The sequence below is a fragment of the Bos indicus genome, chromosome 6 (assembly GCF_029378745.1).
Source record: "Bos indicus isolate NIAB-ARS_2022 breed Sahiwal x Tharparkar chromosome 6, NIAB-ARS_B.indTharparkar_mat_pri_1.0, whole genome shotgun sequence".
NCBI lineage: Eukaryota > Metazoa > Chordata > Mammalia > Artiodactyla > Bovidae > Bos > Bos indicus.
In genome coordinates, this window is record NC_091765.1 from 59729741 (window position 1) to 59962317 (window position 232577).

Below are 232577 nucleotides of genomic sequence, written 5' to 3' on the forward strand. Positions count from 1 at the left end.
TCTGCCATAAAGGTGGTGTCATCTGCATATTTGAGGTTATTGATATTTCTCCTGGCAATCTTGATTCCAGCTTGTGTTTCTTCCAGTCCAGCATTTCTCATGATGTACTCTGCATAGAAGTTAAATAAACAGGGTGACAATATACAGCCTTGACATACTCTTTTTCCTATTTGGAACCAGTCTGTTGTTCCGTGTCCAGTTCTAACTGTTGCTTCCTGACCTGCATACAAATTTCTCAAGAGGCAGATCAGGTGGTCTGGTATTCCCATCTCTTTCAGAATTTTCCACAGTTTATTGTGATCCACACAGTCAAAGGCTTTGGCATAGTCAATAAAGCAGAAATAGATGTTTTTCTGGAACTCTCTTGCTTTTTCCATGATCCAGCAGATGTTGGCAATTTGATCTCTGGTTCCTCTGCCTTTTCTAAAACCAGCTTGAACATCAGGAAGTTCACGGTTCACATATTGCTGAAGCCTGGCTTGGAGAATTTTGAGCATTACTTTACTAGCGTGTGAGATGAGTGCAATTGTGTGGTAGTTCGAGCATTCTTTGGCATTGCCTTTCTTTGGGATTGGAATGAAAACTGACCTTTTCCAGTCCTGTGGCCACTGCTGAGTTTTCCAAATTTGCTGGCATATTGAGTGCAGCACTTTCACAGCATCATCTTTCAGGATTTGAAATAGCTCCACTGGAATTCTATCACCTCCACTAGCTTTGTTCGTAGTGATGCTTTCTAAGGCCCACTTGACTTCACATTCCAGGATGTCTGGCTCTAGGTCAGTGATCACACCATCATGATTATCTGGGTCATGAAGATCTTTTCTGTACGGTTCTTCTGTGTATTCTTGCCATCTCTTCTTAATATCTTCTGCTTCTGTTAGGTCCATACCATTTCTGTCCTTTATCGTGCCCATGTTTGCATGAAATGTTCCCTTGGTATACTTAATTTTCTTGAAGAGATCTCTAGTCTTTCCCATTCTGTTGTTTTCCTCTATTTCTTTGCATTGATCGGTGAAGAAGGCTTTCTTATCTCTTCTTGCTATTCTTTGGAACTCTGCCTTCAGATCCTTATATCTTTCCTTTTCTCCTTTGCTTTTCGCTTCTCTTCTTTTCACAGCTATTTGTAAGGCCTCCCCAGACAGCCGTTTTGCTTTTTTGCATTTCTTTTCCATGGGGATGGTCTTGATCCCTGTCTCCTGTACAATGTCACAAACCTCATTCCATAGTTCATCAGGCAGTCTTTCTATCAGATCTAGGCCCTTAAATCTATTTCTCACTTCCACTGTATAATCATAAGGGATTTGATTTAGGTCATACTTCAATGGTCTAGTGGCTTTCCCTACTGTCTTCAATTTCAGTCTGAATTTGGCAATAAGGAGTTCATGGTCTGAGCCACAGTCAGCTCCTGGTCTTGTTTTTGCTGACTGTATAGAGCTTCTCTATCTTTGGCTACAAAGAATATAATCAATCTGATTTCGGTGTTGACCATCTGGTGATGTCCATGTATAGAGTCTTCTCTTGTGTTGTTGGAAGAGGGTGTTTGTTTTGACCAGTGCATTTTTTTGGCAAAACTCTATTAGTCTTTGCCCTGCTTCATTCCGTATTCCAAGGCCAAATTTGCCTGTTACTCCAGGTGTTTCTTGACTTCCTACTTTTGCATTCCAGTCCCCTATAATGAAAAGGACATCTTTTTTGGGTGTTAGTTCTAAAAGGTCTTGTAGGTCTTCATAGAACCATTCAACTTCAGCTTCTTCAGCAGTACTCTGCATAGAAGTTAAATAAGCAGGGTGACAATATACAGCCTTGATGTACTCCTTTTCCTATTTGGAACCAGTCTGTTTTTCCATGTCCAGTTCTAACTGTTGCTTCCTGACCTGCATACATGTTTCTCAAGAGGCAGGTCAGGTGGTCTGGTATTCCCATCTCTTTCAGAATTTTCCACAGTTTATTGTGATCCACACAGTCAAAGTCTTTGACATACTAAGCTCTACATAATTTTTTAATATATGTAAAATGAAGGAGTAACTCTAGCTGCTAGGCTGAAAATGAGATGCAAATGTAGAAGTAAGATAACCAAGTATAAGACTACTGCAAAAATTCCAAGGAGAAATGGTAGGACTGGGTAATAACAGTGGATATGATGAAAAAAAAAAAAAGAGTTAAGAAAATAAGGTGACTCCAAAGTTTTTGGCCTGTGTAGCAAAGGATGAAGTTATCTTTAACTGGGAAGGGGACTACTGTGCTTGGAATAGCTTTAGTCAGGATGTCTTTTAGAATCTAAGTTATTCAAAAGTTAATTTAACAAACAGTTACTGAGTTCCTGTTAGGCATTGTACTAGGCACTCGGCAAATATTTAGAAAAGAAGAAGACAAATTTCCTGCTCTTGACAGGATCAGAGTCTAATGGAGGAATCACAGACATATGTACCATAATTCGAGGCAAGGCTGTGATTTATTCTACAATAGGGATTTAAATTGTACTGTTTAAGAGCCTTAGAAAGGAATGCTATGGGAACTTCCCAAAGGGAGGGGTATTTGAGGCTGGGCATTGGATAGTGAGTTGTTACTGAGTAGTTGTTGTGGGAAGAGCAACAGCTAATAGAGACAACCACAAGGTGAAACAAGGCTTGGAGATAATTAGGTGCAATTTCTTTTTGAAGAAAAGACTTTGGTGTGATTAGAACAATAAATGTATAAAAGAGTGGGTTGACTTTGTGAGCCGTATTCTGCCCTCATATAATTTCCACCAGCCCCCCTCCGGTATACACATGTACAAACATACAAACTATATACAAAATGACATCCAATGCAGCTTCAGGACAAACTCCTAACCTCCTATTTCAATCATCTTGCTGCTGCTGCTGCTGCTAAGTCGCTTCAGTCGTGTCCGACTCTGTGCGACCCCGTAGATGGCAGCCCATTAGGCTCCCCTGTCCCTGGGATTCTCCAGGCAAGAACACTGGAGTGGGTTGCCATTTCCTTCTCCAATGCATGAAAGTGAAAAGTGAAAGTGAAGTCACTCAGTCATGTCCGATTTGTCGCGACCCTGTGGACTGCAGCCTACCAGGCTCCTCCGTCCATGGGATTTTCCAGACAAGAGTACTGGAGTGGGGTGCCAATCATCTTACCAACCATAAATTCTTCCTACATAGAAATTCTAGATCCAAACTCTGGGGTACCACAACAATGGAAATGTTCCACAGTTGCTTTGTCCAGTAGGTCCTAACCACATGCAGCTACAAAACGCCTGAAAAGTGGCCGATGAAATGGAGGAACTAAATTTTTAATTTAATTAAAAAAATCTAAACAGTGATAATGGTTGCTATATTGGACAGTGCAGTTCTAGAGAACAGAGTTTGTAGGAGTGATTGACAGAACATGAGGGTAGAGGATAATCTGTGTTCGCACTAAATACTGCAGAGGTTGAACACAGTGGCAGTTTCAAAGAAAGAACTGGGGTAATAGGAGACTAAAGCCGTTTATAGTGAAAGTGAATGAAGGTAAAAATACCAACAGAAAAAAAGCAAAAATATCTAAGACATTTAATGCAGATTTTATAAATATGTGTTTTCTATTTATCTGAAATTCTTTATTTGTTTTTCAATTTAAAATGTAACTAGCTAACTTTATCCTGAGTAATTTCACAGATTACAAATTTGAAACTTCTATGTACCTCTGGTCCCAGAGAAATTTTAATGATATGTCATAATTAGTGTGAAACTAAAAAAATGGTATTTTATTTTAGAGTCTTCCAGATATCCCTGACAGCTTGGCTAGAACAAATATATCTAGGCACAGGATAATACCATATCTATCTGTGGTGAATGAAATGAATTTTACATGTTTCACTGATGACTAAAAATATAAAATCTGAATCATTTTGGCTTAGTATGATCAAGATGTTAATGATTAACTTGTTTGTCATAGTAATTTAAAGACTTTATTTGAATCCTCTCTGATATCTTTGGCTTGATGTGCTCTCTTTTCAATTTAAAGTGTGAAAGCTGACCTGCATCATTAATTATATTAGCTTTCTTAAAATTGTTTTTATCAAAATTAAGTATTATTTAGCAAACTAAGACTAAATATTTTCAAATACAAAAGAAACTACAGATATAAACAACTTGGGTAAATCTTAGTGACATAATATGATAACCTGTTTATAAAGTTCAAAAGCAAGGCTCAAGATGTTGGTTACCCCTGGAGTACAAGGGAAAGCAGGGAACACAGGAAGACCACATGGGAAAATGAATATATAGACAGATATGTTCTTGTTAAAGCTTTCTTCTTGGGTGTAGTGGTGGCTTCATATATGTTCATTATGTGATAGGTAAATGGATGGATGAATCAATGAGGGCAATCCATGGGCCAAAAAGGGATGTGTTTATAACCCAAGTGATGTTCAGTCGCTCAGTCGTGTCTGACTCTTTGTGACCCCATAGACTGCAGCACATCAGGCTTCCCTGTCCTTTACCAGCTCCTGGAGCTTACTCAAACTCATGTCCATCAAGTCGGTGATGCCATCCAAACATCTCATCTGTCCTCTGTCATCTGCTTCTTCTCCTGCCTTCAAATTTTCACAGCATTAGGGTCTTTTCTAGGGAGTCAGTTCTTCGAATCAGGTGGCCAAAATATTGGAACGTCAGTTTCAGCATCAGTCCTTCCAATGAATATTCAGGGCTAATTTCCTTTAGGATTGACTGCTTTGATCTCCTTGCTGTCCAAGGGACGCTCAAGAGTCTTCTCCAATACAACAGTTCAAAAGCATCAATTCTTTGGTGCTCACCCTTCTTTATGATCCAACTCTCACATCCATATATGACTACTGCAAAAACCAAAGCTTTGACTAAACTGACCTTTGTAGGCAAAGTAATGTCTTTGCTTTTTAATATGCTGTCTAGGTTTGTCATAACTTTCCCTCCAAGGAGCAAGCATCTTTTAATTTCGTGGCTACAGTCACCATCTGCAGTGATTTTGGAGCCCAGGAAAATAAAGTCTGTCACTGTTTCCGTTGTTTCCCCATCTATTTGCCATGAGGTAATGGGACCGGATGCCATGATCTTCGTTGTTTGAATGTTGAGTTTTAAGCCAGCTTTTTTCACTCTCCTCTTTCACCTTCATCAAGAGGCTCTTTAGTTCTTTTTTGCTTTCTGCCATAAGGGTGGTGTCATCCTCATATCTGAGGTTATTGATATTTCTCCTGGCAATCTTTATTCCAGCTTGTGCTTTATCCAGCCCCGCATTTCACATGATGTACTCTGCATATAAGTTAAATAAGCAGAGTGAAAATATGCAGCCCTGAGGCACTCCTTTCCCAATTTGGAACCAGTCTGTTGTTCCATGTCCAGTTCTAACTATTGCTTCTTGACCTGCATACAGGTTTCTCAGGAGGCAGGTGAGGTGGTTTGGTATTTCCATCTCTTTAAGAATTTTCCAGTTTGTTGTGATTCACACAAAGGCTTTAGCGTAGTCAGTGAAGCAGAAATAGATGTTTTTCTGGAATTCTTTTGCTTTTTCTATGATCGTTGGCAATTTGATCTCTTGTTCTTCTGTTACCAAGTGTTATGATTAATCTTATTCAGGGAAGCTGAAATCCAGAGAGAAAAAAGACAAGCCTAAGAAATTTTATATTACACTTTAATATTAAAAAGAAATTTTATCCCCCAGGGCTTACCTGTTGGTTCAATGGTAAAGAATGTGCCTGCTAACGCAGGAGATTCCCCTGGTCCCGAAGAACCCCACATGCCTCAGACCAACTAAGCCTGTGCACCACAATTACTAGCCTATGAACTGCAACTACTGAGCCCATTCACCACAACTACTGAGGCTGTGCACCCTAGAGCCCATGCTGTGTAACAAGAGAAGCCACGGCAATGAGAAGACTGTACGCCACGATTAGCGAGAAGCCCCTGCTTGCCACAACCACAGAAAGCTTGGCAAAGCAACAAAGACCCAGCACAAAAATAAATAAATTAAAAAAAATAATTAAAAAAATTATATCCCCCAAAGTCAAAGAAATTCTTTCCCCATGATAATTTTTTTCTAATGGTGGTAGTAAAATGAAAAATTATTTGGAATTATATTTTACATGAATGCCACTTTGCAGCCCTTCCTTAAATTGCTAGTATTTGGATGATAAGTGATTATAAAATTGAAAGAATTGTCAAGGTAATTAAACGTTCAATAATCACATTAAAGTGTATTTTTATTATGAAGTCTGGGATTCCAGCCTCTTAATGTTTTATATGACTAAAATACAAGGGAAAGTAAACATATGACAAATACTTCATTATGGTAAAGGCAGAAGAGATTCATTTATGGAACTATGTTAGAGAGGATAATCATTGCCTCCCTCCTGCAAACTCTTTTAAGAGTTGTTCCTATCGTCAGATCAGATCATATCAGTTGCTCAGTCGTGTCCAACTCTTTGTGACCCCATGAATCGCAGCACGCCAGGCCTTCCTGTCCATCACCAACTCCCGGAGTTCACCCAGACTCACGTCCGTCGAGTTAGTGATGCCATACAGCCATCTCATCCTCTGTCGTCCCCTTCTCCTCTTGCATTCAGATCCTTATATCTTTCCTTTTCTCCTTTGCTTTTCGCTTCTCTTCTTTTCACAGCTATTTGTAAGGCCTCCCCAGACAGCCATTTTGCTTTTTTGCATTTCTTTTCCATGGGGATGGTCTTGATCCCTGTCTCCTGTACAATGTCACGAACCTCATTCCATAGCTCATCAGGCACTCTATCTATCAGATCTAGGCCCTTAAATCTATTTCTCACTTCCACTGTATAATCATAAGGGATTTGATTTAGGTCATACCTCAATGGTCTAGTGGTTTTCCCTACTTTCTTCAATTTAAGTCTGAATTTGGCAATAAGGAGTTCATGGTCTGAGCCACAGTCAGCTCCTGGTCTTGTTTTTGTTGACTGTATAGAGCTTCTCCATCTGCTATATATTTCCTCTCTTTCTCTTTCCCTACCTCTCTCTGTACCCTGCCCCGCCATGCCTCCCCTCCCCCACAGCTGACTGAGCCTGAAGTGACTGAGCTGAGCCAAACAAAATATCATGAGAGGCTGTGAACTAAAACTCAGCAACAGATGGAACTTTTAGCTGAATTATCAATGTAAAACAGTAAAGGTCTTCAGCTTTCTACATAAGAGTATGCTAAGGAAAACAGAGCTGTCCTAATTTTTGTCCCAACTGTTCAATTTTTCTTGGACTCCACATAAGCATTGTTTCCTTACAGTAAAATCTCTTTCACTTGAACAATGCGAGTAAATTTCTGAACTTTAAATACCAAATATGACCTGATTTAGAAATAACAATTGGACTTCATGAAATCTTTACCATGATCCACAAAACTAGCTTGACTGGGTCAATTTTGTTGTTCAGTTGCTAAGTTGTGTCTGATTCTTTGCAACTCCATGAACTGTAGCCTGCTGGCCTCTTCTGTACATGGGATTTTCCAGGCAAGGATACTGGATGGGTTGCCATTTCTTCATCTGGGGATCTTCCCTGGACAAGGGATCAAACCTGCATCTCTGCATTGGCAGGTAGATTCTTTACTACTGAGCCACCAAAGCCCAGACTGGGTCAAATAGCGTCCTCCAAATTAACGTCTACTTGGAACCTCAGGTCATGACCTTATTTGGAAGTAGGGATTTTGCAGATGTAATTAGGTCAAACGAAGTCATACTGGATTAGGGTGGGCCCTAAATCCAATGGCTGGTGTTATAAAAAAAAGACAGGCCAGGAAGAAGGCCAGGGGATTAAAGAGGCAGAGATTGGAGTCAAGCAGCTGCAAGCCAAGGAATGCCAAGGATTTCCAACAAACACCGGAACTAAGGAAAGAGGCAAGGGAAGATTCTTCCCTTGAGCCTTCAGAAAGAGTGTCACCCTACTGACACCTTGATTTCAGACTTCCAGCCTCCAGAACAAGAGGAGAATGAATTCCTGTTGTTGTAAGCCGCTGCACTGATGGTACTTTGTTACAACAGCCTTAGGAAATTCACACACCAGCCATATGTAAAATCTGTCCTAAAGGGGGTTAGTAGCTGGAAAGAAGTAAAAGCATTTTACCTTCTGTAAAACAAATTTCATCACTCTTATTTTTGGATCTAACATTTGCTTGTTTTTGAAAGAGAAAATTTGTAGAACATTTATATATAAATGTTATATAGATAGATGTTTATATATAATTGTTCTGTATATGTTGTTCCCTTGCTAAATCATGTCCAATTTTTTGCAACCCCATGGGTTGCAGCACGCCTGTCTTTCACTTTCTCCAGGAGTTTGCTCAGATTCATGTCCACTGAGTCGGTGATACTATCTAATCATGTCGCCCGCCTCTCCTCCTGCCCTCAATCTTTCCCAGCATCAGGGGCTTTTCCAGTGAGTTGACTCTTCACATCAGGTGGCCAAATTATTGAAGCTTCAGCTTCAGTGTCAGTCCTTCCAATGAATATTCAGGGTTGATTTCCTTCAGAGTTGACTGGTTTGATCTCTTTGCTGTCCAAGGACTCTCAGGAGTCTCCTCCACCACCACAGTTCAAAAGCGTCAATTCTTTGGCACTCTGCCTTTTTTAAGGTCCAACTCTCACATTCATACATGACTACTGGAAAAACCATAGCTTTGACTATATGGACACTTGTCAGCTAAGTGATGTTTTTGTTTTTTAAAAGTGATGTCAGAATTTTTTACGCATATATACAGAATCTAGAAAAATGGTTCAGAAGAATTTATTTGCAGGGCAGCAATGGAGAAACAGACATAGAGAATAGACTTATGGACAAGGAGAGAGGGGAGGAGAGGGTGAGATGTGTGGAGAGAGTAACATGGAAATTTACATTACCACATGTAAAATAGATAGCCAACCAGAATTTGCTGTATGTCTTAGGAAACCCAAACAGGGGCTCTATATCAACTTAGAGGGGTGGGATGGGAAGGGAGATGGGAAGGAGGTTCAAAAGGGAGGGTATACCTATGGCTGATTCATGTTGAGGTTTGACAGAAAACAAAAAAATTCTGTAAAGCAATTATTCTTCAGTTAAAAAATAATTTAAAAAAATGATGTCAGTGTTTTTTAATACACTGTCTAGGTTTGTCATAGTTTTTCCTCCAAGGAGCGAGTGTCTTTTAATTTCATGGCTGCAGTCCCCGTCTACTGTGATTTTGGAGCCCAAGAATATAAAATCTGTCACTGTTTCCACTTTTTCCCCTTCTATTTTCCATGAAGAGATAGGACTGGATGTCATGATCTTAATTTTTTGAATGTTGAGTTTTATGCCAACTTTTTCACTCTCCTCTTTCACCTTCATCAAGAGGCTCTTTAGTTCCTCTTCACTTTCTGCCATTAGAGTGGTACATCTGCATATCTGAGGTTGTTCATATTTCTCCCAATAATCTTGATTCCAGCTTGTGACTCATCCAGCCCAGCATTTTGCATGATGTAGTCTGCATATAAGTTAAACAAGCAGGGTGACAGTATACAGCCTTGTCGTACTCCTTTCCCAATTTTGAAACAGTCAGTTGTTCCATGTGAGGTTCTAACTATTGCTTCTTGACCTGCATACACGTTTATCAGGAGACAGGTAAGGTGGTCTGCTATTCCTATCTCTTTAAGATTTTTCCACAGTTTGTTGTGATCCACACAGTGAAAAAACTTTAGCGTAGTCAATGAAGCAGAAGTTTTTCTGAAATTTTCTTGCTTTCTCTATGATCCAGTGGATGTTGGCAATTTGATCTCTAGTTCCTCTGCCTTTTCTAAATGCTGGTTGTACATCTGGAAGTTCTTGGTTCACGTACTGCTGAAGCCTAGCTTGAAGGATTTTGAGCATAATTGTACTATCATGTGAAATGAATTCAGTTGTACAGTAGTTTGAACATTCTTTGGCACTGCCCTTCTTTGGAATTGGAATGAAAGCTGATCTTTTCCAGTCTTGTGGTCACTGCTGAGTTTACCAAGTCTATATGTGTGTATATATATATATATATATATATACATATAAATGTAATATATATATATATGTAGAACATTTATATAAATGTTCTATGTCTTATACAAGTAAAATGTAGAACATTTGTAGAACATTTATAAAGCCATAAGTGCATTTTTCTCAGTTATATTAAGTTTATGAGCCTCAATTTATCTGTGGAATCTGCATTTTCATTTTCCCATTTTCTCACATTCTTAGGAAATAATAATATGCAAGAAAATATTTAAGTAATTATACAACTAAGATGTAGAAACTGCAGAAATGGAACTTTTGTTTGGCAGACAGCTCCACCATGCTTTGGCTCAAAGTATTCATTGGCTAACACAGAAAAGTACAAAATGGAAATTTTAAAAGGAGTACAGGGATGAGAATATATAATGTACTAAATGAGGTTGTACAAAAGTGAATGGACTAAATTAATGTCTGGTTGTTTAATAATCAATTGGTTCTTTTCATTATGTCCACTTTATTAACTAAGAATTTTCATCAATGCAGTATTTTCTGACTTAGAACCATCAAATGTCATTACTCTAATTGGCAGATTATAAGACTAAGTAACAGAACATCAAATTTCTAGTTTAACTGGAACTGTAACCACATCAGAACTGGTACCAGCACCATTTTACTTGTCCAAGGAATGTGTCAAGAATTTGCGTAACTTTTGCCTTCTGAATTTTTCCAAGTAGTTCCAGAAACTGAATAGTTTTTGGAATGTGGACTACCTAGATAAATACTGTTTTGGAAAAACTCTTCAGAGTTCAATTATGCATAGACTTGTCCAGAGATTAAAGAAAATTAAATAGTGGATCTGTAGAAAATTTAATAAGAGCTGTTTCACCTTCTAATAATACAGGTTTATTATGATTTTCAGGAGATAGGAAGTTTCTTGTTAATTGAATTTTTTGACAAATTGAAACTTAATCAGAAAACTCCTTTTCACTCAGTTGACTATATTACTAGAATACAACAGGTTTATTTTCATTCTTTAGGAAGAATAGGATAGTGAACATAAAGGAAAATATTTGGTGTTTGAACATAACCCCTAGTGCTTCAGTGTTGATAATCTGAAAAACACTTAAATTTGCAAAATGTGGGTGTAGAATCAGAGACTGATTGAACCAAACGTGTATGCGATAAAATCCACACCTAATCAGATAAAGTACCTGAATTGCTTGGCACAGTACCCGGCACATGGTGTACTGAGACTAGAATTTTCCATGAAAGTTAGTTTCATCTCTGTATATGTATTGAGGTTTTTATTTGACTTTGCTTTGAATACAACAGGAGAGGCCAGTTAGGAACCTCTGTCAAATTGGGTTTTGCTACCTTGATCCACTTAGCGCTTACTGTGTGCAGGTTCTAATACTAAATGTTGAGGATGCAGAGGTGGATAAGATACAGTCCCCAACTTCAACAGGCAATTTGAAGTTTCCCTGTGTTATTATGTTATTACTATATTTGCATGCTTTTGTGCTATCTTAACTTACTAATTTGGAAAGCAGAAGTCTGGACAAAAGACAGAATGAAATTGGGGAGATGGTGGGGCGTGAAGAATTTTCTTAGGTATAAGCAAGGAGAAAATATTCACCATTATTGTCTCCTGTTAATGGGATTATGGGATATGGCTTTCTCTTTCTTCATATTTTCACCTACTTGTCAAAATTTCTAAAAGTATGTTCAGATAAAAAAAAGTTTCAGAATGCTTAAGACTGGAAAATGAATTTATTTTTAAAACATGACAGATAAAATCCGCACCTAATGAGATAAAGTACCTGAAGTGCTTAGCACGGTACCTGGCACATGGTGTATGCTTAATAAATGTTAGCTCTACTGTCAATATTATTATCATTATTGCTGTAAGTTAGTTCACTTGGTTGCAAGGAATGAAAGAAACTAACTGTAGCTAGTTTAAGCAAGAACTAGAGAGAGAGGCAGACAGATAGATGGAGAAACAGGGTGGTATCCCAGGGAACCCAAGAGCAAAATTACAGCTAGGCCTCAAGAAAGAAATAGAAATAAGAACTGAGGCACTATCAGGATGCTATCGACTTTCCTCTGATACCTGCTTCATTCTTTGCTCTTTGAAGAGGCTCCTTTCTTTGCTTTTCAGTTCACATGACTTGCAGAAGAGAATCATCCATCTTCTTTACAACTCCTTCATCTTAGATCAGCCCAGACTAAACTAGCAGCTCTTAGTTCAAATTGCAAAAGCTAAGGACAATACATTTACTTCTTTTTTCTTTTACCTGTAGCCCTTATCATCTAGCATACTAAATAATTCATTACTTATTATGTTTATTGTTTATGCTTTGTCTCTCCAGGTGCCCATAACTGGTCTCATCAGCTGGGGCCAGGGGGGCAGGGTCATGTCTAAAACATACTTTCTAGATGAGTCACCACTAGTGGATTGGGAGACCAACAGCAATTTCCAGAGAAAGGAAAGGTTATTGAAAGGAAAGGAAAGGAAAGATCTCCTCCAAAGGTTTATCTTGTTGAAAGTAGTACCAAAGCAGTATTCTTTATATTTATACACTTCTCTCCTGACACAAACACAAAGTTCCCAAGGTATCCGCCAACTTGTTGGGAAAAAAAAACTCTCCTTTAGCATCAGAACTAATTATTTAAATGTAATTTTCAAAGGTTTGACTTTTTTAATCTTAAATATAAAAAACATTCACATTTTAATAAATAATATTTAATATATAGTAATAAGTTCAAATTTTACAACACAGTATCTTTTTTCATACAATAAAACAGAAAACTATTATCTTCTAGATACTTCATTTCTATACTCTATCTGCATCTCGGATTCTCTCACTGTTAGTGTGACAAGACAGACATCCTTTTCCTCCCTGTATGCTGTTCCCTTCTTGGGGCAGAGCACATACCATGGGGAACAGAAGGAGCGTTTGGCAGTGTTACTGTATGCAGAGGGAGAGACAGAGGCCCCCTCAGAATATTAACACATGAGAGAGTTCAGTTTTTGCAATGTGAAAAGTCTGATTATATATACTCCACTGATAGGATTTGACACAGTCCAGGTCTCATCTAAAGGGGAACAGCCTGTACCAGAGGTAGAGAAGAAGACATAAGATCATGGGGAAAGGGTGCAAGTGTCATGAGAGGTTATGAAAAGGAAGGGTGGGGCTAAATGGGAGGATTGGGCTTCCCAGATGGTGCTGGTGGTAAAGAGCCTGCCTGCCAAAGGAGACATGAGACATTGGTTCAATCCTGGGATTGGGAAGATCGCCTATCCCAGGAGGAGGAGGAAATGCTAGAGGAAATACTCTAGTATTCTTGCCTGGAGAATCCCATGGAAAGAGGAGCCTGGCAGGCTACAGTCCCTGGGGTCACAGAGTCAGACACTGAAGTGACTTAGCACACAAGGGGGAGGATGCTTCTTCTTTATTGATAGGGTGGTTCTGTGGACTTAGATGGAAGAACCTCTGTCCACCGAGCACTGGAGAAGCTGACATGAAAAGAGTGCGTGCTCAGTCTCGTCCGATTCTTTGAGATCCTATGGACTGTAGCCTCCCAGGCTCCTCAGTCCATGGGATTTCCCAGGCAAGAATACTGGAATGGGTTGCTATTTCCTTCTCCAGGGGATCTTCCTGACCCAGGGATCAAACCCACGTCTCCTGAGTCTCCTGCACTTGCAGGAAAGATTCTTTTATTACCACTGGGCCACTTAGGAAGCCCTAGTGAAAAGAGTTAGAGGGACCCTTTCCAAACCCTTACTCTGTTGTGAGTCTGGGGAGATGACACTAACTTAAAGCAAGGTACTGTTGTGTACATTCTGCTAGATTGCAAGCCATGTGAGGGCAGAAATCTGTGTTCATATTGTTCATGATGTATCTCAAATGCCTAGAACAGTGCCGGGCACCTGATGGCACTCAATAAATACTTGTCCAATTGATTAAAAAAATTCTGGATTATGTGTCTATGCCTGACTAGCTAACAATATAGATTTTAATCTTGGGCTATACCACTGCTATCTTCCCTAGGCATGGTTCTGCTGTTTCACTAGAAGTGAATATTTGTCATACATTTGCCATACATTTGTCAAGCGATGTACAGAAGTAGAGGAGCAGCAGAAGGAGACACTTTACAGGACACAACAAAGTATTAAACTGTTCGCACTATTGTATCTGACACCATTCCAGACATAGGAGAAATTAAGATCAACAGTGTAGCAGAATTAGATGTTTACAATATTATTAAAAAAAATTTTTAATATAGAATCAGTTGCTCTCTTCTTTCCTTTTCCCAGTATTTATCCAGTCAGGTCAACTCTGAAATGGATTGTCTTGACATAAGACCCAGGAGAAATGGAAGAGTGTTACAAATGGACAATAAAAAAAAAAGTTTTTATAAAAGTGTCATTGCTTCAGTGATGGATGACAATATAAAATACATGTAAATAAATAGCTTCTTGGGCTTCCCTGATGACTCAGTCATAAACAATCCACCTGCCAATGCAGAAGACATGGGTTCCTTCCTGGATCCAGGAAGATTCCACATGCTGCATAACAGTTAAGCCCGTGAGCCACAACTGCTGAAGTCTGCGAACCCCTTAGAGCCTGTGCTCCTCAATAAGAGAAGCCACAGAAATGAGAAGTCCTCCCATCACAACTAGAATAGCCCTGGCTCGCCACAACTAGAGAAAAGCCCATGCAGCAATAAAGATTCAGCACAGCCCAATATAAATAAATAAAATTATATAAAAATTATTTTTAAAATAGCTTCTTATTGTATTTGGATGTGAAACTGCATAGGCAGAATTAAAGGTATTTTATTACTCGGTCAACTGACCTGTTTTAATATTTGAGGCTATTGCTCTGAATTTAAAAATTTTGAGTTCTGGACTGAAGTTTTGGTAAGTTTTCTAAAAAACTTTCCTTGGCTCAATGACTTGCAAGGTTATTTCAGTGAAATAGATACTTTAGTACTTATTCATGATGCACCCCTCAACTGACTCCCACAAAGGAATGAGACATGGTGCTCATGGCTAGACAATAATCACCTCTTACTGTAGCCACCAAGAGCTTTGTTACTGAACCAAATATGTCAATCCTGGCTTTTCACTTAGGATAAATTTTCTCACCAGGAACTCCTTCTGCTTTCTGGCAAATAGGATTCTTTCAGCTCTTCCCATCAGGTTACTAGGTATTGCCAGACATAAATATAGTGGACAAAGCTTAGACTGAGGCTAAGCTAATACATTATTGTCATCATTTTACCTATGTGTAGTTATTCATAGTTTTCATCTCCAATATCTTGTTTACTGCTGTCAACAACTCAGAAAGGTAGGTAGAAATGGATTAACTATAAAACTAATGAAGTTTAAATTTCAGTACCTTCTGGGGAGGACCCTAGTGAAGTCACACAGTCATAAGAGTTTGTAAAATTTGCAGTTTTTAACCACAACAGATTTAGACGATTGCTTCTATCCACTGTGACTACCCTTCCATACCACTTTTCTGAGAGAGACTGGAGTGTCCTTAGGTATTCTGGGGGATCTGGCTGAGGGGAAGTTGGATTTGGTACATTTAATTTGGATTTAGCAATGGGGAATTCCCTGGAGGTTCAGTGGTTAGGACTCTGTGCTTTCATTGTGGAGGGCCTGGGTTCCATCCCCGAGTGGGGAACTAAGATCCAACAAGTTGCATGATGCAGTAAGAAAAAAAACAAAATGAAAACAAAGCCAGACAAACCAAACCAACCAAACTAAAAAAAAGTAATTTGGATTTAGCAAAATACGTTTATGTGGTTTGCAATCACTTTTATGTACAGTTAACTTATTGCCAATTGTCTCAGCGTAGGAATGGCTTTCTGGAACTCTCCCTCTGCAAACTGTTGATGAATGTTAACAATGCAAAGTTTTAAAGGTTTGTCATTGAACAAGGAATCTTCAGATGCTTTGTGATCTTGCACTACGTACACGAAAGAAACCTGATGGGTGCTTCAGGAATCTGACAACAATTGTGAAAGTTTATATGACATTGCTAAAACCCATTGTGGAGCTGAAATAAACTTTTTAAAAGCTGACAAACAACAGGAAGGAACTTCCCTGAAAGTCCAGTGGTTAAAACTCTGCACCTCCATTGCAGGGGGGGGACAGGATCCATCCCTGGCTGGGGAACTAGGATCCCATGTGCTACGCAGCCTAAAACTAAATGAAAAAATAACAAAACAACTGGCAATAGGAAAAAAATTGTATAACTAGATTGCTGTTGTTCAGTCGCCCAGACATGTCTGACTCTTTGTGACCCCATGGACTGCTGCACTCCAGGCCTCCCTGTCCCTCACCATCTCCCGGAGTTTGTCTGAGTTCATGTTCATTGCATTGGTGATGCTGTCCAGCCATCTCATCCTCTGATGCCCTCTTCTCCTTCTGCCCTCAATCTTTCCCAGCATTAGGGACTTTTCCAATGAGTCAGCTGTTCACATCAGATGACCAAAATACTGGAGTTACTCCAATTTTAGGACTATATCTGTGCCTTGATTTATTTTTTAAATTGAATTATAATTGATTTTCAATATATGTTTCAGATTTACATCCTAATGATTCAGTATTTTTTACAGATTATACTCCACTTAAAGTTATTACAAGGTAATGACTATAATTCTCTGTGTTATACATTATATCCTTGTTGTTTATCTATTTTATATATAGAATTAAACAGTTTGTGTCTCTCATTCCCATACCCCTATCTTGCCCCTCTTCCTTGGCCCCCTCACTGGTAACCAGTAGTTTGTTTTCTATGTATGTTTTGCTAAGTATATTTGTTTATTTTTTTAGACTCCACATAAGTGACATCATACAATATTTGTCTTTCTCCGACTAATTTCACTAAGAATAATATTCTCAAGGCCCATCTACATTGCTGTAAGTAACAGAATTTCAGTCTTTTTTATGGCTAACATTCCATTATATATATAAACCTCATCTTTTTTTTTATCCATTTGTCTGTTAATGGATACTTGGGTTGCTTCCATATCTTGGTTATCTTGTTAATAAATAGAACTGCTGTGAACACTGGGGTCTATGTATCTTTTCAAATTAATGTTTTCATTTTTTCCCACACACTTTGGAGTGAAACTGCCGGATCATATGCTGGCTGCATTTTAGTTTTTTGAGGAACCTCCATACTGTTTTCCACAGTGGCTATATCAATTCACATTCCCACCACCAGTATACAAGCGTTCCCTTTTCTCCACACCCTTGCCAACTTTTACTATTTGTAAGCTTTTTGATGATAGCCACTCTGAAGGTAGGAGGTGATAGTTTGTTCTTTTGATTTGCATTTCTTTAATAATTAGCAGTGTTGAGCTTCTTCTCATGGGCCTGTTACCTATCTATATGTCTTCTTTGAAAAAAGGTCTATCCAAAACTTCTGCCCATTTTTTTAATTGGATTGTTTCTTTTTGATTTTCAGCTGTATGAGCTGTTTATATATTTTGGATATTAACCCCTTGTTGGTTATATCATTTGCAAATATTTTCTCCCATTCCCATAGGTTGTCTTCTCATTTTGTTGTTGATTTCCTTTGCTGTGCAAAAGCCTTTAATTAGGTGCCATTTGTTTATTTTTACTTTTATTTCTTTTGCCTTAAGAGACAGATCCAAAAAAAAATATTGCTCCAATTTATGTCAGAGTTCTGCCTATGTTTTCCTCTAGGAGTTCTATGGCTTCAGGTTTTACATTTAGGTCTTTAATCCATTTTGGATTTATACAATTTTTTATTTATGGTGTGAATAAATGTTCTAATGGGCTTCCCTGGTGGCTCAGACAGTAAAGCATCTGCCTGCAATGTGGGAGACCTGGGTTCCATCCCTGGGTTGGGAAGATCCCCTGGAGAAGGAAATGGCAACCCACTCCAGTACTCTTGCCTGGAAAACTCCCTGGACAGAGGATCCCTGTAGGCTGCAGTCCATGGGGTCGCAAAGAGTGGGACACAACTGAGCGACTTCACTTCTAAATGTTCTAATCTCATTCCTTTACATGCAGCTGTCCAGTTTCCCCAGCACTACTTATTGAAGTGATTGTCTTTTCTCCACTGTATATTCTTGCTTCCTATATTATAGATTAACTGACTGTGTGTCTGTGACTTTAAATTGAAGAACAGCACTGTATAAACATGACATTGTGAAGAATATCAGTCTTCAGTGAATTTTTATTTCTGTTTCAAAAACAGTATTTTTTTTAAAGTATTGCTTATTTAATCAGTTTATCAAATGGGCTAAACTCAGTGATGTACAGCAGATAATAGTTTTATTTTTCTCTAATCACTCCTTGCCAGCATGCTGTGATACTTGACCCTTCCCCACCTCGGGCAGTGTCTCAGACCTATCCCACAGATTTTTAAAACTTAATTATTCATTTGTTTTTGGCTGTGCTGGACCTGCATTGCCGTGCATAATGGCTTTCTCTAGTTGCGGTGAGCAGGGGCTGCTCTCTAGTGGTGTGAGGGCTTCTCCTTGCAGTGGCTTCTCTCGTAGACCACAGGATCTAGAGCGTGTGGGCTTCAGGAATTGCAGCACGTGGCCTCAGCCGTTGGGGCATGCGGGCTTAGTTGCCCTGCAGCAACCAGTGTCCCCTGTATTGGCAGGAGGATTCTTAACCCCTGGACCACCAGGGAAGTCCAAAAAGATAGTATTTCGAATCATTTCTCTCCCCCACCCCCCCCCCTTTTTTTTTTTTTTTGCTGAATAGAGAAGTATCTTTCTTGTAGGGATTTTCTTTCCAGAAAGTATATTTATGGCCTTGAATATTTTATAGTCTTTTTGTTTTGGCTATATATCTTCTTTATTTTCTACTTTTTTTTTTTTTTTTTTTAGCTTGAAGTCAACACTCCATCCCAGTCTCATAGATAATTCACTCTTTTCATACATTTAACTGTACTTACTATCCCATCATCTTCTCTAACTATTCTCTCGATTTTTCTCAAATAAGTCTTTCTGGGCTACCGGCAGGGTTTTTCTTTTCAGGCTTTCCTTGTTAGCCTCTGTCGCACTTGAGACTATACAGTAATTGATAAAGATAGATTCTTTCTTTGGTAATACTGTGAACTGATAACTGGAAAAATCCTCCTGTAAAACATCTAGAAGTGCTGGATAAAATAAAACAAACATTCTTTTAAGTAAAGATCTGCAGTTTAATGGCCATAAATTCCTCTTATCCCAGTATGCTTTTTCCCTTGCAGTGTGATTTTGCTGCTGTGTATACAAGAGATGCGGAGAAGGCAATGGCACCCCACTCCAGTACTCTTGCCTGGAAAATCCTATGGACGGAGGAGCCTGGTGGGCTATAGTCCATGGGTTCTCACAGAGTCGGACACGACTGAGTGACTTCACTATCACTTTTCACTTTCATGCACTGGAGAAGGAAATGACAACCCACTCCAGTGTTCTTGCCTGGAGAATCCCAGGGATGGGGGAGCCTGGTGGTCTGCCATCTATGGGGTCGCACAGAGTTGGACACGACTGAAGCGACTTAGCAGCAGCAGCAGCATACAAGATATGATCTTATCTCTCACCCTTTATGCCTAGACTGCTCTTGTCTTCTGACACCAACTGGTGTGCTTCAATACAGTTCAATTCTAATGCTAATTATTTGGCATTATGGTCAGAATCCACAGCTTAAAGGTCGTGATCTCCAAAAGACTACTCTTGGCTTTAGATACCAGCTGCAAGTGGGGTCCTCCAGCCATCTGCATTTCTGACCAACTAGTTACAAATATGAAGGGTTCCCATGAACTCTCAGATTCAGTAATTCATTAGTATGACTCATAAAATTCGAGAAAGCTCTATACTTGCAATGACAGTTTGTTATGAAGGATACAATTCAGAACCAGCCAAATGAAGAAACACAAAAGACATAGTCTGGGAGGGATCTGAACACAGCACTTCCATAACTTCTCCTTGTAGAAGCAGGGTGTCTCACCCTCTTGGCAAATCAGTATGTTCACCAACCAGGAAGCTCAACTGGGATTTGATGTCTAGAATCTTCACCGTGGTTTCTTTATGTGAACATGATTGACTGAATCATTAGCCTTGTGATTAAATTCAATGTTCAGCCCCTCTCTCTTTTCTGGAGATTGCACTGGCTCAAAGTCCCAACTTCTTACTTAATCATATAGTTGGGTCTTTCTCGTGCCAAGTGTCATCCTGAGTCATTTTATCTCACAGCATAGACTAAGATATTCTTTGCTATGAGATAAAAGATAAGACTAACATGGGGCTTCCCAGGTGGCTCAGTGGTGAAGGATCTGCCTGCCAATACAGGAGATGCAGGTTTGATCCTTGGATTGGGAAGATTCCCTGGAGTAGGAAATGGCAACCAGTCCAGTACTCTTGCCTGAGAAATCCCATGAACAGAGGAGCCTGGTAGGCTACAGTCCATAGGGTTGGACATGACTGAGCACACACACACCAGTTTTTACATAGATTAAGATGGCATCCAAGGAAGTCACAAATAACAAAAACATTAGTACTTAAGAAGTACCAAGGATTTACAGCCTCTCTCCTAGGAACCAGGGACAAAGACTGGTCAAATTCTGTTATATAATGCCATGTAACCAATGCTGCTGCTGCTGCTGCTAAGTCGCTTCAGTTGTGTCCGACTCTGAGACCCCACAGACGGCAGCCCACCAGGCTCCGCCGTCCCTAGGATTCTCCAGGCAAGGACACTGGAGTGGGTTGCCATTTCCTTCTCCAATGCATGAAAGTGAAAAGTGAAAGTGAAGTTGCTCAGTTGTGTCCGACTCTCAGCGACCCCATGGACTGTAGCCTACCAGGCTCCTCTGTCCATGGGATTTTCCAGTATAGAGTACTGGAGTGGGTCACCAGTGCCTTCTCTGCATGTAACCAATAGGATGTAGTAAAAACGTATTATACAACTTCCAAGGTTAGGTCTTAAATCTTATAATACTTTTTGTACTTTTTTAACACTGCTCTGACTGCCATGTAAGAAAATTGGTTTAACCTAGTGGAGGATGAGAAGTTGAGACATAGGACTTCCCTGGCAGTCCAGTGGTTAAAAATCCACCTACCAATTCAGGAGACACAGGTTCGATCTTTGGTCCAGGAAGATCCCATGCCACAGGGCAACTAAGCCTGTTCACCACAACTAGAGCCCTGTACTGCCACTACTGAAGTTTGAAAGCCTAGAGCGCATGTTCTCCAATAAGTGAAGCCACCACAATGAGAAACCCAAGCACCACAACTAGAGAATAGCCCCTGGTTGCCACAACTAAAGCGGGAAAGCGTGTGTGCAGCAACAAAGACTCAGCGCAGCCAGAAAGGAAAACAAAAACAAAAACAAAAAAAACAAAACCCTGAAATGCACAAACCAATAGCCAGCACTGACTGTTAATCATGTAAGTGAGAACATTTTGGACCCTCCAGCTGATTCATCATTGACCCCAGGCAAAATGAGCAGGGAGAACCCTCATTCAACCCACTGAAGTGTGAGATACAATCAATCATAGCTGCATGAAGCCATTAGTTTTACTGTTGTTTGTAATGTAGCAATCAGTGGATAACTGATAGTTGGGAGCCGAAAACAAAGGTAAAACCAGAGCCGTAAGCAAGCAAGCAGTCAGGCAGTCCTATCCTAAGGTTAGAGGTGGTTTTCCCACTATGTTAACAATGGGCTTAGGTTTTTAACAAGGACTTGACATCTCAGGAGGTAGGGAGCTGGAATTAAGTCCGGTAAATAAAACCAAGACTTTCAAAGGCTACTGTAAGTGACAGGTGAAGTAAGAAAAATTCCTCTGGCATAGGGAAAGGACAAGAAAGCTTCTCTGTCTTGGTCTGGGGTCTGGAAAGTAAAAAGGAAGCATTCTTTTTTAATTTATAACTACTAGCTTGACCTGATTTCACTTAGATCTGGAGTTTGAATGTGTACCACTAATATGGTAGTATCTGTCTGGGAACTCCAAATTAGAATTTAACATAAAAAGTGATCTCTGAGTAACATAATCATCCATACAGAAAATACTAAGGAATCTACAAAAAAGTACTAGCTACATAGGTGATTTCAACAAGCTCTCAGGATATAAGGTCAATACACAAACATTAGTTGTATTTCTTATTATCAATTAGAAATTAAAAATTTTAAATATAATTTACAATAGAATAAAAATCATGAAAGGGAATTCCCTGGCAGTCCAGTGGTTAGGATTCTGTGCTTAACAAAATATGTGCAAGATTTTGTATTCTGAAAATTATAAAAATTGTTCTAAGAAAAACTGAAGATTGTTTAAGTAAATAGATATACTTTGTTCATAATAAATTAGAAAAAGCTATGTTGTTAAGACTTAACTCTCACTAAATTGATCTATAGATTCAATCTTATACCAAACAAAATCTCAGCAAACTTTTTTTCTTTTGGCCTCACAGCATGCAGATTCTTAGTTTCCAACCAGAGATCGAACCCATATCCATACCTCCTGCGTTGAAAGTGTAGAGTCTTAACTGCTGGACCACCAAGGAAGTCCCTCAGTAAACTTTATGTAGAAACTGACAAGCAAGTTCTAAATTAATAAAGAAATGCAAAGGATCTAGAATAGCCAAAACAATCTTGTAAAAGAACAAAGTTGGAAGAGCTCATGAGACCTGATTTTGAGATTTATTATAGCTAAAGTAATCCAGAGAGTGTGATATTGCCATAAGGATAGATGTATAGATAAACAGAACAGACTAGAGAGTTCAGGAGTAGACCAACACATACATGGTCAACATTCAAAGGTCAATATTCCAATATTCAATAGAAAATTAGAATCTTTTCAACTTATGGTGCTGAAACTGTTGTATATCCATAAGCAAAAAATGAAGCTTCATTCTCATGTCATATCATTAAAACAAAATAATGACATAAAAAAATCAATGGGGCTTCCCTGGTGACTCAGTGGTAAAAAATCACGCCAGTGCAAGAGACGTGGGTTCAGTCCCTGATCTGGGAAGATCCCACATACCATGTGCCACAACTATTGAGCCTGTCCTCTAGAGTCCATGAGCCACAACTTCTGAAGCCCTTGAGTCCCTAGAGCTCATGCTCTGCTACAGGAGAAGCCACAGAAATGAGAAGCCCAGGCACCACAACTGGAGAGTGGCCCCCTTCTCACCACAACCAGAGAAAAGCCCACGCAGCAATGACGATCCAGCGCAGCCAAAAATAAATAAATAAATAAAATTATATATTTAAAAAAGTAGTTTAAAAAATAATAATAATAAAATAAAGCACATCAGTGGTTGCTTGGGTGTCAGGTGTGGGGGAAGAAGATTGACTTGAAAGGAGGCATAAGTAAACCTTCTGAGGTTATGAAATATTCTATATCTTAATTTTGGTGATTATTACAAAGCTGTTTACATTTTTCAAAACTCATTGAATGCTACACTTTAGATTACTGAATCTTATTGTATGTAAATTATACCTCAGTGAAGCTGATGGAAGAAAGTGGCCTGCTTTTAGTGTGTTTCTAGAAAACACAAAAACTTCTCTGGAGGTACATACTCTTAACTCAGGCGTCAAAGGATTCTCAGAGACGACGCCCAGTTGAACATGAGATTACTACACAAAACTCACAGGGAAACTACTAGCCTCAACTGATAAAGAGAGAAACAATAATCAGCAAAATGAGATCCCCAAGAATCACAAATAACTAGGCTATTCAGTAGACAGTATAAATGAAGTGTACATTAAAATAATAAAGGCATATAATAAGGAATTGAAAGCATTAGAACAAAAAAAAGACATGACTAGAAAAAGACAAAGAGCTTTAAAAATAATCTTCTATGGAAGAAGAATAAGGAAGAGGAGGAGAAGAAGAAAGAGAAGGAGAAAGTCACAAATGAATTTCTAGAAAAGAAAAATGTAGTATCTGGAATTTTAAAAAAATATGGACAAGTTTAACAGCTGATTAAACCAGCTAAGGAGAGAGTTGCAAAACTTAAATTGATATGGTAAATACACAGAATATGGTGTAAAGAGCTAAAGAAACAAAACAGAAAAATTTGAGACATACAGAAAAGAACAAGAAGACCTAATATATTTTTAGCAGTGGTTCAAAAGCAGAGAATAGAATGAAATAGAATATTCAGAAAGCTAATGACTCAGAATTTTCCAGAATCAATGGATGACAACGAACAGACATTTTTGTTAACATGTCTTGCAAGACCTCAAATGACCTAACCCTCTTAAGCTTTCAAATTTTTTTCTGACATCACTCTTCCAATTTTATACTTCATTTATTGATGAGGATAAACAATACAAGAGAAGGAACAACTTGCTTGTGGAAGTAGGAGGGTATCATTAGTTTAATTAGTTTCAAATCAGTGTTTTCTTTTGAACCCTGAATTTTGTGCATGCTGTTCTCTCTGCCTAAAATATAACCTTTTATTGATGTTCCACTAAGCTAGTCACATTTCCCTCCCACCCCCCACCCCTCACCCCCCAGTATTCCAATTAAATGCTGGAGCTTCCATTCTGTGGTTAAGAGACAGTTTATTTTCTTCTAAGAGTTTCCTTACTCATGATATACCCAATATCCCCAAGGGTTTACTTAGGCCTGAGAACAATGGTCTCAAATAAACCAGAGAGCCTGATCCATTTGCTGTTTTTGGGTTGCTTGGTGAGCTGTGCAGGGATCCTGACCACTGAATTTCCAAAGGAACCTGGTTCAAATATGTACCGTTGAAGCTGAAGATCTGCTACCACTGCCATAATAACTACCTCTGTAACCTCTACCATGGATAAGCAGGAAGACACTGGAGGTTCAGCATAGTGTTTATCTGGACCTGTGCCCAAGGATATGTCATTTCTGTTTCTCCTCCCACAATCTCAAAAGCTGTTCCCCGCAGCCTCTGTCTGCATTTCCTGTATGTGTGTCTGAAGGTTGACAACAAAATGACAAGTCTCTTTCACTTGTAATAGTTGGCCCAAAGTGCCACAGAGATTCCTAACACTTGGCTGCTCACACACACTCACTGAGCACAGAGCCAGTCCCCCTGCTATGGCATGTCCCCAGGGCTAGGATTGAGGTCACTAAATCACCGAGGTCAATGATAATTCTGTTTTCCCTTTTTTTCCCATCCTCTAATCTCTACTCTGTTTTTTAATCCCTTCTGCAATCACTCTTGCTTAGATCCTAAACATCTCTTTTCCAGAACGCCACAGCAGTCTCCTAATTAGGCTCCCTGCCTTCACTCATCATTCATACCTCTCTGCTTACCCCCTCACCCCGGCCATACTCTTATTCTCCTGAATTCCTTTCATGCTGTCACTAGACAGATCTTTCTAAATTTCAGAACCGATTATTTTCTTCACATCATGGTAAGTTAAAAAGAGCCAGCAAATCCTGTTTCCATAGCTTACTCACTACTTAGCATTTCTGTGTTTTAATTTCCTCCCTTATAAAAGAGAGAAAAATAATAGTATCTGTCTCATAAGATCATTTTGAAGATTAAATTATATAATGTGTTTAAAATTCCTAGCACAATGCCTGGTATTAGTAAATACTCAAAATAACGGTGAATGTCTCCATTTTCTCTCTTTTCTTCCTAATCACCCATGGTTAGGTCTAAATGCTTCATGACATAAAAGATGTCTGCAACATCTCTAGCTCTAAAGCGGAGCTGACTCAATTTATACACAGTCCATCTGTGAGCATTAAGCTCTTGTCTCTGGTGTTCACTCAGAACATTTTTGTTTTTGCTGTCCAGATTTTTACATTTTTGATTCTTATTCACCAAATTTACATCAAACCTCTGGGTCTTTTGATCTGTTTAGAATCATTCCACCACCAAGCTGGGCTTCCCTGGTGGCTCAGATGGTTAAGAATCTGCCTGTAATATTGGAGACCTGGGTTCGATCCCTGGGTGAGGAAGATACCCTGGAGAAGGCAATGGCTACCCACTCCAATATCCTTGCCTGGAGAATTCCATGGACAAAGGAGCCTGGCAGTCCATGGGGTCACAAAAAGTTGGACATGACTCATCGACTGACACTTTCACTTTCCACCACCCAGCTAGTCTTAGGCCAACTTTATTTGATCTTAAATTTAGACTCTCATGTGATTTGGTGTGGTTGAAGCTTCAGATAGAGGCATCTTCATCAACTGTCCAGGTATGGTCCATCCCTGTCCAGGTATGGTCAAGACTGAGTTCCTCACCCTTCTCCTGACTCCCAACCTCCACAGCCCCCAAAGTCTCTCTTCAGTTTTAGGGACTGCACATAAAGTCCTCCAGTGTCCTTCCCTGCCTCCCTAAATACTATGTCTCCCCTATATGCCATCCATCATTTTTGGCATCTTTGCATATTATTCTTGCTGTTGTCTCCCTGATCACCCAGCAAACTCTAACTTAAAACCTGTTTCAAGCCTTTCTTCTTTGGTACAGGCTTACTTGACCTTCTTCCTTTTCCTCCCTTGAAGGACAAGGATAGTGTTTGATTGTACTGGTCTCAGGGTGGTGCCAGGCGTGTAGTTGGAGTTTAGTGAATATTTGTTGAAAGGCAGCCCTTGAAAGTATTGGTCATTTAGTTCCAGGTTCCAGGGGCTGCCCTTGCTGCTATCTTTTCAGGTATTCATGTCTTCAGTTCTCCTTTTGATTCTGTGACCAACTCTGACACATTTCTGATAAATTCTTTTTTAAAGAATTTTAAGTTAACAAAATTTGTATTATGCTGTTTGCAATTATAGACTCCAGTTGGTGAAAGCGTGCATTGCTTTCATAATGAGAAAAAAAGTTTGTTTTCTACATAGAAATATAAATAGACTGTAATTTAATCACCTGTTCTTTAGCAGCTGTTTTTGAGTTAAGTGAGAATCTTCACATTCACCTAGTATGGGAGAGCTGAAATTTGACTAGGGTTTTCAATAATGAAGTTGAGAACATGAGAGATAGAAAGCACAAGACCTCTGGCCAGGACACTGTGGCAAAAAGCACACAAAGCGTACCGTACTCGAGTCCTCTCCAGAAAGAGTACAGTCAATTTAGTTTGAATTAAAAACATCCTCCAGTAGGCATCATTAGGCAGGTACCTCTCCCTGAACTTATTGGACATATATCCAGAGAAAACTTTAATTTGAAAAGATATATACACCCCAGTGTTCATAGCAGCACAATTTATAATAGCCAAGATATGGAAGCAACCTAAATGTTCAACAATAGATAAATAAGTAAACAATACATGATATATAGATACAACAGAATATTACTCAGCCATAAAAAGAATGAAATAATGCCATTTGTAGCAACATGGATGCACCTCAAGATTATTATACTAAGTGAAGTAAGTCAGAGAAAGCAAATATCATATGATATCACTTATATGTGGAATCTAAAAAAATGATACAAATGAACTTAATTACAAAACAGAAACAGACCCACAGATAGAGAAGACAAATTTATGGTTACCAAAGGGGGAAGGGAAAGGGAAGGGATAAATAAAGAGCATGGGATTAGCAGCTACACAGTTGGACTGTAAAGAAAGCTGAGCACCAAAGAATTGATGCTTTTGAACTGTGGTGTTGGAGAAGACTCTTGAGAGTACCTTGGATTGCAAGGAGATCCAACCAGTCAATCCTAAAGGAAATCGGTCCTGAAAATACATTGGAAGGTTTGATGCTGAAGCTGAAACTCCAATACTTTGGCCACCTGATGTGCAGAACCGACTCACTGGAAAAGACCCTTCAAAGACTGAAGGCAGGAGAAGAAGGGGATGACAGAGTATGATATGGTTGGATGGAATCACGGACTCGATGGACATGAGTTTGAGCAAGCTCCAGGAGTTGGTGATGGACAGGGAAGCCTGGTGTGCTGCAGTCCATGGGATTGCAAAGAGTCAGACACGACTGAGCGGCTGAACTAACTGACTACTATATGTAAAATATATAAACAATAAGATCCTACTGTATAGCCCAGGGAACTACATATCCTGTAATGAACTAAATGGAAAAGCATATATATATATATATGTGTGTGTGTGTATATACATGTGTGTGTGTGTGTGTACGTGTATATATATATATATATATATATATAAAGTTTTCCTGCTTGCTAAAAGCAAGTGATGGTGACTGACTACTTTGCCATTACAAGCTCTGAATAAATAGTCTCTGACTGTTTTCATTTGGATGACCCTCATTAATATCTTTAGCAGAAAGGTTGATTTCATAATTTTAAAGGTATACTTATAAACCTCTGAATGAGAGACTGAGGTGAAGAAAAGAAGTCTGTTCAAACATTGGGATGTCAAGAAACTGCAAAGACAAATTTTTGATGAGGACTTCCTGGTGGTTCAGTGGCTAAGACTCTGAGCTCCCAATGCAGAGGGCCTGGGTTTGATCCTTGGTCAGGGAACGAGATCCGACATGTTCCAACTAAAGATCTTGCCTGCCACAACTAAGACCTAGAGCAGCCAAATAAATAAATATATAAAAATTTTTGTGATGGATTTTGACATGTCTGTGTACATGTCAAAATTTGGAAAATTTTCTGGCTTTAGGAGAAAATGACTATGGTCAGAACTGATGAAATCTACAATAAAGGAGGGAAAGTGGCTGCAAAGTCAACAGTAGTTAAGACACTGGTGAGGTGTGGTCAGGATAGTATCTTTATATCATCTTCGAGGTAGCACTTTAAGTCCTCCCTTAAAGGAAGGCTAGGAGGCTAAGGATCAACAGTGGAAAAGAGTAATTGTCTCTGTCCTAATAGGGAGACAGATAGGGAGACAGATATTGGAGAGAATGTGTTAAGTTCTGTGATGGAGAAGTAAGAGTGCTTACTTCTTACTCGTGGAAGCACCATAAGATGAAACCTAGTCAAGATGGTGAGGGAGGGGCAGTCAGAGATTCTCTAGGGGCAGTTGCAGTCAGGTAGTGTCTTGAGGATGAGTAGGAAAGCACAGCATGCAGAGGGTTTCATTGCTCTGATGTTATTTCTGTACCAAGATCATAGGTCTTAATTATTATAATTTAAAAATAGGACTTGACAAGACAACTTTCCCCATCTTATTCATCTTCAGATTGTTTTGGGTCTTCTTATTCTTTTCCAAATCAATTTTAGAATTAGTTTGTCCAGTTTCATGGAAATCTCTGATAAGATTTTGGTTAGAGCTCCAGAGCATTTAAACCTTTTCCTTCTTACTAAACTCTTTTGATACAGCCCTTAGGTGGCAGCTTTCAATTTTACCTTTCTCAAGATCTTATTTGACTTCCTATGTAAGATTAAATTTCTTTGCTATTTCCATAGCACCCTGTATTCCCTGTTATGTAATAGATCAGATTTTAATTCTTAACTCAAAGTCTGAATTCTGGGAAAGTTCACAGGTGAAAGTAGCTCAGTTGTGCCTGACTCTTTGCGACCCCATGGTCTATACAGTCCATGGAATTCTCCAGGCCGTTGGAGTGGGTAGCCTTTCCCTTCTCCAGGGGATCTTCCCAGCCCAGGGATCGAACCCAGGTCTCCCACATTGCAGGTGGATTCTTTACCAGCTGAGCCATGAGGGAAGCCATATCTGTCTAGTTCATCACAATACTCTCCAGTACACAGGCTAAAATAGTTTGTGTTTAAGACATACTTTTCTTAAAAAAAAAAAATAAATAAATTAAAAATTTTAAAGGATGTTGGGAATTCCTTGGCAGTTCAGTGGTTAGGACTCTGTGGTCTCACTGCCAAACGCCTGGGTTTGATCCCTGGTCCAGAATTAAAATCTCACAAGCTATGCATGGTGCCAAAAAAAAAAAAAAAAAGGTTAGCTGGTGGGGTGAGCCTTCAGCAAGTATAATAATATATAAGGGAGGAGCACTGTAAAACAATTAGCCTCAGGTAAGGGAAGAGATGTCTGTCTTGTTAATAGGAAAAGAAGATCAAAGAATGTTTAGCTGATAAGAGTTAACAGAGTTTTATTATTTTTATTATGTTTCTCCTCTATTATTATTTCTAACAACCTTCTACTATTATTGGGGTTCCCTTGTGGCTCAGCTGGTAAAGAATCTGCCTGCAATACAGGAGACTTGGGTTCCATCCCTGGGTTGGGAAGATCCCCTGGAGAAGGGAAAGACTACCTATTCCAGTATTCTGGCCTGGAGAATTCCATGGACTGTACAGTCCATGGGGTCGCAAAGAGTTGGACACAACTGAGCAACTTTCACTCACTCACACACTCTACTGTTATTACCACTTCTATTTTCTTTCTATTGTAATCAACATGGAAATTTGGTACTAGTGATGGAGAGGCGGTAGGATTGGAGAGGAGAAGAGTAAGGAAGATCTGTGAAAATGGGTGTGTGAACAGGATGGGGGAGTCAGAGAATTCCTGGACAGTGTTATAAGAGCCCAGTGGAGACCAGAAACCATGAATTCATAGTGGTGCTGGTTTTCTCCAGGTATTCATAGCAGCACAGGCACACAAATGGAAAATATGAACTATTGGATTGATTGAGGACTGGGATTTTTGCCAGACTGGTGCTGGAGAAGGACAATTGAGCCAGCAAGTTCAAAATTAGTCAGAAGTACTTGACGTTTGTAAACCACAGAGAATTTTATTCAATAAAATGGAGGCGGAAGTGTGGAAGGGGTATGTTTCTCTTAAGAAAAAGCAAGCTGAGCAGGAGACAAAACTGCCTCTCCAGGTTTGCCAGTGGGTGGGGGAGGGAAGAGGATGAAGCCCACCCAAGGAGAGAACAGAGGGAGAATCCTTGAGGGGAGGGAGGAAAGGCACAGAGAGAGAGACAGGGAGGGAAAGGGAGGGATGGAGGAATGTAAGGAAGACAAAAGGGACAGACAGACTAGAGACGAAGAGGGCATTTGGATTTGTTTGTGATAGCTTTGTATTCTTGGTTCCCTCACTATGTTTCAAACCTATGGGTTCAACAGATTTCCCTTGTATTCTTACAGTGAACTTTTACTTTCTGACTGCAGTTTCTATCTCAAAACAGTCTTAACTAAGACAAGAAAATGTAATGCAGACTCCTGTACTCATGGAGTGTTTTTGTCTTGTTTTGGGGGTGGGGATGGGGAATGTAGGCCAAGGTTTTCAGTTTTTCAAGCCCTAAAGGGCCGTGCTCTTGAAGCCATCTAACAGTCATATTGCATAAGGCTCAAAGAGTTGGGGCAGATGACTTTGGAGCCTCTGGGGCTTGTAGTCATCAGTAGGGTTACCCAGGGTCCCTGCTTCCTTGCCTCACTGATCCTATGAGGAAGCAGCCAGGACTTCATGCCTGGAGTTGCTAGGGATGAAGAGTAGCTTTTTTGATTGGCTGAGGTTCTGGTCCTAGGAAAAGGGGAATGTGAGTCCTCTGATCTTGGATGTATCCAAGACCTTTCCCCAATGATTTCCCATTGCACAGTGAATGAGGTCACTCCTGAGGTAGGCTGACATTGCTCCTGCCATCTGTCTTGTTCCAGGTGGTACAATTTTGAGATCATGGTATTACTAACCCTCCTGTCTTTCTTCCCAAAACCATCAGATACAGGTTTACCAAAACATCTACCTTCTGTTTCCTACTTCCTCCTGACAATACTGAATATTAGCCACGTGGGGGCTCTGAGGCTGCCTGTTTGGGGATTTACTTGATTGATCTTTCTGTAGGCATTTGGTTTTAGTTTCTCACAGTAGTAATAAAACCCTTCACCTCAGATTGGGACTCAAACCCAGCCAAAACTCTATTTGGGGCTTGAAACCACAATCTTTTTATCACTTATCTGTTCTCTAGATTTATTGAGGCTCAGGTTCTTTGTGTCTCAGTGCAGAAGGAATTCAGTGAGGGGTAAAGTGATAGGCAAGAAACAGAGTTATTAATATAAATCTTGTAAGAGATGCAAGCAGGCAGGCGAGGGAGCTCTGCTCCAAGGATTAATGAAAGTGAAAGTCATTTAGTCGTGTCCGACTCTTGAGACCACATGGACTGTAGCCCGCCAGTCTCCTCTGTCCATGGGATTCTCCAGGCAAGAATACTGGAGTGGGTTGCCATTTCCTTCTCCAGGGAATCCTCCCAATCCAGGAATCAAACCCAAGTCTCCTGCATTGCAGGCAGATTCTTTACTGACTGAGCTATGAGGGAAGCCCACCCCAAGGATTAAGTGGGCTACAGTTTTATAGTCAAAGGGGAGGGAAAGAGACAGCCTTCTTCAAGTAGACATAGTCTTGAGTCTTGTACATCACTAGCTTCTTCATATCAGGCAGGAGAGTGTCTGACCCTATGAGGTCAAACTAGGATTATCATATTAGTAGAAGAGTGGTAACATTTTTCTTTCACCTAATGGCCTGGGGCATATCTCATACTTTTATTTATGGCTTTAGAGTTAAGCAAGTCTGCTTAATTCCACCTTCCAAAAGCTTGAGTAATCATTAACTTACAGTGGTCTCCCAAAGTTTCCTAAGTTTCCCTCTCTATCTGTAGTTCCCTACTGGGACTTCTACAACTAGTGTATAACTATCCTATTCTATCCCTATCAGTAGCACACAAGCAACTCTCATTCTCTTCTCTGTTCTTTCAACTTAAGCTGCTCTCAAGGCAGGTTCTATAATGAATTGTTGCTGTGCAGCAATGATTGTAATGTTATTAATTTAAATTCCGTGAAGTGGTAAGTCACAATTTATTTAACTATTCCCCACTTGTTGGACATTTAGATTGCTTTCAATATTTGCTTTTATAATTAGTTACTGTAAAGCATATCTTTATGCCTAAAAGTTTTTCTGTATTTAGGAAAATATGACATTCCTCCTTAATTTTCCAGTTTTTAATACCACTAGCTTATTAATACGTTTTACACATTTATGCTGTTTACTTCTTAGCCTGAATATAGAATAATGACATTAACCTCCCCCACCCCTCCTTTTTTCCCCCCCTCTGCTTAGTTTTCTTTGAACTTCTAGCTAGGTTTGAAGAATTTCCTTCCACTTCCTTCCTCTGTAAAGTGACTGTGAATTCCACTTTTCACACTTTCATTGCCATTTCCTCTCCATGTAGACCTCCCTCCTAGAGAGAAGTCTGGCCCCAGCCTTGGATCTGTACTCATTTCTTTCTAGGCCTATCACACAGCAGTCATCCTTGAACAATCCAGAGTTCTGAATCTGATGACCTACACTTTCTTGGTTTACTCTTTTATTTTGCTGGAGTGCATCCCCCAGTAGCATCTGGAGCAACGGTAAAAAGAAGATAAACATTTTGATACTATGCATGCCTAAATATATCTAAGTTAAAAATTTGTTTTCTAATTCTGAATTTTGACAACAATTATCCATTGTCTTCTAGCATCCATTGTTGCTGAGAAATTTAATACTGTTTAATTTCCAATTTTTTGTATGTGATCTTCCTTTGAAAGCTCCTAGAATCATATCTCATTGCATTCTGAAATTTCAAGTTCATATGTACTTGAGTTGCTATTTTAAAAATTTATTATAATGGGCACTCAATGTGGTCTTTTTTTTTTCTTAAAAAATGAGATATAATTGACAAATAACATTATATTAGTTATATTAAGTATACAACATAAGGATTCCATATCTGTATATTCAATATACTCTTAAACTGGAGACTTGGGCTTTATTTCTGGTAAATGTTCTTGTGCTGTTTTCTTGATAATTTTGTTCCATTTAACTCTTGGTTAAATGTTGAACTTCCTGGCTTAACCTTTTAATTTTCTTATATTTTTTACTTCACCCTCATTTTTAATTTGCAAAAGCTCCTTTTGTTTTCTAATGTTTCTTCCTTCTCCCTGTCATTTCCTTTGCTCTCTCCCTTTCCTTCCTTCCTTCCTGAGAGAATTTCAGTCTTATTTCAGGAATACAAAATCTTGGCGTCTTGAGAATGTTAATTTACTTTTTTGAAATGTTTGGCTACCTCTGCATTATTTGTTCCTCTGGGTTTTTCTTTACCCACTCTGGGTTTATTTGTTTTGGTCTCTGTCTGTACTGTTGGAAACTTTCCTCAAAGATCTGGTGATCCTTGGATGTTTGTTCAGATTTTCAAATGAATGGCTGCAAAGCTGACTGGAAGCTCTGTGTGAGTGGGTAGGTTTTGTCATCTTGTGGGCTTATTTTTAGATTAAAGAGGTAGCCAGCAAGCTTGTGGGTGAGGGTGTGGTCCCCCAAATGTCAGTGTGTAGGTACTTTCTCTGTAGCAAGTTAGTTTATCAAGAAAAAGTGCCTTTAATCTGCAGGGAAGGATAAGGCTGGCTGTTGGCAGCTGTAGCACAGAGTGAGCTAAGAGGACTGGGGAATCTCAGTTCAGAATGCAGACTTTCATTTTCATTAAATCCTCACCTCTGCCCTCTTCCCGCCTGTTGCTCCCCAGAAAGCCTCCCCCCGACCCAGAAAGTACTGTGGGCGTGGGGGAGGGGTGGTCCTGATTGACAGAGTGAGGCTTGTAGCGCTAAAACTTTTTCAGTCTTTTCAGACACCACTCACTGCTTTCAATGCCCTATTCCTACCACTACCTTCCAGGGTACTACAGGTTTCAATCTTTCCTGAGGTAGTCTTGCTTCTTGAGAGTATTCTTCAAAATTCTGCTGACCATTCCACCTGCTTTTTGTCTTCCTATATTGGGGTTTGGGGATACAAATATTTCCTAGTTTTATTGAAGATGAGGTTTATATTTCTGGTTTTTCTTTTTTGGCCCCACTGCGTGGCTTGCGGGAACTTAGTGCCCCCATCAAAGACTGACACTAGGGCCTCTGCAGTGAAAGCAGAGTCCCAGCCACTGGACCGCCAGGGAGTTCTCTGTAGGAGATTTTCAAAAGAAGAGGTTAGAAAGGTCAATGATCAGCCATCTTAATCCTGGGAATTGTGGAGGTGACTTCCAAGACGTTGCTTTGATCATGACTATTCAGATTTTCCTGAGAAACAAAAACAAAACAGAAAAACCAAAAAGAAATAGTTTTCTAAAAGCAGCTCTGTCTTCAGGTAATCTTTGTTCAGTGGTAGTGCCAAGCAGTGATGTGCCTATCTATGCTGGTGCCTGAAACAAGAGTAATTTAGCAATATTGATCCTATCTTTAACATTGTGATATTTTGGGGTTTTTTATGGGAGTTTTTGCACCAGGTTTTATTTTTTAAATACTATATTAAATAATATTCATCCTGATTACTGAGTTTTCTGGGCACCACTTAAATTTTACCCCCTAGAAGACTGACTTACTTGCTCCACCTTAAATCCTGACCCCAGAGGAATATCACATTCTGCATCAGCTACCCTTGCCCCCATGTGTGTGTTCGCTCAGTCCCTCAGTCGTGTCTGACTCTTTGCGACCCCATGGAGGACCATAGCCCAGCAGGCTCCTCTGTCTATGGAATTTTTCCAGGCAAGAATACTGGGGTGGGTCACCATTTCCTACTCCAGGGGATCTTCCAGACCAGGGATCGAACCCGTGTCTCTTTCATCTCCTGCCTTGGCAGGTGGATTCTTAACCATTAGAGCCACCTGGGAAGCCCCACCCTCACCCCCATAAGCCACTACAAATAAACATACAATCCAAGTAAAAGTAGCCTATTCTTGTGCCATCTTTCAGCTTCAGGGCAGATTCCACAGTAACACTTACAGTCACTTTGTCTTTGTAAGAACACGTTCTCCTTGTAGGTACTCCTGAGTCTGTTTATAGCAAGTGTTGGTCTCTTTCTACAAAATACAGGATTGGGTCAAATTGACTTTCTCCCAGTATATTTGAGATGCCTGAGCTCTATTGACACATGTTGCAAAAAGGACAGGTGTGGCACTGCCATAATAATGAGTTCCACAGCTTTTCTTACTGAGATGAGGTGACATCAACAGAATCAGAAGCATTTCCTCTAACCTCTTGTGTTGATTTCTCTCCTAAAACCTTGAGATAAAGTAAAAGAAGTAAAAATTCTTTGAGTAGTTCTACACCTACTTTTACATACTGAAAAGGATCCTTCTTTGCTAATTGTAGGATTTTGGTTGGCTAAGTGGGGAATGGAGGATAAAGGTGTTTGGGCTGCTACAGGGAACTAGGATACAGTGAGAGTCACTTTTCTTTATTCTTTTGAGTTCTTGTTTTAACTAACTTTGGTGATGGAGGGGAGTCGTTTAGACCACTGTACATTGTCACAGTGGAGATCGGTCAGGTTCAAGGCATTCTTGCCCTTGTGCGATAATAGGAAATCTTAACTTTTGGGGGATGCTCTGTGTATAAGCGATAGAGGCACTATGGCTACATAAAGGCACAGTGGATATTTTACTTTATTTGCCATATCATACCATTGAGGAAGATCTGGAGGAGTGCTACTCAAAAGTCTCAGAGTGTGCACTGTGGACTGGAGTGAATTCTTGAGCTAGTATTATGGGTATGTAGCCAGATAATCATGGAAGTTGAGGACAAGCATTTATAAAGTTTTATGGCAATTTGACAGGATAATTTGTTTCATTTAATTATAAAAATATCAGCTTGCATTTTTGATGTCTTCGTTCTTTTTAAATCCACCTTCTAGTAATTAACTTTTATTTTATTTTACGAAAGTATTGAATTGGAAAGAGAAAACTTGGCTTTCATCACAGGTAGTTTGAAAAATCTAAATCTGGAGAGCATTTTGTGTGTGTGTGGTTTTTCTTCTTTTGTCATGCTGCGTGGCTTGCAGGATCTTAGTTCCCCAACCAGGGACTTAACCTGGGCCACGTCAGTGAAAGTGTGGAGTCCTAACCACTGGCCTGCTTGGGAATTCTCTGGAGAACGTGCTTGGGATTTAAGAGTCAGTTTTCATGACACTGGACTTGGGAATGAGTGGTCTCTTGGATATGACATCAAACACACGAGCAATAAAGGCAAAATAAACAAATGGGACTGGGTGATGGTGGTTTAGTTTCTAAGTTGTGTCCAATTTTGCCACCCCATGTACTGCAGCTTGCCAGGCTCCCCTGTCCATGGGGTTTCTCAGGCAAAAACACTGGGGTGGGTTACCATTTCCTTCTCCAAAACAAATGGGACTACTTCAGACTAAAACTTTTATGCCTCAAAGGACACAGTCAATGGAGTAAAAAGACAACTTTCTAAATGAAAGATAATATTTGTAAATCAAATATCTGACAAGTGGTTAATATTCAGACTCCATAAAGAACTCCTACAACTCAACAATAAAGAATCTAACTTGATTAAAAAATGGGCAAAGGGGCCTTCCCTGGTAATCCAGTGGCTAAGACTCTTCACTCCCAATGCAGGAGGCCGAGGTTCGATCCCTGGTTAGGGACCTAGATCCCACATGCTGAAATCAAGATTAAAGATCCTGGGTGCCCCAACTAAGACCTGGCACAGCCAAATAAATAAATTAGTTATTTATTTAAAAATGGGTGAAGGATTTGAATAGACCTTTCTCCAAAGGTGATATAAAATAAGCAATACATACATGAAAAGATTCTCAACATCTCTAATCCAGGGAAATACAAATCAAAACAAGAGTAAGATATCACTTCACACCCACTAGGATGGCCATTATTAAAAAAAACAGAAAATAGGAATTCTCTGGCAGTTCAGTGGTTCTGCTGCCACTGAACTGAATCCCAGGCAGCATGGGATTCCTACCTGGTTAGGCAACTAGGATCCTGCAGGCTGAGGGATGTGGCAACCAAAAAAGCAAAACAGAAAACAAACAAACAAACTCCCCAGAAAGTAACAAGCATTAGGGAAGATGTGGAGAAATTTGAACACTGTGCTATTGGTGGGAATATAAAGTGGTGCAACTGTCGTGGAAAACATAATGGTAGTTTCTCAAAAAATTAAAAATAGAACTACTGTATAATCCAGCAATCCAACTTCTGGGTATATATCCAAAAGAATTGAAAACAGGATCTCCTAGAGATATTTACATACCTATGTTCACTGCACCATTATTTACAATAGTCAAGAGGTGGAAGCAAACTAAATATTTATCGACAGACGGACACATAAACAAAATGTGGTGGGTATGCTGCAGGAAAGAAAGTGGGGCACAAGAGGATGGTCAAGCCCTTGGGACCTCTGTCACGTGCGGGTTCTTGGCTTTGAGAATAGAAAAGAATTCAAGATCGAACCATAGTAAAGTGAAAGAAAGTTTATTCAGGGAGATACACACTCCATGGATGGAGTGTGGCCATCTCAGAAAGCACCAGGTCATCAGTTTTTATAGAGGTGGGGAGGAGTATTCTAGCTATTTTAGGGAAGGGGTGGGGATTTCCAAGAACTGGGCCACCACCTACTATTTGACCTTTTATGGTGGCCTTGGAACTGTCATGGCACCTGTGGGTGTGTCATTTAGTATCCTGATGTGTTACAGTGAGTGTATACTGAGGCTCAAGGTCTAGTGGAAGTCGACTCGTCTGCCATCTTGGACTTAGTTGGTTCTAACCAGTTTATGTCATGTCCTCGGGTTCTGTCATTCTTTTAAAGGTTGTGCCTTGCTCCCTGCTGTCTCATATGCACAGTAAAATATTTAGCCTTAAAAAGGAAAGAAATCCTGTCGCATGCTACAACATGGGTGAAACTTGAGGAATTTGCTAGGTGAAATGTGCTAGTTGCAAAAAGACAAATATTGTATGATTCCACTTGAATGAGGTATCCAAAGTAGTCAAATTCATAGAAACAGAAGGTAGAATGGTGGTTATTAGAGGGTGAGGAGAAGAAAAGGGGAGTTGTTTAATGGGAATAGAGTTTCAGAATTGCAAGATGAAAAAGTTCTGGAGATCTCAACAATGTGAATAAACTTACTACTGAACTGCACTTTAAAAATGGATAAGATGGGAGGGAATTTCCTGGTGGTCCAGTAGTTAGGACTCTGTGCTTCCTTTGCAGGGGGGAAGAGTTTGATCCCTGGTCAGGAAACTCCCATAGACGGAGGAGCCTGGTAGGCTGCAGTCCATGGCGTCACTAGGAGTCAGACATGACTGAGCGATTTCACTTTCACTTTTCACTTTTATGCACTGGAGAAGAAAATGGCAACCCACTCCAGTCTTCTTGCCTGGAGAATCCCAGGGATAGGGGAGCCTGGTGGGCTGCTGTCTATGGGGTCACACAGAGTCGGACACGACTGAAGTGACTTAGCAGCAGCAGCAGCAGGAAACTAGGATCTTGCATGCTGCATGGCTGGAAAAAAAAAAAATAGAAAGCAGGGTAAGATGTTGAATACCATAATTGAAAAAAGAGAAAGAGAGAATCTAAGGGAAGTTGGCTCGTATTTTATCTCCTCTATATTAGTTGTATTGCTGCATAAAAAATTATCACAAACTTGTAGTTTAAAACAACACACATGGGTCAGGAGTCTTGTCTGAGTTTGCTGGGTCCTCTGGCCAAGGCCTTGATGCTTGACCAGAATTGATGCTTTTGAACTGTGGTGTTGGAGAAGACTATTGAGAGTCCCTTGGACTGCAAGGAGATCCAACCAGTCCATCCTAAAGGAAATCAGTCCTGAACATTCATTGGAAGGACTGATGCTGAAGCTGAAACTTCAGTACTTTGGCCACCTGATGTGAAGAACTGAACTCATTTGAAAAGACCCTGATGCTGGGAAAGATGGAAGGCGGGAGGAGAAGGGGATGACAGAGGATGAGATGGTTGGATGGCATCACTGACTCGATGGACATGAGTTTGAGTAAGCTCTGGGAGTTGGTAATGGACAGGGAAGCCTGGCGTGCTGCAGTCCATGGGATTGCAAAGAGTTGGACAGGACTGAGCGACTGAACTGAACTGGTCAAGGCCTTAGCAGGCTGAAATCTAGGTGTTGTGCATTTGCCAAAGCAGCAGACCCAGGAGACACAGGTTTGATCCCTGGGTTGGGGAGATACCATGGAAGAGGGCATGGCAACCCACTCCAGTATTCTTGCCTGGAGAATCCCATGGACAGAGGAGCCTGGCAGGCCACAGTTCATAAGGTCACAAAGAGTCACACACACACACACCAAATATAATCTTTTTGTTGGTTTAACCAAAAGGCCATAGATTAGTAATCTAATAGCAGGAATAATACTCTGTCATATTCACTGGGTCCACACTCAAGGGGAGGGGACTATATACAAGGCATACACATCAGAGGGCAGGAATCTTTGCAGTCATCTCCCCTTTGTTGAAAGTCAGCAAATATCTTTCAAGATTTGTGGTGTTAAATAACCTTAAGTGGGGAAAAAAAAATTATGTGGTGATTTTTTTTTTTTTTTTGTAGCAAAGAACTCTTTTTTTACTTTTGGTGGGGAGTGTAGTTGATTTACAATATTATATAAATTTCAGGTGTAAAACAATGATTCACAATTCTTAAATAATATACTCTTATAGTTATAAAATATTGACTATATTCCCTGTGCTATTATAGCAAATAATTTCTCACATACAAAAAATTTATGTTTTTTCTCAACTCAAAACAATAACATATACTTATATTCTTCTAAGACTATTTCTTTTGCTCCCAGAAGTCATAAATTTATGTATTTTAGGTTTGGTTTAAAGTACCAACTATATAAGGAAAATCCACCTCCAATGTTCCTTATAGTTGCAATGTGCCCTGGGAAATGATACAATTTCAATATGATAGAAATAATAGTAAAGTTTAAGTATGTGAGTAGGAACTCTTAAAACTATTTCTTTATTGGAAATTTTAAAGAAGTAAAAATTTAATGCTACAAAAGGCAATATTGTAAAACAAAATGTATGACTTTCATAGCATATATGTTTTGTCACATTATATAAGAGAAACCTATAATATAATAATAATAGTAATAGCCAGGTAACAAAATAATAGGTTAGAAAGAGTATTGGCTTTTTAATAAAAAGATATATTTTGAGATATCATTCACATTACCATAAAATTCACCCATTCCAAATGTACAATGGTTTTACTATAATCACAGAATTGTTTAACCATCACAGTAATCTTAAGTTCGGAACATTTTTGTATTCTGGAAAAGAAATTCCTTATGCAGTAGCAGTCACTCCCTATTCCACCCTAACCTAGAAAAAGTCCTATCAACCACTAATCTACATTCTGTCTCTTATTCTAAACTTTATTTATAAATTAAATCATAACATGTGGCCTTTTATGCCTGGCTTCTTTCATTTAGCATAATGTTTTCAAGGTTCATCTGTGTTGGAGCATGAATTAATATTTCATTTCTTTTTATGGGCAAATTTTGTGATTCCATTGTATGGCTGTACCATATTTTATCTATCCATTCTTCAATTTTGGACGTTGGGTTGTTTCCACTTTTTGTCTGTTACGAATAATGTTGCTACCAATCTTCATGCACGTGTTTTTGAGAGGATGGATTGTTTTTATTTCTCTAGGGTGCATTCCTGGGAGTAGAACAGCTGGATCATGTGGTAAGTCTGTTTAACTTTTTGAGGAACTGCTTGCCTGTTTTCCAAAGCAGCTGCCTATTGCACATTCTCAATGGCAATGCATGCTGGTTTCAATTTCTCTGAATCCTTGTCAACACTTATTACTGTCCATCTTTTTTATTATAAGCATTTCAGTGGGTGTGAAGGTTATTGATTCTAAAGTTAATTGGAATAGTATATTCAAAATGCAAATATAACCACTCTCTTTTAATGGTCCTAATTTTTTTCAGAATTCCAAAAGCATAATATAACAGAGGAAGTCTTCCATGTTACTAGCCCTAACTCCCATCTTTAGCCTCACATTCTGCCACTTCCCTTCATTGCATTTTATACTCTGGTGATACTGAATTGCATGGAGTTTTCTACATGCACTTTGCTACTTCTAACCTCTGAAACTGTTTCTGCTTTTCTCTCTGCCTAGATTTCTGACCCCCACCCCCCACCTTTTTTGCCTAATTTTTATTCATGCTTTAAGACTCTACCCAGGGCCTTCCCTGCTGGTCTGGTGGTTAAGAATCCTCCTTGCAATGCAAGAGATATTGGTTCCATCCTGGTCTGGGAAGATCTCACATGCTGCAGAGCAACTAAGCCCATGCGCCACAACTACTGAGCTCACATGCAGCACCAAAAGCCTTGGGCCTAGAGCCTGTGCTTTGCAAGAAGAGAAGTCACAGCTATGAGAAGCCAGCACACCACAACAAAGAGTAGTCCCCACTTGCCACAACTAGAGAAAGCCTGAGTGCAGCAATGTAGACCCAGCACAGCCAAAAAATAAATAAATCTTAAAAAAAAAAAACTCTACTGAGATATTCATTTCTCATGGAGCTCTTTTCTAAATTCCCAAGTGTTATTATCATTTTTATTTTCTACTAGGTATTAGTTTGTAAATACAACAACATTATGAGGCAGGAGCTATATCCTAATTTTATGCATAAGGAAGCTGTCCCTTAGAGAGAGAGAGAGAGATTAGTAACTTGCCAAAAATTCACACCATAAGGGAGTGGTGTGAATTAAATCCCCTTCCTCTGTACTCTCATAGCAGCTTCTGCACACATGGGTTCTTTATCTCATTACATTATTTCCTTATATATCTTCATCCAATCATTCATTCATGTAACTATTCATTCCTCAAATATTTATTTATAGTTTACCATATATCAGGTATTGTGGCAGGTGCTAGTGACATAATATTGACAAGAGAGATCCCATATGGGACCTCATTAAACTTAAGTCTGTCGGGGTATATAAATGATTTAACTCATGGATGTATCGGAGAAGGTAATGGCAATCCACTCCAGTACTCTTGCCTGGAAAATCCCATGGATGGAGGAGCCTAGTAGGCTGCAGTCCATGGGGTCGCAAAGACTTGGACATGACTGAGTGATTTGACTTTCACTTTTCACTTTCATGCATTGGAGAAGGAAATGGCAACCCACTCCAGTGTTCTTGCCTGGAGAATCCCAGGGGGTGGAGCCTGGTGGGCTGCCATCTCTGGGGTCGCACAGAGTCGGACATGACTGGCATGACTTAGCAGCAGCAGCAGCAGCAGCATGAATGTATGTTATGGTAGCAAATAGCAGAGGGAACTAATCAGTAGTTTAAAAGCCCGTTAAAAATGATTTTGAAAGTGATAAAGCTAAGAATGACTGGATATTAATGAAGTAAATATCTCATGATGTTTGGCTTTGAGGTGACAGGTAGCATGCCATGTTACATTAGTTCTCTCTTAACAAGAGATATCTTAACAAGATACAAGTTAAATGTGTCCAGATAGAAGCCAAATTCTGTGAGAGGAAATTTATGATCTTGAAGGAAAGTATGCTGTTCTCTATCAGCCTCTATCTGATAAGCCATTTGAGATCATTTATGAACCTACATAAGAAGACTGAATGGAAACCAGATGAGGAAGATGAAATTTTGGAGGGGCTAAAAGTAAAGGCCAAGATTGAAGATGAGAAAAAGGATAAAGAGAAAGAGGACCTCAAGGGAATTCCTGAATTTTGGTTGACTGTTTTTTAAATGTTGATTTGCTCAGTGGTATGTTTCAGGAAAATGATAAACCTACGCTGAAGCACTCGCAAGGTACTCAAGTGAAGTCCTTAGGTACAGGCCAGCCTATGTATTTTGTCTTCAAATTTCACCTTGAACCCAGTGAATATTTCACAAGTGAAGTGTTGACTAAGACACATAATATGAGGTCATAACCAGATGACTCGGATCCCTTTTCTTTTGATGGACCAGAAATTATGGGTTATACAAGATGCCACGTAGACTGGAAAAAAGGAAAGAATTGTCATTTTGAAAACCACTAAGAAGCAGAAACAAGGGACTTGGGTCTGTTTGTACTGTAACTAAAACAGATTCTAATATTCTTTCTTTAATTTGTTTGTCCCTCCTGAAGTTCCTGAGAATGGAGATCTGATGCTGCTGCTGAAGCTATTCTTCCTACACACCTTAAACGTCATCATTTTTTACATGAATATATAATCCCAAGATCAGTATTATACTTGACTGGAGAAGTTACTGAAGAAGACCATGATTATGATAAAACAGTAGAGAAGAAGATGAGGAAAGGGGAGAAGAAGGAGATAAGGAAAATGATCCAGATATGACTCAAAGAAGGATCAAAACCCAACCAACAGCAAGCTGCTGTAGCAGGATGCACGTGGCCCTAGGGATAACCTACACTGGTCTACCCTCTGCCTCCTTGGAAAGGAGGAATTTACATAATTTGAAAAGCCTATTTTAAGGGTTTTGTTTGTTTTTTGGCTTGATTTTGTTTTTGCAGACTAAAATAAAATATCAAATTAAAAAATTTTATTTCACAGTTTCTGTGGTCAGGAATTTGGAAGTGACTTAATCGTGTAGTTGTGGCTCAGCGTCACTCATGAAGTTACATCAAGATATTGGCTGGGGTTGCAGTCATCTGGAGGCTCGCTAAAGTTTGACTGGAGGATCTGCTCCCCACATGGCTCACTCACATGGCTGTTGGCAGAAGGCCTCAGTTCCCCATTATTATGCATGAGTCTCTCCATGGGGCTGCTTGAGTATCTTTGAAATATGGCAACTTCCCCAAAAGAGAGCAACGAGGCCGCAGTGCCTAATGACCTAGTCTTAGAAGCCATGCAAAAATCACTTCTACCACTTTCTACTCATTAGAAGTGAGTCACTAAGTCTACTCTGTATTTAAGGGGAGAAGTATGCTTCAACTTTTTATCAGGATGAGTGTCAAAGATCTTGTAGACATATTTTAAAACTACCAAACATATTCAGGGAGATGACAAAAAATAAAATTCAGCATGGCTAGAATTAGAGTAAAAAAGGAGGGTAATGACTGATGAAAAGGCCTTGTGAGTGATGACATTAGAAAAATTAGCTGGAGCCAGATTCCTTATTGCCTATTAATCTTAGTGATTTAGATTTTATTTTAAGGGCAGTGGGAAGCTATTGAAAAGTTTTCCTTTTTCAAAACTTTATTGAAATATAATTCATAAACCATGCAAATCACCTATTTAAAGTGTTCAACAAATGGCTTTTAGTATATTCACAGAATTGTACATTTCTTTCTACAATCAATTTTAGAATATTTCCATTACCCCAAAAAGAAAGGTTTAGTTGTTACTCTTACTCCCTGTCCCTAGGCAACCACCAATCTACTTTTTCTCTCTCTATATTTACCTATTCTAGCCTTTCATGCAAATGAATCATATAATACGCGGTACTTTGTGACTGGTTTCTTTTACTTATCATGTTTTCAAGATTCATTTATGTTGCACTATGTATCAATACTTTTTTTTTTTTTTTAAGAAACATTTTATTTATTTACTTTCTGACTACACAGTGCAGTCAGTGTGGCTTGCGGGATCTCAATTCTGTGACCAGGGATTGAACCTGGGCCATGGCAGTATTATAATAAAAGCACCAAATCCTTACCATTAGTGTGTGCATGTGTGCTAAATTGCTTCAGTCATGTCCAACTCTTTGGGACGTTATGGACTGTAGCCTGCCAGTCTCTCTGTCCATGGAATCTCCCGGCAAGAATACTGGAGTGGGTTGCCATGTCCTCCTCCAGGGGATGTTCCCAACCTAAGGATTAAACCCACATTTCCTGCATTAGCAGGCGGATTCTTTACCACTAGCACCCCTTGGGAAGCTCCCATTCCTTTTTATGGATGAATAATATTCCATTGCATAGATATACATTTTACCTATCAGCTGATAGACATTTGGCTTGTTTCTACTGTTTGGCTATTGTGAATAATGTTGCTGTAAACATTCATGTACAAGATTTTGTGTGGGCATATTTTCTGTATACTTAGGAGTAGATTTCTGGGTCATGTCATAACTATATGTTTAACTTTTTGAGGAACTGCCAGGCTGTTTTCCATTCAGCTGCACCATTTTACATTCCTACTAGCAATGTATGAGGATTCCAATTTCTTCACACCTTTGCCAACATATGCTGTTGTCCATCTTTTTGATAACCATCATCCTAGTGGGTGTGACAAGGCATTTCATTTTGTTTTCAATTTGTATTTTTGTTTTAAAACGTAGGTTTATTATTATTCAGGTATGAAAGGTCAATAGGTCAGATTGTCATTGAAAAGATAACTGTAATGCTCAGAGATCTCAAGAGGAGGGGGCAAGCCATGTCATGGCAGAAGGAGCCACCAAGTTCAGTCAGGCGAAGAGGGGAATGTAGGCAAGAACTTTTACTGTGATTTCTGTGAGAATGAACATGTGAGGTAGAGTAAGATTGGCTGCTGCTGCTGCTGCTAATTTGCTTCAGTCGTGTCCGACTCTGTGCGACCCCAGAGACGGAAGCACACCAGGCTTCCCTGTCCCTGGGATTCTCCAGGCAAGAACACTGAAGTGGGTTGCCATTTCCTTCTTCAATGCATGAAAGTGAAAAGTGAAAAGTGAAAGTGAAGTCGCTCAGTCGTGTCTGACTCAGCGACCCCATGGACTGCAGCCTACCAGGCTCCTCTGTCCATGGGATTTTCCAGGCAAAAGTACTGAAGTGGGGTGCCATTGCTTTCTCCGAAGATTGGCTAGGTGGATAATTTCCATAGGCTCCAGGGTAAAGGGGCTGCTCCTAGCTTGTCTGGTTCCTGGACTGAGACCTCCAGAGAAATAGTAGCCTGGAGTATAAGAACCTGATAAAGGAGATGATTGAGGGTTTAGGCTGTAGATTATTTAGTCTGCAGATGAAAGGCATGCCTTACTATCTATAAATATTGGCTAACCGCAGGAGGGGCAGTTCTTCAAGATCAGCAAGGCCCCAAAATGTCAAAAAAACAGAAACACATGGTTAATACAATTCCCTTGATAGTTAATGTTGTTGAGTACCTTTTCATATGTTTATTGGCCATCATGGGAGCAGTGTCTGCTCAGATTCTTTGACCATTTATTTTTAAAATTTTAAATATGCTGGGTTTTCATTGCTGCATGAAGGCTTTTCCTTGAGGTGCTCAGCTTTAGTTGCCCTGTGGCATGTGGGATCTTAGTTCCCCAACCAAGGATTGAACCTGAGTCCCCTGCATTGTAAGGCAGTTTCTTAACCACTGGACTAGCAGTGTAGTCCCCTTTGCCCATTTTAAAATTGAGTTATCTTTTTGTTATTGAGTTGCAATTGTATTTTGTACATTCTAGCTACAAGTCCTTTATCAGACATATGATTTGCAAAAAATGTCTCCTGTGGGTTTTTTTTTCCCCCTCACTTTTTTCATGATGTCATGAAGCACAAAAGGGAGAGTTCTAACTGGAAAGTGATCAAAGCAGATTTACATTTTAGAAAGAGTGCTCTGTGGTATGGCTAGTTGTATGTGGGTAAGCAAGACTGAGGAAGTGAAATCAGTTAGGAGTCAGTTGCAGTGATCAAAGAAAGAGATGAAGGTGCCTGGAAGAGAGCAGTAGTGCAAGACCAGAGAGAACTGGGGCTTATAGGAGCTGGAATGTCTGGGACTTGAAACTTTATCAATGAGAAGTACAAAGAATGCAATAAAGAGATAAAAATCACAAATGAAGTCCAGATATCTTTGGCTTTGTAAACTTTGGGACATATAATTAAACGAACACTAGAGATGGATTTTCCTCATTAGTTGCTACTTTAAACAAAATTGAAATACATAAATGTCTAACTTTTGGAACTGAAAGGAATACAATCTAAATGGAACAGGTTGTTGTTTAGATACTAAGATTGAAGGCAGGAGGAGAAGGGGGTGACAGAGGATGAGATGGTTAGATGGCATCACCAACTCAATGGACGTGAGTTTTAGCAAACTCCAGGAGAAGGTGATGGACAGGGAAGCCTGGCATGCTGCAGTCCATGGGGTCATAAAGAGTCAGATACGACTTAGCAACTGAATAACAATAAAGTTGTGTCTGACTCTTTTGTGACTCCATGGACTGTAGCCCTCCAGGCTCCTCTGTCCATGGGATTTCCCAGGCAAGAATACTGGGGTGGGTTGCCATTTCCTTCTCCAGGAGATGAAGTTTAGATGCAAGGAGTTCATTGCTATAACAGTTTTTTGTTTGAATTTTAGACTAATATGATTTAAATACTAGAAATCGTGTTGTTTTTAGCAATATGTGTCATATTTCAGAATTATCATTGAACAAAGTATGAAACACAGATAATGACACATATCATATGAAATCACTTATACCTATGTGGAATCTAAAAAAATTATACAAATAAACTAATTTACAAAGCAGAAGTAGACTCACAGACATAGAAAACAAACTTATGAGAATTCCCTGGTGATCCAGTGGTTAAGACTTCAATCCACTGTAGGGAGCATGGGTTCCATCCCTGTTAGGGGAACTAAAATCCTGCAAGCTGAGCAGTGCATTAAAAAAAGAGAGAGAGAGAGAACGAGAAAAAAAAAAAAGAAAAGAAACTTATTACTACCAAAAGGGATGGGGGGGCATAAACTAGGAGTTTGCGATCAACATATACATACATATAACGAAGATCATGGCATTGGGTCCCATCACTTCATGGGAAATAGATGGGGAAACAGTGGAAACAATGTCAGACTTTATTTTTCTGGGCTCCAAAATCACTGCACATGGTGACTGCAGCCATGAAATTAAAAGACGCTTACACCTTGGAAGGAAAGTTATGACCAACCTAGATAGCATATTGAAAAGCAGAGACATTACTTTGCCAACAAAGGTCCGTCTAGTCAAGGCTATGGTTTTTCCTGTGGTCATGTATGGACGTGAGAGTTGGACTGTGAAGAAGGCTGAGCACCAAAGAATTGATGCTTTTGAACTGTGGTGTTGGAGAAGACTCTTGAGAATCCCTTGGACTGCAAGGAGATCCAACCAGTCCATTCTGAAGGAGATCAGCCCTGGGATTTCTTTGGAAGGAATGATGCTAAAGCTGAAACTCCAGTACTTTGGCCATCTCATGCGAAGAGTTAACTCATTGGAAAAGACTCTGATGCTGGGAGGGATTGGGGACAGGAGGAGAAGGGGATGACAGAGGATGAGATGGCTGGATGGCATCACTGACTCGATGGACGTGAGTCTCACTGAACTCCAGGAGTTGGTGATGGACAGGGAGGCGTGGCGTGCTGCGATTCATGGGGTCGCAAAGAGTCGGACATAACTGAGCAACTGATCTGATCTGATATATAATAGGTAAACAAAGACCTGTCGTGTAGACAGGGAACCATATTCAATATCTTGACCTATAGTGGAAAATAATCTGAAAAAATATATATATACACATATATATGAGAATCACTTTACTGTACACCTGAAACTAACACACATTGTAAATTACACTTCAATAAAAAATGGTTAATAAAAATATTTAAAACAAATCATGAAAAGGATTAATTTCTTTATATCTGAAGACTTGGATGTGAAGGGAAAGAGACTTTTCAAGATTTTGAAAATAGGCTTATTGAAGAGAAGCAGGTCTAAAGTCAGGTTGATAATTGAACATGTTGAATCTGAAGTTCCTATGATATATTCAGATGAAGACTATCTAATAAGCATTTGGATATATAATTCTGGTACTCCCTGGGAATGTCTAAATTGCGGTTCCAAATTTTAGAGTCATTTTCATACAGATAGTAATTATAAATCATTAGATATATTGAGATTATTCAGGAGCCAGACGGTAAGTATGGAAGAGGATGCTAAAAGAATCAGGGAAGCATCAATGTTTAAGACCTAAAAAGAAAAAAAAGACCCAGTGCAGCCATAAGTAAATAAATAAGAAAGGGAAAAAAGAAAGAAGAGGAACTTGTAAAGAACAACAAGGATCAGCCAGATAAACAGCAGGAATACTGAAGACTCCTTACCATCATTGTCAAAGAAAGAGGTCAACAGCGTATTGTATTTTGTGTTTTTTTTTTTGAGATGTCAAGCAAAAAACTGACTTCTGATTATAGGAACACAAAGGTAAGAAGTGACTGAAGTAGGAGGAGATTCTGGGGAGTAGTGAAGATGGAAGTCAGAGTGCAGTGACTTCAAGAGTGAAGATAAGAGGAAATGATGATAGGGAATATAGAATTATTCAAGTGCTTTCAGAACTAAGGACTAAGTGGAAGGAGAATGAAGTATGAGAAATAGTCCTTTTCATACAGGAGAGGGTTGAGGTGTTTAAAGGCTGATAAGAAGGCAATAAAAAGATATTAAAAATACAAGTGAACAGTATACAGATACTCCAAGACTGAAGACAAAAAAAAAATGCACAAATATTGCATTCTACTTAGTAAATCTCTATCATACTTTTCATGGGTTAGCATGTTCTAATTACTCTATGTGTACACTGCTGCTGCTAAGTCGCTTCAGTCGTGTCCGACTCTGGGCAACCCCATAGACGGCAGCCCACCAGGCCCCGCCGTCTCTGGGATTCTCCAGGCAAGAACACTGGAGTGGGTTGCCATTTCCTCCTCCAGTGCATGAAAATGAAAAGTGAAAGTGAAGTCGCTCAGTTGTGTCCGACTCTTAGCGACCCCATGGACTGCAGCCTACCAGGCTCCTCCGTCCATGGGATTTTCCAGGCAAGAGTACTGGAGTGGGGTGCCATTGCCTTCTCATGTGTACACTAGGATTCAACAAATGTCTCTATTGTAGACAATGAGAGCCAGGCTTCCTCTCTGTTGGAGAAAAATATTATAAATAAGGAGCAGGGAAAGGCTAGAATTTTCTGACACTAGATGATGTCAGAGTAAACTCATGTCAAATAAACTCATACATAGATAGAAATATAAAAGTGTGTGCATTAATACACATACATAGGATCCCTTAGCTCTGTTCACTAGAAGGGCCTAGGAGCAATAATATCCAGTAGCAATGAGCACATCTAGCATCCAGATGAATTCCTAAGTAACATTCTTTAATAACAGGAACCTGGGGCTCCTCAGGGAAGTGCTTAATTCTAGGGCTGGTGCAGGATGAGTCTGGGATATCTTGTGATACCAGAAAATAAGGGAGTGCTTGCAAAAGGAAGTGGACACATCGAAAGGACACAGAAACTAGACTGAAGGAGCGCCCAATGACAAAAGTTGAATAACTTGAGAAACAAAATAAATAATGATAATATTGAATTATAACCCATAAAGTAAAATAAATATCCATGAGTTCATATTGACATAAATATAATTAGATAAATTAGAAAGAAGGAACAACTATTCCTTGCAGAAAATTTTCAATTATTAGGTGTAGAATGAATGAGGGAAATAGCCAATCTATATTAGACAAATACAACAGTAATAATTGTTGCAGGCAAGAGCCATCGATAGATGGTAAAGTTAGATGGTGAAAGTTTGAGGAAAGATGGGATTTTTGCATAGTCTCAAAGTAACTTCCTCAAGATACTTATCAATATAAAGGAAAGAAAATGGTAACTTTATTACCTGGTAGATATTAACTTAACCAAGTGATCAAGATTAATACCACCAGTAATAAGATGTACTGATATCATGCATCTTCTGATAGGTGTTTAAAACATACTATGGCCTATATGTTGGTGGTTGTTGTTAAGCCACTAAGTTGTGTACAATTCTTTGTGACCCCATGGACTGTAGCCCGCAAACTTCCCCTGTCCATGGGATTTCCCAGGCAAGAATACTGCAGTGGGTTGCCATTTCCTTCTCTAGGGGATCTTCCAACCCAGGAATGGAACCTGGGTCTCCTGCATTGCAGGTGGATTCTTTATAGCTGAGCCACAAGGGAACCCCATCTATGTGGTATTTTTGCCCAAAATGCACAACTTTAATCTAATTATTAGAACGTATCAGAGAAACCCCTTCCCTGTTGGCTCAGAGGGTAAAGAATCTGCCTACAATGCAGGAGACCCAGGTTTGATTCCTGGTCGGGAAGATTCCCTGGAGGAGGGAATGGCTACCCACTCCAGTATTCTTGCCTGGAGAATTCCATCAACAGAGGAGCCTGGCAGGCTACACCGTGGACTTGCAAAGGAGCTGGACACCACTGAGTGACTGAGCACACATACACACAGTTTAGTTAACAGTACTGTAGCAGCGTTAATGTCCAGTTTTGTTCATTGAACTATGGTTATTTAGATTGTTAATACTGGAGACAGCTTGGGTGAAGGGTACATATGAACTCTGTTCTATTTTTGTAATTTTCTGTAAGTCCAAAACTATTTCAAACCAAAAAGTTAAAAAATAAATAAAGATGAGTGGTGGGATCTAGAAACAAGGGGAAAAGTAGCCTTAGGAGGTAAAGCTATGCTGCTCCCATGGAACCAGGAGGGCTAGCAGAAAGCATGAGTGGCCATGTAGGTAGGTTTACTGGCCTGCTGGCAGGAAGCTGATGGAGTTCTTCAAGGGAAGACCACCGCTGTATCCTCAATACCCACCACCTGCATGCGTGTGTGCATGTGAGCTCAGTCGCTTCACTCGTGTGGGACTCTGCAGCCCCACGGGCTGTAACCTGCTAGGTTCCTCTGTCCATGGGATTCTCCAGGCAAGAATACTGGAGTGCATTGCTGTGCCCTCCTCCAGGGGATTTTCCCAGACCAGGGATTGAACCCGTGTCTCTTGCATTGCAGGCAGATTCTTTACCTGCTGAGCCACCAGGGAAGCCCCTATCCCCACCAGAAGGCCTGCCATAGAGTAATGACTCATATATTTAGTGAACTGAACAGGTTTGGGTTTCAGTCATGATTGCATCATGATTATATCACAATTTCTAGATATGAGCTTAGGAAAATTACTTCTCTCTGTGCCTCCATTTCCTGTGAAAATGGGGACAATAATCCCAGTCATTGAGTCAGAAACTAATCAGATCAGATCAGTCGCTCAGTCCTGTCCGACTCTTTGCGACCCCATGAATCGCAGCACGCCAGGCCTCCCTGTCCATCACCAACTCCCGGAGTTCACTCAGACTCACGTCCATCGAGTCAGTTATGCCATCCAGCCACCTCATACTCTGTCGTCCCCTTCTCCTCCTGTCCCTAATCCCTCCCAGCATCAGAGTCTTTTCCAATGAGTCAACCCTTCGCATGAGGTAGCCAAAGTACTGGAGTTTCAGCTTTAGCATCATTCCTTCCAAAGAAATCCCAGGACTGATCTTCTTCAGAATGGACTGGTTGGATCTCCTTGCAGTCCAAGGGACTCTCAAGAGTCTTCTCCAACGCCACAGTTCAAAAGCATCAATTCTTTGGTGCTCAGCCTTCTTCACAGTCCAACTCTCACATCCATACATGACCACAGGAAAAACCATAGCCTTGACTAGACGGACCTTTGTTGGCAAAGTAATGTCTCTGCTTTTCAATATGCTATCTAGGTTGGTCATAACTTTCCTTCCAAGGAGTAAGCGTCTTTTAATTTCATGGCTGCAGTCACCATGTGCAGTGATTTTGGAGCCCAGAAAAATAAAGTCTGACATTGTTTCCACTGTTTCCCCATCTATTTCCCATGAAGTGGTGGGACCAGATGCCATGATCTTCGTTTTCTGAATGGTGAGCTTTAAGCCAACTTTTTCACTCTCCTCTTTCACTTTCATCAAGAGGCTTTTGAGTTCCTCTTCACTTTATGCCATAAGGGTGGTGTCATCTGCATATCTGGGGTTATTGATATTTGTCCCGGCAATCTTGATTCCAGCTTGTGTTTCTTCCAGTCCAGCGTTTCTCATGATGTACTCTGCATATAAGTTAAATAAAGAGGGTGACAATATACAGACTTGACGAACTCCTTTTCCTATTTGGAACCAGTCTGTTGTTCCATGTCCAGTTCTAACTGTTGCTTCCTGACCTGCATACAAATTTCTCAAGAGGCAGATCAGGTGGTCTGGTATTCCCATCTCTTTCAGAATTTTCCACAGTTTATGGTGATCCACACAGTCAAAGGCTTTGGCATAGTCAACAAAGCAGAAATAGATGTTTTTCTGGAACTCTCTTGCTTTTTCCATGATCCAGCAGATGTTGGCAATTTGATCTGTGGTTCCTCTGCCTTTTCTAAAACCAGCTTGAACATCAGGAAGTTCACGGTTCACATATTGCTGAAGCCTGGCTTGGAGAATTTTGAGCATTACTTTACTAGCGTGTGAGATGAGTGCAATTGTGCGGTAGTTTGAGCATTCTTTGGCATTGCCTTTCTTTGAGATTGGAATGAAAACTGACCTTTTCCAGTCCTGTGGCCACTGCTGAGTTTTCCAAATTTGCTGGCATATTGAGTGCAGCACTTTCACAGCATCATCTTTCAGGATTTGGAATAGTTCAACTGGAATTCCATCACGTCCACTAGCTTTGTTTGTAGTGATACCTTCTAAGGCCCACTTGACTTCACATTCCAGGATGTCTGGCTCTAGGTCAGTGATCACACCATCATGATTATCTGGGTCGTGAAGATCTTTTTTGTACAGTTCTTCTGTGTATTCTTGCCATCTCTTCTTAATATCTTCTGCTTCTGTTAGGTCCATACCATTTCTGTCCTTTATCGAGCTCATCTTTGCATGAAATGTTCCTTTGGTATCTCTGATTTTCTTGAAGAGATCCCTAGTCTTTCCCATTCTGTTGTTTTCCTCTATTTCTTTGCATTGATTGCTGAGGAAGGCTTTCTTATCTCTTCTTGCTATTCTTTGGAACTCTGCATTCAGATGCTTATATCTTTCCTTTTCTCCTTTGCTTTTCGCTTCTCTTCTTTTCACAGCTATTTGTAAGGCCTCCCCAGACAGCCATTTTGCTTTTTTGCATTTCTTTTCTATGGGAATTATCTTGATCCCTGTCTCCTGTACAATGTCACGAACCTCATTCCATAGTTCATCAGGCACTCTATCTATCAGATCTAGGCCTTTAAATCTATTTCTCACTTCCACTGTATAATCATAAGGGATTTGATTTAGGTCATACCTGAATGGTCTAGTGGTTTTCCCTACTTTCTTCAATTTCAGTCTGAATTTGGCAATAAGGAGTTCATGGTCTGAGCCACAGTCAGCTCCTGGTCTTGTTTTTGCTGACTGTATAGAGCTTCTCCGTCTTTGGCTGCAAAGAATATAATCAGTCTGATTTCGGTGTATTCACAAAAATCTGTTTCCTTTTCTTCCTGGACATGCAGCTAGATAATCCTTTGCAGCCTCCAATTATATTAGGCACATACTGACTGGCACATTACTGGCTCTCAATATATGTTTAATGAGACATATATAACTGCTGACGTATTCCATTATAAATTTTGTTGTGAAAAAAAAATTTTTTTTGTTGTGTCACCAGTCCTTCCTTATCTTGATCCAGGTTGACATCTTGTCTGGCCATGGAGGTAGTTAAGACCAAATGAAAATTTCCTGTGGATTATTTGTTGTAAAGAATATGATTTGTTTTACACAGAACTAGTAATAATTTCCCCTTAATTATATGCCATGAAGAAAAGCAAGCATTCTTAATCCCATGACATTGGGTAGAACTGGAGGAAAACAATAGTTGTGGAAAATTTTGCCAGAGTATTTCTTCCTTCGCCCCCCATTTATTATAATTTAAGAATACACTATTATCAGTAGTTTGAAGGATGTTGTGATTAGAGGATGGGGAAATTGAACTGCAGCTCACAAAAACTTGCTGACGACTGAGGTGGAGTCCTCTAGGGTTGCCTTAGATTACACCATCAATGATACAGATTTTTTTGGCCATGTCGAGAGGCATGAGGGATCTTAGTTTCTTGAGTAGGGATGGAAACTGTGTGCCCTGCAGTTGAAGCTCAGAGTCCTAACCACTGGACTGTCAGGGAATTCCCAATGGTTCATATTTTGAACCTCAACTTTTCTAGTTCAACAACACAGTCAAGTCAGTTAAATGAATGAGTTAAATCCATGAATTCTCATGCCAACAAATTTCTTGTGAAAATAATATGTAAACCAGGATGCTTTAATTTACAATGATAACTGTAACCAGAGAGCAGGTTGTATGCCTTATCAGCTGCTTGATACACTCTTTCTTGGTAGGAAAATAGGGGAGGCCATATAGCTATAATTGGTCTTCCCAGGTGGCGCCTGTCATAAAGAACCCTTCTGCCAATGCAGGAGATGCAGGTTCAATCCTTGCGTCGGCAAGATCCCCTGGAGGAGGGCATGGCAATCCACTGAAGAATTCTTCCCTGGAGAATCTCATGGAAAGAGGAGCCTGGTGGGCTGCAGTCCAGTGGGTCGCAAAGTGTCGGGCATGACTGAAGCAACTTAGCATGCATGCACCCATAGTTATAATCAGAAAGTTTCCTGGTAAAATGAAATCTGGAGCAAGAAGAATTAGATGGGTAAACTTCTAGTTTTTATTTTAAAAAATGTATTTTTTTTTGGCTGCACTGGGTCTTCATTGCTGTGCTCGGGCTTTCTCTAGTTTTGGTGGTGGTGGAGGCTACTCTTCATTGCAGTGTGAAGGCTTCTCACTGCAGTGGCTTCTCGTGTGGTGGAGCACAGGGTCTAGGTGGGAGGGCTCAGTACTTGTGGACCACTAGCTGCCTGGACGCATGTAGAATCTTCCTAGACCAGGGATCCAACCCTGGCAGGTGAACTCTTAACCACTGGACCACTAGGAAAGTCCTAGATGGGTAATCATAAAGGCCAGGATTACCAAATTATAGTAAGTGAACACAATCATTTCAGTAGTAAGAAAATGCTTGCTAAGAGAGGTTTGCTTTTCTCTACCAATATTTTCTTTTATATGAACTGAACTGAGAAAGGTGTAACTCCTAGCTTCCTATTCCTTTACCCATCCAGGAGTGGAGAAAGTAACATCTGATAGGTAAATTCAGGAAGAATGACTGAAGCATGGTTGCCTGATTTCTTGTCTTCTCTCCTGAAAGTAAGGCTGCTCAGAGAGTACGTGCTTCTTCCAGGATTTAAGATTTACTTCATCCAGTGTGTTGCCCAGGGCTAATTTCTCCATTAGGCACAGTGGGCCCAGTGTCTAGGAGTCAGGATAGTTTCAGGGGCCCTGAAAATGTTTTGATTCAATTTAAAATGAGAAGGAAAAAAAAAAAAAATGAACTTGTAAGCCAATGAAAATGTTTTAATACATAGTATTAATATATTTTTATCTATATCAGTGCAGTCCCTTGGACTGCAAGGAGATCCAACCAGTCCGTTCTGAAGATCAGCCCTGGGATTTCTTTGGAAGGAATGATGCTAAAGCTGAAACTCCAGTACTTTGGCCACCTCATGCGAAGAGTTGACTCATTGGAAAAGACTCTGATGCTGGGAGGGATTGGGGGCAGGAGGAGAAGGGGACGACAGAGGATGAGATGGCTGGATGGCATCACTGACTCGATGGATGTGAGTCTGAGTGAACTCCGGGAGTTGGTGATGGACAGGGAGGCCTGGCGTGCTGCGATTCATGGGGTCGCAAAGAGTCGAATACAACTGAGCAACTGAACTGAACTGAACTATATCAGTGCAGTCATAAAATGTGGCTTTAATTTTTTTTTTTTTTTAAATGATAGTAGGTAGCCATAAAGGCAGAAATGCCATGCAAGACTCTTTGTGGACCTGTGCTGTCTGTGCAACAGAGTAGGGAATTCTACCTAATTGAGGGATTTGCGTGACAGGTCAGTTTGGTTCTCATGAGCTGCAGCCTGCAGTTGGTCCTTATCAGTTCAAGGAGATATTTGATCCCTCATTTACCTTACACTTGACCTTTATTCTCAATTTAGACAGAGGAGAGCAATGCTATTTACTGAGCTCCCTGAAGACTCCAACATCAATCCCAGGAATATATATTTATTGAATTAAGTGGAAGCAGACTGGGGAATTTGTGTACTGAGCAGGGTTACTCTGATCAATGTTGGTCACTTTCTGAGAAATTACTGTTACTTAACTTCCCATTTCTATGTTCTATGCAAATCAAATTCTTCTATATTTTGGAATCAGTCAAAAGAAAATGAAGAAACTCATTGACATCATCCTACAAATTATCTTGATTCAGAACAGGCTTTTTGAGTGACCCATCAAAGCAAATAATGAGAAATTCCATTAACAAATGTCCAATATAGGGTATATTTTGAAATACTCGCATACATTCTGTATGGAACCCCAAGTAAACTCTGGAACTATTTTATACATGGAAAAGTCACTTAGGTGATATTACATTCAGAGAGCAAGTTGGAATGACAACGTTTCCCTAGGAATGATAACGTTTCCCTAGGAATGATAAATGGTTTTTCTAGGAAAATAATGATATTTATTTTTCCTTCTCTAGTTTACTTGATTAAAACTCTAGATATTGCTTTAAGTTTTAAAGTGATTAGAGTTTTGGTTCTCCTCCCAGCTGTTGAAATTTTTAGCTAACTACAATTTTATTTTTAAAATTTATTTATATTAAAATTTTTTCTTCCTTTTTTGGTTTAAAATTTTTTTAAATTTTCATTTATGTATGCTGACTTCAATTTTAAAATTAACTGAAGCTCATTATAAATGGATCAAAATGAGAAAAATAGATAATCCTTTCAAGTTCAGTTAAAAAATAAACTAATATTTATCAAGCACCTGATATATATTAAGCATTTTCTTAGCTATTTTCATTCATATTGTCTCATTTAATTCTTAAAATGGTCCTCTAAGGTTATCATCCTTATCCTCACTTTACTAATTGAGGAAACTGAGGTTGGGGGAGTTAAATGTCTTTGTAGAACTCATATATTAATGACATGGCAGAACTGAAAATGGGAACCAAGTTTAAAAGCCCATATTGCCAGTAGACGTGTACAGACGGCCATCCATGTGTCAGTCTGGGGATGCCCTCTGGGAGTCACACTGGGGACAGGATGGGGTGAGGAACCAAGATGCTTGGGATCACAACCTTCAATTCCTGTGGTGGTTTCAACTGTAGACTTTCAAAGTTGCTCTTTAATAATAAAAAATAAAGTAAGCCCATATTATTTTCCATGTCATCATCCTACTCCTCTTAGTGGAAAATAACAATGATGATGCTTTATACCTGTATGTCTTACCTCAGCAAAATTACAAAACTCCTTAAGGACAGGGCCTGTGTCTTATATTTTACAATACCCTTGATAATAAATTCTCAAGAAATATTGAGAAAGAATAAAGAATAGCTCCTGGTAGTTAAATAATGGTATTTAACTTTTCAATGGGATTTTAATGACAGAAATAAACTGTGCTCTTCTACATCTTAGTACTTACATATAATTATTTTGACATTTTACATGAGAGATAATTTCATCATCCTGTTTAAATTCACCCTATATAAATGGTACATAAACATTTGTGAAGCGTCTATGCTGCCATCCCTGGAATGTGCATTATGTCACCACGCTCAGATAAACTATATTTAGCCTCATTTGCAAGCTGTTGAACTCTAAGAGTTGCTCTGTAAATGCATTCTGGGCCTTCTATGAATTTTCTGAAGTATTTCCTAGTTTTGCAGTACTAGGAAGAATGATATAAATAGTAAAATGATAGTTCTACCTATAGATTTGAAAATGTGAACAAAGAAATGGACACTGCTTTCTGAAAGGGTAAGTGTCAATGTATTAACTAGCCCTAAGTCTTGGAAACTCATATTTGAATATGCTCAATTAATGACACCCATGTCCCTTCACCATAGGATTGATGCTCTTGCCCTGTTCCCCAGTGCCTTTTCTATCAAAATATAAATCAGCCCAAAAATGTTCCACAATCTTTAAACTGCATCCTAACTAGAAAAAGTTAAGAACTTATCTCTCAGGCAGGCTATCAGGAAACACTAACTGAGAAGTCTCAGTTCTCAGGCAGGAAACTGAGAGGAAAGTCTAGCAGGTGGAATGTGTTACTTGGCTTCAGGCCTCGTTTATATTTTCCATCAGCAAACACCACCTTAGCTTTGGGTGAAGGTCTTTCAGAATGCCCTGAACTTGTTCACTTATCCTCTTCAATTTGAGAGATTTAAAGAAAACAGTATAAACTTTAAGAGCCCAAATGGATTTCATTATAAAGAACTTCACATTTCATTTTAACAAGAATTTACAGAAAACCTACTACAAAAGTTAAACTCTTTTTGATGCCACTATAATAATTAAACTCTTTGGATCAGAGAACAACTTAGGTTAGCGTAGGACGAAAAAAGGAGATTTATTATAAGAACATAGGAAAGTTGAAGGTATCACATTCCCTGATTTAAAACTATAAATATATAGTATATTTATATACTATAAGCAAACAGTATAGTCAACAGTATACTGGCACAAAAACAGATGCATAGATCAGTGGAACAGAATCAGAGAGCCCAGAAATGAGCCCACACTTAGATGATTAATTCATCTACGACAAAGGAGACAAGTAATGGGGAAATGACAACTTCTTCAGTAAATGGTGTTGGGAAAATGAGACAGTTACTTGCAAAATGATAAAAGTGATCTGCTTTATCACACCACATTAAAAAAAAAAAACACCTCAAAATGGATTAAATACTTAACACCTGAAACCATAAAATTCCCAGAAGAAAACATATGCAATATGATCTTTGACATGGTCTTAGAAATATTTTTTTGTATCTGCCTTCTCAGGCAAGGGAAACAAAAGCAAAAATAAACAAATGGGACTATATCAAACTAAAAAGTTTTTGCACATGAAGGGAACTATCATAAGAAGAAAAGGTCAGCTACTGAATGCGAGAAGTCATTTGTAAACAATATATCTGATAAGGGGTTAATATGCACAATATTCAAAGAGTTCATAAAACTCAACATCAAAAAACCAAACAACCTGATTAAAAAATGGGCAGAGGACCCGAGCAGACATTTTCCCAAAGACAGATGACCGGCAGGTACATGAAAAGATGCTCAACATCACTAATCATCAGGGAAATGCAAGTCAAAACCATAGTGAGACATCACCTCACACCTGTCAGAATGGCTATTATCAAAAAGAACAAATATTGGCAAGAATGTGAAGAAAAGGGTAGTTGGGAATGTAAATTGGTGCAGCCACTATGGAACACAGTATGGAGGTTCCTCAAAAAATTAAAAATAGAACTATCACATGAGCCAGCAATTACACACTTCTGGGTATTTTGCCAAAGAAAACAAAAATCCTAATTCAAGAAAATGCATCACCCCCATGTTAACTGCAGCATTATTCACAAAAGCCAAGTATGGAAACAACCTAAGTATTCATGGATAAATGAATGGATATACTACATGTGTCTGTATACACACAATGGAATTGTTACCCAGAAAGAAAAGTGAAATCTTATTTCCTACAATGTGGATGGGCCTTGAGTGTATTATGCTAAGTGCAGTAAGTTAGATATGACTTCACTTATATGTGGAATCCAAAAAGCAAAACAAATTAACAAATACAACAAAACAGAAAGACCCATCAATACAGAGAGCAATAGGTGATTGTCTGAGGGATTGAGGATGGGGGTGAGGGGGTAAGTGAAATAGGTGAGGGAGATTAAGAGATACAAACTTCCAGGTGCAAAATAAGTGAGTCACGGAGATAAAATTTAAGTATGGGGAATACACTCAATACTGCAATATCTTTGTGTGGTGATCGATGGTAACTAGAATTACTGTGGTGAGCATTTTGTAATGTAAAGAAATATCATACCACTGTGTCGTGCTCCAGGAACTAACAGTGTTACTAAGGCAATTATGGGGCCTCCCAGGTGGCAGTAGTGATAAAGAATCTGCCTGCCAATGCAGGAAACGCGGGTTCTATCTCTGCGTCAGAAGATCCCCTGGAGTAGGAAATGGCAACCCACTCCAGTATTCTTGCCTGGAAAATCTCATGGACAGAGGAGCCTGGCGGGCCACAGTCCACGGGGTCACCAAGAGTCAGACACACACACACACACAATTATACTTAAACAAACAAACTCATGGAAAATAAGATCTAATTTGCGGTTACCAAAGGCAGGGGTTGGGGGAAGGAAGAACTGGATGAAGGTGGTCAAAAGGTACAAATTTCTAGTTGTAAGATAAATACAACTAGTATGATATACAACATGATTAATATAATTAACATTGGTGTATGTTACATATAATAGTTGTTACAAAAGTAAATCCTAAATTCTCATCACAAGGAAAAAATATTTTTTTCTTTTATTTTCTATCTATAGGAGATGATGAATGTCTGTTATATTTACTGTGGTAATCATTTCATGATGTAAGTCATTATGCTGTACACTTTAAACGTGTACAATTATATCTCAATAAAACTGGAAGAAAAAAAAGGAATATAGGAATGTTTTAAAAGAAACCAAGTGGAGGGATGCAGCTGGCTCCAGGAAAGACTAGAACCAAACTGTTGCGAGCCCAGACAATATTTTCTCCCCAATCCCTCTTCTCTGCATATCCAATCCCTCTTGTCTGCTTATCCGCTTCAGTCTTCTTTCTAGGTCAGCTTCCTTTGCTCCCCAGGCTTCATGCAGAATATAGTTGCCCTCAACTCCTGAGTTAACCCCACACTGGCTTAGTTGCACAAAGAAACTGCATCTCTCTAGGATCCCAAATATCTTACTCCTACTTATTTTCTTGAATAGCAAATAGATTCTTTTGGTTCCAAAAAGATACAGTGAAAACTCTTTCCAGCCTCTTCCCTCTGGCTACTCAGTTCCCTTTCTCAAGTTTGCTCCATCTCCTTCCAGAGAAATTTTATGTATATGTGATAACATCTGTCTACCTATTCTCCTATTCCCATTTTTTTTTTTTTAATATGATGGCAGCATAGCATAAACGTTTTTCACTGAGCAATTTATCCTGGAGATTGTACAGAATCAGCACTCAGAGAATGCCATCATTCTTTTATAGAATTCCAAAATTTGGAATTTAATGCTGCAATAGAAAATCAGAAGTATGTTTATAATTTGTGTATAGTACATAATCTCCAGTATTCTTGCCTGGAGAATCCCAGGGACGGAGGATCCTGGTGGGCTGCTCTCCACAGGGTCGCACAGAGTTGGACATGACTGAAGCGACTTAGTAGCAGCAGCAGCAGCATAGTACATAATACATGTATATATAATATATACATTTTGGGGAGCCTTCTTTATGCTTTGCCCAGTTTTTCTTCTGTTGGGTTATTGGTCTTCTTAAAATTGATTTCCAAGTGTTTGTATATTAGAGGAAACAGTCCTTTGTCTCTGATATGAATTGTGCTATTATTCATCATTTTTCCTTTGATTTTACTAATGCTAATTTTTTATTTTGTCTCAATCCTAAAATTTTCCAGGAAGGGGCTATTAGATTAAGACACCCACCCCTGGTTCATTAACTATGGCCAGGGAAGTGAAGTCATTTTTTAATATCCTGAAGTCCACCCTATAGAATGAGGGCAAGTAAAGCTAAAGGGGAAATTGTGAGCTAGGAGGTACGCTAAAAGGCGTCTATACATTTCAATGTTTAGAGGACATTTTCAAGTCACTGGAGTTATTTCTTATCTAGGGGAAAAGAGTTTCGATGAAGATATATACCAACAGTCATCATTGGGACTGAGTAAGAGAGATATACACAGATTGCTATGGTCTTAGAGGAAGTAGTAATTCATTATATTTGAGGTACCTTGGAAAACTACAGGAGAAAAGACATTTAAACTAGATTTGTAAAGAATGTGCACATGTGCTCAGTCCTCAGTCATATCCGACTCGTTGTGACCACATGGATCATAACCCATCAGGCTCCTCTGTCCACAGGATTCTCTAGGCAAGAATTCTGGAGCGAGTTGCCATTTCCTCCCCCAGGGGATCTTCCTCACCCAGGGATCAAACCCATGTCTTCTGCGCCAACACTGCAGGTCAATTCTTTACCATGGAGCCACCTGGGAAGCCCAGAAGTGAAAATGAACGATGAAGTTACCCAATGACTCAACATCATTGGAAGTAGGATGTGTCTGACTGTCACAAGTGGAAAAGTAATGCAACTGACAGAAAGATGTCAACAGGTATGATTATAGGATGTAACATTTCCTTACTGGTAAATCATATGAAATTTCACAGTTACACAAAGCTAGAGCTACCACAATACACTTCTGGACTGAAGCGTGGCTTCCTATGAAAATTACTCACAAAGACACAGTACTGTGCTTACCATCACATTTACAAAAGGATTATCCCAAGCACAAGGAAGCTGTCTTTGCCATCTATTCTGTAGTTCTTATTCTCTTAGGTGTTTTATTTTTTTTTAATATTCTCTGTTGCCAATTCCTTTTCTACCTTTCCCTGTTAAGTCTGGAGACTGCCTGACTGGTACTCTGGTCATCCACTTATGGAGAAACTAGGTAAAGCAAAGATACAGTTCTTGAGAGCACCCCTCAGTGGATCTAGGCTTGAGGTCTTGAAGTCCATTTCTGTAGAAGGGGCAGGATTTGGAAGCTACACTAAGGGATTTGGTTTTTCTGTTTGTTTGTCAGTTATTGTTATTTTTTCAACAGAGATTGATTTCTCCCCTACCCTCCTTACCTCCCCACTTACTATAGCTTGAGGTATAGTATGACTGAAAAAATTGTACAGAAAGTGTACAACATAATTTGATAAGGTATAGGTACATTGTGAAATGCGTTATCACAATTAATACATCCCTTTACTTCTCATAGTTGTATGTGTGTGCTGAGACCACTTAAGATCTATTCTCTTGGCAAATTTCAACTCTTAAAGTTATCTCCTTAGTTCTTAGTATTTTATTCCTTCCTTTAAGATATGTTTCCTCACTATTTTTAAAGCAGCACTTTATGCCTGCCTTTTTATACATAAATAATTGCACAAAGAAAATTACTTTTCATGATTGAATCCACCAATATCTGCAAGTAATAACTATCATCTATTGAGCTTTTACTTTTACATGCTTTCATTATTTTAATTAATCATAAAATAGATATGAATGAATGTATTTGACAGATGCGAAAACTGAGTTTTAGAGGGTTTAAAGTAATTTTCCCAAGGTCACAGAACTTGTAGCTCCTGTTTAGTGTGGTAAAGAAATGTTTTTGTAAAGATAAGCCCATTGATATTATTTACTTTAGATAATGGCAATATAACTCACTATCCAGTTTCTATCAGATTTAAAATGTAAAAACACAGGAATTCCAGCATATGTTGGTTTTTACTTGTTAGTAAAATTCTTGCAAAATGTTATTCTGTTGAGTTGGGAATGAAAACAAGTATTTGTCAGTCATCACATTAAAAAAAAAAAAAATCCTGAGACCGACTTTCTTTTGATTTGCCATACACTGTGCCATGGAGTAATGGTCATTCTTTTACTCATCAAATGTCCAAGGGGTGCTCTGTATAAGGGTCTGAGTTTGGTAATGAGGAATACAAGGCTGAATGGGAAACAGAACCTATCTTCAAGAAATTGATGACTTACTAAGGGAGATTATAAATATGCTGTGCTGTGTTGTGCTTAGTCGTATCTGACTCTTTGCAACCCCATGGACTGTAGCCTGCCAGGGGGATTCTCCAGGCAAGTATACTGGAGCAGGTTGCCATGCCCTCCTCCAGGGGATCTTCCCGACCCAGGGATCGAATCTAGGTCTCTCACATTGCAGGCAGGTTCTCTACCATCTGAGCCACCAGGGAAGACCATAAATATGCAAATAATTATAATTAAGCCGAAAGCTCACAAATTCAAAGCATAGAAATGCAAAGGTGGCATTGATTATTTGTGACTGAGATGAAATCACACGTTCTAAACATAAGCATGCTTAGAATTTAGCCATTAAACAGATCAAAGATGCTTTAGATAAATATAAAATATTTGTTTATAATAAATTACAAAATTTATTACAAAAATCTGAGAAATTTAAAAAAATGTAAATTTTATTATTTCCTTAAAGGCTGGTCTTTCATCTAAAGAAATGCCAGGGTTCATCTTATTTATCTAAAAGATTAAGCAGTAGTATTTCACCATTCTTCATATTCACCTAGCATTTTAGAGAATTAAATATTGTAACAAAATCAACAGGAAGATTACAGAGAGCAGAATGTGACAAGGAGTAGCACCTTGCTATTTAAGTTACATCAAGATACTCAATAATTCAAAGATTCTTAAATTTCTTCTTTAGAATTAAAAGATACACGATCTGAAATAAGAATAGCATGATAAACAATCCGTTTATCCAATGTTTTAACCTAATGCTTATGTCTCACTCTTTAAAAGATGTGTTGTACTTTTCCTATTGGCTTAGAATTTAAACCAATAAGGAAGGAGGGAATCTTTATAAATATTCACAAACGAAGGCTAGCATTGTGAATGTTGAGTAAAGACTGCTTTGTTCCTTATTAGAGTCTGATTTTCTGAACTTTTATTTATGTTTTTCTTTCATTGATATACTAAGCAAACACTTCCCCCCGCTTTCTTCCTGGGTGATGATATGTTTTCCAGTGTTAAGAATACTTTACTTCTTATTGTTCAGACCTAAGAATGTGATAAATCCTTAACAATGATCAAAGGAAAAAACAAGAAATGCCAGTTTTTAGTATCGTGCTGAACATATTTCATATGAACAAAATTAACTTTCTAGATTTGTTTGAAGTTTATAATTACTAGGATTCTTTCATTCCTCAAGTGGCATATAACACTGTTATTAGTCTCTTTTAATGGCTGTTAGGAGGCAACATAATGTTAAGGTTATATAGATATTGCGATTTGGGGTACTTTGTTAACATTTTTGTGTTTCGAAATTAATAAAAGCAATAACAGAGGTATTTGCATTGTAATTTCTAAACAGGGGCTCAAGGAAACTTTTCAAAAATACAAAAATCACACAAAGGGGGGGTAGAAATCCTTCCCAGTGTGGTTGGTTTCATTAGAAAATTGACCATCCCGAGATCTCTGCTTAAATATTTCGAGATTCTAAAAAAAAAAAAAACCCTAGAATGTTTTCTTTAGTTAAGTGTTCCAATTAGACCTAAATGAAGATAAAAATTCACTTACATTTCCTCCCAAATTTCCATTCAGTTTAAAGCAATTACTATAACAACATCGACAGACTGTCTCTTCCATGTCTGTCCGGGGACTATTTCGTTTCTCTACGAAAAACACTGACGACGGAACAAAAAGTAATTGCAAAGAGAAGGGAACAGAGGGCGGGGCAAAAAACGAATTTAACCATAATCACCACTATCAGAAAACAAGGGGGAAAAAATTCGTGTACCCGAAAACACTGAACATTTCACGATAGAACACATAGCAGGAAACCAAGGAAGGTAGAATTTAGGAGGAAAAAAAAATGGAGCAGGCTTGGGTGACAGTCTAACAACACAAGAGATCGCAAAAGCGAAGAAAACCTCCTTCCTTTTTCTCGGCACCTGAAAACTGAAGCTCTAAGCAGGGCAAAGGTCAGCGCCTGCGGTCCTACGTTGCAAACAAGCTCTGTTTTTTTGTGCTTCCATCAGCTTGTTCAGAAGGCACATGGGCCGCGCCGGTTGGTGCTAGGCAGACCTCCGTCCCTGCCGCGACCGCGGCCAACCTCTTTGTCTCCCGGCTCCAAAGCGGCCACGCTGCGTCCGACTCCCGAGCGCGCAGAGGGGCAGCGGGCCGCGCGCCCGGAAACCTCCCGCGGACAGCTCGGCGCGCGCGGAGGCGGGGTTCGCGCGCCAGCCGCCGCCGTGGCCTCGCTCGCCCAGAGTCAACTGCCCAGTTAGGCTACGCCGAGGCCGCCTGGTCCGCCTCGCGGTCGTTCTCAACTTGCCGCCGGGACCCGCGACCTGGCGGGCCCGCCGCGACCAGCGAGTACGACCTTGTGTTTCTGTTTTTGCTTTTGGGGGATTGGGAGAGAGTGAAAGAGGCTTTAGGCACGGCTGTGGTTATCGCGCAGTTTATTTCCGCAGAAATTTCAGGCCCCTATTGCTGCGTTCCCTAGCTCACAACGACTCCCGCCTTCCTCGAAACCCCGACACATTGGAAAGGGCTTGCTCCTCCGTGTGACCCCATGACAAGGGAAGGGAGAAACACGTCAGGCTTTCGCTCGAGGCGGGGGAGGGCGGGCCCGATAAGGCAGAATGGGCCAGGCCGGGACCTGCTCACTGAGGGGAGACGGAGAGGCGGGAGCCTGCGGGCCGGGGTCACCGGGGCCACCAAGGCGGGGCGGGCCGACGCGCCCCACCTGAGCCCGAGAACGAACCAGAGGTCGCGGCCCGAAGCCGGCGGGGGCGGGGGAGGCGGAGAGCAGCGATCCACCTGGGCGACGTGGCAGCCCTTCCCTGCTCTCCGAGACCCCTCCCCATTCGGCCGCCCACCCGCCCTCTCGCGGCTGGCTGCTGTGAGGCTGCTCTTCCCCGGCCGGACGGAGAGCGGCAGTGTCTCCCCGCCAGGCGCCCGCCGCGCGTCTCCCCCCGGCGGCCGTCGCGCTCGCCAGCCCTGCGCCGCGCCGGAGAGCGCTGTGGTGGCGGCGGGAAAGGGCTGCGGACCCGCGGCGCCGCGTCGCACACTCGACGACGCGGCCCCGGCCTCGACGCCCTCCGCCTGCTTCTGGAGCAGGTAAAGGCGGCGGGTGGGAGGCGGAGCGGCGGGGCTGGGCTGAGGGTCGGGAAGAAGGGGATCCCGGGGTCCCCAAACCCGAGCGGAGGGCCTGAGGCAGCAGCGGGAGGCGCTGGGACGGAAACCCCAACCTCCGGACGTGGAGGTCCGGCGCGGCGGTCTCCAGTCCGGCCCGCGGGCCCGGTCGCCCGGGCGGAAGGGAAGTGAGGCGTCGGTGAGAGGCGGGCCCTGGCTCGCCGCCCGAGGTCGGGTGAAGGCGGAGGCAGTGGCCGCTTTGCTGGCTTCCCGGCCCCAGCGGGCCTCTGGGCCCTTGACACACCCCTCTCGCCCCCCCGGGGCTTCCCTGTTAGTTCCCGTTGGGACTTGACCTGGCGGCCCTCCGAGCTCCTTTGGCTTTGCCAGGCGGAACCTTCTTGGAACTTGGGGCCACCCTCCGGAGCACGTAGCCCTAGCACAGCCGTTTTATTTACTCACTTCAAATCCAAACAGCCTCTCACTCTGCAAGTTCTGATTTTGGGTACTGTGGGGAGGCATTCCCGGTTACTGGTATCTGTGTCTCTTTGATCGTCGTCCATACCACCCTCCCCCACGGCAACTTTGATCCTCACTGACTCCCTCCTTGAGCCCTACTGTGACCCGGACTCTCCAGAGAGGTCCCTTTGAAAATCTGTCTTAGGTAGAGTAAGTCATCCGACCCGGGGCAGTTTATTCCTTAAGCTCTTTTGGTTAAAACGTGGTATTTTTATTTTTTTTGATTTTTCTTTTTTCTCTCTCTCTCTCTCAGAAAGAGAGAGTAATTTTAAAAAGTGTAAATGCCAGATCACGCTCAGTGTTGGCTTGGAAGAATCTTCTTTTCTGCAACAGTCTTTAGAACTAGAATTTGATATTTGTGGCAGGGACAGGTTTGTACACATTCTCGCCATGCAGTGGTTGTAATGTCTCTATAGCACAATTCTGACTTCAAGACAGGATTGGCTGGTTTTTCTACTCGGCATCTTTAAGCCAATCAAGAAGCGCTGCTTGCCTGGAGACTGGATAACTCAGAAAAGGTGGGGATTGGTTGAGCTCAGAGAAGAAAATCTTGGAGATGAACCTGGCTTCTCAGAAAACAGTGGCTGATTTGCAGCTGCCTCTCGCCCCCCACTTAAAAAAATGTTTTGTTTTTTTTTTTTCATCTTAACAGCAGCCTTTTCATTCTGTTTTTATTATTTCCATTGTTTTTCTCTCAAACGCCTGGCTCTCTTTTGTAACTCATTTTAACCCTCATCTTTCAATTTTCAATGAAATAATTCTTAAAAGCGTTAAGAAATGTAAACGTCATGTGTTTGTGTTTTGATAATCAAGGTGGTTCAATTTTCTTTGCCCGTTTTGCAAGGTCAAATTAAATAAACATTTTTTTGTTCCTTTGCCAGAGCTTTATTATTCAAGTGGCCGTGCTAGGACGGCGGGGTGTGGGGGCTACGGTGATGGAGATGGTGAAAAGAATAGGAAAGAAATGGCTGCTTTTCCATAAGAATACTACACTTTAGTTCATGAAAAAAGACGTATAAAACAAAACCCGGGACAAATCAGCATTTAGTACTTAACGAATGTCAGTTTGTGCACCTGTTGACTTTAGCTGCTTTGAAGGGGGTAGCAAAGAGGACTAAATACTGGACTTCATAGAAAAATGGGGCTTAAGTTATGGAATGTTTTCTCTTTATTGAAGTAGGCATAGTATCCGTACACAATAGAGGCTAAATAAATAGTGTCAGTGAAGGGGCATTTTTTTTTAATACTGTGTGAGGATTTTCTCTTAAAATCTCCCTTTTCTTCATGATTATCTATGGTTATGCATCTTTTGATATGCAAAGCAGTAACCATTTATAAGTCAATGTGAATTTTAGAAAAGAGCTACCATCTTTGCCTTTCTTCTATTCAGCTTTTTATATGCAAACTCACATTGTAAGTCTTGGGAAGAATTTCAGTTCATCAGATCAAACATTGGATCTTAGCAGATCACATTATTAAATGCCTGTGGTAGTAGTTTTATTAGGAATTAAAGAAGAGATTGAATTTTTAATATATTTACAATGCCAGACAATGAGTAAGCCAAATGTCATTAGGATTATATCTGGACTCTTAACTTTTAATAATGATCCTTCCATCTTTTATTGGATTTTTGTAGCTGTATCATTTAATCTCACAATGTTACTTTAATATGATATAGTATTAGAATGAATTTCCCCCATGTGTCTTTAAAATTTTTTTAAAATATGTTCACTCTATTTATTAAATTTAAGAATTAGCTTGGGAGACTGACATGAATAATATTTAATTTTTTTTTTGTTCTGAAGCAGGCTATCTTTAAAAATTTTTTTTCTTTTGTCTTCGAATTTGTTTCTTCTGGCTGTAGTGTCTTCACTGTTCTCCCTGCCTTACCCCTCTTAAACTCTCTGCTGACCTTCAAAATTTAGGTGGTATATGTTGTAAAGTTTGCTTTGCTTTCTTCCCCCAGCAGAGGTAATCACATACTCATCATCTTACCTCTGAACCTTTAATGTAGTATTTCCACTATCCACTTACTGCTATATGGAACTACCCCTTCCGAATAGTAACTGTGAGTTTCACTGAATTTTACTCATTTTTTCCCCCTTAATTCTAGTTCCAAAGCTATAGTTGTGTAGGTATTAAATAAATATTGGCATGAATAAAGGAGATTTTTTTTTTCTTTTTTTTTTTTGACCTTGCTGCATGGCATGTGGGATCTTAGTTCCCCAACCAGGATTTGAACCCGAGCCCCCAGCAGTAGAAGTTCAGAGTTAAAGAAGATATTTACTCTTAAAAAATATTTCTCCCAGTTACTATCTGTATGTAGATAATTCTTATGTCTCCAACCCAGAGCCGTTTCTTGATAAATTGACTCAGGTTATCGTCTACCTTCATAACACGTTCATTTGTATTTCACAGGTGACCCAGACTGAGCATATCCCAAACTATAGTGATTATCAACTTTCCCTTTCCCAGCCTCAAACCAAAAATATGAAACAAACTACCTCTTCTTCCTAGGGGAACATTATAAGAGATAATGCATATGTGGTAAGAATTTGATAAGTAGTAGGCACTGCTAATAATAACTTGGCAGAAACCTGGGCTGTTCCTTTTCTTCTTTTCATTTTCTAATAGATCACTGAGCCCTGTTGGATTCTTGCTCCTTAGTATCTCTCCTTTTTTTTTGGCCACATTGTGAGGCCTACAGGATCTTCATTCCCTGACCTTCACGTTCCCTGCAGTGGCGGCTTGGCGTCTTAACTACTGGACTGCCAGGGAAGCCCCGTCTCCTTAATCTCTCTTGAATCTGTATCTTTTTTCCATTCCCAGACTACTATCCTACTTAGTGGTCAGCATCATCTCTTACCTGGATTGCCACAGTAGCCTCCTAAGTGGTTATCCCTGCTTCCAGTCTTGCCTTCCCATCTACTTTATCCCACTGTTGCTGGAGTAATCTAACACATTTAAACCCTTAACTCCTCAGCTCAAAACCTTTTTTGTGTGTATGGCTTTTCATTGCCTTCAGGTTAAAGTCTGAACTTCTTAATTTGGCTTTCAGGATCATGATCTGGCATCTGTTGACTTCTTCATCCTGTCACTTTTTGCTTTTGCCCTCAATTTGCTAGTCATATTCAGTTACTTCATCTCTCTCTCAAGATGCCAAATTTGTTAAATCTACTTGAGTACAGAAGCTTTCCTCTGTCTAGAACGTCTTCCTTTGCTCCCTGCTTCCCTCCCCTTTGGTTTTGTTAACTCATACTTATTTTTCAGATCTCCATAGAGGTGATGCCTCTCCTGGGAAGCCAGTCCTCTACTTTCCCTAGCATTCTACATTCTCATTGTAATTGCTCATTGTCATCTCACCGTGTCCTGGTTAGAGTGTAACAAAAGAAAGAAGTAAACTGACTACCTTAAACCATGACATGAGGAATTTCCCTGGCTTTCCAGTGGCTAAGACTTCTCCCTTCCACTGCAGGGGGCATGGGTTGATCCCACATCCTTGAACTAAGATCCCACATGCTGTAGCCACAAAAGAAAAGAGATGTGGTTTGCGTAGATTGTATTAAAAGGGAATTAAATAGTAATATTGGGGTTTACCTAGTAGGGAAGAGAAAGACCTATCTGATAGATGCAAGTTTTCTAAGTAGGAAAGGCATACTGTGTAGGTCCTTTTACAGAAAAGATGCAGATCTTAGTTCCCTGACCACGGTCAGAGTTGGCAGTGAAAGTGCAAAGTCCTAACCACTGGACTCTCAGGGAATTCTCAGTCCTTCCTGTACTTATCATCTGTGACACTGGCACCATCTCTCCTACTCCGGTATGCTTCTCCATATGTTGGGACCTGGTTCCTGAGCACAGACTTATTACTTAGCTACTCCCATCAGAGGCTCTAGATAGATTTGGTCACGTGCCTGTCCCTTGACCAATTCCTGCAGCTGAGGGGATGAGGTATATGCCTAGTTCAGCCTAAGTCATGTGATGTGCTTACTTACTTGGCCAGGGGTCTGTTAGCAGAAATTAGGCCCCTGGTGGAGTAAGGGGGAAGGAGTTCTGGGCAGAGAATATTCATTCTGAATCTTAACCACCCTTCTGATTTCAAATTTATTTTCCTAGATATTTTCTTCATGGGAAAGAGATGCCCTGTATTATGGACCTGAGTAGTCAAGCTACTGAAATGGTAAGTCCAATATTTTAAAGAACTAAATTGACTTTTTGTTTTTTGCTGGCATATAACAAATATTTATTAAGCTCTTGTTTGCTAAATAAGAACATATTGTGAGATGCTTATAGACTAGCAGTCTAAACAAACAAGTACACAGATGCTAAGATAGAGGTATATTTAAGGTGCAGTAGCAGCTCTGTGTCGGAGAAGGCAATGGCACCCCACTCCAGTACTCCTGCCTGGAAAATCCATGGATGGAGGAGCCTGGTAGGCTGCAGTCCATGGGGTTGCTAAGAGTCGGACATGACTGAGCGACTTCGCTTTCATGTTTTACTTTCATGCATTGGAGAAGAAAATGGCAACCCACTCCAGTGTTCTTGCCTGGAGAATCCCAGGGACGGCGGAGCCTGATGGGCTGCCATCTGTGGGGTTGTACAGAGTCGGACACGACTGCAGCGACTTAGCAGCAGCAGCAGCACCAGCAGCTCTGTGTAGATCAGACTTCGGGATAGTGGAAAACTTTCGTGAAAGAAAGTTACTTGAGCCAAGAAATAAGGATTGGGTAGGATGGGGTAGAGGAACTTTTGTGTGGAACATGTGTGAGGCACAGAGATGTGAAGTGGTCTACTTTGGGAAACAAATAATTAGATATAGGAGAAGCAGAGGGTACCTGAGGAAGACTAGAGGAAGAGATGAGTAGGGGTAGGTAAGAGGCCAAATCATAGAAGTCCTTGAATGCTTTACAGTTGGAAAGTTGAAACTTGGTCTAGGGAGCTGTAGAGTCACTGAAGCATTTTAAGTTGGAACTCTTAGGACTGAAGTGCCTATCAGATCAGATCAGATCAGTCGCTCAGTCGTGTCTGACTCTTTGCGACCCCATGAATCGCAGCACGCCAGGCCTCCCTGTCCATCACCAACTCCCGGAGTTCACTGAGACTCACATCCATCGAGTCAGTGATGCCATCCAGCCATCTCATCCTCTGTCTTCCCCTTCTCCTCTTGCCCCCAATCCCTCCCAGCATCAGAGTCTTTACCAATGAGTCAACTCTTCGCATGAGGTGGCCAAAGTACTGGAGTTTCAGCTTTAGCATCATTCCTTCCAAAGAAATCCCAGGGCTGATCTCCTTCAGAATGGACTGGTTGGATCTCCTTGCAGTCCAAGGGACTCTCAAGAGTCTTCTCCAACACCACAGTTCAAAAGCATCAATTCTTCTGTGCTCAGCCTTCTTCACAGTCCAACTGTCACATCCATACATGACCACAGGAAAAACCATAGCCTTGACTAGACGAACCTTTGTTGGCTAAGTAGTGTCCAAGTAGATATGTCTGTGAGGCTGAACTCACAGAGACATCAGCGAATAGTCCTGAAGAGAGATCTTAGTTCCCTGCCTAAGAATTGAATGTGGGTAGCCTGGATGATGGAGAAGGCAACGGCACCCCACTCCAGTACTTTTGCCTGGAAAATCCCATGAACGGAGGAGCCTGGTAGGCTGCAGTCCATGGGGTCGCTAAGAGTCAGACGCGACGACTGACCGACTTCACTTTCACTTTTCCCTTTCATGCATTGGAGAAGGAAATGGCAACCCACTGCAGTGTTCTTGCCTGGAGAATCCCAGGGACGGCGGAGCCTGATGGCTGCCGTCTATGGGGTCGCACAGAGTCGGACACAACTGAAGCGACTTAGCAGTAGCAGCAGCCTGGATGAAAACCAGGCTAGAAAATCACTAGACCTTGGTGTCTAGAAGCAAAATGGCCCTGACTCTTGCTCCTGTGTGAAAGCAAGAATGTTTCAAGGAGGCAAAAACTGTAAAAAAACAGATAAAAGTTTATTATTAGAGACACAGCACCACAAGTGGGAGAGCACACTTGTTTATTTTAAACTTGTTGATATTAAGACTGAAGTAAGACCAAGCGCGCGCGCACACACAAGGCAGAAATACACATTGGGAGAGTAAGTGTATGAGAAGGAGCACAATAAAGAGGTGATTTAAATCACTTATATAGGATAGTCTTTCAAGGTCTTTGTTTACCTTTGGCGAATTATCTTGTTCCTTTTTCCCATCTGACCTGCCCTAGGACCTTCTCCAACATGTGTGTGCAACTTTTGCTAAGTTGAATTCTACCTCAGAGGCCTGTGGGGGTGTGTCCACACTTACTGAGGGGTGGTGCTCTCTCCTTTTTTGACCCCCCGAAGGAGCCTTCCTACTCATGTGCAGACAGGGAAGTTTTCCTTGACTCAGGAGTGGTTATCTTATCTGTTCACTTCAACAGAGCTCAGCTTTTGCTGGTAGCTTTTATCCTTGGTCTGTCTGAGGGAAACAGAGTTTCAGTTTTACTCTGCTTGACAAATACCAACTGTCCAGCCCAAGGGCCTATCTTATCTCCTACCTCAAAGCAGTTAACTATGTTGGAGTTGGGAGAGAATTCTTAGCTGGAGTCATAGGTATGGAAGCAGTGGGTTTGGATGGACCTAGAAAAAAGTGGTGGAGCAGATGGTTGGGAATAGAACCTGGGGTAGCAATCATACTTGAAAGAGCGAACAGAAGAAAAGAGATCAATGATGGAAACTGAGAAGGGCAGCCAGAGAAAAACTACTAGATGCAGGGGACAGATTACACTGGATCAAGAAGTCAACAGAAAGTGGCAAGTTGAAACAGTGAATGTAAACTGCTTTTAAGAAACAAACTGCTTAGGAAATACTGGGAGTTTGGACAGCCTGAGTTAAGAATTCTCCTATTAACTCAGTTAAGAATTCTGAGTTAATAATTCAGGGTGCATTGAGAAATCAGATTTCAAACAGTTTTTCCAGTACAGGAATGTGAACTTTTTAGAATTAGAATTTTTAAAGGTAGGAGAGGATAGAGACTTTTTGGTGGGAGGTAGTTGGTAGGAAAGAAATGATTGAGTAGGGCATGGATACGGTTTATGTACAATCAGTCATATTGGGGTGTACAGAGTACATAGGGTATTTTGCGTATAGTTTCTGGAGCTATAAAAATTCAATAAATCTATTTTAGATCATTGATTTTTTTAGCCTTTCTTTTTTAATATATGTATTTGTATGCTCTTCTATGCATGACTATAATTGTATCTTACATATATGGATGTATACTGTTTTTATTTGTTTATAATTTATAGTTATTAATAATTCTTTTAAAATCAGTATTAATATGTAATTTACATAATGAATTTGTCTTTGTATTGATGTATGTTTCTTAATTTTCATATAATTTTGTTTTCTAGTTACATTTTCGCTATTGATTCTTGCATAATTCTCTATGACCTTGAAAATAATATTCTGTGGTTATTGGATTCGGTGTTATTTAGATACTAAGTCAAGTTATACTACATGACTCAAATCTTTTATGTTATTACTGCTTTTTCTCTCCCTTTTCTTTCTCCTTCCTCTCCTCTATGTATGTGTGAGGAGCAGGGTAGTGGCTGAGGTGGGAACCTCCTTGTTATAATAGTTACAGAGAGAGGGCTTTTACTAGTTGAATACAAACTTAGAATTGCTTTATCTTCCTGGTGGATTAGACCTTTTATCTTTGACTTTGATCATCTACATTGGTTATTGGTGATTTAGATATGAGCAGTTTTTAGTATAGTGGTAGAAATGGTAGGGCAAAATCATGTTTAAGAAAGGATGAAGGGGAAGAAATTGAAAACAGTTACTATATGTTATACATATTTTAACTTTTTTCTTGATATACAGGTATTTTATATTTAAATGTGGCTAGATGTGTTTAGTACTTCTTTTTCTTTATGGCATTCAGTTTGTACTTTCTGTAAATGAAACTTCTTAACTTTCTAAAATGAGATATTCATTTGCCTCATGGAACTTATATTTTAGAACAGTGCTTATGGAAAAGTTCACATGTGATATGATAGTCATTAACCACATGTAGCTATCGAGCACTTGAAATGTAACAAGTATGACTGAGAAACTGAATTTTTAGTTTTACATACTCTTTTTCAAAATTAAACTTTTTGAGATTGTAGAGTCACATACCTTTTTGTTGATTTACACAACTTTTTGAGATTGTAAAGACATACCCATTTGAATGCAGAGTTCCAAAGAATAGCAAGGAGAGATAAGAAAGTCTTCCTCAGTGATCAGTGCAAAGAAATAGAGGAAGACAATAGAATGGGAAAGACTAGAGATCTCTTCAAGAAAATTAGAGATACCAAGGGCACATTTCATGCAGAGATGGGTACAGTAAAGGACAGAAATGGTATGGACCTAACAGACGCAGAAGATATTAAGAAGAGGTGATAAGAATACACAGAAGAACTATATAAAAAAGACCTTCATGACCCAGGTAATCACGATGGTATGATCACTCACCTAGAGCCAGACATCCTGGAGCGCGAAGTCAAGTGGGCCTTAGGAAGCAGCACTACGAACGAAGCTAGTGGAGGTGGTCGAATTCCAGTTGAGCTCTTTCAAATCCTAGAAGATGATGCTGTGAAAGTGCTGCACACAATATGCCAGCAAATTTGGAAAACTCAGCAGTGGCCACAGGACTGGAAAAGATCAGTTTTCATTCCAGTCCCAAAGAAAGGCAATGCCAAAAAATGTTCAAACTACTGCACAATTGCACTCATCTCACATGCTAGCAAAGTAATGCTCAGAATTCTCTAAGCCAGGCTTCAACAGTACGGGAACCATGAACTTCCAGATGTTCAAGCTGGTTTTAGAAAAGACAGAGGAACCAGAGATCAAATTGGCAACATCCGCTGGATCATCAAAAAAGCAAGAGTTCCAGAAAAACATCTCCTTCTGCTTTATTGACTATGCCAAAACCTTTGACTGTGTGGATCACAATAAACTGTGGAAAATTCTGAAAGAGATGAGAATACCAGACCACTTTCCCTGCCTCCTGAGAAATCTGTATGTAGGTCAGGAAGCAACAGTTAGAACTGGACATGGAACAACAGACTGGTTCCAAATCAGGAAAGGAATACATCAAGGCTGTATATTGTCACCCTGCTTATTTAACTTATATGCAGAGTACATCATGAAAATTGTGGGGCTGGATGAAAAACAAGCTGAAATCAAGATTGCTGGGAGAAATATCAATAACCTCAGCTATGCAGATGACACCACCCTTATGGCAGAAAGTGAAGAGGAATTAAAGAGCCTCTTGATGAAAGTGAAAGAGGAGAGTGAAAAAGTTGGCTTAAAGCTCAATATTCAGAAAACTAAGATCATGGCATCTGGTTCCATCACTTCATGGCAAGTAGATGGGGAAACAGTGGAAACAGAGACTTTATTTTTGGGGGCTCCAAAATCACTGCAGATGGTGACTGCAGCCATGAAATTAAAAGATGCTTACTCCTTGGAAGAAAAGCTATGACCAACCTAGACAACATATTAAAAAGCAGAGACGTTACTTTGCCAATAAAGGTCCACCTAGTCAAAGCTATTGTTTTTCCAGTAGTCATGTATGGATGTGAGAGTTGGACTATAAAAAAAGTTGAGCACCAAAGAATTGACGCTTTTGAACTGTGGTGTTGGAGAAGCCTCTTGAGAGTCCCTTGAACTGCAAGGAGATCATACCACAGTCCTAAAGGAAATCAGTCCTGAACATTCATCGGAAGGACTGATGCTGAAGCTGAAACTTCAGTACTTTGGCCACCTAATGTGAAGAACTGACTCATTTGAAAAGACCCTGATCCTGGGAAAGATTGAAGGCAGGAGGAGAAGGGGACGACAGAAGATGAGATGGTTGGATGGCATCACCGACGTGATGGACATGAGTTTGAGCAAACTCTGGTAATTGGTGATGGGCAGGGAAGCCAGTTGTGCTGCAGTCCATGGGATCACAAAGAGTCAGACACGACTGAGCTACTGAACTGAGAGTCACATGCAGTTGTAATAAATAATACAGAGAAATTTGTGCTCTTCATCCAGTTCCCCCAATGAAAGAAACATGTGCAAAATGCCTTATGGCATCTCAACCAGGGTATTGATATTAATACAGTCAAGATATAGGACATTTCCATCACCACAAAAATCCCTCAAATTTCCTTTTCATAGCCACATCCACTACTCCCTCTTCCTTCCTCCTCCTCAACCTTTGGCAACTGTTAATCTTCTCTATTTCTGTATTTCTGTCATTTCAAGAATGTTAAGCAAATGGGGATCATGCAATACATGGCTTTTTGGATGGGCTTTTTTTACTCAGCCTAATTCTCTGCAATTTCATCCAGGTCTTGTGTGCCAATAGTAGGTTTCTTTTTATTACTGACTAAACTTCTTGGGATGGAAGTGACATAGTATGTTTAACTGTGTACTCATTGAAGGACATCTGAATTGTTTTCTGGTTTCTGATTATAATGAATAAAGCTGCTACAAATATTTATGTACAGCTTTTTGGGTAGACCTAATTTTCCATCTCTTAGAAATGTCCATAAGTGCAATTACTTAATTGTGTGGTAGTTCCAGATTTAGTTTAAGAAACTGCCAGACTGCTGTCCAGAGTGGTTTTTTTTATTTTACATTCCTATCAGCAGCATATGAGCCATCCTATTTCTCTGTATCCTTGCTAGGATTTCCTATTGTCATTATTATTTATATTTGCCAACCTAACAGATGTATAAGTATTATAATATCTCATTGTAGTTTTAAATTGCATTTACTTAATGGCTAATGATGTTGAAATTCTTTTTGTACCTGTGTGCCATCTGTATATCCTTTTGGTGAAATCCTCACCCCTCCCCCCCCCCCACTTTCTAGTTGAATTACTTGGTTTTTGTTTGTTTGTTTTTACTTTGAGTTTTGATAAAGTTTTTTATATATTTTGGATACTAGTCCTTTGTCAGATACATGGTATGCAAATATTTTATTTCAGCCTGTCATTTTTCTTTTTATACTCTTAACAAGATTGTTCACAGAGTAAAAGTTTTAAGTTTGGATAATGTATAGTTTAATCAGTTTTTCCTTTTATGGAGCATACTTTTGGTGTTTTTGCCTAGCCCTAGATCCTTAAGATTTTCTTTTTTTTCCTAAAAGTTTTATATTACTATGGATTTAAGTCCTTGATCCATTTTGAGTTTTTTTTTTAAATAAAGTGTGAGACTTAGGCCAAGATTTTTCTTTTTCTATCTGTGGGTGTCTATTTGCTCCAGTTCCATTTGTTGAAAGGTTATATTTTCTCCATTGAATTGCTTTTTCATTTTTGTCAGATGTCAGTTGGGCATATTCATGTTGGTGTCTTCTGTTTCCTAATCTATAATCTGTTGTCAGATCTGTGTGCCTGTCCCTCCACTGATACCATACAGTTTTGATGAGTGTAGCTTTATAGTAAGTCTTAAAATGGAATCAACAGAATCCTTTTACTCTTTCAAAATTGTTTGAACTATTCTAGTTCCTTTGTCTTTCCATTTAAATTTAGGAATAATCTTGTCCATATCCACAAAAAATCTTCCTGGGGTTTTGATAGGAATTGTGCTAAACCTATATGTCAATTTGAGAAAAATTGACATCTTTACTATATTGAGTCTTAACAGCTCATAAATCCATTTATCTACTTTTTCAAAAATTTTGTTAGGTTTATTCAGAATATTTCATTATTTGAGCATTTGTGAATAATATTGTAGTTTTAATTATAATGTTCATGTATTTATTGGTAGGATATATAAATACAGTTGCTTTTGTGTATTTATCTTGTATCCTTTGCTGAACTCATGTTGGAGATTTTATTGATTCCTTGGGATTTTACACATAGATAGCTGTGTCATCTACAAATAGAAAAGTTTTATTTTTGCCTTTTGAATCTTTATGTCTTTTATTTTCTTTCCTTCCTTTACTTCATAGGCTAGAACTTCCAGCATTGTATTTCATAAGAGTGGTGAGAGTGGACATCCTTGCTTTGTTCTCAATCTTAGGATAAAAACATATAGTATTTTACTATTAAATGAAATGTAATCTGTAGGGTTTTGAGGAAGTTCTCATATATTCCTATTTTTTGGGTAGTTTTTATCATGAATGGGTATTGAATTTTGTCACTTTTTTCCTTAATTTATTCATGCAACTAAGGTTTTCTTCATTAGCCTATTAATATAATGGGTTATACTGATTTTTGAATATTGAAACCTTGTATCTCTAGGATAAACCTCATTTAATAATGGTGTATAATTCTTTTAAAATAAACTGCTGATTTCTGTTTGTAATATTTTCTAAGGATTTTTATGTCTGTATTCATGAAGGATATTGGTTTGTAATTTTTTTTTTTTTTTTCTGGTACTGCTTTGTCTGATTTTGGTATCAGGGTAACAGTACTGACTTGATAAAACGAATTAAGAAGTGTTCCTTCTATTTTTGAAAGAGACTATATATGATAGACTTATCCATTGAAGGTATTTAGGCCTGAAATTTCTTTTTTGGGGAATTTGTAAATTGTGAATTAAATTTCATTAAAAATCATAGGGCTTTTATCTATTTCCTGTTGGGTGAGTTATGATAATTTGTGTTTTTTGAGAAATAAATATTTCATATAAGATGTCAGACTTCTGTATGTACACTGGTTCATAGTATTCTCTTAGTCTTTTGATGTCTGCAGGGTCTAGAGTGATTGTTTTTCTCTTTTCAGTTTCATTCATTTCTCCTTTGCTCTTTATTATTCTCTTCCTTCTACTGGCTCTGGGTTTATTTTGCTGTTCTTTTTCCAGGTTCTTGTAGTGGAAAGTTAAATTATTGATTTGAGACTTTTCATCTTTTTTAATGTATGAATTTATAGTTATAAATTTGCTATAAATTTTTGCAATTGCTGCTTTAGCTGTGTCTTACAAATTTTGATATGGTATATTTTCATTTTCATTCATTTTTGTGTATTTTAAAATTTTCCTTGAGACTTCCTCTTTGACCCATAGATTATTTAGTGTATTACTTATGTTTTAAGTGTTTGGAGATTTTCGTATTATCTTTTTGTTATTGATTTTGAGTTTGATTTCATTGTGGTCAGAGAACATACTTTATATGATTTCAGTTCTTTCAAGTTTGTTGAGGTTTGTTTTATAGTCTAGGATATGGTCTATTTCGGTATATGTTATTTGGGTTCTTGAAAAGGATATGCATTCTGCTGTTGTTGAATGGAGTGTAAAAGTGTTGATTAGATCCTTAAATGATGGTGTTATTGAGTTCTTCTGTATCCTTGCTGATCTTATGTCTGTTTACTCTTATTGAGAGAGGGGTGTTGAAGTCTCTAACTATAATTATAAGCTTGTCTATTTCTCCTTTCAGTTTTGTCAGTTTTTGTTTCACTTAATTTAGTAGCTCTGTTTGGTGCCTACACATTTAGGGTTGCTCTGAATTCTTGTCAGATTGATCCTTTATAATTACATAGTGTTCTCTATCTTTGCTGATTTTTTTTTTTTGCTCTAAAATCTACTTTATCTGATATTTATATATAAAATGTAATTTTACTTAATTTTAACTAATTTAAATTTAAATAGGCACATGTGGCTGGTGGCTGCCATATTGACATTGCAGTCCTGGAAGATGGAGAGAGCTATGACACAATAAATTTAATTAAAAGGTAAATTTTATGGAATGTAGAAGGTGTTAAGGGCAATGGGTGGTTAACAGAAAAGGGAGATTGGGAAAGAAAAAATGGGGAACATGACTTTAAATTAGATAATCAAGGAAGAAATCATTGAATGTGGTACTTGAACAGAGATTTGAAGGGGTGAAAGAGTTAGCAATGCAAATATCTTGGGAAAAAGTATATTAAAGGCCAAAAGTGGAAGTGGACCATAGTAAGAAATTTAGCTTTCACTCTGAGTGATATGGAGAGCCAGTTGAGAATTTAAAGCATACTGTGACTCATTCTGACTTATGTTGTATGAAAATCGTTTTGGCTGGTATATTGAAAATAGACTGTAGGGGACAAGAGGTGTAGAAACAGGGAGACCATTTAGGAGGCAGGAATACAGATGGAGAATGACTATAGCCAGGCCAAATGTTTAGAGCAGGTTTCAGAGAAAATATCAGTTGGTTTTAGATAATGTTACATTTGAATTGTTCATTAGATAGATCCAAGAGGAGAAAGCAAGTAGATTGTCAGAGTTCTCCAGATCTATGAGTCCTTGCCCTTGTGGAGCTTACGTTTTGCTGGAATATGGGTAATAAATAAAACAAGTGGATGAAACACATATACTATTTTAGAAGGTAAGTTATATGGAGAGAATTCAAGTAAGAAAAGAAGGGTAAGTGGTGTTGGACAACTGACTTCCTGAGAAGGTAACAATTGAGTAATGATAGGAAATACATCTTTTAGATACCTGGGATAATAGTAGTTTAGGTAGAAGGGACCAAATATAAAAGTTCTAAGATGGAGCATGACTGATGTTTGAAGGACAAGGAGATGAAGTATGGCTCGAGTGACACGAACAAGGGAAAGAGGAATAGGGATGACTGTACCCTGGTGGCTCAGACGGTAAAGCATCTGCCTGCAATGTGGGAGACCCGGGTTCGATTCCTGGGTCGGGAAGATCCCCTGGAGAAGGAAATGGCAATCCACTCCAGCACTCTTGCCTGGAAAATCCCATGGATGGAGGAAGGAGCCTGATAGGCTACAGTCTATGGGGTCGCAAAGAGTTGGACATGACTGAGCGACTTCACTTCACTATAGGCCATTTTAAGGGTTCTGATTTTTATCCTGAGTGTAATGGGAAGCTGGTGGATAGTTTAGCAGAAGAGAGGTGTGATCTGACCTGTGGTTTAACTGAGTCACTCTAGTTATTGTGCTCAGTAGATCGAAGGGGCAAGGATGGAAGCAAGGAGGTTAAGGGACTTTTATACTAATCCAGGCAAGGCTGTGGTAGCCATGGAAATGGTGAGGAATGATCATATTCTGGATACATTTTGAGGGTTGCATTGACAAAATTGGCTTACTAATTGGATGTGGGATGAGAGGAGTCAAGAATTATTCCAAGATTTTTGACCTGAGCAGTTGGAAGGATAGAGTTGCCTTAATTGAGATGGGAAAGACTAGGAAGAACAAGTGTGAAGTATGTGATAAGGAGCTCAGTTTTGGACATGTGAAGTTTATGATGCCTATTAGACATCCAAATAGGTGTTCATTAGGCATCCTCATTATGAATACTGTGTTTTTTTAAATGAAGTAATTGTGCTGAAGTAGTGTACTCACCATTCTGAAACTATATTACATTTGTTAATATCTTAATTTTTAACATGTTCAATCCTGAAAAACTTGAATATTTTGGAGAGGGAAATTGTGTGACTGCTCTTGGGCTTTGCTGCCCACCAGAGTTGATGGTACTTTCTTAGAGTTGAATAAAGATGTCATTCCAATTTTAGATCTGGAACTATAACTATAGTCTGAGTGTTTCAACTTGCTTTCTATTTTAGGTCCTTTTACTACTGGATTGTGCAAGATATTTAACCCTATTTTCTTTGAGGTATGACTTAAATATCAAACATCTTAAATAAGAAAAGGGAGACATTTTAGTTTTGGAAGTCAGAATGCCAAGGAGAAGGAAAAATCTTGGGGGAAATCCTTTTCGGAAGACCACAAACTCTAAGGAAGTTGTATCCAGTGTTACTAGTCATGAGGAGCCAACCACTACTCTTCCTTCCGTGTATGAGACAAAGGTTGATCAGGAAGAACTCTTCACCAGTGTCTCAGAGATGTTTTCTGATCTGGATCCTGATGTAGTGTATTTGATGCTTTCTGAATGTGATTTCAAAGGTGAGAAAAGTTTAGTTTGAACCCTTTGCATTTTATAAAAAGGTTTTATGTACTATGCCATGACCAGTAGTAATACAGAAAATGACTACGTTATTTCTATTTTGTTCATTACTTTTTGAAAATCTGCTGTGGGTAAGGTACTAAGTTTAGTATTATGAGGCATGTAAAGAATAAAACATCGTTTCTTCTTTCAAGAAATGTATAGTTCTAGGTATAAGATGTATGTGTAGATTTCATCTTTTATGTTTTATTTCTTTTTATCTTCCCTCTCGAAAAGGTTGGCACTATTGACATTTTGGACCAGATAATTCTTTGTTGTGAGTGTCTTTCCTGGGCATCATAGGATGTTCAGCAACATCTCTGGCTTGTACCCATTAGATCCCAGTGGCACATCCCCTGCCCCACCCCTGCAGTTGTAACAATTAAAAATACCTCTGTATATCATCTTATGTTCCCTGAGGGGCAAAATCATTCCCAGTTGAGAGCCGTTGACCTGGAGTACTCTATGAAGAGAGGGATTTAAAAAACTGTTTTGTTGTACTGCTGTATCTCCAGCCCCTAAATACCAAATGACTCACTCGGACCTCAGTAAATACTTATTGAGTGAAAAGGTAATTATAATTATGGAAATGAGAGCTGATTAAGCATTGAGGCTAATAGACCAGTGTGATTTAAAATTGGCTTTAGGTTGATTTTCCAGCTCTACCTCTTAACTTCTCTGGGTTTCAGTTTTCTTATCTGTTAAAGAGAAAAATAATAGTATGTACCTCATAGGACTTTTTCTTTTTTTTCCCAGTAAGGATTGAGTTTTTGTTTTATTCTGATAAAGTCTTCAGTGCAGTAAATTATTAATGACTTGTAATAAATTGTTTAGATGTATGTTTGCAGACAGGGGAAACTATCAAATTTAAATGGATGAGTAAGTTAAATATTGATGTTTAATATTGCTATTGGCCATGATTAGTATAAGTAAAATTATTCTAGGTTTGGGGAATTTTGGTAATGGGGTAAACTTCAAATTTTTTTTTTTACATTCCACAGTCTATGATGTGAGCCTATCTTATCTATCCTTTTATGTATGCAGAAAACCAGCTTTCAGCAGTCTACATGATGCTCAGAAATAATAGTGTTTACAATTTTATTTGTGGCTTCAACATATATTTCCTAATTTTGGTGTGTTTAAAATTTATTTTTGCACATACACTAGTAACAATGAAGAAGTACAAGGAAAATATCAGTATGTTACCCTTACATCCTAACAAAAAACATTTTTCTTTTCCAGGATCTTCTCTATACCTCCTTCATAAATACTGATGTTTTGAGTAGTTTGAATAATAACATTTATGACGTTGTATATTCTACTTTTAAAACTTAACCTAATATAAGTATTTTTTTCAGTTGGCCACAGTCTTTATATTTTTTAATAGCTTTCTAATATTCTGTTGGTTATTCTGTTGAGTTATTATGCTCTAATTTATTTAATTATAGCTATGTTTTACATGAATAATTAATATTGCAAAGAACATCTTGGTATGAATAACCTTTTCCGTCTTTTGGCTTTTTCCTGATTCCGAAGTTTTATTTTCTTCTGTCACAGGGTAAGGACAGTTTTTGGCTCTTGGAAACATTTGCTGAATTGCCTACTAAAGAGGTGTGGCATATGGTTACCAGGGGTGAAAGCGGGGGATGGATAAATTCGGAGACTGAGATTGACATATATACACTACTACATATAAAGTAGATAACTAATAAAGACCTACTGTATAGCACAGGGAACTCTTCTCAATACTCTAATGACCTGTATTGGAAAAGAATTAAAATACAGAGTGGATATATGTATATATATAACTGATGCACTTTGCTGTACAGCAAAAACTGTAACCCAACATTGTAAATCAACTATACTATACTCCAATAAAAATTAATTAAAAAATAAATTTACCTTTATAAAATAAATGTGCCAATTGTAATGACACTAGCACTGTATAAGGGTTTCATTACAGCCTTATCAACATTGAGTGGTATTCTTTTAAGATTTTAGGAATAAGATTTTACTTTTTCTTTAATGTTTTTTTTTTTTTAGATAAAGAGAAATGTTAACATTTTTATATATGATTGTTTATTAGTTCTTGTATTGTGTGAATTGTTTGTGTGTTTTTCATTGTTTTATACCATTGTTTTAATTTTTCTCAACACTGTAAAAACTTCTGTGTTTTATGTATATAGTTTGATCTTTTACTTCTTTTTACATATACTGTTTTTCATTATATACACATTAATTTTTTTGGTTGATCTTTTGTGATTTTTCTATCATGTAGTTTTTTCTTAGAAATTCTTCTTATATTTGCTCCCCCCGCCCCGCCTTTTTTTTCCCCCCCTTTTTTCCATGTTTATTGCTATAGTCTTCTAACTGGTCTCTCTGCCAGGCTTGCCCCCTCCAATCCCTCTTTGTTTTTCTTCTTAAGGGAACACTAATTGGGTGCTTACTAGGTGCCAGTCCTTGTGCACAGCCCTTTTTCATGGATTATCTCATTTAATCCTCACAACAACCCTATGAGGTAGGTACTTTTGTTATCCACACATTGCAAATGAGAAAATCAAGGCTTAGGAAAGTTAACTAACTTGTTCAAAGTGTTCATGCCAGCAAGTAGGGATTTAAATGTCATTCTGATTCCTGACCAGAGCTTTTACCTACTGTGCTGTGCTGTTTCCACATTTATCTTCCTTAAGTTAATACACAAAAATAATATGAAAAAGCCTCAGATTTCAGATGCTTAACAATTCTAATTTCTCTATTTTTATGTTGTAATGGAGGGAGCTCAGCATTGGAGTCGACACACCAGTCCTGACTTTGTCACTTATTATCTGTGTGACGTGGGCTAAGTTAATATACTTTCTAAACTTCATTTTCTTCATCTCTGTGCTGGGAATACTATAGCTTGTAGTATAATTTGAAGATTCATTGAGACAACAAAACATCTAGCCCAAATGCTATGACAGGTAGTTTTCCTTCAAGTTCCCTTGGAAAATAAAATTAGTATTTCTTACCATGAAATAGAGGACCCTTCCAATTTTACTTGATTTCCCTTTCCAGTTTTATCTCCTTCTCTTATCTGCCATATTACTGTGTACTCACATTCCAACAAACTCAATAGCTTAAACATGCTGTGTGTTTTTAGGACTGGGTTTGCCTTTCCATTCTGTATTGACAAGTTTCTTTTTGATCTTCCAACTCCCAGTTTACATATCACCTCATGTGAAATCTTTCCTTACTTTCCTATAAGCCTGCTTAGGCATTTGTATATTATTAAGAGTGTGCAGTATTTAATCTATATTATACTATAATTGTCTTCTAACGTCTTCAGTTGCTTCCATTAGACTGCGAAAATCCTTCGAGTGTAGTAAAAACTATTATCTTGTTCATCCTTGTACAAAGTATGTCTGATATGTAGTACATGCTCATGCACATTTTTTGTGTTAAGTGAAATTCATAGTATGGACCATATAAGCAAATTAGATTTATTAGAATACTTATTAATAAATAAAATACTTCATACTTAAAACAGCATGTAGTAGGTAAGTATTTGTTGATTAGATCAACTGGTTTTAGTATCTTTATAAACAACCCTAAAGTATACAGTTCCAGATATTTTTCTTTTACTCAATAAATTCATCAGAGAATATCTACTTGATGGCAGTTTATTGGCCTAGTTTATTACTGTTTGTCTGAAAGTAACAACATTGCATGTCTCCATTATTCAAATCTTTCACTATACAGAATTATATATTAGTAAAATGTTAAGTTAAAAATGACTTGAATATTTATAAATTTCTTGACATTTCATTCAATGTAAAGTCAGTATAATTTTATGTGAATTTTAATTAAATCATGTTTTACTGTTTTCAGTCCATATAGGTATATTTTATTGTTGTTATTGTTGTTCTTATTGTTGTACAGTTGAAAATGCCATGGATTGTCTATTAGAATTATCAGCCACTGATGCTAAGATAGAAGAATCGTCTTCAACAAACTTCGTTGCTTCTGAGAAACAAGTAAATGCAGTGAAATGTGAAATAATGGAAAAATGTCCTCCAAAAGAAGAGAGTGAAGATTCAAAAATGGATTCATTTTTGGACATGCAGCTAACTGAAGATTTAGATTCTTTAATACAAAATGCTTTTGAGAAATTGAACTCTTCTCCTGATAACCAAGCATACTCATTTTTGCCTTTGCAAGATGTTAATAATTTTAGTGACCCGAGTTCATTTGTAAGTTCAGATTCAAGTAATATGACTCCCATTCTTTCTACCCAAAATATGGATTTGAACAATGAAAATTTAGAGCTTTCTGTCTCTGCATTAAGTTCAAATTCCTTAACTTCACATTCAGTTTCAAATGGGTCCAAAAGTTTTACAAAAGATAACACAGTGGCATTGGAAGATTCTCTTCTCAGTAGTTCTTTAAATGCAGATAATGACACTTTGATGGATGGCAGCAACCAAATTCAGAAAGAGCTTTCGGAATCTGAGTGTGTTAAGACTCAGTTCTCTCAAGCCCCTGTAGATTTGGATGCTAATGAGCTTCAGGCTCCTCTAAACCTTGCTGTCCAAAATCCAGGGATTGGTTTAATAGGTACAGGTGGAGATCAGAAGTCCACGTCTGTCCCTGATGTTTTTGTACCTTCTGAAGAATTCAGTTTCCAGCCACACAAACATACTGAACTGCCACCAAAGGGGAAGGATGTGAATTACTGCCCAGTACTAACCCCTCTCCCTCTACTGCTGCCTCCTCCCCCACCTCCACCAATGTGGAATCCAATGATCCCTGCTTTTGACCTCTTTCAAGCCAACCATGGCTTTGTGGCTCCTGTTGTAACCACAGCTGCGCACTGGAGGCCTGTCAACTATGCGTTTCCACCCCCAGTGATTTCTCATGCTTCCCCCACAAAGGTGTGGAGAAGCAAAGAGGGAGCGAGTGCTTACCAGGTACAAGAAGCTCCAGTTTCTCAGGCTGTAAGAAAGAAGACATCATCTTATGTTGGACTAGTTCTCGTTCTTCTCAGAGGCCTTCCAGGATCAGGAAAATCTTTTCTGGCAAGGTATGAGGTTTAATTGAGTTTAAAAAATGAGTGTAATGTGTGAACTTGAATATTTATAATAGCTTGACTATGTGAGATGTTTTTACTTCATAGAGATGTTTACTAATTTTTTTAACTTTGTAGCTAATAGCACTGTTTTCTCCAGAAGTTTTTATTGAATTTTTTTGTCTTAGAATATCATTTTGAGAGACAGAATAGAAGAAAAAAATTAAAGGTGGTTTCAAGATTGTGAGCTTGTAAAATCAAAAGAAATAAGTTCGTGTGGAAGAGAACTAATTTGAGTGGGAGAAAGATAAATTCAGCTTTGATTATATAGATAAAGGGCCATAATTGATTTTGAATTCAAGAAAGTCTTGACAAGAATTCTGCTGGTAGTTGGAAATTTGGAATTGTAGCATGTTGTTAAATAAGGTTTAGAAATGTATAATATGAAGGAAGAGAACATAGGATGAACCATTGGTAATCAGAGAACTTCAAATTTTCAGTGATTTTTTTTTTTTTTTCCTTGCAAAATGTGGTACCCTCAGTACCACATATATCTCATATATCCCATCTGTGTGCTTTTTGTAGTTAAGATATGTTGTGGATGTCTTGGTCTCAGAGACCAGAGTCAGGGATAGAGGCAACTTCGTTATACTTTCAGTGATACTTGTTAAAGGGTGTTGTTTTCAAAGTTCTTTCAATCCTCTTCTTTAAATTCCAGAATATTTACATCTAATTTATTTTTTTTGCCAATTTTTCCCTTTTCCTTCTAAGTTTTATCTATTTTCTCTCATGGTTTGCTGTTCTCAGCTGAGTCTTTTCTATTTTATCCTAGGTGTATCTAGTCTTTGGGAACACTCATGTATACCTTGATAAGCTCATTTTCGGTTGTTTTTTTAATGTCCTTTCTTAGTCTGGATTTATCTTCCAATAAATTTCCACATATTCTACTCATATATTTATAAATATATTCTTCTATAGACATAGGCTTTCTCTTTGATTTAATGACCACAAGAATAGGAAATAATATTATAGATACTACAGTCAGTTATGATACTTCATTTTGTGAAAGATTGAAACAAAAGAGGGTACCTTAAAAGGTAATAGAGCTGTGACACAGGTTTGAAGAAGTAGGTTTCAGAGTCCTCAGAGCCAGAAGCAGCTACGGTTAGAGATTAGGAAGAGAAAGAAATGCTTGTCACAAAGTTGGAGCTTGCTAAAATTTGAATGAAAAGAGAGAAGTAACTGGGAAGTGCAGAGATAGGTAGCTGAATTTTCTCAGAGAGAGTGGTCCACAGTGTTAAGCTGTTGTGTCCAAGGAAAATTAAAGATGAAAAAAGACTTTCAGAGTTATTGGAAAGAAGGCTACGAATGGCTATCTTGAAAAATACTTTTGTTGCCATGGAAAGGTGGAAGACCTTAAGACCTTAAAAAAGCATTTATACTAAAGCAGTTAAGGAGAGAAGTTGGGTAACAGTTGAAAAGGGATCTTTAAAGTGTGGTTAAAAATTTAAAAGATAGCTGAGATAGATGTGAAGTGTCAGAGGGGAAAGCTTAGAGGTAAAAGAGAAGATAAATGAAGGAGTCTCAGAAAGTGAGATCAAGTGAGCATTCACTACAATGTAAGCTTCATGAATACAATTTACTGATGGATGCTCAGGGATTAAAACAGCACCTCTTTCTCTTAAAGTGAGAGTGAAAGTAGCTCAGTCATGTCCAACTCTGTGACCCCATAGATTATAGAGTCCATGGAATTCTCCAGGCCAGAATACTGCAGTGGGTAGCCTTTCCCTTCTCCAGGGGATCTTACCAACCCAGGAATCAAACAGGGGTCTCCTGCATTGCAGGCGGTTTCTTTACCAACTGAGCTATCAGGGAATCCTATTTTTGCTTAATAGATACTAATAAAAATCAAATTCAAAAGATATATTTCAATATGAGAAAAGAATCTTTAAGAGTGGATATATATATATATATGCATAACTGACTCACTTTGTTGTACACCTGAAACTAATACAACATTGTAAGTAAATTATACTCCAATACAATAAAATTAATAAAATAAAATAGGTTTTTATTGGCATATAGCTGTTTTACAATTTTGTTAGTTTCTTCTGTACAGCAAAGTGGTCATCAGTTGCACATATACATATATGTCAAGAGGGTAGCACTGTTATGTCTCTGTGGATTCTCTTTGCTTATTTTTTACATGTATCTCAGTTATATAGAAGATAAATTCCAGAGTCAAGAAAGAGAGATGGGGTACTTTCCTGATGGTCCAGTAGTTAAGACTTCACGCTTTGGATTCTGTCTCTGGTTGGTAAGCTAAGATCCTGCAAGCTAATGTGGCCAAAAGAAAGAGAGGAGTCAGAAAACCCCTATAAAACTATCTTATCTTTGTATTATTTATTAAAATTTTTTTAATTAAATGTATTTTTGGCTGCATTGGGTCTTCACTGCTGTGCGCTGGCTTTCTCTAGTTGCAGTGCACGGGGGCCACTCTCTAATTGTGGTGCATGGGCTCCTCATTGCAGTGACTTCTTATTGCAGAGCATGGGCCCTAGGGCCTTGGGACTTCGGTAGTTGTGGCACATGGGCTTAGTTGCCCTGCAGCACATGGAATCTTCCTGGACCAGACCAAGGACTGAACCCAAGTCCCCTGCATTGACAGGTGGATTCTTAACCACTGGACCACCAGAGAAGTCCTTAACTTTGTATAATTGAGCTGATTAAATGAATAGTCTAAGAGTTTCCTCTACTTTTAAAGTAGAATTAAATATCAAGGTACTTGCCTACCTGGAAGTGACCTTCAGCATAGAGCGGGTAAGGTAGATCTGTGTGTATCAAGTGGCCAGATGAGGGAGATGCATGTGATTGATAAGAATTTTGAAGCATTGTTAGTTACTGGTTTTCTTGATATTTAAAATTGTGTTAACCTTCATACCTTTATAGTAAGGACAAAGGACTTCATAATATATTTTAAAAGTTTCCGAAATAATAATTTACGTAAAGCAAAGTAGACTTGCCTCGGTTTTCTTGGGAGTCAGACTTCTGCTTAGAGATTTTCAATGTGATTTGTTTGAGAAATAAAGTATCTTTATTCTTTTAAATAATGATACTTGAATTTTTAATTTGGATTATGACCTTGCAAAAATCAGGAGAGAGAATTTAGAAGAATAATTAATGAAAATAATTACGTTTATCATTCACAGGACTTTGCAAGAGGATAATCCAAGTGGAGTTATTCTTAGTACTGATGATTATTTTTACATAAATGGACAATACCAGTTTGATGTAAGATACTTAGGAGAAGCACATGAATGGAACCAGAATCGTGGTAAGGATAGACATCAAGTGATGGGTAATATTAAGAGCAATATAAAGGAAAAAATCCGCCAGGGGTTTTTATTTTGAGTGACATACAACTTTTAAGTTGTAATTAACTTTCATTCTAAATTATAACTATATAATATAGATAAAATTATAACTATAGCAATTCTTATTATATAATAAGTGGAGGAGGTAGTCTCGTAGATCTGTGATGAGGATTAAATGAGTTAATTTTTGTAAAATAGCTTAGAACATTGCCTGAAATGTTTAAGTTTTATTTAGTCAATGGAGATCTTGTCAGAAGTAAGTCAGATTTTCTACATTGGTCTGGAAATAGCTCAAGATGGTTACAGTTGTCTGGCATGCTCTGGTTCCAGTTTCCTAAAATAGAATTTGCATTGTTAACCATTAGTCTTCCCTGCTGCTGCTGTTGCTAAGTCGTTTCAGTCGTGTCCGACTTTGTGCGACGCCCACAGACGGCAGCCCACCAGGCTCCCCCATTCCTGGGATTCTCTAGGCAAGAATACTGGAGTGGGTCGCCATTTCCTTCTCCAATGCATGAAAGTGAAAAGTCAAAGTGAAGTCACTCAGTCGTGTCCGACTCTTATAGACCCCATGGACTGCAGCCTTCCAGGCTCCTCCGTCCATGGGATTTTCCAGGCAAGTGTACTGGAGTGGGGTGCCATTGCCTTCTCCACCAGTCTTCCCTAAATTGGCCTAATTTTTGTAGAGGATTGTGTGAGAGTGGAAAATGACTTCCCTCAAACTAAACCTGCAGGAAGGTTATTGGTAAAACCTCAATTTTCTTATTAGTGCAACTATTCACTGAAGATGATTTTATCATGAAATGTTTAGTTATGAATAGTTTGAATTTTATATGGGAAATTCTTGTTAAGACATATAGACAGTATTTTACTTAGCCTTTCTTTTGTGATACATGCACTTTGAAGGCTATTCTTGAGTTTGTCATCTTTAGACATGGTTAAATTTTTCTATATTCTTTCTTGAACTAAATATTAAAGTAAAAATCAGGAATATGAAAATACCAACACACAAATAAAAAACAGTCTGATGTGATCAAGTGCAGTCTTGGATTTGCCAGTTACCAGCTGTGTGCTCTTAAGCAAGTTATTTGTAGTCTCCAGGATCCTGTGTCCTCATCTGTAAAAGAGTTTAATAGTACTAATCCCCTAGATTTCTTATAAAGGTTAAATGAGAATGAAGAGTGCTTATCAGTAGTTCAACTTGCCTTTCTGTAACAACAACTGCAGCAATAATAATTTGAAATTAATTGGCAGAACTTTTTAAAAAAGCTTTATTGAGTGAGATAAGAGTCAGATAGTTTTAAACATATTCCTTGTTGTACAACCATCACCACAATCAAATTTAGAACATTTTTATCACTTCAGAAAGACCACATACCCATTAGCAGTCCCTCCTCATTTCTCCTTAACTCTCTCCCAACCCCAGGCAACCACTACTTCACTTTCTATAGGTTTATCTATTCTCGACATTTTATCCAAGTAGACTCATATAATATGTGGTCTTTTGTGAATGGTTTTTTTTCACTTAGCATAATGTTTTCAAGGTTCATCTGTGTTGTAGAAAGTATCAGTAATTTATTCTTTTTTATGGCTGAATAATATTCCATTATGTGGATATGCCACATTTCATTTATCCATTCATTAGTTGATGGATATTTGTATTGTTTTCATTTTTTGGCTATTATGAATAATGTTGCTATGAACATACCTGTCTATGTTTTACCTTTCTAGGAACTGTCAAGCTATTTTCCAAAGCAAGAGCACCATTTTACATTCTCAGTAGCAGTATATGAGAGTTCCAACTTTTCTTCATCTTTACTAACACTTGTCTTTTTTTTTTTTTAAATTAAAAAACTTTTTTTAATCTGATCTTTTGGACTATGGCTTTCCTAATGATGGGTGTTAAGTGGTATCTCATTGTGGTTTTGATTTGCATTTCCCTGATCGCTTTTTGTCTGTTTATTGGCTACTTGTTTATCTCCTTTGGAGAGCTTTCTATTTAGATCTTTTGCCATTTTTAAATTGGATTATTGTCTTTTTATTGGTTTTAATGAAAACTTCCCCCCTATTTATGCTGTCTATACATTTAATATACACATCAAATTTAGACCAGTTTTTATTTAATTTCTGATTATAATTTTAGTATTTAGGATTTATTATTCAGCATTTTCCTGTACTTTAGTTTTTCATATACTCAAAATAGTATTTAGAAGTAGTGGTGGTTTAGTTGCTAAGTCGTGTCTGACTCTTGTGACCCTGTGGACTGTGGCCCGTCAGGCTCCTCTGTCCATGGGATTTTCCAGGCAAGAATACTGGAGTGGGTTGCCATTTCCTTCTTCAGCGTATTTAGAAGTAGAATTGTGAGTAAAATTAGCACATATCTATGATTTTCAAATTATGAAATTTCAAATCTAATCAATAAGATTAGATTTTTTAAAACATAGTTATTAAAAGTGATTTCTCATTTTCTGTTTTTCAGCAAAAGAAGCATTTGAGAAGAAGGTGTCTCCTGTAATAATAGATAATACAAACCTACAGGCATGGGAAATGAAACCATATGTTGCTTTGGTTTGTACCATAAATTGTCATAAGTCTTTAATAATGGGTTTGGAATTTTGGGGGGATACTAATACTTAAGTGAATTCAAGCAAACAGTCCTGACTTTTTAGTAAGTTAGCATTCATTCATTTACTAAAAAGCTGACTTGGGCACTCTTCTTTCATGGCACCCTGGCTTATTTCTGTTATAGCACTAAGTACATTGTTTTTATCAGTAGGTCATGAGTTGACAAATTTTTGTCTAGAAAACACCAGATAGTCAATATTTTAGGTTTTACAGGCCGCAGTCTGTTGCATATTCTTTTTAAGCAATCCTTTAAACATAAAAAAAAAAAATATATATATATATATATATATTTATATTTATATTTATATTTATATATCCTTAGTTCCTAATCTGTTCAAATATTGGCTGATGGGCTGAATTTGGCTTTAAGCCATCTATTTTTCTTGAGGGTAGGGCTGTTGTTTTATTCATCATTGAATCTACAAAGTATAGCACTGGCATATACTAAATATATATTTGTTGAGTAAATTGATGAGTGAAGCTTTTGTGAGTATGTGTATTATTTGTTTTATTCTCCCAAGATTAGCACATGTCTGGCACATTGAAGCTCAGCTTGTTTCTTTAGTTAATGAATGTTATACTTGCTATTCTGTATTTTTAACACATCCAGCTTATACCCCCTTTACTGTGCCTAGTGTGTTTGTACTGTTTTGAAGGTGTGATTCTTTACTTTGCTAAAGAAAATTATGTTTCCTTTGAAAGCAAGTGAGATTTTACTTCTGTGCAGCGTGGTAGAGGAAACAGACTTCTTTGAGGCTGAAATTCAGTTTGCTTTCTGGCCTTAGGAGTTCCTAATTTCTAGACTAATATATTTACCACAGGGACGTGCTTTCCCCTTAACTTTACTTGACTCCTCTGTAGGTTTTTCTTAGCTTCCTGCTGTCATCTTAGAAAATTTTTTAACACTTTATTTTCCTATGTAGTAAATAAAGAAGCCCCCAAATTATATGTTTCTGATTTTCATTTAGGCTTCAGCCTTCTATAATGTTATCTTTTCCCTTATTTATTATATAACAATTAAAAATGTAAATCCTTTTTTCCAATACTGATTCCTTGACTCTTTTCAACTCTACTTAGAAATATAAAGGACTCCTGTTTATCTTAGATGCCAAATGCTTTTGTCTTCATAAAGAAGTAGATGCAGGAATTACTGTAGAGGAGAGGATCACCTTTTGCTTCTTTTGTTATTAAGATAATGAAAGTGTAGAAGAGTGGGATAGATTGGAGATAATAGTCTATTACTGTCTTGACTGTCATTCACAAAAGTAGCTAAAATAGTAAGTTAGGGATAAATAGGGAGCAGTCAAGTAGCTTAGTTTCTACTGGCTAAACATAAATATGTGTGTGTGTGTATGTGCACACACACACATAAAATATATGGCAAAGTAGTATTTTCCCTTGTGGACTATCATATAGGTTGACCTAAGTCAGAATCCTCTTAAGTAATATAATTTATTGTTAAGATTTGTCCATTGATAATGGGAGTTGAAAAAGTCTTTAAATGCTTAGTCTCTTTTTCTCTGTGTGTATGTGTGCATTTAAAATTAATTTGATTCTAAGAGTTAAATATACCCCTTTAGGTAATTAGAGACCTGGACTATTGCCAGCCATTGAATAAGTTATAGAAATTTGGTGCTGAGGTGAGGAGATGGAAGTGAGCAGGCTCATTACAGGGTATTATGTCACTACTACCTTGGTGTCTGGGTTGATCTTTGAACTTTTCTGTCAGAATGACAGAAAATAGCAATGACCACTATTGACATCTTGTCATAAGACTGAGGGGATCAATAGTGGGAGGTGAGGTCAGAGATGTAATGGTGGTTAGGGAGAAGGCAGGGCAGACTTATGTAAGGGCTTATGCCTAGGTCTCTGTGAGGACTTAGGATTTTACCTTGAGTGACATGGAAGATACATTAGTCTGCTCAGGTTGCCATAAAGATTACCATAGACTAGATAGCTTAAACAAGAGGAATTTTATTTTCTCACAATTTTGGAAACTAGATGTCCCAGATCAAGGTCCAGGAGGATCAAGTTCTGTTGAGAGTTCTCTTCTTGCTGTGTTCTCACATGGTAGAGAGAACAAGTTCTCTGGTGTCTCTTCTTACAGGGACACTAGTGCCCTAAACATTTGACTTCATTTAACCCTTATTACTTCCATAAAGGTCCTGTCTCCAAACGCAGTCACATGGTGGAATGGGAGTTTCCACATAAAAGATTTGAGAGAATAAATTCATTAGTTCATAACAGGGTTTTGAGCAGAGTAGTGACATGATCTGACTGTTAAAAGAATCACTGTAGGGCAGTGTTGAGAATAGACTTGGGAGTGGGGGAGAATGGAAGCAGGAAGGAGACTTGTTAAAGGGCTTTCGTGGTAGTTAAAGAGATGACATGGTTCAGACCAACATGGGAGCAGTGAAGGTCATGGTGAGTAGAGATTAAATTCTGGATATATTTTTAAAGTAGAGCCAGTTGAATTTCTTATTGGATTGATACGGATGTGAAAGAGAGGCATTAAGTATGGCATCAAGTTGGGTTTTGGCCTGTGTAACTGAAGATTGACATCAGTTGAGATGGAAAAAGTTCAGGTAGAATAGTTTCTCTCTCTTTTTTTATTTGGCATTGCTGTGCCAAAATACTAGAGTTTTGAAAAATAGTTTCTCAGTAGCTGTCATTGGGAATTCCATGATTCCCTGGCAGACCAGTAGTTAGGACTTTATGCTTTCACTGCCGAGGGTGCCTGTTTAATCCCTGGTTGGGAAACTAAGATTCCCTCAAGCTGTGCAGTGTGGCCAAAAAAAAAAAAAAAAGAATGCGTTGTCATTTAAAATAGTTTTAAAATTATAAAAGTCATGTATGTATTCTGATAGGTATTCAAGCCATAAAAAAGAAAGCCTAAAGTCCTATTCCCTTGAGGTAGATACTTTTCATAGTATTTTTGAGACTCCTTCCAGAAGTTATCTATACATATGCAGATTATCTTTTTTTATTCTAGTGAAAATTCTGTATCTTACTTTCTTAACAATTTACATTAAGAACATTTTCTCATTAACAGAGGATTTTAAAAGCCATTGTATGTATTTTCATTGTGTGATTATATCCTCCTTTATTTAGCCAGTTCCATATTAATAGACACTGTGTTGTGTGTATTCTTTTGCTATTACAAATAATGATGAACTAGATATTCTGCTGTGTATATAATTTTGCACTCTGACATAAGTTTTTATCAGTAGCATAAATTTCTAGAAGTTTGTTGTTGGATCAGAGAGACTTCATCTTGCCTGGTAACACACTCATCAAGATAGATAATCTTTTATATTCTTTCAGTTTTAACATGCTGTGAATTTGGGGAAAATTTAATTTCATGGAAGTAATTATTTAAAAATGCATTTGTCTTTTTTGTATGTAGTCTCAAAAACATAAATATAAAGTCCTTTTCCGGGAACCGGATACATGGTGGAAATTCAAACCGAAGGAACTTGCAAGGTAAAACTTGGAGCTTATATAAAATGTTTTAGTTTTGTGAGAGTGAGAGAAAGTCCATCTAGATTATTTTCCTCTTGTAAATAATGAATAAAACAAAATGGATTAGATTGTGGCTTTGCCACTTAAAAATTGACAAAATTTTTATTGCCTGTAGGTTCTCTTTTTCAGTTTAGGAAGAATTTGTATCTTCTTATTCTGAAATTGAGTTATTAAACAGAAAAATTCCAGTTGTGTTATATAGCCAGTACTTTGTTACTTATTAAAAATATAATGTCGATATCTGAAACTAGAAGAGACTAGGGTTTGGCAAACCTGAACTATGTGCCATTGGAAGGAACAAATTGTGGTAGCTGCCTGGTGACTTATCGTGCTGGAGGGAAGGGAGAACATGTAAACAGAAAAGGTAGCAAATGTTAGCTGTTTGGGTTTTTCACTACTCACTCTGCTTTCCCCCACAAGATTATACTTTTTTCTTTAATTGTTTAATTTGGATGAAAATGTTACTCAGGACATGGACAGTGTATTTTGTTTTGTGCTTTGTATTCCCATAGAGATTGCCCTAAATTAATTTTGGTCAGGATATTTTCTTCTTGGTAATTTGAACTGATTTCAGTATTAACTGAAGGACAGCTTGTCTTCAGGATATTTACAACATTGTGCAACCATCACCACTGTCTAATTAATGAATGTTTTCATCACCTCAAAAAGAAACCCTGTACCTGCGATTGCTAGTCACTCCCAGTTCCACTTTACCCCTTGGCAATCACTAATCTGCTTTTCTGTCTCTGTTAATTTGCCTGTTCTGAACATTTCATGTAAGTGGAATCATGTGTGAACTTTTGTGTCTGGCAGCTTCACTTAACATAATGTTTTCAAGGTTCACCCATGTTGTAGCATGAATCAGTATTTTATTCCTTTTTATTATCCTCTTGATACGTTACTAGATTTGGTTTTCTAATATTTTGTTTAGGATTTTTGCATCGGCATGAATGAGTGAGATTGACTTACAGTTTTTATTCTTTGCCCTGTCTTGCCTGGTTTTGGTATGATGGTTTTAGGTTCATAGAGTTAGTTGGGAAGTATTTTCTTTTTTTCTCTTTTCTGAGTTTATGTAAGTTTGAATGTTTGATAGGATTTACTTACGAAACTATCTGTATTGTGTGTTTTCTTTGTAAGAAGTTTCAATTGGAATTTGTCCATTATACCAAAGTTTTCAAATTTATTGACTTTTTATTAAGATGGTTGATATTCTCTTCAAGTTTAAATCTCTGCTACATCTATACTTAGTTCCCCTTTTTAATCCTAATATGTTTACATGTATTTTCTTTTTTTCTTGTTTATTCTCACTAGAGATCAGATTTTTTATTAGCATTTTCAAATAAACATCTCTGCTTTGTTGAGCTTTCTATTATACGTTTGTTTTATGTTTAATTCTTTTCTGCTTCTCTTTTATTCTAGTTTCTTTGCTTTAAAAAAAAAACTATTTTGCTTTGTTTATTGTTATTTTTGTAAGGCTTGAACTGAAAGTTCAGGTTATTTTCTAGTATGAGCATTTAATGCTGTAAATTTCCTTACGTGCCATGCTAGCTGCTCCTAGAATTTTACTGTGTAATATCTTCTTTTAAACATTTATTTTCTAGTTTGCATTACTGTTACTTTTATTCTTTAACCTTTGGGTTATTTAGAACTATATTTTGAATTTTTGAGTAGATGGATATAAAATTTATCTTCTCAAAAAATTGATTTTCAACTTTACTTCAGTAGATAAGATTATGTGGTTTGTATCAAACTAATTCTCTGATATTTTTAAAGATGTATTTTACTAGTTCATTATCAGTTTGTTATAATGTTCATATTTGCTTGATAAGAATGTATGATGGTTATAGTGTATTACTATATCATTAAATCATGCTTATTCATTTGCTCACATTATATATAACTTTTTTGAAAATTTTGCTTAATGAGTTAATCTTTAAGAGAGGGATGAGAAAAATCTACTGTGAGAGGTGTGTTGAAATCTTCCTCTACCACTATTATGTTGATTATAATAGTCTTTCCCTATAATTCTATTTTTTGTTTTAAATATACTAAGGATATTTTTTGAAGTCCATATAGTCTTAAGATCTTTGCATCACTCTAATGGAAGCTTTTATCTTTGTCCACTGGTTTTCTTTTATTAGTATTAATTTTTGTTATAAAATCTAATTGTCTAATATAAATAGAAATATACCAACTTTTTTTAGTTAGTATTTGAGTGTTATTAATTTTTCTATACTTTTCCTTTCAACCTTTCAGTATCTTTGTGTTTAGGTGTATCTCTTATGACCAGTATGGCTGGGTTTTAAAAAATTCACTCTGTCTTTAGCTTTTAACTGATATTTTAGTTTTTTTACAGTTACTTTGGTTATTCATATAATTGGTCTTGTTTCTTACTGCCTCATTCTGTGTACTTTTTATTTATCTCACATTTTTTGTGATTGTTTTTTCCTATCACAGAAAATTAAATATTTGATTTTTTCCTCCTATCTTGCCTTACTTCGGATTTTTAAAAATTGAATGCAGATTTGCTTGCTCATTTTTTCCTTCTCTACTAGTTTGGAGATTACATATACTATTTTAAGTCTTTCAGTGGTTACATTAAAAGTTTTATCATGCAGACTTTTAAGTTAAACCATTTTCTTAGCCTTCCTCTTCCCACATACAAGAACTTTCAAACATATTAACTCTGATAATTAACCTTCCTTCCAGCTTACAGGCTCTGACTGTCTAGAATGTACAGGTAGTATTTGTTTTCACTCATTTAGTTATTGCTTTGTGCTTAATTTTTCTTTCATCATAGGCCTTTCATCTGAGAATTTTCTTCTGCCTGACATTCATCTTTTAGAATTTTCTTTACAATTTAGGCATGCTTTATGTCAAACTTTTTTTTTTTTAATCTGGAAGTTCTTTTATTGTGCTCATTCTTATAAGCTTTTGCTGAGTGTATATATTCTAGATTTACAGTTTCTGTTATTGATAACATTTAACTGTCTTCTGGATTCCATTACTATTATTGTCAAGTATAATTCTAATGGTTGTTTTCTTTGTAGATAATTCATTTATCAAATTTCTAGTTGCTTGTAATATGATTTCTGTCTTTGGTGAATGACAATTTCAGTATTATGTTTCTAGTTGTGGATTTCTTATTTATCTTGCTTGGGATTTGTTGAACTTGTGAGATTAGGAGATTGTCTTTCATCAGTTCTGGAAAATTCTTAAACCATTTTTCTTTAAATTGTTTCTGTCCCACGTACTCTCTCTTCTCTTTCTGGGACTTGGATAGATACATACTAGACCTTTTGGTCTGTCCTCTATGTCTATGTCTCTTAACCTCTCTTTCATATTTTCTATCTCTTTGCTTCTTTGTGATCTGAAACCAGACAAGATGGAGGTATGTAAATATGAAAGCCAGATTTGCCCAGCTGGCAAATGCTGATACTAGCCCCAGGATCCAGACACTAAATACTTGGATCCAACCTGAGACAGGAGAGTTGCAATTGAGATGTTTTCGTTAAGATAAAACTCTTAAAGAACTAAAGCATACCATCTTGCCTCTTGGCAGATGCAACTCCTGTTGCTGTATGAATGAAAGCACTTTCAGTTTCAGGCCTAAGGATTCCCATATATTAGATTCAGCTAAGTATACGAGCTTATAAACAAAAACAAAGAAATAAACTACAATGAGTGAAAGCACAAATATAGCAGATTTCATATTTGGACATCCAGAAACTTCAAATAGGAATTTTTTTTTCTCTTCGCTTGAACTTAAGATGTATTAAAGTGTGTGTTTACTTTAATTTATATGGGATCCAATTTTATTGTAATAGGAGAGTCCTTTGGGACATTTTGTCTGCTGTACTGGTGTAAGTAAGAGCCTCTGAGTAGAAATTTTTTAGTCACTAGTTAGTAATTAAAATGATGGCCATATTCTTATGAGGTGTTTTTTTTTAATAGCACTTGTGAATAAGTTCTTTTAAAGTGATTAAGATTTGCTGGTTTTTTTCCAACTTGATAAAGGATATTTGGAAAAGATTGTGTGGCATGATTAAGAAAATAGTAATTTAGGACATCCTGAATAAAATGAAAATGAAAATTAAATAGTTTACATTGTGTCATAATAAACCAGTTTTGATATTTTTACATATTAGAAATGTTTTTTTTTTGACATTATATGAGCCGATTTTTTAAAAATACCATTACTGATGTTCCTCTTTCCCTTTTTTCCCCCTGGAATTTTTAGGCGTAATATTCATGGGATAAGCAAAGAAAAAATAACAAGAATGTTGGAACACTATCAACGTTTTGTTTCAGTGCCAATAATCATGAGTTCTTCAGTTCCAGAGAAAATCGAACGCATTGAATTGTGTGCATATTCTTGTGACAGAAGTACTAGGTAGGTTAAAGTCTCTATGTACCAAAGTTTAATTTAAAAACCTAATTTAAAAAGTGTGATAATTTCGAAGGAATTCCCTGGTGGTCCAATGGTTAGGGCTCTGCTCTCACTGCTGTGGGCCCAGGTTTGATACCTGGTCAGGGAACTAGATCCCATAAGCCCAGAAAAAATTAAAAAAAAAAAAAAAAAAAAGATAATTTTGAAACTTCTAAAATCACTGCAAAATAACTGTAAAAATAAGTTAGGCATTTGTTGTTTATAAGGTTTAGGTATAGTTTTACGTAGAGCAGGATACTTATGGTTAGCAAGAGAAGTAAAAGTTTATGTGAGTGATGACATATGTGGGAGATTCATTGTCTTCTGATTTATGTAGGTCCATCTTTATGCTATGAATATTCCTGTCTTCTTTATTTAACTTGCTGCTATTGCAGTATTTATGTTACCTTATCTACCCCCTGTTGTTGTTTTGTAGTTACATTACTTCTTAATTCTCTTAGATATTAATAAAAATACTTTCAAACTATCATAAAAATGTATTACTCATGATTAAATAATACAAGTCACAGCCTTTGGATGTTTGTAGTTCAGGATAGTACTGATTCTGTTAAAAAATATTTAGGGCACATAAACAATTGAATAAGTAGGTGAGGAAAGAAGAGCCTTAAATATGTAGAGAGGTCTGAATGCTCACATTTTTTGATGGTAGGGGATGAGAAGCTCTGTTGGAAAGGAGTTAGGAAAAGAAGATTCATAAATGCTGCAGTGTTGCAAAATGGATAAGAATATGGGCTCCTTAACTGTATTTCCTGGCTTCATATCCCAAAGCTTAATCTTGACAGATTATAAGATCTCTCTATATTTCAGCTCCTCATTTGCAAAATGGCAATAACACTTTGCTTATAAGGATCTCATAAGGATTATGAATTAATACTTGTAAAGGACTTATAATAGCATCTGGATGTAGAAAACTGGTTAGGTGTGATTTCACTTAGGAAGGCTTCATGGGAGAGGTGGGTCTTTGAGAACTCCTGCAGTATAGAAAGGAAGATGAGTTGACAAATAAGGAAAATGCACTGAAATTGAAAGTATTAATATAATGATTTGGCAAAAGTGCTCTGAGTCTGAAAATAACATTGAGGGTGGTTTAAAAAATATTTTTAGCAAGTGACATCTCAATTGAGAGCTGTCCTCCCTTTCTCTCATTTGACTTAATTGTGCAAATCATGTTGACTGACTGTGACTTTGTAAATCAATCTTAAGCATTTTCCTTGGTAGCAAAAGACAGGTGGTACAGAGGCAGACCTAGTTTCACATGTATTAAGCTTTAGTAAGTTGGAAAGGAGCCCAGGAGGTATCCTGTTCTGGGAACAAATTTAGAACCTTAACTTTAATATTTAATGCATCATAAACACCTTAACTGAAAATCTCCTGTTAATTATTTAATTCAAAAAAAGTTTTGAGTGCTTCGTGTAAGCCAGGCCTTGTGCTCGGTGTTGGGATTACAATAAAGGGGTGTGTTCATCATGTATTAGGGTAAGATCAGGTATCTTGTCTTTCAGTTGAAAGATTCTTTAGTTTAAATCATAATATTAATGTTCTTTAGTTTAAATATATTAACAGTATTAATATTACTAATCATAACAGTAAGAGATTTCGTTATAATACTTAAAAAAAAATCTTACAGCCCAAGAGACAATGAAGATATTACTTCTGAAAAAGAAGAAAATGTTTTATCCTCGTCTTTGAAGCATCTAGAGTTAACTGAAGAGAAGAAACTTGATGTGACCAAAGAAAATATGTTGCCTGAGAATATTGCATATCTCCCTAACGCAGATTTAAACAAAGGAAAAAAAGAAATAAGTGATATGAATCCCAATATTCAGAATGCTTTCATTCAGGAAGCTCCAAACACATACTTTCCTGATTCTGAAAGTGAAGTACAAGTTACAGACAAAAGTGAAAAAGAAGAGCCGGTAGAAATGGCTCTTGAAAAAGAGTGTAGTGAAACCAATGCAGATAGTTTGTTAGAGAGAATGTCACCAAGTAGTTGTTATGGTGAAAATAATCAAGGGGACTGTGGTCTTTCAAATCCTGTACCCAATCAAAATGAAAAATCTTTATCTAGTGAAATATTGGAAGAAAGAGCGGCAGTAAAGAAAAAAGCCTTTGGAAAACAAAAGAGCAAATCAACTTTGGAAAAGTTTCCAAAACACGAGCTGTCTTTTGTTGGTGACTGGCCAGTTGATAAGACTATTGGTCAGAGGACAAAAAGGAACCGAAAAATGGAAAAAGCCTCATCTGTACAAAATGACAAAAAGTATAATCGCCCTCAGTCACATAAAATATTAGATAATAGTTTATCTGTGAGTGTAGATTGTATGCAGCCACAAGGACCTCCATATGAAAATGTAGAGGATGACGACAGGTCACAGTGTGGTGATGCCTCGGAACCTTTCAGTAGCTGTGAATATGATACTTACAAAAACCCGGAAAGAGATTCATTCAACATTGTGGGTGACTGGCCTTCCCTCGATTCGTTAGCTCAGAGAGAGCACAGATCAAGAATACCAAAGGCTGGCTTAAATGAACCCAGCCTAGAATTTGGAACCAACAGCAGTATGAATGAAATATCCTTATACTCTTCACATGAGGCCTGTTGGGGCACAAGCCCTGAAGAGCTAAAAACATTGGGTGGTTGTACTCGAGGAAGTTCTGAAATGTTGCCCAATGAAATGACCTATGAGAGTAAGACTTGTCCAAGTAAAAAGATTCATAGGGAACACACATTGTCTCTTCCTTATATCAATAGTGTGCCAACTGTCCCTGAAAAAATAGGACCACAAACTTTAGCTGAATTTTCAGAAGAAAAGACTAAAGAAGTCCCTGAAATAGGAGTAGGCATGTGTACCCAGACTGAACCACAGGATTTTGCTCTCTTATGGAAAGTAGAAAAAAATAAGATTAGTGTTTCTGATTCTCTGAGAGTATTAACAGGAAGATTAGATGGATTTAAACCCAAAACTTTCAATATTAACACAAAATTGGATGTTCAAGAAGCAATTCCATATAGGGTAATGTATGACAAAAGCACATATGTGGAAGAAAGTGAGCTCACCAATGCTGATGAATCTGAAAATCTTAACATTCTTTGTAAACTATTTGGATCTTTTTCATTAGAAGCCCTAAAAGACTTATATGAGAGGTGTAACAAAGATATTATTTGGGCCACAAGCCTTTTATTGGATTCTGAAACCAAATTATGTGAGGATACTGAATTTGAGAATATAAAAAAATCATACGATGAAGCACAAATTGGGCCATTTTCTCTGGGACTGAATTTGAAGGAAATTATTAGCCAAAGAGGAAGCTTAGAGGATTCTAATTTTTCTGTGCCAGAATTTAGCCATGGAATTGATATCAATAACACTAATGTACAATCTACCTGTAATTCCAAAAAGGAGAACTTAGAGCAGGCAGAAATAAGAGCTATAACTACTGAAAAACATGGATTAGTAACAAGTATACTTCCTACTGTAGAGCTAAATAATAGTAATGAAGTACTTGCTAATAGTCAAACAGAACTTTCAGGTTTATATAATGTGAAGCAGTTTTTTCCAGATACTCTAAAAGCTACTACCACTAAAACTGTGAGTGAAATGGAAAAGAATTCAGAAGTTGCAGAGACTGGAGGTAACATACCTTCTTCTTTGAATTTGTCTGACATTTTGAACCCTGTATCAAGCACTTCAAATCTTGAGTTACATGAAGAAACTTATTTTACTAACTCTTTTGAAATAAATAAAAATGAAAATCTTTCAAAGGACTATGTGAAATTTCCAAACACAGAAGAATTTATGATTGAAGAGGAACAGGAAATGGAGACAATTCTAATGGCAGGGAGTGCTTTGTCAGCTGGAGTTACTGGAGAAGATAAAGCTGAGACACTGAATCCCACTCCAGTGACAACCAAATCTCTGACCATAGACTGTCTTGAATTGGCATTGCCCCCTGAACTGGCTTTTCAGCTCAATGAATTATTTGGCCCTGTTGGTATTGATTCAGGTAAGGAAAAAGTAAATTATTACCTATATGTGCATCTTTCTGTGACTAGAATATAGATAGTTTAGGTTGAATTTTAAAATTACTTTGTATGTTAACAAATGTAAAAGTCTGTTGACTACATTATTGTTTTTGGCACCATGTGTTTGTGGAGGATTTTTAAATGTATAATTTCAAGAAACTAGAGAGTATAGAGTTTGTATTCATCCCATGCATATATTGAAAATTTTCTCTGGTATTTACCTCATACTTGTTTGCACAGATACATCTTTTTAATCCTTTGATGCTACTCCAGATACACTTAAGGCAAGATAATTCCTTAGGACACACTTATTGGAAAGTCTTAATGGAAGTGAACATGCTAAATATATTTAGTGTAATGGACATGAAGAACTTAAGTATATGAAACATTGTATAATTGCATCTGCCAAGAAGTGTGAATACAATAACATACTACATAAAAATATTCCAAGAGTTTTAAAACTAGAGACATAGGTTAGTAATTAAAAATACAGATTAGTTTTATGATGTGTAAGGTAGTTGAGTATGTTTTCTGCATATGTATAATGAGTAATGGTCATATTTTCTTTTCTTTTCTTCCTCTCCTCACAAGGGTCCCTAACAGTTGAGGATTGTGTGGTTCATATAGATCTGAATCTGGCTAAAGTGATTCATGAGAAATGGAAAGAATCTGTAATGGTTGGTAGGCTTCTTTTTATAAAGAGCTCCTTTTGTGTCCATTTTGTCACCTTTGCTCTTCATTATAATCTGTTGTGTTATATCAAAGATTCTATTAAATTTTTAGTTAGAGAATGAATTTTAGCAGTTAACAGATTACTGATATTTTTTCTGTTTCCAGTGTTTTAGATTATATCCAGATTGACCAAACTATATAATAAATGATGGAGCTCAATATGATTGATTTTTTATTTTAGGGAAAAAAATCATAAATAGTTTTTTGTTCTTTAAAGACTTGAAATGCTAATAAGTTTCATTAACAGTTTTTTAAAAATTATAGCATAAGAGCTCTATAAGTGGAAGAGATACATAGATGTAATCTATATTTATCTAGATTTATTAGATTTAGCAAGAATGATTGATAGTTTTATAAGGAGAAATGATTACTGAGGAAAATAACATAAGCTTGTTTTCTAATGCGCCCTTCTTTGCCAATCCCCTATTCTGCCTTTGTGTTTAGGAGCGACAAAGACAAGAAGAGGTATCTTGTGGCAAGTTAATGCAAGGTAAATCACATAGTTTCACTTCTGATGTTCTTATCTTGATGTTGAAACTTGGTGTGTGTGTATGAATTTCAACTCATTTTAAATATACTTCCACAAAATATGTTACCAAAGAATTTTGATTTGTAGGTAAGTTTTAAAAAATTTTAACATTTAATATTGATATAAAATAAAACTTAAAGAAGAAAAAAGTCCTTGTATTATTTAACTTTCAGGTTATAACTGAAAACTAACACAACATTATAGATCAACTATACTTCAGTTGAAAATTTTTTTTTTCAACTACGAGGCTATGAAGCACCTAGGTGTGCTCTAATGCATGTATTCAGAGTGTTTCCTGTTAATGATTTTGTTCTGAATGATAGAAAACTGTTCTGGTTTGAGAGCATAAAATATTCCTGTCTTTGATAGCATCATTGAAATATTACTTTGGCTCTTAAATTTTTATTGATTTTAATATGATTAGAGCATAAAAGCCTGCTTTTTGGGTATATCTACCAAACTGAAAATATTTGATTCCAGAAGATTTCTTAGATGCAGTGTCTTAATTGGTTAGTGCACAGTGGCAGACCTGTTCTAGGTCCTGCTTTTGTGCTTGAGTTTCTCTAGATGCTTCTGCCCACTTCATACCAGGACTCCAGACTGAAGATTATTAGAGTGAAGATTCTTAACTTTAATCCAGACCTGTATTGTAGCTTCAAGAACCAAAGTTATTTGAGAGCTGGAGGTTCCCAAATAGTATCAGTTATTCAGATGATAGTATTAGCTATTTCTTCACTTTCCAGGAGAGCAAAAGTGTATATCAGAATGTGTTGCTCTTAGAAAAGCTGAAATATACGTTGTCTTACTGTTATGAACTTCTTAGAATGTTCAGTTCCTTCTTTTCTTGAATATCAATGTTCAATATTTACTGTGTGCCTCCAGTGGGTTACAGATTTGCAAAAATATTTATCCTTTCAGTTCTTGGAGTGGCCAGGCAGAGATGACCAGCTGCTCTAGCTGGTCACTCCTGGCTGGCTGCAGCTTCCTCTGTTTATCAGTGTATATGTGTGTTACTGTTTTCTCTGTTGAAGGGATATGAAAAAGAGTGGGAAGCATTGGGTTGATTTATAGTGATACTCAGATTGTTGCTCATTTGAAGTATTCCTACATTTATACATATTTCATACTTATTATGTGAAGATATATTTTGAAATTTGCAAACTGTATTATAAGCAAAGAGTTAAAAGTCATGTTTTCTGGATCTGTCTGAGGTATATATTTACATCAGAATAATTGTTAGTTTGTACATTTGTTATTCACGGTCTGACACTATTGATACTGCTTTTGTAGATCCTTCCCTGGTTGGGCATATTGGTCTTGATAATTCAGAACAAAAATCATCTCAGAGAACAGGCAAAAAATTACTGAAGACTTTAGCAGCACCTGAAATGCTACCCTTATTGGATCATTGGAACACTCAAACTAAAAAAGTATCACTCAGAGAAATAATGTCAGAAGAAATTGCCTTACAGGAAAAGCATGATTTGGTATGAGTTATTATAAATATTAAGCCTTTGTTTCTTACTCTAGTTTGATTATATGTTTAGTTTGTGATTTTCATTTGATTCTACTTTCTGTAGTCTTAGAATCTATTTTAACCTGATTGAAGTTAGTGTTAAAATTGAAAAATGTTTTTAAATGTAGCTTGAAGTTGGAGGTTTTTACTTCTGGAAAATTAGTTGATATTCTATAACAGTAAGCCAGTTATGTTAAATCTGTTGTTTTGGATTTAATTTTGCAGATGTATATTTCTTGTCTATAATTTTATTTCTGTAAATTTTTTCATTCTAGAAAAACATGAAAGAAATATTTCATTTGAAGATAATTTCATTCATAAGTTAGTAATAAGAAATGACTGTTTTGCTATTGAAGAGTTCATATTTGAAGCAAAATTTTTTAGAGAAAAATTTTAGAAACTTTCAAATCTTAAATTAAGTACTCTTCTTTTTCTATCTAACTTTTCAGTAAGACAAGTTCAAACAGATACTTTGCTTTGCTCTGAATTTAATTTTTGTTCTTTTTCAACCTATCTAACTATATGAAGTCGCAAGAGAATTTGGTTTCTTTTGCATTTCTTTTTCTTAACTTTTTTTGGAATTCTGAAAATTAGTATTAGAGAATTTCAAAATCAAAAGGGAAAAGACCTTAGAGATTATTAGTTTAGTTCTCAAGGAAAAAAAATTCTTAGTTGGTGATCTTACAACCTTTTCCCCTCTTTTTCCTACTCATTTGACTGCTCAAAGGAACACCTTTGTATTGGTTGAAATATATATTGATAGAATGGGGGCGTAGAAAGAATGATGGGATTCTTCCACTTTCATATTTATTTTCCCCACTTGTTAATTAAGTTGGAAATATGCTACCGTTACCAACTTTACGTGTTTATATAATCCAAGGAACAGTCTCTTCAGTAGGATCTTATAATTTAGTGTTGTTTCAGATATCCTGTTCAATTTACATATGTAATTAATTGGAGAAATAGATTTTCATAAAAAATAAGGAAAGCCTAGAACTTATACTCAAATGATGTGACACTTTTTGTTGAAATGCTGTTTTCTGCTACTGAAACTTTTCTTTATGGTTCTAACCTACCTTTTTATCTCTTATACCTGGGTTGGGAAGTTCTCCTGGAGAAGGGAAAGGCTACCCACTCCAGTACTCTGGCCTAGAGAATTCCATGGACTGTATAGTCCATGGCGTCGCAAAGAGTCAGACACGACTGAGCAACTTTCACTTCACTTCACTTCACATAATGATGAACAAATAAGTTTCTTTGACTTTTCAACGTAATTTTTTTTTTCTGTCAGTGATTTTTCTTGTCTTTCTGTGAATTTGATAATAGAAGCTATACTCTTTTGATCCTAAAGATATTCCTGCTTAAGTAGAGCCTCAGTAAGAGAATTTCTGGAAAATTTCTCAGTAATTTCTCAGAATTTTCCAAAGGAGAAATACACTTTAAATTCTTTTAAAGCAAAGAATATAAAATAAAAATTAGGCATAATGCATGAAGAAGATAATTAATTGTAAGATGTTGTTGTTCAGTTGCTAAGTCATGTCTGACTCTGCGACTTCGTGAACTGCAGCACACCGAGCTTCCCTGTCCTTCACTATCTCTTGGAATTTGCTCAAACTCTTGTCCATTGAGTCGTTGATGCCATCCAATGATCTCATCCTCTGTCTCCCCTTTGTCCTTCTGCCCTCCATCTTTCCCAGCATCAGGGTCTTTTCCAGTGAGTTGACTCTTTGCGTCAAGTGGCCAAAGTCTTGGAGCTTCAGCTTCAGCATCAGTCCTTCCAATGAGTATTCAGGGTTGATTTCCTTTAGAATTGACTGATTTGATCTCCTTGCTGTTTTCAGTTAATTGATAAGACCTTAATTTGTAGTTTAGAGATACTCTATGACCTGGCAGATTCTAGTAAATCTGATCACTGAGGTTTTTCTAAAAAAAAAATCACTGAATTTTTTAGTAAGATCAGATTATAATGTATATCTTAAAATAAGATGTGAAATATTTAAAATTCTTGAGGTGGCTTGTTTTCCTCACTCTTGTGGTATGTGATATTTTCAGCTTCACCAGTCTTTTTGACTGGTCAGGTTGTCACCTATTGTGATTCTTTTTCTGTTGTTGTTTGGTATTATAAATGGCCTAAATATGGCTAGGTTTCAAAACCAATAGCTATTCTAGGACTATCCTAAATTATTGTAATTTCTACATTTTCAGAGACTCTTTGAACTTTTATAGGAAGTTATTTTTTAGACACTGGGACTTTTGGAATAAACAAAAATATTACATAGTTAAATCACAATGTCAACAAATTGTCTTAGAGTTAGAAGTCCCTTTACAAACGATTACTATAATCATTAATTAGAATTAAATTAGCACATATTAGAAAAGCCTGTTTGGTTTGGCAATTTAAACAATCCAAATACGACTTTGAAAAAATAACACTTGGTATTCGCATACAATTCCTTTGGAATAAATATGTTTGTGAAAAAAATTTTTTAATGTGGATTTTTCTGTCAACCTGAATTTGCAACTCATTTGTACATTGTAGTTTCTGCCCATTGAGGAGAATATGTTTTTAAGGACGTTGTTCACAGCATCACACAGTGTCCCTTTTATGAGGACCCATGTGAGAAATTTCTCTCAGGTCTCAGTACCAGAAAAAGCTGTTCTTCTGAGCAGCTGGCTTCTTTTTATTTTGTGGACACTGAGAATCTTTGTTTCTTCCTTTGCTTTGGCCATTGAGAAGCTCAGAACTGAATTTGTGACCCACCTTTAGCAATGGTACAGGATTTTGTAGCATGCATTTATTTATACTAATTTTCTTGCTAGCTTTATCCTATATTCTTACCTTTATTTTCTCTACTCTCTGATTTCTTCATTTATTTATATCCTGTTTATATGTATATACTTCATTCTTTTTATATGTGTAATATATGATTGAATGTGGGCTTCCCTGGTGGCTCAGATGGTAAAAAATCCATTTGCAATGAGGGAGACCTGTGTTCAATCCCTGTGTTGGGACGATCCTCTGGAGGAGGGCATGGCAACCCACTCCAGTATTCTTTCCTGGAGAATCCCATGATGAACAGAGGATCCTTGCGGGCTACAGTCCATAGCGTCGCAAAGAGTTGGACATGACTGAGCGACTCAGCATGTGTGTCATATGTGAGAGTATATATATACACATACACACACATATATGTATATGTGTGATTCTGTGTGTGTATTAATAAGCAGCTTCGAATACTTAGTAAAAAATGGGATATAAATAAACAGTGCAAGAATACTTACATTACTATTTTCAGCCTTTAATCAATGAAGAAAGTCTGTGGTTGCTTTTAAATTATTAGTGTTTTCGCAATGAAATAACCATGGTTTTGGATCAGCATAACTAGTATTGTAAATTCCATCATAAGAATGAGTTTTGTCTTTTTTGTTTGTTTTAGAAAAGGGAGACGCTTATGTTTGAGAAAGATTGTGCCACTAAGCTAAAGGAGAAGCAACTCTTTAAGATATTTCCAGCCATTAACCAAAATTTCCTGGTGGACATTTTCAAGGACCACAAGTGAGTACTAGAAGAATTGTCTGCAGTTTTTGTTGTGATGTGATTGAAAGTGTATGTCATACATTTTAATCTCTTATTTTTATTTTTCTGATAACAAAAATAATATAAGTGTATTATAAACCATTTAAATGCAATAATGTAGAAAGTGAGTTTTTGTCAATTGGTTCATATTCCTCCCCAATTTTTTCTCATGTTCATATACTAAGTATGCGCACACATGTGTACCTATTTGTTTTGGTACCTATATATATAGTCACCAAAATAGATTGTGTTTTATATAATATTTTGTAGTTTTGCTGTTATTTTTTCTGTCCATACTTTGTGACAGAATAAATACTCTTTTCTTTTTAATGTCTACAGAGTATTCCATAGTACTCTGAAAGTGATTTCTTAAAGTACTATAGTTTGTTTAAACATGCTCTGTTTGCAGGCTTTTTGACTATAAGAAAAGTTGGAAACCATGTTGCACTGAGCAACATTGAACATACATTTTGTGTGCATGGGTGAATATTATAGTAAGCTAGTTTCTGAAAGTGAAATTGCTGGTTCAGAGTAGATACACTAAAAATGTCTATAGCTAATGCCAAATTTCCTTTTATAACGGCTTTCCATATTACTTATATGTACTGATTGTGTAACTTGCCCTGAACATTAAGAATCTTTAATTTTTTGCCAGTCTGGTAGGAAAAATATTTCATTGTTGCTTAAATTTTTATTACTAGTGAGGTTGAGCTTTTCTCCCATTGATTTCTTTTTCTATTAAATTGGTTATTTTTTGCCTGTCTTCTTTTGGCTCTTTGTATTTCTTTCTACATTTATGAGAATTCTTTATATATTATATGTAGTTATCTTTGTTAATATAGATTATAATAAATTTTCTTGATAAAATCTCATTGGTCATAAACATTTTTTAATTCATGTTTTATCAGAAAATTGTTTCCCTTACTGATTCCGAGTTTTAACTCTTTTTGAGAAAATCTGTCCTACCCCAACATTATGGAATTTATTTATTCCATATTTATTCCAGTATTTATTTTTAAATTTGCTTTTTTTTTTTAAAGAAAAATTTTTTATATAATTTTGTTTATTTATTTATTTTTGGCTGTCCTGTGTCTTTGTTGCTGCTCAAGCTTTTCTCTAGTTGTGGCGAACAGGAGCTACTCTCTACTTGTGGCATGCAGGCTTCTCATTGCGGTGGCTACTCTTGTTGCGGAGCACGGGCTTCAGTAGTTGTGATTCTTGGGCTCTAGAGCACAGGCTCAGTAGCTGTGGCACATGGGCTTAGTTCCTCTGAGGCATGTGGGATCCTCCCAGACCAGGGATCGAACCCATGTCTTCTGCATTGGCAGGTGGACTCTTTACCACTGAGCCACCAGGGAAGCCCTTAATTTATTTTTATTAATTTATATATTTGACTGCACCAGGTCTTAGTTGTAGCACACAGGATCTTTGACCATCGTTCAGTATTTTTAATAGTGAAATTTAAAAACTTTACCTAACATTTTTGTGTGTTTAGTATGAAGTAGAGATTTAACTTAATTTTTTTCCAAATGATAAACTGGGTAGATAGATCATCTTTACACACTGATATAAAATATAACCACTAATATTTCTTACATTCTCAAATATACATTTTCTTTTATTGACTCTTTGATTCCATTGAGCCATTTGGTCCTAAATTTTATTTTCAATACTGTAGCGTAATAGTGTGTTTTGATGTTTGCTATGTTAGGAATGCTTCTGGTTTGAGTAATACATAGTTTTGATCTTAATATATTCCTTTAATTTCTATTTTAGCAAGAGTTGTTTTAAATAGGTGCCTTTTTAGACTCTTTGGAGACTCTAATACAGATTTTTTTCTTTAGTTTATTAGTGTATTTCATGTCAATCACCAGTAATTTCTAGAATAAAAATTCTCTCATATTTTTGTTTATTTCTTTTAATGCAATATCAGAATTGATTTCAGGCTTTTTGCAACAGTTGTTAAGTGAGATTAGTCTGTAATTTTCTGTTTCTTTGTTATCTTTGTCAGATTTGGTTTTAGGGTTTTATTTGGTATTTGGCTTAATAAAAGGGCTTTCCTGGTGGCTCAGTGGTAAAGAATCTGCCTGCAATGCAGGAGACGCAGGTTTAGTTCATGGGTCAAGAGGATCCCCTGGAGAAGGAAATGGCAACCCACTTTAGTATTCCTTCTTGGAAAATTCCATGGACAGAGGAATCTAGAGGGATACAGTTCATGGGGTCACAAAGAGTCAGACACGACTGAGCAACTTGCTCTGGAAAATTTAAATAAATTAGTACCTTGAAGGTTCTGGGGTTGTACCTTTTTAGGGAAGTCTTTTAGAACTTTTCACTATCTTTTAAGGGTATTGCTTTATTCAAGTATTTGCCTTTTTTTTTTTTCTGTGAGTCTTTTCTGGTGGTTTGTCTTCTAGAAAACCATTAGTTTTACCTTGATTTTCAGGTTTATTATTGTTAAGTTGTATATAATATTCTGTGGTAATTAAAACTATTGTTTTGTATTTGATCATATCCTTTTTTCCTTTCCTAATATATTTTTTTTCTGTTTTGTTTTTGCTGTTTGTCAGAATGGCCCTTTTAAAGAGCAAACTCTTGGTTTATTGATCAAAGTCTGTTTTATATTCTCTAATCATTTATTTTTGCTTTTATTTTTGGTAATTGCTTTCTATTTTTGTTGATTCCTTTCTCTTTAAATTTGTTGACATATTTTCAATTCTTTGATTAGTTTGTTTCCTTTCAGTATTTGATAACAAATATATTTAAGGGTATGAATTTTTCTCTATATTATGTTTTTGATATATATGTGTAATATTTTTATTTTGATATATAGTAATTTCATTTTTTTCTGTAAAAATCTAATTCAGTTTGATTTTCTCATTCATCCAAGAGTTTGAAATTTTCTAAATGGATTGATAGTTTGGTGGTGATGGTAGTGGTGGTGATGGTTACTGTTTATTTTGTTTTGTTGTGTTGGAGTATAAGAATGCAGCCTGAAAGAGTCCTGCTTTTGGGAATTTGAAATTTTCTTTCTGGTTTAATACATGATCAGTTATTATAAATATTACATGAAGATGCTTTTGAAAAAGAATATTCTCTGCTGAGTATGCAGAGTTCTAAATATGTCACTTGAATCAAGTTTTTCATGGTATTATTTCAGTCCACAGATTTTCTATTTATTTTTGTTACCTGAGCAGCTGTTTTCTTAGAATTATGTGTTAAAATACCTCAGGCATTGGGGGTTAGGAAGGTTGGTGCTGACATATGGCAGCTCTCTTCAATGGGAACCTAGGGCAAGAAGGTCTGATGTGAAACTACCCAGAGTTGCGGGTCCCAGGCGAGGTTAGAGGACTGAGTACTTACTTTCAGTGCTCAGAATGATTGATCAGTCAGGTGCCAAGGGTAGGTATTATGATATTCAGTGATCCTCCATTTGTCTGCCAACAGCTGGATACTTGTCTCAGCAGTAGTGTCAGCTTCACCCTCATAAGAAGGATTCAGTTCAGTTCAGTTGCTCAGTCGTGTCTGACTCTTTGTGACCCCATGAATCGCAGCACACCAGGCCTCTGTGCCCATCAACCAACTCACGGAGTTTACTCAAACTCATGTCCATCGAGTCAGTGATGCCATCCAGCCATCTCATCCTCTGTCGTCCCCTTCTCCTCCTGCTCCCAATCCCTCCCAGCATCAGGGTCTTTTCCAATGAGTCAACTCTTCATGAGGTTACCAAAGTGTTGGAGTTTCAGCTTTAGCATCATTCCTTCCAAAGAAATCCCAGGGCTGATCTCCTTCAGAATGGACTGGTTGGACCTCCTTGTAGTCCAAGGGACTCTCAACTCCACACCACCAACTGTGGTGTTGGTCTTCTCCAACACCACAGTTCAAAAATATCAATTCTTCGGTGCTCAGCTTTTTTCAGAGTCCAACTCTCACATCCATACATGACCACTGGAAAAACCATAGCCTTGACTAGATGGACCTTTGTTGGCAAAGTAATATCTCTGATTTTTAATATGCTATCTAGGTTGGTCATAACTTTCCTTCCAAGGAGTAAGCATCTTTTAATTTCATGGCTGCAATCACCATCTGTAGTGATTTTGGAGCCCCAAAAAATAAAAAGTCTGACACTGTTTCCACTGTTCCCCCATCTATTTTCCATGAAGTGATGGGACCAGATGCCATGATCTTAGTTTTCTGAATGTTGAGCTTTAAGCCAACTTTTTCACTCTCCTCTTTCACTTTCATCAAGAGGCTCTTTAGTTCCTCTTCACTTTCTGCCATAAGGGTGGTGTCATCTGCATATCTGAGGTTATTGCTATTTCTCCCAGCAATCTTGATTCCAGCTTGTGCTTCTTCCAGCCCAGCGTTTCTCATGATGTACTCTACATATAAGTTAAATGAGCAGGGTGACAATATACAGCCTTGACATACTCCTTTTCCTATTTGGAACCAGTCTGTTGTTCCATGTCCAGTTCTAACTGTTGCTTCCTGACCTGCATATAGGTTTCTCAAGAGACAGGTCAGGTGGTCTGGTATTCCCATCTCTTTCAGAATTTTCCACAGTTTATTGTGATCCACACAGTCAAAGGCTTTGGCATAGTCAATAAAGCAGAGATAGATGTTTTTCTGGAACTCTCTTGCTTTTTCGATGATCCAGCAGATGATGGCAATTTGATCTCTGGTTCCTCTGCCTTTTCTAAAACCAGCTTGAACATCTGGAAGTTTATAGTTCATGTATTGCTGAAGCCTGGCTTGAAGAAGGTTTAATTACTTACTGCATTATATGCCTGCAGTGTAATCTTCCAGAGCCATATACTCCTAACAACACCTGGAGACTGGCTTCTAGCCCTAAAAGTGGGCAAACTAGGTGATTTTAAGGACTAGTTAGGATGTGGACAATTTCTGGTAGTTTCTAGCCCCCAAGAAACTCCTATTTGTTGAGTATATGTTAGGCAGTAAGATGGGAGTGCTCAAGTGGAATTGGTAGTCCCAAATGATTCCCCTTCAGGGGTTGCTTTAATAAATTGAAGAATAGCAAAATATCACAGTATTTTGCATAAGTATTGCATTTCAAAAATAGTCCTTTGTGGTCAGCTCTTCATTATCTAGCCTTTGGAAGAGATCAGAGTCATAAAAAGTAATAAGTATAAAATCATTTATAATTTGCTTTGGAAAGAGTTTCTTTAGTTATGGGAACATGAGTGTTTCAGGCTTTTGTCAATTTTTGTAGAATTTCATATTCCACATAGTATAGTATCACCGTGAAAATATGCCTAAATAATGTAGTGGTGGGAGGTAGGATAGTTTTTTACTTTTTCCTTTCTATATTTCTGCTTAGAATTTCTCTGACTGGAACCCCATGGTTTAAGTAAAATGTGAAATTTGACAGAATACAATGTTAGCGTAAAGATCTATTGTCTGTTTTTGATGTATGAAGGAAACTGAAATGTGTGAATTCTAAAGGGGACTAAGTATGTGTGATAAGATGAAAGAAAGAGTTGTGGAAAATCTATCTGGAATAAAATATAAGAATATGAATTAATTTTATTAATATGTTACTTTTGGGTATTCATTTAAAAATTAATTTTTGAGAGCCTCTAACTTTACACTTTCTGTTCATTCTCGAGTCTTGAGATGCACAATGAGCATTTAATTTTGATGTTTAAAACTAAGAAGTGAGCCAATTTTTCCTATTCTAAGATGTTTTAAAGGTTGCCTTTGTTAATGTTTCCACATAACTTTTATTTTAATTCATTGACCTCATATTTGTACTTCAACTCTCTACAGCTATTCATTAGAACACACAGTGCAATTTCTAAATTGTGTTCTTGAAGGAGACCCTGTAAAAACAGTGGTAGCACAAGAATTTGTTCACCAAAATGAGAATATCACTTCTCATACTGCACAGAAGTCTAAGGAGAAAAAGGTATAGTGTCTTAGTTTTTTACAATAATGATAAATAATAGTTATGTATGAAATATAATTGATTTGTTAGATTAATGTTTATTTCTCACCATTTTTTGTAGACTGGAAATTTAACCAATGATAGCATATTTGGCTAATAATATCTGCTCAAAATAATGAATTTATAGCTGATTATGTTTTTTTATTCAGTGTCTTTGTACATGACAAACATTTGAATTTCTGTAACTTTTCTTGTGTAGACTACACATGAAACGTATGAGGTTTAATGGAATAACTATGGAATGCAGTATGATGGGTCTTAGAGTATAACTGTGTCAGACCTGGGTCTCCCTGATTGCAGGCAGAGCCACTTGGGAAGCCCAGAAAGGTTTAGCCATTTGAGGAACTGCCAAGCATTTTCCCCAAATGGTTACATTCTTGTACGTTTCCATCAGCAGTGTATGAGGGTTAGAATTTCTCCGCATCCTCTATGACACTTTGTTATCATCTTGTCTTTTTGATTAAAGCCATCTGAGTAGAAGTGAAGTTGTTTGATGGATACCTGGGATTTATTTTAATCAGGTATGGTAAGACACCAGGTATGGAAATGACATGAAGGAAGAAGTTTATTATAGTTACGGAAGCAGGAGGTATGGCCTACCATCTGTAGCCCCATGAGGAAGCACCAGGGTCAGGGAGACAGAGATGGGGAAATGTGCGCAAGAGCCTTTTTTTGTGGTTTCTATGGGAAAGACTTGGCAAAACAGGGTAATAAGTAGGTTCAGGATTGGCTAGTTTGAATAATTTCAGCAGGCTCTGGGGTGTTCCTAGTTTTTTGGTACCTGGCTTCCGTGATTAGGGTATGTGAATGGTGGCCAGAGAGTGAGAGCCCATAATGGAAATGGTTGTGGATATGGGTTCTAGATTGGATGGTTTGCATGTATAAAGTGTGCCAGCAAGTGAATTATTTCCAATCTCTAGGAATTAGCTAGCCCCAAGGTGGGGGCTTTGTCTCTAGGGATTAGCAAGGCCTCATGTCAAAGCATCAGAATATAAGAAATAAAAGACATAGTTAATACAAAAGTGGTATCTCATTGTGATTTTGATTTGCATTTCCCTGAGGGCTGGTGATATTGACCATCTTTTGATGTGCTTATTGGCCATTTGTATTATATCTTCTTTGAAGAAATGTCTATTAATATCCATAGCCCATTACAATTAAAAAAAATTTCTTCAGTCGTATGAGTTTTTATATAGTCTACATGCAAGTCCCTTTTCAGACGTATGACTTGCAGACTTTTTCCCATTCCAAGGGTTGTCTTTTCACTTTTTAGCTGATGTACTTTGAAGCACAAAAGTTTAAAAATTGATCACGTGCAATTCACTTCTTTTGTTGCATGTACTTTTGGTGTCATACCTAAGAAACTACTGCCTAATCCAGGGTCACCAAACTTACACCCAAGTTTTCTTATAGTTTTAGTTTTATAGTTTTAAATTCTTTTATAGTTTTAGTGCTTACATTTAGATCTTTGTATATGGTGTGAGATAGGGGTTCAGGTTTATTCTTTTGCATATGGATATTCAGTTATCACAGTACCACTTGTTGCAAAGATTATTTTTCCCACATTGAATTTTCTTAGCACCCTAGTTGGAAATGAATTGACTGTAAATTTTTTACTAGATTCTCAGTTTCATTCCATTGTTCTATATGTCTGTCATTATGCCTGTACCATAGTCTTGACTGCTGTAACTTTGTAGTAAGTTTTGAAATTGAGAAATGTGAGTTTTCAACTATGTTCTTTTTTTCCCCCCAAGATTATTTTGGCTATTCTGGTCCCCTTGCATTTCTGTGTGACTTTTAAGATGAGCTTGTCAGTTTCTGCAAAGAAGCCAGTTGGACTTTTCATGGGGATTGTATTGAATCTGCAGGTCAATTTGAGGTGTATTGCCATCTTAACAATACTGTCTTCCAATTTGTGAATGTGGAAGTATGTTTCAATTTATTTAGTTCCTCTTAAGTTCATTCAACAGTGTGTTGTAGTTTTGAATATAAATTATACATGACTTTTGTTAAATTTATTTCTAGGTGTTTTTTTTTATGCCATTGTAAATGAAATTGTTTTCTTAATTTTATTTTTGGATTGTCCTCTGCAAATAGAAATACAATTGATTTTATATATTAATCTTGTATTAGTTTTAGACTTTTTTTTTTTAACAGTGCTCAATCATCCTGCTTTACTTGTTAATAAGACCACTTATGGATAAACTTGTGTGCTCCTTTTTTTCTTTGACTATTTCACCAGAATTTAGCTGATAGGACTTGGGTAATTTTGGTGTTCATGTGATCTGTTAGTGTGTACATGGAGCAGGAAGTGTGTGGTACCACTGATGGCTGTGTGTGTCATGGATAGGTGTAGTATGTTATCTATTAGTGTGTACACAGAGCAGGAAGTATATGGTACCACTGACGCCTGTGTTCATCATGGATAAGTGTAGTATGTTACAAGATTCAAAGAGTACAAGATAATGGTGAGACCTTCAGTGCCAGACTGGGAATAAAGACTACTTTTTCTCCTGATAATAGAGCAAGGCACTCTTGGTCATTACGGCAGTAGAGGAAGTGATTGGGAAGTGTGCTTGCTGAAAGTGGGAGATGGTTAGAAGATGTTGGAATCAAGAAAGAGTTTGTGAATTGTGTACACGTTGGCCAAAACATAAATTTGAATAAGTTATACTGGAGATAAGATATACTTAGTCTTTCTCAAAAAAATGTAGGCAGATGTCACAACACTGATAAAAATATTGTTAAGATTTGTGAGCAGAATAGTCTGTCTTTGATATCCCAGGACCTTAAAGGACCAGAGATATTAAAAGAGAGTATCATGATACCAGTAACATTTTGGTTTCCTGGTTTTGTTCAAGAAACTAACATTTATTTAAAACTGTGTTTTGTTAATACTAGTACCTTTTCCCTTTAGTTGTTAATGAAATTTGCAAGTTTGTTACCTTTGGAAATGGTTTTAATATTACAGTACATCATGCTTTCAAGAGAATGCTGCTGCTGCTGCTGCTAAGTCGCTGCAGTCGTGTCCGACTCTGTGCGACCCCATAGACGGCAGCCCACCAGGCTCCCCCATCCCTGGGATTCTCCAGGCAAGAACACTGGAGTGGGTTGCCATTTCCTTCTCCAATGCATGAAAGTGAAAAGTGAAAGTGAAGTCGCTCAGTCGTGCCCGACTCTTCGAGACCCCATGGACTGCAGCCCACCAGGCTTGTGAATTCTTAGGAAGCATGTATTTCACTTGGCCCTAGTTAGTGAAGTTATAGTAAACCATATCATTATGAAAGGGATATAAAAATAAATTTTGGTTTTATTTTAAAATGAGAGTAGCTCTCATTATATACTTCTTTTTTCCTTTCTTTTTTTGGGCCTTGCCACGTGGCTTGTGGGATGTTAGTTCCATGAACAGGGATCAAACCCAGGCCTAGGCAGTGAAGGCACAGAATCCTAACTGTTGGACAGACTGGGAATTCCCTGTCTTTTTTCTTTTTTAAAAATAAGAAATGAAGGTTCTCTTCCCAGAGAACCAAATGTGATTTGCATTTTTTAGTATAAATACCAATAGAGACTTTTAAGGCAAATATTTATGTTTGTTGTATTAGGCACTATGGCTTTTCAAAGGTCATAAAAAGTGTTTTCTTTTTTTTAATCCCTTCTCTGCAAAATATTTGGTTTTATCCAGGATACAAGCTATACACTCATAGACTATTTAAACATTAGTATGAAATAGTTAAACAGTAGTATGATTATTAGTGAGCATGACATAAGGATGTAGGACCTATGAATATTCTTAGGTAAAGGAGAGTCATGCGTATTGGTTGCAAAAATAAAAATGTATTTACAGATTTTTGACTCTAGTAATGAGTTAGGAATGTGGTGATACATTTATGTTATTCTTTTTTATTTGGTTTAGTGTTGAGGCTAATTTGCATAATTATTTTCATGATCTCATGTTTTAAATTAGAGTTATTTAGTTTAGTTTCTTTAAGTTTCCATATGGGTAACAGCTACTTGATCATATTCCAGAAAGCTCAAAAAGTCAACACTACCATAGTGGCTAGTTGGTTGAATTGATTGAAAACTGCCCTATAAACCTCCTTACAATTTTTACCGACTATCAGGCATGGTCACTCCGTATGCTCTTCTGTTTTCAAAAGAATATTATTCAATTATTTTATTACTGTTTTTTTTTTAAATATAAATTGAAATATGCCATTACTTCCTTCAGTGATTGGACTGACCCTATGAATGGGTTTGCAAACTAAAATTTGGAAACTATTGCATTAGATAAATGAATGTTATTCTTTGGATATTTTAAATTCTCTCTTTTGGCTTGATTTTTTTATTTCCATAGTTTTAGAGAACTTTTTAACATCTCCTTAGATAAGAGTGGTTAAAATGGTACGAAAAAGTTAATGATGGTTGACAAGTGCATGACTTACTAGGAAGACAGTAGGGAAATATTGTCTGTTTTTTTAAGAAGAAAGATAAAAATTAGTAGAGCCCAGTTTTCATGTACAGATTTTGAAGGTAAAGATTATGTGTTCTTTTCTTTGGGTTCTTCTTATTGTGTAACACCTTATAGGCAAAGAAATTGAAAGAGACTGAAGATATACCAAGTGAACCATCTTTCCAGGACTTTGAGTACCCCGAGTATGATGACTACAGGGCAGAGGCTTTCTTGCACCAGCAGAAGAGGATGGAATGCTACAGCAAGGCAAAAGAAGCTTATCGGATGGGGAAGAAAAATGTTGCCACATTTTATGCCCAGCAGGTAAAGAGGAAAGCCAGTTCTTTTTTTCTTTGTCATCTATGATGTCTGAATAATCTTGAAGGAGATAATACTCATACTGTGACTAGATGAAGTTATTCTGGGGAATGTAGATTATATTCTGTAAGTGATGTAAAGTAGCCTGTTCCGTAAGAACTGTATGGTCTGAGAATTCCAACAGTCCCTAATCTCTTTTAGGTTGGGTTCTCTCATTCAGTACTACTTCTAAACACTTACAAGTTTTATGGAGGAAACACAGCAGAATGTTAGTATTGACCTTCCCAGGTGGGATTACAGAGGACTTGTGCTTTCTATCATGCTTGAATTTTTAGTTAGGTATCACTTTTCATAGTCAGAAAAAGAAATTTACATTAATATCTTTCAGGGAAATAGAATTTCTACCTAGGCTCATTTGGCATGCATGTGCTCTGTCACTTCAGTCATGTCCAATTCATTGTGACCCCATTCGGCATATTATTAAAGAAACCTGGTTGATTGACTTTTTGTTTTCTTGTGGTTCCACGTAGCTTACTTTTTTATGACTGAGCAGAAAAAGTATCAAACTGGTATTATCTAGTGAACAACAATAGCAGACCTTAAGGGATGGCTTCAGGGGTAACTCCAAGTTGTTAAGAGGGTTGAGACTCAGGATTATCAAAAGGTAAACCACTGGATTCCTTCTTGAGATGGATGTTGTTTATTTGTATCCCTCTTCTATGATTTTTGGATCAGAGGATGTGTTAGAAATGATGATCCAGTAGTTTAAGAACTATGTTATTAGTTCACTGAAATCCACCTAAATTTTTGGTGTGTTTTTGCATATTACCCCGTTGCATAAAAAATTTTAGATTAATTTTTCCATTTTTTTTGTTCTTCTTTTTACTAGGGGCACTATTTGTTTTCTGATTGCCTACTAAGTAGCAGATATGAAAAGTGATCACTGGTGATATGTTTATATTTAAAGGGTAGTCTCCATGAGCAGAAGATGAAAGAAGCTAATCACCTTGCTGCCGTGGAGATATTTGAGAAAGTCAATGCCTCCCTACTGCCGCAGAATGTTCTAGACCTCCATGGGCTGCATGTGGATGAGGCTATAGAACATTTGACAACAGTTTTACAGCAGAAAACTGAAGGTAAGACTGTAGTCATGACACATTTTCAATAGAAAGTATGTCTTTGTTTGTATTGATATAACTTGCAAATTCAAGGGAGTCTGAATGTGCAGGCTAAGGATATGTGTGTCACACTGATAGATGTTTGTATTAGACTCATTCTTCAAGAAAACCTTGGGAAAGAATTCTAACTGCCTTGGCCATTAACATTTTTATTTTCCTGCTTCAGTCATGTTTGTATTCCTTTGTTTTACTGGGCATGTATATATATCAAACCAACTGTTGGGCCTCAAAGGCAGGGCATGATATAATCTGAGAATTCTCTGGGTCTTTCAGGAATATTACACATCTTTGTTCGTAGACATTTACTAGAGCTATTAGATACTTATTAGATGTCAGTTGCTCAACAGATATTTAATAAAATACAGAAGTAAATAAGGTGATAGGATTTTTATAGAATTATCATAAATTCAGGATTTCTGAGTGTTTGCATTATAATGGTGTGTCTTTCTCCCTTTCTGCTTGTATTTAGTCTTTGCAGGTCAATAGGAAAGCTACTGCCTGCCTCTTAAAATCATATTATGTATATTATATACATTAAAGTATCTTGTTGGTTTATCATCTTGTTTCCTTTTCATCACCAGATGGTAGCACTTAGGAGAATTCAATCTTTGTAGTACCCAGACTAATAGTAGGGAATCATCTAATACTAGGGAATCATCTCCTTTTACCACTGCTAGGGTATTTTGAATTCTCAACTTGACTTTCTTTTTATCTTCCATTTTATTGTGGAGACATAAAATCCATGCCTCAGTTATTCCTTGTGGTTCCATCATACTGCTTTGTCATTGATAGCTGTATTCCAGTTAATTAGTTTTGTATATATTTTAGAAAGTTGTATACTATATAAGTTTATCAGTTCAACACATATCAGTTATATTATTAAATACTTGATTAAATATAATTGATATAAAAGGTTGAGAATTCATCTTTTTATCATGCAAACCATGTTCAAAAGGTTCCAGAATAAAATAAGAACACCTCTGTACCCATGAGTATAAAGTAACAAGTGGTAACATTTTACTGTATGTGCTTCTTTTTTTTTTTTTTCTCTTACCTTCCTGGTGGAAATCAACACCCTTCAGTTTGCATTCATCATCAGTCTATTTGTAGTATTCCTTTTGTGAGTTTAAAAAAATGAACATACATGGTATGTTCTGATATCACACTGTATCATCAGCCAAGTTCCTTATTTTCACACAATCTAGTTTTCAGGATCTACTCATCTTAATGGATTGGTTTTTTTTAAATTATAACTGCTGTATAGTATTATGTGACCATGTCATAATGTGCCCATCTGTCTATTGATGGGCATTTTTATTTTGCATATCAACATATATGTCTACTCTTATCACTATCTTTTTTCCCTAGCTTTTTATATTGAAAAATTTAAAACTCACAGAGAAGTTGAATGAATTGTAGACTGACCAGTCATCAACATTTGGCCACATTTGTTTCTCTCTCTCAAATTGCTTTCTGCTGAACCATTTGAGAATAAGTTTTAAACATTGTGGTGCTTTGTTTTTGAACACCTCAGCATGTTTTATCACTTGAGGACAAATTCATTTTCCTACATAATCACAATACATTATCACTTTTAAGGCATTTAACATTGTTAACAAAGTGTTGTCTAATATACAGGCCATACTTAGTGTTTTCTAGTTGTATGGAAAGGTCTTGGAAAGGTCTTATGAGCTGTACCCTCAATCCAGGATCCAGTCATGCATCACATGTTCCAGTTGATGGTCCCAAGTCAGTAGCCTCCTGTGATAATAGAGTGGTTCCTTTGTCTAATTTTTGTTTTCCATGTCATTGACATTTTTAAAGATTCCAAGTCAGTCGTTTGGTAGATTGTTGAACAATTTTAATTTGTCTGATTGTTTCTTCACGGCTAGATTCAGTTTAAAATTTTCTTGGTAAAAATGCTGCATAGGTGATGTTAGGTTATCCTTGGTGAACTCATTATAAGACACATATGGTCAGTTTTCCTTATTGGTGGTGTTAAGTTTGATTTCTTAGCTGAGATATGGAACTCTATCATATCAGATTTTGCTTTGTAAATGTACCTTTTCTCCCTTTGTAATCAGTTAGTAAATTTTGGTGATTGATTCTTTGTGACTGTGTGAATAACTGTTTTCATACAGCTGTTCTCATTTTCCCTTACGATTTTAGCATCCATTTATGATCCTTGTCTGAATCAGTTATTTTATTGGTGGTTCCATCAGTTCAGTTCAGTCACTCAGTCGTGTCTGACTCTTTGCGACCCTATGAACCGCAGCACACCAGGCCTCCCTGTCCATCACCAGCTCCCGGAGTCCACCCAAACCTGTGTGCATCGAGTCGGTGATGCCATCCAACCATCTCATCCTCTGTCGTCCCCTTCTCCTCCTGCCCTCAATCTTTCCCAGCGTCAGGGTCTTTTCAAATGAGTCAGCTCTTCACATAAGGTGGCCAAAGTATTACAGTTTCAGCTTCAACATCAGTCCCTCCAATGAACACCTAGGACTAATCTCCTTTAGGATGGACTTGTTGGATCTCCTTGCAGTCCAAGGGACTCTCAAGAGTCTTCTCCAATACCACAGTTCAAAAGCATCAATTCTTCTTTATAAAGAAGCTCAACCTTCTTTATAGTCCAACTCTCACATCCATATATGACCACTGGAAAAACCATAGTCTTGACTAGACGGACCTTTGTTGGCAAAGTAATGTCTCTGCTTCTTAATATGCTGTCAAGGTTGGTCATAACTTTCCTTCTAAGGAGCAAGCGTCTTTTAATTTCATGGCTGCAATTACCATCTGCAGTGATTTTAGAGCTCAGAAAAATAAAGTCAGCCACTGTGTCCACTGTTTTTCCATCGATTTGCCCTGAAGTGATGGGAACAGATGCTATGATCTTAGTTTTCTGAATGTTGAGCTTTAAGCCAACTTTTTCACTCTTCTCTTTCACTTTCATCAAGAGGCTTTTTAGTTCTTCTTCACTTTCTGCCATAAGGGTGGTGTCATCTGCATATCTGAGGTTATTGCTGTTTCTCCCAGCAATCTTGATTCCAGCTTGTGCTTCTTCCAGCCCAGCGTTTCTCATGATGTACTCTGCATATAAGTTAAATAAACAGGGTGACAATATACAGCCTTGACGTACTTCTTTTCCTATTTGGAACCAGTCTGTTGTTCCATGTCCAGTTCTAACTGTTGCTTCCTGACCTGCATACAGGTTTCTCAAGAGGCAGGTTAGGTGGTCTGGTATTCCCATCTCTTTCAGAATTTTCCACAGTTTATTGTGATCCACACAGTCAAAGGCTTTGGCATAGTCAGTAAAGCAGAGATAGATGTTTTTCTGGAACTCTCTTGCTTTTTCGATGATCCATCAGATGTTGGCAATTTGATCTCTGGTTCCTCTGCCTTCTAAAACCAACTTGAACACCTGGAAGTTTGTGGTTCATATATTGCTGAAGCCTGGCTTGGAGAATTTTGAGCATTACTTTACTAGCTTGTGAGATGAGTGCAATTGTGTGGTAGTTTGAGCATTCTTTGGCATTGCCTTTCTTTGAGATTGAAATGAAAACTGACCTTTTCCAGTCTTGTGGCCACTGCTGAGTTTTCCAAATGTGCTGGCATATTGTGTGCAGCACTTTCCCAGCATCATCTTTCAGGATTTGAAATAGCTCAACTGGAATTCCATCACCTCCACTAGCTTTGTTCGTAGTGATGCTTCCTAAGGCCCACTTGACTTTACATTCCAGTATGTCTGGTCAGTGATCACACCATCGTGATTATCTCGGTCATGAAAATCCTTTTTGTACAGTTCTTCTGTGTTATCTTGGTGGTTCCATAATGGTGTTTTAAAATTTGTATTCCTTCTGTGTTTATTAGCAGACATTCTTTGATAGAGTAGAGGATTTACCTCCCCCACTTGTTTTTTAAATATAATTTTGAAAATCTTGGAGAAAATCTAGAAAACAGCAACAAAGATTAGAAAAGAAAATTTAAGAGCAGCTTAAATACATTATTTAATCTGGAGAAAAGAAAAATTCCTGTATAGAAGTATTAAAAGGGAATATTTTGTTTATAGAGGATGAATACATCATTTACTCAATAAAAACTTGATGATCTTCTATATTCTTGACATCAAACATAAAGCAGTGAAAAAGACATACAATTCCCATCTTTATGGAGTTTGCCATCTAGCCTGGAAAATCCCATGGACAGAGGAGCCTGGTAGGCTGCAGTCCATGGGGTCTCGAAGAGTCGGGCAGGACTGAGCGACTTCACTTTCACTTTTCACTTTCATGCACTGGAGAAGGAAATGGCAACCCACTCCAGTGTTCTTGCCTGGAGAATCCCAGGGATGGTGGAGCCTGATGGGCTGCCCTCTATCGGGTCGCACAGAGTCGGACAGGACTGAAGTGACTTGGCAGCAGCAGCAGCAACAGAATAGATGATAGTGAATGACTAGTTACATAATTAGCACTGTGATAAGGTTACCATGTTTCATTTAGCATAAATCCCCACATCCCTACTTAGTTGTTTCTGCTCTGCATCTTCATCCTTGTCTTGTGTTTTGCTTCTCTTCCATTTCTTTATGTTTATCTACGTTACTGCTTGTTGACTTTCAGACTAAATTAGGCTGCCTATTAAAAACTTCTGCTAGTACTCGTGTGTATCACAGTATTTATAAAAAGCTTCTTATATAGGTGACTTTTTGCATGGGGGCTGTGCTGAGTCTTCATAGTGCATGCGAGCTTTCTCTAGTTGCCGCGAGTAGGGGCTACTCTTCATTGTGGTGTACAGGCTTCTCATTGTCTTCTTATTGAAGTGGCTTCTCTTCTCATGGGGCACAGGCTCTAGGTGTGCAGACTTTAGTAGTTGTGATGCACGGGCTTAGTTGCTCCATGGCATGTGGGATCTTTCTTGACTGGGAATCAAACCCATGTCCCCTGCACTGGCAGGTGGATTCCTAACCACTGAACCACTAGGGAAGTCCCTATAATTGATTATTATATGTCCATCTTTTTGGCCAAAAATTGAGTCAAAGATAATTATTGAATCATTATCGTATATTCTGCTTTCCATTCAACACTTTAAAAACCTTTTGAGTAAGTGACTGAATAAAGAGTAGGTATTCCTTTCATTTTATAGATAAGGAAACTGATGACTTAGTAAGTTTAATAAAATGGAAAATAATAAGTGTTATTAAGGATACAGAGAATTGGAACCGTCATATATTGCTAGTGGGAATGTTAAATGGTGCAACCTGTGGAAAGGTTGACATTCCTTGAAAGGTTAAGCATAGAGTTACCATATGACCCAGCAGTTCTGGTCCCAGGCTTGTACACAAGAGAATTGAAAACACAGTTCATCCACACAGAAACTTATGTATATTCCTAATAGCCAAAAGGTGGAAACAACCCAGATGTCTATCCACTGGTGAATGGACAAAATGTGGTATATTGATACAGTGGAATATAATTAAGCCATAAAAAGGAATGAAATACTGACACCTGCTGCACCACAGATGAACCTTGTAAGGATTATGCAGTGTGAAAGAAGCCAGATACAATGGGCCACATATTATATGATTTCCATTTATATAAATTGTCTAGAATAGGATCCATAGAAACAAAGTTCATTATTGTTTTCTGGGACTGGAAAGCCAGGGATGGAGACTGACTGCTAACTGGCCCAGAATTTCTTTTTGAGATGATGGAATGTTCTGGAATTAGATCATGATGATGGTTGCACAACATTGTAATGTACTAAAACACACTGAATTGTACATTTTAAAATCGTGAATTTTATTTCAGTAGAAAAAATTATGAGAATAAAAGAGTTAAATAACTTAAGGTGATACTTGGCCAGACCCAAGATACAAACTCTATCTGGAAGCCAAAGCCCATCTGTGCACGCTGCCTGTGGTGACCTGTAATTATGGTTGGTCACCACCAGATGGTAGTATTTTTTGAACAGAAACATGTCCAGAGGAACAATCTGTGGCTCTGTCCCACATTGCTTGTAGTTGTAAAAGATGATGGTCAAAATTAGGGATGAATTATTTTAAAAAATCTGACCCTTTTGTGTCTTCTGATTGAAATATATATACCACAACTACCCATGAAGCTTTTTGCCCCCAAATAACCAGAAGCAGATGAAGCCTTTAGATCTGACTACTGCTTTGTTCAGATTTGTAGGGAATAGAGGAACATGTTAGATGACACCATGGGGATACAAAATCCAGACTGTAAATATTTAGGATAAATGATCTCATTTTTCCAACAAATTGAAAAACTCCATTACACAACGGGAAGGAGAACCTTTTAAAAGTTAAGAGGTATATCAACCAAATACCCAGGGATCAAATCCTGGTCTCCTGCATTGCAGGCAGATTCTCTACCGTCTGAGCCACCAGGGATGCCCTATGAAATATATCAACCAAATACAATGTGTGGACTTTTCAAACCTGATTCAAACAAATCACTGTTTTTGAGACTATTGGGGGAAATTTTTAGCCATTTTTAGAAACGTTAAGGAACTATTTTTAACTTTGTAAGATATGATTGTGACATTGTGGTTATGTTTTTTTTTTAGAGAGTCTTTATCTTTTAAAATACATACTGAAATATTTACAGTTGAAATGACAAATCTGAGAAATGCTTTAGATGAGTTTACACAGGAATTATAAATACAAGAGCAACATGTCCACTTTAATTCCAGACTAAATATTGCCTTAGGAGATATGAGACTTGAAAAACAATGTTTGTGGATCTGCTAGAGTCTTAGGGCCAGAGAAGGCAATGGCAACCCACTCCAGTACTCTTGCCTGGAAAATCCCATGGACAGAGGAGCCTGGTAGCCTGCCGTCCATGGGGTCGCTAAGAGTCAGACACAACTGAGCTACTTCACTTTCAGTTTTCACTTTCATGCATTGGAGAAGGAAATGGCAACCCACTCCAGTGTTCTTGCCTGGAGAATCCCAGGGACACGGGAGCCTGGTGGGCTGCCGTCTATGGGGTCGCACAGAGTCAGACACGACTGAAGCGACTTAGCAGCAGCAGCAGCAGAGTCTTATGGCAACTTAATGAACAGAGTATGGAATGTTTATGGGTACATGTATTTTATGCTAAAGGTCATAACTTGTGCTATTTAAAACTGAGGAGCAAATATCTACTGAATTGTGAAATCAATTCATATTATAAACAGGTTTTTTGTTGTTGCTATTTTATTGTAGCTGTTACTTCCAGATTTATATATTTTATTTGCACAGGCTCATTTCCAAAGCAGGAGCTATGGTCTTTTAAGAGGCTCAGGTTCATTTGATATTTTAAAATCATCTATTTGGAAGACTTTCTTAAGTTAATAATTGATTATCTTTAACAGTAACACTGCAGTCCATGCTATAATTAGTGGGTTTGCTAATGGCTCTTCCTGAGAGTGATAGCCTATAAAGCAGTTGCCTCATACCCCATTTTACTGACAAGAAAATAGGCACAGATAGGCTAAGAAACTTGTCCATGGTCCCAATACACAGTCATTTAGTGACAGAGCTGCTTATAATAAAGATCAAAGCTGTCTGGCTTCGGAGTATTTAGTAGAGTTGTTGTAAAGATTCTTAGTTAATAAATGTAAGTCACTTAAAGTGATGCCTGACTCCATGTGTGTAATAATTGTTCAGTATCGTTAATATTATCGTTGTCATCATTATTTCAGAGAGAAATTCTAGTAGCACATGCATGTCTCTCTCCCGACAGGAGAAGTTCCACTCAAGTCTTTAGGTGGATCAATTGCTATGAAGCTTCTATACTTAAAAGTATAGAAGATAAAACATACATTTAAAAACATCAGTGTAGGACTTTTTGAAGTAATAAATCTTTAAATCCTCATGAAAACAATTTCATATGTGTTTGAGTAAAGGTTTGTTTTCTGTTGAGAATGTAAGATAAATAAATTTTAACTGTTCCAATTCCTGTTGTAACAGAATTTAAGCAGAATGGTGGTAAGCCCTATCTCTCTGTGATAACGGGGAGAGGAAACCACAGCCAGGGAGGAGTTGCACGCATCAAACCAGCCGTCATTAAATACCTCACAAGCCATAACTTTAGGTGAGTATAGATTTCTGTTATTGATAATGGCAGTTGCCCATATGCAGATAATAAACACTAATAGTATGCTCAGAACAATTTTTTAAGGTAGTTTACTAAATTTAACCATCTGATTTTAGCCACAAATTCATGATTATGATATGTAACATCCTTTCTGGATTTATGATGTCTAGTAAACCAGAAATGAAAGAAAAATGGTTTGTTCTTGAAGTAATCATTTGAAAAAAACTATTTCTATCATAGATTTAAAATTTAAAAGAAAATAAGTATATTATTTTTTTTTATGTTATTTAAGATAGTTAGATTATACATATCATTAGTTTAGTTCAGTTCAGTCACTTAGTCGTGTCCGACTCTTTGCAACCCCATGGACTGCAGCACGCCAGGCCTCCCTGTCCATCACCAACTCCCGGAGTTTACTCAAACTCATGTCCATTGAGTCGGTGATGCCATCCAACCATCTCATCCTCTGTCATCCCCTTTTCCTCACACCCTAAGGTTATTGTTTAATTCTTTTGAAAAGAAGTACATGTTTGTGGATTTTGGAAGAATTTGGAGCTCCTGCTAAAATGTGGTTATAATTTGTATGTATTTAAACTTTAGTGGAAATCTCTAGTCAGTTATGAATTTATACGTCTTCCTAAATTAAGTGCCACTATTAGTCTTAGCTGGCAAATATGAAATGTCCTTTTTCGTAACAGCCAATGGCAAGACAAGTTCAAGAAGAAAGATTTGTTGATGGATAGATTCCCTGAGGAATCCCAGTGCCCTCCTTCCCTTCTAGTTTCAGTTATTACAGCCTGTTTTGTTTATGTCATGTAATAAAATGTTCGCTATGTTATAGAAAGATGTAACATTAATTCTGAGCATGAAAACAGATGACATTTTAGGGTTACTTTTACAAAAGAAATAGGTTAGAACATTATCATATTGTAATTAATCGTCTGTTTTAGAGACTGGTGGTGTTTCTTTAAATTTCACACTGAGGGAATTTCATGTTCTGATAAATCAGACTTACCTATGGAAATTTCTTCTTGGTGCTGTTATAATGCAGAGAAAGAATGTAATTCAGACATCATCATATCCTTCATACAGCTTACTGTTATTCATTAACATCAAAATCAGGCTTGAGAATTTTTAAAAATCTTAAATTGTAATAAGATTGCTGTTAGGAGTAATCCCCAGCCTTAGTCATGTATTTATTTTGACAGTAGATTAAAAAGAACACAAGCATAGATATTAGTCCTTGATTTAACTTAAAGGAGAGTGCTTTGATAGTGAATATTATGTTTAGCATAGGCACTTAGAATTGGTTACAAGATATATTTTGTAATCAATTTGAAATTTTTATCTTTAACTCTTTTTTCATTTTTGCAGATTCTCTGAAATTAAACCAGGGTGCTTGAAAGTCATGCTAAAATAAAACAAACATCCTTGACTAAAAAGTGTGAAGGTTTGTAGCTTAAAATTAGTTTTATTTGCAGTGATTTAGTCAATTTTACGTAAATGTATGTTTTATTAGTAGTGATGTCCAGTTATAAACAGAAAAACATGATGTTTTTCAAAATTCAAGAGACGTTTAATTTTTACTCAATCAAATGCCAAATATGTTATCTATTAAAGATATTAAAGAGAATTTTTATTGATTACCAGATGTCTAAGAAAATTATCAGCTGTGGTTTTAAAGATTGAAATGCTCTGATACTTTCTCAGACAGAAAATGTTAACCTTTATATTAATTGTTGTTTGACGTTTCATAAAGTCTTAAAGGCTTCTACGAGAGGTATTTAAAGTGCTTTGAGATCTAGTTGTAGTAGTACAGAAAGAAAGGAGATCTAACAGAAACCTTTGAGTGCTTTTGATTTCAAAACAATACAAAAAATCATTTTGCCATATTCTGCAGGAAGGAAGACACTCTGTTGTACTTCTTCTTTGTATATGGTTGTGATCGCTTACCTTTTGTTCCTTCTTTCTGGGTGTGTACATTTCCTAGAAGTTAAGTTGGGGTCTGAGATTATGGTGCAGTTTTATACCTTCCATAGGCAGACAAGTTTTCAAAGAAGGAGTGCTGCTGTCTTCTAGAACTGCTCCTAGTCTTATAGCACTGCCTGTGTAAATGATATTTATTGAAGACAGTACTAAAGAGCTATATTTTGTATTTGAGGCATGTAATTTCTAAACTAGAGAAGGTCAAAATCCTATTAACTTAAAACAGATATAGAAAACATTTTTAATATAATCATAAAAGAAATTCTTACAATTTAAAAGTTTTTTACCTTTATTTTTAAAAAGAACCAACTTTCTGAAAGGAAACTCACTGACATCTTTTTTCTTGGTCAGGTTAAAAAGCCCTGTTAGTATACTTGTCAGTTATAACTTCCTTTACACAAGTTTAGTGTGATAAAGTATACTTTTCCAATATGAGACGCTGGCTTAAATAAATCTGACTTTGGATGTGAAGGGTATTTTCAACATACGTAGTTTTAGCAAACAACTGTATTGATTTTTGATAAGCTTAAAAATTATTTGGACTAGAGGTGATAGGATTTAGGATTGCGCTATTACTGAAAGAATTTCCAGAAGAACAGACATTTTAATGAAAATAAAATTCAGAAACATGTTTTTATATATCATGAAAGCATGCTTGTAAAAGAAGAGCCATATCATTGAATTTATTTCCATAAAAATATATGTTTGTTACTTAGAAATAGTAACTGATGTTGAAGTATTATTCACATTGTTACATTTGTGGTAATTTGTTAAAAATGCCAACAGTTTGGCATGTTTTTTGTGAGGTCTAGAAGAGTTGTATACTTGTTTAAATTGTTTTAAAAATAAAACAATTCCTTTCAACAACTTTAATTATAAAACTACAACTGTTAGTTAATGAAATAAAACCTTTCTGTGTATAAATTGATATGATTTAAGAAATGTGTATAACAGTACTAAAACCTAGAATTATTCAAGTGTGTGCAGCTGCATACTCATTTTCTGTGTTTTTATATTTCCTCATCCCAGTTTAAAAAAAAGACATCGCTTTTGAGTGTTTCAACTAGACTTTATTTCAATATTAGTTATTATAATTATGATTAATATGGGAGCAGTCAAAAAGAACAAGAGGTGAGGTATTTTGTGGGCAGAAATCAAATGAAAGAACTTATGTTTTGAACTGTACCAACTCTAGTTTTATGCTTTATTTTGGTAAATCTAGGGCATTTCTTCTTAATCATCATTCGTAAATATATGGAGAAATATTGAGCATTATAAATGTTTTTGTAAAGTTGTTTAGTATCAAATTGGCTTCTATCCCACTATCTAGCATAGTTTAAGCAACATGTAATTATGAAAGAAAATTTTATAATGGCTCTTTTCTTGTTTTGCCTGTTTCTAAATCCTGTATGCCAAAGGTAAACAGAGTTTGAGGATTATCAAATTTTTCTCTTTTACTCATTTCTAAATCCTGTGTGTCAAAACTAAAGATAATGAGGGGCTTATCAGAGTTTTTGTGTATGTTTTGGTATATTTGTGCTAATATATATGACTTACTAGAATGGCTCTTTGCAAAGTTATTAATATTTAAGAAATACAACAGCTCTGTAATTTTGGAAGATTTTAATAACAATTATATTCTTTCAATAGTCTCTTACCAGTATCTCCCAGGGGACGATGAGCACTAATGTGGAAACCACAGGGAAAGCGGGGTTGAACAGAAGGGACTCTTAACAGTATTTTCAGTCTGTTCATTTCCTTCCTTAAACAGGAGAAATGGAAGTATTTTGTTTTACATTTATTGGCTGTTCATGTATCTCTATATTATTTCAAGTTGAGATTTATTCATGTATTAGTGTTTCAGTACTGCCTGAAATTCTAAGGCCTTTAAATGTGGGACATATTGTATAGTAGAAACCCTGACTTAACACTTTAAAGTGTCTTGTGTATTATAACACATTTTGGAGAGAAAAGCTAAATAATTCTGTTGGATTGTTTCCAATCCTTTATTTTGTCCTTTTTAAATTCAAGTGTTTTGTATGCTTAGAAAAAAGATATATATAATAGCAAGATTGCTTATTTCTGAGCTGGAAATTGGAAACTTTGAAACTCAGGAAATTGCTCTGACAATGTTTTAACTGCTCTCAATTTAAGAAAATGACAAAATGTATAAAAAAGACACAAAAATAATGTGTGCTGTTTTTTCCAATTGCTTTTTCGTTGTGCAATAGAGGTGAAGTTTGATAATTTTTCTGTGTTGTGGTTAAATATTGCTTATTTTTATTTACATGGTAAAGAAAACAGATTTAAATGTTTTGTGTGGCCAAAAAACCTTGTCATTTAAAAGGTAAAGTAAGTTTAGGTAGAATTTATGTAAATGGTGCTTATTTTTAAATGTAATTCAAGTTTACAGTGTTACTTAATGTCTCTTTGCAAAATTTATTAGAGAAATAAGGCTAGAATGCATCTACATCCCGGAGAGTTTTTTATAACTTCACATTATATGATGACATTGTTTTCCTTAAAGTTGAGCAAATGACTTTTATGGTCCAAATGATGAAACCATTTATTAACATGTGATTGAGAATTAACCATGAGACTTCTCATTAAAATATAATATTGCAACTGTCAGTTGGAGAATATATTATAAGATTTTCAAACAGTCTATTAGAGACAAAATCCTTTTATTTGTACTATAAAGAAAATGTAATTTTGCTGTTAACTCTGTACTTTTTTATTGAAACTGTTTTATAACTTTGCTTTTAAAATTTCTTATGAAACCATTTGCAAATTACATACTTAATTTAATAAAATACATTAACCACTGCTCAATGTGAGGATATCCTTCATTTGGTGTGGTGGGGTTAGTGGTTTAAATATTAAAGTACATTTTTATGCATAACTTAATATTTAATATTTCACATGGTCACAATCTCCACTTCCCTCCTTCTCCCCTCCATTCAAGCAGTTAGGCCTTTCTTCTTCCATTACTTTAGGGGAAGGATTTGATCAGCAGAAAGGAAAACCAAAGGAGTGTTCCTAACTTTCATTTGCAAAAGCCTACATGCTTAGGGACCAGTAAAGACCAGCAGGACAGACAAAAGGATGAGACAGAGGACTTCCATCACTCCACTCCACCCCATCCTCAACACAAAGAAGTTTCCTCCAGGATGACACCACACCACCCTTATGGTAGAAAGCGAAGAGGAACTAAAGAGCCTCTTGATGAAGGTGAAAGAGGAGAGTCAAAAAGCTGGCTTAAAACTCTGCATTCAAAAAACTAAGATCACGGCATCCTGTCCTATCACTTCATGGCAAATAGATGGGGAAACAGTGGCTGACTTTTATTTTGGGGGCTCCAAAATCACTGCAGATGGTGACTGCAGCCATGAAATTTAAAAGGTGCTTGCTCTTCAGAAGAAAAGCTATGACCAAGCTAGACAGCGTATTTAAAAGCAGAGACTTGACTTTGCCAACAAAGGTTCATCTAGTCAAAGCTATGGTTTTTCCAGTAGTCATGTATGGATGTGAGAGTTGAACTATAAAGAAAGCTGAGCACCGAAGAATTGATGCTTTTGAACTGTGTTGTTGGAGAAGTCTCTTGAGAGTCCCTTTGGACTGCAAGGAGATCCAACCAGTCCATCCTAAAGGAAATCAATTCTGAATATTCATTGGAAGGACTAATGCTGAAGCTGAAACTCCAGTACTTTGGCCACCTGATGTGAAGAACTGACTCATTGGAATAGACCCTGATGCTGGGAAAGATTGAGGGCAGGAGGAGAAGGGGACGGCAGAGGATGAGATGGTTGGATGGCATCACTGACTTGATTGACATGAGTTTGAGCAAGCTCTGGGAGTTGGTGATGGACAGGGAATCCTGGCATGCTGCAGTCCATGGGGTCATGAAGAGTTGGACATGACTGAACTGAACTGGTAATTTCAAGGGAAAAGTGTCAAAAGTTTTTTATTTTTGTACCACAACTTTTATTCTAATTTGAACTATTTTGCTGTTGCAAAAAAGGACTTCCCTGTAGCTCAAATGGTAAAGAATCTGCCTGCAGTGCAGGATACCTGGGTTCTATTCCTGGGTTGGAAAGATTCTCTGGAGAAGGGAATGGAGGTCCACTCCAGTATTCTTGCCTGGAGAATCCCATGGACAGAGGAGCCTGGTGGTCTACAGTCCATGGGATCACAAAGAGTTGGACACCACTGAGGAGGAAAAGTTACGACCAACCTAGATAGCATATTGAAAAGCAGAGACATTGCCAACAAAGGTCCATCTAGTCAATGGTACGGTTTTTCCAGTAGTCATGTATGGATATGAGAGTTGGACTGTGAAGAAAGCTGAGGGCCGAAGAATTGATGCTTTTGAACTGTGGTGTTGGAGAAGACTCTTGAGAGTCCCTTGGACTGCAAGGAGATCCAACCAGTCCATTCTGAAGGAGATCAGCCCTGGGATTTCTTTGGAAGGAATGATGCTAAAGCTGAAACTCCAGTACTTTGGCCACCTCATGCGAAGAGTTGACTCATTGGAAAAGACTCTGATGCTGGGAGGGATTGGGGGCAGGAGGAGAAGGGGAGGACAGAGGAAGAGATGGCTGGATGGCATTTTTGGTGATGCTGGATGGCATCACTGACTTGATTGGCATGAGTTTGAGTGAACTTAGACTTAAAAAGTGACTTAAAAATATTTATTTTCGGTGATGGACGTGAGTCTGAGTGAACTCTGGGAGTTGGTGATGGACAGGGAGGCCTGGCATGCTGCGATTCATGGGGTCGCAAAGAGTCGGACACAACTGAGCAACTGAACTGAACTGAACTGAGCAACTAACTACTACTACTGTAGCAAATAGGGGTCTGCTTTTGAACCAGGATTAGCTAGGTTTATGTTTTCATACCATTATGTCTTTTGACTGATGTCACAATTAAGAATTGTGTCTCTAAAGAACTGTGTCTCTCAAGTAATACTTTAATTAATATTAAAGTCCTTTGAACTTTATTAAACTCCAAAATAGAATAATTTATACATTTAGCAAGGACTTAAAAATATTTATTCAATAAGTATTTATTGGATATTTGTTAATAGGAATACCAAGTGAGACAGAAAGAGCTTCTCTCTACAGGTATTTCATCAACTATTTTGTGTGTGATAATTTATATGGTGGGACACTTTTCATATACATTATATTTTAAGACTCAAGGGAAATTTATTACATAGGTGTCCTACAAAAGCTTAGATAGACTTGCCTAGTTAGTGGCAGAGGTAAGACTTCAACCTGGATTCTCTGACTCCTAGTATAGAGCAACTATATCTGTCTTAAGAGTAAGAATAATTGCTGAAAAAGAGATAATATCCTGTTATCCCCAACTGAGAGAGATGTGGCTCCACAGTGTATGTCTGTGAAAGTCTGTCATTTCTAAATCTGCCTTCCTCCTTTATCTAGGAGGATAAAGCTGCTATTATGGTTTTTTCCAATGGTAAAGATAAATTGATTTTTCTCTTCATTTAAAATTTCAGAAATATAAAGAGTCCAGGACTGATGGGCATCCTCTTTTCCATGAAGTTTTTGAGAATCTAGGATCCTTTTAGCTCATCACTGTAGCCGATCCAAGGAGGGCTCTCATTTTCCTAAAGCAGTATGGGTGGCTATAGCTCTAATCATCGCATCTATAGTCTCTTGGAGGAAAGACAAGAAGGGAGCAGTGGGCAAATGCCAGTGGTCTTTTGCATAAGAATTGTGGAAGCCGCCATAGAACACTTCCACTTACATCTTACTGGCCAGAACTCAGTTGCGTGGTCACATCTAGGTGCAAGAGAGGCTGGGAAGTTGTCTTTATTTCATACTATCATGTGTTCTGGTAAAATTTGGGCATTCTCTTGGAGGAAAAAAAATGTATTAAGGGAATGAAGCGTAGTCTCTGCCACATCATTTTTGATTATTGAATGCAAATAATGTGAAAATTAGTTCTTATAAATTTTTTTAACAAGTCTTTGTTGATTACTATGTGCTAGGAATAACAAAGGAACTCACAGTTGTATGTATTTTAACTTAAATATTCAAATAGTAACCAACATTGCTGATGGAATGGGTTTTCAGTTGATAACTGCTAATGCAATCACTTTTGATCTAATAACTCAATTGTGGCAACTAGATTAAGTATGTAAGTTATTTCTAGTGATACTGTTAATATATTTGTATAGTGACATTTGTGTTTTCTTAAACATTCTTTACCAGTGAGCCACAAGGGAAGCCCAATGTTAGAGAAGAAACAGGTAAAACAGCTAATTGTAAGCCAGGTTCTGTTAGACAATGAATCTTTCTAGTGGTTTGTTCTTTCTTAAGATAACTTTGGCTCTTCAGGATCTTTTGTGGTTCCATACAAATTTTAGGATTGTTCTGTTTCTATGAAAAATTCCACTGAAATTTTGAATGGGATTACATTGAATCTACATTGGTTCCTCTCTGTAGCTCAGACGGTAAAGAATCTGCCTGCAATGTGCAAGACCTGGATTCGATCTCAGGGTTGGGAAAATCCCCTGGAGAAGGGAATGGCAACCCACTCCAGTATTCTTGCCTGGAGAATCCCGTGGACAGAGGAGCCTGGTGGGCTACAATCCATGGGATAGAAGAGAGTCAGACACGATTGAGTGACTGACACTTACTGCCTTACATTGAATCTATAGATGATTTTGGATACTATGGACTTAACTCTTCTGATCCATGAGCATGAGATAATCTCTCTACTTACTTGTATCTTCAATTTCTTTCATCAGCCTCATACAGTTTTCATTGTACATACCTTTCACTTCCTTGATTAAATTTATTCCTAGCTATTTATTGTTTCTGATGCTATTGTAAATGGATTTTTTTTGTTGTTGTTTTTGTGTTCTTTGTTGCACTGTGTCTTCATTGCTCTGTACAGGCTTTCTCTAGTTGTGTGCGACAAGTGGGGGCCACGCTTCATTGTGGTGTGTGGTCTTCTCATTTTGGTGACCTCTCTCCTTGCAGAGCACAGGCTCTAGGCCCGTGGGCTTTAGTAGTTGTGGCTCATGGGCTCAGAAGCTGTGTGGCACAGAGCTTAGTTGCTTTGCAGCATGTGGAATCTTCCCAGACCAGGAATTGAACCCGTGTCCCCTGCATTGGCAGGCAGATTCCTGTCTACTGTGCCACCAGAGAGGTCCGTAAATGGGGTTGTTTTATTTTTTGGTGAGATAGTTCATTGTTAGTATAGAGAAACACAGCTGCTTTTTGTATGTTGATATTATATCCTACAACTTTACTGAATTTGTTTATTAGTTCTAACAGTTTTTGTTGGAGTCTTTAGAATTTTCTGTATGTAAGATGATATCATCTGCAAACAGACAAATTAACTTCTTTCTGCTTTGGTTGCCTTTTATTTCTTTTTCTTGCATAATTGCTCCAGCTAAGACTTCAGTTACTATGTTGAGTAGGAGTGGTGAGAGTAGGCAGTGTTGTCTTATTTTTATTTTTTGCCACTTGTAGGATCTTAGGTCCCTGACTGCTGATGGAACTCCAGCCTTTGGCAGTGTGAGATTTTACCATCGAGCATGACATTAGCTGTTGGTTTGTCATATATGACAAGAGTGATGACTAGTAGAGACAAGAGAGCAGAAACAGATCTGTGCAAACTATCTTTGTTGTAAAAAATTGATTAAAACATAATTGTGAAAATCATAAAAGACCATAAAACATGGTCCTGTGTTCTTAAGGACCATATATGCAGAAATTTTAACAAAATGTTAGAAAAATAAATCCAGTGGTATATAAAAAGGTTAATATATCACAACCATAAGTGAATTTTTCAGGAATATAAGGATATAATTTACCACATTAACAGAAGGGGGAGAAAAAAGGAAAAAATTTATGATTAATTTCCTTGATACAGAAATGAGATGTGATAAAATTCAATACTTATCATGGTAAAATATTTCAGATAATTAAGAATAGAGAATTACTTTAGTCTGATAAAGAGTATTATGTTAAAAGCACAAATATACTTAAATGTAAAATACTATAATTTTGCCTTCTGAGATTGGAAAACTGTATTTATATGAATTAAAATCAAACTGAATTCCTGTCTAACAATATACATATGTGGGCTCCAGAAGGGTTAAGACAGTTGTGACAGTTGAAGCTATAAAATTGTGCATATCAATTTTAAGAATCCTGATTTATTATTTCTGAAAATGGGATGAGCCTTACCCTAGACTTAATTTTTATAATTGCCATTGGCCATTGTTTTCTACAGTTAAGCATCTCTGAAATCAGTATGCATCTTCATATGGTGCATATGAGGTTTCATTAAATATCATAAATAGTTTAGAAAACATCTTTGTGATGTAGAGATGGGAAAGAATTCAAAGCCCGAGAAACAAAAGTTTTAAGGGAAAAATATAGTGCATTTGATAAAAAAATTAAAGTTTTCTGCCTAATGAAGAACATCATTCTCCAAGTGAGGCTTCAACAGTATGAGAGCCGAGAACTTCAGATGTTCAAGCTGGAGTTAGAAAAGGCAGAAGAGCCAGAGATCAAATTGGCAACATCTATTAGATCACAGAAAAACAAGAGACTTCCAGAAAAACATCTACTTCTGCTTCATTGACTAGGCTAAAGCCTTTGTGTGGATCACAACAAACTGTAAAATTCTTAAAGAGATGGGAATACCAGACTACCTTACCTGCCTCCTGAGAAATCTGTATGCAGGTCAAAAAACAAAGTTAGATCCAGATATGGAACAACGGACTGGTTCCAAATTTGGAAAGGAGTACGTCAAGGCTGTCTATTGTCACCCTGATTATTTAACTTATATGCAGAGTATATCATGTGAAGTGCTGGGCACAAGCTGGAATCAAGATTGCTGGCAGAAAGCAAAGAGGAACTAAAGAGCCTCTTGATGAAGGTGAAAGAAAGTGAAAAAGCTGGCTTAAAATTTCAACATTCAAACAATGAAGATGATGGCATCCGGTCCCATCACTTCATGGCAAATAGATGGGGAAACAATGGAAACAGTGAGAGACTTTATATTCTTGGACTCCAAAATCACGGTAGATGGTGACTGCAGCTATGAAATTAAAAGATGCTTGCTCCTTGGAAGGAAAGCTATGACCAACCTAGATAGCACATAAAAAGCAGAGACATTACTTTCCCAACAAAGGAAAATGTAGTCAAAGCTATTGTTTTTCCAGTAGTCATGTATGGATGTGAAAGTTGGACCATGAAGAAGGCTGAGTGCCTAAGAATTGATGCTTTGAACTGTGGCGTTGAAGAAGACTCTTGAGAGTCCCTTGGACTGCATGGAGATCAAACCAGTCACTCCTAAAGGAAATCAGTCCTGAATATTCATTGGAAGGACTGATGCTGAAGCTGCCATACTTTGGCCACCTGATGCGAAGAGCTGACTCATTAGAAAAGACCCTGCTGCTGGGAAAGATTGAAGGCAGGAGGAGAAGGGGATGACAGAGGATGAGATGGTTGGATGGCATCACTAATGCAATGGACATGCGTTTGAGTAAGCTCTGGGAGTTGGTGATGGACAGAGAAGCCTGGCATGCTGCAGTGCCTGGAATCACAAAGAGTTGAACATGACTAAACGACTGAACTGAACTGAAGAACATAATGAGTGACAATAGAAAATATTTGCAATGTCTGAGTGACAAGGAACTAGTTTCCAAATATAAGAGGAACTCTGGTGAAAATAAATCTAATAGAAAATGGTCAAAGAATATGGTAAGGTCATTTTACAGAAGTATGAGCCTCTAAAAGCCAATAAGACTCTAAAAGCCAATAAACAGATGCTCAAATTTATTTCTACTAAGAGAACTACAGTTAATACATTAAAAATGAGATAGTCTCTCATACTTACTCGTTTGGCAAAATGGAAACCTGGATAATGCTACATGTTACTCTCATGCACCACTGATGAAAGACCTGAAGAACATTCTGGTAGTGCTTGGTTGAGTTAAAATGTTTATGTATCCGTGGCACAGCAGTCATACTTCTGGGTGTATCCCAAAGAGATTTCTCCACAAGTTCACAAGAATGCTGGAATTTGGAGGTAATTTGGGTCTTTGTTACCAGGGGAATGTGAAAGTGATGGATAATACACTATTGAGTCCTGTGAAGGATTTAAAAGCAGTGGGCATGATGTACACACAGCAATGTGGACGTAAGAACAGTGGAGTGTGAAAAAAAGCTATGCATCACAATACTGTGTAAATTAAAAATAGGTATAAGCAACAATCCATGTTTTACAGCAACAGATAACAGTGATACACATGGAAATACAAAGTTTGCCTGGCGGTGAGCAAAGGATATGAAAATGAAGAAGGCAGCAGAAAAGAATTAAATCAATATGTAGGGGGCTTACACAAATCAAAGATGATAGTGTGCCATGAACTAGGGAGAATGACTAACTGAACCCTCTGCCATGAAATCCACTAAATACATAACTTGTTGGGTTGGGAGTGGGAGGAGGTCAAAGTCTGCTTGTTTCTAGAAACATGCTTAGACATCTTCTGCTGATGCTAACATTGCATGGTGGCGCCAATGGTTACAGTAATTGAGATTTCTTTCTGAAAAAATACCTGGAATTGTTTTTCTTCTGTGACCTGAACCCTGACTAATAATACAGTGAGGTTGCTCAAATTCCTTAGCCTGGTTAGTAAAATGAAAAAAAGTTATCCAGGATCTTAAGCTATTTAAATTTTATTGGAAATGTCATGCTTCCCAGACACAAGAGAAACAGTAAAACGTTTTTCTCTTAGACCTGTGCTTGCCCGTAGCAGTCAGCAATGAAAGTAAACTTTTGGGTATAGTTACACATGTAATTTTGACCAGTTATGGAAACCATTATCCAAATGGCTTTTGGAAAGGTTCCTACTCTCAGCTTTATATAAGCTAAAATCAACAATCAAGGGAGTCTAGGAAGCTCAGACTTATAGTTTATCAAGAGAAAAACAAGACACATTTTACCTGAAACTATCATAATAAGCTAATGAATTGGCGCCTTTTTAGGTGGGTCTTGGTAATACTATCTCTTTAGAGTATAGTAAATTAAAAGATCAATTGGATAATACTGTAAGAAAAGATTTCCTGCCTTTGATATACAAATGATGGGTCAGTTTGTTTATCCCCATTAACTCTATAGTTGTGGTCCCATCTGATTGAATGCAGAATGTTCTAGTTTTGTTTTGGTGGCTTCTACTATCGAGACGGAGAAGGCAATGGCACCCCACTCCAGTACTCTTGCTTGGAAAATCCCATGGATGGAGGAGCCTGTTAGGCTGCAGACCATGGGGTCGCTAAGAGTCGGACAGGACTGAGCGACTTCACTTTCTCTTTTCACTTTCATGCATTGGAGAGGGAAATGGCAGCCCACTCCAGTGTTCTTGCCTGGAGAATCCCAGGGACGGGGGAGGCTGCCGTCTATGGGGTCGCACAGAGTCGGAAACGACTGAAGTGACTTAGCACTATCCCAGAAAGATATCCAATACTTAGAATCAGGTGCTCAAAAATAAGTGGAAATTACCATATATTGCCAAAAACAAACCCAGATACTGGTTCAAGCCTGTAGATCCAACACTCAGTTTATAGGAATTACAGAGAGATGTGTCAACACTGTGGATGCAACCACCAGAATACAGACTGGGAAACTAACAGTTTCTTCAAAAATTACGAAGGGACAAGCTTCCCACAAATGGAAAGGGAACCTATACATTGAGATTTAAGATGCACATTGGCCAGTTACAATTTGTAGTCCTTATTTGGGTGCTGGTTCAGGAAAAAAAAACTATAAAAATTTTTATGACAATAACAAGACAATTGTCAATGTGAAGATTGATTGGATAATTTTATTAAAGAACCTATTTTTAGAGACGATGTTACTGTGGTTGCGTTAGGAAAACCCAGTCTTTCTTTCTGTGTGTTTCTTTTCTGTGTGTCTCCTTCACCGTTCACATAGAACACTTAACTTCTGCTCATCAAATGTGTGGTGTTTTCCCCCACACCAAGCAACTGTCTGTGACACCAGCAGACGTTCTATAGTTCAACTCAATTTGACACTGTCTACCCATAACTTGATTTTTTAGCAGAATGAGTAATAGCAATAAATAGATGGCTTTCAAGTTACTTCTGCCTTCCAGATTCATAAGAGTATATCTAATTGGTGGAAACTCTTTTATATTCAGAATTTTATGAGCAAGAGGGGTTTAGGAAATGCAGTTTTAGGCTTTCCAGCCTCTACTAAAAGTCTCAAAGTGGAGCTGGAGGCTGAATGGTCAAATGTGCATATTTACAACACTGATGGTACTTGTCAAATCATGCACGAGAAATAAAGTAGGTAGATGTGTTTATCACAAAAGCCTTGTGTGTCAACTAAGGTATGTAGAGGTATGTCCGGGGTTACCACAAATCCAGGGTAAACTTAGCATGTCTTTCAGGAGCATTAATTTTACTCGATGGCAAATAATGCACATTATTATATAATGTACCTTATTTGTATATTAAAACAAAAATGGATAAATTATGGAGAAGAATGGAAAACTTTGCCTTAATTTTAAAAAGTATAACAGTAAGGTTCAATGAGATTAATCTTTAGGCCATTTACTTGGACTCCCTTTCCCCAAAGTAGTTTCTCAAACTTTAGATACACAATGCGTGCCAAGTCACTTCAGTCATGTCAGACTTTGTGACCTGATGGACTGTATCCCACCAGGCTCCTCTGTCCATGGAATTCCCCAGGCAAGAATACTGGAGTGGGTTGCCATACCCTTCTCCACGGGATCTTGACCCAGGTATCAAACCTGGGTCTTCCACATTGCAGGTGGATTATTTACTGTCTAAGACGCTAGGGGAGCCCCTTAGATACACAATAATGATCCACAAAATGCTCAGTTAAAATACAGAGTTTTGCCTTCCTTCAGATTTCCTGAATCAGGAAGCTGGGCTCTGAATTTAAATACCACAGATGCTTATAATGCAGGTAGGCCATACCTTAAGAAATGCTACCCTAGTTGAATAGCCTCTCATGAACATTTTACTCTTTTCTTAGTTACTCAAGGTAGTGTTTCTTGGCTTCTATTACAATCCTGATTTGCAGGTCCTCAAACATAGTTAATCCTGCCTTGGGACTCAGAAAGAAATAGGCGCTCTTTTTAAAAAAAAAAATTTTTTTTAATTGAAGGATAATTGCTTTACAGAATTTTGTTGTTTTCTATCAAACCTCAACATGAATCAGCCATAGGTATACATATGTCTCCTCCCTCTTGAACCTCTCTCCCATCTCTCTCCCCATCCCACCCTTCTAGGTTGACACAGAGTCCCTGTTTGAGTTTTCTGAGACATACAGCAAATTCCCATTGGCTATCTAGTTTACATATGGTAATGTAAGTTTCATTTTACTCTCTCCATGTATCTCACCCTCTCCTCCTCTCTCCCCTATGTGTGTGTATGTTAGTTGCTTAGTCGTGTCTGACTCTCTGCAACCCCATAGACTGTAGCCCACCAGGCCCCTCTGTCCACGGGATTCTCCAGGCAAGAACATTGGAGTGGGTTGCCATTTCCTTCTCCAAAAGGAACTGTAGAAAGAAAGAAAGTGAAGTCACTCAGTCATGTCTGACTCTTTGCGACCCCATGGACTGTAGCCTACCAGGCTCCTCCATCCATGGAATTTTCCAGGCAAGAGTGCTGGAGTGGGTTGCCATTTCCTTCTCCTCCTCTCCCCTATACTCTTTTAAATTTATATAGAGTAGCTTACTTATAACAATCCAGTGAGGGAAACTGAGGAACAAAGAGGTTAAGTGACTTGCCTAAGATTACACAGACAAGAGGTGATTGGCCCGGGATTCACACTAAGGCAATCTGGTTTCAAGGCCTGTGTGTTTAACTGTGATGCATATTACCTCCTAGCAATGGTCCAAGAAGCTCAGACTTCAAATTTATCAAGGAGAACAGCAAGATACACGTTACCTGGACTGGCATAATAAGTTGTGAACCTCCCTGCCCTCTCTGGCAGTCTCCTCAGAGCTCAACAGGCTTCACTAACAGTCTCTTCAGGACCCTTTAACTTTTCACTAATTTTCTCCTCAAGGTTCTTCCAACTTCTTCCAGATGCTAAGTTCCAAAACTACTCTTACATTTTAGATTTTTGTTATAGCAGAACCCCCTTTTTGGTACCAAAATTAGTATTTGTTGTCTATTCCTGCCTAAGAAATTATTCTAAGACATAGTGGCTTAGAACAGCAAAAACACTTATTATCCTTAGAGTTTCCTAGGATTATGGGAATGGTCTATCTTGGGGATTCTAGGTTGGAGTCTGTCATGAGGTTGAAGCCAGCATGTTGATTGGGGCATCAATCATTTGAAGGCTTGTTTGGGGCTTGCAAATCCACTTCCAAGGTAGTGGCTCATTCATATGGTGAGTTGGTGCTGGTTTCTTGGCGAAAATCCTCAAATTTCTCTCCATGCAAGCCTCTCCACTGACTGCTTAAATGCCCTTATAACATGGCCGCTGTCCCCAGAGTGGACAATCCATGTGAACAAACAGAAGCTACAATGACTTCTATGACTTGGTATTGAAAGTCTTGCGCTTCCCTAGTGGCTCAGATGGTAAAGACTCTGCCTGCAATGCAGGAAATGCAGGAGACTGAGGTTCAATCCCTGGTAGGGAAGATCCCCTGGAGAAGGAATGGCAACCCACTCCAATATTCTTGCCTGGAGAATTCCTTGGACAGAGGAGCCTAGCAGTCTACCATTCATGGGGTCACAAAGAGTTGGACACGGCTGAGTGACTAATACAACTATACTGTTGGAAGTCTCGCGTCATTCTATTTTTCTTTTCCGTTAGGTCTACTACAGGATATTGAATATAGTTCCCTGTGCCATACAGCAGGACCTTGTTTATCCATTTTACATGTAATAGTTTGCATCTGCTAACCCCCCAATCCATCTCTCCCCCAGCCCTGCCCCTTGACAAACACAAGTCTGTTCTCTATGTCTGTGAGTCTCAACACCATTATCTTTGCCAAATTCTATTTGTTAGAAGCAAGTCATTAAAATAGACTCCATTCAAAGGTAGGGGAATTAGCTCTACTTTTTGAAGGAAAGTTTGCCAAAGAATTGGTAGATTTCTTTAAAGAACATCGTGTCTACCTTGTGCTAGGCACCGTTAGGTACTTTGCAGATGTAGCCAACATAATCTTTATAACCATGCTCAAGATAGGTATCATTACCCACATGGCAGATGTTGTTAGCCTAACAGCTATTCTTTGTTCTCGTTATCCTGACTCTTTATTCAGGTATCTGGTGGCAATGTGCTCAGGAAAGACTGACCCCTCTGTAGCCCGAGAGGGTGAATCATGATTGGAGGAAAAGGCAATCACAGCAGTCCCATTTCCCTTTGTTGGTGACTGGTTAGAGGGTGGATATACCCAATGCTAAACTCCGTGAGTTAAGCATGGTAGAGCTTAAAGAGGAAAGATGTCGTTCTTTTTTTTTTCAAACTTTAAACTTTTTATTTTATATTGGGGTATAGCCAATGAACAATGTTGTGGTAGTTTCAGGTGAACAGCAAAGGGATATACATGTATCCACTCTCCCCTAAACCCCCTCCCATACACACTGGCGCATAACATTGAGTAGAGTTCCATATGCTGTACAATAGGTCCTTGTTGGTTATCCATTTTGAATATAGCAGTGTATACATGATCTTCCCAAACTCCCTAACTATCCCTTCCCCCCGGCAACCATAAGTTTGTTTTCTAAGTTTGTTAGTCTCTGTTTTGTAAGTAAGTTCATTTGTATCATGTATTTTTGGTTTTCTTTTAGATTCCACATATAAGGGATGTCATATGATACTTCTCTGACTTACTTCACTCAGGATGACACTTTCTAGGGCCATCCATGTTGCTGCAAATGCCATTTACAAGAACCTTTGTTTTTGATGATATCACCAAACCACTGAATTAACCCCAGAATAAATCTTCTTTTTTTTTTAAGTTAATTTTTGGCATTGCTGGGTCTTTGTTGCTCCCTGTGGGCTTTTTCTAGTTGCAGCAAGTTGGGGTTACTCTCTAGTTGTGGTGTGAAGGCTTCTGATTTTGGAGGCCTCTCTTGTTGTAGAGCACAGGCTCTAGGTATGTGGGTTTCAGTAGTTGTGCACACCGTCTTAGTTGCCCTGAGGCAGAGGCATTGGCAGGTGGATTCCTACCCACTGGACCGCCAGGGAAGTCCCCAGTCTGTTTATTTTTTTCCAGCAAAACAAAACTTTTAATATGTTTTTGTACACTTCGGAATCTAAATGATGAGGAAATAATGGTAGAATTTTAAAAAATAATTTTTATTGGAGTATAGTTGATTTACAGTAGAACAGATCTTAACGACCTTGTTATGGGAAGCAACATAAGTTGGTTGGTTTTCTTTTAAGCTGAAAGCATTGTAATGGATGCACCCCATTTTACAGATTAGAAAACAAGTTCAGAGAGGTTATGTCACTTGCCCAAACTTTCCCAGGTAATAAATAGCAGAACCAGGTTTGAGATTGAGATCTGAATAGCCCCCAAACCTGGTATTGTATATTGTACTGATTAAGTGATTTTTTCCTAGAAATTCTTAGGAGTTGAGGAGAAACAGAGACATACTTTGGGTTAAGTAGAGTCAGTGGTTGGTAAGTAGGTATGGTAGGGGATCAGTATGGGAAGGAAAAGAGAAAGAATTTAGGATGCTGTATACGTGAAGTCGAAATGGCCAACTGATACAGACTGGGTGAGGAGTCGAGTGGCACCCAGAGGGGACTGGCAGGTAGACTAGGGAAATGGAGGTGAGTAGTGAAGATAAAAGAACAGACTCAGAGCATGTGAGGGAAAGTGGAAGGACATGCAGGAAGGGAGAGAAATTTCAGAGAACAAGATATGAGGGATGCAAATATTTGTTGCCAACAGAGTTTGATTTGTGGCTGAGAATGGAGATGATGGTTATCAGAATGGAGAAGGTCATAGAACTGGTATCAAATTCCTGGATCATCCATTTAATGTACATGTTTCCCAGGAAGATGACAGGCAGCAGAGGGTAAAGGAAGATTGAAAGCCAGTCTGCTGAAAATATGGATGGATTAGAAAATATTTCTTTATTTGCATGGTCCCCATCCTTCACACTGATAGGATCTGACTCAACACAGCCACCCTTTGCAGAAAAATTTGTAAGGATTATTCAACTTTGAATAATCTGCTGTTTTATACCAAGTAGAGAGATGAGATGGATGAGGTCATTGGGAGGAGCTGAGAGGATTGTGGGAAATGGATGGTTTCTTGGGTCTTTCTTTTCTTTCTTTTTTTTTGTGGGGAGGGTCTTTCTGAAATAATTCTTTGCAGTAGGATTTCATGGTTGTGTTCGAAGCCACTCTTTCTTGTTCATTTATCCACCGAATATATGAAAACCAATGAAATATACTTTAAAAATCACTCGCTATTTTGGATTCTCTCAGCTTCCCTGTTTGTATAAACAATTGAGAATTAATAGTAGTCTCTCGAATCTCTGCTCAGACTCTGGAGCAGGTGGAGATGTATGGTAAGAAGTACTGTCTTTTGAAGGTCTGGGCTAACTTTTTCTTTTCATTGTTCTGTCTTAAGTAAAATTAATTTCTCCCCTTTAAAAATAATGTCTGGCATTTGGTTACTTAAGAATCTGTTGTTAAAGCACATTATTTCCTTGGAAGAAAAGTTATGACCAACCTAGATAGCATATTCAAAAGCAGAGACAATACTTTGCCAACAAAGGTTCATCTAGTCAAGGCTATGGTTTTTCCAGTGGTCATGTATGGGTGTGAGAGTTGGACTGTGAAGAAGGCTGAGCACAGAAGAATTGATGCTTTTGAACTGTGGTGTTGGAGAAGACTCTTGAGAATCCCTTGGACTGCAAGGAGATCCAACCAGTCCATTCTGAAGGAGATCAGCCCTGGGATTTCTTTGGAAGGAATGATGCTAAAGCTGAAACTCCAGTACTTTGGCCACCTCATGCGAAGAGTTGACTCATTGGAAAAGACTCTGATGCTGGGAGGGATTGGGGGCAGAAGGAGATGGGGACGACAGAGGATGAGATGGCTGGATGGCATCACTGACTCGATGGACGTGAGTCTGAGTGAACTCTGGGAATTAGTGATGGACAGGGAGGCCTGGCGTGCTGCGATTCATGGGGTCGCAGAGTCGGACACGACTGAACAACTGAACTGAACTGAATTTTTTATTACACTCATGAAATGAGTTCATTCTAGACTTTCTGAATATACTGTCTCCCTTAGCCCTGTATTTCTTGTTCTCGTCCTTGGAGTAGTGTTAACAGTTTTCCGTCATGTGCCTGTGATTTCACTGTGAACTAACTCAGATATTTTCAGAAAACAGGCAGGATATAAATAAATACATCTGTATGTTTAAGGGGAAAAGAAGCAGGGTGCAAAAGGGTATTTACAGTATGATCCCATTTGTGTTTTTAAAAAATTTTTAAATTTTTAATTGAAAGATAATTGCTTTACAGAATTTTGTTTTTTGAAAAGGATATATATAGATTCACTTATATTGTGTGCTGCAGTCCACAGGGTCGCAGAGTTAGACACAACTTAGCAACTGAAAAACAAGATAAATCCACTTATATACTATACTTCTTTTTCAATATACACACACAAACATGCGCGCTCGCGTGCGCACACACACACACATACACACACACACACAAATGGAAACTCACACATAGAGTGAACAGAATAGAACCTGGGACTTTAATGACTCAGCCTCAGAGTGTTACTGAAGGAATGTGTTATGTAGGGTCCGGCTACTTGCCGTTCAAAAACCAATAAACAGGTCAAGTTTGTGGAAAGGAAAGTTTGCTTTGTTTCAGATGCCAGCAATTGGAGAGGGGAGGGTAGCAGACATCTGTCCAAAGGCCGACTCCCCCTCCCCTGACAGAGTTGGGGTGGCATGTGGGGCTATGTGTAGAAACAGCAGTCAGCTCTAGTGGTCATTTTCAAATTGGTCATCAGTGGTCTGACCAGCATCATCTTGGTTGTTTTAGGTACAGTTAATCATCGGTTCCAGGGTCCATTTGTTCCCATTTCCTTGTGGCCATTTCTCGGAATTGTGGCAGCTCATGTCCTGGGTATAGTCTGATCCTCATGTAGTTAATTAAGTTCTCCACTTGGTGTGTTAGTATCTACAAGACAGTTCACAGGATATGGCTCAGAATATTATCTATAGCCCTTGAGAAAGAACTAAAGGTCCTTGACTGTGCTTAATGGCTACATTATTATTATTTAGTCTCCTTGGACTGTTTTTGTTTCCCCTTTCTCATTTCTCTGATCTTATTCTTTGACTAAAGTTTAACACAGACAAAGGCAGGCAGAAGACATGGAGGGGCAAGCACCATAGGGTTCTCCGTTTCAAGAGGGTATCATGTTGAGAAGATAGTAAAAGTAATTCTAATTTTTATTTGTATTATTTAAAGAACTTACAAGAGCATCACTAGTATTTTATATAATGTGTTATGTAACTTGTATGAGCACCTCTTTAAGTCTGCATTCCTGTTACAGAAGGGGCACCCCTTCCAGGGCCTAAAAGTGGACTCTTGTCTAACACTTGGAAATGAACTGTCCAAGGAGACACATGTGCTGACAAAGCAAGAGACTTTATTGGGAAAGGGTGCCTGGACAGAGAATAGGAAGCTAAAGGGACCCAGGAGAACTACTCTGCCACATGGCTCATGGTCTCGGGTTTTATGGTGATGGGATTACTTTCCGGGTTGTCTCTGGCCAATCATTTATGACTCAGGGTCCTTCCTGGTAACTCATGCATTGCTCTGCCAAGATGGATTCCAGCGAGAAGGGTTCTGGGAGGTTGGTAGGATAGATGGACTGGCGTCTCCTCACTCTTCTTGACCTTTCCCAAATTCTTCTGGTTGGTGGTAGCTTGTTCTGCATTCCTTACCAGGACCCCCTGTTGTAAGATAACTTATGTAAGTGCTTACCATTGTGTCTGGCCAGGGCGGGCGGTTTTGGTCACCTGTTCCCTATACATTACTACAGAATTTCTTTCTGTCTCCCCTTCTCTCATATCCCATAGATACCCCAAAGCCTCTGCCCTATATTTCTTATTCTCCCTCTTTCACCAAAACTCTCCTTGATATCTTTGCCAGTGCTAGGCCTCATCTGTTACCCTCCTTCTTTCTTTGCTTTTCCTTTCTTTCCCTCCACATAGAGAATAGGACAACTTCATAAAAATAAAATTAGGGTAGATTTTTATTATACATTTTTCAGAACTAGACAAATCTAGTAGACAAAAAAATAAGACCATACAAAAACTAATATAGTCAACATATGTCCATTATTAAATATGTATAAATCTTGCATTCTTCAGAGAACACATGTAATTTCTAAATGGCCATTGACCATATACAAAACCTGACCATAAACTGCCACACACACACACAAAACCAATAAGAAAATTTAAAAGTAGAGATTTTTACAGGTCACATTATCTGATGAAATTAGAAGTAAATTATTTGTTTATTTAGTTTTGGCTGCACTGGGTCTTCATTGCTGCCTGCAGGCTTTCTCTGGTTTCAGCAAGCCGGCCTACTCTCTAGTTGCACTGCCCTGGCTTCTCTTGTGGTGGTTTCTCTTGTTGCAGTGCACCAGCACCAGGACAAGCAGGCTCAGCAGTTGTGCCATGCAGGCTTAGCTGCTTCCAGGTATGTGGAATCTTTCCAGACCAGGGGTTGAACTCATGTCTCCTGCACTGGCAAGTGAATTCTTAACCACTGGATCACCAGGAAAGTCCTAGAAGTCAATTAATTAAAAATTTAAAAGATAACGTAATTATTTGAAATTACATTACAAATTACCATTACAGGATGGTAAGATTACCATCCTGTAATCATTTCACAAGATACAGGTCAAATCATTGTGATGTATCCTTGAAACTAATGTAATAGTGAATGTCAACTATACCTCAATAAAAAATATTAAAATGGAGAACAGTCCACCCAAAAAAAGACTACCCTCCTAAATGGGTTTCCCAGGTGATGCTACTGGTAAAAAACCTGCCTGCCAACACAGGAGACATAAGAGATGTGGATTTGATCCCTGGTTTAGGAAGATCCCCTGGAGGAGGGCATGGCAACCCACTCCAGTATTCTTGCCTGGAAAATCTCATGGACAGAGGAACCTGGCTGTCGGGAGCCGCATTAGGCATTACTGACAAAATAGAGGCATGGCCCTAAATCCCCTCCCTTTGTTCCGTAGGCATGGACCCAGAATGAAGGAGTTAGGCTTTGTGATTCTGACTTGTTTTTCCCTTTCCTCGGCTGAGTTGACTGAAGAGAATATTAAGGTGCTTATTGTTTTTGAGAGGAGCATGAGAAGGCATAAAGCCTTCTGCAGCTGTACTCAAAGAATAATTCATAAAGTTAATCACTGACATTAGTTCAAGGACTTTTACAAAAAAAGTGTTCCAGGGTGAGCACACAGGCTGCAGCTTGAGGCCATGGGAGGGATTGCTATCTGAAGCCCATTTGTGAGAAAAGTTTATGGCAAAGGAGTTTGCTGAATTTAGGGCTTAGGAATAATTAAAATAGAAGCTAAAGATTTAAGGATTGCTGTAATGTTAGCATATTCTACTATCAGATCAGTCGCTCAGTCGTGTCCGACTCTGCGACCCCATGAATCGCAGCACGCCAGGCCTCCCTGTCCATCACCAATTCCCGGAGTTCACTGAGACTCACGTCCATCGAGTCAGTGATGCCATCCTGCCATCTCATCCTCTGTCGTCCCCTTCTCCTCTTGCCCCCAATCCCTCCCAGCATCAGAGTCTTTTCCAATAAGTCAACTCTTCGCATGAGGTGGCCAAAGTACTGGCCTTCCTTCCAAAGAAATCCCAGGGCTGATCTCCTTCAGAATGGACTGGTTGGATCTCCTTGCAGTCCAAGGGACTCTCAAGAGTCTTCTCCAACACCACAGTTCAAAAGCATCAATTCTTTGGCGCTCAGCCTTCTTCACAGTCCAACTCTCACGTCCATACATGACCACAGGAAAAACCATAGCCTTGACTAGACGGACCTTTGTTGGCAAAGTAATGTCTCTGCTTTTGAATATGCTATCTAGGTTGGTCATAGCTTTCCTTCCAAGGAGTAAGCGTCTTTTAATTTCATGGCTGCAGTCACCATCTGCAGTGATTTTGGAGCCCAGAAAAATAAAGTCTGACACTGTTTCCACTGTTTCCCCATCTATTTCCCATGAAGTGGTGGGACCGGATGCCATGATCTTCATTTTCTGAATGTTGAGCTTTAAGCCAACTTTTTCATTCTCCACTTTCACTTTCATCAAGAGGCTTTTGAGTTCCTCTTCACTTTCTGCCATAAGGGTGGTGTCATCTGCATATCTGAGGTTATTGCTATTTCTTCCGGCAATCTTGATTCCAGCTTGTGTTTCTTCCAGTCCAGCGTCTCTCATGATGTACTCTGCATATAAGTTAAATAAATAGGGTGACAATATACAGCCTTGACGTACTCCTTTTCCTATTTGGAACCAGTCTGTTGTTCCATGTCCAGTTCTAACTGTTGCTTCCTGACCTGTATACAAATTTCTCAAGAGGCAGATCAGGTGGTCTGGTATTCCCATCTCATGAAGAATTTTCCACAGTGTATTGTGATCCACACAGTTAAAGGCTTTGGCATAGTCAATAAAGCAGAAATAGATGCTTTTCTGGAACTCTCTTGCTTTTTCCATGATCCAGCGGATGTTGGCAATTTGATCTCTGGTTCCTCTGCCTTTTCTAAAACAAGCTTGAACACCTGGAAGTTCACGGTTCACATATTGCTGAAGCCTGGCTTGGAGAATTTTGAGCATTACTTTACTAGCGTGTGAGATGAGTGCAATTGTGTCGTAGTTTGAGCATTCTTTGGCATTGCCTTTTTTGGGGATTGGAATGAAAACTGACCTTTTCCAGTCCTGTGGCCACTGCTGAGTTTTCCAAATTTGCTGGCATATTGAATGCAGCACTTTCACAGCATCATCTTTCAGGATTTGGAATAGCTCAACTGGAATTCCATCACCTCCACTAGCTTTGTTCGTTAGTGATGCTTTCTAAGGCCCACTTGACTTCACATTCCAGGATGTCTGGCTCTAGGTCAGTGATCACACCATCGTGATTATCTGGGTCGTGAAGATCTTTTTTGTACAGTTCTTCTGTGTATTCTTGCCATCTCTTCTTAATATCTTCTGCTTCTGTTAGGTCCATACCATTTCTGTCCTTTATCGAGCCCATCTTTGCATGAAATGTTCCTTTGGTATCTCTGATTTTCTTGAAGAGATCCCTAGTCTTTCCCATTCTGTTGTTTTTGTCTATTCTACTATAGCTTATAGAAATTAGGGACTTTAGAGATATTAGGTAGAAGCCCTTTCTAAGAAATAGTGAGCTTAGGATACTAGGGGCAAACAGGACTTAGAAAGATAAGAAATAAACTGAGGAATGTGGTATGCAGCCCAGACATTAGCATGAGTTACAGTGTATTCATAAGGACACATGAGAAAAAGTAGATAAAGAGAATCGCTGAGGAAGGAACTCCTTTTGAGGGGCAACAATGATTTTTTGAGAAAAATAAATCTGGGTCAATGGGAACTAAAAATATCAAACCTCTGACCTAATGCTTTTGTAAAAGTATAAAAGAGAATCAAAAGCTTGAGATAAACAGGCAGTCCAAGAAAAATGAGAGGCTGCCTCAGTTTCTCGCTGACACCACCCATCCCTTCAGGTTGAATTCCTGGCTGCTGGAGCTGGACTCCACCACCTGGCAGGCTACAGTCCTGGGGGTCACAGAGTCAAACAATACTGAAGTGATTTAGCATGCTTGCACCCACCCTTCTAAATAATCTTTGCATAGAACTAGAAACTAAAATTGAAACTGTGAACTCTAGAGTGAGAAAGGAAACCCCAACAAAACCAAACCGACAAGACCCAATGAAATCTGTATGCAAAGATTAGAAATATAAGAACTCAATATTTATCCTTAAAAATTAGAACTAAAAACAGTAAAAGAGGAATTAATAAAAATAAAGACTTAATTTCGTGAAATGTAGAAAATAGTAGAAAAGATAAATCAAAAGCACCCCTCCCAAAATTAACCCCTAATGAACCAGAGGGTAAAAAAGAAAAAAAAAAAAAAAACTAGTAAAAACTAAAATACACATTTAACCTAGCAATTCTACTCTATAATTCTTACGGGAATAAAACTTAAATCTCAAGAAATATTATATATTCAAAGATATTTACTTAGTAATGTTCATAGTGACCAAAGTTTAGCTTCCTGATGGCTCACATGGTAAAGAATCCCCCTGAAATGCAGGAGACCTGAGTTTGATCTCTGGGTTGGGAAGATCTCCTGGAGAAGGGAATGACGACCCACTCCAGTATTCTTGCCTGGAGAATTCCATGGACAGAGGAGCCTGGTGAGCTGAAATTCATGGGGTCAGAGTCTGCCAGGACTGAGCAACTAACACAGAGGTAGTGACCAAAACTGGAAACAAAGTGTCCTTGAGAAGGCACTGCTTCAACGAACTGTTGCAGCCACCCTATAGAAACATTACAGAGCCATACAAGGATGAGGGAATCCTTTCCTGGTTGTCCACTGCTGTGTAACACGATTCCCTGAAACTTACTGATGCAAAACAACAATTTTATCATGCTCGTGAATTCGGTGGAATTCGGACAAGGTACAGCAGAGCCTATAAACACAATGGAGGTGGTTTGTTTTTTGTGGTGTCCGAGGTCTCATTCAGAAGATGCGATAGCTGAGGATGACTTGATGGAAGAGATCTGGAGTTTTCTGAAGGCTCATTCACTCACATATCTGGCTGTTGGCTGAGACTTCAGCTAGAACTGTCTGTGAGAACTTCTACACATGGCCTCCCAGGGTAGCCTGGGCCCCTCACAAAATGGTACTGGTTGAGAGAGAGAGACAGGGAGACAGGGAAAGGAAGAAAAAGAAGAGAGAAAATAGGTGGAAGATGTGTCATTTTTTCTAACTTAGTCTTAAAAGTCACACTGTATCAACTTCTGCCACATTTGTCAAGATGCTCACAGGCACAGCTGGTTCAAGAGAAGGGGAAATAGACTCCACATTTTTATGGGACAGCTGTAAGGTCATGGAAGAGCATGAGGAACAGGACATACCATTGTGACTATTTTTGGAAAATAAAATATTCCACAGATCCTTACCAGTTAGGGCATCCCATGATGTATTGTTAAGCGAACAAATAGTAAAATCAGAAAAGGGTATATAATTCTATTTTTGTAAAACAGTTAATGGCAACTTGGATATGTGTGTGTACTTATGATTATATGAACAGGAAGAAGGCTATGTAAAGATAAACAGTAGGTAGTTAACTTTGGTTGCTGGGTGAGGTGGAGGGGAGCAGTAAACAAAGAGAAAAAGTACACTGATGCAGTTTCCCTGGTTGTCCAGTGGTCCATGCTTCCAATGCAAGGGGGCAAAGGTTATATCCCTGGTCAGGAAACTGAGGTCCTACGTGCTGTGCTATGTGGCCAAATATACTCATATCTACCTACATATGTACAAATATAAGAAAGTTCAGGTAATAGAGGTAAAAGTTTGTAGAGTGGATGTGGCAATGTTGGATGAATATGTAGGTTCTGAAGAGAAAATTTAGAACAGTGGAAGGAACTGTGATATAGACAAGATGCCATGAGCTTCTCAAGCAGCACTGGTTCTATGGAACTCATAATTAAGATTGAGGGATTTGCCATTTTATTGCCTATGAAGGGAATATAGTTTGGGTTTTCTTGAAAAAGAAGTTTCTTTTCAAATTTTATATTTGCTCTATTATTAAGAATATTGTGTCAATATAATTTTTGACCTATGGGGCCAATATTTTAATAGTTACATCCACTTTATGGTTTCAAAAAGTTTAGGTTTAATTGGTTATAAATGATAGTGGAAGAATTACTTTCTGATGTCTAAATGTTATCATCCCCTTGGAGTATCATTATTGCTTTCTATTCTTGGAAACACCTCATTTAGTGTTATGTCTGCACTTATCAGCACTTACATGGTTATTGAATATCCACATCTTTCTTTCCTTCCTCTGTGTGCTTGTTTTTGGGTTTTCTACTAATCACTAGTATTCTGAAGTGGTTGGGGAGAGGAAAAGAGTCTGAAAATAAACCGAAGGACTGTTGCTTTGTCTGGAGTTCTTGGGTAATGCTTGTTTGCATGAGGCTGAAATCAGTGTTGAAATATAAGTCAGCCAAGGAGTTTGCTAACATACCGAACGACCTAGAGTCAAAGAGGCCAGTGCCCGAGATGGTGGGTGACAATCTTCCTCTTAATCCTTTGAAGATGGTTTCTCTCCACAATGGTAGCAGTAATTCAGAATCAAGTATGATATATTTGAAGACCTTATTAAAACTTTACCACTAGGGGTCAGAATTTAGCCCATGAATCCTACCTGGTTTCATCAAGAGCATGCTGGTAAATAATGCTTTATGTATTTTTCCTTTGTTTCCTACTTTTGAGGAGGTTCAGAACACTAATCAGATGGGTTTGAGGTTTAAAGGGAACCCCTGTAACTTTTTTACACCACATTTTAGCAACTAGATTACTTGGAGTCTTCACTCTAATCTTACTCATTGAACACACTTAAATATACCATCCCAACATACATAAACTATGTAGTCCTGAATATTCATTGGAAGGACTGATGCTGAAGCTAAAACTCCAATACTTTGGCCACCTGATGCAAAGAACCGACTCATTGGAAAAGACCCTGATGCTGGGAAAGATTGAAGGCAGGAGGAGAAGGGGATGATAGAGGATAAGATGGTTGGATGGCATCACCAGTGCAATGGACATGAGTTTGAGTCGGCTCCGGGAGTTGGTGATGGACAGGGAAGCCTGGTGTACTGCAGTCCACGGGGTTGCAGAGTTGGACACTACTAAGCAACTGAACTGAACTGAACTGAGACTTCTAATAAGGAGCTTAGCAGACCTCATTTATTTTTTATGCTCTGATTGGAAATTGTTGACTCCCTATATATTTTCAGCTGTATCTTTTTGGCCAGATGCTACCAATGAGACCATTTCCTGTTCAATAGCTATATTGAGTTATGCATTAACTTAAATGATTGAGTTAATATGTCATGGGTCATTTAACACAGTTCAACTGTATTTCAGATATCCTCCTTTTGTTCAATGATGTCTTTCCTACTTTGGTTCCTTTTTGGTATTTAGAAAGGCATTGAAACTAAGAAACAGGTTGTCATGGCAGTCCGGGCCTGGGTTGGAAAAGAATTCCAGACACAGAGCATTTCAGAAGGGAGTAAGTTTATATTAAGAGCAAGGAGCAGAGATAATGAAGGCGCTGCAAATGCAGGGGTCTGACCTACTGACAGACCAGGCGGAGCAGACACTTTTCCTGGCCAATTTTTATAGCCTCAAGACAAAGAAAACTCCTCCTGGAAGGTTGGTTAGGGCACTGTAATGTGAGTACGGGGTGGGCGTTTTGCCTAATATGGGGTCAGAAAGCTGGCTGGTAAGGATCAAGGGGACTTTTGGCAAGGTTACAAACGGGGCTTAGTCAGCTTTGGAGGTGACCTTGGTTCTGGTCTGTGGCCTTGGTTCGAGGCCCTAGCACCTGTGGCCTTGGGATAGGACTCCCCACAAATAATATGAAATACATATTTTCCATGTTGACAATTGAGAGATTTAATTGTTTTTTGGAACTTGCTTGAGAATTCAGCTTTCCTATTTCAGTGAACTCAGATTGGCATATTTTACTTAGTGATGTACAGTTTAATGATTTTCTCATTTACGCTGGGGTTTGGCAGAGGCATCTGGATGTGTTGGCCTGTCTTGCTGAGTTGCATACATAAAGGACAGGGCTTCCACTTTTCTCAGTCTGTCTTCTGACCCTGGCAAAACCCTCCAAAATGAAGTGCCAGAGCATGCTATCACTGTCCTTGATTGCTGTGGGCCTTTCCCTGCTGCCAGGGAAAAGAGCCAGGAAAATAGAATTTAAGCTGCATGAGAAGGCTGCTAGCCCTTTGGCAAGATGAGAGTGCATCTTGTACTTTACCTACTGCTGCTGTGATTGGGGTCTCTGCCACCTTTGCCTCTAGTCTGGGTGCTAGTCCCCATGCAACACGGCCAGAGAAGCAGTTCAAGGCTATCGGATGGCATTTCGGTTTACCTCTGGATTGTCGCCTAAGATGTGGCTGGGTATTACAGGTTGAATAGTATTCTCCCAAGATTCATACGTTTAAGTTCTAAGCCCCAGTATCTCACAGCGTGATTGTGTTTGGAGGTGGTGTTTTTACAGAGGTAACTGAGTTAAAATGGGATCCTTTGGAGAGGAGGTTGGACACAGAGATTTGCAGAGAGGGAATATAATGTAAAGAAACAGAGGGAGGAGAGGGCTCTCTGTAACCAAGAGGAGAGGGGCCTGGAGCAGACCCTTCCCTTGCAGCCTCAGAAGAAATCAACGCTGCTGACACCTAGATTTTGGACTTCTGGCCTCTAGACCTTGAGAGGATAAACTTCTGTTGTTTAAGTCACTCAGTCTATGGTCCTTTGTTACGGCAGCCCTAGCAAACTATTGAGTTTAGATCAATTCAGTTCAGCTATGTTTGTTTAAGTCTGTGAGAGTGACTATTTCAACACAACCTTCTCAACAATATATATTATAATCTCCCAACATCCAGCACATGGTGTGTATTGATGTTTGATGACAAAATGAAAAATGATTATGTTGAATCTATGGTATTTCAAAGCTAAGAACTTTTTTGTCTTTTTGCAGAAGCACCACCAAGTTCTCCCTATACGTATCTCTGGGAGTAGGTACAGTTGACACTTCCCTGATGTTGTCTGTTTTCTTCCCCACTCCCCACCCCAGTTGCTACATATATCTAATTCTGCTCTCACCATCAGTAGAGGGCATCCCTTGCAATCAGGCCAACTTTCCCATGAGCCTTTCATTTCAGAGGAGAGGGCAGTTTAGCAAACCTGTCTGTTATCCCACCTCAGTAGATTGCTCAGATCCTGGATGTGAACAACTCCACAACCCCAAATTGCAAGATGAAGTTGGCTGCCGTAACTCTGGGACCTCTTTGGAAGGTACCCTATGACAACAAAGGGTCCTTGCTTAGAAAATAGCTGGATGAGGACTCAGTGTGATGATCTCTACCATGTTAGGCACTGTGGGGATATGGAATAGGAGAAAAGAGAGTAGGACACATAATTGCTATACTACAGGCCACCACTATTATGATAAATACTATGGGGAAAGGCTATAGAGAAACATAAATTTACTTTGGGACAACCTGGAAAGGGTTCATGGAAGATGGAACACCTAAGTGGGGTTTTGCAGATGGAGCTGGAGCTAAATGTGCTCTGTTCAAAGAGAAAATGTATACAAAGACTCAACGTGATGGTCAGAATATTCCCAATAACACCTTGCTTTGTAAAGTAGCCTGAAATCAGGCTGATGTTCAGTGAGAATACATCAGTATGAATGGATCAGTTAGTTACTGTCAAATTGGGTTCTTACTGCGTGGTGCCTGGGCTGGACTCCAGTTAAATACTTTGAAAATCATTCCTATTAGCAAACCAACATTATTTCCTTTTCTCTGTGTTGTAACTTCTCCTCGCCTTCCTTCACCTCATCGTCCTTTTCTTTTTCCCAAAACTAATTTCAAGAAATGGAAGGTAAAGATTTGAAGTTTTACACATAAACTGTTCTTGATTTATTTATGATTATAAAAGCAATGAAACTTGTGAGAAAGAAACTAAAAAAATAAAAAGGACTTCCCTTTTGGTCCAGTGGTTAAGAATTCACCTGCCAATGCAGGGGACAAGAGTTCAGTTCCTGGTCTGAGAAGATTCCACATGCTGAGGAGCAACAAAACCTGGGAACCACAACTACTAAAGCCTGCGTGCCCTAGAGCCTGCACTCCCCGAGAAGGGAAGCCGCGGCAAGGAGCAGCCCTCACACCACAACGAAGAGCGGCCCCTGATCGCCACAACGAGAGAAAGCCCTAGCACAGCCAAAAACAAATGAACTTATGTTTGTAGAGTTCTTATCAAGTTTCTCACTTTAAATTATAATTAAAAAAAAAGAAACTCTCCATTAATCCTATTCAAAACAAAGAGCTGCTAGCATTTTGGTGATTTTCTTCCAACTTTCTGTTGTGTATATGAATTAAATATTTAAATAGTTGAAATCACACCTTGCATATATTTTTGTATCCTGCATTTTACAATGAGAAACCATGCATCTTTTTTTAATGTTATTAAAAGTCATGATAATGGTTATAAACATATTCTGTAATATGGATTACCTAGCATAATATGTTGTCCTGTTTTTGGACAATTAGATCTTGTTTATCCTCCCAGGAGTGGAGAGTGTATAATTTCAACAATAAAACCCTCTCAAGGTGAGGGTTCTGATAGGCATAGCCTACCTCTCCCTGGGCTCCTTAACTTCAGGATTAAGGCAATGAGATCACTCTGTGGTGACTGGAGAGAAAATATGACAAGAGGCACTATAATAATGGCCCTCTTAACTGTGACATGCCTTTTTTCACCAAATTTAATTATTCAAGCTCCTTGTGTTTGCATCTAAACTTTGAAGTCAGAGTAGATGTCACCAGCGGGCAGTGTTCTGTCTTCCAGGATTTTTCTCCAGGAGGGGAGGAGGAGGCCTGGGGCAGTGCCCAACTGAAGCTCAACTTTGAAAACAGAATTTGCACAGTATGGACTTAGGGTGTTTATGAAAGGAAATGGTTTACTAGGTCCACTGTGGACTTTTAGGTGATCTGGTATCATGCAGAGAGAAGGAAGGGAGGGGAAGCCCATAGTTGTTCCTTGCGTTGCTTCTTAAGACTTCTTGCTCAACTAGAGCACAGACTTAGTGTGAAGATAGCTGACTTTTTAATGTCAGACATACTATCTCATTATCTGTCATATGAGTCCTCATTTGTATTGTGTAGGATCTTGGCTCGCCTCAAGGCTACTTATGGTTCTGTTTTTTTCCAGTCCGCACACAGGTCTTTTTTGTGTGTGTGAGAGCAGGTTTTACTTTTATAAATCACATGTAGCCTAGATGTCTGTTGGGGTCACCCTGTCCTTTGAAATTCAAATAAAATTGCCACAGCTGAATGTTTTTATTGTGAAGTGAGAGTAACTGAAAAAGAGTTTAAACATTTAACTTTAAGCAACTTTAGATTCCTTACAGAAAATATTTATCAGGTGGACTAGTAGGATCAGGAGAACCACAATACATGGATTCACATTTAGCCCAGGAAGAAAAAAAAAAAAAAAGAAAACAAAGAACAAAATAAATCAAAGTAACAGAAGAGTGAATTGTTTACTCAGAAATGAGTACAATTGAAAAACAGTCTTATTTTTCTGTTGCCTGCTAGTGTCAATACAAATGAAATAGATAAAATCAGAAATGAATGAAATAGAAAATAAAAATATAGCCAGAGTTGGTAAGTTAAACCAAAAGCTGTTCCTCAAGATACATAAATGTTATAGAGAAAATTCTGGCAAGACTCACCAAGAAAAAGAAAAAATAATTCAACTTTAGGCATAAAAAAGATAATCACAGATATGGGAGAGATAAAGGCATTACAAGAAAAACTAATGGGACCTGGTACTTGGGAACATGTGCCTTTTTAGTAGATTTTTGTGATTATTAACAAACATGGGCATACTTTATCACTGTAAAATCAAGGAACAAGCTTGATCTTTAGCTACAAATTGTAACAAGGACAGTGATCAAACTCGCTAAGTAACATAAAGTTGCTCAAGCTAAAGAAAGGTTTTGAAAGGTTTACAGACAGGATCATCCCTGAGACTTGCTCAGTATATTAGCTAAATGTATAGGAAATAAGGTTCCATTGCAGGTTAAGGGCACATTTGTCTCAGATGGGGTAAGACTGGTTTGTGCAGCTGCTGTTTAAGAGTCCTGCCTGTCAGGGCAAGACTCATAGTTAAAATGTATAATTCCTACCTTAGGCTCTTCTATTTGCTTCTGACTTGTTGAGCTTTTGCAGCTGCTACTTCTATTTGATTTGTGTGTGACACTGATTTTCTCATTTGCAGTCTTCAGTTTTCTATCTTCAGTTGCAGAGTTTCATTTTACTGATCTAGGCAGGTGGCAGAAAGGTTAAGACCATTTATAAGGATTGGATGCGTTCTGGAGCATTTATATTATGGGGCATATCAGATATTAAAACATTTTGGAAAACTCTTGTTATCAAGACACAGCAAAATAATAGTAGCTAATGTTATTGAAACTTTATATGTTGCAAGGAATGTCCCAAGCATCTGGTATGTACTAAATCATTGTTCATCAAGTCCTGTGACATAGATACTAGTATTATCTCCATGTAACAGTGGAGGTAACCAAGGCACATAGAAATTAAATAACTTTCCTGAGTTTACACAGCATAATCAGGCCTTGAACTCAGGAAGGTTGGTACAAAGGATTATACTCTTAACTATTACATTATTGTCATGTAATTTTGAAAGAATGATAAATCATAACTATAGGAAGATACTGTTTACATTTTGGAGTGGTAAATAGTCTAATCAATCTTGGAAATTAAAAACTTGGGCCCTGCCAAAGTCACCATAAATAAAACTAAAAGATGAATAACAGACCTAAGGGATACTTTTGTAAAATATACAGGGACAAGTTATTGACATTTTTAGCATATAAATAGTTTTTCTAAATTAGTATGAAAACAATAAATAATTCCTTTAGAAAAATGAGCAGAGGATATAGACATGCATTTCAGAGAAGAAATAGAAATGACCGGTAAATACGTGAGAAGATGTTGAATCTCACTAATTAGCATGATACCACTTTTCAGCTGATGAAAACTAAAAAGATTTATAATACCTAATGTGGTGAGAGTACAAGGAAATAGGTGCTCTCATTCATCATTGGTGGGCTTCTCTGGAATGTAATTTGATAGTATCTGCTACAATAAAAATATATCTGTCCAGCACCCCTGCAAAGTCTCTTCCTGTCATTTATTCCACAGGAATACTTAATTGCTCATGTACAATTGCATTCAAGTGTTACATGTTTTGCACAAATACAGCACTGTTTGCAACAACAACAAAAATCACGGACTAGTTAAATTAATTATGGTACTTCCATATGAAGGAATACTATGCTTTTATTAAAGGATGAGGTGAATCTATTTGAAAAGATGTCTGTGGCATATTGATTGGTTAAAACCCAGCCAAACCAAAAGAAAATATGTTGCAAAACAATATGTCTAGCATAACTGTTTCTGGTACAATGAAAAATGATATGCAAAGTATATGTAAACATGCCATTAAAATTTGCTGCTACTGCTAAATCACTTCAGTCGTGTCTGACTCTGTGTGACCCCAGAGACGGCAGCCCACCCGGCTTCCCCGTCCCTGGGATTCTCCAGGCAAGAACACTGGAGTGGGTTGCCATTTCCTTCTCCAATGCGTGAAAGTGAAGTCGCTCAGTCGTGTCCGACTCTAGCGACCCCATGGACTGAAGCCTACCAGGCTCCTCTGTCCATGGGATTTTCCAGGCAAAAGTACTGGAGTGGGGTGCCATTGCCTTCTCCGTAAAATTTGCTAGTATATGCAAAATATTGACCCTAAAAATCATTCCATATTGAATGGGAAATATAGCATTTATACCTGTTTTTCTGGGGATTTGGAAAGCTTATGCTTTATTATAAGCTCTAATTTCCAGCTTCCACTGAATGAACAGCCTTTTGGTTTTTTTCATTTCTGCTGTTGTTTTTTTCTGCCTTGAACCCTTTGCCTTGATTTCCAAAAAACCCTGCTCACACCAGGCTACTGCGTACACTAGATTTTTACTGAGAATTTGGCAATGGCATTAAGGAATTACATTGTAGCAGAGGACACTAGGTGGCTTAATGTTTACTATTAGTCATCTTATTCTTAAAATTACTTTAGTCAACTCTTTACCCTTATCTTCTCCCCCAAATAGTCATTGGTGGCCCTGGCTTTTCACCATATTTCTAATCCTACCACCAGCTACCCGCTTCTTCAGCCTTTTGTTTTCCTTTGCATGCCAGCCCCAAACCTCCAACTTTCAGTTCATGTCTTCTGGATAGTAATTCAATGATATTGTTGTCATTCCTCTTCTAGAACCATTTTTGTCAGGAGCTTATATCATAAATTAATATATCAGTTAGGATAGGTTGTATGTGACAGAAAACTCAAAAACAATGGTGGAATATGCAAATTCTCTATTTGTCTCTCCTGTGGAAATGAAACCGAGAGGTAGGCACTCCAGGGCTGGAGTGGCAGTAACAGGCTCATCAGGGACCTAGCCTTCTGGTTCCTACAAGCTCAGCTCAGGGCTTTCCTTCCATGGTCCAAGTTGGCGGCCCAAACTTAAGCATCTAAGAGGGAAAGGACAAAGGAGAGAGCACCTTTCCTATTAAGGACATTTCCTGGAGATTGCCCACACCTCAGTAGCCAGAACAAAGTCATATAACTATGACCAGCTGAAAGGAAGGCTAGGACATACTGCCTTTATCTTCGGCTGTGGTGTGCTCAGTTGAAAATCATTCTCTGTTGAAGAAAGGGATTTGAGGGAATAATTAGCAGTCTCTGCCACATCTGGCAATGTTTACCTTGCACAAAAGGCAAGACTTTTCAGCCATGAATTAGTGTTAACTGTGACTGGAACTGGACGTGTAGTGGGGGATGGGGGTAGAGGAATAGGCAGGGGCCATGTTTGGAAGGGCTTTGAAAGTCAAGCTGGAAAGTTCAAGTTTGACAATAGGGAGTCAAACATATTCTTACATTGATATAAATTTTTCCAGGGGTATATACTGCCATACCTCATTTTATTACACTTCATTTTACTGTGCTTCAAAGATACTGTATTTTTTAAAAAATAAATTGAAGGTTTGTGAAAACCCTGCATTAAGCTAGTCTGTTGGTGCCATTTTTCAACAGCATTTGCTTACTTCATGTGTCCAAGTCACATTTTGGTAATTCTTACAATATTTCAAACTTTTCATTATTATATTCATTATAGTGATCTGTAATGTTACCACTATGACTTGCTGAAGGTTTAGATGATGGTTAGCATTTTTTAGCAAAAAAGTATTTTTATTTTATTTTATTAATTTGTTTCTTGGCTGCTCTGCACGGCATGTGGGATCTTAGTTCCCCTGACAAAGGATAGAACCCATGCCCCTTGTAGTAGAAGCATGGAGTTTCAACCACTAAAACGCCAGGGAAGTCCCAGAAAGTATTTTTAAATTAAGCTATGTTCATTGTTTTCTAGAGACAATGTTATTGCACACTTAATAGACTATAGTATAAACATAACATTTATATGCACGTTCAGTTCAGTTCAATCGCTCAGTTGTGTCTGACTCTTTGCGACCCCATGGACCGCAGCACGCCAGGCCTCCCTGTCCATCACCAACTCCCGGAGTTTACCCAAACTCATGTCCATTGACTCGGTGATACCATCCAACCATCTCATCCTCTGTTGTCCCCTTCTTCTCCTGCCCTCAATCTTTCCTAGCATCAGGGTCTTTTCAAATGAGTCAGCTCTTCACATCAGGTGGCCAAAGTATTGGCGTTTCAGCTTCAACATCAGTCCTTCCAATGAACACCCAGGACTGATCTTCTTAAGGATGGACTTGTTGGATCTCCTTGCAGTCTAAGGGACTCTCAAGAGTCTTCTCCAACACCACAGTTCAAAAGCATGAATTCTTCGGTGCTCAGCTTTCTTTATAGTCCAACCCTCACATCTATACATGACCACTGGAAAATCCATAGTGTGTGACTGTATTGTGATATTTGCTTTATTGTGATGGTCTGGAACCAAACTCATAATATCTCCAAGGTATGCCTGTCTATGTGAGTTTATTTTATATTTTTTAATGTAAAGATTGTAACCTGTGAGGCCCAGTATTTAAAAAATAGAGGAATGGATAAAAATAATCTATTGGTAATTTTATCCCCCAAGACAATTCCTGATAGTTATTTGGGGTTGTTTCTTCACAATCTTTAAAAACATTATTGTAATCATAGCGTATATACAATTCCAAGTCCTGTTTTTCTTTTTCCCCCCACATAATCTTACATCATGTAACCACATGATTTTCCCACATGTTATTTTTAACTAACTTTGTAGTAGCCCAGTAAAATAATCTACCTAACCACTGTTTTTCTTTTCCAGATTTATTGAGACATATATGATGAATAACCATTTCTCTATGACATTCTGCACTGTTGGCCATTTAGTTTGGGTATTGGCTAATTTTTTTACACTTTGTAAGATGTTGATAGCTTCATTTGGAAAATTTTTGTATGTTACTACATCATTAGAAGCCATTCAGTTGCAAGTATTAGAATAACAAACTGTGGCTTAGATAATACATGCATTTAATTATTTCACATAATAAAAATTAAAAGGTAGCAAGTGGGTCAACAATGTTCTGGCTCTGTGTCTCTTCAGTGTTTTGGGCTTTCCCTCTTGTCCTGAGATGACTGCTGTAGCCCTCAGAACATCGAATTCTCATACGACAACAGTCAAAACATGAAAGGAGCACAGGTATTTTTTGGATGTTTCTCACTGTTCTAACCAGTAAAGAATACTTTTTACTGGAACAGCCAAAAAAACTTTCCTGAGTATTTCATTGAGTAGAACTGGGTCACATGGCTACCCGTAGCTGCAAGGGAGGTTGGGAAGCCAGAAACCAGAGGAATCTCTCACACTACCTTAGACGGGACATCATGATTCATCCCCTGATTTGGGACACTTTGCCTATCACCAAATGGAGATTCTTCTACCAAGGAAGAAGAAATGGCTATTGGGAAGCTACTCATCCAAGTTAACAGTAAACTTTGGGACTTATTGCAGACATGAAGAAAATTGCAGAATTGTTTTTTCAGGTTACGATCTCAAAAACCTGCCCTATATTGCTACATGGGCTAGAAGAGAGAACCAACTCTTCAGAATATGGCACTGTGATTTCACATTACTTAAAAAAAAAAACCACATATGCCTTTTTTTTTTAATTAAAAATTCCTAGCAAATCAAAAAACTGAAGTGAAACCACATAGAGAATCACTGACGAGAATAAACAGTATGTTTAGATCACTTTATTAAAGAAAGCTGGTAATGTTTGTTTGACAGATTATAGAGTTAATCCTTACTTATAGCTAAAAATTTGAAGAATACAAAAAATTAGAGAAAAATAAGTGAAAAAATTCTCTCTAATTTCACCATTCAGAGATAATCACTATTAATTTTTGATATAATTATTTTCAGTCTTTTAGACATGAATAATTTTTTCATATAAAATTAGAATTTCATTGCATAGATACTTTATTTTTGTATCTTCTTCTTTATACTAGTAAATCTATAACAGATTTTCTGGATTTTTTTTACATGTCTCTATTCAATGTGAAGGACAGGGAAGCCTGACATGCTGCAGTCCATGGGGTTGCAAAGAGTTAGATATGACTGAACAATAACTTCAGTGTTTATTTTGTATTATATTTTAATAAATCAGTAAGAGTAATTTGCTTTTTGGCAGGGAAAATAATATAGAAGTAAATTGATCTAGAGAGTTCTCTTACTGACTTGCTGCGTGGTCTTATACAAATTGTTTAATCTTTTTTAAGTTTCAGTCTTTTCATTTATAAAATGAGATTCCTGAGAATAATATTAATACTGGTTTTGCTATTTTACAGTGATCCTGTGAGGACCAAATACAGTAATGTACATAAAAATAGTTTGTAAATTGAATCTGAAAGACAAAGATTCAAAGTTATAAGAAAACTTAGCATTTTTCTTCCAAAGCATTAAAAAAACTCAAAGAAGATTATTTTAAAGGATAAGAATTATAGAGAGCAAAACAATCTTATTTTATGTTTTGAACAATAAGCATACCCTAGAAATAGCTTTGTTGGGAATTATAAAAACCATTCTGTTTCCGATAAATCTTTGAGAACTTAAAATTTTTATTTGGAAAAAATATTTTAATAGAAATTTTGCCTTTTTAAAGGTTTATGTGGTAAAAAAAAAAGTAAAGGAAATAGACATTTGTTTAGGACTAATCTTGAAATTTTATGTATAATTTTAGGTGTCATTTAAACAGAAAGCACTCATTAAGGACAATTTACAAAAATACTCTCTTTTCTCCAAAATGGTTAAAAAATGCAGCTATAATAATTTAGGTAATAATAGTCATAAGAAAACAGCAGGTTTAGTTTGAAACCAAATCTTGTAATCGTTGACTGCCCTTGTCACAAACATGTTTACCTTTCATAAGCACCAAGCATTTCCCACTACCTCTTTCTTTTTGAGCTCAGACACTGAATAAATTTCCCGGAAACCTCACTTTTATTTCTGAGTACTCCTTTATCTTTCCCATCAGAAGATAAAGTTACTAAATAGCCTAGGCTCTTTCCCAGCTTTGATTCCTATTTTAAGGGAAATTTAAGATAGGATTTCTAAGAGGTTTAATGTGAAAGCCTTTAGAATCCCTTATTTTTGAGTCTATGTGGAAGTAGAATTTGCATTTGGTTGGAATCATTTAAATGTGACCCTGTATAGGCTGAGCAATGAGGAAGATGACTTTGCAAGGTTCAGCTTTGGTTCAGTGATTCTCCTCTGAAAATCAACTGCTATAAAATCACTGGTTATTATGCAAAACATACTGTGACGGAAGCAGTAACAGGGTTTATGGGGAAAAGTTAGGTGGACTTTCTCAATGCAATTAAAAAAACCAATACTTTTCTATATGGGTCATATAGTTGTTTTTCATAATATAGAAAATTTGAGAAATACAGAAAAGGAAAACATAAAAATTAGTGATGTCCTGTCACCTAGAGGGTTACTCTACTAATATTTGCATATGTGTATATATGTGTTCGGAGCAGACAATGGCACCCCACTCCAGTACTCTTGCCTGGAAAATCCCACTGACGGAGGAGCCTGGTGGGCTGCTGTCTATGGGGTCACACAGAGTCGGACATGACTGAGCTACTTCACTTTCACTTTTCAGTTTCATGCATTGGAGAAGGAAATGGCAACCCACTCCAGTGTTTATTGCCTGGAGAATCCCAGGGACGGGGGAGCCTGGTAGGCTGCCGTCTATGGGGTTGCACAGAGTCAGACACAACTGAAGTGACTTATTTAATTCAAATTCAAGTTTTGTCCAGTTTTTCTTTGCATTAACAATATATTACATGTACATTTCCATGTTATTAAGCACTTTTTGATTCATAGTGAGCTGAAATTGCTTGCTTCTTAGGACTGAGTCACCATCAGTCAAGAGATGAAATCAGTGTCTTGCAGAAGCAAGTATTTGCCTCTACTGCCTACACCAGCCTCTCTTTCATTGCACCCATAACCAGTGTTTCTAATAAGCAATGCCAACTGTTGTCAAGTCTCAGCTGAATGACATGATGCTTTGTTTGATCTTATCGGCCTGATAAATATTTTAAATGAAAACTTTTGCACATATGTTTCAAGCTAGTTCTCTCCATGAAGGCTGTGTCAGTAATAAAGTGAATGGAATTCTTAATTTTACTTGAGTCAACATTTATCATTTAAGCAAGTGGGTGTTTCCAACACAGGAAGTTAACTGTTAAGGAAGAAGAGCTAAGCTCATTTGAATCTGGCTTCCCAAAGCTCAGGCCATATTATTCCAGATTTACCAAACCAGTCAAATATAAATTTTCTGTTGAAATAAACATTGGTTTAAGAAGTATTGCTACTTTCTGGTGAGCTTAAAGAGATCATGAGCTGGTTTTCTTAACCATTTGTGATACTGTAAACAGCATCTTAAAAAACAAACAAAAAACAACATTCATCCAAGGCCAAAAATCTACATACATTCCTGGTATTTGTGCAAAAAAAAGTTTAGACTGCTATATGTAATTAAAGCATCAATGGTCATCTTTTTTTTGACTCAATATATACCCTGACAATCCACATAAACTGTAGTTTTATGTGCTTTTAAGACTAGTGAATTGCCTCTTCTATAAATCAGCATTTATCTGTAACAGCTTCCAGAACTTTATTCAGGAGGTCATATGAGAGCCATTTTTACACATGTCCTTCATGTTGTCAGCACAACTTTCAGTAGTGGGTGAAATTCCTCTTACTTATTGGTATAGTGCAATAACTAACAAAAATAGAACCTAAAAACAAAAATGTCTAACATTCACGCCTATACATTGAGTCATCTTAGGAAAAAAAGACAAAGACAAAAAAGAGGCAAAGAACTATTCTTTAAAAGTAGACAAAAACAATATATTTTTTGAATGAGCTTAATGACAGCTTTTGAAATTTAAAATCAATCTTCATCAACAAGCCATGTGGTAATTCAGGATCAAGCAAACAGGTTTGGGATGTTGATGTACCCATCTGGTGTGAGAGACCCAATAAATAACATTTAAATGATATAACTGTATCCGGTAGTTAGGTTACCAAAGATATTGGCAAAATTCAACAGGCAACCATCATAAAGAAATGCAGATGGAATATGGAATCCACGTGTGCTATTTACTGCTTTGAGATCTTGAACAAGATTCATGACCTCTCTCTGCCTCAGTTTCCCCCTCTGCAAATGAAGATAATAATGCTACCTACCTCATAATTATTGGGATGATTAGGAAAATGCATATAAAGTACTTGATTGGCATATGTTAAATGTGCAATAAATGGCAAGCCAGTGTGACTTGTTATGACTTGGTTAAAAAGATCAAGGGAAGACAGAATAATAGCAAGTTGAAGGACAAGGCAGCATTGAGCCACTGTATCTGAAAAAACTTACTACTCTGGAATCTTCCACTAGGTACTTAGTTTTGGTCATGTATCTTTGGAGTTATCAGCAGTCCCTCATGAAAATGACTTACAAAGATTCAGAGAAGAGAGAGTCAGGAAGGACCAGGAAAGGAGGAGAAGTGAGCAGTTAAGTGAAGGCCTGGGGCTGACAGGTGAGCATGTACGAGTTTCCCTTTCAATCAGGGGAGGAAGGGGAGCTGCCCTACTGAGCTGGGTGCTTGGCTCCTCTCTCCCAAGTTTGAGTAGAAGAGGAAGCAGATCTTGCATCACTGAGAAGGCCAACTGATCATCAAATCTAGGGATGTACGCTGATGTTAAGGACCACTACTCATTAAAGTGGTTATTGGACCTTGAAAGACTTTATTTCTCTCATCTTCCGGGATTTTCCTGAGCCATCCTGTTTAAATATGCATCCCACCCAAGCTTCCTGTCTTTCCCTGCCTTATTTTCCTTTTTAGTAAATAGCACTCTGTAACATTTTATATTACTGAATTATCTCGCTCATCACTTTTCTCTCCAGTGGATATACAAGAGCAGGCTGTTTTACTTTGTGGTTGTTATTGTTCACGGCTGTCTCCCTGGTGCCTAACACAGAGCTCAATAAATATTACAGCAAGGGTTCAATAAATATTTGTTGAATGAGAAAGGAAAGAATAAATTCTCATTTATCTTAAGATGTTTGTAGGGTGGTGAGCAGATGAGTTCAGAAGACGTTTCTGGAGATTCCGTGATTGTTCAAATTGTGCAAAAAGAATAAATTACCAGTAACAATTTGTTTAAAAATTTTCTAGACCATGTAAAACTGTTGAGACAATCAACATAGGACTTAGAATCCTGTGCATGGTGTATAAGCTTGTACAACTTTATTCAACCAGAATCTGGCATTGGCAAAGCTTCTCAAATTCTGAAAGTCAACAGTTATCATTTAAAGAGGGAGTAGGAATTGAGGGAAAAAACTTCAGAAGGTGAAAGTCCAAAACAGGATAGATTATGAATAGACACCATGTACTGAGTGTCTACTATATTCCAAAGACTCTATAGCCATTTTCCAAAATCTTTCCCAGGGAGGTGTAATTATACCTATTTCTCAGCTGGGAAGATCAGGGCCTCCTCCTTGCTCATAAGTGGGACTGAGATTTGAATCTTACGTTATCTGAATCCAAATTTATAGCTCTCCAGAATTTCAGATTGTTTTGGGTACAAGTTTTAACCTAATCCCTCTAGAACTGTGCAGGAGATCTGTTATTTTGAAAAGGTGGCAAGTTAGTAGTCATGGCCCTGCCTTTTAACTGAAACGTCTGCAACCCCCACTCTGAGCAGGTGTGCGAAGATGCAGTTACCCTGTGATGTGTGTGCCCAAACTGAAGATCCCTATCAAGACAACGAGTAAAATATGAATGCGAGAAGAAGCAGTGATGGCCTTTTTCTTTTTTTAAATGAATCAGATATTCTACATTAGAGAGGAACTCCCCTGGGAGTTCATGCACTTGACCCAGACACTCCTTTTACTCATATTACTTTGCAAACTCCTCTCCAGGATTTGCTCTCAAAGCCCGAGGCACATTCTTTCAAATTTCTTCAATGGTAGCCCATCTTTGTCCTTTTTGGGTGGATTTGATTTTGCTTTGGACCTGTATCCAGTGAATAAGGTAGGTGAACAAACCAGATTATACTTTGAGTCAAAGGCAAGTTGTGAATAGAATGTAACACTACTGGTTTTTCTCTTATAGTTTAGTAAGCTGTCTCTAAAAGTTCTAAAAAGGTCCTAAAAGTGCTTTGCCTGATGTCAGCAGGGTTGCAAAAGTGCATTAACTAACCAGGGATGGCTTTGAAGGGTAACGGGCATTAGACGATAATAACTCTATTCTGACACTTAAAAAAAGAAGTTACACCACAGCTCAAATGATTATGTTGAATGCTGTCATCTTTTGCAACAAGACCCTGCATTGTTATGAATTATGGCTCTGCAATAAAAAGAACCAGGATGTAAATGTTTGCTCAATAAACACAGTTATACACAGCAAACAAACCAGGATTAAAATGGCAGTTGAGGATCCTGAGAACCTGACATTCACTGAAACAAAAAGCAATACATTATGTTACAGTAAAACAGTTAAAGAGAAAATAGATGATGAGAATCACAGCAAGGGAAATGGTTTTTTTATAGCTATGGCTAAAAGAGGGAAGCTAAAAGATGTTTGAAATGATACTCTTATCTGGTTAGGAAGGCTGATGTTTATAATGATTCAAAGTGCATAAGGAGGTAATCATTCATGTGATTTCTAGCCTGAAGCATTTCTAGCATATTTTAATATTTAGAATTTAATGGGTATTTTATATGAATGTATCTTTACACTGAAAGTGACACATACTAGTTAACCTTTTTCTCTTCTATAGAGCTAACATTTTATAATCCCCATCATAAAATTTCTCAGTCAGAAGGAATGCATGTTTTGGTTTAATACAGTTGCTTATCACATAGTGGGGAACTGGGTAAAAATAAATAGTCTGTCTAATGCCCTAGGTTTGAAACTCACAACAGTCAAAGTTTTCGTACATCTTCAGAATCCACTGAAATATTTTATTTTGTTGGGTGGCATATTGTGAATGAACGTCTGTGTAAACATTAAAAGCTACTCACTAAATCTAAATCATTTCATTAACAGAAGAAGGGGGAGGCATCTTACTGACTCAGGATGAAAAATAATTTGGTAAATGATTGATATCACAGTTTCCAAGGTTTACTATTCATTACAATTAACACTGTCATTAAGAGTTCTCTCTGGTATAAAAGGCAGAGACCTTTGCAATGGACAAAAATATTACTTATGTGTGAGTTCAGAGTACTCAGTTGTTACATTATTTTAAAACCCTCAATAAAAGACGTGCTCATTCTAGGAGACTATTAAAGAGAAAACAAGCTATTGGTCTACCATATCAGAAGACATCTCTTTTTTAAAATAATTAATTTTTGGCTGCACTTGGTCTTCATTGCTGTGTGCGGGCTTTCTCTAGTTGCAGAGAGTAGGGCTACTCTCCAGTTGTGGTGCACAGGCTCCTCATTGCAGTGGTTTCTTTTGTTGCTGAATACAGGCTCTGTAGAGTGCTCAGGCTTCAGTAGTTTGCAGTTCCCGGGCTCTAGAGCACAGGCTCATTAGTTGTGGCTCAGTGGCTTTGTTGCCTCACGGCATGTGGAGTCTTCTTGAACAAGGAATTGAACCCATATCCCCTGCATTGGCAGGCGGACTCTTAACCACTGGACCACCAAGAAAGTCTGCTGCTGCTGCTGCTAAGTCACCTCAGTCGTGTCCGACTCTGTGCGACCCCATAGACGGCAGCCCACAAGGCTCCCCCGTCCCTGGGATTCTCCAGGCAAGAACACTGGAGTGGGTTGCCATTTCCTTCTCCAATGCATGAAAGTGAAAAAATAAAGTGAAGCCGCTCAGTCGTGTCCGACTCCTAGCGACCCCATGGATTGCGGCCCACCAGGCCCCTCCATCCATGGGATTTTCCAGGCAAGAGTACTGGAGTGGGGTGCCATTGCCTTCTCCGCCAAGAAAGTCTAGGACGTTTCAAATGAAGATCTTTTTGAGAAAGCAAGTCTTGACCTTTAGCCAACTGTGTTTGGCAGAGAATCTCAGAGGAAGGGTGCTCAGAAAACAGAAAATGGACCTGTGGCTTAGGGTTTAGGCTGCTTCCCTGTCCCCACAGCCCCACTCTCCCCCTTGGGAGGCAGCAGGGTGAAGAGCCACAACGGATGGATGGGTTGGGCGGGGGTCTTTGTTCTGCTTTTGTGGTCATGTACTTTCATGCAAATTACTTAGCCCGCTGAGGTCTTCTTAGCTGTAAAAATATATTAAAAAATGATTACCATGTAAGACTGTGGTGAGGATTAGATGAGAGAATCAGTCCATGGATCAGCAAATGGTTCGTCAGTGGCTGACTATGAGGTGCCTGAGATGCACCAATGAGCAAGGCCAGGCCCTGGGCCTCAAGGGCTCTGTGCTGGATGAGACAGGGCTGTTTGGTGAGTGCTTGGCAGTTAACAGAAGGTGCTGTGGGAGCTTATGGGAGAACACTAGTCCAACTCACAGTGTGGTGAGTGCTTGTCATGGAAGCTTCCCGAATATGGCTTATGAGAGGCCAGATCCTACTGGGAACTCCACACCCAGGATTTCCTTCCTTCCCACCACTTTGAATTCCCCAGGGTTTCCCCTCATCTCAGTCCCAAGGCTGGGCCTCATCTCTGTTCCGAGGCCCTATACAGCCTCAGGACTTACATACCCACAGGGGTGTGTGTGTGTGTAAGCATGTAGCATGTACATGTATTTTAGGTTATTTGCTTCCTCCCCTCACCACTACCCCTGTCTGTTAAAAGAACGAGAGAGAGAGTGAGCTAGAGTGAGAGAGAGAAAGATTTCCAGAAAAGGGAAAAGTTAGATAGCTGTCTCCCAACCTTCTCCTACTCCCCTTCAGAAAACCTCTTCTGACATTAAAATATATGTGAAGAGTCTTATATATTAAAAATATGTTTAGTGAAGACTAAAGATATATAAAAGGCAAGAGGAAAAACCGTTTCTCGCTGTCAGGAGCGAGAGGCTGCACAAAGCCTGACTCTATGAGAACATCTAAAACTACAGTTACCTACACAGAGAGAGCAAGGCCATCAGAAGAGGCAGTGGGGGTGGGGGTGGTGGGGTGGGGAGCCGGGGAGCCAAGCAGGAAAGGAACATCTTACAGCCAACTGGCAGTACTCTTCCCAGCACCAGCCAGAGCGGGTGGGAGCTCTTGGGCCTTCAGACACACCCTGATTACCCTGCCCTGGAGTATATGTTCTTCTGTGAAGAAAATGCACAAGGCCCAACACCCTGAAATTACAAACCAGACTGTGGTGCCTTTTGCTCTGTTTCCCAAAGGGCAAAGTCTTGCCTTCTTATGGAGGTGAAGCGGGGCTACCCCTGGAGGCAGCTGTCCTTGGTCAAGGACACTCCTCTGCTTTTTCAAGGGGCGCTGGGTCACTGAGAAAACCACTGGATCTCTTCCTGGAAGCACTACCAATTTTCAGCTCTTTGCTGCCTTCAATTTTTTAGAAGCTCAGATGAGAAAACAATTTTATCCTGAATTTGCAGAAGCATTTCTGAAATCTGTTTTCATCTCTGCATTAAATTGGCATATCGAATCAGGACCCTCTCTGATGTGCCCCTGGGATTGCTTTTAGTGAAGTTTTTCATGAGATGAAATCAGCCTATTTTACACTGAGGAAAAATGTGAGGAGCCATCTCTCGAGCTTGTGGCGGGCTGGGTTTAGTCTAAGGGTGGTGTTTCACTTCGGTTGTGATGTCCTTCTATGAGAATGCAGGTGCCAAATTTCTCTTAGCACCCTCTCAGCACCAAAGAGCCAGGAAGCCCTCCTCATCCTGAGCAATGTGCTCAGTTTTCTGCATGGTAGTGTTTACTGCTTCACACCAGTTGCTTAAATGCTTAGAACTACATGGTATTTTCATTTTCTCATTCAACCTTACCCCTGGCTTTAGCTTAATTTTCATCTTCATTTCTTTTGGCTTCATCTTTCTTGTTTTAATTTGCTTTATTTTGCTAAGGTATATGTATTTTTATATGCCGCCCTAAATCTTTTGATGACCCAACTAGAGGTAAATAAAGTATCCACCAGCCATATGTTCTGCTTACCTAGTGACATTATGATGGTGATCTGACTTTTCTGGGAAATTTTCCTAAAAGGAAATATGTGCTTATCAGAGGGCTCAAAGATCTCACCTCCCAGACTGAGTTCTTATTGCACCTTAAAAATTGATGCCTGGGTTCAGAGGTTAATGAGTCTCCTATGGACTTAGTAGTTGTATGAGCATCTCTGAGAATGCTCATTTTTCACCACTTACGCCTGTCATCATTACACACCAGACACATCAATCCTCTTTTACTTCCTTGAACATGCCAAGCATTTTCCCACCTCAGGGCCTTTACACATTATTATTGCCTCTGATTGAAATGTCTTTCCTTCTACTCCCTTTAGTAGAGTACTAAGTACTAGAAAGTAGTACTACTCCCTACTTTCCTTCTACTCCTCTTTTTCAGCAATAGAGAGGTAACTTTACATTATAATAATGGGGGGAATTTATACTGATGCCCAAGCCCCAAGTCAGACAAATCAAACTGGAGTCTCTGGGGATGGGGCCTAGGTACTGATATACCTATGTAATTTTTTGCCTGTTGGTATTGCATTAGAGTTCTTAGTTCCCTGACCAGGGATTGAAACCATGCCCCCTTGTAGTGGGAGTGCCAAGGCCTAACCACTGAGCTGCCAGGGAATTCCCTAGGTACTGGTATTTTTCAAAAGCTTCTCAGTCAGGGTTGAGATTCACAACTTCAAGTCTCACTTTGATTGTCAGATACACAAAGAGGCCCTCCTTGACCACCACCCCTGGGATGTACATCTTGTCTTGCTCTGTAGTTCAACTTCTTTTCTGATTCCTTTGCAATAGTTATTACAATCTGTAATGATGCATTTGTATGAATGTTTCTGTCTCCTCTGACTAGGATGTAGGTGCTGAGAGCACAGGGAATACATCTGTCTCAGCCTTTGTGTTTCTCTTCAGTTCACGGTATCAGGCACATAACAGAATTCCGCATCTGCAACACTGAGGGCATGAGGGTGGCCATCAGATGATGCATACACATCTGAGTGGCTCTCTGAAAGTCAGTCGAGTCTCCCTGGGATATTACAAAAGAATCCATGTTAACATTCAGTAGCTATCCTAACTGGCTAAAAGGTTGTACACACTTTCCTTTCAACTGACTCCGGTGTCCCAGGATTTTTCGCGTGAGATTTTTTTTTTTTTTTCTTTTGGCTATGCCTTGAGGCATGTGGAATCTTAGTTCCCTAACCAGTGATTGAACCTGTGTCCCTGCAGTGGAAATGCAGAGTCCTAACCACTGGACTGCCCAGGAAGTCCCTGGAGTGAGATTTATAAATAGATCCTGACTCACAGCATTTCCTTTATGTCCCCATCTTTCCCCTTCACTTGACTTTGACCATTATGAGTGAGAGATTCCATCTTGGAAAATCCCATGGACGGAGGAGCCTGGTAGGCTGCAGTCCATGGGGTTGCTAAGAGTCGGACACAACTGAGCGACTTCACTTTGACTTTTCACTTTCATGCATTGGAGAAGGAAATGGCAACCCACTCCAGTATTCTTGCCTAGAGAATCCCAGGGATGGGGGAGCCTGGTGGGCTGCCATCTATGGGGTCGCACAGAGTCGGACACGACTGAAGCGACTTAGCAGCACAGCAGCAGCAGCAACACCCTCCACTACCCTAGCACTGGACTTTGCACACAGTAGGGGTTCTATAAATGCTTGTTAAGTTGAGTGGAGTTGATTTTATCCTTTTGGTGTGTAGGCATTTTGACAAAGACTTCACCCTGGGAGGTAGCGTTGATTAGTTAGGGATTTGAGGCGGGTGTAGGGGGGAGACTGTGACCACATCATAAAAGTTAAATGTATTGGTACAGGCAACACAGTCATAATCTAAGTGTGTGCAGATGGTCTCTACACCTGGATTGCACTGGAGGACAGACGTGTAAATTTGGGTTTGGAGGCAAGTAATGAAACTCCGAGGAGTCTGAAAACAACTCTTAGTCACGTATCTCATAACACAGGTGTGGGTCCATCCAAGGGTAAATGTGTGGCGGGGCTGTCTGAGCTCTCACTAAGGCTGAGTCTGTCCTTTCCAGATTGCTGTTTGGTAGTTATTAATAAAACAGAGTGAATCACCCACATACCGCTTTCCCTCCATAGTCAGTATGTTCACCAAGTTGACATGAAGATCTAAGGTGCTTTTTCCTAAGCTTCAATGAACCAAGACCAGTCTGTGGAGTGGCCCTGTGGCCTTTTTTTTTTTTTTTTTTTTCTTGGTTTGTTTCACTTCCTTAAGGAATCATCTTGGTTTTTTACTTTTCCTTTCCACAATTTTAAGTAGGTGGTTTGCTGGTGGGAAATTGGGGGAAGGGGAGAGGGAAATGGTCCCCCGAGAAGTGATAAATTCAACACAAATCTGCCATGCAGCAAAGGTCTTATTCTGTCTCTCATTCTAGGGAAGTTTTCATATTGTCATGGAGGAAAACACACGTGCACACACACATACACACATCACTAAACCCACACAAATGAAACCCTCTCTTCGGAGAAGCCAGCTACAGGAAATTGACTTATGCACAGGAACTTGCTAATCTCTTTTGTCACATTCGGATTGTTCCTGCTGCCTCAGTCACCACTCACACCAAACCCAAGCATCTTGGGTTTGATTCTCTACCAGCCCAGCTCTCAAAATTTTAGGTCTTCCAATTCGAGAAAAGATAGATCCTAGAAGGAAATCATAGCAGTGAAATGACTTGGGCTGCTTTTGTTTTTACTTACCTGCACTGAACAAATTTGACTTCCGGAGTCAGTCATTTTGGTGTCAAGAAATTTCTTCAGCATTCTACAACAGGTAAGACTTTGACTTCTTTAAAAATATTTATTCACTGTCAAAAGAAATCTTTCTGATTTTATTTAGCTTTTACTATAGATTCAACATAGTGATTACTCTGTTCAACTTGTTATGAAGTATAGAACAGTGTTACTCAGGCAAAGGGAGTTAGTTTGATATCCAGCTACTCCCCATGCCTGCCCAAGTCTAACAGGATGCATTTAGTTTCGGAAACATTAAACATTATATAGTTGGCTTTTTGGTTTTCCAGATAGTCTCCTAGAGAATTCATATGCTTATAATTGGCTATGATTGAGCTCAAATATTTTGGTAGTTTAAATATCATCCTGTTTGATGAAGTAAATCCAAAGATCCTCTAAACTGTGCAAATATGAGTTTAAAAATTTTCTAATTCAGAAAAGAAACAGAACCAAAATCCAAATGATGTAGATTCATATCTGAAATTCCTAGCTTGTAGTTTCACCTATTCTCAATGCTAAAGTCCCTTTTTCTAAAAGTGATATTTGATGTATAAGTACATATTTTTAAATGAAATCAAATTTAGTTTTTTGAAGTGGTCTGATTTGGAGATAGGCTGTGAGGTATCACTTGGTAGCCTGGGTTGTAACTAAATAAAGTTAGAGAAATCACTGGTTTGGGTTTCTTTACTAAATTAAAGCTAATATTGAAATATTCAAGAAAGCCACAAGTAGTTGATTATCACTTGTTGATTCTAAACTGGTGTTATGCAGTATGTAAGATAAATGTAAAGATTCTCTATTTTGAAGGATCTAGTAGATGTGATAAGAACTAAAATCCAGGAAGCAGTGCAAGATGGGAATTAAGGAATAGATGGAATGACCATAGGCTGTAAGAGTTATAGGAGTTCTGAGAATGAGATTTGAGGGAAAGCTTGAGTAGTCTGAAAGACACAGGACTTGGAAAGATGAGAGATTTGAGTAGATGGAAAGGGGGTTAATTCACACTGGAAAAATTGTGTGGGCAAAGGCACAAAGGTGAGACTGACTAGAAGATGACCATCCCACTTAAGGAAATTGACCTGAGAAAAGATGAAAGCTTGTTTTACACTTTGGTAGGAAATAAGGTTGAAAAATTAAGGTGTAGATGGGTTATGGAAGACCTAGAAAGGCAAGGCTGCTGAGGAGAAGAGTCTACTCCATTCAGTGGCTGTCTAGTATTCTTAGGCCTTTGGGCACTTCTTTCTCAACACTTACAGCTCTAACAATTCCATGTGCGAGGTTGCCTCAGGATCCTTGCTTCTTCGTGCTCCGGGCATCCTCATGTATCTCCCACATCTGTGATTCTCCACTTGCCCTCCTTCTACTATCTTCCCCTTGTACATTGTTAATGCAGAGAAAGATTTGTATGGCTTACAGTACCTATAAGAGCTCCATTTTTGGTTACTACCTGCTAAGGAGGCCCTTCAATCATTTGGTAATTGAAGTAGACTTCCTCTTGAGAGGACAAGCTGATTGACTAATTATAAGCAAGTCTCCATTCTTCAACAGTCAGACCCCAAATCTCATCTGTTACTTCCTTGGTGTGTCTGAATGATAAGTTGTGGATATGCTGCTGTTCTTTCCCTAATGATTCCGAATACTTTTTCCCCCTGGACTATGAAATATCTGCATCCACATAATAACAAAAGTGCCTCCCAGAATACAAACCCAGACTTTGGAGCTAGATTGCCTTGTGTCGAATCCTGGTGCTGTTACTTCTCACCTATGAGAACCTCAGACTCATTACTTTAATCCTCATTAAAAAAAATATGTAAAGTAGCTCTAACAATAAATTAAAATATCTACTTCAGAGGTTGGTTGTAGGGATAAAAGAGATAAAAACATGTAAAGTATTTAGCCTAGTGCCTGGGATAAAATAAACTCTCAGTAAGTGTAGCTATTACAATTCTTATCAAGAATGGGAACACTAGAATGAAGACGGCATGGTCCCTGGCTTAGGAACAACATATCTGTAAAGTTACTTTTTTAATGCCAGTATTCCTTTCAAAGGAAAGTGGGAGTGATAGGTAGAGGCTGAGATTTAACATTTTTTTTTAGCACCAAGAATAGACAAGGCACAGGGTTAGATGTATTATAGTGGTAATGTACATGAGAAAAGGGAAACAAGATTAGAAATAGATTTTTTAAGCCTTTCCTTAGCAAATTCTCAGACGTATAAGACAACTCTCTGAGTGACTGCTATACTATTTGTGGGCATCTATGGTTGATGCTCACTGAATGCTTTGGGTGGAATTATAGAGTACTTGGAATTAGAGATAAATGAGTAACTTGCTTGGGCTGTTTACGTGAAATTATGTATTTTATGATATATTTTAATTTTAGTGCTGAGAAGGCACTGCTAAAAATCCATTTCTATTTAGAAATCTGGACCATTTTGACAATGAATGCCCATAGTGCTTATTTAAATTCTGGATGCTTGGATCTGGACAAAAGCCAAGATTAAAAAGCATCTTGCTTTCCCATTCTGCTCTTCAGATCAGAGATTCTTTTGGCTTTAGAAAACGCCCTTTAAAAATGGGTATACGGCCAGTATACTCATTATGCAGGAGATTCTCAACTGCACATGTAGATTACTTTGGCTTTATCATAGTATTTTTTTTTAATAGAGCTCCACTATATTCTCAGGGTGGAAATTTGGGGGCTTTGTGTATGTAAAGGGAGGACACAAGTTCGGATGGATACCAAAGTGGAACATGCTACAAAGCAGCCTCACAGTATCGAATGCTGGGCTGGGCAGTGAGGGGTGGGGATCAGAGATGGAAAGGATGAACAGAGGGACGTGGAAGGTGCCAGAATTAAGGCTTCTCCTCTGAGGCTTTTCAGTCATTTGACTCCAACTGCTGCTTGAATGCCCTAAGCAACTTCTTGATGCCTCATGTAGAAAGTCATCATACTGTTCCCAGATTTGGATCATTGTTCAGTTTGGATCATTTGGTTTGATTTGTCTGGTTCTGGCCTGGAATCATAGTTCCTCAAGTTGGCTGGACATCAAAACCCTTTGAGAAGATTTTCAAAATTAGCAATTCTCTTGTATCACACCCCAGTCCTGGAGTGGGGTCCAGGAATCTGTGTGATAAAAATACACAATTTTTTCCCACTCAAGTGATTTAGAGACAATTGTTCTGTAGGTGAGCATTTGGGAGCCATTGATCCAAACTCTCCTACCAGGGCCCCAGCACCAAGATGGTAAGTTGAGTAAGTGCTGAAAAGAGGTAAAACCATCTTCCCTCTATTGCTACTAACGTGCGTGTGTATTAGTTGGTTAGTCACGTCCAACTCTTTGTGACCCCATGGACTATATAGCCTGCCATGCTCTTCTGCCCATGGAATTCTCCAGGCAAAAATACTAGAGTGGGTAACCATTCTCTGCTCCAGAGGATCTTCCTGACCCAGGGATTGAAACCAGGTCTCCTGCATTGCAGGCAGATTCTTTACCATCCAAGCCACCAGGGAAGCCCTTGTAAATATCACACAAAAGCATTTTCCTTTGTTTTGAATTTATTTCTTAGGAGAATTTCTGGAAGTGGGATGATTTGGTCAAGTATGTATGTTTAGAGTTTTTGTTAACCATATTTACATGTTAACTTGCAAATGTAGGGTGCTACTTGAAAAATCCTGAAGTGTTATAGACATGTAGAGGCTATTCAGTGTCACGGAAAGCGCAAAGACAGGAATTTGCTTTCACATGCTGCTGCTGCTGCTGCTAAGTTACTTTAGTCATGTCCGACTCTGTGTGACCCCATAGACAGCAGCCCACCAGGCTCCCCCGTCCCTGGGATTCTCCAGGCAAGAACACTGGAGTGGGTTGCCATTTCTTTCTCCAGTACGGCTTTCACATGAGATAGTGCCAAATCACTCTCCCACGTCTCTCTTCCAGTAAAACACAATACTAATGAATTACTTTTGGAAGAAAATTTCAAAGCATTACGGAATACTCGATTGCTTCTTTGAGCATAAATTGAAGTCTTCTAATCACTACATTAGTTTCCTGTAAAACTGAAGTCAGCAGTGACCTCTTCCCCATTTCGTAGAAAAGAAAACCAATGAAGACAGTGGTTAGGTAACATCAATATGGTTCTCATAATATGTGCCATGAGAACTACATATAGTTATCCAGTCATCGTTCAAGTAAATAAATGATTGAGTGCTTTTTAATAGGTGACCCATGGAAAAAACACCAGTAAAATGAATGGATGAAGAGTGTATTACCCAAATTAGGGGAGAGTGGGCAGAATGAATTTACTCACATAGACCTCCTGTTCTTTTCTCTCTCTCTCTTTTTTTTTTTTGGATTATGTTTTATTCACTATGCATTATCATAATTTGCTAACTTAAAAGCATGGCTGTTGCTTGTGGCACAGATGGAATCAGGTGAATTTTCAATGGCTTCCATGAAAAAAAAAAGGTGTGCTTTTGCAAAATATCTAGTGAGATATAGGCAATATCTAGTGAGATATATGTGGGAGCCTGTACTTGCTTGCAAGAACTGATTGTGTTATTCCAGAAAATTTCCAAACCAGTTGTTAAACAGTCACTATTAAAAATTAAATTCTATAAATCCCAGTTCAATAATTTATATTAAAAATAAATGTAATATTCAAAAATCTTATTACTCCTGATTATTTACAATATTTTTCTGTCATCTGTGCTTTTGAAGTTATCATCTCCAATTTATCTGTGTGATAGAAATATTATAATGATGTGATATATATATTATATCAATATATCATATAATGATGCTATGAAACATCTGTATTCAGTGATATCATGTTCATCACTTGAAATCGGACCCGATAGGGGTATTTATACCACAAAATTGGCAAATGCTATAAATCAAACTCCACCCTTTTTTCTTTTCCTTTGAGAAAAATCTATTAAATAAACATTTACCAGCATATTGCTTAGGAAATGTATAAAATACAACCATGGCAACTTGGCAATATGTGTCAAGAGCTATCCAAATGCTCATACACTTTGATCCATTAATTCTACCTCTGGGAATTTATTCTAAATAAATAATTCAAAGAAGGAAAAAAGTAACATGCATGAACTGTATTGTTCATTATGTATTGTTATTATGAAACTGTATTGTTATTAGGACAGAATGATCCAAAAATAGCCTAAATAATAACCAAAAGTGATCTGGCAGCACTAATACCTGTGCAATATTTATAGTCTTAAAGGTCATCATTAACAGTAGCTATGAAAATATATTTGATATGGTGTTAAATTAGAAAATCAGGATTACAGTTTTCATGTCACATTCTGGTTTTGTTATGAATAAGGATGAAATGTGAACACCAAAAAATAAAGCATTTATGTTAGAATGGTGAGATACTAGAATTTTGTTTTTAGTTCATGTATTGTAGGAGTGGTGTGTGCCTTAAAAATGCGGAGAAAGACTGTAAATAAGCGGTTTTAAGTAGTCTTAATATTTAAGGGCAAGGCTAAGAGGAGTTTTGTGGGCCAGATGGGGCTTGCTTTTGACATGCAAATATGTGCTGTGAACCCCAGGTAGAGTAAATGGTGTTAGGATCCAGGCAGTCTGAAGTGGTGGATGCTAAGGAGGTTTCCTTAGGGCAGCTCTGGAAGAAAGAAGCCACTGGCTGCCTATGGAGATTGAGGAAGAGCCCAGAGAAAAGCTACTGTCAAAGGCAAGAGAGAGGGAAGAAGATTTCTTAGGAAAAGACAAAGAGATGCTGATCTCAGAGGCAAGTCAGATGAGTATGAAAGTAGTTCCATTTAGATCTCAAAACAATAGGGCTCAAATCAGGAAGAAAATGATTCTTGTAAATCATGGGTTCTCTAATCTCAGCTGGATGGATGGGGGATGTATTAACAAAAGCAGCTTTTACCACCATGGATTCTGATCCAATTGGTCTGGAGGTTGGCAGGAATATTTTTAACTAGTCCTCTGGCCTCATAAAGATTCTGAAACAAATGGTCTGCAGATCATACTTTGAGAAATGCTAATGGATTAAAGGTGATAGTTTGGGTTGGCTTAGAGAATGTGCGCGCGTGCGTGTGTGTGTGTGTGTGTGTGTGTTTGGGAGCAAGCCTACTAATACCTTGAGGCTTAGGATCAAAAAGAGGAGTGACAACAGAGAAAGCCCCAAAGGGACAAACTATTGTGTTGAATCTATAGAAACAAACTAAAACCAGAAGGCCACACTCGTGATACCCCTTAAAGGGGAATGTAGATTATGCCGTAAAATTCCCTTCTACAGGCATTTGGACCAACTGAAAGCAGCTATGAGCAGGGGATCTACAAGAAGGAAGCACAGAGAAAAATGGTCAAATGGAGAATTGAAGACCCATGAATATTCTATTTCAAATCATTGGGAAGTGATCATCAAGCATAAACCTGGAGGAGAATACACATTGCCGTGTTTAGAAAATGTTTGAGCTGTAGTGTATAATAATATCACATTTAAGAGGTAAAGAAAGCCTGATGTTTGATGAAATGTAGTATTTTATATAGAGAACTATAGCCCTCAAAGTAATAACATCAGACATGGGCCATAATAACAACGTATGTATCACAAAATAAACATATTGAAGTAAATGCATTGCAGTAGCAGAAGCCATTGGTACTGAGATTATTGATTTCACCTGGCTTTAAAACTTTAGTGACAGTAATAAGCTCTCAAATCATCTTTAATATTTTGTTTTTTTTCTACTTTATGCTGAAAATTCTTCAATTAAAAAAAATATTTCACATTCCCTATCGTCGGGGCACTAGTCTCTCAGGATGTTCATAAATTCCTCTGAGAATCTGATGAGAACCAAAGACCATATCCCTGAGAAAAAAGCCCATGTATAGAAACTGCATATTTGTCATACACTTTTAGGAGATTTAGGGATATCCTTTAGAGTGCATCCCTGGTGGCTCAGATGGTAAAGAATCTGCCTGCAATGCAGGAGAGCCGGGTTTGATCCCTGGGTCAGGAAGATCTCCTGTAGAAGGGAATGGCAACCCACCCTAGTATTTTTGTCTGGAGAATTCCATCGGACAGAGGAGCCTGGTGGGCTACAGTCCATGGGGTTGCAAAGAGTCGGACATGACTGAGCAACTAACATTCAGAGTGCATCCATGGAAGATCAGTAGTCCAGATGCCTCATATTAAGAAATCCTGCTCAGAGACTGTCAATGCAACAGAGGAGGCCTTGTAGAAGTTGCAAAAATCCTGGTCATTGCTGATGTTGGACTTAGCTGCTAGAGAGAAAAATTGATAGTAAAAAGAGGACAAAAGGGCAGGTACACATGTAGTTTTATAGCACTGGATCCTTAAGCTGGGTAAACATGTGGGGCTAGAGCTGGTTCTTGTCAGAGTATATATGACCAATGTTCTAAGTCCTTAATTCTAAATTCTTTTATGTGAGGCCAAGATCAGTAGCCATTCTGGAAAATAGTCTCTAAGATTCTACTTTAATGTCTTACTGACTGTCGTGTGGTACCTACTTGGCACAAGAAATGCAGGCAGGTTTTGAATACCGATCTAGCCAACTCCAGAGTGTAGCGAGTGGTGCTCAGTGAGTACTGGATACCCAGCCAGGCTACTTTTAGAGGCAAAAGGCATTATTAGCTTGTGTGTAATGTGATCACTTCGGAGTGTGAAGTGTTGGTTTTCCTATCTGAAGCTGAACATCTGTTAGGGCCCTGATTTTGGAGATAGTACTTTTCCTGTGTAGCCTCTAGACCACAGAAGCCCAGTTGGCCATCTTCCATTAATGGGTATCTGACTTGCAATTTGGGGAAGTAGGTGTTTTTGGTTGAAAGTTCATGCCTTTGTTAATGTACTGTCCACTTGGACAGTGATAGGGACTTAGGCAGGGTATGGAGATTTACCCCAAATTCATCTGTTTAAACTGGTCAACTCTGTTGAAAGTGATAATGAGATGCAGGAGACTTGAGAGTGGGGGAGATACAGTATGGGGAGGGGAATTGCACCATCTTCAACCCTCCAGAGATAAAGTATATACAATTGGCTTAACAAATTGTGAAATTAGTGAAATTGTGATATTGAATCAGGCTTCTCTTGGTTTGGCATAATGTAAGGATTATACGTCTTTCTTTGAGGTAGAATAGGAAAATCTGTAACAAATACCAATACATATTTAAGTAAGTCGTGTACTTCACCTTCTACAACCATTTTAATTATTACAAACGCATGACTACAGCTCCTGCCAATGTCAACTCAGTGTATTCAATGTGTTTTTTGATGTATTCTGTGTATTTTATTATTATTATTTTTGACCATGACCACAGTGTGCAGGATACAAGTTCCCTGACTAGGGATTGAAACTGTGCCCTCTGCATTGGGAGCATAGAATGTTAGCCACTGTACTGCCAGGAAAGTCCTCATTAAATGTATTTTAATTTAATACTTTTGCATGTGTGCCTGGTCAGTCGCTTCAGTTGTGTGTGACTCTTTGTGACTCAGTGGACTGTAGCCTGCCAGGCTCCCCTGTCCAAAGGATTCTCTAGGCAAGAATACTGGAATGGGTTTCCATGCCCTCCTCCAGGGAATCTTCCCGACCCAGGGATTGAACCCAAGTCTCCTGCATCTTCTGCATTGCAGGTGGATTTTTTTTTACCTACTGAGCTACCTGGGAAGGCCCTAATACATTTAAGGCATTTAAATAATAATATTGCATATAGAATTCTCAGTTACAGCTCAGAAAACAAAAATATCCCACGTGCTCCAAAGGCCACTGGCAAACTCTTCTTCCCCTTTTCTCCTGCAGATTGCTTCCCCTGCTTCAGCATTCTGCTTAGCAACCTAATTGCTGATGTGGGAAACTGACTGACATTTGTCTTTTTCTCCATACTTTTCCTTTCTTTTCAGAGCCTCCTTTGAAAAGTAGAATCCCCACTTTTCCTTTGTTTTCCCTAGTGCTATTCCAGGTGCCTCCTTCTTAAGCACTAAAAAAAATTAATAATAAATACACATATCTTATCATGAAGCTTTTTCTCAGTTGCCACAAAAAATTCTACCTGTCTTTGTTCCAATCTTGAGCTGAAAATGATCTCAACCATGATTAAGAAGTATAAGAATGCCTGTGATTAATCCTTCTAACAAAGGAGGGCCATGTATTGGGATTCAAATTTAAATAATGTAAGACCATTGTCATCTGCTCCAAGTACCCTTAAAGAGTTCAGAAATCCCTTTGGTATATTTTTATGGGGGGATAAAACCTGACTTTCCTTGAGCTCCAATAACTTTGGACTATAACTTGCTGTAATTTATATCGATAGTCATTCACTCACTCTCTCTCTTCCTCTGGCTATAATAAGGAAGTAGAAGAGGGTGTTGGACATATATACAGGAAATAGGAGGGGAAAGGCAGAAAAACCTTACATGTTGACAGTACCACAATTTCCTACATTTGTTGATATGACAAATGATACTGTCACTCTATTCCTAGGCACAAACTATCTGGTAATATTAGAAATATCTGTAATGATGTTGACTTTATAATGGGCTTCCCTGATGGCTCAGAGGTAAAGAATCTACCTGCCATTTCAGGAGACATGGGTTCCATCCCTGAGTTGGGAAGGTCCCTTGGAGAAGGAAAATACTAACACATATTTGTAAAAAATGTAGCATATGCTTTTAATCTAAATATACATGTATATATTTTATTTATGAGTACTTGGGTTTTCACGTATTAAAAACACCGTCATGCTAGTGCTTTCCCTCCAAGATGTGCAGAAACTATAGAAAGGCGCTTGAACGTTGCTTCTTAACATAAGAGAAATATAGCTGATGATTAAATGGATCACTTGAATTAATGATGGGCAAGCAACTTTGCTGACTCCCATAGGTATCTTTTCTTCCTTTTTGTTCTCTACATCTCAGGAAAAGAGATTTCAAGATGTAGATTATGGCAATGTTTCTATTAAATTCTAGAGCCATGAAAACACACAGGCAGTTTTGGCATCGTGACAGGGAAGTTCTACGTAAAACTTGGACCAAACGTTGAAAACCCAAACCAATAGTTTTGGATTTCCCCAAGGGCTACCCATTTGATATGTCATCCAGGAAAGACCCAACACACACAAATATGGAAGGAAAAACAAAAGTTTTGTCTTCCAACAGGGGCTAGACTCTTGTGGTTTTCAGTTTAGAAACTAAATTGTGCAACTGCACTCAAGAAGAAAAGTCACCAGCCTTTTCAGCTTAAGCTCATGTTCAACTTTTTCTTCCGACCTGTGACCAGTCAATCTTATGAAGTTATATTATCTTGAAGCTCCCTCGGATTTATTGTTCTTTTCTTTAGAGGGCTGAAGTGATCATATTTAAAATTTTTCCTACATTTACCCTGTTTGGAGTTTTCAGTATTAGTGCTCCTTTATATATTTGGTCATGACTGGTTTTATTTCTCAACAGGTATGTATTTCATTATTTTACCTACCGATTATAATTGCTTGTTTCTTTTGCCAATTTTGCAAATGCTTAATGATTCTTATATACTAGATCTTTAACAAAGTAATTACAAAAATGTAGGGTAAATAACAAAGCAAATTCACTTGCCTTCAAAGAGTTTGATGAACTCTGAGTTCATCAGAGTTTGTTTAAGAGTTTGATGAACTTTTAAATTATTATCAAGTTTTTCCTTTTCCTGTAAAATAAAGGCCAAAGTACAATTAAAAATAATATCTCCAGTCAGGGAAAAAGGATTCACATGGTGAATCCTTCTATTCACCATGTAATATGCTCTGTTCTAAATTATTATTTTAAATTACTTTAGGCGGCTATGGAAAGGCCATTCTTTTAAGAAAAATTGCAAGTAACTGGGCAGTCTGAAGGAATAGCCTTAAAATGTCCTATCCTGTGACTGCTTCTAAGAATTGATCCTAAGAAAACAGCAAGTGTTTTACTATAAAAGCAAAGCTTTTCAACACAGTAATTTTTTGAAGAATGTTTAATAGGTGAGAAAAAAATCAGAGTTTAAAATCATATATTTTTATTTAAAAAGGCTTATATATTCTTACATGAATTCAGAATATGAAGTAGATAAACTAGTATGTTAAAAGTTATCATCTAGTGTATGATAAAATTATATATGGTTTTTATGTTTCCTATATTTTCTGTGATTTGCATATATTATTTTTATAATAAAAAGGAAAAAATCTTTTTAAAAGAAAGTCAATTTATGGGGTGAGGTTAATAGTGAAACTAGTAAAATGATTTTGATGTGAGAATTATTTTGACATCTTGAAGAAAACCTAGTGCTTGATAGTCCTAAGCCTATAATTAAATTTTATCTTTTAAGATTTAAATGATCTTTAGCTTTAAAGGGATTTCAAGTTTCTTTTATCTTGAACCTTGAAAATCACTTTTATGAGAGATTTTGGAGTTATTAAATAGGTTTGATTTATGTTTTTAAAATAAGAGAATTAGCTTTAACTAGTATCAGAATTTAAGTAAAATATATGATATTCAAATGATGAATATAGATGTTTATCTAAAAGTTTTTTAACACGGGAAAAGATTCCCAGAGGGATCCTTTAAGAAGCACATATTCCTTATGTTTCTTAAATATTTAATTTAGAAATAATTGACTTTTCAAATATTTTGAAAGATACCTACTAGGCAAATCATTTGTTATAAAGTAGCAAAATTAACTTGTAGCCTTTCATGACCATTTTTCTGCACAGTAACAGATATCTTAAAGTTTATTAGTTTCAAATGCTAAATATTATTTCAAATGCTTTAACATTTATTTGAAAAGTTGATAAGTGAAGGAAAGCATTTTCCTTTAAAACATGAACAAAATCTCCTGTTTGACTGCATAATATTTCTGATCACATTTTTGTTTGCTTTTGTTTGTGCTTCTCTCTGGCTTTGGTTTAACAGTAATTCATGGTTATGTTAGACAAGTTATGGTTCATGAGACACACAACATATCAGTTAGCAGAGCTTTCAGCTGCAAGTTGCACGATACCTAACAATAGCTTACAAAAAAAATGGATTCATTTCTCCCTCATAGCCAGAAGTCTGGAGGTCTGTGTTCCTGCCCCTGGTTCAGGGCTCAATGATAGTGCCTCTGCAGTTTTCCTGTGTGTCATCATAGCTGCAAGATGAGAGATCTTGTGCCTCCATTAAGTCGTAGAGTTGGGTGACGGGAAAAAGGAGGCTGATCTGGCAGTAGCTGCTGCATTTTCTAGGAAAACAATAGTTTTCCCAGAGATCTCCTCAACAGATATCAACTATCTTGTCATTGCTAGGATTGGGTTACATGCCCAGCCCAGTTGTGAGGAGGGTGAGGAAACAGGAAGTAGAATTGTTACATAATTGTCTTAGGCTATGCATTCCCAACAGGGAGGCAAGTGGGGAGTGTAGTAGGATGAGGTATGGGTAGGGGTGGGGTGAGGGTAGATGGGATGATGATGATGATAACTCCTATGGGGGAGAATTGTTTATTGGTGAGGAGGAGGGGCAGAAAAAAGATATTACTCTTTTTATGTATAAAGCACAGGTATGCTTGCCATACACAAAGTACATTTATGATATTAAATTTTAATGAGTGGCATGATTAGGAAAAAAGTGTCTAAAAATGCTTTGAGGCAAATGATAATGAAAAGTTGAGAAATGGTGGCTTAGGCCAAGCCTGGTCCATTGCCTAAGGTCTTGCACATTGTCTTGCAACAAAATTGAATTCTATTTTTAGGAAAATATTATTGATATATTTGGCTACACCATGTCTTAGTTCCAACATGCAGGTTCTTTGATCTTCCTTGCGGCATATGGAGTCTTTAGTTGTAGCATATGGAGTTTAATTTCCTAACTAGAGATTGAACCCAGGCCCCTTGCATTGGGAGTGTGGAGTCTTAGCCATTGGGCTACCAGGGAAGCCCTGGATTCTATTATTAATGACAAAGAGAGGCTCGGATATTAGGTAGAAAACTAACAATGCCTGCCACAGATAATGTCATAAATTAAATTAAGGAACAACTTACATTATCTTGTAATTGGTGATCTTTTCTCACTGGATTGGCAATTTCCTAAGAATGGGAACTGTGTTCTATTCATCTTTGTATATTAGTATATAGACCCCCCAATATATATATTTTGTATGTTGAGTGGAAAAACCATTTTACTTGTTTTAAAGCTGGACCGATCACCCTAGGCAGTAATTTGAACTTATTTCCCCACCCAAAAGCCTTCAGTAGCTTTCAGTTTCTTACGGGCGCAAGGTCTACCTTCTCATTCTCTTTTCCTATCATTTCCTCAGCTCTGGTCTAGGGTCCAGGCATGCTGATCCACTTTGTTCTTAAGCACATCTTTGCTCTCAGTCCTCTGTGCTTTTGCACAGGCCAATCCATTTCTTGTTACCCTTCCAAATCCTCTCCCCTTGGGACTCTAGTCTAAGTCACTTCCCCTGGGAATCCTTGGGCAGTTCCACTTGCCTAGAAGACCTTTTCCTTCATCTCCAACCTTTTTAATCCTTCTCCTCAAAACCTAGTTTAAGCCCTGCTTTCTTGCAAGTTCTTTTTTTTTTAATTAAAAAAATTAAAAAATTGGAGGGTAATTGCTTTACAATGGCGTGTTGGTTTTTGCCATACAACAACGTGAATCAGCCATAATGAGAAGGAAATGGCAACACTTGCCTAGAGAATCCCATGGAGAGAGGAGCCTGGTGGGCTACAGTCCATGAGGTCGCAAGCCTCATATATATATATGGGCTTCCCTCATGGCTCAGTTGGTAAGTCATCTGCCTGCAATGCAGGAGGCCCAGGTTCAATTCCTGGGTTGAGAAGATCTCCTGGAGAAGGAAATGGCAACCCACTCAAGTATTCTTGCCTGGAGAACCCCATGGACAGGGGAGCCTGGCAGGCTACAGTCCTCAGAATCACAAGAGTCCAACATGACTTAGCGACTAAACCACCAACCACCACCACCATATATATATATATATATATATATATCCCTTCCCTTTGCAAGTTGTTTACAGTGCCCCCAGCCCAGGCACATTTCCATCCTTTTTTCTTTTTTTCCCCCTTCCTTCCTTCTTTTTCTTTTTAAAAAAGTAATTCCAATTCTTTTAAAATCCTATAGTGTTTATGATCTGTTTCACTCTTTGGTGTACTTAATTAATTGTGTGTGTGTGTGCACACGAGTGCGTGCATGCATGCACATGTATGCTCAGTCCTGTCCAACTCTTGCGGCCCCATGGACTGTAGCCTGCTAGGTTCCGCTGTCCATGGAATTTTCCAGGCAAGAATACTGAAGCAGGTTGCCATTTCCTAATGCAATAGATCTTCCTGATCCAGGGATCGAAACTGTGTCTTACATCTCCTACACTGGCAGGAGAATTCTTTACCACTGTGCCACTTGGGAAACCCCAATTAAGTAATTAAGTGTAGTGGTAAAGAACTCACCTGCCAATGCAGGAGACATAAGAGACTCAGGTTCTGACCCTGGATCGGGAAGATCCCCTGGAGAAGGAAATGGCAAAATTTTCCTAGAGAATCCCATGGAGAGAGGCGCCTGGTGGGCTACAGTCCATGAGGTTGCAGAGAGTCAGACACAACTGAAGTAGCCTAGCACACACGCACATAATGTCTTTAATGTTAGTTACCTGACTCGAGCATCTATATCTTGTCTTCACAATGGGCTAAATTCCAGGAGAGCAGGGAATCTCTCACAATGTCCACTGTAGTGCTGTGCTTCTAGAAAGCAATTGGTAAAAGCTGATTATACTAGCTAAAAGTGACAAACATCAATAGATGAGAGCCAGTAAGTAGCTGGACGTGGTTTTCTTTGCAGTTCTAAAACCCACTGTACACTATTTGTGTTTTAACATAAATAACCAACATCGTGGGAATTCACTTATAAGAGACAAGCCTAAAGGCCAGATTTAGGAGCTGGAAACGGTTCACTAGCTTGATTCTGCCTTCCATTTCCTGATCTTCTCTGCATGAGAGAATTGGAGGTGTGGAGGCAGGGTGTAAAGCTCAGGGTTTTGGAGTTAAGCAGGGTCAAGTTATTTAATTTCTCTGGCTCTCAGTCATCACGTTTGTAAAATGGGGATAGTACTATTTTCCTTGTGGGACTGTCGTGAGGATAAAACGAGGTCAGATATGAAGGTGCTTGCCTCAGGCACCATGGCACTCAATAAATGGAGCTGTGGATGGCTTAGTTTATCCACCCGATGCTTCAGGGGCAATATATCTTTGTTTTACTGAGTTTCCCTCTTAGCATTCCCCTGAAGAGAAATAGTCACTTAGGTATACTTATTTAAAAGGTATTTCTACTTAAGGAGTTGGAATAGGAGTAGTATCTACATTTCATAACATTTCAAGCTGGAATGAAACCCTCCTATCTTTTACTCAATGAAAGAAGCACCTAGAGGTGAGTGGTTATTTCTGGTTACAAGGCCAATGACAGAGATGAAATTGAACCCAAATATCCTGACTCCTGATTAGGGCTTTCGCCTCTAGACTAGGGTTTTGTTTTGGGGGGACAATTTTGTGTGTGTGTGTGTGTGAGCCAAAGCTGCTTCACATGTAAACTGGGGATATTAATATAATAATTATATTTTCCAGATTGTGAAGGTAAAATGAAAAGCTGTATGGGAATGCTGTACTTAGCTGTGTAACACTGTTTTTCCAATTTGACTGCTTCTGATGACTCGTACTTTGAAAATTGCCTCCCTGGTTCTTCCCAGACCTATTGAATGTGAATGTCCCCGTGAGGTGCCCAGGAAAACATTTTAAACAAACTCTAATTTTGAGGATGCTCACATTTGGGGATCTCTGACTTCACCTCCTGGACAGTGGTTAGGACTAGGTGCTTCACTGCTATGGCTCTGGGTTCAATCCCTGGTTGGGGAGTTAAGATCCTACGTGGCATGACCAAAGGAAAAAATTTTTTTAATCTGTAAATTGAGAATAATGATACTTCCCAGGGCTAATGGTATATCACATCACTGTGGGGCAAGTGCAGTGAATAAATACCAAGTGTTTCTTTAATACTGTAGTCAGTATTATATTATACTGAGACGCCAATTCTTTGGCCACCTCATGCGAAGAGTTGACTCATTGGAAAAGACCCTGATGCTGGGAGGGATTGGGGGCAGGAGGAGAAGGGGACAACAGAGGATGAGATGGCTGGATGGCATCACTGACTCGATGGACATGAGTTTAAGTAAACTCTGCGAGTTGGTGAGGGACAGGGAGGCCTGGCGTGCTGCGATTCATGGGGTCTCAAAGAGTCGGGCATGACTGAGTGACTGAACTGATATACTAAATACTTGCAGCATTTAGTACAATGCCCAGCACATATTTAGAGTGCAGTACATATTGGAGGAATGAGCACATGAATGGTGTTATTGAGAATTGAGATCAATGACACTTCAGATTATCAGTCTGCAGACAGTACAGGAGACTGGTAGGCTACCAGTGCTATTCCAGTTTAGGAAGCACCTGGATATAGAAGGGAATGACCCACAGAATGGGATTAATGACCAATAAAAGATATCGTCCAGTGTCTTACCTCTCTTTGTATACAGTTTTTGCTTTTTTTGTGAAAATTTCTCCTCCTCCAACCAAAAGTGGCTTTGACGATAGAATAAGACTTGAACACATTCTTATAAATATGAAAACTGTAAAAAGGGCTTTACCTTCTAAGGATATTTGCGTTCCAACAAAGCACTGAACCTCTGGAGAAAGGGCTGTTTCAATGGTGGGAGGATGCGCAGCAGGGAGGGGAATTCCCATCACCCAGACGTCCCCTGTGGAGGCGGTACCTTCTGGTAAGGCTGTCCTCTGAAGGGCACGGACTGGGCCTGCTATACCAGCTGATTGGGAAGCCCACGTGTCAGACTTTCTTTCGGGGGATCCTTATCATCAGGATGGCAGCTACTACTGATAGACTGGGAAGCTGCTTCCTTTGCCATCTCCTTGTGGCTCACTGAGCTGGGCCTCTGGATGATCCCAGATGGAGAATTGTGCTGGGGAGATCTTACAACATGCTTCTGAATTACTGTCCTCCTTAAAAAGGAGGAGCCCAGAACTGTCAGTTCTACACACGAGAAGCAGTGATGACTCCTAGTTGAAAAGACACTGGAATACAGCCTGGAGAATATCATTAAAAGGAAAAGATGGGATAACAGATCTTACATGTGGCACAGAAAGGAAGTCCTCTGTCTCTTTCTGTGCCCCATGATGCAAAAAGAAAAAAGAAATTACCTACTGATAGTTAACTCTGTGGTAGTCAAGTTTCCTGGGACTTTAGAAAAATAACAAGTGTGGGGAATTCCCTTGCAGACCAGTGATTAGGACTCGTGCTCTCACTGCCAAGGGCTGGGGTTCAGTCCCTGGTTGGGGAACTAAAATCCCACAAGCTGATTGGTGCAACAAAAAGTTAAAAAAAATTAGCAAGCATGAACTTCACTCTTCTAGTTCCTGATTGTACACATACACGCACATGTGCATTGGGCTAGTCCAGCTTCATAGGAAATGGAATACTGAAGAGTTCCTGAGGAGGTTTGTGAATTTAATCTTACAAGGTAAGCACTTTGGGCATGATAAACCCCAAAGAAGTGTTCTGATGGATGTCTGCATGAGATATGTGAGTGTTGTAAGATACAGACATAATGTACAAGTGAAGAGGTGGTTAGAGGAAGATGGAATGAATTTAGGGGATTACCTCCTGTTGCATTTCAGTTCACTTTGGAATTATGAATTTGAGACATTGGCTAATGCTGATATCCTGGGGTTTCTTTTGGAAACTTACTATTGTCTCTTGTAAGTAATTTCAAGTAGGCTTGTATCATTAAGGCAAGACTTGGGTAGCCCAGTACAAGAAGATGACTAGACAGTCATCTCCTGAGAAGATGCATTCATACGAAGAGATATCGACCAGAAAAAAGAGAGTGGTGACCCATGGAAACGTACAAAACAAGCAAGTCTGAGAATTGTACTCTGGCAGTGACCTTCCATGCATTGCCAAAGAACAGAGAATCGCAGCTAACAGACTTCCTGTATTAGGATCCATTCACACGACTATGTTCTTCCCTGGTGGCTCAGACAGTAAAGCATCTGCCTGCAATCCAGAAGACCGGGGTTTGATCCCTGGATCAGGAAGATACCCTGGAGAAGGAAATGGCAACCCACTCCAGTAATCTTGCCTAGAAAATCCCACGGATGGAAGAGCCTGGTAGGCTACAGTCCATAGGGTCACAAAGAGTCAGACACTACTGAGAGACTTCACTTACACTTTCACAAGACCATAGAGATGAAGTGAGCCTTAGGCTAAAGCATGCCCTTGACCTTTCTGATACTCAGTAACAAAAGGAAATACATTCCCATAAATCCTAACAGTGGTAGTCATCTCTATTACACAAAAAGCCTCTTTCCCTAGAATCTGAGTTCCCCCCCCCGAGAGATTTTTCTTCGATATTGAGCAGGGCAGTCTGCACAATCCACACTTCACTGGAATATTCCAAAGTGTGTGTTTGTTTGCTTGCTTTGTTTTTACGTGAGTGGTATCTGAAAGAGGAATGAGGAGTTCCAGACTGAGTAAGAAAGGAACTTACAGACTCAGTGAGACCTGCTCATCTGACAGATGAGGTGACTGTGGTGGGGGAGGGGAGGTCCTGGACTGGTTCCGGATCATTTCATTAGTCTGAGTCTGACCCAGGATCTGGGTCTCCTGTGTGATACTTTCTTGAAAGTGACTACAGTATCTGGTGATACTAGCAAATGCTATTTCTATCCAGGAAGATGCGTTTATGTTTGCAAGATGCATTTATATTTTCTTTTACAGAGTCATGAGTTACTTTTACAACTCCCGAGACCTGGGTTCAATCCCTGGGTCGGGAAGATCCCCTGGAGAAGGAAATGGCAACCCACTCCAGTATTCTTGCCTGGAGAATCCCATGGACGGAGGAGCCTGGGGGGCTACAGTCCATGAGGTTGCAAAGAGTCAGACACTACTGTGCAATTTCACTTTCACTTTCACTTGTTATAGAAGAAGTGTATATATATATATATATATATATATTTTTTTTTTTACTATGCCGTGTGGCATGTGGGATCTTAGTTCCCTGACCAAGGATCAGTCCCGCATCCCCTGCAATGGAAGTTCAGAGTTTTAACCACTAGACTATCTGGAAAGTCCTTGGAAGCAGTATATGTTTTAAAAGGAAATTTGTAAAACATAGATAAGCACACAAAAATCTGTGATTGCACCAATCAGCACATCACTAACATCTGGATTTAGCTTCTTATTCCTTTCTCTAATTTTACTGAAAAATCAGGATCATGTTGTATACACTGTTTTGAACTCACTTTTTTTTTTTCATGTAACAGTGTTGTCATATACTTTTCTCCATATTATTAAATATTTTTCTAAAATTATAAGGAATTCAATAATAAAAACATGTGTGTATTCCTTTGAAAAGTTATCCTTTGTGGCAAGTTGTCTTGTCTTTAAGAAGTTAAGACAAATAAGGGCGAAAATGAGTAGAAATGGCAAGTCCATTCTACAGGGAGTGTTTTCTGGAAGTCCCTGCTATTAGAAACAGATTTAGGATGAGGCCTCCTCTCATGCATGTTGAGAATACCTGTGTGGAGGTGGGAGAGTTGGCCTAAAGGATGAACACCAAACTCCAGGTAGGATCTCTGGATAATCTAGAGAGAGCCACGAGTTACCACGCCAAGAGAGGATGGTTACCCAGTCCCATTCCCTGCTAGGACCTGGTCATTTTACTGTCGTGGGGACCACTTTTATAGGCCTGGGAACTTCTGTGTGGAGATTTGGGAGGCAAATGAGTGACGTGGCCAATGGCTGCTTTTTGTGCCAAGAAAAGCCGTGAGGATGCCTTAGAGAACTGAGGGATTTTGTGGGGTCTAAGTGACATTCCCCTTTGGGCCTTTCTGACACCTTGCCTACCTAGTTGTTCTGCTGCCGTGGTCTGTAAATGGGCTGGGGATTTTCTCCAGTCTCTGAAAACTCTCTAGAGTGCAAAATGTTAACAGGTTCTTTCTGTCACAAGTTAGGCCAGTGGATGCTAAATTGGACTGGTACATGTTCCCAGGAAAAGAGGTGCAAATTCTCTTTCTATCTTGTGTACTGCTAAGATGGGCGCAACTGAACACTGTCTTGAAACCAGACGCCTGTCAGGGCCCCTCATGCTTTGGCAAATGTGCCAGAGCTGAAGGCTTTTTAGTGCCCGTGCCTCTGCATCACGGGTGGTTTCCCAAAGAATCTGCCTGCCAATGCAGGAGACTCAGGAGACACAAGGTCAATCACTGAGTCAGGAAGATCCCATGAAGAAGGAAACAGGAACCCACTCCAGTATTCTTGCCTGGAAAATTCCTTGGACAGAGGAACCTGGTGGGCTATGTATAGTCCATGGTGTCACAAAAGAGTTGGATATAATTGATCATGCAAGCCTCTGTGTCAAGGTAGGAGGTAGAAAAGGAAAGACAGTCAAAGACAGGTGAAAAGAAAAGTCGGAAAAGGGTATCAGAGGCAGGAAGGTTGAACCATCTGCCCCTCCATGCTCTTCTCTACCAACATTTGCTCTCAAAGCAATAGCAGGGTTTAAAAGCATTGACTCCAACTTTGAGAGAAGTTCTACTGTAGGTAAAACAGCATTGCATGCTACAAAGAGATTGTTCATGAAAGGAAAAGCCCATCCATGTGGCAGACTTCATTTTTGTCTTATTTTAAGAAACTGCCACAGCTGCCCTGGCCTTCAGCAACTACCACCCCAATCACTCAGCAGCCATCAACGCTGAGGGAAGACTCTCCATCAATAGAAAGTTTATGACTTGATGAGGGCTCAGATGATGGTTAGCATCTTTTAGCAATAAATTACTTTTTGATTAAGACATGTGCATTACTTTTAGACATAATGCTATTGCACACTTAATAGACTTACAGTATGAGTTTGAGTGAACTCCGGGAGTTGGTGATGGACAGGGAGGCCTGGCATGCTGCGATTCATGGGGTCGCAAAGAGTCGGACATATTGACTGGCTGAACTGAACTGAACTGAACTGAACTGAAGTGTAGCTTTACTATGCAATGGGAAACCAAAAAATTCATGTGACTCACTTTATTGCAATATTTGCTTATTGTGGTGGTCTGGAATCCAAATCCACAATATCTTTGAGATATTGCCTGAAAATCTGCTGATAAAGAAAAAATAAATTGAGAAAAGCACCAGGGAGTAAAGAATAGTATGCTATAGTTTGTATATTAAAAAAAAGAGCAAATGTGTGTCATAATTACACATATTTGTTCATACATATATGTTTGTGAATACATGTCATGATGTAATAGTTTTGGGAAAATGCATAAAAAACTTCATATAATAGTTATCTCTGGGAAAATGGCCTGAGGCCCTGGAGGGCAGGCAGATGAGAGAGATGTATTTTTCATTTTTGTCCTCTTTGAATTTTACAATAGACATGTATTAAGTATTCAAAAGGTAAACATAAAAACACTCAAAGATTACATGTGAGCTCAAATAAGGGAGAAAAATAATGCCTATGAGGAGTTTCAGGAAGACCTCCTGGAGGAGGTGGCATCTGAGCTGGGCTCTGGGCCAGGCGAAATTTTACCAGGAAGAGTCAGAGCAGAGAAGAAGGTATTTCAGGAGACGAGAGCAGCACACTTAAGATCGAAAGTGAAAGTAAAAGTTGCTCAGTTGTGTCTGACTCTTTGCAACCCCTTGGACTTTACAGTCCATGGAATTTTCTAGGCCAGAATACTGGAGTAGGTAGCCTTTCCTTTCACCAGGGGATCTTCCCAACCTAGGATTTAAACCCAGGTCTCCCACATTTCAGGTGGATTCTTTGCCAGCTGAGCCACAAGGGAAGCCTACACTTAAGATTACTGAGTCAGGAAAGGCAGGGAGAGTTGGGGGATGTTACACAATCTGGAGGCAGCGATGGCTTGGTGAAGTGGGGCTGGGGAAGAGGAGAAAGGTAATGAGAGAGATGGTGGAAGGAGGTTATTTTATACTTGCCATGCAGAAATGAGCCATTTACAAATTGGCTTCAGTGTCCCTTTAAAAATGATCTCCCTCCTGTGCTTCAGTCTCAAAAGCTGACTTTCTGCCCTCCCGTTATACAAACCCTTCTCCTACGCACACCTGGACACTGGCCACTTCTCTCTGGATGCTGTCCACCAATCCCATTTTCTCCCCCGCTCTGCAAGACCTATCTCAAATGTCACTCCTTTCTGCTTCTTCCACCCCCACCATCCTGGAAGTTTTAAGCACTCTGTCCTCAGCATTCTCTTGGCATTTTGCATTTACCTTTATTATGGCATTTGTCCATTTAAATTTTAATTTTTTTTCCTGGGAGGAAGCTGTGCATGAGATCATTTGTATGTAGAAGGTTGCTTCTTTTCTCTCTAATTTAGAATTTTTTTCTCTAAGATCTCAGCTATATGGGGCCTTATTATGATGAAGAACAGCCATACCAGCTACCTTTCCATGGCCATCTCATTACCTCTTCTTAAGAATTCACTTCTTCTATAGAGAGCAACCTCAACAAAGAAGTGAGGGTCAGAGTCATTAACAAAATAGGAAAAAACTTTTTTCAAAAACAAAAAACCTCTGCTGCTGCTACCGCTAAGTCGTTTTAGTCGTGTCCAACTCTGTGCGACCCCATAGATGGCAGCTCACCAGGCTCCCCCGTCCCTGGGATTCTCCAGGCAAGAACACTGGAGTGGGTTGCCATTTCCTTCTCCAGTGCATGAAAGTGAAAAGTGAAAATGAAATCCCTCAGTCGTGTCTGACTCTGTGCGACCCCATGGACTGCAGCCCACCAGCTTCCTCCGTCCATGGGATTTTCCAGGCAAGAGTACTGGAGTGGGGTGCCATTGCCTTCTCCCAAAAAACCTCTAGGCCTAAGCTAAACTATATTAACATTTTCTTCATTATCTTCTGTCCCCATTAAGCTCTTTAAAAGAATTCCTAATTTAAAGGCAATTAAAGTCAGATATCCTGTCATCTATTTTCAGACTTCTATGGATTTGGAACTTAATAGAACATTATGTATGCATAAGCAATAAATTAAACAGTTAAAAGAATAATTTTGCTCTGGAGTATCTTGATAGTTTCAGGTTCATTAGGAAGTTGTTTCTCTCAGTTTCTGTAAGACCTCCATCAGAAGTTGAGCATCCAAGGAGATAGCTAATCGCACTGTTGTGTATTATAGCTGCAACATAATCAGTATAGGAAGTATAAACATCGATATTCCAAAAGGGGATTTAAAAAAACCTAAGACACGCTGTACAAACCTGTATTCTTAGGTTATTCCTCTTTGTTCCTCTTCTCCTTTAGACAATTAGGGAGTAACTGGGCTTCCCTTGTAGCTCAGTTGGTAAAGAATCTGCCTACAATGCAGGAGACCTGGGTTCGATTACTGGGTTGGGAAGGTCCCTTGGAGAAGGAAATGGAAACCCACTCCAGTATTCTTGCCTGGAGAATCCCAAGGACTGTAGCCTGCCAGGCTCCTCTGTCCATGGGGTCGCAAGAGTCGAACACGACTTAGCGACTAAAGTACCAGCAGAGAGTAACTGCCGTGCCCTTAGTACAGTTTATCTGTAGAGGGACATGTATTGGATGACTGGAATTCATAATAAGCCTCGTTGTGTCCACTACTGCACAGATACTTTCACTCTGCATAGACCCACTGTACCCATGGTACCTTGTAAGAGGTTGTACCTCCTAACCACCTTCACCTGTTTCACCCCTACTCCTATCCTAATGCCACTCTGGCCATTCTGGGCACTCAGGGGCTTCAGACCAGACTTATAGATTTTTTTTCTATATAAATGAGATTCTTTAATGAATTGTTCAACTGCTTCTTTTAAAGTTACCAATATGTCATGGGTACCCTTCTTGTGCAATACATACAAGGAAAACCTAATTCTTTTTTAAAATCAAAATATAGTTGAAGTACAATATTATGTTAATTTCAAGTGTACTACATAGTGATTTGATATTTGCATACACTGTGAAGTGATCCCCACCATGAGTCAAGTCTGGTAACCATCTGTCCCCATATAAAGTTATTACAATATTGTTGACCATCGTTCTACTTAGTATCACATTCCTGTGATTTATTTTAGAATTAGAGGTTTTCACCTCTTAATCCCCTTCACCTGTTTCACCCCCACTCCTATCCTAATTCTTTTTAATGCTGTATTGGATTTCATCAAATGGATATGGCAGGATTAATTTAGCCACTGACTTATGATGGAACTTTTAGTTATTCTCGTTTTTTTTTTTTCTTTTGCTATTGTGAATAACGCTGCAATAAAATTCTTGCACATATATCTTCACTACTTGTATAGGTACAACAAAACAATGCATTTAAAGAGTTGGAATTGTTGGGTTAAAAGGTATATGCATTTAAAATTTTGATAGCTACTGGCAGGGACATACCAAGGACATAGGGGTGGAAGGGGTCCACCCCAGGTATAGGCAATAAGGGAGTGAATCATCTGTCAAGAATTTAAAGACAATAATAAAATCAATGTGGGTCTGCTTTTTGTTATCACCACGCACTGGCAGTGATAGAGTTAGTGCTTAGGGGAGTGTGTGGATTCCATTAGAGCTGACTTCAGGGATATATTGTGATTGCCTGGAGCACTGCATATTCCTGACTCCTAAACAGTAGATGAGAACTAAAGAATGATAACACAATGATTATAGAGACTATGAAACAGAACTTGATTAACTTTAATTCTGCTATTCTCTGTGACTATTTAGAGTTTTGTGTTTAGATTTAAAACAGTGAGTAGAACACAAATAGCAGAGTATAATATTTTTGATTGATAATTACAAGTTTTAGTTCATACACAAAATATTTTACTGCACTTGAATAATACTTTAAAAATTGAAATTTATCTTTGGTATAACTATTACTTGTTTATTTTAAAGCTAAAGAATGAATCAGGGAAAAAATGATTGTTCCTGACTCTTATACATTATTTTGAAACTAATTTTGCCATGTAGATGAAAGAGTTTAAAAAATGATCAGCTCCAAGTGCCAAAACAGTAAGTGTGCTGCTGGATTCTGTCAAATCGCCTTCTACAAAGATGGTGTTTTTCTGTACATCTTCCAATGGTGTGTGAGAGTGACTGCTTGAGGGAGAAATCTTTCATATGTTTTAGAAACCAGGCCTGTAGTAAGAAAGAAATCACCCACCAGCTGAAAAATGTCTTTCTGAGTCTACCACCTCACCTCCTGCTTTAATTTTAGGATTGTCTCTTAGTCTATTTGAACTGCTATAACAAAATGCCACAGACTATGCGGTTTGTAAACAAGAGAAATTTATTTTTCACAGGTTGAACAGTCCAAAATGATGTCTCCCGTGGATATGATGTCTAATGAGGGCTTGCTTCCTGATTTTTTAGACAGTGCCTTCTCAGTGTGTCCTCATATGGTGGAAGGGACAAATGAGCTCTCTGGGGCTCTTTAATAATGACAGTAATTACATTGATGAGGTTCCACTCTCATGGCCTAGTCACCTCCCAAAGTCCCCACCTCCTATAACTGTCATCATGGGGGTTAGGTGTCAACTTAATTCACTCTGAATTTTAGGGGCACACCAACATCAGATCATAGCAGATTGCTTAGTTTCATCAAGATGGCAAAGACAGACAGACTTGCCCCAAATGAGAGAGAGAGGAGGGGAGGGGAGACAGCTCTGTGAATGGACTTCGAGGCAAGGCCTCCTCGCGAGCTTGTTCTCTTGGGCAAGTTACCTTACTTCTCTGTGCGTTCCCCAGCTGTAGAATAACCACAGTGGTACTGAACACATAATATTATTGTAATGATGAAAGAGTTAATTTTCATAAAGTACTTCAAACAGTATCTGACCAATGCTAAATACCATGTGATTATTGTTATCCTTATTCACCTAATGGCTTCCCTGGTAGCTCAGTTGGTAAAGAATCCACCGGCAATGCAGGAGACCCTGGTTCGATTCCTGGATCCAGGTCTGCTGGAGAAGGGATAAGCTACCCACTCCAATGTTCTTGGGCTTCCTTAGTGGCTCAGCTGGTAAAGAATCCACTTGCAATTCGGGAGACCTGAGTTTGATCCCTGGGTTGGGAAGATCCCCTGGAGAAGGGAATGGCCACCCACTCCAGTTTTCTGGCCTGGAGAATTCCATGGACTGTATAATCCATGGGGTCACAAAGAGTCAGACACAACTGAGTAACTTTCACTTCACATTTATTTACCTAATAGGTGTGCAGCTAGGCATGGGAGATAGAATTTTTTAATTGCCTTAAAAAATCCTTCAAACTCTGCACTATTATCCACATCTTGCAGTTCTGGTTATGTGACCTGCTGGAGGTTATACTATTAGTCGGCAATGAAGATGAGAATCTAACCGAGGCCTGGACTCCACAACCCAGGCTCTGTGCAAATGATGTAACATTACCCATTTTATACTTTGAAACTGAAACTAAGTCACCTCATTCCCTGCCGTGCTCTGGGTTAAATTTCCAAGACAAAATACCTTCTTTTATAGTTTGAACAATCTGTAAATTAAGGGTTTACCCTAATTCTAGAAGGTGTTGGAAGCCTTAATTATTGCCCCGGAAGAGAGATGATCAGTCTCTCAAAGAAAGTTAATGAGTAAGAGAACATCTGTTTGAAAACAAGTTGAATGTTAAAACTGGCAGTTATCTTTTGAGTAAAAAGCCACCTATTTGAATTATAGATCTATCTATATGGGTTTACATTTTAAAATTAAGGAAATTAAGTATGGGATATAAAATGTAGATATACATATTTGAAAAAATACAGTGTAGATGGAAAGAGTGCTGACTCAGTGATTCAGTTTCTGGGCTTCAAGTCAGCCTCCAGTAACTAAACCACTTGTCTCAGGGCCTTGGTTTCCTCATGGGAAAATGAGTGGGTTGAACTAGATGACCTTTCAGGTATTTAATCGTGCGAAGTTTCTTTCCACAATCAGGGGACATACTATTTCACATGCTATTTAGTGGTTGCTCAATGATGCGGGAGGACCAGGAGTTTGGGAAGTTCTCAGAATTCATGGACACAAAAATATATAAGGAAAAATTTCTACATATGTATTTAAACAAGAAAGGATTAATATCCTTAATCTCAAAAAGATTTTTAAAAATCATCATTTAAGAAATGATGGCCACCTTACTAGAAAAGTAGGCAAAGTAAGTGACTTATGAAAGGAGAAATATGTGGTCAATAAAAGATGAATTTTAATTTTCACTAGTCATAAATGAAATGCAAATGAAAACAGATCTAACTGGCAACTATTACCCCCAATGATGGTTGTGTGATGAAATAAATATATTCATATATGGCTATGGGGTACAAATTGATCCAAGTTTTTCATCTTTCTTAGTCTAGTAATTGTGCTCATATCTATTTATACTAAAAGAAATAATTGTATATTTGTACAAATTTATTTTTTAAATGTTCACTCTGTTACTACAGTAAAAATTAGAAACAATTTAAATAATAGTCAATTGCTTAAATAAATAATGCTACATTTGTATAATGAAGTATGACAGTCATTAAAATTATGTTTGAAGAATCTTAATAACATAAGAAATATTAACAATGTAAATGTTAAATAAAAAGCAAAATGCCCAGCTGAATATAAAGTATGATATTAGACTTGAAAAAAAAAAAAAGGCACACTGAAAAAACGAAACAGGAAAAGGTACACTAATTTCTTGCAGCTTTTGGTTTTAGGTGGTAGTTGCTTTTCTCCTTTAGGTCATTTAGATGGTTTAGTACTTTTCAAATGTTCCATAATGTGGATGAACTACTTTTATAATCAGGGGAAAAAAAGAATGCAGAGATGATCCAGAGAAAATGAGGGGAAAAGTAAGTCAGAGTGAGGAGGACATCTTCAGTCTGATTGAATCAGCAAATAAGGGAGGAAATGTTGTTACCACTAATGGTTTGAATATGTGTGTTGAATGATGGTGGTGGTGGTGATGGTGGTGGTGGTGGTAGTTCCGGTGTGGGGGATGGGGGAACCCAGGGATGTGATGGTTTTCTTTGTTAGAGATGATGTTTTAGAGCTGGGAGGTATTTTGGGCTTGGTGGAGTCTACTTAGATATCAGGTAGATTTCCTATTCTCCAAGTAAGTAAAGATCAGAACTACTTTAAGTCTAAGGAGGAAACATAAAATCTAAAAGTAGAAACTCCTCACTGCCCCTTCACCTTTTCAGACAAAAAAGACCCCATCGGGGAGGGTCTGCTTCACATTCAGAGTTACTTTGATTTGTCATCTGGTTTTATGTGGGTAGTCCATTTTCACTCTTGAGTTTCTTGCTTTTTAAAAGTAATTTTCATTATTACTGTTTGCACTTTTGCAGAGAGCTAATTCTGCAGAACTGGAGCAAGGAGGGCCAAGGGAAGTTAGTGAACATAGTTATACCAGTTAGGAAGTTCAGGTAACCTCAAAGGAACTTCAAGAGTATCCTTTGGCTGGAGTATTTTCTAGACGTGGCCTTTGCTTCCCAGAGACAGGTGGTGATGACGTACTGAGATGCAGGTAGAGCTTGTACTTGAAGTTGAAGGCTCTCTTTTCATGACTTGGCTGGGAATCCTCACCGGGGCATGGCTTTTCCTCCTCTGTCTCCCTTCCACCAGCAGGCAGGTTCTAAGCCTCCGCACTGTCTACGTTTATGTCGTCTGTTATTTGATGTATCAATTTTCCTTCAAATACTTGAATTAGTCATTGTGGCACAAAGTATACTTTTTATTTTTTAGTGATGCTTTTCTGTATTCTCTCTAAAGCTAAATATGAGAATGAAACCACAGCTTTGACAAAATGCTATAGAAAACAAAAGATCCTACGCTTTAAAACTTTTATCATGAAAAATTTTGAACATATATAAAGATAGTGAGAATAGACTAAAACCATATACCATCATTCAACTTTAACAGTTCTCAATATTGTCCCAGTCTTATTTCATGCATCATCCTTACTTTTTCCCCCTTTTCTGGGATAATCTAAAATAAATCCCAGACATCATATTCATTTCACCTGTCAGATTTAAAAATGTATACGATCACAATGTGATTATCACCCAACAAAATTAGCAAGAGTTCCTTAATGTCATCAAACACCCTGGCCATATTCAAATTTCTTTAAATATTTAGAAAATATAGGAAGGATGAAATTTCCCTGGTGGTCCAGTGGTTAGGACTTTGAGCTCTCAGAACTTGCTGAGGGCCCATGTTCAATTCCTGGTTGGGGACCTAAAATCCTAACATCCCACAAGTCACATGGTGCTACCAAAAATACACATACATGGGATTCCCTGGTGATTCAGACAGTAAAGAATCTGCCTGCAGTGCAGCAGACCCGAGTTTGATCCCTAGATCGAGAAGTTCCCTGGAGAAGGGAATGGTACCCTACTCCAGTATTCTTGCCTGGAGAATTCCATGGATAGAGTAGCCTGGTAGGCTATAGTCCCTGGGGTCGCAAAGAGTCAGACACGACTGAGCAACTAACACAGGCACGACTGAGCAACTAACACAGGCACACATACACACATATAATATGACTGAGCAACTAACACACATATATTTTATACATATATAAGGGCTTCCCAGTTCACGTTTAGTGGTAAAGAACCTGCCTGCCAAAGTGAAAGATGTAAGAGACTTGGGTTCGATCCTTGGGTCAGGAAGATCCCCTGGAGGAGGGCATGGCAACCCACTCCAGTATTCTTGCCTGGAGAATCCCATGGATTTCCATGGGTTACCTTCCATGGAGTCACAAAGGGACAGACATGACTGAGTGACTGAGCACACACGCACACATATAATTTTAAAAATTCTCTCATAAGGAGAAAAAGGAGAGATGGGTGGCTTAGGGCATTTTTGAGAATAGGCATAATACACACAGCTTAGCTTGTCTTCTTTCCAGGATAGGCCTTGGAAAAAAGAACCAGAAGCCAGAGATACTGCTTCTCAGAATTTTAAACAAATTCGGCTGTTCAGATATAGAGAATTTTTGTCTTCAGACACTAATGGGAGTCATAAACATTCTCTTGCCTCAAGGGACCTCAGATCACTCTTTTCTGCTCTTTTAAGCCTAAAACCTAAAAAACAAAGGAACACATACAAAGCACGTCAAAACTGTACACATAACTCATGTTTAATTTTAATTTTATTTTAAAATGCACAGAAGCAAGGAGAATAAAATGAGAATCAGCTATAATTCCAGGAATATAGACATTTCATCTTAACATGTTGGTATATACTGCTTTTCATACAGTTTTTCATAACTGTGCATATTCTGGAATCATACTGTTCATATTTTGAAAGCTGCTTCTATGGGGGTGGGGGCTTCCCAGGTGGTGCTAGTGGTAAAGAACCCACCTGTCAATACAGGAGACACAGGAGACAAAGTTTCGATCTCTGAATCGGGAAGATCCCCTGGAGAAAGGAATGGCTACCCACTCCAGTATTCTTGCCTAGAGAATTCCATGGACAGAGCAGCCTGGTGGGCTACAGTCTATGGGGTCACATAGAGTCAGACTGAGTGACTAACACTAACTTTATGTCATTCAGCTTAGGGACCCTTTTCCTGTGTCAGTTAATGCGCTTATACTCTGCTATTTTAACTACTGAAGCCTGGGCTCTTAGAGCCTGTGCTCTGCAACCAGAGAAGCCACCACAATGAGAAGGCCAGGCACCGCCACTGGAGAGGAGCCCCTGCTCACCACAACTCAAGAAAGCCCGCACACAGCAGCAAAAACCCGGCACAGCCAAAAATAAATAAATAAATATTTTTTTAAATAAATAAATAAAAATAAGGTTACACCTTTACAAGAGATTATCTTCTGAAGGAGTATTTTATCATAAATTTTTCATCTTGCAAGATGTTCATTTCACTAAATCTCAACTGTCTTAGTAATAGTAGTAGTTAGCTGCTCAGTTCGGAGAAGGCAATGGCACCCCACTCCAGTACTCTTGCCTGGAAAATCCCATGGACGGAGGAGCCTCGTAGGCTGCAGTCCATGAGGTTGCTAAGAGTCGGACACGACTGAGCGACTTCACTTTCACTTTTCACTTTCATGCATTGGAGAAGGAAATGGCAACCCACTCCAGTATTCTTGCCTGGAGAATCCCAGGGATGGGGGAGCCTGGTGGGCTGCCATCTATGGGGTCGCACAGAGTTGGACACGACTGAAGCGACTTAGCAGCAGCTGCTCAGTTGTGTCTGATTCTTTGTGACCCCATGGACTGTAGCTCACCAGGCTCCTCTGTCCATGGGAAAGCAAGTAGAAAGCAAGTCAGAGACCAGGTGACCTTTCCTTGAGCATGTCTTGTAGGGGTTCCACCCTCAACTCCAAGCAGTTTTTCAGAAAATTCCTTCCAACTGCTTTAAGAGAGATTGTAGTAACTACACTTTCCCATCATGTAAATTTTGAGATGAGATTCTAGTGTTTTTAAGGGTGCTCTGGACAGTTGCCTGGCTGGCTTGCCTTGTTTTTGACTCTAAACTTGGACCAAATTGAAAACTCTAGACCTGTGGTGAGAATCCAATTATTGTGTTCCTATGAGTGGCATGGACCAATCAGGGCAGGGTGGTTGGGACAGAAGAGGGGAAGGGTGCCATTGTCCCTGCGTGGTATGGGGTCAGAGGGACAGGGCTCTGGGTTTGAAGAGGGCTCAGGGATTGGTGACAATCCATTTTAATTAAACTGTAATGAGATTACATAGGCTTTAAGTTTGCGAATGTAAATATTGCTTAAATACATTCTGGAGAACACATAATAAAAGCCACAAACCATCTTGCAAGCAAAGTTTCAGAACAAAATCCATTTGGAATACAGATTATCGTGTATAAAAATAAACTGATTTGAAAGTGATTTCCTTTTGTGATTTGGAGGAGGAATTTAATCATTATTTGTGGCAATTAGAAATGCACTAAGGGCAATTACTGAAGTACAGTTGAGAATTACGACTTCCCTGTGGCTCAAATGGTAAAGAATCTACCTGCAATACTGGAGACCTGGGTTGGATCTCTGGGTTGGGAAGATCCTCTGGAGAAGGGAATGGCAGCCCACTCCAGTATTCTTGCCTGGAGAATCCCATGGACACAACTGAGCAGCTAACTACTACTACTACTACTAAGACAGCTGAGATTTAGTGAAATGAACATCTTGCAAGACGAAAAATTTATGATAAAATACTCCTTCAGAAGATAATCTCATGTAAAGGCGTAACCTTATTTTTATTTATTTATTTTTTAAAATATTTATTTATTTATTTTTGGCTGTGCTGGGTTTTTGTTGCTGTGTGCGGTCTTTCTTGAGTTGTGGTGAGCAGGGGCTCCTCTCCAGTGGCGGTGCCTGGCCTTCTCATTGTGGTGGCTTCTCTGGTTGCAGAGCACAGGCTCTAAGTGCCCAGGCTTCAGTAGTTACAGCATACAGTCTCAGTAATCGTGGCACACTGGCTTAGTTGTTTCGAGGCATGTAGGATCCTTCCGGGTCAGGGATTGAACCTATCACTGCAAGGCAGATTCTTAACCACTGGACCACCAGAGAATTCAGCAGTAACCTTATTTTTTTTTAAATACTTTTTTACTGAAGTTTAATCTTTGTATGGAAAAGTAAACATATCGTAGGTCTGCACCTTGAGAAATTTTCACAAGCTGAACACACTTGTGGAACTAGCTTCCAGATCAAGACACAACACACTTTTTGTAAATATCAAGAGCTACTCATCTGTAGGAGTAGAACTGGAGTAGGGACCTGACTGAAGGATGGCCAGAAAAACTGTCTCGAAACTGGGATTGCTCAGGAACCTTGGTTTTACTTGAGATGCCTTGGATTGGGCAATGGGAATTGTGGGGTGTAGGTGACACACGGAGCTGCTGCAGCTTTGGGGGTCATCCTCTATTTAGGTCTAACTTTGTCTCTGCCATTGTTTTGAAGAGTGACTGTAGGCAGGATTCTCAACCCCCTGAAGTCTCTGCAGTTCTGAAATGTAGATCTCCACGAAGACAGCAGCCAGCCTGCTCGCTACCATGCTATTAGGATCGATACAGTGCCTGCCACAAGAAGCCCCAGAAAACTGCCTTTAAAAAAAAAAAAAGAATAAAACAGCTGATGAATACTATATACAGCCCCTGGGGCTGCTGCTGCTGCTGCTGCTAAGTCGCTTCAGTCGTGTCAGACTCTGTGCGACCCCACAGACAGCAGCCCACCAGGCTCCCCCGTCCCTGGGATTTTCCAGGCAAGAACACTGGAGTGGGTTGCCATTTCCTTCTCCAATGCATGAAAGTGAAAAGTGAAAGTGAAGTCACTCAGTCGTGTCTGACTCCTAGTGACCCCAGGGACTGCAGGCTACTAGGCTCCTCCGTCCATGGGATTTTCCAGGCAAGAGTACTGGAGTGGGTTGCCACTGCCTTCTTCTATACAGCCCCTAGAAGATGTTTAATGATGTAAATAAAAGTCACAAAATGAACTCATTGATCATTAATGCCGCATTTATAAATATATTCTCTAAGAAAATTGTTCCACATAATAATTACTTCCATAAATGCATATATATTTAATATATAAAATAACACTTGTTAATGACTGTGAAATACTGAAACTAATTCAAAGACTGCTAATAGTGGGAAATGGCTATGCATTTATGAATTGTTGAAACAATGGAAAACTATTTAGTTAAAACCTGGCAAGTATGTAGACTGTTGAACATAGAAAAAATTTTATGTTGAAAACAATGTTTAGAAGATATATAAAATGTATATTTACTAGTGAATGAAACTGAGTGAGAATTTGGATTGAGAAAGTTTAGAAGTGACTCTACTTTTCCTCTATGAAGTTACTTCAAATTTTTGAATGCCTTCTCTTTTCCCAGAAGAAAACAAAATGAAATGAAGCACCAGCCCCCACGCCCAACTCCCCATACTTGGATTCGTTCATCCATCCCCAGCAGGGCCTGCTCTTGCTGTGTTGTCCCTGCCAGGCTGTTGGGGGGACATGGAGCGAAGGCACTGGCAGGAGATGAGTTACTGAGAAGCATGATGATTTCCTAATCATCTACGTGCTAGATTCACGGCAGAAGCAATTTCCTTAATGAATGAATTGGCTGCTGCCGGAGCAGGTCCTTTGCCCAAAACTCTTTTAAGAAGGATGACATTCAGATGTATTCTCTGTAATTGACAGGCCATCCTCAGCTGATGGCTGCCATGGATTCATCTTTTAAAAAAAAAAATAAAAGAGTTTTTATCAGTATTTTGGCTTCCCTGGTGGCTCAGATGGTAAAGAATCCATCTGCAGTGTGGGAGACCTGGGTTTGATCCCTGGGTTGGGAAGATCCCCTGGAGGAGGGCATGGCAACCCACTCCAGTATTTCTGCCTGGAGAATTCCCATGGATAGAGGAGCCTGGCAGGCTACTAGGTTGCAAAGATTTGGACACGACTGAGCGACTGAGGGAGAAGGCAATGGCACCCCACTCCAGCCAGTACTCTTGCCTGGAAAGTCCTGTGGATGGAGGAGCCTGGTAGGCTGCAGTCCATGGGGTCGAGAAGAGTCGGACACGACTGAGCGACTTCACTTACACTTTTCACTTTCATGCATTGGAGAAGGAAATGGCAACCCACTCCAGTGCTCTTGCCTGGAGAATCCCAGGGACAGGGGAGCCTGGTCGGCTTCCGTCTATGGGGTCGCACAGAGTTGGACACGACTGAAGTGACTTAGCAGCAGCAGAGCGACTGAGTACATCAGCATTTTGAAGTAAGCCACCTCAATCAAAGCCCAGATAACCTAAAATGTGCAGTAACAATTATTAGTCAACGAGTCATGATTTCATCTTAGTTTTATTTTGTTTTTCTAAGCAATAGTTTATATTGTCTATTATTGTTTTTCTTTTTTAGATTATTATTTTTTATGCTCTATCATTATGAAGGAACTTTCTCATAAGACAATCAAGAGGTATTCTTGGATGTACAAAGTCTTATAAAAGTACAAGCATCAATTATTGCTGTGTTGTTATCATTTCCATCTGGTCCTTATGAACTCCCTGTGAGAAAGCTCTCATTCCAGTTTTTCAGGTGAGGGAGAGGTGCAGGAGGACCAACCATGTGAGCAGTGTGATGATGGAGGCACAGGGGGGTATTATGGCAACACAGAGGGGATATCTGATCTAGCAGCTGGTCAAGTGATCAAAGATTTTTCAAGAAGAGGTATAAGTTGGAGGAGTGAGTCTTCCCTGGAAAACAGAGTACTGGAGAATGTGTCTGAAGAAAGAATGATAGTGGAAAGTATACGGTAGTTGGGATGAGAACTGAGGCTAAAGTGAAATGAGGCTTTCCTACTAGACAGCCCTCCAGAAGACAGAATGGACCAGGATGCGTCATCTCTAAGCCCTCCGTTTTTTCTGTCTCTGTGCCTTTGCTATGATAGATGCTATTGCCTTTGCAAGATGAAGCCTCCCTGCCTTTTTCCTATCTCTGTGTGTGAACCATGGGGCTCTGGGGAGAGCATCTTTTCTGTGAAACTTTGGAAAGAGGAGAGAGGGAGGTTACTGAGACCCGAGAGGCTCTGGACTTGAAGGTTCATTAATTCCAATCTGACGTAAGTCCAAAAGGGTCACTCACGATGCTATCTGAAGTCACTTTTGGTAACTCCTCCGTACTGACTGACATAAAATTGGAGCACCCCTGCCAATTAGCCACTAGCGAAATATCGTTGAAAACCTGCTTCTATTTTTCACCCAGAGCTCCTTTGAGGAGAATCTTTCTCTTCAGGTGAAATTTTCCACTGAAATAAAGCCAGTCAAACTTCCACACATTATGTAGTGACCTGTAGTGGCTCTGTTGTGGGCATCACCTGAAGGTGATCTATCATATCTGTATAGGATGTTGCTCTAGTTTAGACTATAACTCCTCCCACTACTCCTTTCCTAGATCCATATTTAGCCATCTGCCAAAGGCTACACATGTCATCAAGTTTTGTCATCTGTCTTTGCTGCTACACTGGTGCTCTGGAATAATATGGAGTTATGCAATTGTATTTGTGCTGCAGGCTATAAAGCTTTCTCCTTTGACCTCAGTTTCCATAGACCTGCAGAGAGCTAATCTTGTCCAATCACTTTATGATTTGGGAAACTGAGGCCCTGAGAGCTTGTTTGATGTGCCTCTTAGTGCCAGAACTGCCTGGGAATAAAGGTCACTTGACTGAACAGAGCTTTTTTCTCCAGTCTGAGTCTTCGGACTCTGAGTGGCAAAGCTGAGGCACAAATTTCTTTGTTCATATCATATTTTATTTTTATGCTCAGTTCAGTTCAGTCAGTCATGTTTGCTGCTGCTGCTGCTGCTGCTGCTGCTAAGTCGCTTCAGTTGTGTCCGACTCTGTGCGACTCTTTGCAATTCCGTGTACCGCAGCGTGCGAGGCTTCCCTGTTCATCAGCAACTCCTGGACCTTGTTCAAACTCGTGTCCATTGAGGCAGTGATGCCATCCAACCATTTAATCCTCTGTTGTCCCCTTCTCCTCCTGCCTTCAATCTTTCCCAGCATCAGGGTCTTTTCCAATACGCTACAAGAAGAATATATATTTTGTAGAATATATATGTATTGTAGTCACAGCTGTGTATAAGACTCTTAGAGCACCCTTTGCCACAGAAACCTTTTAGTGCTACTTTGAATTCCCCACTGACGATATAAAATTGCTTATTATTATATTTGATGAGATGATTGGATGGCATCACTGACTCGATAGATATGAGTTTGAGCAAGCTCCAGGAGCTGGCGATGAACAGGGAAGCCTGACGTGCTGCAGTCCATGGGGTCGCAGAATTGGACATGACTGAGCGGCTGAACTGAACTGATTATTATATTTAGTAATTCCTGTTCAACAATAATTTTAGTAATAAGGACTGTTTATTGTGTTTTCTATGTGGTGACTATGTACTTGCAGTATGTACTATGTACATATTGATGTACTACGTGATATACTATGCTAAGGATTTTATATATTTAATCACATTTAATACTCTCAACAGCTCAGTGTTAATAGGTATTATCACATCACATTTTACAAAGAGGGAAATTGAGGCTTAGGGAGGTTAAAAAACTCTTCTAAGTTCACAGCACAGGTAATCAGTTGGTCAGTTCAGATTCAATTCCATATGTACCTGATTTTAGAGCCTGCATTCTTAACAGTTTTGCCTCAGCAACTTCCTTTTGTAGATATATACTCAGGAAATTTGACTTTATTCAATCTCTTAGAAATTATTTAATAACCAAAATACCTGACACATGCATATTTTTCTTGGTCCTGGTCCTACTACATTGGGGTCGACATCAAACTTGAAACATGTCTTAAGTCTTGACAATGGACTCAGTAATGAGGAGGTCACAGTTGCTTCATTTAAATCATCCATAGGTTTAAGGAGCTAAAGTCTGAGACCCAGGGAGCTCCTAAGGGGACCTTACTCAAAGGTCTGGTGACAAAGAGGTGTCCAGGACCATGGTGTATGAGAATGATTCGATGTGGAGTCTTTAAAGTCTGGCTGAATATCTGACATCCCATCCCCTACACTTGGACAGTCAATATTTGGCATTTTAAATAAACAGTAGTAGAAGTTGAAAAATATGGTGCCTGCCCATAGTTTCCATGTGCCGTGTTCTGTGCTAAGCCAGACTCTCCATATACTGAATTGTTACAATAATTCCATCAAGAAATTGCCTTTATTATTTTCATCTTTATGAAGAAAGCAAGGCTCAGAGAGGTTAAGTAACTTGCCCAAGGTTACCCAGCTTATGTGTGGTAAAAGTGAATATGTGAAAATCATGTGAATTATTTATGTGATCAACTCGTTTGTAAAGGCTGCTGTGCTGTGCTTAGTCACTCAGTCATGTCTGAGTCTTTGCAACCCCATGGACTGCAGCCCGCCCGGCTCCTCTGTCTATGGGGATTCTCCAGGCAAGAATACTGGAGTGGGTTGCCATGCCCTCCTCCAGGGCATCTTCCCAACTCAGGGATTGAACCCAGATCTCTCACACTGCAGGTGGATTCTTTACTGTCTGAGCCACCAGGGAAGCCCAAGAATACTGGAGTGGGTAGCTATACCTTCTTCAGGGGATCTTCCCAACCCAGGAATCAAACCGGGGTCTCCTTCATTGTTGGCAGATTCTTTATCAGTTAAGCTACCAGGGAAAACTGTAAAGGTTATTATGTCTTATTAAACAGAGACTGTAGGTGGACAAGGATAAAAATGTCTTGGAGGGGAATGTCTGAATTTAGAGGAGTGATTTTTAAAAATTATGTTTTGAAGTGGACATATCCTATAGATCTGTTTTACATTACTTTACATGTGACCTGTCAGGAAGATTGCCAGTGGAGGAGGTTATAAGCCCAGATTGTATTAATAACCTTTACTTTGAAGTTTGGCCCAAAAGACCTTTCCCTCATCTGAAGCCGGGCTGCCTTGTGATGATGTCCTTCAGCAGACAGGATACCGTCTCCAGGCTGATCTCATCGTCTGGAGCCCTTTCACCTGCAGTGAATGAGAATTTATTTGACCCTTTCATGAAATTTAGATGCCGCCATATTTATGCGGCCTTGTTTAAGTGACAGGCACTGAATACAGCTGCTTTTAAGCAAGTTATTTTGTTTAACCAGAAGCCTAGCAGAGTTCCTGATATATAGGTAGCTGTCCAGAAAAGAGAGAAACAATTTTATCCCCACAAGATCTCTGAGAAGTTGTTCCTAAATTTATCACAATCTTGCAGATGACTAAACTGGGTCTACCGATTAAGCAAAGCCGTATCGTTGCACAGGTAATGGAGTCTGACTTGAGATGCAGAAAATGCCAAGGACTGTGCCCTTTCCATTACATTTGTAGCCAGTTTTTGGAAACACCTCAAGGGAAAAACCACAGCAAATTTTAAAAGTTTTGGTGATTTCTTCCCTCTGACCTCGGTACAAATTCCCTCATAAATCAAACACTGGCTGATAAATCAATAAATGAAAGGAAGTGCTCATGGTATCTGAGGCTCATCACATTGCTCTCTTTTGCAGTTTCCAGAGTGGCTGGGATACATTAGAAACTGAAGCGGCGGAGACCTCTGTCAGCTGTGGTCCCCACTTCTTGGAGCAGAAGGCCAGAGAGAGAGAGAGCTGTTTGAACACGTCTCATTCACACCAGGTTGCTACTGAGGTCTTTTTCATGTTGCTGCCAGAGCGGCTGCTTGTATTTTTATCGCTGGGCTGATTTTAGAGATCAAATCAGCTTCTGCTTTTTGACTGGGTGGAGTTGTGGGTTCCAATGCTGGGGTATAACAGATTCAGGCTTTCGCTGCTGGGGTAAGAGTGGCTTAGACAAGCAGGGTCGGGCGGCTCCACAGAGATGGGACCCCTCATTAATCTGTTTGCCAATGAGGAAGATCCCTGTCATCAAAAAAGGGGGAAAAGACTCAATTTCTCCACCTCTCTTCCTTGTTCCAGTTGAACACCAGCCTTTGGATACTTTCAAAGTAGACTGTGTGTCTCCCTTGGATGGCCCAGAAAAAGTAACATCCTGCAAGCGGCTGTCAGAGGTCCTGAGAACACAAAGCTGTCTGGTTGTCCTTCCCCCTCGTGTCGAATGGCGTCTGTCTCAGTAGCCCACTGAGGGCTGTCTTCCTCAGGATTCTGAACTTGTAACTAGGAGTCTGGGCCGCGAAGATGCTGAGTTCCATCAAGTGTGTGTTGGTGGGAGACTCTGCTGTGGGGAAAACGTCTCTGCTGGTACGTTTCACCTCGGAAACCTTTCCTGAGGCTTATAAGCCTACAGTATATGAAAATACAGGTGTAGACGTCTTCATGGACGGGATCCAAATCAGCCTGGGCCTCTGGGACACGGCCGGCAACGATGCCTTCAGGAGCATCCGCCCTCTGTCCTACCAGCAGGCAGACGTGGTGCTGATGTGCTACTCCGTGGCCAACCACAACTCCTTCCTGAACCTGAAGAACAAGTGGATCGGTGAAGTCAGGAGCAACCTGCCCTGCACCCCTGTGCTGGTGGTGGCCACCCAGACGGACCAGCGGGAGGTGGGGCCCCATCGGGCCTCCTGCGTCAATGCCATCGAAGGAAAGAGACTGGCCCAGGATGTGAGAGCCAAAGGCTACCTGGAGTGCTCGGCCCTCAGCAACCGGGGCGTCCAGCAGGTATTTGAATGTGCCGTCCGAACTGCTGTCAACCAAGCCAGGAGACGCAACAGAAGGAGGTTCTTCTCTATCAACGAGTGCAAGATCCTCTAAACTCCAGAGACTTCATCCCACATTGACTTACTCACCACAAAGACCAGCTGGGACAGAGAGAGCAGGCAAGCCAGCAAAGGACTGTTGCTCTTTCTGGGCATGGCCTGACTGGCTTTTATGATAGGATACAGTTGTTGATGGGACTTGGCCACTGGATATTTTTTATAATATGTACTCTACGAATGAACTCTTTGTCCAGTACAATTAGAAGATTATTTGGGACACTGTAATGACTATTTCATCTTTGATTCAAAAACCAAAGTGGTCTCCACAATTTTGGACAATGAAGTGAGTTTTCCAAAGAATACCATATTTAAAGACACAGTTTATTTAAATAATAACAAATGAACAGCATTTGTATATAATTAGTTTTCACACTTGGAAAGTCTTTTCCTCCGTACTCACAAACTGATGTGTGAGTGAAATGACCTTACAGGGCTCTGACATATGTTCATAATGTTAGCATTTTCACCTGAAGTACTAATTTTGTTGAAATCACACTTGCCTGTTAGATTTTATTAGGTAACCAATTTTAAAATCACTGTAAACTGATCCTTGCAATTAATTTTCCACTCATTTGTTATTCAAGGTTATATATATAAAATAAAGTTAAATGACATAAGGTTACTATAATACTGCCTAATGATTTTTAAATGACTATCATTTTATGTCTGTAATTATTGAAAAAAACTATTTCTTATGGTATTGGCTTTCACCCAAAGAATTTCAATTATGCACTAAGTATTCTGTCATTCACTGAAACAGATTGAAGGAAAACTTATCAGGTAGAGAATCAGACTGCCGTAAGTGATAGCAGCAGAACTTGGAACAGATGTGAGGAAGTCTTACTTTCATTTCAGAATCTGCTGCACTTTGCCTGCTTCCTAACTTATTGTAGGTCTTATGAAAGAGCAGGCTCAAAGTTATCCATAATAAATTTGTTGTTTGAGCTCTAAACTGAGCTAGCATGGCAACATAATTCATTAATTTTAGGGTCTAATCAGAATAATTGGGGCAGTGTCTACATGAATGATATGTGTTTAAAGGGAAAAAGGGAGTTTATAGCTTTTACTATTTCTTGAGTATGAAACATCTGAGTGGAAAAAAAAAAGCACAAATTCCAAGGACAGGTAACAGGAAAACTGTATAGCAATTGTAATACAAAGTTATCAGGGGAAATACGGAATCAATAGGAACATCCCCCCACCATTCTATCTCATAGCTTAAAAGCAACAGTATTAACCATCTATTAAGCTGAAAACAGAGGACTATGTAACTTAAGAAATTGTAAAGCCTGGAACCCTCATATTGCATTTACTTACTTATTCAAATAAAACCTAGAATTCCTCAGAACCATGTTTATTAAAGTCCATCATTGTTATGGTGCAGCACACACCAGTGGTAAGGCAGCTGGCATAAATGGCTGTGATTAGACTTACACTGACCTGACCAAACCAATTTTCTAGTTTCCTTATGTGGTCAATTCTTTATGGCACTAGTCAGTGTCAAAATCAAAAGTGTGCTCATCTTTACACTGCCTTCTCTCGTTCCTCTTCTCTCATCCACCTCCAGTAAGGAGACTCAGACCCGGGGTCTGAGTCTTTGAGTCCGAGGTTCCCTCAGTTCCTTGGGGCAGACACATCTGCCTGTACCCGGCAGCGCCAGCTCTCGCTCTCCAGTCCCATGGCTTGTCGTCGCCTCTGTGTTACCTGTTTCCCGTGACATGAGAGCTACTCTATCCAACTTTCTATGTTGGGCATCCAGGGAGTGGAGGCCTTCAAAGCTGGCCAGGCAGGGGCAGTGATGGGAGCACATCTCCTCCTGATATGCTTGTTGACATCCCTCCTCTTCTCCAACAATCGCAAATGGTCTTAACTCATGCAGGTTTTCCTTCAGGGCCAGTCTTTAGGGTGGGAGGTATTGCTCAGTCATGTCCGACTCTCTCCAACCCCATGGACTGTAGTCTGCCAGGCTCCTCTGTCCATGGAATTCTCCAAGCAAGAATACTAGAGTGGGGTACCGTTCCCTTCTCCATGGATCTTCCAACCCAGGGATCCAAGCTGTGTTTCCCACACTGCAAGCAGATTCTTTGTCTTCTGAGCCACCAGGGAAGCCCCATTTACTGTGATAGCAGGAATAAATTTCTAATGACAAAATTGGCTGTTTTCAAGCTTTTCTTTCTTTCTTATGGAAGGGAGATTTGTGGGATGATGGGTGGTGGAGGTAGGGATCTGAAAATGGGAAGGGCAACTGACTCTAAGTGAGGGAAGAGGAAATGATTCCACAGTGGAAGCAGTGGAGGAAGGGAAGTCCAGAAAGACACAGTCCAATGACTTTGCCTTCGCCTGGGCACATGGATGAGTCCCCTGCCTGTTGGCTGGGGCCAAACTCAAGGACTTCCTCTGGGAACCCTCTTATCTGAGAATAGGAATATATGTGGAAACCCTCACCAGTGATGGGACCTGGCAGAAACTGAGGCCAACTGGTGTCTGTCTCCCCTGCTAGATGATAGTGCTTGAAGTCAGAGCCACCTCCTTAGGGTTCCCAGCGCCCAGCTCAGGGAAAGAATTGCAGCTGAACACAGTCGTGTTGAACTGGAGAGAAGGACAAGAATTGGACTCTTGTGTTGAAAGTGGTTATGGGAAGGAACCCCACCCTGTGGGGGTGAAGGTTGGGGAGGGAAAGGAGTGGAAATAGGTCATTTTGTTAGAATTCATGCAGTGTATTCTGCGTGAATGTTCTGTGTGACTGTATATCTGTTTCTCCTGCCTGGACTCCAGTATGTGTTTCTTACACTTTAAAACTTACAGGACTTTTATTTTTTTCTTAAATTAATTCTTAAAATTGTTGATTCTTAACCATCCCACGTAGCAACATTAAATATGTTCTTGTTTACATTGAAGAGTTGGTTTGAGTGGTTGAATAACTCATCCTATTTTCTCTTCCTTTATACTGACAAAATGGGCTGGTAGAAGCTAGTGCAATGAAATTAGGCTGAGTGACAAGAGAGTAGAAAGCATTCCAACAGTTATAATTTGTTGAGGGCTTTGGAAATGCTAGGTCCTGTGCTAAACACTCGAGTGTTTGTTGTCTCACCACGTGGTGTGAGTACCATCTTATGTGGGGAAACCGAGGCCCAGCACACTGACTGATGAGTCCAAGGCCCCACAGCAGGTGAGTAGCAGCACCAGGAGTCTCAAGTGTGTTTGCTGAACTTCAAAGCTGTGCTCAAAACCGCCGTGTCGAGAGCAGCCTGACTGAATGTCTTTGCCACATGTGATCTCATATAACCTTGTAGGCCCCAGCTCTACCAGTCAAGTGGCCTGTATTTTAAAGCTGATTTTTAATAAAATATTCCAAGTCTGATCTTTGTCTTGCCTTTTTATTTTTCTTCCTGGCAATGAGAAAGGGACCCATCTAAGGCATGGAGCACCATCATTTACAAAGGTGTCCATGTCCTGACATAGAACTTAATCCTTAGTGGTAGATAGACCACCATAACATGGGAGTTAAGAGGCAGATGGTTGTGACAGATTTTGGAGTCACAAAGTCTGGGTCATGTGTCTTTCAGCCTCAGTTTCTCTAAATTAAAACAGATACTAATTCCTGGATTTCTCTAAGAATTCATACAGTAGTGACTGTGGAAATGTTTTCTGTCTGTGAACTATGGTTCATGGCTGTTTTCATGGTTTGGGTGGATCTCTGTGCAGATACATGGGCTGAAGAATCTAGGTCTGATCAGAATATTCTAGGACTTGTTGATACTGGGCCACATAATGGGAAATTACACAGAAGCAGGTGCTGTTTGTAGCAGGGCTAACTAGAATAAGATGAGTAAAATGGCACATAATGATAATAGCAACAAACTATATTTGATTCCTACTGGTTCCAAGTTTGTGCTAGGCCAAACTTTACATACACCATCTAATTAAATCCTCAGAACTACTCATAAGGTAGATATTATTCTCTTTCTTTTGATGAGAAACCGAGGCTCAGACTAATACATAGAGATATTTTCCTTGCATCTTTACTTTTCAAAGTGTAATTTTGGTGTAATTAAACTCCACCAGTTAAAAATTATACAGTGAATTATATTTAATGCTCATTACACTTGCTACCTTAGCTAAGATGGTGAAAATGACTCTTGTTACATGCGGATGATTAGGGCTTGGTAGTCTTCCTTCGTGAGCTTCCTTTTGTCACTTTTCCTATGAGAAAGTCTCAGATTGTTCCTATCACATGCTCGTGGTGGTCTCTGCTGGTTGTCCCTACTCCCCTGTCTCCATTTTTCACCCTTGACTGCCCTCCCCTGTGGCTGAGAGGCTAACCCTTGGACTGCATCACCCAGGGTCTCTTCCTGGCTGGCTTTCACTTGGATGCAGCTGCTGGGAGACTCTGTCTGGAAGTCAGAGGGTAGAATAAGAGAATAGTCGGGTGTTTTTTCCTTTTTTTTCCTGCCTGGGTGATGCTTGTCCATACAGTCCCTCCCACCTGCTGAGCAGCTTCTCCATGTCTCCACAGGGCCTCTGGACTATATTTCCTCTCTCTGTCTCAGTTCTATAGGAGGTCCTGCTGGTGCTAATCTTGGGATGTTGCCTTAATCCAGACCTCTCCCAGTAGTGCTTTCATTCACATCTCTTCATCTGAACCATCTGGAATAAATTTGGTTTCCTATGGGATTTTGGCTGGTATACTCACCAAATATTCAAGGTCATCTGTATGTGCTGGCAGTCAGTGAGCACTCAAAACTCTTCTTATGTGTTTTATGCACTCTTGTGTGCCTGATGTATTTCGTAATTTAAACAGATTAGTTTTTGTTTTTTTTTTTTTAAAGTTCAGGTTGTACAGTCAAAGTACCAGAATTTGAGTTCCAGCTCTGCCACTCACTAGCCTTGCAGCCTTGTGCAAGTTAACTCCCCTCTCTGTGCATCAATTTCCTCATCTGTAAAATGGAAAAAAGAGTATCAGAAGGTGGCAAGGATTAAAGAAAAGAATGAATACAGGTAAAGGCTGCAGTATGACTGGCACATAGTAAGTTTCTAACAAATGGCAGCTGTATCATTCAGTTGGCGTATTGTGTATCTCAGAGCTGGATCTGCTCTTCAGTGGACAAAGACATTATAATCCTGGACTGTTAAATGACCGTACCAAAGCTCTATGAGCTTGTGGCAGACAAGGCCCACCTCATTCTCGCTACCACCCTTTGGATTCTCTTCCTCTCAGCTTCATGAGTACAGGGGTTTTGTTTCACTTGTTCACTTTTCATAAGCTCACTTTTCAATCCAGGTTTCCTGTACTTTGTAATTTATAGTACTCTTTCTTAGCACAAAACAGATGACTTTCAGTGCCTTACTGAAGGTATCAACAGAGCCTTCAATCCCTTATTCATTTATTCATCATTTACTAGGCTCCTTATGCTTCCCTGATGGCTCAGACAGTTAAGAATCTGCCTGCAATGCAGGAGACCTGAGTTTGATTCCTGGGTCGGGAAGATCCCCTGGAGAAGAGAATGGCTACCCACTCCAGTATTCTTGCTTGGAGAAGTCCGTGGATAGAAGAGCCTGGCAGGCTACAGTCCGTGGGGTCACAAATAATTGGACATGACCGAGCAACTAAACCTTGATGTTCTTTAAAAGGGGTGAGTCAAAGAAAGTAGAGAACTCCATCACTAAAAGAGATATAGATCTGAGCATTTCTCCATCACTGGATTTATAATGTTATTTCATAATTATGTGTTCCATGCCCCATTGGACCATGACCTTCTTAGCACCAAGACTGAAAATAGCCAAAGCTACTGCTTCTGTGGAGTTTAGGATCTAGTTAGGCAGGGATAGCTACGTATGTGCAGATAATAACTACGTAAACAAATCTGATAAATGTGGATGTATGACCAATGCTATAAAGAAACAAATTAGGAAAAGAGAGAGAGGACATTTGGTAGTTTATTCTCTGAAGTGAGGAGAAGTCTGGCTGACGTAGACAGACTGCATTGTTTAAAAATGAACCACCCCTCTGAAAAAGAGAGCAAACTTAACTTTGCTGGCCTCAAAAAAAGGACACTCATGCTTTTCACAGTAATCAGTGTTCAACACCGTTCCCTCCAGAAGTGAGACTTAACTGGGGATTCCAGCCCATCTGGCAGTTCCAACCCCGTTGGAATCAGTTCCGAGAGATGAATTAGCAGACTGGCTCAGAAAAGTGACATGGTTTACAGAAGCAGGTTGATGCTGGGAGCTTACACAGGCAAGTGGTTTCCAACGGATTCTGAAAACAAGGAAGGAAGTGACTTAGAACTCATAGAAGAGATAGGCCACAAAGGAGTGCCAAGAGCTTGCCTGCTGTACTCTGTGGACCTATTTCAAGAGTTGGTGCGTGTATGGTGGCACAGGCTTGAGAAAGAGCAAGGTTACAGCACACTAGAGCCCATCTACTGATCCAGTTGAAGTACTTTGCCCTTTATGGCCGTGTTGTTTAAATAAAGCATAGCAAGATGCCCAATCTGTCTTCTGTCTGTGGAACTTTCATGCAGAGGGAAACAGGCAGGGGTGTAATTTACGAGTGAGTCACTGGAATTAACCGAAGAGCAGTTGTTGGATGGTAAAGCCGTCATTTCAGGGAACTAAAGACTTACTGAGGATTTTGATTGAAGCTATTTTTTTTTTAAGTTTTCAGAAAGTCTTCAATAAATCACTGCACGTATGTACTTCTCAAATATATCTCTCCCTCCCCATTTTCTCTTCCTCGTCATCATTTCTCTCTGCAGCCAGGTACCCCTGTCACCCATCTCTGGTTGCTCCAGCATCTGAAATGGGGCCATGCT

The 232577-nt window shown here is 38.7% G+C and overlaps 3 protein-coding genes and 1 long non-coding RNA gene across 9 annotated transcripts; all 4 read left to right on the top strand.

Moving 5' to 3' along the window:
• Positions 1-33976: 33976 nt before the first annotated feature.
• On the top strand, positions 33977-42203 carry LOC109560189 (uncharacterized). Its single transcript, XR_002180881.2, has 3 exons — positions 33977-34020; positions 41262-41297; positions 41791-42203. It is a non-coding gene; the product is annotated as an uncharacterized lncRNA (long non-coding RNA).
• Positions 42204-67483: 25280 nt separating this feature from the next.
• On the top strand, positions 67484-84418 carry LOC139183618 (uncharacterized). 2 transcript variants are annotated; one of them, XM_070791332.1, is made up of 4 exons: positions 67484-68209; positions 72854-72917; positions 82362-82444; positions 82938-83073. In XM_070791332.1, the coding sequence occupies exons 1-4, from the start codon at positions 67662-67664 to the stop codon at positions 82939-82941; spliced, it is 699 nt and encodes a 232-aa protein (XP_070647433.1). In that variant the 5' UTR covers positions 67484-67661; the 3' UTR covers positions 82942-83073. The 2 variants fall into 2 exon arrangements, with proteins under 2 accessions (XP_070647433.1, XP_070647432.1); XM_070791331.1 differs by lacking the exon at positions 82938-83073 and adding an exon at positions 84280-84418 and having other exon boundaries at positions 67491-68209.
• N4BP2 (NEDD4 binding protein 2) lies at positions 84394-225151 on the top strand. Of its 5 annotated transcripts, XM_070791328.1 has the most exons (18): positions 84481-84619; positions 87085-87177; positions 88578-89718; positions 92913-93037; positions 95554-95642; positions 99106-99182; positions 103462-103614; positions 105299-107676; positions 108287-108372; positions 108872-108917; positions 110247-110443; positions 113910-114028; positions 119834-119972; positions 124597-124785; positions 125747-125915; positions 133924-134047; positions 224537-224663; positions 224963-225151. In XM_070791328.1, exons 3-18 carry the CDS (start codon positions 88589-88591, stop codon positions 224993-224995), a joined length of 5181 nt encoding a protein of 1726 aa, XP_070647429.1. In that variant the 5' UTR covers positions 84481-84619; positions 87085-87177; positions 88578-88588; the 3' UTR covers positions 224996-225151. The 5 variants fall into 5 exon arrangements, with proteins under 5 accessions (XP_070647426.1, XP_070647428.1, XP_070647427.1 ...); XM_070791325.1 differs by lacking the exon at positions 87085-87177 and having other exon boundaries at positions 84394-84619; XM_070791327.1 differs by lacking the exons at positions 87085-87177; positions 224537-224663; positions 224963-225151 and adding exons at positions 135425-135500; positions 137687-138863 and having other exon boundaries at positions 84394-84619.
• A 30-nt stretch (positions 225152-225181) lies between these two features.
• On the top strand, positions 225182-229123 carry RHOH (ras homolog family member H). The gene has a single exon (XM_070791333.1). It carries the CDS (start codon positions 225182-225184, stop codon positions 225755-225757), a length of 576 nt encoding a protein of 191 aa, XP_070647434.1. The 3' UTR covers positions 225758-229123.
• The last annotated feature ends 3454 nt before the right edge of the window (positions 229124-232577 follow it).

Excerpts from the sequence above, each read along its gene's own strand:
- RHOH (XM_070791333.1), top strand. The coding sequence starts at position 225,182 with ATGCTGAGTTCCATCAAGTGTGTGTTGGTGGGAGACTCTGCTGTGGGG.
- LOC139183618 (XM_070791331.1), top strand. The coding sequence starts at position 67,662 with ATGACAAGGGAAGGGAGAAACACGTCAGGCTTTCGCTCGAGGCGGGGG. Across the intron at positions 68,210-72,853 it reads TCCGCCTGCTTCTGGAGCAG|ATATTTTCTTCATGGGAAAG; the intron begins GTAAAGGCGGCG and ends TTATTTTCCTAG. Across the intron at positions 72,918-82,361 it reads GTAGTCAAGCTACTGAAATG|GCACATGTGGCTGGTGGCTG; the intron begins GTAAGTCCAATA and ends AAATTTAAATAG.
- N4BP2 (XM_070791325.1), top strand. The coding sequence starts at position 84,394 with ATGCCAAGGAGAAGGAAAAATCTTGGGGGAAATCCTTTTCGGAAGACC. Across the intron at positions 103,615-105,298 it reads TCTTGTGACAGAAGTACTAG|CCCAAGAGACAATGAAGATA; the intron begins GTAGGTTAAAGT and ends AAAATCTTACAG. Across the intron at positions 125,916-133,923 it reads TTTACAGCAGAAAACTGAAG|AATTTAAGCAGAATGGTGGT; the intron begins GTAAGACTGTAG and ends CTGTTGTAACAG.